This window comes from Pleurodeles waltl, chromosome 3_1 (genome assembly GCF_031143425.1).
Source record: "Pleurodeles waltl isolate 20211129_DDA chromosome 3_1, aPleWal1.hap1.20221129, whole genome shotgun sequence".
NCBI lineage: Eukaryota > Metazoa > Chordata > Amphibia > Caudata > Salamandridae > Pleurodeles > Pleurodeles waltl.
In genome coordinates this window covers 1,771,930,619-1,772,218,976 of record NC_090440.1, presented here as the reverse complement: position 1 = coordinate 1,772,218,976, position 288,358 = coordinate 1,771,930,619, and the positions used below count along the sequence as shown (strand labels likewise).

General features: G+C 44.1%; 1 protein-coding gene across 2 annotated transcripts; it reads right to left on the bottom strand.

The window, feature by feature from the left end:
- Nucleotides 1–61,556: 61,556 nt before the first annotated feature.
- On the bottom strand, nt 61,557–262,068 carry SPATS2L (spermatogenesis associated serine rich 2 like). Of its 2 annotated transcripts, none has more exons than XM_069225771.1 (13): nt 261,848–262,068; nt 261,203–261,289; nt 165,526–165,599; nt 122,020–122,128; nt 119,931–119,980; nt 113,143–113,389; nt 110,061–110,261; nt 98,960–99,095; nt 88,451–88,509; nt 84,918–85,027; nt 73,119–73,221; nt 71,188–71,405; nt 61,557–64,030 (listed from the first exon to the last, which is right to left on the bottom strand). In XM_069225771.1, exons 3-13 carry the CDS (start codon nt 165,562–165,564, stop codon nt 63,650–63,652), a joined length of 1,653 nt encoding a protein of 550 aa, XP_069081872.1. In that variant the 5' UTR covers nt 165,565–165,599; nt 261,203–261,289; nt 261,848–262,068; the 3' UTR covers nt 61,557–63,649. The 2 variants fall into 2 exon arrangements, with proteins under 2 accessions (XP_069081872.1, XP_069081873.1); XM_069225772.1 differs by having other exon boundaries at nt 165,526–165,595.
- Between the last annotated feature and the right edge of the window lie 26,290 nt (nt 262,069–288,358).

Below are 288,358 nucleotides of genomic sequence, written 5' to 3'. Positions count from 1 at the left end.
TGTACCCCTGGTACCAAGGGCCCTGTGGTCAGGGAAGGTCTCTAAGGGCTGCAGCAAATATCATGCCACCCTGTGGACCCCCTCACTCAGCACATGCACACTGCCTCACAGCTTGTGTGTGCTGGTGGGGAGAAAATGACTAAGTCGACATGGCACTCCCCTCAGAGTGCCATGCCCACAACCCACTGCCTGCGGCATGGGAAAGTCACCCCTCTAGCAGGCCTTACAGCCCTAAGGCAGGGTGCACTATGCACCTACAGTGTCTAAGCCAAAGCTTAGACATTGCAGTTAGCCATACAGAATATATGGTCTGGGAGTTTGTCAAACACAAACTCCACAGTTTCATAATGGCTACACTGATTTCTGTGAAGTTTGGTATTAAACTTCTCAGCACAATAAATCCACACTGATGCCAGTGTGGGATTTATTGAAAAATGCACACAGAGGGCATCTTAGAGATGCCTCCTGTATACCAGTCCAATTCCTAGTGTTAGGCTGACCAGTTCCTGCCAGCCTGCCACATCCAGATGGGTTTCTGTCACATGGGGTGAGTGCCTTTGTCACTCTGTGGCCAGTAACAAAGTCTGCACTGGGTGGAGATGCTTCTCACTTACCCCTGCAGGAACTGTAACACCTGGCGGTGAGCCTCAAAGGCTCAAGCCTGGTGTTACAGTGCCCCAGGGCACTCCAGCTAGTGGAGATGACCACCCCTCCGGCCACTGCCACCACTTTTGGTGGCAAGTCCGGAGGAGATAATGAGAAAAACAAGGAAGAGTCACCCACCAGTCAGGACAACCCCTAAGGTGCACTGAGCTGAGGTGACCCTTGCCTTAAGAAATCCTCCATCTTATTTTATAGGATTCCCCCAATAGGATTAGAGATGTGTCCCCCCCCCCCCTCCTCACAGGGAGGTGGCACAAAGAGGGTGTATCCACACTCCAGCACAGTAGCCATTGGCTTCTGCCCCCCAGACCTAAACACACACCTAAATTGAGGACTTAGGGGCGACCCTGACCCCAGGAAATCAGATTCTTGCAACCTACAACAAGAAGGAGGACTGCTGACCTGAAAGCCCTGCAGAGACGACACCAGTCTTGGCCCCAGCAGTACTGGCTTGTCTCCAGACTCAAAGACCCTACACAGCGACGCATCCAGCGGGACCAGTGACCTCTGAGGACTCCGAGGACTGACCTGCACCTAAAGGACCAAGAACCTCCAGAGAACAGCGGCTCTGTCCAAAAACAGCAACCAAGAAACCAACTTTAAAGAGACTCCCGCCTCACTCCAGAAGTGCAAGTCTTCACACTCTGCACCCGATGCCCCCGGCTCGAGTTCAGGAGAACCAGCACCGCAGAGAGGACCCCGAGGTGACTCCAACCACGTGGACACCCTGAGTCGACCTCCCTGCACCCCCCCCCCACAGCGACGCGTGCAGAGAGGATCCAAAGGCTCCCACTGACCACGACTGCCTGGTAACAAAAGAATCCGACGCCTGGACAGAGGACTGCACCCGCAGCCCCCAGGACCGAGAGGAACCAACCACCAGTGCAGAAATGACCAACATGCAGCCCTCATCCTAGCCCAGTCCGTGGCTGGCCCGAGAAGCCCCCTGTGCCCTGCCTCTGCATCGGCAGAGTGACCCCCGGGTCTCTCCATTGTTTTCTATCTACAACCCAGTGCTCTACAAAACCTCTCTGGTCTGCTCCCCGAGGACGCAGGTACTTACCTGCTAGCAGACTAGAACTGGAGCACCCCTGTTCTCCATAGGCGCCTATGATATTTGGGCCCTACTTTGACTTCTGCACCTGACTTGCCCTGTGTTGCTGGTGCTGGGTGTTTGGGGCTGCCTATGCACCGGAGACTGAATTTGTAAGTGCTTTACTTACCTGAGAAACTAACTATTGCTTACCTCCTCCAGGAACTGTTGGTTTTTGCACTGTGTCCACTTTTAAAATAGCTTATTGCCATTTTTGCCAAAATTGTGTGCATTACTGTTTTTATTTCAAAGATCCATACGTACCTGTGTGAAGTACCTTACAATTTATGTGCTTACCTAAATTCTGAACCTTGTGGTTCTAAAATAAATTAAGAAAATAATGTTTCTGTATAAAAACCTATTAGCCTGGAGTTGTCTTTGAGTGTGTGTTCTCATTTATTCCCTCTGTGTGTGTTTGTGTGTGTACAACAAATGCTTAACACTACCCTCTGATAAGCCTGCCGTTTGACCACACTACCACAAAATAGAGCATTAGTATTATCTAATTTTGCCACTATCAACCTCTAAGGGGAAACCTTGGACTCTGTGCACACTATCTCTCACTTTGAGATGGTAAATACAGAGCCAACTTTCTACAACAGGTCAGTGCTAATCTCATCCAGTTGTTGTGTTGCTGCATTTGTGACATCTGTGTGCAGGGCCTTTGTTCCCTGAACTGCCAGATCCAGTGCAATATGTGTGCTATACTAGGTGGTTTCCTCTTTATTGCATCCTGTCCTGGGATTCGACATTGGGAAGCGGTGCAACATCACTGTTGTTAGCAGTTAGCACTGCCTAACGTGTGGCTCTGTTTGCTGTGAGAGAGGGACCATGTGGGTGGTGTGTCTGGGGATTGTGAGTTTGCTATGGTCATATGTTTTTTGATTTGCCATTTCAGCCTTGGCTTCCTGTAGTTACAGTGCATGTGTGTGGATTTGGCATATGAGACGGCTATGGTCATTGATGTCCCTGTCTTGTTCTACTTTCAGGACATTGTTGTACACACCGCCATGGAAAGGCCGGCGGTAAGGGGACTTGGGGTGCCCCTGGGGGCCCCTGCACTGCCCATGCACCTGGCATGGGCAGTGCAGGGGCCCCCATGCATAGCCCCGTCGCGCATTTCACTGCCCGAATTTCGCTACTGCACCCGCTGCACATCAGCATTGCCGCCGCAATTCCGCCACGGTCATAATTGCTGGCGGAACACCGCCAGCCTGTTGGCGGTGTTACCGCCAACATACCGCCGGCCGCCAGGGTCGTAATGACCCCCAATGTCTTGTACACATGTGTTTTGTTTTGGAGTGGAGAAGATGTATGTGGTTTGCAGTGGAATTATGTGAGTTGAATTGTAATGGTTTGTTGTGGAACTGTGTGCAATGGAATTGTGCGGTATGGTGATTAGATAGGAGTGAGAGCTGTACTGAATAGTTACAAAGGAAGATAGAGATGGATAGTTTTTTGTGCACAAAGTGGTGAATGAACTCCAGACAGAGGAGCAGAAAGAGTGTGAGAGAAAGAGATTAAAAGGGAGAGCAGGCCACAAATGCATTAAGACAGTGGGCCTGTGTACACAGAAGACACCTCAAGAGGAAGGGGGGGGGTGGTGAGTCTGAGGGACGGAAATCTTGACAAGGCACAGGAAAGAAACAGTGTTCAAAGCCATGAAGTGATCCAATATGAGAGAGGCGGGAAGAGTGAGAGAGATTGAGACATAGGTGTGTGTGAGAGAGAGAGAGAGATATGGACTGGTGGGAAGAACACCCAGTGCGGGTAGGTGAGAGGTTGACCAGTACACAGCGTGAGGAAGTACAGGAAGGCAGCATGTGTAGGCAGGCAGTAAAGACAGGAATTTGGGAGTGTGAGGAGAGAGGGATGATGGGGCAGTGGAATTGCGAAATGAGAGGGGGTAGTGAGAGTGTGAGGGAGAGCTGAGGGGGTAGCAGGTGTTTGGGGGAGAGATGACAGGTTTGGAGGAAGTGTGATATGGAGATGGGTTGTACTGGAATTATTGTGGAATTGTGTGGTGTTGTATAGTGGAAATATGTTGCATGGTGTGCTGTGGAATTATGTGGATAGTAATTAAATGGTAATAACTTTTGTGGAATTATGTACAGTGAGATTGTGTTTTTTGGAGTTAATTATGTGGAATGATATTGTGTGTTGTGGAGTGGCATGTTGTGGGGTTGAATTATGTGGTGTGCTGTTAAAGTTTGTGGCCTGATTTTGACTTCTGTAGTATGGATTGGGGATATGTGGTGGGTTGTGGAAATGTGTTGTGTATGTAGTCGAGTTTTCAGGAATAAAGAAGTGACACAACTCTGGTAGCAATATAGTATTTTTCAAATAATAATACAGCCGGGAGCACAGCTCAGTTCCTTAACTGAAACTGCACTCAACACAGCATTTACAAACATAGTCTTAAATAGGCTTAATTCATATATGCTTTCTTATCATATTTCGAATTAACACAGTAGCTCAATATTATGTTATCTACGTTCATTCTTGGCACAAGCAATAATTCTCTAAAAACACATCTGACTACTTGTCTCTCAAAATGCAGCTGTAGCTTATATATATAATATATGTATGCATCCTCTAACGAGCACAGTTTATTTTGATCCCACCCTTGGAATTCTATCGGAGTTGCCTCCCCACACTGTTCTCATACTGTGAAGTTGGATCTGTCCTCTTCCCTCTACTAACCTTGACGCTCACAAGAACCCCGAACTTCCTTTCAGGTCTGCCATGATGTACCCCTCCTACCTGACACTCATATCAGGAAGGGAAGTGGCTCAGGCTCTCTTGTGTGTGGCCTTCTAAATTATCTGTGGACTGGCTGCAACTGTATTGCCCTGCACAAGGCCTGTTCCTCCTTTTTCCTTTCTGCCTCTGTATTCCATTTTAACATGGTACCCTGGTTTAGGCCTGCATTTGTCTCGCACTGTGTATGCTCCTGCACATTTCCCTCTTAATCCATGTGTTGACCAGAGTGGCCCTTCTTTCTTTCTCTTGAGGTCTATTACATTCCCCCCTCTAGTTGAATTTTCAACTACTAACTTACTTTTCCTGTCCAGTGTACCTATCTCAGTGTATGCATTCTACTTTTCCTTCCACACTTTACTAACTACCCTACTAGTAAACATCCTTCCTAACTTCTGACCACTGGACTTAAAACACCCTACAATAACCTGGACCAGACAATACATCAAAAGGATCACCACAAGGATTGGAAGAAGTCCTTTAAGCAATTCTGGTAACCAGGATGGCATCCACGAAAACAACCCTGGAAACCACTTGTCGGGGGCATTCCCGTCTTCTTCCATTCTCTTCTGCAGATCATGCAAAGTCTGTATGGCCTCTGTCATTGTTTCATTGTCTGCATCATTAGCTGGCACGTATGTACAACAAGCCGTACCAATCTTGACACAAACCCCTCCTTCCATAGCCGTCATTAAATCTAACACATACCTATGTTGCAAAAGCTTTAGTTGCACTGCCCGCAACTCTTCTTTGATTGCATTGAAACCATCTTCCGTGGCATTGATGGCTTTTATCAGTTCCCACTGTGTTACTTGCAACCAACGAGCAGGTGCCTTCCCTTGTATGAATGGGAGGATGCTTCCAAAAAACAACTGGGCAGCGTTTAACAATCGGTACTCCTGTGGAATTTCTGCCCAAGTTGTAGTGCCAAAATACTCGGTTGCTTCTCTCCAATGATGATGTAACAAGATCGTTGGACGGCTTATGAGGTGGTCATATAGCTTCGAAATGTTCACTCCTGGAATCACCAATGAGGGTGTGTGCACAGTGACTAAAGAACAGAGACCTCTCCATCCTGTAGGAAGTCGCGTATATAGCCATTCTCCACACTGCCAATAATAGTCCTTCAGACTGGAGGTGCCCCATCGCATATCAGCGTTGTACCTTGTGGTGATGCAATTGAAGTTCTTCCCTACCGAGACCATTCTGTTTCCCCTGAAACATAAGGAAAAGACCATGAGTGTTTGGCCCACTCAAAGAGTTGTAAGTGCTTCTACCCAGGTCAAACTCTGTATATTCTCATCCCATAATGCCTGACAGTTCTTTTGTGGGTTAGTGTTGTTTTTACTCCCTCTCCACAAGGAGAGAGCTCTGCACGCAAATGTTGCGCCATGGTGCCATTGACCCTGGATGTATACTGAACCATTTACCTGGATACAGTGTTTCCTTACAATCATAGGGCCTAGGTGTAGCAGAAAAATCCCTACATAAGAGAAGGTTGTGATTTCCACAGGAATCCCTGCTCTAATATTTTAGCCTTCCACCTATTCCCCTTGTACCTTAGAACCTCTGTCCCAGACATCGCCTCGAGCTTCACTTCTATTTCTTTGTAATCGGTCTTTGCAATCAGTCAAAATATCCGTTATGTCAGCTAACTCCTCTTCATACTGTGTGGTGTTTACTAAAAATGTGAAAGAGATGGCAATTGGACTGATCTGCTGGGCTGCGGTGGTCAACTTCTGCCGTCGTGTTACCTGTTTAGACAAGAACTTAGCAGTCTTCAGCAACTGAGACAAATAGCTCATTTCATTCCCCAAAACCTTAGTTATTTTATGAGCGTCTGGCTATTGTTAAGGGTGTTGGCATAGGACGTCCTGTCACTATCTGGTGCCGGGTTAAACGATCACTTTCTGGTTGCTTCCGTTAGGCCTGTATGCCCTCAGAAAGCAAAGAAGCCAGTTCTTATGCTATGTAGTGCACAGTTTGCTTATTTTGTGTTTCAACAGGACATTAAGGCGCTCTGCTATACCATTGCTTTGTGGGTGACAGACAGATGACAATATATGTTTGATCCCCAGGGAGGTGCAGATGTGTTGAAAAATGGTGTTTACAAAGTGTGTCCCCTTATCTGAGCAGATCACTGCTGCGATTCCCAACCTAGGCATTGCTTCTCGTATCAAAAAGTTAGCTGCTGCCTTGGCATCATTATGTACACAGGGTCCTGCTTCAATCCACCTTGAAAAAGGACAAATAACTACAATCAGATACCTGTAGTTGCTGCATCTGTCAATCATGTCAACAAAATCTAAATGTGGACCCTGTGGAACGGGTCATCGTTGACGTAATGACCTTTTAGTGTGGGTCTGGGGCTATATTGTTGAAATACTGCGCATTCAGCAATATACATAATAATAATTTCAGATAGTTGTGGGATAAACCGATCTGCCTGTAGTGTGGCAAGAAGATATTCTTTGGTTATGTGCATGGGGAGATGTAGTTACTCTAGTGCAGTATATAACAGGGCTTGTGGCATTACAGGTTTCCCAATACTTTCCTTCCTATAAATATCAGTTATTGATTGTATGCACCCTCTCTGTTCCTATAATTCCCTCTCATGTGGTTGTGCCTGCGTTTGCAACCTACGTAGATGTAATTGTGCTGTTTCTGTGTACCGGGGTAGTAATTAAGTATCATTCTGTTGTCTACTCATCATCATTTCTAATGTGTGCTCTTCTGATGCTGTGTAATTGGGAGATGTTTTGGCTACCTCTTTGGCTGCCCAGTCTGCCAAAACATTATCCTTGGAGACAAGATCTTGCTCGTTTGTGTGCGCATCACATTTTATCACTGTTAACTTGGATGGTAGAGCTGAAGCCTGTGTCAATTTTGTCAGTAAATCTTTGTGCATCACGGGGGACCCATCAGATTTAAGAAACCCCCTCCTCTCCCACTTGTGAATGCTAGAATGTACAGTGGTGGTAACATGCTGAATCTGAATATATGGTGACTTCTAGTCCCTCAGCCTGCTCTAGTGCTTCGATAATGGCTACTAGTTCTGCAGCTTGTGCTGAAAAATGAAAGCGTAGTGGTATGTGACTCACTGTGTGTAAAGTATCAGATGACCCCTGCTGTTCAGCTTGTACAACTGCTGCTCCTGAATGTCTAATCCCAGTTTCTTGCTCTATGAAAGAGGGATCCACTCATGAAGAGCAGCATGGTCCATGGGATGGGGTCCTCTCCCACTTTGCTCTCTTCTCCTGGCACATAATCGGCACAATCACACACTGAGGACAAGAAATAAAAGTTGAGACCCAAACGTGTTCCCACCAGCTAGAGATACACCATATTAGTTTTGAAAAAGCTGTCCTCACCCACTAATAGTGGCATGTTTCATCATAGGGCGATGCTAACACATTCCTGCGCTAGCCAACGTTAGGAATGGAGCAAAAGGGAGGGGAAACAAATAACATAGACCAACATACGGGGATCAGACACACACAACGCCTCATTCACATGGTTAAAACTATCTCAGGTGAAACCATACTCAAACTTTATTCCAAGCTTCACCGGATAGGATTTTAAAAAAATCAAGACTAGGTGGTGAAACGGGGACATAATCACCCATACACCCCAAATAGCTGTTCAAAGGTCAACATGGCTCAGCTGTTTTAATCGCCCCTATGGGTCACTTGGTCTTCATCAGGACCATCGATCCCCTTTAATTCATATTTCATACCCTACCTGTAGTGCCTTCAGATTGTGACCAAATATGCCTTTGGGTTCAAATATCTCCCTGTCTTTTAGTACACACTCAGGATTGCCTACGAGGGAACATAAAAACACACATTTAAGATTATGCACAGAGCCTGTTTAATCCACACCTTGCCTCTTGCTCCCTCATATTAATATATTTATACCCATATACCCTTAGCCCCATCAAAATGCATGCACTCCATGCCCAATTCCTTACCAAATTGGGAAGATTCAACAATTCTACAAAACCTATTCCTCCAAAACCCCGCTAATCGTTTTGGCCTAGAGATATACCTCTGCGGCTCAGTGGCCACTCAACTCTTAACAACACACACCTGAGGGGTGAGAGGAGAAACCCTTGTCCAACCTCCCAATCAATAAACCAATCACACACAGAGGACAAGGAATAAAAGTTGAGACCCCAAACATGGTCCCACCAGCTAGAGATACAGCATATTAGTTTTGAAAAAACTGCCCGCACCCACTAATAGTGGCATGCTTCATCATAGGGCAATGCTAACAGATTCCCACACTAGCCAACATTAGGAATGGAGCAAAAGGGAGGGGAAACAAATAACATAGACCAACATACGGGGATCAGACACACACAACACCTCATTCACATGGTTAAAACTATCTCAGATGATATCATACTCAATCTTTATTCCAAAGTTCACCAGATAGGATTAAAAGAAAATCAACAATAGGTGGTGAAACAGGGGACATAATCACCCCCTACGCCCCAAATAGATGATCAAAGGTCAACCTGTTTTTGCCTTTTTCATCACCCCTAAGGGTCACTCGACCTTCATCAGGACCATTGATCCCCTTTAATTCATATTTCATACCCTACCTGTAGTGCCTTCAAATTGTGACCAAATATGCCTTTGGATTTAATTGTCTCCCTGTCTTTTACTACACACACTCAGGATATTGGCACAGCCATGTATTTCTTCATTGTCAGTACCTAGATACTGAGTTGTGAGAGTGCTCTTGCTTCTTTGCAAGATAGCGAATACCGCATGCTCTACATAGTGTTAAAGGTGATCCCATCATGATAGTGGTGCTCTTCTGGACTGCAAATGCTGCTGCAGCCAGGGCTTGCTCACATGGATAGGGACCTGTTATGCTATGTTTGAATTTGTAGAGCGCCAAAACTACCCGGAGGCCTCGCAGCGCTGTAGGACCACAATAAAAGCCAGAGACAGGAACTAGAGTTTAAAAAGCCAGGTTTTAATTGCTTTCCGAAAGTTCAGTTCGTGACTAATTAGTCCGATATTAAGGGGGAGGGAGTTCCATAGTATAGCTCCCCGATATTCCATAGTGGCACCACCCCATCTAGCTTTCTTAACCTTGGTGAGTACGGCTAAGGCTGTGGATGCTGATCTAAGGGCTCTAGCTGGTTTGTAGAAAGTTGCCAAAGACTTTAACAGAGGAGATCCTCTATTATGTAGTGATCTGTGGATGATACAGAGTCTTAAAGTTCACACGCTGTTCCACTGGAAGCCAGTGGAGTGCGGACAAAGCCCGTTTAACCGAGCTATGCCTTGGAATATCGAGCAGGAGACGAGATGCTATATTCTGAACCATCTGCAATTTGTTGACCACGTATCTAGGGGAACTGAGAAATAGACTATTACCATAGTCAAGTCGAGACAGAATGATCGCTTGTACAGTAAGTCGTCTCGCCAATGGGGAGAGTATTCCTAATACCTTTCTCAAAAGTCTTAATGATCCAAAACAGGCAGCTGCAATTTTCTTGGCCTGATATTCCAGAGTGAGAAAGGGGTTGAGCCAAATTCCTAGACTCTTAATATTATTCTTAGGAGATGGTAATGAAAGGGGAGATGGTCAATGAATTAATGCCCAGATTAGACTGATGGCCGAGGATCATTATTTCTGTCTTCTCCCCATTGAGTTGGAGCCTACTATGGGTCATCCAACTAGATATTACCTGTAGACCTGAAGACAAAACTGATCCATCTGATCCCTCCATCGTGGAGAAAGAGACCACCAGCTGGGTATCATCTGCGTAGGAGACTAGTGACAATCCGAAGGACTCCACTAGTTCTCCCAAGGGGGCCATGTATATATTAAATAGGGTAGGACTAAGTGAGCCCTGTGGGACCCCACAGCTCTGTTTATACTGATCCGAAAAGTAAGAACAATCCAAGACCTGAAAAGATCTATCCTCCAGGAATGAGGTGACCCATTTGATAGCGGGACCTTTAATTCCCATCGCCTTTATCCTTTGAATCAAGAGGCAATGATCTACCATATTAAAGGCAGCACTTAGTTCGAGAAGTATAATGCCTGTCGTATGGCCCTTATCCATGCGTTTCCTGGCCTCTTCCATGACCGCTATCAGTGCCGACTCTGTACTGTAAAGCGGCCTGAAGCCCACCTGAGTAGGATGTAAAGCATTGTTCTCTTCCAAAAAAAGTGGACATTTGGGAATTGACTTACTTGTCTAATATTTTAGACATTGAAGGAAGTAGGTATATGGGCCTATAGTTCTTGAGGTCTCCAGCCTCTGGATTTGGTTTTTTTAACAGGGGCTTCACTATCGCGTGTTTCCATAGATCCAGAACACAGCCACTCCGCAGGGAGGAGTTCAGTAGTTCAGTTAAGACAGGTACAATAACAGGAGCTCCAAGAACTAATACATGAGGGGGTGCTGGATCCAGAGGGGAACCTGACTTTAATGCAGAGAGGTAGGAAGCAGTCTGTTCCAAAGATAAAGGGGAAAAATGTGTTAGGATGGCTGTGCTTAGTTAATAGGTTATAGCTTGGCCCGTCAACATGGCTGTGTCCTTTGGGAGATTGGAATAGATGGCATTGATCTTCTGTTGGAAAAACCTTTCATGACTGGATCTAACAGCCACAGTAGTAGGCAATCAGCTTATGTCCCATAGATGCCTTTTGAGTCAGTACTGCAGTCATTGTCATTCAGTTACAATGAAAAAAGAGGTAGAATTGTTTTTTGTAGTCCGGTGTACCTAGCACTGGAGCATTCGTGATCGCTTTCTTTAGCTCCAGGAACTCTGTCTCCCCCTCATCTGTCCAATTTATTTTATTTGCTGTTGCGTGAGACTCTTTTAATGCAGTGAGGAGTGGTGCTGTCAGCGTGGCATAATCAAATCCCCACTGCCTCACGTGATTACAGTCTCCTAATAATTGCTCCATTTGTTTGGTAGTGTTGGGCTTGGGCATGTTTTTGATACTTTCTACTCTGTTCGTTGTCACTTTTGTCCCGTCTTTGGATGTTAGTTGCCCCACATAATTGACCTCTGTCTGCACATATTGCAACGTATTTTTGTCGACTTTGTACCCTTTGTCTGCAAGTGTACAGAGGAGGCCAATGGTATTGCCTCTACATGTGTCTTCAGTGGCGCTACAAACCAGGATGTCATCCTCTTATTGTAAAAGTGTACTCTTGCATTGTATGTTCGCTACGTTTTTATACATTGTCCTATTGAAAATGCTCGGGGACTCGCAAAACCTTGAGGGAGCCATCTGTAGTAGAATTGCGTATTTTTAAATGTGAACCCGGTCAAATATTGGCTGTCTGGATGTGATGGAATGCTAAAAAACAATTTTTTTTAATTGATTACAGAGAAGAAAGTGGCATATTTGGGGCTATTTGTCGGTATAACAGAGGGATTGGGTACCATTTTGAAATTCTGGAATGACTGTCGTTGAGAAAGCGCAAATCTTGAATCATTCTCCAAGTTTCTCCCTTGGCCTTTATCGGAAAAATCGGCATATTACATGGTGTCAGTCCTTCATATATCACTCCCTACTCAAGAAACGCCTGAATTGTAGGTAAGATACCTTCCTCTGCCTCTTTGGACAGGGGGTAATGAAGTATTCTGGGCAATATGGCTCCAGGTTTCATTGTAATTTTCACAGGCTCTGCTCCTTTAAACAGTCCCACGTCATGTGGCCCCTTTGCCCATAACACTTCCGTTACCTTTGTCAAATCTCTTTCTCTCATTGTAGTGTCTTGTGCATGTTTTGACACTGTCCTATACTGCAACTTCATTCTAATGGAGATGTCCATTTCAAACACAACTGTTCCAATCTGGGGGTGTTCACTGAACAATTCCTCGTCTGAGAAATCCCTCAATTTGACCCCGGGAAACTGTAAACACTATTGATGCCCACATTTCCTGCCTCCTGTCGAATACGATGAGCACCGCATATATTGGTCTTATTTCGAGAACTGATATGTCCAGTAACATCTCCTGTTCTGTTATTGGGTCTATGGGTTTGCAAGGTCTGAACACCAGTTCTTTTGGTAACTGCACTATCCTCCCTTGCAGCGCTTGTGTGTGCACGATCAGAGCATATATGCCACGCACAAAGGCCTCTGTATAAACTTGTACTGTTCTAACCTGCTGTTCTGATTCCTCATGAGCTATGAGGGACAGAATTCTGCCTGGGGTGACACCTAGTGAAGAACACACCATCGATCCATCTTCCCGGAACAAAATGGTAATATTCAACTTGCTCATTAGATCTCTTCCAAGAAGGTTGACGGGTGACTCTGGGGAATACAACAATGGTCCGTCAATTTGTGCGTCACCCACAGTCATGTTTACTGATTTCATAAAAGGAGCCTGTCTGACAGCCCCAGAAAACCCTGGTGTGTGTATTGAGTCACAGGAAAATGGTAGTGTTACTTCCTTTATGCAAGATTTGGTGGCCCCAGTGTCAATTAAAACCTGATAGGGGCGCCCTTCTATGGCTACCGTCACAGTGGGTTCCTCTTCTGACCTGTGGATTACGAATAGTATTGGACACATAGGGGGTTATTACAACTTTGGAGGAGGTGTTAATCCGTCCCAAAAGTGACGGTAAAGTGACGGATATACCACCAGCCGTATTACGAGTCCATTATATCCTATGGAACTCGTAATACGGCTGGTGGTATATCTGTCACATTTGGGACGGATTAACACCTCCTCCAAAGTTGTAATAACCCCCATAGTTGTTACCTGTGGGCTTTGTCATTGGCCATAATTAGGCGTCAGTGTCCCACTGAACGCTTGGGGTGGTGCGTGGAAGGGGTTACCTCCTTGCACCATCACTCCTCCTACCTGAACCTGTGTTTGCCTCCCAGGGTGTTGCTGCCCCCTTGGGATCCATTTTGTGGCATTGGACCCTGTGGTGCCACCCACTGAGCTTGAAGGGTCTGGGGATACTCCTGTCTCCCATATTGTTGTGGTCTCCATTGCATCTGCAGCGGTCCCGTCGCCTGTCTTTGCGAAGTAGGCCACTCTTGCAACCGTTCATCTGACCTCTTAGCCCTGCATTCTCTTGTAAAATGACCCACCTTGCCGCAATAATAACACTGCTGTCCCACTCTGTATCCTCATTGCCTTCTCTTCTGCATTATTCCTGGCTCTCCTGATAGACCTCGTTGTCTCCGCCCCATATCACTTACTATTTGTCCTTCTGATGTCTGCCCTTGCACTGGTGTTGCAATAGTTGCTGGTGGTGCTGTCACAAGTGCCTCTTCCATGCTCGGTTTCTTGAGTTTCTGTTGCACCAACTTAGCGGTGGCCCTCTCTGCCTGTTCTGTTCTTTCTTTATCTTTTTCTTGTTTATGTTTAAAATAATGTATTATGTCGGCCTGTATTTCTGCCCACAATTTAGTCTCAATTCCCACTACCCCATCCAAATTTGACTGTATTTCAGTGGGAAGTCCTTTCTTCAACACGTTGTAAAATAAAAGTGCATTTCCTCCCATATTTCCCCCAATTACACCTGACCTCCTAAACCTATTATTCTATCATTCTCGCGATGAACTCTGCAATGTCCTCAGTTGGCTTAATACTCTCTCCCATAAGTGCTCCAAACTCTGGTTTGTCTGGATATGTCTGCCGAAGCGCATTCCAAACATGTTGGCAGACATTGTTGAAAGAGGACCTGTCAAACTGCCTGTTTATCAATGTGATTTGAGGGAGTCCTGCTTTTGTAAATATGGTGGTTACCTCATCTCCCACTAGAGAAGTTAGCAAACTTGTAACGTCGCCCAAGGCAAGATTGACTCCGGCCGTGTGTTTTCAAAACATCCTGTCCATTTCCCTGCACCTTCAGAAAGTGGGGGCAGTGGTCTTTTAAATTCTCTTTGTCTGTGGCCAGGGTATGTATGTTGGTACTTGCCCTCCCTTAAAAATGAGGGGCAACTGCGTGATGGGCGGGAGACCTGGCATCCTGCGGCTTAACCTTAGATCTGGCCTGTTACTATGTGTCACTTCAGTGGGTTTGTCCTCGGCATACATCTCCCAGACTGCAAGGCATTCCTGCATGTGTGGGTAGTTCCAATCTGGGTCACCCTGTCCCTGCTGTATACAGCCTTCTGCCATGCCTAAGTCATAGGGTTGGAAAGACCCCTGTCTGGGCCACGGTGTCCTCCCGTTTCTTTCAGTCCATGTTGCTAGCTTATCTGAAAAGGACTGCCAATAATAACTACCCTTCTTCTGTTCTGTTGTCTCTATAGGTGTCAGCCTCACTCTGGATGTTTTTAAAATTGACCTTCTCTCGGTCTCTACTGGGTCCCTTGCTATCAATTGTAGTCTTCATATGGGCCGCGGTCTAGTGCTTGGAATAGGTGTTGGTTCCTTTGTTACCATTATATGTGCATGAGCACTATGCCCCTACAGTGTCTAGGCAAAACCTTAGACATTGTAAGTGCAGGTTAGCCATAAAGAGTATATGGTCTGGGAGTTTGTCAAACACGAACTCCACAGTTCCATAATGGCTACACTGAAATCTGGGAAGTTTGGTATCAAACTTAGCACAATAAATGCACACTGATGCCAGTGTGGGATTTATTGTAAAATACACCCAGAGGGCATCTTAGAGATGCCCCCTGAATACCAGTCCGACTCCTAGTGCTAGGCTGACCAGTTTCTGCCAGCCTGCCACAACCAGACGATTTTCTGGCCACATGTGTAAGTGTCTTTGTCACTCTGTGGCCAGGAACAAAGCCTGTACTGGGTGGAGGTGCTCCTCACTTCCCCCTGCAGGAACTGTAACACCTGGCGGTGATCCTCAAAGGCTCATGCCTTTTGTTACAGCACCCCAGGGCATCCCAGCTAGTGGAGATGTCCGCCCCTCCAGCCACTGCCCCCACTTTTGGCTGCAATGCTGGAGGAGATAATGAGAAAAACAAGGAGGAGCCACCCACAGTCAGGACAGCCCCTAAGGTGCCCTGAGCTGAGGTGACCCCTGCCTTTAGAAATCCTCCATCTTGAGATTGGAGGATTCCCCCAATAGGAATAGGGATGTGCCCCCTTCCCCTCAGTGAGGAGGCACAAAGAGGGTGTAGCCACCCTCTAGGACAGTAGCTATTGGCTACTGCCCCCTGACCTAAACACACCCCTAAATTTAGTATTTAGGGGCGACCCTGAACCCAGGAAATCAGATTCCTGCAATCTGAAGAAAGGACTGCTGACCTGAAAGCCCAGCAGAGACAACAGAGACACCAACCAACTTGGCCCCAGCCTGTCTCCAGACTCAAAGAACCTGCACATCGACGCATCCGACAGGGACCAGCGACCTCTGAGGACTCAGAGGACTGCCCTGAACCCGAAGGACCAAGAAACTCCAGAGAACAGCGGCACTGTTCAAAAACAGCAACAACTTTGCAACTTTTTAGCAAGTTCCAAAGAACTCTCTCTTCCCGCCGGAAGCATGAGACTTCTCACTCTGGATCCAACGCCCCCAGCTTGAGGTCCAGAGAACTAACACTGCAGAGAGGACTCTCAGGCAACTACGACCACATGAGTAACCTGAGTCGACCCCCCTATGCCCCCACAGCGACGCCTGCAGAGAGGAACCAGAGGCTCCCCCTGACTGTGACTGCCCGGTAACAAGGAACCCGACGCCTGGGCCAAGCACGGCACCTGCAGCCCCCGGGACCAAGAGGAACCACCTTCCAGTGTAGGAGCCCAGTCGGTGGCTGGCCCAAGAAGCCCCCCTGTGACCTGCCTGCATCGCCTAAGTGACCCCCGGGTCCCTCCATTGCTTTCTATAGCAAATCTGATGCCTACTTTGCACACTGCACTCAGCCGCCCCTGTGGCGCTGAGGGTGTGTTTTGTGTGCCTGTGTGTGTCTCCCCCCCCCCCAGTGCTCTACAAAAAAACCCTGGTCTGCTCCCCGAGGACGCAGGTACTTACCTGCTAGCAGACTTCAACCGGACCACCCCTGTTCTCCATACCCCCCCTATGTGTTTTGGGCCCTCCTTTGACCTCTGCACCTGCCCGGCCCTGTGTTGCTGGTGCAGTGACTTTGGGGTTGCCTTGAACTCCCAACGGTGGGCTGTCTATGCCCAGGAGACTGACTGTAAGTGCTTTACTTACCTGAGAAACCTAACCAAACTTACCTCCCCCAGGAACTGTTGATTTTTGCACTGTGTCCACTTTTAAAATAGCTTATTGCCATTTTAACCTAAACTGTGTGTACTACTGTTTTAAATCAAAGTGCTCTACTTACCTATGTGAAGTACCTTGCAATTTATGTACTTACCTCAAATCTTGAATCTCGTGGTTCTAAAATAAATTAAGAAAATATATTTTTCTATATAAAAACTATTGGCCTGGAGTCAAGTCTTTGAGTGTGTGTTCCTCATTTATTGCCTGTGTGGGTACAACAAATGCTTAACACTACCCTCTGGTAAGCCTACTGCTCGACAACACTACCACAAATTAGAACATTGGAATGTTGGCAGCTCCATTGAAAACAATGGAGTGCTCCGGGCTTTTACCGGCCGGTAAAAGCCTGCAGCGCCAATATTCCAATCTTCTTTGTTCACAGCAACAGCTGTGAACAAAGCCTCATGGAGCCTGAGGGGATTTGAATCCCCTCCGGTTCCTTGAAGCCTTTGCTTAATTTATAACATTCTGCCCTTTAATGGCAGAATGTTCTAATAGCCTTAGCGGGCTCTACCGGCTATTAAATAGAGCATTAGTATTATCTAATTTTGCCACTATCAACCTCTAAGGGGAACCCTTGGACTCTGTGCACACTATCTCTCACTTTGAGATAGTATATACAGAGGCAACTTCCTACATACCACAAATAGTCCTTTTTTTAAACTCGAGTGCAGCATCCAAAGCTTGCACTGCTGTCTACATACTTAATATTGAGTAAAATGCTTGCTTGGTAGGTTTGGTGGAGAAACAAATATCCAGCCCCTATATGATACCCTGTACTGACAGTTGCTTCACAGTGGGTTCTTTTTTCCAGCTCCTTTTGAGAAGGAACATAAAACACATTTAGTGTTTCTCATCTCATTTTTTCAGAGACCCATCTCTCAGGATTTCAATGTCTACATTTTTCAAGTGAAAAATGTGTCACCTATTAAGTGAGTATAGATGTTTTGCCTTTATTTTTATCAGAATGGCTCCTCTTTTTGTCAAAAGTCCTGTGGGCAATAGAAGGCTGCCCCTTACCCACACTGTGTGTGCTGAGGAAAGTGGTTGCTTTCCTGCTGGCCCATGATTTAATAAATCATGCATGATTCGCATATTGCACTGCTCCCAAATGTACAATACAAGGTCGAAATATCCCTAACCCTTTACTTCATGCTGATCTAATGGTTCTGCTGAGTACAGATTACACTGGTCAACTCAAGAGCCCCAACACTTTGCAGGTCTGGCAACTAAAAGATGGCTACATCTGCTATGCTGCTGACCTGAATTGTTAAGCACAGGACACACTTATGTCAATGTTATTAACACAGTGGATTTTAACCTGCAGCAAAGCTTCAGGCTGTGGTCTACAGACCAGTAGGCTGAAGGACTTGGCATGGTTTGGCAGATTTATAAACAATGTGCGTACTACTGTAAAGAATTTGGAAAACAGGGCAAAATAAAGAACTGCCTGTATATATTTTAAAGTAAGATCTAACGTTATTCACTTTTTACCTGTGTTAGACCTGTCAGCTCTTGGCGTGGTTTCCCTTGTCTTTTAGCTTCTGACCGCCTGTTTGGATCCTGTGCTGATTTTTTTTTCCGCTTAGTTTAGTACTCTAGGCCCCCTACCACTGTTGACCAGTGCTAGAGTGCAGGTGGTCTCGGTCTAAATTGTAATGGTGATTGGGGGTTATCCATGATTGGCCTATCTTATTTACTAGTAAGTCACCAGTAGAGTGCACTATGTGTGCCCAGAGCCTGCAAACCAAATGCTGTTAGTGGGCCTGCAGCACTGATTGTGCCACCCACATGAGTAGCCCTGTAAACATCTAAGACCTGCCACTACAGCATCTGTGTGTGCAGTTTTAAACTGCCACGTCTACCTGGCAAGTGCTCCCACTTGCCAGGCCCAAACGGTCCCTTTTATTACCTGTAGGTTACCCTTAGGTTAGGCCCAATGTTGCCCTATAGGTTCAAGAATAGACCCACAGGCCGACACAATGGTGTCGGCCTGTGGGTCTGTTCTTGAACCTCTAGCACAATTTGTTCACGTTTTCCTGAAACCTTTTGTGACCAAGACTCTCTCCTATGTTCGTGACTCAATGGATATCATTAACAAACTAGAAAAACTGCCTTTTGATGAAGATAGACAACTATTGGTTACTTTTGACATAGAATCTTTGTACACCAATATCCCTCAAGATGAAGCGATAGAGGTCATCAGGAAAGTATTAGCTACTTACACTGAGCCAAACAATTCTCCCATAGAATTTTTAGCTTCTTTAGCTACATTGTGCCTGAAACACAATTTCTTTAAATATAAAGAAAAATTGTATTGACAGGTTAAAGGAGTAGCAATGGGTTGTAGCTTCGCTCCGGAAATTGCTAACCTTGTTATGGACTGCTTCGAACAAAAGTGGATTTATCCACATTCCAATCCTTTTAAAACACATATTACAAAATGGTATAGATATATAGATGACATCTTAATGATTTGGGAAGGTACAGTTGAAGAACTCATCATGTTCCACAACTGGCTGAACCAACTGACAGAGGACTTTAAGTTCACTATGAATCAAGACAAAAGAAAAATTTACTTTCTTGACCTATGGATTCTAACTAGGAATGGACAGTTAGAGGTTAGCCTCTTCAAAAAGCCTACAGATCGCAATACATTGCTTCATTTTTCTAGTGGTCATCCCAGAACACTCAAAGAAAACCTTCCATACGGCCAATTCCTGAGAATTAGGAGGAACTGTACTGGGAAAGAAAATTTATTTTCAGGATGCATGGGAACTCACAGAAAAACTAATTAGCAGAGGATACCCCAAAAATTGGTGAAAATAGCAGCGAAAAGAGCCTGGTTCACACCTAGGGAGATACTCTTAATCCCCAGAGTGAAAGCAGAACAAACCCCTCTAACTTGTGTCATTACTTACAGTCCAAAGGCCAACAAGACACGTGCGATTATAGAAAGAAATTGGAAAATCATTAAGGATCTAAATCTAGACAAACCACTTTTTGCTTTTAGAAAAGCACGCAGTCTTAAAGACGAATGGGTCAAAGCAGCCCACACACAAACAAGAGAAAAATTTGAGATCGATGCTACAATTGCCAACTCTGAAAGGTCACTACAGGTGTTGTAAATGTATTGCATGCCAATATACCCAAGATTCTAAAGAAATAATACTAAGTGGAAAGGTACATGTGCAACATGGTTTCTCTAACTGTAATACAAAAATGTCATTTATTGTATAAAATGCCCTTGTGATAAAGCCTATATAGGACAAACTTCACAACCGGTTAAAACCTGCATTCTGCAACACCGGTCAAGAATTAAATGTGCTATAAAGGGAGCCCCCCTGGTGGAACATTTCATGGAGTGCAAACACAAGGCAGAAGACATTCGATGGACAGTACTGGCTGTGGTTCAACCCAAATCAGATGGATTGCCAACAACAAATAAACTTCTGAAATTGGAGGCCAGATTAATAGAAAAATATCAAACAGCCCGGGATGGGCTAAATGATACTGACGAAACTTGGACATTGATTAGATGATGGTGAAAACTCCGGTGGGAGCACCAAGTGTTCTAATGATTTTGATGTAGAAAAGAGACTTTGTAACATGTACAAATACCTTATAGTATGTATTTAATTACAGATGGCTTTCACCTCAGTATGTCCTTTATCAACAAAGTTGATGTAACCATTTTTGTGTCAAAGAAATGTTATATATTTGGGAGACATCGGACTGAAGAGATTGAGGTTTTGAATGTGGGGAAATTGTGATATACTGTATTGCTTCAATTGAAATGTGGGGTGTTTACATATATATATATATATATTTATATATATGTATAGCTTTTTATGCTGATTTAAAGGCACTATTTAATGATACGAAATAATGTGACACATCAAGTATGCCCTGCTCAAATATATATTTAGAGCAGTGAGCCAACTGTATTGATTGGTGAGCAGGATTATATAAAGTGAGCCTAGAGATCCATATCTGGTCGCCTTAAGATGGCCGCCGTTCAGCCCCTTGCACAAACTTAAACTCGCCGGTTTAGCAGTCGGCAAGTTTTAAATAAACGTGAGTCACTGTGCGCGGCACTCGATTGAGAAGATATGACGCCTCAGCTAAGACGAGGTTAAACACGGGCAAGGTAGAGACGGAAGAGGAAGTTTTACTGTACCGCTGGGTGAGGAGCACCCACTCCGGAATCTCCGCTAGGAGCTGAAGTCACGCAAAGTAATTAAGTAAGTTCTGGACATAGCCGGTATAGGACTATGTTTACTTGACGATTTAGTAGTTGTTCCCTGTTTGAGTCGTATTATGCTTCTATTTTGGCAGCCCGCCCTGATTGTTAGCGTCACGGACGTGCGCACGATCTATGTAAAGAGGCACGGAGTGCTTCCCGGTGAGGCACAGTGGGTCTTGATTTTGATAAGCCCTCAGCACTTTCCATTAATTGGTATTCCAACACATGGTAATGAGGGACTTGCGTTTTCTTTTAGCACCGGAATTTGATAATACGCAGTGCCTTTCGACGGAGAAAATAGGCATTACCGTTAAAAGGTATTTATTAGAGTTTGTCTTCTGACAGTATTTTCATGTGCATGCTTGTACGTAACACAGGTTGATATTTTAAGAGGTTTAGATCTATATTGATGGACACAATTTCGGTGCCTTAGACATTAGATTGGAGTATTTTTGGGTGCCCCACTGTAATTAACAGTTTTGTGCACAGGGATTCAGTGGTGATAATCCAGCACTGATGTACATAGTATAGCTCTCTTCCGCTAGTCATTGTGTAAATACATTTTTAGTTAGTCTCCCTGTTTTTAATTCTTGTAGAGGCGACGTTGCCCCCTCAATAGTCCTGATGAGGCCCCGATTGAAGAGGCCGAAACGCGTTGACAGATATACAGGCGAGATTGTGTTCTCTGATTGAAGTCAACATTATAAAAAAATCATTTTATATGCACTACAAAATACCTCAAAGAAATTCAGATAGGTATTTGACAGTTGCTTGTACGGGAACTATCAATCATCGCAATAGAGTGGATTACAATCATAATTTTGAAAGTGTGACCACCAGTTTCTTATAAAGAAAGGTTGTTGGGCACAACCCTCTACTGACGGTACGGTCAGTCTCGAAGCTTTGAGCAGCTAGATGCTGGCCTGAGTTGAACCATGTAAAGAAAATGTGAATTTGATTTCATGTGTGTAATGTTGTTTGTTGTAAATATTTGGTATTTTGTATGATTCACTAGTGAGTCATTATTTGCCTTGCATATATTTAGTTGTAATAAATATTGGAAAGTAAATAATCCATGAAGACAGTATTGAGCACTGTTTTTCTAAAATAGATATTTAATCTATCCCTGCCTTTAGACCATTCCTTTGTTTATATATAGTTTATGTACCCAGGTCAGGTTAGGGTTATTGGGTCTTCTCCTTTTTTTTGCACAAGGTTACACCATGGGAAGGGTTCAGGGTATTTAAAGGTAGGACATGTAATGGTGTGTTTAACATGTCCTGAAATACTGCTAAATTCAGTTTTCACTATTACAAGGCCTGTATCTCCCACAGGGTAACATGGGAATTGCCTTGAAATATCTTTTAAGTGTAATTTCTCATTGGGAGAAGCTAGAGAAATGGAGTTTGGGGTTTCTGCTGTCACAGTTTAAAAACACATCTTTGGGTGAAGTTGTTTTTTGAATTGTAGGTTTGAAAATGCCAATTCTATAAAGTGGGCATTTTCTTACTTAACCATACCTTGCCTCTGCCTGTCTGTAATACACGTCTGGGTCAGGATGACAGTTGGGATGTTTGTACATTCACTCTAGACAGTCACACAAAGGGAGCTGAGGTGTGTCCTGCATATCCTGATCGGTCTTCCTGATATAGAGTGGAGGGAAGAGATTATACTTGCACCTCAATAATGCTGTGCCTGTCCTTACACAAAGAAGTCTCCAGTCGCCTGGAATATGCCTGGGCCAGGGCAGGGAAAGGCTTCTCTTTGAAGATTGCCTACTTCAAAGAAAGAATGGGTATACGTACTGGACCTCTTATACCACATAGAACATTTCTGGACTGATGACATTCTGCCAGGAAGGAGAGCTGGATGCTGTGGGAGGGACTGCCACTCTGCCTGTTGCTTTGCTGTGCTGGCCTGCTGCTTTTCTCCTGGGAGTGAAAGGACTGGACTTTGCTTTCTACATCATGCTTTCCAAGGTTCTCCAAGGGCTTGAACTGAACTTGCCTCCTGTTAAGAAGCCCCGTGCCATCAAATACTTTACCTGCCAGTGCCTGGGTTCTCTTGCTGGGAGTTCTGACTCTCCAAGTGGTGTCAAATTCATTCCATGTCCCCTTGGAAGTGAGCTCTGGTGCAACCAAGAAGAAACCAAGCACATCAACTCCAGAGTGACGTCAGAGTGCAGGCTAGTCATGGAGTCACACGGACTCCTGATACACTACCTTGTGGCATTGGAATGTTGGACGTGACTCCGTCAAGACACCGTGATAGCCATAGAGGGAGCTGTTGTGTTTATAAGTGCTACACTAATCTTTGAAAATTCGTATCTTTACTTGTGTATGTTGGATTGTTGTCGTTTAGGTCTTGTTTTACTCGGATAAATATTGGATCTTTTTCTAAACAGGTGTGTGTGCATGTAATATATATATATATATATATATATATATATATGTTCAATGGCATGTGTAGCTGCAGATACACATGCTGTGCACATCCCGCCATCTAGTGTTGGGCTCGGAGTGTTACAAGTTGTTTTTCTTCGAAGAAGTCTTTTCGAGTCACGAGATCGAGGGACTCCTCCCCTTTCTTCTCCATTGCGCATGGGCGTCGACTCCATCTCAGATTGTTTTCTTTCCGCCATCTGGTTCGGACGTGTTCCTCTTCGCTCCGTGTTTCGGTTCGGAAAGTTAGTTAAATCTCGGAAAATTCGACGGTATTGTTTGTGTTCGGTATCGGGTTAGTTACAACAGATCAACACCGAATTTTGAAGAGCTCCGGTGGCCCTTCGGGGTTTTCGATTCCCCTGCGGGGCCTGGTCGGCCCAACCTCGTGCGTCTTCAAGGCTAATGGAACGGACCCCATTCCGCTTCTGCCCCAAATGTCACAACAAGTATCCTTACACAGATCAGCATCTGGTCTGTAATTTGTGTTTGTCTCCCGAACACAAAGAGGATACCTGCGAGGCCTGTTGAGCGTTTTGGTCGAGGAAAACGCTAAGAGACCGAAGAGCAAGAAGACTACAAATGGCATCGGCGCCGGCAGGACAACAACACTTGGAAGAAGAAGAAACCTTCTCCATTGCGGATTCGGACTCGGACGAGGTCGATCCCGAACAGACGCCTAGAACCATGAGTAAGACGTCACTGCCCAAAACTCACGGAAAATTCACTAAAGCCCAGGGGACGCCACCGCCAACAGGCCATGGCTTAACCCGATAATTAGGTGACCGACCATCGGCACCGAAAAAGGGCACGCATGTGTCGAAGTCATCCGACTCCGGTCGAGATACCAGCACAGAACAGACTCGACCCCGAGACACCGGGTCAGAGCAATCTCGACACAGAGAGGGCGGCACCGAAATGAGTCGGCACCGAGAGATCGGAACTCCGAAAGGCAAAAAAGTGTCTTCGGAGCCGAAAAAGACAGTCGAAAAGGTTTTGATACCGAAACATCCGGCCTCGGAGCCGAAACCAAGTTCCTACACCGAGGAACAGGGCCTGTCCTCACAGACGCAAGGACACAGATTCGGACAGGAGCTAGAGGCAGGGGAGCCAGATTACACTCAAAGAAGGCTCCACATTCAGAAGGACACAGGAAATATCAGTACTCTCCCTCCAATCCGAATTAAAAGGAAACTTTCCGTCCAAGAAAAAGACAAGCAACCACAAGCAAAGGTGGCAAAACAAATAACTCCGCCACCATCACCACAACGCTCACCACAACCATCACCGGTAGCCACTCCACCAATGATGCAGTCTCCAACTCATACAGGAATGAGTCAGGATGATCCTGACGCATGGGATCTTTATGATGCGCCTGTATCAGATAACAGTCCCGACTGTTATCCAGCGAGACCGTCACCACCTGAGGACAGTACTGCCTACACACAGGTGGTGTCAAGAGCAGCTGCGTTTCACAATGTCACCCTGCACGCAGAACCAATAGAGGATGACTTTCTGTTTAATACACTGTCGGCCACACATAGCCAGTACCAAAGTCTCCCTATGTTACCGGGAATGCTGAAACACTCTAAACAAGTGTTTCAGGAGCCTGTGAAATGCAGGGCCATTAATCCAAGGGTGGAGAAAAAGTACAAACCGCCACCAACAGACCCTGTGTACATCACGCAGCAATTAACACCAGACTCAGTGGTAGTAGGGGCAGCTTGCAAAAGGGCAAACTCACACACCTCGGGAGATGGACCACCACCAGACAAGGAAAGTCGCAAGTTCGACTCAGCAGGGAAAAGGGTCACGGCACAGGCAGCCAACCAATGGTGCATTGCCAACTCACAGGCCTTGTTGGCTATATATGATAGGGCTCATTGGGACGAAATGCAACATTTCATAGAACACCTACCCAAAGAGTTCCAAAAGAGAGCACAACAAGTGGTGGAAGAAGGCCAGAGTATCTCTAACAATCAGATACGGTCAGCAATGGATGCAGCAGACACAGCTGCTAGGACTGTAAATACAGCAGTCACCATACGGAGACACGCATGGCTACGCACCTCAGGATTCAAGCCGGAAATTCAACAAGCGGTGCTGAATATGCCTTTTAACGGACAGCAGTTGTTTGGGCCGGAGGTGGACACTGCTATCGAAAAACTTAAAAAGGACACAGATATGGCCAAAGCCATGGGCGCAATCTACTCCCCACAGAACAGAGGCACATTTCGTAAATGACAGTTTAGAGGAGGGTTTCGGGGACAGAGCACAGAACCCTCAACCTCACAAACAAGACCCACTTACCAGAGTCAATATCAGAGGGGAAGTTTTTGTGGACAATACAGAGGGGGACAATTCCCCAAAAATAGAGGGAAGTTCCAGAGTCCCAAAACACCGCAAAATAAACAGTGACTTCAGCGTCACAAATCCCCAACACATAACACCAGTGGGGGAGACTAACCAATTTTTACAAAAACTGGGAGGAAATAACAGACATGTGGGTCTTAGCCATTATCCAACATGGTTATTGCATAGAATTTCTACAATTCCCTCCAAATGTCCCACCAAAAAAACACAACATGTCCAAACAACACATGGATCTATTACAACTAGAGGTCCAAGCGTTGTTGCAAAAATATGCAATAGAGCTAGTACCAATTCATCAGAAAGGAACAGGAGTTTACTCCCTGTACTTTCTCATACCCAAAAAAGACAAAACTCTAAGACCTATCCTAGATCTCAGAACATTAAACATCTACATCAAATCAGATCACTTTCACATGGTGACACTGCAAGACGTGATCCCATTGCTCAAACAACAAGACTACATGACAACACTAGACCTCAAGGATGCGTATTTCCATATACCTATACATCCTTCTCACAGAAAGTACTTAAGGTTTGTAATCCAAGGGGTACATTACCAGTTCAAAGTGTTGCCATTCGGAATAACAACAGCGCCAAGAGTTTTTACAAAATGCCTGGCCGTAGTGGCAGCCCATATCAGAAGGCAGCAAATACATGTGTTGCCGTACCTAGACGATTGGTTAATCAAAACCAATACGCAAGAACGGTGTTCACAACACACAAAGTATGTCATAGAAACCCTTCACAAGCTAGGTTTCTCACTCAACTACAACAAATCACACCTACAGCCGTGTCAAATACAACAGTAATTAGGAGCAACAATCAACACAACAAAAGGGATTGCCACTCCCAGTCCACAAAGGGTACAGGCATTCCAAAACGTAATACAAGCCATGCACCCAAAACAAAAGTTCCAGGTAAAATTTGTGATGAAGCTACTAGGCATGATGTCCTCATGCATAGCCATTGTCCCAAACGCAAGATTACACATGCGGCCCTTACAGCAGTGCCTAGCATCACAATGGTCACAAGCACAGGGTCAACTTCAAGATCTAGTGTTGATAGACCGCCAAACATACACCTCGCTTCAATGGTGGAACACTATAAACTTAAACAGAGGGCGGCCTTTTCAAGACCCAGTGCCTCAATACGTAATCACAACAGATGCTTCCATGATAGGGTGGGGAGCACACCTCAACCAACACAGCATCCAAGGACAATGGGACACTCAGCAGAGACAGCTTCATATAAATCACTTAGAACTACTAGCAGTATTTCCAGCGTTGAAAGCATTTCAACCTATAATAACCCACAAACACATTCATGTCAAAACAGACAACATGACAACAATGTATTATCTGAACAAACAGGGAGGGACACACTCAACACAGTTGTGTCTCTTAGCACAAAAGATATGGCATTGGGCGATTCACAACCACATTCGCCTAATTGCGCAGTTCATACCAGGAATTCAAAACCAGTTAGCCGACAATCTCTCTCGGGATCACCAACAGATCCACGAATGGGAATTTCATCCCCAAATACTAAAGACTTAATTCCAAAGATAGGGAACACCGCAAATAGACCTATTTGCAACAAAAGAAAACGCAAAATGCCAAAACGTTGCATCCAGGTACCCACAGGCTCACTCTCAAGGCAATGCGTTATGGTTGAGTTGGTCAGGGATATTTGCATACGCTTTTCCCCCTCTCCCACTTCTTCCATATCTAGTAAACAAATTGAGTCAAAACAAACTCAAACTCATACTAATAGCACCAACTTGGGCACGACAACCTTGGTACACAACACTACTAGACCTCTCAGTAGTACCTCATATCAAGCTGCCAAACAGACCAGATCTGCTAACTCAACACAAACAACAGATCAGACACCCAAATCCAGCATTGCTGAATCTAGCAATTTGGCTCCTGAAATCTTAGAATTCGGACACCTAGACCTTACACAAGAATGTATGGAGGTCATAAAACAAGCTAGAAAACCAACCACAAGACATTGCTACGCAAATAAGTGGAAAAGATTTGTTTATTACTGCCATAAATAATAAAATTCAACCATTACACGCATCTGCTAAAAACATCGTAAGCTACCTACTACACTTACAAAAGTCAAAGTTAGCTTTTTCATCCATTAAAATACATCTCACTGCAATTTCAGGTTATCTGCAAATTACGCACTCAACTTCATTATTCAGAATCCCAGTTATAAAAGCATTTATGGAGGGTCTGAAAAGAATTATCCCACCAAGAACACCACCAGTTCCTTTGTGGAACCTTAACATTGTATTAACACGACTCATGGGTCCACCTTTTGAACCCATGCACTCATGTGAGATACAATACGTAACATGGAAAGTAGCATTTCTAATAGCTATCACATCTCTCAGAAGAGTAAGTGAAATACGAGCCTTTACCATACAAGAACCCTTTATTCAAATACACATGCATAAAGTAGTTCTACGAACAAATCCAAAATTCTTACCTAAGGTCATATCACCGTTCCACTTAAATCAAACAGTGGAACTCCCAGTGTTCTTTCCAGAACCAGATTCTGTAGCTAAGAGAGCATTACATACATTAGACATCAAAAGGGCGCTAATGTACTACATTGATAGAACAAAACAAATTTGCAAAACAAAACAATTTTGTTGCTTTCCAAAAACCTCATACAGGGAATCCAATATCCAAACAAGGTATTGCCAGATGGATAGTTAAATGTATTCAAACCTGTTATATAAAAGCAAAAAGAGAACTGCATATTACACCAAAGGCACACTCAACTAGAAAGAAAGGTGCTACCATGGCCTTTCTAGGAAACATACCAATGACGGAAATCTGTAAGGCAGCCACATGGTCTACGCCTCATACATTTACCAAGCATTACTGCGTGGATGTGTTAACAACACAGCAAGCCACAGTAGGACAAGCAGTGTTACGGACTTTATTTCAAACAACTTCAACTCCTACAGGCTGAACCACCGCTTTTGGGGAGATAACTGCTTACTAGTCTATGCACAGCATGTGTATCTGCAGCTACACATTCCATCGAACAGAAAATGTCACTTACCCAGTGTACATCTGTTCGTGGTATGAGACGCTGCAGATTCACATGCGCCCTCCCACCTCCCCGGGAGCCTGTAGCAGTTTTAAGTTGAGAAAAATTGGTCTTGAACATTTGTAAATTTGTAAATATATCACTTTTAACCACATTATGTACATACATATTTACTCCATTGCATGGGCACTATTACTATATACACAACTCCTACCTCACCCTCTGCGGGGAAAACAATCTAAGATGGAGTCGACGCCCATGCGCAATGGAGCCGAAAGGGGAGGAGTCTCTCGATCTCGTGACTCGAAAAGACTTCTTCGAAGAAAATCAACTTGTAACTCTCTGAGCCCAACACTAGATGGCGGGATGTGCACAGCATGTGAATCTGCAACGTCTCATGCCACGAACAGATCTACACTGGGTAAGTGACATTTTCCATATATATATATATATATATATATATACACACACACACATACATACATATACACACACAAATACTTTACACACTGCTTCTGAGATAAGCCTGATTGCTCATGCCAAGCTACCAAGGGGATGAGCAGGGGGTGTCTTATCTGTATAACTCCCTTACCCTGACTAGAGTGAGGGTCCCTACTTGGACAGGGTGTAAACCACTGCCAAAGAGAGACACCATTTCTACAATTCTGTAACTGTATTTGTCTTTTAGCTTATTGTAACAGTTTTAGTATTTGTCACAATAAAGATTGACTCCTAAAGTGTGTGTGGTTTGCCTCTCAGTGAAGGGATGCCCGTTTTGTGCAAAAACACTTTGAAGAACCAAGAAAGGAAACAACTCTGAGACAAGCTGGAAGATCTATGGGCAAGAGAATAATAATAAAAAAAACTTTAGAAAGTTCATGTAGCCTTTAGGGACAAGGTATCACCAAGTCCTAAGGACTCCCACTGAGAGAGCGCCACAGAAAATAAGACAGGAAAATTCTTGCCTGCACTCCTGACCACTGTCGAAGGCTATGACATTGCCTTCAAAGGCTCTGGTCTGACCAGCTTTTGGTCACAGGCAAGCTTGTAATTGACAGTGAGACGTCATCATCATGGACGCATTCTAGGTACTGAGCGGTGTCCCCTTCACCATTGACTCAACACAGGCCTTCCATTCGAAGTTCTCCCAACAATCATTGGTGTCAAATGCCATCACACTACTCAGCATTGCCCTAGATCAATGTTGAGATTCTTGATGTTGTTTCCACCACAATAACCGAAGAACACACAAAGCAACCATCCACACAACATCTGTGCCTGCCACAAAGCATCATTTGTGCTGAGGATCCAGAACAGACCCAATTAAACCCTTTAAATGCTCTTCCACCTCCAAGGATGGTATCACAGCCAGCATCAATGTCACCAATATGGTATCACAACCAACAAATGTCACCAATATGGAAGATGCCATTGACTCCTCGAGAACCACAGCCTGTCATATTTCACCTCACATGCTATATTGACCTAAAGGATTTGCCACACATTCCAAAAAAGGCACAGGTGTCTCAGATAGCTAATGTTTTCACACTCCTACCACATTCAGAAAGTGAAGACTCAAGATCAATCTACATCCCAGCGTCACCTTTGAGGATGGTCCTGTTAGAGTTGTATCAATACCAAACTTTTTTTTAGAGGCACCTTAAGATATGGTTTTGGTAATTATGTAGAGTTGCAGCCGAGGGCATCACCAGGACTGCTTTCTCTGTAGAACCATGCTTGTTGAAATTGACTGGGGAAAAGTTCTTCTACTGTGAAGGTGCAGCACCAAACCTCCTAAAAAAGGTCCACCTTCCTGATAACACAGCTCATAAGAAAAATCAAAATCAGACCACTTTTGCCTACAAAGTTCTTGTAATCTAAGATTTTCTTAGAAGGCCTAAAGAAAGTCTCTTCCTCCCCCAATTAGGATACCATATTAATCTGTTTTTATTTATTTTTTAAATTAATGGGTCTTTCATTTGAAGCAATTCACACAATTTCATTGCAGCTTATTTTCTTGGAAGACCACTTTTCTAATAGCTATAATGTCAGTGTGTAGCGTGAGTGAGATTGAAGCCCTTTCAGATGTTGAGTCTTACACTGTCTTCCCCTCAAACATAGTAGTTATGGGAACTCTTTCTTCCCTTCGTCCAGAATTAGTACCAGAATTCCACTTTGACCAGTCTATTACCATGCTGGTTTTCTTTTCCAAACTATTGTGTCCAGCAGAGCCTTCTTCACACTCAAAGTATGTTACAAAGGTGATTTTTCCCATCTTGACCAGACTAAATCATAAATAAATCTAACCAATTGCTTATGAACTTTGGTGATTTTCGCCAAGGTCTGCCTATATTCTGTCAATCCATGTTTAGTTGGATCATTGCTTTCATATGCATCAATTAGGTAACAGGCCCCTGCCACGAAAAACTATAGCCTCCTCATCTACGGGACAAGGCAACCAGCATAGCTTGGTTTAGAAATATTTTTCTCATAGACCTATGCATGGTGGCCACCTGGAAATCAGTCCATGCCAACACAATACTGCCTTGTTTCTGATGCGAAAGTGGACTTTAAAGTTGGTAGAGCTACTTTAAGGAACATATTCAGTTAATTTATCATATTTTCATTAATTTTTCTAATTCCTTCACTTGCCAGTTATAGGTACAGCTCTTATTATAGCTGCAGGTCATTTAAGTTGAAGATGGGTACCATTTTGATTTTGAGAATTGTGAGACTGCTGGGTGGTGGGAATTTTGTAGGTCCTCGCAGATTCCAGTACTATTGAAAAAGATTTAACAAATTAGTAGGAACAATTTAAAAGGCTGTGTAGTGATTAATCTAATAAACCATGGAAGTTATGTATCAATGCACTGACATTTCTTTTTATTTATTTATTTAATATGATCACAAAATGTATTGCATTTTGATTTTCAAACAGATTAATTAGTAAACAACCGACATGATACAAAACAGTACTCAGGGTTATAGAGTGCAGATAATTAAGTAATTGCAAAGATATGAAACAAGCAATCAAGAACAGAAGCATAAATCATGAAGTGAGTACAGTTGCCCAAGCATAATTGAGGTATTTGTACCCCTTATTACCACTCACGCCTCAAGCTCATATACCTGACAAAAAAAGTGCCTACTAATCACACACCTTAGGGCATATGCTGCTAATCCACTTCCTCAGATTTGTGTGCCAACATGATTTCCTTTGTGGATTAAGTACATCAAAACCAAGACCCCGGGACAGAAACATAGTCAGTCCAGTACATGTTCAAATGTGGACGCACAATATCAGCTGCTTGCAGCCCACACTTTGGGCAGTAGTGCATACTGTTAGTATTATTGACTTCCCACTTATCAATCATCTCAGTAAAAAGGAGCTTAATAGATCGAATAGCTCGCCTGGCTCGTTTATACCACCAGGTAAAGATGCTAATAGTCCTATCCAGTAACTTAAAGAAAGAAAGAAAGAATCAGGGACAAAAAGTAGAATAGTTCGAAAAGGTAGAAGAATTTGTGGAGATTATTCATTTTAACAATATTACAGTGACTGACTATACTTATTGAAAGACGACTCCAACTCTTCATTTAGCTATACATGAGCGCAAAAGCAGTTCATGTAAAGGGTTTTATGTTGCTGAAGCTTAAAACTAATAGAAACAACAGATGAGTTTATGATATCAAAAGCATCTGAAATATCTTCTGGTTGTACAGTCTGACAGGTCCAGATAGTCCACTTAACTTGCAGGACGAACCAGATCATCCTTTCTGAGTACTCGTAAATCTATAAAATTATCTCATCATCAACCTTCCCTCTGTTGTATAGACATAAGCCAGTATATTAAGATCACTAGAAGTGTTGTGTATGTGAGGTTATGTAACAAATAGTTATAACTTTGAAGATACTTAGAGAATGACTGTTTTGGGACGTCATATACGTTTTGCAGCGCAGCAAAGGTACATAGCCCATGGTTATCGTATAACTGCCCAGTAGTTTTCACACCATATTCTGGCCGCTGAATCGTGAAAGATAGAAGGGATATTAGGATTAACACAAAGAGGGGTTAATAAGGGGACCCAAAGTCGTGAAAATTTAGAACACATTTCACCCCATATCTTACAGATGTCTTTGATAGTCTTGAAACACCCTCACTTAAAATAGTTTGGACAGAGAGTTTACATGAAAGAAAGTTCCAATCTGCCCACATAGCCATTTTCTTGGATATATGAATCAGGGGTGTGATTAGTTAGCATTCCTGATGCAGGAACCAAATGCAGCCCCGAAATAGTAAAAATCCTGCCAGTAAAAGGGAGCTTAATAAATTGTATATCTTGCGTGGCTCGTTTATACCACCAGATGAAGCTGCAAATAGGCCCATCCAGTCGCTTAAAAAAAGAATAAGAGACACGAAGTGGAATAGCTTGAAAAGGTAGAAGAATTTGGGGAGAATTTTAATTATAACAATATTACTGTGCCTGGCTGTACTTATCGGAAGACTGCTCCAAATCTTCATTTAGCTATACACGTGCACAAAAGCAGTTCTTTATTCAATTCTAGAATCTACTCTATTTTACTTGCAATGAATCTTGACTTCTAAATATGTAGCTACAGTTACTTCACCAAATACTGTTTTGTCTGTCTCAAAGTTAAGTACAGTCTGTGTTTTAGATAAATTCAACTTATACCCAGCGATCACAGTAAAACGCTCAGCTCTAGTGAGATTTGATTAATGTCTAGGGCATGATCCGATGAATACTACGGCCACGTCATCTGCATAGCCACTAATTTTTATTTCCACTACATTTAATGCAACTAGTTGAATAAAACAGTTATTATCAAGTATTCTTAAATAAGGTTCTGCATGCAAAGCAAACAGTAAGAGGGAATTATACCCATCCAGAACCATCTTAGCAATTGGATTTCAATAAAGAATTTTGACACAATTCGCATACCTATCACCAAAGCCCACAACACCCACAGTTGTCAAAAGAAATACCCAAGAAACCTAATTGAATTCTTTTTCAATATCTAGAAGAATCATTATAACCCTACTTGAGGCAACTTTTTGTACTCTCAGAGAGTTCTACAAGCTGCATCAAATGGTTGAAATAGCTGGCCAGTTTTGTCAACTCTACCAATGTAGTTATTATAATCAAATATACAGTTAGGCTTGTGGATCTCTCACAAATGATCCCAAATTATGACTGGAAAAATGCTCTCATCTGTAAGTGTAGTGAGCATGCTTACTTCACTCATACCTGAGAATTTCACAGCCAGCAGTTTGTTCCTACGCAGCCCAATTCTCTAACCTTTTTTTGAGCTTTTTACCAACAACCTCTTGACGGAATCCTTTCTAGTGGCTTTGGATTGTACCACAGGTCGCAGTGCCTTTGTTAGATAGCTCACGTGTCCAACATATGGGTATAATCTTTAGGAAAGAGTTCTTAAATGATTTCCCATTCAGTCTTTTCATTAATTTTCTAACATGGAAATAGAACCTATCAGGATCTGACACACAAAAGGTGATGAGAAGAATGCTTGCGGTCAGTCTAACCACTAGCGATTGCTTGAGGTAGCATTGCAACCCAGCGTTCTTTCGCCCACCAGGCCACCTCATTTTGAACTGGAACTCAAGCAACCCAAGGCCTGTTTCACCTTGATTGGGGCCCTTCAGCTGGGTGTAGCTTGGTTCCAGTGGCCCCAGGCGAGACTGATTTCCATATGGCTGGGTCCAAACTGAGGTGGCATGGTGTGCAAAATAATGATGGAATGGGATGTAGCCCAAGTAATTACCAGTGACTGAGATTAATTTAGCCATTCCATCCATCACTGTTTTGTATGCTAGCCTACCAGATTTATACTGGAGTCTTTCCCGGTGTATATATATTCTCAGGCTGTATACATAATCATTGGAGCTCTTGACCAGCATATACATCTTAATTGTCTCTTGCTTGCTATGCACTGCAACCTTACTTTGTACAGGATCAACAATTTATCAACTCCTATGTTCTTCCTTGGAGTATAAATCACAGGAAACATAGCAGAGAATGGTGAATTTTGAACAATCTTACATGGGCTAAATAGTCCTGTGGCAGTGTTGCAGACTCAGCAGTGTAATGCAGCATACACTGCTGTGTCAAAAAATAAATAGTACTCATGACATGAAGATGGACATTGCCCAAACCACCCAGGAAGACAACTGAAGTGTTGGTTTACAAATTATTCCTGTGAACAATGTAAGGCCCTAAAATTGTTTCAACTCCCCCACATGAAGTGGTAGTTTTAGAATAAGGCACCAGAGTGCCTCCATGCTCCCTTAGAAACTGTTGGGCATGAAGATTTGTTAATTGCTCAATTGAATCAGTCATCCACAAATAGATGGAATAGTCACTGGGCTAAACAATGGTAGTATTGACTACATCCAGCATCTCCAATAAATGGGGGAGTATGCTGATGAAGTCTGTTATGAGGCTATCAAGTTAGCACTCTTTCTGTGCACTTTGTGATGTGTGCCTACACTCCAGATTGGAATCCACTGCCATGGTTTCTCTGCTGCAGAGATTGTGCTTGCAAAGGCCATTAGTTCCTTACTGTGCTACATGGCCTTGTTGTTCAGAATCACTGGCAGAAAAATCATAATCGGCAAGAACTTCATTAACTGAAAAATCACTTCCGAGCCAAGATTCTGTCCATCAGATGCAGTCTCAGTATCAGAACCAATGGAAATAAGCATGGGCAAAGTCAAAAGCGCAGGAATCACCTTAGAGACATGCTATTGAACTAGTGAACTGGTGGGACCTTGGGAATTGTGAGCGGACTCTGAGCCACTGCGGACCGCGGAACCTCCAGTATGTCTTTAGTGCATGGCAAGCTGTCTGACCCACGGTGCTCTTCTTTCTTTCCCCGTGCCTTTTTTTTCCTCTGGAGTGAGTGGAGTGCTCTTTGCCAGCTCAGCTTGTCGTTGGGCCTTTCTAACAGGATTTGAAAGGGTGAGTGCCAAGCCTGGTTTATGGTGTTGGTGGAGTCCATGGGCATAACTAAGTTTGCACAGAAAGACACCCTTCTCTTCAACTTGTGCTTATCTGAATTTTTGAGGACAGGTCAACCTGAATCTGGCCTACTGCTTTATTCCTTTGGCTGGGATTGGGAGCACAGGGAAACTTCAGAGAAAGATTCCACATTCTTCTACCCAGCCTATGGAACAAAGAGTTTGCACTGTGGCAGATGCAGACAACACACAAGAACCAATATAATGTGTTGTGTAATCTACCTTGTCTCAACTACTATAGGCAGCCAGAAAGGCAACATCCAATCATGAAATGAGGCTTGAACAAGACAAGTTGGAGCACACCATGAAGAGATTTGTCCAGTTTGTTGACCGCCCTGCTGACACTCTGCGAACCAGTTTAGAGAGGCTAATTTCTCCCTGAATGTTTTTTTCACCACCGAGGTAGATTGGGTCCTTGCAAAACTCAGATGACAGCATTATGGGAGGGTAGGAAAAACTGGGCAAGCTGTTCGCACTACAGCTACATCAGAGAGAAGTGCAGATAGCGAGCCCTTTGATACAAGTGGTAGTTTCCAGACTCACCCCTTGGGTATTATGTAAACATTTACTATGCACTGTGAGCACCTTTATATCCCTGACTGATCCCACCCACAGAACAGCGAGGGGTGCTTTTTATACGAGGTACAGCTGTCTAAATTTTCCCCTCAGTGCAGATCCCTGCTAGAGGGTTTAATCATGATTGATAAAATTAACTCTGCCATCAGAACTCTTGACTTGCAACTCTTGTGAAGAGGGCAGTTTTTATGGCAAATGTAAGAAACATGAGCCTTACTCTTTTCAGTGATTCATTTATCTAACTTATTTTACTCCAGAATAAGTATATTTTGCACAGACCTTGAGTTTTTGGGTTATCCAGAGCTTTTTGGGCATCCTTGTCAAGCAGTCGAAACTAGTTCTTATATTGTCACTCTCAGATTGGCTGCTGCACCATCTCCACCGTCTTCTCTTACAGCAGGCAGGGAAGGTGAGCATTTCCACCCAAGGATCCTTCAAGCATCCTAGTCTTCCAGGTGCCCAGTCAGGTTGCTTTGTATGATTCCCTTCTTTCCCTCAGGGTTGGTGGATGCAGTGCACTTTTCACTTTTTCTCTCAAACTGTAGACTGTTACCTTGGATGTCTCAGATCTTTTGACCATGCCAGGCTACCACATAGACATTTCTAACAATCACTGAACACATTGGTGGACCAGAAGTTAGAATATATGGAGTGAAAAGAGGCATCATTCACTGCTACCTTTTAAAGCCATCTTGTAAGCTCCCTTTTGCATCATGAAAAAGGGAAAAGCCTTAGGCATGTGGGCTCTCAGATAGGTCATGTGTTGGCACTTCAGGGTGGAGGATATCCATCTCCAGGTCACTCTACTGTGGGCACACCCTAGTATACCTTGATGACCTTATCTTGATAAATTTACCAAGCCCAGCTTCATTAACCAGCTTTGCACAACTGAAAGATCAGTGATCTTTGTCATGGTTGCTCCCACTCACAAATACATTTTCAATGATCAGGACTACCACGCTGGACTTTTATGGCAGTTAGCTTACTGGGAGTCCTGGACTGAGAAAGCACTTTTTTGTTACTGGCCAGAACATTGTCATCAAGTCTGAGGCCAAAGGTGAGGCTGGAATGCAAGCTTGAATGGTTTGCCGTTCTACTAGTGGTAGTGACGAATTTCCATTGCCTCTTACTAGCTTTAGATTAACGTCTCAGTATGGGGGATTTTTTTTCCATCCAGCACCTTCTCGACTTCGTCTGATAACAAGGTGGTTCTGCCCAATTGTGAAATCTTTGGCGCTATAATGCAGTGCTTGCCAATGCATCTTGTGATCCTAATTTTATTGAGAATGAAGGAGGACCAAGGTAGATTATGTGCCCTGTCTCCTTGTTCTCCATTGTGACTGGCCTGCTCCTCTTAGTTCTGCAGTAGGCTGGAGGGCATTAAGAAGCTGGGCAGTTGATTGCAATACTGACTGGTATGCTAGTTACAATTAAAAATGATGCACTTGGAAGCTGCCAGACCTTCCTTCTTCATTCATTACTATTTTGAGGAGGATGGAGGACGCAGCAGCTGCTCTTGTGGTCATGTTGCATAATGGTTGAGTTGAAGAAATCCCCCTTGCCATTAGTCAAGGTTAGGGTACAATGGCTACAGGGCTAGGAGCAAAACAACACAGGCAAGATTGTTTTTACACCCTGTGTTTTTGGTCACCACCCAATCCAACGGCTAAACCGAGGTAGAATGAGAGTGAAAATCCTTTTGTCATTACAGTCATTGTTCCAGGGGTAGATTTCTGCACAGATGGGTAGGCCACTAGCGCATAATGCCGTGCTTTGCTTTTTTTTAATCCCACATGTTCACAAACCTCAGGAGTTCGGTGTGTTTTCTTCCGCCATAAAATACAATTTTTTGACAGGTGTAGCGCCTTTTGTGATGGTTAAATAACCCATTTGTGTTTTTCCTTCCATTGGCCTTTGATGTTTGCAATTATATGCGAGGACACAAAACGACTGTCTCGTGGGCACGGTTCAATAATTCCACCTTATCATATACTGTAATTTTCACAAATATTGGAACTTGCCACTAAAAACCGTTCCCTTCTTTGTATTTTCCAGATTCCTCTAACATGTAGATCTAGATGCATACACATATAAAGCCCTTCTTTTCGAAAAACAAACCTGCAGAGGTAAAAAAATTCCTTCAAAATTCAGCATTCACAATTCCGGAGCAAATACTATTTTTTTCTTTTTTTCCGCAAAAAGACTGGTTGGACTTTGAAATAGTCGAAAGTGACCAAGAGGATAAGGTCACATTGGTAATTCTGTGTTGAATCTCAAGTAAATACGAGTTTGCCAAATTGTGCAGCATTCATCAATATATTTGCACTTTGGGTTACATAATGTACTCTGGTGCCAAAACTGTCAAAAGCTGGCAAATGGTATATCGTTTAAGGCCCTGAAGGAAATAATCAAGCAGTACATTCTACCGTGGGAGTTACCTCATTTGAATAGGGTGTTCTCCATGGAAAGTATTGATTGTTACTTTCCCCCTGTTTTTATGATTTGTCGTGCACACCTTAATGAAAACTGTTATAAAGGCGCTCGAAGCAAATGAAATAATAACTAACGCCATTTGCGTAATGATAGAATGAAATATAAGAGACAATTCCAGGCACCCCTACCCAGGTGAAAGTACTGCACCCTTAACGAGCTCAGATTGTGGACTATGCCAATAAAGAGGAGCTGAAACTGAAGACCATCTGGTGTAGCCTGCAGTCTGCGGGACGTGCTCGCTCTAGAATGTGAAACCTGCGTTCCCGAAATAGGGGCGGTTTCCTTTCCATCAGTATATGCCAGACGCTGCAAAACACCAATATACATGAAGTAGAAGGGGAAAGCAAATCACAAAGCTGCAATTCCAGTAGGCAAACGAGAGGACTTGCACAGCTGTGCGCGTTTGCTCTTTACCTACTAGTGCCAAACCGCGCAGCCTCGTTCCTTGCTGCAGAAAGCACAGGTCGGGATTCAGGCAGCGGCCAATGGAACACGTGGCTTTATCGTACTTACACACTGTGGCTCTGGCGCAGAGCAGCCGTGGCTGACAGAGATGAAGTACGGTTACCTGCAGGCCGAAGACCTGTATATCTTCAGTGGGGAATCTATCAACGGGGAACGGATCAGGTGCAGTGAAACCTCATCTTGGGTGACAATTTTCGAAATGTCGCCGAGGTTCCTGGGCATTTCACCTTGCTTTGAGTCTTAAGATGAGCACATGTAACTAATAAAAGGAGATATGCCTCATTTGTATTTCTCGTGACAGTAATGTACTTTGAAACACCTGGAGCAGCTTAGAAATAGTAAGAATATTCCTAACGCTTGCTTCATTAACCTTTTAGACGTTTCATTTTACAATTGCATGGACAACTGCAACAAGGTTACACAATACCGCCACTTTGAAGCCAACAAGACAAAGACCATCTGTTTTATAAAAGAAACTGAAAAATTAAAAAGTCTGCTTGACGTTTGTCGATCTGTGTTTGATTGAACGCACTGCAAATACTGCCCTGAAACAAAGCTTTTGGTTGCCTCTAAATTGCAGGTTTTCCAACTGGCTTCCTCCAGGATTCCTGGGTGGGGAGGGGCTGCAGTACCGTCAGCATAACGGTGCCAGCGTCACGGGGCACATCTGCAGTCCAACACAATGATTCTTGATACCCCATCAACAAAACTGGTAACGGAAATAAGGCAATGTGACTTTTCACGGAATTCCATGGACTTGATACAGTCAATCCAAGCAACGGTGAAGCATGAAAAAAAACACGAATGCCAGTGGCTAAACGGGGGCTAACCCAAAAGTCCACTATGTCTCTGTAAATCCTTTTATTGTGTTTTTTGCAGGAATTATTGCCAGACCTAAAGCATCCACCGGCTAAAAGATAAGTGGTGCAGTCTGGATTAACAGGAATCGTACACGAAGTAGCAAGTGTGATCACTGTGTTAACTAGTTCATGGCTGCTTCTACTCATGAAGTCCGCAAGGCCATCTGCATAAATAACCGTAATAGTGTTGTGTTATGTATATTACTAGATTTAGGTGGTCATTAGGAGTCTGGTGGTCCTGGTCCTCCGCTGCCCGCCAAACTCATAATGAGGGCTATAATGTTATCCTGCTAAATTGTGTAAAGTACGTTAGTGTATTGTACCAAATGACCTTGCACGTCCTTTTATGTTGTGGAGTGGATGTCTAGTCACATTTTCAGTGACCCGAGTGCTAATGACACAATGGTGAAGTTCTTGATCTCCTCCTTGTTACTTTTATTCGGATAATTTTCAAGTAAGCAGTCTTTATTCTTGTATTTAAGAGAGAGGTTATGTTTTTTTGTTTTGAAATTATAAATATACATTATAAAAGCTTCTGTTCACTGAAAATGCATGTCAGTGACTTGCACAGTCTTATATGAATACAGAGTTTCTGATGTGTGTCTCCTATCTACTGTTTTTTTACCTAATGCCAGTCGAAACAAGGACAATTTAAGGATTTGGGGGCCCCATGGCCAAACATATTTTGGGGGCCCTTCTTTGGACCAGCTTTACATTTCTGATCCATTTTCAGTTGTTTTGCGCCCATCTGTGGCCAGGTCACTGACAGTGCTCAGGAACATTCATCTACATTCTAAATGTGTTTATATCTAACATTCAGGAATAGTGAAGTGTTTTCAAAACTGTAACACAGCAGCAGCTCACTAATATTACTGCAAATAATCTCTGTGATGCCCTCCCCTTTATCATCTGCGAGGTCCTGTTTTGAGCTTAAAGAACTTTTTTAGTGGATGTTGCATGAAACACAAACACATTTCTCTGCAAAATGTCACTAATGGACTCTCACATACCACCCATATTAAAAATAAAGGGAAACGGTATTTTAAACAATCTGCTTAAAAACTATTCAAGTTCATCAGGGCAGAAAAGAGCTGGCTTTATCAGACCCCCCCTGAAAGGGTGGGGCCCTGGGCCAGAGCCCACTTTGCCCTGCCTTAAAACGTGAGTAGGAAGCTTAAAATAAGAGCTCTGTCAACTACCCATTATTTTGTCTCTACGGTCCAACCTAATTTACATTTTAACTACACATTAAAAATTGGGCAACTTTCATCTAGAAACCCAATACCTTTGGCTACTCGAAGTGTCTGGAGATAGGGGAGAGGTCACGGGGATTGCTGCTATTACTGTGCACATAGAAACTAAAGGGGTACCTGGGACACCCTCACCAAAACAAGACCGCAAACTACTTTAACACATTAGAGAGATGAAAACAGTTTATGGCAAAAAGAGTGTGAATGATTTAGCCATTGCAAGGGAAGAAAGTCAAAATGAACATACAATAAGGATATCTTAGCAGTGGAGTTATATATTTTCTTTCTGCTGTGATGTTTTCCTAATTTATGGCCAGGGCCACTGGAATTATGCAACTGGGAAAAAACAAATTATGTGACAGAGTTGATTAAAGGCCAAAGGAGGGCACCAAGTGGCTGAGATGGGCGGAGCCAGAACCTTTGACGAATGGTTGACTACAGGGCGATGCTCCCACTACTACCCCGGTTTTAGGGAATACTGTGTGAAACTCGGTAAATACCAAAGTGTTGCAAATATGGCCAGCTTTAACAGACCCACCTCCAATCAATAGGTAAAAGGAGAGGGAGGAAGGACACTGAAAGAACAAGGTGAGAGATCTAATATCCTGGTGAAGGCCTGATAACTGTGTGTGAAGGGGGTGTATTTTGATAGAAGCAAAGAGGGGGACATGGCAGTAAATTCCTAGAGTTCACCCAAATATTATGTGTTTTTAACCCTGGCAAGGGGAGGGGCCTAAAGATGAGAGTGGGTGCCCCATGAGACAAGGGTGCGAAGTGGATCCCTTTAAAAGATAGGGTAGTAATCCTTCCCAACATACCTTTGCTGGACTGCACTAGAGTGTGTAGCACGCCCTATGATGAAGCTTGCCGCTATTTAGTGGGTGAGGGCAATTTTTACAACCCGCTCGGCATCTGTGACTGAAAGGTAGGAAGGACCACTAATGACATTTCCTCTCCCTTTTGCATGTGTGGTTTTGAAGTCAAAGGAGAGGACAAGGGACGAGTGATACCGCTTGCCCCTACTTCGGTGTGAGGACAGTGTTTAAATTACGTGGAAGAGAAAGCCAACATAATATATTACATTTTGTGACAGAATTACTTCATTTATTTGTACACGTAAATACTATTTTGGAAAAGTTTACAACTTGTTATTACCACTTTAACACCAAAATACAGCAATAGGCAAATGAAATGTATCCACTCAACGTTTGCAAAGGGCCTTGCACAATGCAGCAACACATGTTGCTGCATTGTTAGTAACTTCATTATTTTGTGAGCTCAAAGCAACGTTTTGTTAAATTCTTCAAATTATGCAGCAGATGACGGATTATGTGAGAAATGTGGCAAATCCTTAATTATGCAGAATAATCTGCAGCTGCCGAATCGCGAAATTCCAAAGGTCCTGCCAAAGGCTCTATGCTGAGCAAAAAACACTGATAATAGCAAAGTTTTGACTCTTCAGTGAAAAGACTTGTCAGGATTCACTAATACAACATAGATACACAATGGGAAGGAGCAGTGCAAGTGCCTATTAAACAAAGAACAGCCATATGGCAACAATTCCATAGAATGGCTGGCAGCGTGCTGCCAACGTCCTGTCTATTCTCAACCTCCTGAGGAGTTCACAGAAGGAGGAGCTTGCTAATATAATTTTAAGGGACTTAAAGAGGAGACACCCCACTTTGGGGCACTGGCGACTGTGCATTTATTCTCTCCTAACAAATTCTCTCATTTTGTCGCATGAATAGAGCAAAATGGATTATAGTCAGAGCCACTATAATTATCTGCAGCATAATTTGCAGAGTTTAACAAACAGCCATCCTAAATGGATGAAAAGATACTAAAAATGCAGTGACATGTTGCTGCACAGTGGACTGCCCTTAACAAAGGTTTACTAGTCACCATTCAGTTACTTATTGCTGTAGTTGCACTTTTAAACTGGTACTAATGAGATTAAACTTTGTTCCAGAAAGTGGTAACGTGTAAAAAATTACAAAAGGTTGTCCCACTTATTTGGCTTTTTCTTGAAAACTATTCGTCTGTTTTTTTAAAAAACTCTGTACACTTCACCACTGCTAAGCAGGAGTAAATTGCCTGTGCCTCCTTTTACCATGTCTAAATTGGCTTATTCCTAATTGACACATGTAACTAACTTGCCTATAAGCCCCTACTATATGGTTAGAAAATGCACCTTAGGCTGGAAGTTAAATGTCACTTGTGCATCACCTATTGTGCAATTCACAGAGTGGGCCTGCACAACATGGGTTCAGGCCTCCCTCACATCCTGACTCCTGCAGTGTATAACCTGAAATGCAATCTGTTAAAATAACAGTTTTTGAAAGGCAAATACATCCCCATATGAAAATGGGACCCCATGTAGGGTTTGTGGCCACAAGGGACTGTGCATGTATTTTGAAAGTGGGACACATAGAAAATGAATGTCACAATGTCCCTACAGCGAAACAACCATTTTCCTATACAGAAAACAAGGTATTGAATAAAGTATTAACACTTGGGTTAGCACGGGTTAATGAATAGAAAGGACAATATTTAAACCACTATTTTAATATTCATTAAAAATCCAATTCAACTGTAACTATGTGTTCGATGGCATATGTTGCTGCAGATACACATGTTTCGCACAGTCCGCTGCCTGGTGTTGGGCTCGGAGTATTACAAGTTGTTTTTCTTCGAAGAAGTCTTTTTTGGTCACGGGACCGAAGGACTCCTCCCTCTTCGGCTCCATTGCGCATGGGCGTCGACTCCATCTTAGATTGTTTTTTTCCGCTGTCGGGTTCGGACGTATTCCTTTTCGCTCCGTGTTTCGGGTCGGAAAGTTAGTCAGAATCTCGGAAGAAAGCGTCGGTATTGTTCCGTTCGGTATCGGGATAGTTAGGTACATCGACACTGATCATCGGAAGATTTTGGGGTAGCTTCGATCCCCCGTCGGGGCCTGGTCGGCCCGACCGCTTGCAACATCGAAGCCGATGGAACGGACCCCGTTTCGTTTCTGCCCAAAATGTCACAGTAAGTATCCTTATACAGATCAGCACTTGGTCTGTAACTTGTGCTTGTCCCCCGAGCACAAGGAGGATACCTGTGAGGCCTGTCGAGCCTTCCGGTCCAGAAAAACACTCCGGGACCGAAGAGCCAGGCGTCTACAAATGGCGTCCACGCCGACAAAACAACGTTTCGACGACGAAGAGGAAACATTCTCGGTTCCGGAATCAGAATCCGGAGACTCCGACGTCGAACAACAGCAACAAACAGTGAGTAAGACGTCGAAAATTAAAACCATCGAGAAGACAAAAGCCCAGGGGACGCCACTGCCAACAGGCCATGGCTCGACCCATAAAACCGGCGAGCCGTCGAAGGCGCCGAAAAAGGGCACTCCCATAGCGAAGACACCCGACTCCGGTCGAGGGACCGCCATGGAGCAACCTCGGAGCCGAGATAGCGGCTCCGAGAGGCAAAAACAAGATGCCGGCACCAAAAAACATCGGCACCGAGACACCCTACCGAAAGCCACAAAAATTCTGTCGGTGCCGAAGCCGAAAAAAGATTCTCTCTCGGCGCCGAAAAGTTCCACACCTCCATCCTACACAGAGGAACAAGGAATAAGTGGCCAGATGCACAGATTTGGACAAGAGCTCCAAAGTGTAGAATCAGACTACACACAAAAGAGACTGTACATCCAGCAAGACACAGGGAAGATATCAACCCTTCCCCCAATAATGAGAAAAAGAAGGATCGGACTTCTCAAGGATGACGCACAACCACAAGCCAAAGTGGTTAAAAAAGTCACGCCTCCGCCCTCTCCACCACAACAGGCATCGCCGGCACAAACACCGCCACAAATGCACTCACCAGCGCAAACTACCATAAGTCAAGATAATCAGGATCAAGACGCTTGGGACCTATATGACACCACAGTGCCGGACAATGATCCCGATTCATACCCCACAAAGCCGTCACCGCCAGAGGACAGTACCTCATACTCGCAACTGGTGGCTAGGGCAGCAGAATTCCACAATGTCCAACTGCATTCCGATCCTATAGAGGATGATTTTTTATTTAACACCCTCTCGGCTACACATAGCCAATATCAATGTCTCCCAATGCTACCAGGGATGTTACGGCACGCAAAACAAATTTTTGAAGAGCCCGTAAAATCAAGAGCCATCACCCCAAGGGTGGATAAGAAATACAAACCACCACCCACAGACCCAGTGTTTATTACTTCGCAGTTACCACCTGACTCCGTAGTAGTAGGGGCAGCTCGCAAAAGAGCAAATTCCCATACATCTGGCGACGCCCCACCTCCGGACAAAGAAAGCAGAAAATTTGAGGCGGCAGGAAAAAGAGTAGCATCACAGGCAGCCAACCAGTGGCGCATCGCAAATTCTCAAGCGCTGCTGGCCAGATATGACCGCGCTCACTGGGATGAGATGCAACTTCTCGTAGACCATCTTCCCCAAGAATACCAAAAAAGGGCGCAGCAAATAGTTGAAGAGGGACAAACGATCTCAAACAATCAAATCCGCTCTTCAATGGACGCAGCCGATACTGCAGCGAGAACAGTCAACACTGCTGTCACCATAAGGAGACACGCTTGGCTCCGCACTTCAGGCTTCAAACCGGAAATCCAGCAGGCTGTCCTTAATATGCCCTTCAACGAGAAACAACTTTTTGGCCCTGAAGTGGACACAGCCATTGAAAAACTTAAAAAGGACACAGACACGGCCAAAGCCATGGGCGCACTCTACTCCCCGCAGAGCAGAGGCTCTTTTAGAAAAACTCCATTTAGAGGGGGGTTTTGTGGCCAACCCACAGACACCACCAGCCAACAAACCAGAACCACACCATATCAGGGTTCATTCCAAAGAGGAGGTTTCAGGGGATATAGAGAGGGTCAATTCCCAAGGAGTAGGGGAAGATTCCAGACTCCAAAAACACCTCCACCTAAACAGTGACTTTCAAGTCACACAACCCCTTCACTCAACACCAGTGGGGGGAAGACTAAGCCAATTCTACCACTCTTGGCAGCAGATTACAACAGACAATTGGGTATTAGCAATAATCCAACGTGGCTATTGCATAGAATTCCACAAATTCCCACCAAACATCCCTCCAAAAACACGCAAAATGTCACCTCAACATTTAGAACTTTTAGGACTAGAAGTTCAAGCACTACTGCAAAAGGATGCAATAGAGTTAGTACCAGTACAACAAAAAAACACAGGAGTTTACTCCCTGTACTTTCTAATTCCAAAAAAAGACAAAACATTAAAACCAATATTAGATCTCAGGACACTAAATACCTACATCATATCGGACCACTTTCACATGGTCACACTACAAGACATCATTCCACTGCTCAAACAGCAAGATTACATGACCACATTAGACCTAAAAGATGCGTACTTTCATATACCGATACACCCTTCTCACAGAAAGTACCTAAGGTTCGTATTCAAAGGAATACATTACCAATTCAAAGTGTTGCCATTCGGAATAACAACTGCACCAAGAGTATTCACAAAATGTCTAGCAGTAGTAGCAGCACATATCAGGAGACAACAGATACATGTGTTTCCTTACCTAGACGATTGGCTAATCAAGACCAACACAGTAAAAAAGTGCACAAACGACACCACATATGTCATACAAACCCTTCACAAACTGGGTTTCTCCATCAACTATACAAAGTCACACCTCGAACCGTGTCAGACACAACAATATCTAGGGGCAACCATCAACACATCAAAAGGAATTGCCACTCCAAGTCCACAAAGAGTGCAAGCATTCCACAAGGTAATAAGTGCTATGTTTCCAAACCAAAAGATACAAGCAAAATTTGTGCTAAAACTTCTAGGCATGATGTCATCATGCATAGCCATTGTCCCAAACGCAAGACTACACATGCGACCCTTACAACAGTGCCTAGCATCACAATGGTCACAGGCACAGGGTCAACTTCAAGATCTGGTGTTGGTAGACCGCCAAACATACCTCTCGCTTCTATGGTGGAACAGCAACAATTTAAACAAAGGGCGGACATTTCAGGACCCAGTGCCTCAATACGTTATAACAACAGATGCTTCCATGACAGGGTGGGGAGCACACCTCAATCACCACAGCATTCAAGGACAATGGGATGTACACCAAACAAAATTTCATATCAATTACCTAGAACTGTTAGCAGTATTTCTAGCGTTAAAAGCCTTTCAACCCATAATAACACACAAATACATTCTTGTCAAAACAGACAACATGACAACAATGTATTATTTAAACAAACAAGGAGGAACACACTCAACACAATTGTGTCTCCTAACACAAAAAATATGGCAGTGGGCGACTCACAACAACATTCGCCTAATAGCACAATTTATTCCAGGGATCCAAAACCAACTAGCAGACAACCTTTCGCGAGACCACCAACAAGTCCACGAATGGGAAATTCACCCCCAAGTTCTGAACAAGTACTTTCAAATTTGGGGAACACCCCAGATAGATTTGTTCGCAACAAAAGAAAACGCAAAATGCCAAAACTTCGCATCCAGGTACCCACACCGCGAATCACAAGGCAATGCTCTATGGATGAGTTGGTCAGGGATATTTGCATACGCTTTTCCCCCTCTCCCTCTCCTTCCATATCTAGTAAACAAGTTGAGTCAAAACCAACTCAAACTCATACTGATAGCACCCACATGGGCAAGACAACCTTGGTATACAACTCTACTAGACCTTTCACTAGTACCGCATGTCAAACTACCCAACAGACCAGATCTGTTAACACAACACAAACAACAGATCAGGCATCCAAACCCAGCATCATTGAATCTGGCAATTTGGCTCCTGAAATCCTAGAATTCGGACACTTAGACCTCACACAAGAATGTATGGAGGTCATAAAACAAGCTAGAAAAGCTTCCACTAGACACTGCTATGCATCTAAGTGGAAAAGATTTGTTTGCTACTGCCATACCAATCAAATCCAACCATTGCATGCCTCTACAAAGGACATAGTGGGATACTTACTACATTTGCAAAAAGCAAATCTCGCTTTTTCATCTATAAAAATACACCTCGCAGCAATATCTGCTTACCTACAAACTACTCATTCATCGTCTCTATTTAGAATACCAGTTATTAAAGCATTCATGGAAGGGCTAAAAAGAATTATACCACCAAGAACACCACCAGTTCCTTCATGGAACCTTAACATCGTCTTAACAAGACTCATGGGTCCACCTTTCGAACCCATGCATTCCTGTGAAATGCAATATCTAACCTGTAAAGTCGCATTTCTCATTGCAATCACATCCCTCAGAAGAGTAAGTGAAATACAGGCATTTACCATACAAGAACCATTTATTCAAATACACAAAAATAAAATAGTTCTAAGAACAAATCCAAAATTTCTACCAAAAGTAATCTCACCATTCCATTTAAATCAAACAGTAGAATTGCCAGTGTTCTTCCCACAACCAGATTCCGTGGCTGAAAGGGCACTACATACATTAGACATCAAAAGAGCACTAATGTACTACATTGACAGAACAAAGCTAATCAGGAAAACAAAACAACTGTTCATAGCTTTTCAAAAACCACACATAGGAAATCCAATCTCTAAACAAGGCATTGCTAGATGGATAGTCAGATGTATTCAAACATGCTATCTTAAAGCCAAAAGAGAATTGCCTATTACACCAAAGGCACACTCAACCAGAAAGAAAGGTGCTACAATGGCCTTTCTAGGAAACATTCCTATGAGCGAAATATGTAAGGCTGCAACCTGGTCTACGCCTCATACATTTACTAAACACTACTGTGTAGACGTACTAAATGCACAACAAGCTACAGTGGGCCAAGCTGTACTAAGAACATTATTCCAAACTACTTCAACTCCTACAGGCTAAACCACCGCTTTTAGGGGAGGTAACTGCTTTATAGTCTATGCGAAACATGTGTATCTGCAGCAACATATGCCATCGAACTGAAAATGTCACTTACCCAGTGTACATCTGTTCGTGGCATTAGTCGCTGCAGATTCACATGTGCCCTCCCGCCTCCCCGGGAAGCCTGTAGCCGTTTAGAAGTACATCTTAAATCTTAAACATTTGTACATTTGTAAATAATTATTATAAACTTTTTATGTACATACGTATTCACTCCATTGCATGGGCACTATTTATAGCAAACAACTCCATCCTCACCCTCTGCGGGGAAAACAATCTAAGATGGAGTCGACGCCCATGCGCAATGGAGCCGAAGAGGGAGGAGTCCTTCGGTCCCGTGACCAAAAAAGACTTCTTCGAAGAAAAACAACTTGTAATACTCCGAGCCCAACACCAGGCAGCGGACTGTGCGAAACATGTGAATCTGCAGCGACTAATGCCACGAACAGATGTACACTGGGTAAGTGACATTTTCAATTTGTCACATCTGCCACATAATACCATTATCTGCAGCATAATTTGCAGATTTTAAGAAACAGCCATCTTAAATGGATCAAAAGATACTAAAAATGCAGTGACATGTTGCTGCACAGTGGAGTGCCCTTAACAAAGGTTTACTAGTCACCATTCAGTTACTTATTGCGTAGTTGCACTTTTAAACTGGTACTAATGAGATTACACTTTGTTCCAGAAAGTGGTAACGTACAAAATTACAAAATAATAAGTAATTACTACCCGGCATAATGCTGCATAATTTAGTAAACTCTGCTGCATAATTTGTTCCTCCCCCGTTGTGTAATCCCAGTAGCCTTGATTATAGTACTGCAATGTTTGACATCACAAGGTCAAACCTTGCTACTCAGCCTTCCATTTCCAAAAAAATAGTGAGACAGTGTAGAAAATCTGCCTTTTCTTTATGGTTGTCCCACTTATTTTGCTTTTTCTTGAAACTATTCGTCTGTTTTTTTAAAACTCTGTACACTTCACCACTGCTAAGCAGGAGTAAAGTGCCCCTTTTAACATGTCTAAATTGGTTTATTCCTAATTGACACATGCAACTAACTTGCCTATAAGCCCCTACCATATGGTTAGCAAATACATTTAGGGCTGGAAGTTAAATGTCACTTGTGCATTGCAGCACCTATTGTGCAATTCACTGAGTGGGCCTGCAAAGCATGGGTTCAGGCCTCCCTCACAACCTGACTCCTGCAGTGTATAACCTGCAATGCAATATGTTAAAATAACCGTTTTTGAAAGGCAAAGACATCCCCATATGAAAAAGGGACCCCATGTAGGGTTTGTGGCCACAAGTGACGGTGCACGTATTTTGTAAGTGGGACACACAAAAAATTAATGTCACAATGTCCCTACAGTGAAACAACCATTTTAAATGTGATAAGCCTGACTGTCCTATATAGAAAGCAAGGTATTGATTAAAGTATTAACACTTGGGTTAGCTTGGGTTCAAGAATAGCAAGGACAATTATTAAACCACTATGTTAATATTTATTAAAAATCCAATTCAACTGTAACAATGGAATTTTAATAAGTATTAAGGAAGTGTAACTTTTAGAAAGCTATATTTACCCTGTTTGAAGCTCCTGGAGGCAAAATTGCATTAGCTTATGAGTAGCTACCCAGCCTGTACTCAGCCGTTAATGAGGTGTGAAATTCATTTCAGGAGCAACACAGCAGACCACTTTGACTGCTCTTCGGTCAGCTGGACATTCAGGGTGAGCGCTACTGCTCTTTCTATTGGCACACATTGTCAAATCCTGCCTGAAAGGCCGGTCTGAGGTGCATAAACATGTTGAGCTCTTGAAAGAGCTCATACTCGATCAGATCATAATTCTTGTGTGTCCTTTGTCAGGTTGCTAAAGACCGTTTTTTTCCTTACAATACTTCTATCTCATTTTTTGATGTAGGTCCAGGGCCGGCTTCAAACTGGATTTTAGTGTTATATGTGGGAGGACACCAGTTATTTCAATAGCACCCTCCCCTTCACACCCTCAGTAACCAAGCCTAATGTGCTGAAGAATTTGATCATCTTGAAATTGCTGTGACACCATTTTGAGCCAATTTGCTGTAAGGAAAATGCGAACTACTGAAAAAAGGAGATAGACCAGGGCCTGGCAACCTTTACATCACCTAGGAGTCACCCTCACTCATTAGCTAGTGGCAGTCACCAACTTGGTACCCCAGTGCACCCTCCTGAGAACATTGTCTGGACCTGTAGAAGATCAGAAGAGAACTGGACCTGCTGTGACTGCAGAGGAGCCCTGGACAACTAGAGCTGCTACCTCTTGGACCCAGAACACAGAAGTGGACTCCAAGGATATGATCTCCCCTTCCCAGGAACTCTGCGACACAGGCAAATTACTTCCACAATAAAATATCCGCCATCTACACTGACTTCAAACCCTATTCCACTGGCCTCTACAACCTCCTCACACCCATGGACACCACCTACACCTACAACCACCAGCTCACCACATGGGAACAGCTCACCACACAGAACACCACAGCCATCATGAACTCCATCCACTCTGGAGCACCCACAGGCCCCTGCCCCCACCACTTCTTCAACCTTGGCAGTACAGAAATCAGTGACAAATTTACCCCCATCCTCAATGCATCTATCACCATGGCCATCTCCCCGATGGATGGAAACACGCAGAGGCCAGCTAACCTAAGAACTACCGCTCCATCTCGCTGCTCCCCTTTCCAATCAAGGTCCTCGTGAAGGCCGTCAATTGCCAGGTCGCCTAACACATGGAGAGAAGCAACCTTCTGGACACCTCCCAATCTGGATTCTGTGCCAACCACAGCACAGAGGCCGCCATGATTGCCGCTACTGACAACATCAGAACCCTCCTTGACCAAAGGAAAACAGCGACCCTGATCCTCCATGACCTCTCACCTGTGTTCAATACTGTATTCTACCACACCCTCTCCACCATGCCGGGATCCAGGGAGATGCCCTCAAATGGATTAGATACTTCCTCACAGGATGCACCCAGAGAGTCCACCTACCACCTACCACCTTTCACCTCAGAACCCAAAAGTACCATCTGTGGCGTCCCTCAAGGCTTATCCTTCAGCCACACCCTGTTCTAAACCTACACGAAACGCCGGGCCGACATCATATTTTCATACTTGAACGACCCCTCTAACACCAGAACCAACTTCCTCAACTGCATGACGAGTGATGCAGACGAGGACCAATTCCATCAAGCTCAACACTGACGAGACGAAAGTGCTGATATTTAGGAACAACACCTCCCCGTGGAGCTTGGTGCCCCACCAAACTTGGATCCACACCGGCAGACCACTCCCAAAACCTCAGCATCATACTGGACAGCAAACTCACCATAAGACGCCAGATCAATGCAGTCTCCTCCGCCTGCTTCCACACTCTCCGCATGCTCAGAAAAATGTTCAGATGGCTCCCCGTCAGTACCAGAAAGACCATTGCTCAAGCCCTAGTGACCAGTCGGCGCTACGCTGGAATCACCACCCAGTTCCTGAGGAGACTCTAGATGATACAGACCTCGGCAACCAGAATCATCCTCAACTTCCTCAGACACGTCACTCCCCAGCTCAAGAACATCCACTGTCTCCCTGGCCAGAAAAGATGTAAGTTCAAGATATGGACACACACCTACAAAGCCCTCCATGACCAGGGACCAGCATATATCAACCACAACTGAACTTCAACCAACCCTCCAAACACCTGTGTTCCGCCTCTCTTGCACACACTCCACGCATCTGCTGAAGCTACAGCGGAGGAAGGTTCTTCCCCTACCTGGAATGACCTTCCCCTGCACTTCTGAACTTCTCCCTCTTTCCCAGAATTCTGAAACGGACTAACGGCCTGGCTCTTCCACTGAACCCAGCAAGAATACAGCACCTCGATACACTCTCGGGTGATCAGCTGCGCTCTATAAATCCTGACCAATTGATTGATGGAATGTGGTCGCATGGGAGGGTCATGAACAAATGATAAGCGGTGAGGGCGAAGATAAGCAGCATTTAGAGGTTGGTGGTAGGACAATAAGTAGGAGCGATTAGTGGACAAGGAGGATAATGAGTAAAGAGATGATGGGAATGGGAGAGACTAGTGGGAGACAGGAGAACGGGAAGGAAGTGGAAGCATGCCAGTCACTAATTAGGTGAGAGTGTTCAATTTTGAGGCACTTACATGAGCTTTACTTGTCCTCTTTGTTCCCCTTAAGATATATTCTGCTCAAAAGACTGCCAAGAAAATAATGGTTGACAAAGTAGCCATTAAATTATAAGTCATCAATCTCATTAAATGTACTCCTGGCTCAGGGGGCAGATAGTGGTAGAAACAGCTTCATTTGGTTTAAGGGGGCATATTTACAACGCCCCTCTGGCACAATAACGCTGATGGAGCACCACTTTTCTGATGCTCCTGTGACACAGTGTGCCTGCACATATTGATAAGGCTATGTGAATTCACCTTGCGTGGCTTTTCATGGCCTTGTAAATATGGCCCCCTTTCATGCATATCTGCATGAAAGGGGCGGTCCATTGGTGTTGCTGTGGGTGTTCCCACGTAACACCCATGGAAGCTGACACATTCTCAAATTTACGAAGTTTTGTCAAGCTGGGAATGCGTCAGATTGCTATGTCTCCCAGGGGTGGTGTAAAAGTGGCACAACGAAGAGAGCGACATGGTTACTTACCAGTTGGAGTAGTTTTGCGGCCTAAAGAGGTTTCTGGATTCACATGCTGTGCATTATTCCACCTTCTAGTGGTTGGATCCGGAATTGTCTCTTCTTCCTTCTTTTTTTTCTCTTGGGTGTCGTCGACCACAATTTGGTGCTTGGTCTGTCCCTTGCATGACGTCAGACGGCGTCCTGGAAGTTCCTGTGCATGTTAGCCATCTTCAGATTATTTTCCCGTTGTTTTCTCTCTTTTATTTTGCTTGATTTATGTACATAGAACCTCTTTCCCACGTGTTTGTCCTGTATTCATTTTCGGGGAGGAGGGTCACATGTGAATCCAGAAATCTCTTCGGGCTGCAAAACTACTCCTACTGGTAAGTAACCATTTCATTTTGCAGCATGAATCCTTTCCTGGATTCACATGCTGTGCATTAGATTATGTAGCGGTTTCCCTTTCCTTGGGTTGGTTGGGGTGAAATGATGAGCTTGCAAACATACGCTGTAGTACTTTATGTCCCACTTGAGCTTCTTTATGCGTTTGGATGTCCACACAGTAATGCTTTGTGAATGTGTGTGGGGATGGCCATGTTGCTGCTGTACAGATAGCGCCTATGGGCACATTTGCTATGAATGCTAGTGTTGCACCCTTTTTCCTTGAGTGTGCTTTAGGGTGGTGGGGTAGGCATTTGCCAGGCGGTGTGTAGCATGTTTGGATTGTCTCCATAATCCATTGTGCAATAGTTCACTGTGTGATGGGTGACCCCTTACTGGATTTGGCATATGAAACAAACAGTTGGCTCTCCTTACGGAACTCTTTGGTTTCCTCTAGGTAATATATTGATGCTCTTCTCACATCAAGGGTATGCAATGTCCTTTCCAATTGTGTCTGTGGTTTCTTAAAGAAAATCGGCACCTGGTTGGTTTGGTTGACATGAAATTTGCTCACCACCTTAGGTAGGAATTGAGGACTCGTTCTGAGGACTACCTTGTCCTTGTGAATCTGCATGCATGGTTCCTGTATTGTTATCACTTGAATCTCGCTTACTCTTTATTGCGATGTAATTGCTACCAGAAAGGCAGGTTTTAACATGGTGGAGCGGAATTCTGCTTTGTGCATAGGTTCAAATGGTTTTGCCATCAACTGCGTTAATACCGTGTTCAAACTCAGCATTGGAGCTGGTGCCTTCCTTGCAGGTTCGTGGGTGATTCATTTGTAACCTCCAGGAACCTCTTTATAACAGATGCTGTGAAGAAACTTATACAAAAAGCTCCCCTGATGTAGGCAACGAGTGCTGCCTAGTGTACCTTGAGAGAAGAGTAGTTGATTCTTCTGTCTAGTAAGTGTGTGAGATAGGTTATTACTGTTTCCTGTCTAGATATTGTCTCTAAGGTGTTCTTCTCTATGCACCATAGTAGGTATCTTTTCCATTTTAGTGCTAGCACTTTCTTGTCCTTGGTGTTCTAGCCTCATGTAGTATTTCCATGGTCATAGGTTGTAGGTTTAGGTGTCCGAATTTTATGTAGTCAGGCGCCATGCTGTTAGATTGAGTGTTGCTGGTTCCGGGTGGAACACTCATCCCCTTTGCATTGTGAGCTGGTCCTTTTTCACTTTGATCTTGATCATTTGTCCCTTAGACATCTTGAGTAGGTTTGAATACCATGCTTGACTGGCCCATTGTGGGGTTATTAGGGTGAGATTCGTCCCTGGTTGCCTGGCCTTCCACAGCACTCTTGGTATTAGGGGAATTGGAGGAAAGGCATAGGCAAACCTCCCTGGTCAGTTTAGTGACAGGGCATTCCCCTCTGATTGGTGGTGTGAAAACCTGGAGTCGATGAGTTCACATTTTTTGTTCTCTGCTGACTCGAACAAGTCAATAGTTGGTGTGCCCCAAATCCTGAAGATTTTTTCTAGGCTTTTTTGTTTTACCTCCCATTCGAGTGTACTGGTTTCCAGTCTGTTTAGTCTGTCTGCCTCTATGTTGTCCTTCCCCGGTAGGTGGACTGTTTGTAAGTTTACCCCTTGTGGTATCACCCATTTCCATGTTTCTTGGGCTAGTTTGTTTAGGGTAAAATACTGTGTGCCTCCTTGTTTGTTCAGATAGAACATTGATTTTGTATTGACTGTTTGGATTAGTACAGTTTTCCCTGATACTTGAGTTTGAAAGGCTTTCAGGGCTATTAGCATTGTCTTCATCTCTAGGCAACTGATGTCTTTTATAGCATCTGTCTTGCTCCAGTGGCCTTGAATTCTCAAGTTGTCTGGGTGTGCACCCCATCCCTTGTGAGACATGTCTGTTGCGATGGTCACCAATGGAGCTGTCATCTTGAAAGGTCTCTCGTTGGTTGCTTCTTTGGATGCCCACTACTGTATCTCCTTCTGTATTCTCTCAGTTACAACCACTAGATCCTCGCAACTCCTGGTGGTCTGTGACCAGTTGTTGCCTATCCACTCCTGGAATGGTCGCATGTGAAGTCTTGCATGGGTTATGAGGGGGATGCATTATGCCATTGTGCCCATTAGTTTCATGACTGTCCTCACTGTCAAAGATCGTCCCTTCTGGTAAAGGTGAGTTTGCTCAGTGATTGCCTGCACCTTCTGCTGGGTAGTGTATGCATGTGCTTTCCTTGCAACCAGTTCGGCTCCTAGGACAAATCTTCTCCAGATGAAGCTTTAGGGATGATTTTTTGTGGCTTATGTGGAAACCCAGTTTTTGTAGGTTTGTGATTACTGTTTGTATATCTCTTTGACGTTCTTCTTTTGTATTTGCTTTTATTAGCCAGTTGTCCAGGTAGGGCTACATGTGGATTTCTTTCCTCCTTAGGAATGCCGAATCCGTTGCTAAGCATTTTGTAAAAACACTTGGTGCTGAGTTTAATATGAAGTGTAAGACTTTGAATTGCTAATGAATGTTCTTGAGTAAGAACCAGAGGTATTTTTTGTGTGCGTGATTCATTGGTATGTGCAAATAAGCGTCCTGTAGCTCTCTGGTTGTCATGTAGTCTCCCTTTTGTAGGAATGGGATTACCTCTGTAGGGATGTCATCTTGAAATGTTATGTACAGATGAATTTGTTTATGAACCTGAAGTCCAGAATCGGCTATAGTGAAAGGTCTTGTTTTGATACCAGGAAGTATGGTGAGTAGTTTCCATTGTTTGACTCCTATTTTGATACTCTTTGTATTGCATGTTTTTGCAGGAGTTCTTTTACTTCTTTCCTCAGTTACACCAGTTCCTTTTCACTGGTATCTTTTCCTCTTTGGTGGGTTTGGTGTTGGTATGTGTGAGTTCTACACAGTAGCCATGACATACCACGTTTAAAACCCAATTGTCTGTGGTAATCTTTTCCCATTCTTGTGGGTATTGTGCTATTTTGCCTCCCACTGGTGTTGTGTGTGGGTTTGGGGGTATTTCTATGTCACTTGGATGTCCCCCCCCCCTTGGAGGGTTGGCACCTCGCTCTCCGACTACCTTGAAAGGGCTGTCTTGGGGGGTGTTGCCATTGCTGGTATCCGGTTTGGTGTCCTGTTTGTTGTGTACTCCCCTGGTACTGTCGTTGTTATTGCCGTTGCCCTGATGTGAAATATTCCCTTCCTGTGGTTTTTTTGTATGAGTGTGTTTCATCCTCTTCTGAAGTTGCCCCTGAATTGGAGGGCCCCCATTGTCATTGCTATTTCATTGTCCTTCTTAATTTTTTTCAAGGACTCGTCTACCTCTTGGCAAAACAAAGCAACTCCATTGAGGGGCTTGTTTATGATAGAGGCCTATACTGCCGGTTTAAATCCAAAGATTCTGAGCCATGCATGTCTAATCAGGGTTGTCCCCATACACATTTGTCTGCTGGCTGTCTTCGCGGCATAGTGCGCTGATTTTAGGCAGGTCTTGGTTTTCCCCTCTTGGATGATCAACTTTGTCCTTTTCCTATCCTCCTCTGGGAGCCTTTTCATTAGCTCCTCGATCTCGTCCCACTGCTGATGGCCATATCTATTGAGGAGGGCGTTGGAGTTTGCTATATGCCATTGTGTTTCTGCCTCCCTCTCCATCTTTCTCCCTACTATGTCCAGCCTTTTGCTTTCCCTTTCAGGAGTGGGTCCTGTGGAGGTGTTTGCATTGCTCCTGCTTCTTGCCGCGGTGACGATGATAGAGTCCGCCACCACGTTTTCCAGGATGTATTTGGGGGTCCTTTGAAGAGGGTTTGTATTTTTTTTCCACTCTTGGTGTCACTCCTATTATTGTAGCAAGTTCTTTGAAGGCCTCCTTGCCCTGGTCAGTATGCTTGGTAGAATTGGTAGATATATAGTCCCTTTGCTTGCTGGCATGAGGGTTTCCAGTAGGAAGCAAGAGTCTCTCTTCTCTTCCTACAGGGGTACACCGTACGTTTCTGCTGCCCTTTTAACTAGGCTGTTGTAGGCTGTGATGTCCTCGGGGGGTGAAAGCCTCGAGGGGTAGCTGTCGACCTTCTCTTCTGGGCTCTCTGTGTCAAGGTTATTCCACTCGTCCTCAAGCTCCATGTTGCTTCTTTCCCCTTAGGGTCGTAGAAATCCTTCTTTGCCTCCTCTTCGCGTGGCTCGGAGGGTGCTGGAGCCTCGAGGGCAGTCTCTTCATCCTTGACGTCTGTGATTGTTGAAGGTTTTGGTGGGATCTTGAATTATTTTAGGGCTTTGACGAACTCCTTTTTGCGTTGTAGGAGTGCTGCCATGTCAGCCTCTAGTCAACGCCACTTTCTTTCCACCTCCAGTGCCTTTGCGGCGCCCTGTGTCGTCAATGGTCTCTTTTTTGGCATTGGCTGTTCTTCCTCCGACAATTTCAGGGTTTCTTTCCCATGGAAGATTTTTGCCTGTTGCAGCATTCGTGGACCTCCCTTGCTCGTGGCTGCCCCATAATTGTCTTTTTCTTGGACGTCTGACTGCCTTGTAAGACATTTTTTCTGGGATTTTTTCCCCCTAGGCTTTCGACTGTCTGTTTACCTTTTCAAGCCTCCTTTTGACGATCTCTGTCATTTTCTTTGGCGCATGTTTCGTGTCAATACACCCTCGAGAAGTTCAATGTTCGACCCCCGTGGGTTGATTCTGCACCTCCGACCTGTTCTTCCTCATCTTTTGATGAACCCTGAGTGTCTTGGGTACAAAAGTGGCACAGGCCTTGCAGCTCTCGTCCCTGTGGTCTCTCTGCAGGCAGAGATTGCAGACTTCATGCGGGTCGTGCTGGGCAAATTTGTGGTGGTAGTTCGGCAGACTTTAAAGGGGGTATTTTCCATGACCCCTACCTTGCTTCATTCTTCTGCCACGTGCGGATTCTGTCAGCATCCCCCGACGAGTGATATGTTTGGCAGTTCCCCTTCTCTCTGTTGCTCTTCTCTTCCCTGTTCGGCGATATTTGTTCACAGAAAGATACCTTGTTTTTTCTCGATTTGTTTTCTTGACGTACTCCCAAAAAACATTGGAGCTCCTCCTTTTGCGTCCAGACCCAACGGCAGAAAGAAGAATCTGAAGATGGCTACCACGCACAGGAACTTCCGGGGTGCTGCCTGACGTCACACATGGGACGGACCAAGCACAAAATGGTGGTCAACGATGCCCAAGAGAAAAAAAAAAGGAAGAAGAGACTATTCCGGACCCAAGCACTAGATGGCAGAATAATGCACAGCATGTGAATCCAGAAAAGGATTCATGCTGCAAAAATACTTTTATTTCTTCTCGCTTTTTATTCTATGTGTGCAGCAATCAGCAGGACATATAGCCAGAGAAAAACACCATTCATTATTGTTTCTGTGCAGGGAGGTGTCATCCCTCCAACACAGGCACCCTTGCGCCATCACAGAGGAAATTACAGGGATGTCATATTGCTGTAAACACGATGCATCTCTGCACTTTGCTAAAGGTGCAGCAAACTGACTGCAGCACCACACTGTGTCATTTTCTTGTAAAAATGGGCCCTAGTTTGGTTTGTTGCTCAGGTTGCCACCTTTGATTGCTTTTCCGATTGTGACCTCACTATTTAGTTAAAACATGCATATCCCAGATCTTTGTGGATTTCGTGTGTGCTCCTGAGTATGCACTATAAAACCCAGACCTTGGTCCGTCCGCTGTTTGGAGAGCTACCAGTGTAGTACAATTACAGACACAGAGAACTGCCATGCCTGGTTACGCACACTCATGCACCTACACAAGCATATGCACACCCCTCATTCCTTTATATTACATAAAATCATTACCCCATGGGCAGCAGCAGTGAAAATGATTCTGACAGAAAATGGTGAGGTGGAAAGTTCAAGGTGGGGTGGAGAGAGTTAAGGGTGAGATGAAAACAGACGAAGGTGAAGCAGAGAGTAGGGTAATAGGGAGAGGCTGATGCAAGAGGGAGAATATTGAGAAAAAAGGATTGTAAGGGGAGAGAAGAACGTGAGTCAAGAAGGTGAAAAAGAGTGAGAGGAGGGACAAAGAAGAGAGAGAAGGGCAGGGAACAGAGAGGAAGGTGAAGAAGAGAGAGAAGAGAGAGAAGGATGAGAGAGAATGGTGAGGTGGAGTGAGAATGGTGAGGTGGAAATAATGGGTGGAGTTAGAGTAAGTTGACCCAGTAAGATGATGGCAAGGTTAGGAGAGAGTGAAAGTAGGATAAGGTGGAAAGAGTGAAGGTTGAGGTGAAAGAAATTTGAGGTGAAGTGGAGAAAGAGAAGGGCACTGTGAGGAAACAGATGGATAAGGTGAAGAGAGACTAGCATGAGATAAAGAGAAAAGAAAGTGAGGTGAGAGGGAAAGCCGGGTGAGTGGAGGTAAAGGAGGAGAGAAGTCAGGAAAGAGGAGAAAGAGACAGAAAGAAAGGAGGGTGAGGTGGAGAAAACAGAAGTGATCAAGCCCATAGTTTGAACCTCTAGATATACACAGTTAAAATAAGTAGACAGAACCCGGCAGTAGGTATAATATGCAGGTCACCCAGACCCAGCTCTCAGACACATGAGAGACACTGACCCACCCATGATTCTTCATGGCTCTTCCAAATTCCAAATCCTGGAGCCGGACCTGTCATTTGTGGTTAGTTGGCAACATAGCTCTACAAGATGATATCATACTAGTAAGTGGCGGAGCAGCACACTGGGGAAAGAGCAAGAAACACATGCACTCACTGAATATGAGCAATGGAAGAATACAAGTCATGCAATCAAAGGGATGGTAGTGAGGATATGCTCCAGGGGAGGAACAACCACAAAAAGAGTAAGTGGAAAGAGAAAAGTGGCAAAAAGCCAACCAATTGTAAGTAATGGCCAGGCTCTAAACTCAATGTAAGGTTTTTGTATAGTCCATAGCTAAAGACTGTCTGGTAAACAAGACAATAAAATGAACATTAAAACATTGCAGGTTGTTTAAAATGTGTTTATAACTATAGCAGATGTTCCAGTAATATTTATTTATAAGCAGAAAAAAGCATGATCATTCACACAACTTCTGCACATCATACTTTCTAATATCCATTGAACCTTCCAAAATCTCGTCTTGGGTACACAGTTTATGTCTTGCTTGTAAGCAAAGGTGGTGGTGGCATGTGATCACATGGAATGATTCAAGGAGTGCTCTTCGGCAGATTCATAGTTAGAGATCCCCAAGGTAAGTGTAGCTTTTTTGTATATACTAAGTTGATTAGTTTGCCAATAGCTTTGAAAATAATAATCATCATACTGCTCACCACTCCATGATAGCACGTCGTGTACTCTGGATATCAATTTATTGATTTGCTAAAGACCTGAAGAACAGAAACTCACATATATGTAAGCTCTGTGACTACACACGTCGACAACTCCATACATTCCAGTTGCTCTAGTAGTGCTAGTGTTCCACACCTTCAATAGCTTATTATACTGCTTATTTAACTTGTGCTCTAAAAGAAGCCACTGGACTTCAAGAATTCTCAGTATTGAACATTTGCATATTCTACCATCTACTTAGCTTATTTTTTTTAATGCAGCATACGGTTGATATTTTAAGAAGAAGCTAACTACGTTCATCAAAATCTCAGCATGGCAAAAACATTGGCCAGCATATAGAAACGATGCAGAATTAAATGCCAGTATAGCGTTAGCGGTACAAGGAACTGGTATGCTGGTGGCACTGGTAAGGAACATAGGGCCAGATGTAGCAAAGGTTTTTACCCATTCTGTGTCTATGGGAAAAAGTGTTCGTACATATGGCCCATAGAATTTGAAGTTAGAAGAGGTTTGTCAGGTTCATCCAGTCAGCCATTCTCTAGGCTCCCCAGCTTTTACACACACCACTCCATGCCCTCTCTCACTCTCTACGTGTTTGCCTCCAGCTTACCCCTGCTCCCTAGAACTTGTCTCAAGCTTTAGTTTACATGCTGTTTTGATTACACTGTCTATGCATGCACTCGTTTTCATGCTACAATTCGCTTTTGAATATTGTTTCCTGAACTTCTTTGCCCCAGCCCTTGCCTACGCTCATATTGCAACCTTTCATTCTAGGAGTTGTCTTGTGTTGAAATATGCTGCCTCTTAAAAAGTGTATTCCCTTTAAGCACCTGAATGTGTCTCCAATGTACCTATCTTTAAATTATTCAGCGCAGTCCTAGGGAAATAGCGTAAAAAGTTACATTTTCACCTCCAGTTGTTGGATGCTTTGGTGTTCTGGACTAAAAAAAACTTCCAACATCTACCTAAAATTGTTACACTAATGAAGTCATTTTTAATTGGCTCAGAAGGAAACGTTTTCAGTGAACATTCTTGAAAATTCAATTATAGTGCTAATTTCATTACTTAAAATAAGGTTTTGTAGTTTCCAGTATACAACGAAACCATACATTCACATAACAATCAAACATATATAAAAACAGTACACATGTGGCAGTATTGCGCAACCATAGCTGTTTGAACAATGGGTAGTGGAATCAACTGATGAAAAACCCCATTGCTCTAATGCCAGGTAGGACACTTCGAGGTGAGCAGAATAAGTTGATGAAGCCAAACTAAGAAATGTGTAGGCTCTAGAAGCAGAGTGAAAATTCCACAGTTGGAGGTCTACAGTGACTATTTATGTCTGTGGTCTACCAACGCACGTCCAATAGCCACGTAAAAGAAGGGGTCAGGGAACCCGTAACAACAGTGGAGACTTGAGCATTTTTGTCTTGAAGGTGTATTGGCCGGGTCCCCTACACATGTATGAATGAGGCATAACCAAAGTCTTGGTTTCAATCTTCAAGGTCACGGGCAGCAGAGCTCCAAAAGATTGTGCTCAAAAGTTTTGTTACACACATTTGATTCTGCGACCACTGGAGATGGAATGTAGTTCTCTGAGGAAGTTTACAAATACACTAGACATATGAAAGATTTGATAAATGTAAGCATTTTCCTAAAGACGTTGCCATATCTTAATAAAAATGCAAAGCAAGAACGTGGCCTATCTAAGACTAATGAAAATATTCTAGGAAGTCTTTCACAGTGATCATGCGACTAAGGTTACAGTTCTTGCTGAACGTCCTGCGGCATCCGCCGAGATCTCCAACCTGGCAGGATGCAAATGACAGTGAGAAACACTTGCAACTTTGCCATGAAGAAATTTGGGCTCTAGTTCCGGTTGCTTCCCTTGTGATGATGTAAAAAGCGCGGGGTTCTTGTCGGTCCTTTTAGCTGAATATGGATCCTCATTCTTCGTCATTCCCTTGTTTCTGTTCCTGAAGCCATTGTGTAGGGGTAGCTGGACTTCAGATCCAGAGCTGCTTCTCGTACTTGGATCTATATGGTTGTGCACATGAGCTGGCTGTCCATTGCTCCTCAAGATTTGGGGTCGTGGGTTATATCTTCGTCTCTGGTTAGAAAAACCATTCTGAAAAAAAAACATTAGCATCAGCAGTACCAACAAAGCACTAGATAAATACCATGCAGTGGTAACCAGACACAACCAAACACCAACAAAATACCACTTATTGTCAAAAGATGGCTCCTTCAGTTCAGTTTATTCCTTTGTAGATCTGCACCATAAGATGCTGCGCTAGTTAATACACTACTGTGCCACAGCAATAGTAGTCGACCCTATGCACTGGAGAATAACAGAACTGCTAGAAGCAAGCTGCATTTAGTGACAATGTGGGGCCTCTGCAGTTTTCTGAAATCCTTTTCTACATGTTTGATATATTTGATAGATTTTGTGCAGTCTGTGTGCGCTAACAACAATCTGTCTGCTCTTGATATATGTAAGTATCTTATTACTGCATAAAACACTATATACTATATAATTATGAAAACATTATTTTGTTTGAGAGGTGTGTAGTCTAATTTATTATTTTCTTTTTGTTCTTTAACATTTTTAGCCAAATTGTGTATTAAGGGCCTCTGTTGCTGCAGTGTAATGTAATGTAAGGTGGATTTGTAGAGCTCTGCTTGTCAGCCATTAGGGTATCCAGGCACTGGAGTAGGTGAGTGTATGTGTGGAGTGAGGGAGGGCCTGAGTGCAGGCAGTCTTGACGGCCCTGCAAGAAGACTAACTGAAAAGCCAGGTCTTCAGCTTCCTGTGGAATTCAAGAAGTGAGGAGGAGGCCCTGAGGTGTTGGCTGAGGTAATTCCAGGATTAAATGGCTTGTTAGGGGAATGATCGACCTAGCAGTGGTGTTTTGGAAGGTGTAAAGTCTCTGAAGAAGATGGGTTGGGATTTCAGCATAGAATGCGTTGCTGCAGTCTAATCCGCTTGTAATTAGGGCCTGCATAATGGTATGTTTGGTGTTCTGTGGAAGCCACCTGAAGATTTTACATAACATGGAGTATGTGAAAGCATGAGGAGGTGACAGCATTGACCTTGGGACTTCATGGTGAGGTTGGTGTCCATGATGGGGCCTAGGTTCCTAGTTTGGTCGGTTTGGGTGGGTGTGGGGTCACAGTCGAGGATGGTGTATATGATGTCTGTGGCAGCGATGAGGGTTGTTTCAGTGCTGTGGTAGTTTCATAATCCTGATTGTGAGTCATCCAGGAGTTTGTGGCATTCTATGTGGTAAGGGAGGTGTCTGTTGAAGGACTTCTCTATGAAATTGGCTGGGAAGGGGAGAAGTGAGATGGGTCGGTAGTTGCTGAGTACTTTGGGTTCGGCTGAGGAATTTTTGAGGAGGGTGGTTACTTTGGCTTGTTTTCAGTTATCTGGAAAGGTGGCTGCCTTGTGGGAGGTGTCCAGGGTGTGTCCAGCGATGTGAGTAGGGCCTTGTACAAGTTCATTGAGGCTGATGTTCAGTAGACTTTTGGAGCAAGTCAGTGGAATTGGAGTCCGTGGGGTCGTCGAGCTGAAGTTTGAGATCACCTAGGAGTATGAAGTCTTTTGTGCCCATGGCAAAAGGTGTAGTGAAGTTGGTGAGGAGGTTGCTGAGGTGGGTGCGAGGTCCTGGGGGGCAGTAGGCAAAGATGCCTTTCATATTGGTTTTACTGTCTATCAGAAAGTTTAAGTGCATAAAAAAGACTTCTGGGTCAGTATTAGAACTAGACTTGAAGATGTCTCTGTGGGTGGTTTATGCGCGTCGGTCCTGGTGCAGGTTTTTGTAACCAGTAGGGATGGCTGCAGCGATCGGACTCCCATATGGGGTTCAGCTAGGTTACGTTGAGGAAGAGCAGGTCCGGTTCTTTGGAGTCAGTGAGGTTCCAAATCTCAAGGAGGTGCTTACTCAGTGAACGTGTGTTGAGGAGCATGCATGCAAGTGTGTGTTGTTCTCTTGGCTGTGTAAATGTGGGTCTTGAGTTCCGACTTGGTAAGGGGTGAGGTGTGTGTGTGGGCGTGACTGTCGTGGCATGTGAAGTGGCAGGCCAAGCAGGCCAAATGGCCCTCCTTGGACTGAGGTACAGCTCAGCAGCAGCATTTGTGAAAATATCTAGGGTTAAGCCGGTTGGAGTTTATTGGTGGCGTAGCTGCAGGAGGCTTCTGGAAAAGGGTTCCTGGCACTGGGTGCAAGGCCAGAAGTGGACAGGTCTAGACGGCTTGCCTTTGGAGAGCCGGCAGCGTTACTACGCTACTGCCTCCATTAAGTAGAGCCTTAGAGAGTGGGAGGTGTGTGGGGGTGATGGGTGGTCTCAGCAAGAGCAGGAAAGTGGTGGGGAGAATGGGAAAGTCCAGTGGGAGCAGCACAGCGGTAGTACGCGATCAGCGGAGCAAGTGATTGGGGGCAAAAACTGACAGAAGAGACCAAGATGCAAAACGGAGCAGTAGGAGGAGAAAAAGATGCAAAACAGAGCAGTTAAGAGTAACAAAGAATACAAAATGGAGGAGCTAAACAGAGACATGGGGCAGCCACACAGATGGCACAAACAAAGAGAGAGTAGTAGCCGAGTCAGAGGCAGAACAAGCAGCTAACAGGAACACGCATTAGCACAGCCAATAGGTCTCACCTTTGGGACCTTATAAGTATTTTGCCATGAAGCACATTATGCCTTTATCAGAACTAAACTGTGTTTGTGCATTCCTTCATACACTTGGCATTAAGCTGTAATGGTCAGATCATCCTCTAGTGGTCACCACGATAAAAATAGCATTTGGAAGCCCCTAGAGGGCATAACCACATGAAAAGAGAAGGGCAGACAGCATTGCAGTGTAACCATATATTCAGACCCTAATAGGCACATTTTCAGGCCTGCTAGAATATTATTACAAACAAGGCCCTTAGAATACAAACTACTCCCAGCTGTAAAGCAAAAGCTCCAGCCACCAGAGAGCTTAAAAAGACATTGAATGGTGGGAGAGGTTATGATTTTTGGGTCCTTCCCCCGCCTAGTGTGGGGACTCAGAGGATGTGCTGGACAGAATGAGCACATCGTGCTGAACATTTTGGTGGTGGTCCCATTGTCCCAGGACCATAGCAAGCTGAATTATGCCCAAAAAACGTGTTGTTAAAGGAATGCCCTGCAAAGCATTATGGGGCGAATTTCCCGAGTGCAGTGAATATTGTAGTATCTCCTCTCCTGCTGTGCTGGGGAGAGCCGTATTGATGGTTTTCCTGGTGTTTTTTCTATTTAAAAGGTGCCGGTCTGTATATTTTTCAACTGCTAAACTTAGGAAGAATTTAGGAATGGGGCTGCAAATTTAACCAGTGCCCATGTCAAGTGCTCCAATCTTACGGTCAAGTTCACTCTATATAAAACTGCTAAATAAATAAATAAAAAAGGATCCCCCTCCAGCTCGCAGCCTTTGTCGGGTGCAGACACCGCAAAGAAACAGCGAGATGCCAGAGGAAGAAACAACATACTGCCACAAGCACGAAGCGGAGAGGCAAAAGAAAAAAGTAGTGCGCCGACACTAAGGAATATGGCCGATCTTGCAATAATCCATGTAACAGAGTCAGCCTCCAAGGTGAAACAAAACAGCCTCAAGGTGGGACAAACCTAAAGCATTTACCTAACAGACTAAAGGAATTTTGAATGGCAGTCCAAGGAACGAATGAAAATGATGGGCATGGTGAAAACCCACAGAAGTAGATAACAGCATGTCGAGAGACAGCGCATGCACGCTGCCTAGGCTTGACCTAAAAACGGTGGGAGACAGACACCAGCATGAGCCAGAAAGGAAAGTCAAGGTCAAAGTCGTACTGAAGCAGAAGAGCGCTGCCTGGGCACCTACTCCAGTGGAGCACTTGAACAGAATAAACAGACCAAAGTGAGATTGAACGTTATGAACATGTAGCATGGCTTCATTTAGTGAAATGTAACATTCAATTAAATTTTTAGAAATAGTTTCCTACTTTTCTTTTCCAGCATTTGGGATTTCATCAGTTATGTAACTGACGCAGTCATCATTAATGTCTGTTATGTTGTAATCAGCCATGTCTTGGAAATTGTATGAGAGAAATTACGGTCGCATAGTTAACTGGTGCAAATTACTGGAGTTTTGCTCTTTTTGATTCTGAAGTTAATCCTCCCTTTGAGTTTTTCAGGGAAATTTTAAGGGTTTCTTTCGAAGTAGAATAGCATGCAACTTTAGCATTGTATCATACCGTCCCTTAACATACATTTTCACAATACATTTCTTGAGTGTTCTAGTGACAGTCTTTAAAATTCACTGTGTGTCTGCATGGTACACAAACCACAGCCACACAGGTTCTCCATGAACAGGCATAACCTTGGCCATTCCATGACCTATATAGTCATGCCATACATGCACATACTGTCCACAGTACCAGTTTGTAGTGGTACGAACTGGTAATGCAGTCATTAATACTTTGGCCATGCAATGAAGCATGGTATTTTGCTTTTTTACGTTTTTTGGGTTTGCAAAAACTATGGCTAAATTCAATAGTTTTTTTGTGAAAAAGGAACAAGTTTTGGTATAGACTCTGTTTTCATCAAGAAACTGCAAAATGTGGAATGACCCGGGGCAAATCGTCATAAGAAGAACAATGCCTTCAATATAAATGTGTAAAAACTCCAAGTCGTTTTATAAAATGTATATGCTATTGTAGTTTCATAAATGTGGAGCTTCAAGCCATTCAACACCAAGGGGGTCATTCCGACCCTGGCGGTAAAAACCGCCAGGGCCGTGAACGACGGAAAGCACCGCCAACAGGCTGGCGGTGCTTCCTGGGCCATTCTGACCGCGGCGGTAAAGCCGCGGTCAGAAAACCGGGTCCCGCCGGATTAACCCCGGTTGGCCCAATCCGCCATGGCGGCGCTGCAAGCAGCGCCGCCATGAGGAATCTGACCCCCTTCCCGCCAGCCTGTTTCTGGCGGTTTTTACCGCCAGGAACAGGCTGGCGGGAACGGATGTCCTGGGGCCCCTGGGGGCCCCTGCACTGCCCATGCCACTGGCATGGGCAGTGCAGGGGCCCCCTAACAGGGCCCCATGAAGCTTTTCACTGTCTGCCTAGCAGACAGTGAAAAGCGCGACGGGTGCAACTGCACCCGTCGCACACCTGCAACACCACCGGCTCCATTCGGAGCCGGCTTCTGTGTTGCAGGCAGCCTTCCCGCTGGGCCGGCGGGCGCTAACAATGTTAGAGCCCGCCGGCCCAGCGGGAAGTTCGGAATGGCCCCAGCGGTCTTCCGACCGCGGAGCGGCCATATGGCGGTTCCCGCCAGGCGGGCGGCGACCGCCACCCGCCGCAGTTGGAATGAGGGCCAAAGTCTTTTTAATGGCCGAGCACTTGCCTGGTGCAGTCAACAATCTGGTAGACACGCTGAGCTGATGTGCAGAAAAATGCCAAAAATGGAAATTGAAGCCAAGCCAATATAAAAACCTCTTCCAAAAAGCCAAACCTTAATCTCTTTGCCATTAACATCAATCATACGTGCTGCTACTACGCCAGCAGACGCACTCTGCCAGAGTAATGGGAGTACGTGTTTTCTATAACATGGTCCGTGACCTTTAACACCGTTCTCTCTCATCTCGAGCGTGCTGAGCAAGAGGAAATAAGAACTGGACCTTGCAAGCTCAATAGCCCCAGCATGGCCCCCCCCAGTGTTGGTATGCAGAAGCACCACCGATATAGCTAATACCATAGCCAGATATGCTGTCTCCAGCTTACTGCCAAGTTCTCCATCCCAACCGAGCATCAGTGAACATGTTAGCATGGCTCCTGAGCACTGAGTTTCGCCTCCGAGTTGTGGCAGATTAATGCAGAAGGATACTTGCCCAGGCCAAAAACTTGCCACAAATAAATCTTACAGAGAAATGGAAACGATTCTGCTTCTGGTGGGCAGCCCACAACCTCCATCCATTAACAATGTTGTCACACTAGATCAGATCTTGCAATACTTGCTTGAGTTAGCACAGTTAGTCTTACACACGCCTCAATTAAGGTTCATATTGAAGCAATTTGCAATTTTTAAGTGATTCAGACAAACCTTCCCTATTTGCTAATGAAGGAACCCACTGTAATATTCTTCGGAGTCTACACCCCTCTGAAGCATCCTGCACTTTTATAGCAACCAAATACTGTCTTCTCACAACTCATAGGAACCCATTTGAACGAACATTAAAGCAGGAATAACATACATCCCGTGGAAGCTCACAAGAGCGTTAACATCAGCTAGAAGAGTTAATGAAATACAGGTTTTCACAAAAATAAAGGTTCTCCAATTTCGCAGACACAATCAGATTAAGAACAAATCCTCAATTTATGCATTTTATACTTAAGGTTTCCACGGACTTTCACCTGAATGAGCCAGTGACATTGTAGACCTTTTTTCCGAAATTCCTCCAATGTAGTGGAATGAATGCTACATACATTTGAACGTCAGGAGGTGTCTTCAATTCTGTACCATTATGATCAAGCACTTTCATAAGCCTTACCAGCTATTAAAGCATTTGGAAATCCTCAAAAACACACCCTATCTCCAAACCAGGCACAGCCCCCTGGGTTACAGCAGCAAGAACATACTGTCATGCAAAAGCAGGGAGACCTTTTTAGGGACCTGTTACAGTGCATCCCGCGAGTACTTCTATGGCTCTGTTAGCTGGAGTGCCTTTGGCAGACATATGTGGGACAGAAAGCAGGCCAGATCAACACACCTTCATCCAAAATAAGTGGCATATTTATGAGTGGCTTGCACTGCTGTTAGCATCACTTTTAGTGATGCAGTGGTGGTGCAAACCGCTCAACTATATATATGGGACCATGAAGAAAAGTGGCTTCGACTGGCCTCATAGATATGGAGTCGCTGCGTTGCCTTACTCTGCACCAGGGAGGTGTTTTATGGGCGTTGCAGAAGGTTTTCCCAAGCAACACCCATGGATTTTGACACATCCCCAGATATAAAAGAGCCTGTAAACCTCGGGATGCATCAACATCTTATGCTGCCCCAGGGCAAGCGTAACAAGGAGAAATATCTTCATTTCTCCTCATATTTTACTCTTTCTATATGTACTGCATTGTACAGCACACAGAAAGAGGAAAACGCCTCTATGGACTGTTTTCGTGCAGGATGGCATCACATAACCACAATAAACTACGGTTAGCTCTACATTTTTAATATTTCTCACACCACCTTCTCTTCTATTGACTTTCTCCTTGCAATCATTACCTGCTTCATTGTGAAAACGGCAGGGAGGGATACTTCATCAGGATGGCTCAGAATCACGTTTGAGCATTTAGAATTTAGTTCCCTGCCCAAGGCCTTGATGTCTGTAGATGCATTCTGTCTGTTGTGGGAATGGTTTTTTACAGGTGCAAAGAGATCTTCTGAAGGCTCTGATGAGCTGCTTGGCAGCCTCAAGGAGTAGCTGTTCTTTGGGTGAGAAACTGAAAATATGTTATACTGCGTTAAACTTAGTACAGTGGTTTACAACTTTAAAATATGAGTGAAATGTGTCATTGATAAATCATTCATGAAATATCTCTCAGTCAATAAGACATTTTCACAAACAAATTTGATTCCATAAGTACGTGATTTTCTCTAGATTTGATTATTTCAACTGATTCACACAAAGATGCTATGGGGCAGTCAGTTAAAAGGTGAGCCCAGTACTTAATGTGTCATATAGGCGCTAGAGTGAGTTCATTAGCAGTTATGTATGTGGCTTCCCTTACCTGGCAGATCTTTGGAAGTTTTCTTGGGGAACCAGACCACCTCTTAAAGACTGCAATAGCGCTTCTTAGAGTACAAATACTATGAAACAACTTCAGTGTTCAGTACCCTCTTAACGTATAGATTCATGACAAGATAAGAGGGTTTAACTTCGCAGGTGAGGGTCCTCAGAATGGGTAACAGCATCAAAGAGACAAGTCACCACATCCTTTGTGTGTAAAAGAAGACAAAAGTAAACCATGAGGCTATGGTAGATGTTAGCAAGGGGGAATGTCAGGTTTACTTTAGGGCCCTAGTAGCTTTGTGCCCCCCAGCTCGGGCATATTTATGAGCCCCTAGCGCCACTGGAGTGTCACTTTCAGTGACGCTCACCTCTGCTCCATATTTACACTGAGGTGTTACACCACTTTTTGTGGCGTTACACCTCTTTGTAAATAAGGGCCCCTCCGATGCAGTTACCTGCATCAGAGGGGCATGCAATGAGTGTGGCTGTGAGCGTGCCACAGTAACACCCATTGCATTTTGACGCTGCCTCAGATTTACAAGATTTCGTAAACCTGAGGCAGTGCCAAAATCTAACGCCACCCCCAGGGCTGGTGTTAGCAAGGCACAACAAGGAGGAATACTTTTATTCCTCCTTGTATTTTGCTTTTTCTATGCTATAAGCATAGAAAGAGCAAAATGCCAAAAATGATTGTTTATGTGAGGGAAGGTATCCCTTCCTGCACATAAACAATCATTTGAAAATGACACTTTGGCACTTCTGTGTGTGCTGCATTGTGCAGCGCACACAGAAGTACCAAAGCACGATTAGTGATTGTTTATGTGTGGGAAGGAACACCTTCCTGCACATAAACAGTCACCCCCTTCAACGCAGACATCCTTGCACAATGGTTCAGATACCTGCGTTGCGCAGGCAGCTAAATTTAGCGCCAGCACAGGGGACAACAAAGCGGTGCGCCTTATTCACTTAAATATGGCGCATTCCTGTGTTGTGGAAATGTTGGAGTGCGACGCTGCCAATTTTGACGTAAAGTTGCGTTCTGTCATTTTCCCATAAATATGGGCCTCAATTTTCCTGAGCTTTATTTTGCCACCAGAGAAAGCACCCAGTGTAGCGTTTCTTAGATTGGCTCAATGTGTTTGGAAAAGTGAAGAATGCTTTTGAATAACATAATGGGTCTCTTCCCTGATTCAATTAAACTGGAACAAATCACAGTCAGGCATGCCCCACAATCCTACAATTAATGGGGTAAGTCTTCATCATTGTGGGAACATGTTCCAAAAGTGCCATGCTTTCCATACACTCATGTAACCTAATAAACATACATAATGGTTGAAGGAAACCTTGATGCCTAGAGAACATAATACATAGGCACAAATACTAAAACTTGATAAGGTTTTCCCTGGAACAAATGGCAGCTCACTTTCACCACAGTGAAGAATCTGGGTCTTCAAGTTTTCTATTTCACAGGAGAAACGTGCAGACCTTCCCAACTCCTCATCGTATTTACGTTCACTGACAAAATGCTAAAAGAGATATGAGGAAAGAATATCAGAATTTATATAATACCTCCTATGGGATTTTCAAAAAAGTGTGGTCAAGGTGAGGGAGAAAATCAATACATAAAATGCAAGATTAAGATTTCCATAATATATATTCATCTTACGCAACCCCCTAATATAGAGAGCTGGGGTTATGATACACTACTGAAATATACAATACAATCTTTTGGCCCTCATTATGAGTGACTCAGTAAATTGCAGCCCCTGGCCAAACACCTGTTTATGCAAAGGTTACAATCAGAACTAAGTTAGAGTGTACTGCACCTAGAATGTCCATGTTTGATAAAGACCAACCCCTAGAGTCTAGCTTCATTCAACAGGTAAATTCTTCTAAAATTGAACAGGTGAAAAATGTCTGGGGAACTACGGGGAAATACAGATTGATTTTGGTGCTCAAAGCACCAACATGTTATTTTCAATTTAGACGGGAGCCAACATTTAGTAGACGTTTAATAGGCCCAATACATAAAAATCCCTGGGGTATAGATATTTAGGAGGGTTGATAAATAACATATCCCTCTTCAGGACACTCGAACTGAGAGCTTACATATGAATTTTAACAATTTAAAAACAAAATATTTTTTGCAATCCAATAAATCACTAATTAGGAAAAACCAAACAACAGACAGCACAGAAAAATCTCTTTACACATTAATTTTTTATGTGTCTTCATGTAGTGAAGAAGTAAACATGAATAAAATTACACTTTAGTAACCGTACTCCTGCTTCATCATTTTAACGTTAGGCCCATTGAGGTGATTAATAGAACTACCAAGTCACATACAAGAATCTGAGAGGGTTAGGATTCTTACACAATGCAATTACAAAAGAAAAATCTCAGATGGATTCATTTGAACACTTGGCCTCAGAGAAGAGCATACATATAATGAAGCATTGCCATCAATGTGTGATTAAGAGCCCGGATCTCTTTTCAACACAAACCATTTGGGTTTGACAATTAATCTGGTTAGGTGAGACTTTTAATTGGTAACTCCAGACGGGGAGTGGAATACAATGGGGAAAAACTAAGGCACCTGCCATTAGACCTTTTGTGGGAGGCTTTTGGTGGTATCTCAACCAATAATCTAATAAAACTTTTGGGAAACAGAAGGATCTCCACACTCTAAAGATTCTGTCCAAGGTCCTCTGACCAAATCTTTGGTGACCAATTCTCTCCATACCAACTGTAATTTTTAAACATCTTACTTGGAACAAAAACATTTCCAACCTGTCTTAAGTCTGGACAAATCAAGCTATTACTCAAAAAAGCCTCTTCACAAACGAACCACTTAACTTCAGACCTTTATCAGTTCTGCCGTTATTAGGCAAAACCCTTGAACACATAGTAAATGTTCAAATAAAAAAAACATCACTAAAACAAACTTCTAAGCACTAACTAGTCAGGAATCAGAGAAGGATGCAGCAAGGAAAATGCCAACCTAACTCTAGTCTGTGACAGACTCCTAGACCAGATGTCGCCAACTGGTTTATTGCAAGCGAGCTTTTAATTACCAGTAGCTCGCAGACACCTTCAGAGTAGCTAACAGCCTTGAGTTCATATTACATAAGTACATGGTCACATTTTTCTTTTAAAGTTAATGGGAAGCCATGCATACTTTACATTATTATCTTCAGACTGCAGAGAGCACCTGATAATGAGCAGTGCTGGAGTCAGGTTTATGACCCAGGGCACGATTATGGATAACTGAAGCACTGAGGTATTTAGATCTTAAATAAAAGTCTGTGTCAACTTAATATTGGAGTATGAGAACAAAATGATAATTCTGAATGCTTCTAACGGGAGAAAATAAAAATGAAGAGTGAACGTAATGATTAAGTTAGCTCTTCATTTTAATTGTTCCCATTTCAAAGTGTTGCATTTTCAAACACCAGGCCTCTTGCTGCCAGAAGCCAGTAGCCACTGTGCCATATTTATGTCTGAAACATATAGTCAATTTATAAATGGGAGAGATTTAAAGTGAAGAAAAATATTTCGATGAAACATTGAGCCAATGTTTTTCTTACCTTTCAAGTAAGCCAATTGTGTTTTATGAACCATGCTCTCAGTGAAACACATGGCAGCCCTGTAATATTGCCCCTAATCAAAGTATTTTGCTCAATCCATAGTATTTGGCTCTATGCACATTAGGCTTAAAGTCAATGAAGGTGGGTGTTGGGGTGTCTGGTAACACTGCGTGAGTGGCTTGGCCTTCAGTAGCTCACAATGATTTTTAGTGATCACAAGTAGCTCTCACTACAAAACAAAGTTGTAGACCCCTGCTCCTAGACAATGTTAAATCATGCATTCTGGTCCTAGAAGTTGCAGCAGCATCTTCTTGACACCAACACCTTAAAAACGAAGCTGGCTAGAAGGCACTGCCGTAAAGTGATTGAGATCTTGCCCTAATGAATGACCCAGCACCATAAAGGTGGATCTATAAAGTTCAACACCTATTCCCTTGTAAGTGAGCACAAGGTTCCATTCTGGACTCAAGGACTTAGGGCCTCATTCCGACCCTGGCAGTTATAGACAGCCAGGGTGGAGGCCGGAGGTAGCACCGCCAACAGGCTGGCGGTGCTACATGGGCAATTCGCCGCGGTCAGAAAAGGGCAACCAGCGGTTTCCCGCCGGTTTACCCCTGCCCAAGGGAATCCTCCATTGCGGCACTGCTTGCAGCGCCGCCATGGGGATTCCGACCCCCTTCCCGCCATCCTGTTCCTGGCGGTTATTACCGACAGGAACAGGATGGCGGGAACGGGTGTCGTGGGGCCCCACATAGATTTTCAGTGTCTGCGTGGCAGACACTGAAAATCGCGACGGGTGCAACTGCACCCGTCGCACCCCTTCCACTCAGCCGGCTCTATTCGGAGCCGGCATCCTCATGGAAGGGGGTTTCCCGCTGGGTGGGCGGGCGGCCTTCTGGCGGTCGCCCGCCCGCCCAGCGGGAAACTCAGAATTACCGCGGCGGTCTTTTGACCGCGCGGCGGTATTCTGACGGCGGGACTTTGGCGGGCGTCCTCCGCCGCCCGTCAAAGTCAGAATGACCCCCTTAGTAACCTATCCATTTAACCCATAAACCAAAAACTAAGATTATGCCTAAACTTCAACCAATGTGTGACATTTACCTAAATCTAAAATATCTTTAAGAACAGACACCACAACCATAGGAAGGTTCTTCAAACCACAAAATAATGGCTTTCTAATGACTTTATCAGACTCAGTTCACAGAAGACTTAAATTCTACTCTTCATCCCTAACACCAACAGCACAAAGCCAACAGCTGCATCAATAACTCAGACCCACTCATGGTCTCAAACAATTGTAAAGAAAGCTAAATTGTTGGATTTCATCAAAGATGATGAAGCCTCTTTATAAAGTCCCACACATAACAAGCAAAACTTGCTCAGTGGCAACTATGCACCATTCATAACTGAAAATACCTAATAACTGAACATGATCTCTGCACACTTGCACAAAACTTTGTTCTCTTGAAACTAGACTATGGATTGCACTATGCCCGGGCCAACCAAAATGTAGCCTTATTTACTGAGGTCTTGAATTCAGCATAAGGTTAATCTCCAACACCGAAGGGGACGAACAAATTGCCCTGTCCTCATTACGCTAATGGAAAGCTGCTGCATAACATGCAGCACATTAAACATCTGCAATAAAACAGCCTTTAGACTGAAAGTTTTAAGAGAACAAAGAAGCTATAGAAAGAATAACAACCTCACATTAGAAAACCCAGACCATGGCTCCTCTTTCATTTCCTAATCATTTTCTCACACTTATGCCTTTCCCATCAACCTCAAATGCATTAAGCAATGCTAGACAAGACTGTCACAAAGTGGGGTCTGGTTGCATAATTTGTTTCTGGTCTGCTTTTCATGTTGGGCATATATATGATTTTTAAGTTTTGGCATACTTAGTGCTCCTAGTTCAAACTTCCTCATACTGGTATGAAGTGTGATCTCCGCAATGGAGGTAATAGGTGCTTGATATTCTCTCTTTATATTCAAAGAGTGTGAGCTGCTGTGCCTACAAGTGTGAACATGGATTCAAATTTACTAATGATTTGTGCCTAAGCAAAATCATGCAAAGTGATGTAAAGCAGTGCAAACTGATGTGGCACTTTCTTTCAAGGTGTGTTACCTGAGTGTGACTAAGGAGGGATCAGCATAAGCAGCCAGGCAGCCAGAGTTTTTGATGAAAAGCCCTATTTGTTAAGGTAACCAGACCAGGCTTTGTGTAAAAAAAATAAAAAATAAAGCCCTGAACCAGATGCTATCAAGGAGAAATCTTTTAACGTCTTCAAACATTATTTATACACATTGCATGTGTACTACATTGTACAGCACATTTACAGTATGTAGAATGTTTCAGAATGTGTGGAGGCATAAGATCTTGGGCCAGATGTGGAAATCATTTTTCCTGTCTCACACAGCCTGACTCACAGAATTGGGACGTTTGCATGCAATGCAGAAGGTCCACACACCCCTTATTGGTGTACAGGGCCTACTTTAATAATCCCAAGTGCTCTATTTGTGTTAGTTTGGTCGAGCAGCTTAGGTTTATTAGAGGGGAGTGTTGAGCATTTGTTGTAAACACACAGTCAATAAATGGTTCACACACTTAATAAGAAATCCACCACCAATTTATAAAATTAAGACAGATTTTTATAGGGATTTAGACACCAGGATCTTTAGAACAACGTTAGTACAATATCGATTTTAAAAAGGAAATAGAAAAAAATAACGGTTTTGAGACATGCACCTTTAATGCCACAGTGTTATCCTATGGGAGAAAAACACAAATAGCAAACACGTAATTGCAGGTGGAGTTCAGAGGTATCCTTTGGAACTTAAGGTGCTAGGGGGCCAAGGTTCAAAGTACCCAAGGTCCAAAGTACCACCAACAGTTCCACTTTACCTGTCGGGTGCAGAGGTGCTGGTTGGGATGGTAGCCTTGACCACTACACCGTTAAGGTCACTAGGGACCTGAAACAAAGGCTGCAATGGGGGGCTTGAGGAGAAGTCAGGAACAACCCAAAGGCGGGGCTCAAATCAAGGGGACCCTCAAGCCTAGGTGGCGCAGTCTCACGTCGTGGACCCGGGCTGTGGGGCTGGGGTGCAGAGGGTCTTGCCTGGCTGGGCACTTGCATTTGAAGTTCTCATGGCTGGGCAGTCGATCTGCAGAGGGGGAAAAAACTAAACAACAGGGCCACTGTTGTTGCGGGTCTTGGCTGTCCTGATGCCCCTTGATGTGCAAAAAGGCTTCCACAATAGTGGGTTCTAGTCTGGAAGCGAAACAAGCCTTGGCTGTGTCGTATAGCTATTTTTGCCATATTTTAGACTCGTTAATTTAGCAAACTAGGCCTGCTGTTGTGCCCTTTAGCCCAGTTACATTTTATTTGGCATTGCTTTATTCAAGCAAGAGCCACATTTGCAGTGTTGTTTTATTTATTTCTATCTAGTTGTCCTTTGGCCTAGGAAAGCTTTGCGTTCTCAGTAGGACATTCATTTCACATTGTGCTTACTTCAAGGCTACAGTCAGATAGGGTTGCTGGAAAAAATGGTACATTGTGTCTGCAACATTCACAGAAGCACACACATGGGGACTATGTTTTAGAATGTCAACTGTTTTATTATAAGAACAATCCTTTGTCCCATACACATTAGAGGGAGATTCCATCCAGATAACCATGACTGCATGCTGATTGCCCTGCTACAGCTGCTTGCTTAGACTGCCGAACCCCTGATCTACATGGGGACTGTGTCTTTCCAGACTACAGGCTTCCTTACTCAGGTATGAGGGATGATGTTTTCCCAGGGGAAACCTGAAGGGCGGATTAGGCTTATTATGCTGTGCTTGAGCATAGCGTAGGTAGGAGAACTATATATATATCACTCCTAGTGACAGTATGGTGGGTCTGTTTTTGTGTTTCACTCTCCTTGTCACCCTCTTGCTTTTATTGTGTTTTATCATCCTAGTTATTGCAATTCATACCATTTTATCTCTAATGCAGTTACTTCAATAAACCCTTATTGAACTATATTCTGTCTCCGTTGTCTTTGCCTGTGTGAGACCTATGTAACTAAGAGAAATGGACGAGATCTGATTGACCACGATTCCCCGAGGAATCTTCCTTGTCATGCACCTGGTGCCACAATCATCCTTGCTCATTGGTAGAGATGAGGCGCTGCTAGTTAGCCGGAAAACCTGGATTATGCCAACAGGCATCACATGGTGTGGAATTGTATTTAGTACACCACAATGTAAATGATTGTGCCCCCCAAATCCAGTAGCCTCATTAAAATAATGAGAACCTATGTGACAGCTGATGCAAGTACCCCAGTACTCAGTGTATTAATGTGGGAAGGGGGTCTTGTATCTCAAAACTCAGCAGAGAGATGGGGCAGACCTCCTACAGCCACAAAGTCCTCCTCCTGAAGTGGTTCTCTCTCGGTGGGCCCGATTGTCAGCAACACGCTGAACCGGGCAGATGTGGCTGCTGCCAGCAGATGCCAGGGGTATGGTTCCTCCACCTCAACGGAGATGATAGCTGGTTGTCCAAGTGCTGGACAGACTTCCAGGTGTTGGGGGGGATGCACATCGCAGGATGAGTCAAGTCTTTGCAATTGTTAAGGAGCCAGCGGCAAGGCAGGGTTTGACACCACTTTCTATTCAGGTCCTTGGTTCTCACTGACTCGCCTCTTCTTTGACTTTCTTCAGTTTCTAAGAACTCAACTCTGCAGGCCAGGTGTCAAGGGACCCCTAAAATACTCAATTTTAGAGCCTTTAGGGGAGTACAGGGTAGTAGCCAATGAGTTACCTACCAATAGTGCATCTAGGCCCCCTACATTACCTCTTCCCAGGTGTGTGGGCATTAACCTGACCCAGATATCTCTATTTAACCAATAACAAGATGGGGAAACCCTTTTTTGGCTGTTCACTTTAGATAACCAACTTTAGAGGTGTGGCTAGCCTGTGGAAGAAACATGCCTCCTAAGTAACTATTTTCACGCCTGCTCTGGTGCCATCAGTACAGATTTATTAAGAAAGCTGTTTGATACTAAACACTATTACTTTCAGAGAAGCTATTGTGTAGCTGTGTAACTCGTAATGACCAGTGCCCAGTACATGTCCTCCATTCGCTTCCTGAACACTTACAATGACTGGCAATGGAACTAGGCATCACAGGGAATATCTGCTCATGCAGAGGGTGCCCTCACATGTAATATACTGCACACTGCCATAGGACTTTAAAGACCTGCTGTAGGCGTGACTTACATATAGTTCATGCAGTGTACTTGGGTACTGCACACAGGGAGTGGGATATGTCGTGTTTTCGAAATGGCTTGCACCATTTCACACATCCTGCAATGGCAGTCTGCCAGAAGTTTGAGTTTGGGTCCCTTTGGATGGCATAATACATGCTGCAGCCCTTAGAGACCCTCTTTAGTACACATGCCCGAGGTACCAAGGGTACCATTTACCAGGGCCTTACAAGGGTGTTAAAGTCTTTGCCAATTGGATTACAATTAACATGTGTAGGTTTTAGGGGAAGAGGACTGTCAGTGGGGCCTGGTTAGTAGGGTCCCAGTGCACTTCCAATCAAGAGCATTAGTACCAGTGGGCAATATGTGGGGGTGACCATGTCTAAAAGGGGCATTTACCTACACAAGTCCCCTCTCCCCCCAGACGAAGGAGAATGAGCCTACCCTTTCCCAAGGGGGGCTTCATCTTCTAAGTGGAAAAACCTGGAAAGGTTATCTATATTGTCTTGGTCAGTCCCAGGTCTGTGTTACACTATAACGTCCATTCCCTGTAGAGAGATGGACCACCTCACCAGTTTGGAGTTTGAGTGCTGAGCACAGTGCTTCTTTCACAGTGTCAAAAGCCTTTACAGCTCACTGTCCAGTTAACCTTTTTTGGTTGTTTCTTAGATGTCAGTTCTGTGAGGGGTGCAACAATAGTCCAACATCCTGTAGTACCCAGTAAAGCCAAGGAATGCCCTGACTGGAGTCTGGTTTGTTGGAGCCACCCAGTCCACAATAGTCTGGATCTTTGGTTGTAAGGGTCAAACTTGTCCTCCACCTACAAGGTGGCCAAAGTATAAAACTGATCCCTGCCCTATCTGGCACTTACTGGCCTTGATAATGCGACCTGCCCTCTGCAGACCCTCAAGGACCTTTACATGGTAAATAAGGTGATCTTGCAAATTGGAGCTATAGAAAGCTATAGCATCAAAATATACTGAACTAAAATACTCCAACCTAGTTAGGACTTCTGTGTTCCCCAAAGAAGGTCTGGGAGTTCGCAGGCGCATTCTTTAGACCAAATGGCAATATATTAAACTGGTAATGTCCATAGGGGGTCGGGAATGCTGACTTTTTTGGGCTCCGGGGTAAGACCAATTTGCCAGTACCCTCAGGTTAAGTCAAAGGTACTGAGAAACTTTGCTGCACCCAGCTTGTCAATGAGCTCATCTGCCCTTGAAATAGGGTAAGCATCAGTCTTTATGACTGCATTGAGACCCCTGTAGTCCACAAAACACCTCAGCTCTGGTTTACCTCCCTTGGAATGATGTTTGAGGGCTAAGACCACTAGGCTGGCCCTGGGGCTTTCAGAGGGTTCAATCACCACTAACTCCAGCGTTTTGTAGATTTTATTTTTGACAGGGTGGTTGTCCCCAGTGTTGACATCATGTGTGCATCAGTTTGTCTGGCCAGGGGTTATAGAAAAGAGTTCAGCCTATTGCCCCAGGAATTGCCTGCAGTTAGTTGTGGGCATTGAAGGATTTTAGGAAGAAGTCTTCCTTAATAAGCCCATCTTTATGGTTGTTAGAGAGGCTGTCAGGGAGAGATTCACTTTTTTCCTTCTATCCTTCATCAGTGACCATGAGCATAGTCACATCAGCCCTGTCATAAAAAGGTATCAGGCGGTTCACATGGATGAACCTCTGGAGGCTCCTGGGAGTGCCAACGTCCACCAAGTAGATGATCTCTCCTTTTCTTTCAAGGATAGGGTAGGGTCCACTCCATTTGTCCTGGAGGGCTCTAGGTGCCACAAGCTCCAATATCCATATCTTTTGCCCAGGTTGAACTTCAGTCAGTGCAGCATTTTGGTCAAACCACTGCTTGTAGAGCTCTTGGCTTGCTGCAAGGTTGTGGTTTTCTTTTTTTCCATGTACTCAGCCATCCTGGAATGAAGGTCAAGTACATAATCCACTACGTCCAGTCCAGTTGAAGCTCTATGAGAGGCTTCGTCAAGCCTTCCCTCATCAGATTCAGAGGACCCCCTTAGAGGACCGCTAACAGGATGGCCAAACAGAAGTTCAAACGGACTAAAGCCCACTCCTTTCTCTGGCACCTCTGTGTAGGCGAAAAGCAGGAATGCAACAGGAGATCCCATCTTCTCCTAAGCTTTTCAGGGAGCGCCGTGATCATACCATTAATGGTCTTGTTAAACTGTTCAAAAAGACCTTTTGTTTGTTGGTGATATGGTGTGGTGAACTTATAGGTCACCCCACACACTCAGCCCACATTGCTTTCAGGTAAGCAGAAATTAAGTTATTACCTCTAGGGAAACCCACTCTTGTAAAAAAAATACTTAAGAGGACCCTGGCAACTGCAGGAGCAGTGACAGTTTCAAGGGGAATAGCCTCAAGATACCTGGTGACATGATCCACTACCATCAGAATAAGCCTGTTGCCTGAAGCTGTTAGAGGGTCAAGGGGGCCCACAATGTTGACCTCTACTCCTTTAACCTGACTACCCCTAAATACTCGATTTCGGGGTGTTTAGGGGATTATGGGGTAGTAGCCAATGGGCTACCTACCAATAGGGCGACAATGCCTCCTACATGACCACTTCCTGTGGGGACTTGGCATAACCCTGACCCAGAAGTCCCTATTTCACCAAATGCAAGATGGTGAAACCCTTTTCTGGCTGTTCACTTCAGGTAGCCCATCTTCGGGTGTGGCTAGCCTGTGGGTGAAACACGCCTCCTGAGTAACTAATTTCCTGCCTGCTCTGGTGCCAAATGAGCCCCAAATCTGGGGAGAAGCCGGGATTCCATGTTAAAGGTGGCAGAGGCTTTGAAGCCTGATGCTTCACGCACAAGTGCAGTGAAAACTCTTATGTCTCCAACTTGTGTAAGTAAAATAAAAAAAAAGTGGGCTGAATGTTTTTTGGGCTTCTCATGATGAGATGAGTGCAATTACGAAAGCTAGGTTAAGTAAAAAGAAATTTACTGGGAATTTGCATTTACCCAAACAAATGTATCCAGTAGTGGCTCCCTGGTAAGGGATTTCCTAGTTGTAAAACCACTGCCAAGGTACCATCCAACCATAGGTAAAATTACCCCTAATATTACCCCTACACTGGCTTGCAAATTGTACATATAGTTTAGGTGTAGGATGCTCCTGACCAAGCAATTTTGTACCAAATGGTCTAGAGATGTACCAAGGGGTGACCAGTCTGTAAAGAGCCTTCGGAATCATTATCGCATATATTGTTTTTTTGTCCTGTGTATCCACTCCAAAGAATAAAGTGGGTAGCTCCCCTGTGCAGGAATCTGGGCGCAGGCCACCACATGGAGGCTTATAGAATCCTCTCAAATGTTCTAGGTAGACCAATAGTTTTTTCAATTTGTAGATATTTATTCTCTGCATGGACTTGGTGCACCAAGTGTATTAAAGCAGCCCAGAAAAGGGTAGAGCCTTTGTAAAGCCTTGAAAGATGTGTGGCTTCCTGGAGTGAGCTATCCATATTATGGCCTAGCATTTTAATGCAATTATGCACATCTTATGGCTTAACACATTATTGCAATTTGCACATTTTGGTACGGAGCAAGGCTCCCCTTTGCTTGTCCATTTCTAACTTTTTTCTTTTTATTGGAGTTAATCTGTTTTTAACTTTAACAATGGTATGCACATGTAGACTTGCTACCTGACAATGTGTGATTTATTACTGAACAATTTCTTTGATCTACGACGAAACTTTGTATGCCTATGGGAGGATGTTTTTATGTGTCTTTTATATATGTTGCACTTTTATGATCCTGGAGATCGAAATAAAGTTATTACACACGCACAAGTGCAGCCTAGCTCCTGTCCGACCCCTTGTATAGCCTGGGAGTGGAACTCAACGGTTCCATCTATTAGCCCACTGCCTGCTCCCCACCTGCAGGCCTGCATGGGCCCACCACTCCCATTTATTTACCACCTGCCTAGAGCTTGTGCTAAACAGAAAAGGAAGTGTGGAAAAGAACCTGACAATTCCAAGTCTATATGATTATACCCAATTTCAAGGACAAAAATTCATAATTGCAAGGAGCCAGGTTGGAATTATTGGTTGTAAATGGCCCCTAGTGGTTAGTACACAGAAGATGGTGGTCAGTAATGTGAGTCAGTGTGATTGGCAAAAACTAAAAAATGAATAGAAAATGCCCACAGAAGATGCAAAGATTGTTTTTTTTATCCTGACCATTAAGAAATCATCTTTTCATTGTATTTAAACTAGCTTCAAGCTAAAACCACAGGTTCCTAAACAATGGTGTTGTAGAATATAAATTCAGGCTTTTAAAATATTGCAGATTTTGGAATTCCATTTGAAAAACAATAGTGAAATGAACCAAAAATAAATAGTTGACCAACCTTAATTTCTGATCTGAGTTCAGACAGTTGCGTGTCTGCCATCTGATGGGCTAGATCTGTCATCCTCTTCAGCTCCTCTGCCTTTTTCTGACGTGCAGTCAGGATGACCACTGGCAGGAGAATCAGCATAGAAAGAGTATTTAAACTTGGCTCATTAAGGAAGACTAGAATTGGGTAGATTTAGAGGGACACCTAAGAGAGCCCTCCCAGTATCGTACCTTTGAAGTGGTACCAGGGCTAATGAAAGCCTCTTTATAGCCCATGCACAAAGCATCACTCGGGTACCTTAGAAAAGACCACATTATAATGGCAATTACATCTCTAGGGAGAGTAAGTCAGTTGTAGGCACTCATAGCACAGAAACCATACCTAACCATCTGCAAGGATAACGGTATAATGAGAAGACACCGTATGCACCTACGAAAAGTGGTGTCAATTTTCCATATCAACCAAGCCACAACTGTGCCAGATTTTTACCAAAAGCCAGGTAACACAGACAAGAAAGCACTGTACATCCTAGATGCAAGAAAGGTGGTGATGTTGTACATACAGGAAAAAAATAGAACGTCATGAAATGTAGACAGTTTTTCATTGTCCATTCACCACAGGCGCAACAGTGACCAAATATACGACTGCAAAATGGAAAGTGCAAACTGATAGACTACTGTTATTAAGAGGCAAACAAAACATTGGATGCCAAGCCTAAAGCACATTCTACCATAAAGAAAGAAGCCACACTAACGTTCATGGCTAAGGTCTCATTACAGAACATCTGCAAGGCAGCAATATAGTGTTCAAAACACACATTTATGATACATTAATGTGTAAATATAGAAACATTTACAGAGGTAGATGTGGGACAATGTGTACTAAGACTTTTTTTTTTCCTGTACACCCTCCTCAAGCCCCTCTCCCTCCACAGAGGAATTAATAGCGCAAAGTATTCTATGTACAAAATGTGAATCTAGAAGAGATTTCACGCTCACCTGTAAGCAGGACTTGAAATGGAAAAACATAAGTGCAGCTACCCCAGACCAGAATACTAACTTGCTTCTGAGAGGTGCTGGTACCTTCCACTTACAAGAATTGCACCTCTGCTGAACAATGTGGGCACTCTCTCTCAAAGTAGAGAAGTACTGGTACTCAGTACCTGGCAGTACTGGCCCATTTAAAATACAGCCTGTAGGAAACCACTCACTTGCCTGTAATAATGGTTTGCATCTTGAATCTCTTCTAGATTCACATGCGACTCTCCCACTTCCAGAATGAAGGAGAAAAGTGGAGGAGAGAAAATAAAAAAGAACTGAAGACTGAGATCATATAAGGGGGCTTTGTGGTCCTACGGACAACGTCGTACTCAGACGCCTTCTACGTCGACCCCCAACAAGGGTAGGAAAAGTTTGGTAAATCGGCACTTTCGGACCCATCCACTAGATGGAGGGACTATGCACAGCATATGAATCTGGGAGAGAGAGTCCATACTGCAAAAGTATATATTTTTTATTTATGATTTTTTTTAAATCACATGGTGCTGGCGAGACAGGTTAAGAGGTATCCAGGCCAAGCCCTAAAAATGAAGGACATCTCCACACAAATCAGGAGAGCTATTAACCATGCTTTTACAAGTAACTGTTTTCCAGTGTAATTCTTGGCTGAAGGCAGGAGGGAAAGAGAGTCTGGAGTCAAGATTTACAGCTGCTCATTCCATTTGCCTCTAGGACGCCAGAGGATGAACATGTAATGTTTTCCTGTCTTTTCTGCTGCAAACTGTAATTGTAATTGTATTGCAGCCCTTTTTGGCACCATATTACAATGGCGCAGAAAATTTAACTGAAACACAATCTTGTTTGAAAAAAACGCCTCTGAAGCTGTTACTTTTTTAGGTGAAGTCCGATTTTTATTAAGTTTTACTATGTAAATCGTACAACAATCGCACTCTGGTATTTCATTCTCCACAATCTTGCAACTATATTTTATCGATTTCACATGGGAAAAAGTAGTTTGGGGCTACAGGATTTTCAGGCACTGCCCTTTTAGAAAACCTTGAAAGTAGAGCCTATTAACCATCTTGAAAAAAAAAACTATTCTCCTCCTCTAATGGTTTCCTGTGCCAAAGACCAGATCCCCATGCTCAGAGTATAGCAGGGGTCTTCAAACTGGGGGGGCTACGGGGGCCTGGAGTGATCGCAGGGGGACGGGGGTGGCACCAGGGTCTGGCTAAAAGTATAAGTATACTAATACCAGGGCTTTGTTTCAAGATGAAAATGAGCAGCAGCAAACCGCTCTGTAATGGGCCATCACTAACATGTTTTGTCATCTTGATTGAAGCTGGGAGTATGTGTCAAAAGGGAAAGGACTCCAAATACTCTTCAGACCCCCACTCTTACTTCTAATAATCACGCTGTGAATACTTTTACATGTTAACAAAGCCTTCTTGACCAGAATAGTATGTTTGGCATCATGTATTTTGATTGCATTTTTGAAGCAGTAATAGAACTTTACTGCAATGTTTAAATAAGTGTAGACCTATTTAAACATTGTTAATTTAATAGAATAAATTTGAAAAATTCAGAGGGGGGCCCCAATGATTTTTCTTCCCCACTGGCGGGGGCGGGCGGGGGGGGAGGCGCAGCATTAAAAAGTTTGAAGTCCACTGGAGTATAGTGAGGATGGCTGGATACTGTGTCTTGTAGGCTTTGAGTGGAGGTCGGAGGGTGAGAGCTTTGCCCAAGTGAATGCATATGAAGCTCAGAGCTGCACCGAGATAGATCTGGATTCAAGTTGACTGGGCACAGGGGTATTGGGACAAGGACGTGGTAAAAGTCTATGGCAGGCAAACTGGACGTGGCTGAAGTCTGTGTACAAGTGAATCAGGGTCAGTGCTTAATGTGCTTGTTTCCGGTGCTGGGCACCGGCACTTATTTTTGAGGGCCGGGGCTTATTCTTCTGCCTCAAGCATTTGCTGCGAGCAAAAGACACATATGGGAAAGACGGAGGAAGGGAAAAACGAAAAAGTGTCACAAAGGGAGAAAGTAGATAGCTGCTATAGTGAGCTGAAGGGGCATGGAGTGGCTTTATAGGGCTTGAAGAGGCCCGAGATGGCTTCAGCATTACGCTGCCTCAGTATTCTGTGCTCGCACATTTAATTGCGGCAGCCGAGTGTTTAAGAGGAGGGCTTTGGGCACCTGCACATTTTTATTTACAAATTAAGCACTGGTCAGGGGAATTGGCCAGATGATGTGGTTGAAGGCCATGTCCTGTGACCAGTGAACCAAGTGAAATTCGAATTTGGTGAGATACGGACCAATAAATCCCCCACGCAGCACTTAAGAAAACACAGTGTCTCAGATAAAATCAAATATGACATCATTAGCGATATCTTTAATAGTGCCATTTCTAATAACATGTGTTGACATGTGTGAGGTCATAAGATGTGCTTCAATGGAAGCTATGATTATCTAACAGTAAGGCTTTCTCGGAAATATCAAAATCTAAGCTGGAATGCAGGGATATTTTAAGGGTGGCACACTTACTGGCTTCTTGTTTTACTTTGTCAATTTCTGACATCAACGCCACCTCCCGTTCTATGATGCTGAAAGGCAATAGAATGAAATGATTATTCAGCATATAGTGACAGCAGTCATTTCAAAATTGCAACGTTCTAGCTTTTGTCAGTGCTTTTGCCACCTGCTTTTACATACATAAGACATTTACTCTACACAGCATTAGTACTTCGGGGTCTCTTATCTCAAAATATCTATTTAGACCTCCACATTTGAAATATACATTTATGAGCTATAGAAATTGCAACTGGTAGGTACACAACAAAGTTTGTATTTAGGAACTGCTTATAAAGGGCCACACAGCAACATCTCCCCACACTAAATACGTGTTCAGTGGTGCCGCTGGACCTGCACGCTATATCCATATTTAGACGTGGGCAAATCAAGTATATGTAGATAAACTGCAAGTAGAGCTCCACACACAAGACTATACTTCATATATGAACCATGAATACAAGTAAACTGCCACACACCAATGGTATATTTTGGAAGTCCAGATTAAAGCATCCTTTAAAGCCATTCTTTCTTGGTCAATCAATGTTGATTCGGGATGCATACTACACTAAAACAATGACTGCCTTTAGTAAGCCCTGCACTGTACTGTGCCAGTAAAAGTGTTTCAACTCTTCCTTTTCTGCGACACAAGCAGCACAACTATTAAGAGCAATGTCCCCTTAAATATTTATCAACACACTTAGAATCAGCAGGGAAGTGTTAATTGAATAACATTGTTGGAAGAATAAGAAAAGAGGTGTTTATTACAATGAACAACAAACACCCGAGAATAGAGAAAATATTATAACAACATACCAAAGTCAGCATATCACAGCTTGTTAGAAAAACAGTAAATATGTAAAATGTACCCTTGCTGGTGTCACCCATATTCCTTCCCAGTTCTTCCAAATAAAAAGGCTGCGCAATCCTGTAATGCCTGGACAACTGCTAGGGCCCGGGCTCCGATACTCCCCCGCTATAGTGCCAACAACTGAAAAACTTTAAACAGGACTAAACGAGCAGTTGTTTAGCAAACACAGTATATTACCCGCAGTCACTTAGAGGCACTCTAATTATACAGCAAATACATAACAAGGACAGCAAGTTCAATTGCAGTTGGCAGAAGTCTCAGGACATATTTCTAGCATATCAAATTTAATGATCATAAATACCTCAATAATCTTTTCCACCGATTGCACTTACGTAATCATGGACAATGCCCTTCCACCACAAGGTGCAAGCAGCTCATTAACCCATAAGCCATTAACAGAGTTCTTGACCTTGCTGTGTCTACTCCCTTAAGGATGTCAGTTGTCTCACAATTCATTTATCTGCATATACTGTGATTCATGACTGAGGACAGTCAATGTTTCATCTTCATTCTCCTGCAAAAGTTCAGACCAAGGATCCACGCTGCATCCTTTAGTGATGATACATGATGTCTCTTGTTTTTACATGTAAAAGAAAGACCAATGGAAAACTCCATCCGGTTATTACTTCCTCACAGTGTGGCTTTTTAGTGACCGCTGTAAATTAAATGGTTACTTTCTGGTAGGCGTAGTTTTGCAGCTTTAAGAAGCTTCTGGATTCACATCCTGTGCATTATTCCCCCATCAAGTGGTTTAGACCCGAAAGTCTCCTTTTAGTCTCTTTTCTTTCTTTTTTGTTGTGGGCATCATTGACTATTTTGGGTTTAAACCCCTTCTTGTGTGATGTCAGATGTATGTCCCAGAAATCCCTTCAACGCAGTTGACATTTTCAGATTATTTTTTTTGGTTTGTCAATATTCCCGTGAGTTAAGTTTGTAAATACACCTGTACTGGTGGAGGTGGGTGGGTCGTATGTGAATCCAGAACATTTTTCAAGCTGCAAAACTACTCCTACCGCTAAGTAACCATTTTGTTTTGCAATGTGAATCCTTTCTGGATTCACATGCTGTGCATCAATTAAAGAGTGGCTTTCTTCCTGTGGGTTGGTTGGGTTGTTTAGAGTGTGTATTTACAAACAAATGCTCCAGCACTCTTTTTCCCACTTCTGCTCCATGTTGATCTGAATGCCCACACAGTAGTGTTTTGTGCAGGTACGTACCGATGACCGTGCAGCCGCTGCACAAATGTCTAATTAGTCTAAGAGGGTAAGTGTTGCTCCATTTTTCCTCATTGAACACACTTTTGGCTTTTCAGTAAGGGTTACTTCCCTTGTCTCGTGACAATATTGTACTGTTTGCACTATCCATCTTGTGATAGTACCTTTGGTGACTGAAGTCCTTTTCTTGTGTGTGTGAAGGACACAAAGAACTGTTCTCCTTTTCTGATATTTTTCGTTCTTTCGAAATAATACATAATTGCCCTTTGGATATCTAATGTGTGCAATGCTCACTCTGCCTGTGTTTTAGGCTGTTGAAAAAAGCTGGCCGGTGGGCAGCTTGGTTAACGTGGAATGTTGATTCCACATTTAGTATGAATTTTGGGTGTGTTTTCATACCCACGTTGTGTCTATGTATGGTAGGCATGGCTCCTGAGTGATGAGCGCTTGTATCTTAATTACCCTCCTTAGAGAGGTGACAGCGATGAGGAATGCAGGTTTGAGGGTTTCAAAACTCAGTTGTGCATTTTGCATTGGTTCGAAGGGTGATGTTATCAGTTCTGCGTACGACTTTCAGGTTTCATGTAGGCACTGCCATTCTTCTAGGGGTGCTACTTTCTTTGCTACTTCTAGGAAGCATTTCACCACTTGTGTGGTAAAGCAACGTCTACCCTGTATGCCTCTTGTGTATGCTACAATGGCTGCTAAGTGGACCTTGATAGATGCATAGGAAAGCTTTTGTCCTGTTAATGCCATAGGTACCCAATGATTATGGCCTCATGTCCAGTATTTGTGATTTCCAGGTCTGTTACACCACTGTTAGAATCTCTTACATTTGTTGCTGTAACATTTCATTGTTTTTGGTTGCCTTGCTTCCTTTAGCATCTCCATCGCCCTTCTTGGCAACTTGAGATAGCCAAATTCTAAGACCTCAGCAACCATGCTGCCAGGTTGGGGGTATTTGGTTCTTTTGTGTGCACTTTTGGATCACCTTCAGTATCTCTGGAGAGGCTCAAGCAAATCTCCCAGACTATTCCATCAACTGTGCATTTCCCAGTGATTCTGGGTGGTAGAACCTGGATGCAAAGCTTTCGCATTTTCCATTTTTGTGCATTGTAAATAGGTCTACGTGTGGTATCCCCAGGTATGAAAGATATGCCTTTAGATTTCTTGTTTGATTTCCCATTTGCATGTGATGTTTGCTTTTCTGCTTAGCCTGTCTTCTGCTGTTTTTTTCATTTCCTGCTAGGTGTATTGCCACTATTGATAACTTGTTTCTTATCTCCATATCTCCTGAGCCGAGGTTGATAATAGTTCTGCCTTATTTGTTCAAGTAATGCATTGTCATTGTATTGTCTGTTTGAATTAAACTATCCTTCTTGTTGCATGTTTCTAGAAGGCCTTTAGTGCCAGGAAAACGATCTTCAGCTCCAGCACAATTGTGTGTTGCACTGCTTCCTTGGGGTTCCAGAGGGGAAACACCTGGAACAACGACTCCTAAACCACGAAGTCGTGGAAAACGAAAGCAAAACAACAGTTTAGTTTTCCACAACTTCCTGGTTTTCATGCCTTAACCACGCATGTGTGAACCACGTACATGCGTGGTTAAGGCACAGAAGAAGAGAGTCGACGCAGTGAAGGAGGAGGTAAGTTGGGCTGGGACTGGGGCTGTTTTTTTGAGGGTGGTTTAGGTTTTAGGGGTGGGTTGGGGTGCTTTAGGTTTTAGGGGCGGGGTGGGGACTTGTGGTATTTTTAGTTTTTGGGGGTGGGGTCTTGTGGTGATTAGGGTTTAGGGGAGGGGAAGGGGGTCAAGGTTAAGTTTAAGGGGTGGGTTGGGGGGTTGGGGTGCCTTAGGGTTTAGGGGAGGGGGTTTGGGGTTGTGGTAATTTTGGGGGTGGGGGTCTCTGTAATTTATAGGGGTGGGGGCTAGGAGGGAAGCATGCTGGAACCGTGCATGCTGATCACTAATGCCTTTACCAGGAATGCCTTTACAACAAAAAATCGTTGTAAAGGCATTTGTGGTAAAGGCATTAGTGATACCAACGAGTTTGTTGTTCCGAACTTGTTGTTGAGCCATGGGTGCTTGAAGCACTTGTGGTTTCAACATATAACCGTTCCAGAGACCTCGGATGTTCAGCTTGCCCTCGTGAGCTCCCCATCCTATGGACGATGCATCCATTGTAATGGACACTGAGGACGTTGGTGGTATGAATAGTTTCTCCGCTTTTACGATTTTGAGGTTGCATCTCTCTCTGAGCCTTTCCTGTAACAACCACTAGATCATCCAGCTCCTAGTGGATTGTGACCATTGCTGTTGGACCCATTCTTGTATTGATCTCATGTGTAGGCTTGCATGTGGTACCAGGGGAATACAGGAGGCCATCATGCCCATCATTTTACACACTACTCTCATTGTCAGATGTTGCCCCTTCTGAAACCAGCAACTCTGCTCCATGATTGCTTTGACCTTCTTGTCCACTGGTCTAACTTTGGCTGTTTGGTAATCCAAGACTGTTTTCAGGAACATTTTCTCCTGTCTGGGTTCTGTGATGGTTTCTCATAATTGATGGAGAACCATAGCATGTGTAAGGTTTGTGTCACCTTATGAATGTGCTTCCTGCATTGGCTGCTTGTCTTTGCTTTCATCAGCGAGTTGTCTAAGCATGGATAAACGTGTCTTCCCTGAAGTGTCTATAGTTGCCATGTAGTCTCCTTTTCCTATCAGGGGAATGGCTTGTGTCGCTGTTGTCTGGAATTTTTACATGTATATGAACTTGTTTAGTGACCTCAGGTCCAGGATTGGTCTTAACATTTTACCTGGTCTTGGTACCAGAAAGTAGTTTGGGTAAACCCCTTTGAGCCTTTAATTCAGGGGTAATTAATTCTATAGTTTCTTCGCTTAACAACTCTTCCGCTTCCTGTTGTAGTCATTGTTTGTCTATTTTAATCCTCTTTATCTTTGGTGGTGTTGTTGGAGGTGACTTTGTTAACTCTATGTAATAGCCATATTTTATGATGTTTAGTATCCATTTGGTGATGCTCCACCATTCTTACAGGAGTCCTCCGATTCTTCCTCTTACTGGTGACCTGCGTACGAGGGTTCCTTGTGGGCAGTCACTTGGTAGGGTGGTTCCCCACTTCCAGGGTTCTCGCTCTTTCTGTACCGAAGCCGTGAAAGGGCTGGCTGGGGTTTGAGTGGTACTGCCATTGTGGGGCAGTGGTGGGCCCACTGTGCTGGCTGCTGCAGCCTGTGTAGGAGGTATGTGGCTGTATGGCTCCTTTTGCTTAGGCTGTTCTCTTTCTCTGGGCCATGCCTCCCCAGAAGGTTGCCTTGTATTGTAGGGCCCCCATGACCACAGTGGTCTTGTTGTCCTTTTTCACAAGCAGAAGCATTTTGTCTACCGCCTCTCCAAGTAGGCTGTCTCCTGTGAAGGGCATATTCGCTATGGCAGACTGGAACTCCTGCTTGAAGCTTGTGCCTACACAAGGTCATGGTTGTACAGAGCTGTCTACTAGTCATGTCTGCTGCATCTAACTGTGATTTTAGGCACATGTCAGCAACTGTCTCAGCCTCCTGCAACACAGCACTTGCCCTCTTCTTGAACTCCTCAGAGATTTTCTCCTCCATCTCATCCCCCGTTGATGTGCATAACTACTGAGTAGGCTATCCACCACTGTGTTGCTGCTGACAACTCAATTTTCCTCTCCACGATATCTACTCTCTTCCTTTCTTTTCTCAGGAGGTGGTCCTGTAGACATGGGGTTGTTAGCTCTTCTCCTTGCTGTTGCCATAATGAGGGAATCCACTTGCATGTTCCCCCGATGTAAGGTGTGTCCTTTGATGAAAAGTGCTACTTCTCTAACCTTGGAGTAACTGCCTTAGCTGCAGCTGGTTCCTTAAATACTTCTCTGCCCTGATACACATCTCTGGAAGCATTGGGATAAATTGGTTTCTCTTTTGTTCAGATGTTAGTGCCTTAAGGAGGAAACATGCCTCTGATTTTTCTTCCCTCAGTCGGCCTCCATAAGTTCTTCTAGCCCTCTTTACTACTGCGGTGTATGCAGTGGTGTTGTTTAGTGGTGATGGCTTTGATAGATGAGATTCCACCCCTTCATCTGGTGAGTCTGCATAAATGTCTTGCCAGTCATCTGTTGTTTCTTCCTATGTTTGAGGGGTCTTGTTGTTGTTTTTCTTCCAGGTCAAATAACTCCTCTTCCAACTCTTCCTGCAGCTCTGGGGTAGTGGGGTGTTCCAGCCCCTCAGTTTTCTCTAATGACACTTGTTTTTTCAGTGGAATTCTGTAACTTTGCAGGTAGTCGTCAACTTCCACATCTTTTGCACTTAACACACAGTAATAAATGAAAAAACTACAAAAGGCCCACAGGTCACGGTGCAGGCAGCGGCTCGGTGATGGCATTCAGCGGTGCCAGTGAGACCAGGCCTGCGGCGTGAAGTGGGGCGGTGCGACATGTGGTCTCACCAGGTCATGGTGCAGGCAGCAGCATTGTTGTTGCTGAAGCGCTGTGATCGGTAGGCCCAAACAAGCTGTACGGGATGGTGACCCTCACGAGCGGTGTCCACAGGCCATGGTGCAGGTGAAAGGAAGCTGCACAGACAGCTAAAGAAGCCATCATGCCAGGGGCCTGCTTCCTGAATGAAATGAAAATGTGAGCTACCAGTTGATCTGCAAATGCAAATGGTAAAATATACAAACGTAAATGATGCTTTGGAGCCGGTTCTGGCTTAATTGATGGAATCACTCACAGCTTTGTGATGACAAAGATTTGTTCTTTTTGAGTGGTAGTGCAAAGAGTTAACAACTGGACTGTGAAGTGTGTGCTTTTATTTCCAATAGTATTTAGATAGTGCTTACTACCCCTGAGGAGGTGTTGAAGGGATAGCTATTAAAAAATTTATTATATATGGTCTGGTATTACTTAAATCTACATTTTGGATACACCATTTTATCTTAAACCTTTCTCTGCATTTTGTAGTGGCCTATCTTATACTGTGTGTAATGCAAATATAAAATAATGACTTACATTTCCACAGTCCTTTTTGTCACAGGCTGTGACCTCGTGGCACTAAAAATACACAAGTCAGTATTCTCCACTGCACCAACCAAGATTTAATTCTGTAGCTGTCTGGTTACACACACACCTCTGCAGTGCATTAACTAATAGAGGTTTCGAAATGTACTACACTGCATTTCCCAATGTGTAAACACTTTTTAAATTTATTTTCCTTTTAAGCTGCCTGATATTTTATATGTAGCTACCTGACGAAGAAAGGACTATAAAACCTTACAGAATATTTTGGGGCATATTTATGAGAGGTTTGCGCCACCAGAGCATCACTTTTATTGACGCTCTGGTGGCACAAGCCTCTCAGTCATACCTATGAGGCGACGCACAGCCACCCTATGCAGCTTTGCATGGCCTCATAGATATGGACTAAGTCAAAGAAGCGCAAGCCGTTGTGTTGCCTTACTCTGTGTCAAGGAGGCCTTCCATGGGCGTTGCAGTGGGTGTTCCCTTGCAACACCCATGGATTTTGAAGCTGCCCCAGATTTACAAAATCACATAAACTGGAGTAGTGCCAAAACCTTACGCAGGCATAATGAGGAGAAATATTTTCATTTCTCCTAATTTTTTCCTCTTTCCATGTGTGTTGCATTCTGCTGCATACATGGAAAGAGGAAAATACCTCTCTGGATTGTATTTGTTCTGGAAGGTACCTCTTCCTGCACAAAAGAAATCCTGCCTATGTTGGCGCTAGGCAGCAATTTGTGTGCCAACGCAGGGGAAAAGGACAGGAATGCACTGTATTTCATAAATATGGTGCATTCCTGCCCTTTTATATTGAGGTAGGGCAGTGTAGCAAGAAGACTTGCGGTGCTGCCCAATGCCAATTCCTCATAAATGAGGACCTTTGTTTTTAGCCAGGCCCTTGACCACGCCCCCACACTCACTGACCTTTGGTGTGCTAAACACTGTTTCCTATTATTTCCTCATCGTAAAAATGATTTGCAGTGGGACTTGGGGATGCTTATGATCGTCAACAATGAAGATTACCTGGCTCTAGAATGTTTTGTCAGGAGGGGGTCCTTATGCCTAAAAAACGTTTGAGAGGGGGTCCCGGCATCAAAAAGTTTGAAGACCTCTGCTTTATAAGAACTCCCTTGTTCTGGACAACTGTATAAAATACTTTAAACACCATGGAAATGGCTAGCAGTTTAAGGTAGTGGATGTGCCTGATTTTCTGTATATCGGTCAATGTGCAGTGCAAAGTTATGTCGCCTAGATGTGTGTCCCATCCTATAAGCGATGTGTCGGTGGCAATGGTCACCTGCGAATGAGGGTCCAAAAAGGCTTGCTTAAGAATATGTGGCTGGTGTTACACCAATGCAGGGGATACAGAGGGCTTTTTTTTATCATTGCTAGATCTTCAAACTGGATTCCGTTTGTGACCACTGCCTTGCAAGGCTTTGTTGGAGGGGGCGCATATGTAATCTGACATGTGGGACAAGTGCTATATACAACAACATCATTCCAAGCATTTTCATTATAGAGCATACCGACACTGGGCGAGTAGACTGAAAAGGAGGCAGCAGCTTTTGAAATGCCATCAACCCATGTTGGCCGAGGTGAGCTTTTCCCATGATAGCATTGGGGACTGACCCTAAGAATGGTTGGAACTGTTGAAGTTGTAAATGGGATTTGTTTACTTTCACTGTAAACCCTAGGTGGTATAAAAGGTTGAGTGCTGTCCGAGTGTGTGCTAGGCATTGCATTCTGCTGCCACTTTTGATTAGCCAGTCATGTAGATAAGGGAAAACATGGATACCTCCCTTCTGAGGTAAGCAGCCACATCAACAAAACATTTGGTAAAGTCCCTTTGGGCTGGTGTGACCCTGAAGGGATATGAAAGAAGGCGTCGTCAAGGCTTAACACCATCATAAAGTCTACTTGTGTAGCAATGGGATGACATCCTGTTAGTAGCTCATATAAAAGTGCTCCCACAGGATGAGTTGGTTGAGTAGCTAAGGTCTAAGATGGGCCACTGTGCCACATCTGTTTTGGTAATGAGGAAGTAAATAGAGTATACACCTTTCACCCGCTGATGTAGGGGTACTGATTGTATGGGGCCATTTTGAACAAGTTTTGAGCTTCCTCTGGCAGAATACCTTTACTTTGGTGGTATTTTGCGTAGGAAGGTGTAAAATGTGATTCAATAGCCCTGCTGAACTAGAGCAAGCACCCACTGATCGTCCCCAACCAGGAAATGACTTAGCTTTTAAGAGGAAACTAAAAACACATCCCTTCACCTTGTAAATTATATGGTTCATATTTGGTGCAAGGTAACAGCACACGTAACACATACTCTAATGAGTAAATGAGTAAATGAATGACGAGCAAACAGAAGCTTGGTACAGTGTTTACCAGTTTTAATAAATGTATTTAAGTTACACTGATGGAACTGCTTATGACTCTGAATACCTTCAAAGGGAAGCAATCAGAATGAATTTGTCTTTGACTTAAGTGGTATTGTCTATATTTTCTCACCTTTTACCAATATGAACTAGTAGCTAAATAGATTCATGCTAGTTCAGTGGTTCCCAACTTTTTGACTTCTGTCGACCCCCACTTTATCATTATTGGAACCCAGGGACCCCCACTGCATCCTTATTAGAATCTGGGGACCCCCCCACTGAGTCATTACAGAAAGCTAGGGACATAATCTTAAAATATTATTTAGTTTTCTAAGCAGTCGTGGACCCCCCCAGGAGGCTTTGCGGACCACATGTTTGGAACCACTGTGCTCGTTCATTCACACTGCAAATGACTACCATATACTTTCACCTTGCCTGTAAGCCTCCACACTTCAAATTGTGGATCCCCCAAGTATACAAAGGGGTGCCTTCATATAAAAAATACTTTCTTCATTTTCCTAAGACCTCCAATATTTAAAAGTCCAATACTAGATGTTTGGTACTTGTTGATACTGTATTTGCTTGGTAAATTCTGAAAATGCTGTGATTAAAACTTGATTCAAAAATAGATCGATCTCCGTTATGTACACCTGTAAATCTGTGGGTGCCCAGCTATTTATATAAGGACTTCGTCTGGCTCACAATTTAATTGCACAAAGGCAATAAGACCAAGGCAGGTTAATGAATTGCCCAGCATTACAAAAGTCTATCAAGTGTCAAGTGAGTAAGTTTGAATTGGAATTCATGCCACCTGGTTCCACAGTCAAGGACAAAACCACTACAGGTATGTCTTCCTATCTAATATAACTGTTTCAGTATCTCCTAATTTCTCCAGCTTTTTACCTTATTAAGGATTTTTGTTTAATTAGGTAATGTGTATCTTTGGTAACAGGCATTCCACACCTACCAACTGTGCAATTCGGCAAAACTGGCCTTGATCTTCTTAACAGAAGTGTCCATTTCCTCTTTGACCATCATACGGTACCGGCCCAGAGAAACAGTGCAGCGCTGCAGGTCCTTCACTGACTTCTCCACATTGGTGCCTAGTTGAGACAAGATTTACTTTACAAAATAGGTAATAGAAAACTGACTACAGTCCTTTGCATCACAACTTTAGAAATGTTTCTGGCAAATATACAGAATACCATATAGCATATAGTGTTTTTTAAGGGACTGGTTCTAATTTGCTCTGAAAACCACCATTCTATGTTAGAAAGTACTCAAAAGAACTCAGAATGTTTTGCTTCAATCTGCTACCCCTATCGAGCAAGTTGAATAGTTCGAGCTCAGCTTGTTACTAAATGAGGTATAAAAACATCAAGAGAGTGGGGTTGTACAATAAATGTGCATCATCCAAGGTCTGAGCATATCCATTTACCTCTCATCTTTCTCACCCCTTAGATTTTGGGCGGGGTGTAGAGGCTGATGTGAGCAATTGATGTGGGATTAGTGCCCTGGCCTGGAGGTGAAGAGTAATTGTGGGTTTGTGACTCTGATGCTGCAAGAAGGGTAATGAAAGCTGTTTGTCTCCACATGTCTCTCTGCCATTGACAAGCTCGGAGGGGGGGGGGGGGTGAAACTATGAAGTGTGAAAGATACAATGTGCATGTTTTATGCTATAAAGTTTGGGGTGGGACACACGGAGGCATTGAATTCTGGTTGGGCACACCACGTTGCAGGCATGTCCCATGCCTCATTCAACAGATGCTTCATGTTATAGAAGTATGGAGTGGAAGGGTATACTAAGAGTTAGGTTCTTGGTTCTTCTCATTCTGTGGTCTGCATGTTCAGGATCCTGACAGTCCACCAAGGGGGTGCACTAAACACATGTCACTAACATGTGTTATGCTAGCATAGGGGCTCCCAGACCTGAGCCCCTCGTTATCCTTACATGGAATGTCAGTACTTAAGCCAGCTAAATTGTATCTGGATGATATTGCAAGAAACATGGCTGCTTCATGTTACTACATGTGGGATTTGCAGAGTGTTCATGTGAGCTGCTGTATTGCTGAAAAAGTCCCTCCCATTCACACAAGAATGTGTTCTCAGAGACCCACGAGGGTACTACATAGGAGTCACTAGTGTGTTAAGGGATGTGTAAGGGGACATCCCAGTTCCTTTGTATGCTTCCATGACTGTCTCCCACTGACAACTGGTCCTGGTTCCTTGAGAAAATCGGTTAGCTCATAGCACAGCTCTCGTCTGGGAAATTAATAATTGGAGACAACTTTAACAGAGATGTCGACTCAGTGCAGTCACAGCTCTATAAAGTCTGTGGTCTTTTGGACCACTCAGTGGTGGACATTGTGCTGGATAGTCTTTACATACAGAAGCCAACAATGCAATGACACATACTTCACATTTAACAAAGACTCAGTGGCCTCTCCGGTCTTCCTTCCTGTGGGAGGCCTTTAAGGCCTATATCCACAGTAGGCTCCTGAGGTCCACAGCTAGCTCAACAAGGAGAGGAGGTGGTCACACTAGAGGCATCCCTCCTTTATCACTGATGTAGCTATCTTTAAGATGGTCACACAGCTGCAGCTGCAGTTGTGATATCAGCAGCAGAACCACCCATACTCTGCCCCACATGCTTTTTTCACCCATATCGCTGCAATGCTCCGATTCTTTCTATGGGTAGAGTGGACTCCATGTATTGCTATGACGAAGTGCTGTATATCTCCATGAAACAGTACGATAGGTGCTGCAGAGGTGGTGGCATGCCACCCTGGAGAATATCTGATCCTTATGAATGACTGACTGAAGGACTTCGAGGCAGATCCCACTTTTGCCACAGAAAAGTGGACAATGGGGGAATACACACTTGATGCATTTCCAACATATTACAGAGAAGACATCTCACTTGCCACTGCTATCATCATTCAACAGTGTCATGGGCATGGGGCACTATTACTATTATGCTGGCACAACCGACTTAGGAAACACTGCTTTGGGAGGGGACTACACTGGGAGATGTCACCGCCCTCCAGGGCTTTCAAGGGTGGGACATAATTAGTATCACTAAGTTGTGGGATGTCATGACTAGAAATACTATATGTTCCTTTGAACATCTTCAAACCACATATGACATATTTAGGTATCTTATGTTAAAAATATTTACAGCTTAGGCATGCTTTATTCCTCTGGTCAGATACCTTGTTGACCTCCCTGATTTCAGTCTGTAGGAGGCAAAACTCCCTATGCGAGAACTAGGAGATCATACAATTTCAGAACTCCATTGTTAATTCATCATTCACACCCCCAGCACATTTGATTTTCTCCAACAAGCATGTAGGTGAGATATTGGTTCTCTCTTTGATGAGGAGGATGAAAGATCACAAGCACAACCTGGTATCGGCTAATAGAACTTACAGTCGAACACAGGACATACATTACATATCAAAAACTATAAAGATGTGGACAAATCAACTGCACCGAATTAGTGAGATGTGGGGATCCCTTTGGGGATCTTGCACATACCACTGCATGTTGTCTGCAATTGCACCTTTCTGGAAGAAGATGAAAAACAGATGTGCTCAAATGGTAGATCGCAGACAATCCTAAACTGATACTCTTGCATATACCACTTGACCTTAACATAAATTGGTACAAACTAGCACTCCTACATTTTGGTTTGGTAATAGTTAAGTGTACCATTGCACTACAATGGCAGACCTTTACCCCCCAGCATTTGAAAGTTGGCAGTGTGCAATGGATCCCAGCATAGCGTTAGAAACACCCATTTACTTTTCAAGGAGATGTCGACAGAAACATGAATAAATCTTGGAGGTTTGGACTGATTATAGGGGTATTGCAAGAACACTGTATGCTAACAAAGGCCCACTACTATGATGGCAGGGTGTGGGCGGTTGCATAGCAAAACACCGAGAGGTATGCTCACCTGTGCTGATTTTTATATAATATGAGATAAGTAAAATGGCACAAAATGTTTATTATAGTAGCATCATCTCAGTAAATGTACACGTTAGAGAAGTCCCTAAGAAATGATGAGCAATTTAATTGAATGTAGAAAACTATAAGCAAAGCTAACTACCTCAGCACTGCATATACTCTTGAACCAAACAAACAAACTGATTTTCTTGACCTCTATAAGTCACAACATCCAGTGACTCAAAACCTGCCTCGGTTTCATTTGGAGTTTTATGTCAAGAGTCTTCCTAGAACTCATCTCGACCAAAACTGAATTCCTCTTCAGTACCAACAGCAACACACAACCACAACAACCTTTCCTTCAAAGAACACACCATCCAGGAAATCAGAACAGTGTGAAAAAATATTAACGCTTCCTCTGAAACAAACGTAAAGATTTGGTCCGCCCATCCCCAGTTGGATGGAAGAAATCGAATGCTCTAAGGTCTCCCATTCACCGTGCTGTCCTCACTGGCAGACATACTACATACAGCAGAACGACTCATGAAAGACACAATACTTCATATAGTATGACGGCGGCCTATTTTGAAAATGTATTTGTTTTGTTTATCTGATTTGAGTTTTCAGGCTCGAAGCAATCCAATAGTGAAAAATGTGGGCTGAATATCAAACTCCATTATTGCCTTGGAAGATGAACAATAATTTGTAACACTGCTATTGCCTAGCCTGGCTTCCAGTATAATAGGTTTGTTTTGCATATGGCAGCCACACATCAAACGATCCCTTCCTAAATGAATTCATAAAAAGCCTTATTGGAACAAGACTAGAATGGAGTTACCTGGGTGGTACATGGGCGTTCCCATCCAACCGCCTGTCGATTTTGACATAAAGCCCTTTATACTGAAAGAGTTAGACAGGTCTTTATGTCAAAAATGTACACCTCCTTCAGGCTAATGTACTGCTGGAGAAAGTTTCCCCCCCCCCAAACCTTTCCAGTTTTGCATGCGAGTTGTACTGTACAACACACCTACGAATGTGGATACCTTTTAAGCTTTGCCTAAGCATAGTATTTTGTAATGGAAGTGCACCCTTTCAGTGCCAAACATATGTGAAATATTACACAGGTACCCTTGCACTACCATGCAAAGATGTATGCATGGTGCAAGGCTGCCTAAAGTGCACCAGTGCGGGGGAGGAGGGGAGAGACACATTGCCATATTATAGTGCCATCTCCTCTCCGTTTGACACAGCTCAACATCCTTGATTGCTAAGCTGTTTTGCAATAAATATATGTACTTCTGGCTCTCGAGGTTCAGCCTGACCACAAAACAATCAGAGTGTTTGTAAAACTCAAAGTGAATTACAAACAATATGCCCCCCAGAGGAACTATGCAACAAAGTAGCGAAGAAGCATAAATACGTTTCCAACTGCTGCAGATAACAGAATATGTGCATGCATCTAATTTAGACAATTGAATACTCTTAAATGCCAATAAGAAGATGGGTGTAATCTCCCGCCCAGAACGGTCTGTATCCTTCAATGATGTAAACCACCTAATTCTGCTATTCAAAAAGAACTAGTACTCGAAAGCTGCACTCTCACCAGCATCCCTTTGATGCCAATGACAAATCACAACTTCTCCATGTTACATAGTACAACTCAGACATGTGACAATGGGTATGTGTAATGCCAAACTTATTGTAATAGGTTCTGCTTGAGAAGGAAAGGCTCTACGCTATCCCCTACAGTCTGCAATGCCTCACAAACTAGTAATCTGCTCAACCTGCTCTTTTAATTTAACATGCTTTATATTTGCAAATAAAACACAATTCAGAATTAAAAACAATATCCTGTAACACAAATATCTGGCATGAACATTTCCAGTAAGTTAACCTCCCTAAGCTGACACTCCACTTACGTATGGCTGGCTTTTTCATGTATGGCAACGTAGTTGTAGCCTCTTACTTTTTACCCTGGGAACTGAATATGGGTACCTTTCTCTTGCCACACAAGACAGTATTAACCTTTGTAGTATCATGGACTCTGCCCTATTATATAACCCTCATGTCAGCACCGCCAGACCTATTTGTTTCTCTTGAATGTGCATTCTGAGATGTGAGCTAACTGGTATGACACAGTCAGAATTATTTCACTGACAAGACTGGACAAATTCATGGTGTTAATCAGTGTTGCATGAAGCCAACCCCCAATAGTGACAAAACTGTGAATTGTTCTTTAGAGGAGGAGTTAATTCCATCTACTCTACAGGGAGCTTCAATTACTGTTCTAAAATAGATGGTACAGAAGCTTTAGAGTGTTCCAACTATCAACCTTCTCAAATATTAGCATATACTTTGCATTTTTAAGAGCTTTTAGAAATGTATATTCTTGGAGACATGCTATCCGCTTTGGTCCACATTGGGCACAAAGAAAGCACCGATGAATGTTTAGTCCACCATTTTTAACATTGTAGATTCTGAGGCTCCCGCACTTCTGATGTTACTGGATGTCTCTGTAGCCGTCTGAAACATTGACCACCTCAAGCAGTTGAAAGACTAGTCGGGGAAGTGAGTGTGGTTGAGTGGTCAATAACATGGTTGGACTACTTCGTATCAGAAAAGCTAGATTTGTGGTACCTTAGAGGTTTGCAGAAACGATTATGGTTAACCGAGGGGTCCCACATGGTTCGTGTCTATCTCAATGTTTAATATGTATAGTCAATCTTTACATCAGACACTGGTTAGTTTAGGGCTGAGCTTCCAAACCTCTGCTGATGATACATAGGTTGTGTTCCACCTGTCCAGTGATAATAACCCAGCCAGACTGAGAGTATCTATAGTATTTGATGACATTCAAGAGTGCATGAATGAGCGCTCTGGCAGTGGCAGCCAGGATTATTTTCAAGATGCTAATGAGTTTTCACAAGTCTTTATTTTGGAACACACCAGTCTATTTGAAACAGACTTCAACTCATTGCTGTTCAAACAGAGCCTTAAGATCTAATGGGAAACATCTTCTTGTGTCAATTAAGAGCATTATGAACCAAGGATTGACAAAGCCAATAGGTCTTGTCTTTATAAAGAGAAAAAATGTCAAAATACTGGATGAAAAGGTAACACATATCTTAAGATATCTCAAAATTGAATTTGACATACAATATTTTCAATCTTTATAAATTACATGGTTCATTTTCCAAATACTTTTCACTTAGAACGGAATTAAAAAATGATAAGGAACTTCAAAGGAAAATGCTAGCCAAGTCCTAAGAACCAAAACATACTCCAGCCATTTAGTCCCCTGCAGTAGTCCAGGGAACAGAATTATAGGTCTCCAGGTAAACATAAATCTCCTTTTTAGTAATTCTAACTACACTTTCTGCTTCCAATGCCAGCTGAGTGAGCACAGCAGCTGGCCCCTCCTCAAACCCATAAAAGCATTTGTGTGGCAAGGCCTGAGCTTTTGTGCAATATGTAGAATGTAGGAGATAAAACAAAAACAACCCTTAAAGTGTGCTCTTTAGTCAGACCATTAAATATATACCTGTTGCTTTTACAGACAAGCTACAAGTGGTGGTGAGTAATGTAGAGCATAAGGGATGGTATTTGAAGGGAGAAACATCATACAAAGGCGAGAGCAAGAAAAAACATGCACTGTTGTGAAGTGCTGAATGAAAAAGATAAAAGTAGTTCCCTAAATGTGAGTGGCTGGATATAACTAATCCACTACAAAGGATGGTAAAGAAGCTATGTTCAAGGGAGGGCAAAGGCAAGAGGAGGAAGGCAAACCATTGAATAGGAAGCAAGCAAATGGGAGTGGCAATAAAGCCAACCACTGCTAGGTAATTAGCGGACTATAAGCCAAGAGAATGTTCTTGATATAATCTACAAGAAGCTTTTGCCTTCAGACAATTAAAAGCTGCCTTGTAGATGGGCTTAACAACTGGAGGGAAGTTGTTTCTGGCTATTACGATTACAATATTGAAATTGCTACCAGACTGTCTCAGACATGTTCAACAGCTCATTCTGTTTAAGAGAGTGCTAAACACCAACATTTTAAAATCATTACTTAGGTTCTCACAACAGGTCTATATGCTTATTTGGGTTTTTAACACATTACAAACCAAAATTGGATTTCATGTTTCACTTGCTCTCATTTTCCTGCATTTTACCATGCATGGTTTACATGCAAAAATTGCAGATCACAATCTTTCTGTCTCCCTCTTGCCTGACTGTGAAAATGCCTTAGTCTCACAGTTTACCTCAACTAAAGAATATCACAATTACCAAACATAGTGGCAGATTTGTACTATCTGGCCGAGAAACAGCATCTTTCCCATCATATGTATTGTACACCAGCTGCTGCCAGAATAATGGTGAGTAAGACCCAAACTCTTTCCATCAAACACAGAACATATCTTGGCAACATGAAACATTTCACAAATGACATGTTGTGATCATGACTGGACCTCTGAAGAAAGACCCACATTTCATGTATCAGAAACCAATGCATTTTCCTCCTTTCAGAAGACTGGGAGAGCTTGTTGAAGGTGGTCATAACAGATCAGTGTTTTGGAGGAGGGTATCTTTAGTTCTTTAGTTCTGGTATAGTTCTGGATAGAGACAGCTTTAGCCATTTCACCAACCTCATGCAATAGAACAAATTCTTGAATAAAAAATGCTTTCATTTATAAATATACAGAGGAGCTTCAGGTCTGCCCTATTCATCCATTCAGCTATCATTCACACTTTGCTGCTGCTCACCACAGCCTAAAATTTGGGGCATTGTGTCACCTTACTTCAGACATTGCCTTCCAGAGCTGTGATGAACAACATGTCTTATTGTATGTGCATGTATGCTTAAAAATAAATACCCTCCAGTCCAGGAGTGGTTAGACAATACTTTAATTTACTTTGCTAATGCTTTTTTCCATTCCTCTTAATTTTTTTGCCATCCTTTTTTACTTAAACCATCTATTTAGGTTAAAGTAACTCACAGCTATAATGCCCTATTTGTGCCACTAAGAAATTGAATTATATTTTTCTGGGATGAGCTTTAAAATTAAAAAGGCTCTCTGTACCTGTTCTAGTATACCTGTTTGCTAGTATGCACCCATAATGTTCTAATAAAATTATATGCATTTTTTTTTTATCACAAGCGTATGGGCACCATGTTCCGGCTCCAGTATATTTTTAATATTTTTATTTTAGTGGCATTTATTAGCAATAAAAACCTAGCTAGTGCAGGGGGTAAGGAAGAACATGTTCTTGCATGGTAAGATCTGTTTATATGCGGCTGACATGATGCACACCATCTCAAAGAGAAACATTTTAAAATGAAGAAGGTTTGCAGTGTCAAGCTAAAGATCTTGGGCACAAAGTTCAACAATCTGTTGGCAATTTAGCAGCATAGCTTTTGTATTAAGGGGTGTTCAGAGTAAAAGCAATATATTCTCGCACATCACAGTGAACAGTAGGACATTAGAAAGGATGTTAGTAAATGCTAATTTCAATATTAATAAGAAAGTGAGTAAAATGACCTGCTAGAGGTGGTCATGCAGGAGGATACATCTTAAGGCAATACCCACGTGTACAAAATAAAATACAAGTAGAATTAGAATCCTGTACAATTTTCGTGCAACATGTTTATTCATCAGATTTGCCCTTAAACTGCCTGACACAGAAGTGCAAAACAATAAAGACCCTTGATGAACATATTAATCAGTCGGAGAAAGAATGTAAACAGTTTAAAAGACATTTACAACAAGTACATTTGTTGCGGTATCTGATGGTGGGGGTGAACTGGCCAAAATGTGAAAATTAAAATGGTCAGCGTGAGCCTCCTAAGATCGTAACAAAGCTCAAGAAAGCCACACTACAATGGACAGACGAAAATAATCAAAATAATTGAGAAAAAATGGGAGAACAGCTCAGTGCTATGAAGCATAGCAATCAAGAAGCGGATGCTGGCAAGCCGCTTTAAACTAAGTTAAGGAATAGAAACACATCTTAGAATTCCTGTCTTTGCAAACTAGCGGTGGAAAAGGATGCTACGTTTTATAGAAAAAAACTCAGCCCTCTCTTAAGTTACGCAAAATAACAGCACAAAAATAATGCATGAATGAGTAGAATTACCTATCAATATGCAACTTTTCAGCCAGCAGTGATGCAAAATCCAAAATCCAAGATCCAAGTTCTGGTTAAAAACAATTCCTTTATTTGGAGATCATTTCTAATGCAAAAGTTTCTTAAAGCCTGAACAATAACCCTTTTCTACAACCAACACATTTTGTTCTCTTGGAACTTCTTCAGGGCTATTGAGATAGAACGAAAGTTGTCTCATAAAAAACTATATAGCTCTCAATCATGTAATCTTAGTTCTTTTCTGAACATATCTCTTCTAATATTTCATCTGCATTCCACATGTATCTTATGTATATTCTCCCATTATGTCTCATGTTGTGAGGTGCTCAAAGCCAAGACCATGCCACAAGATGAGACTGTACTGATTTCATATCAAATGAAGCACGAGTTATTACCAGTAAATCTCACTCATGTGATATTGAAGTACTACACACATACAGACAGAGTAGGAAAATACACATACTTGTAGTGATACATTTGGAATGTATATGAAATATTGAAAGACATATGTTGAGAAAAGAATCTTATAGTGTTTCTGGTGGCCACCATTAATATACGTTGGTCAATGTTGGCATCTCTTGTGTACCCCTGGCAAATGGTGTCCTTGCATTTCCTTAGTTGCCATTCCTGGCATTTGGAATAAATCTACCTCATGTGGTACTTGCTTCTCACTTTAGCTGGTCCCCAATGGAAACTTCTAACATTAGAAAGCCACCCCTTTCACCTTATGTCAACAAATAATATCTCATGGACACTCTCTGCATCTAATGGCCACTACTGGCGTTTGAAGCGCTCCTACGTTATCCTTGAGATAAGAAGTACATTCCTATTAAAAGCTGGACATCTGACATCTGGTGAGCATCCATTCCACACAGTGACATCTAGAAGGCATCATGTCATATGTCATCTGAATGCCACACTTAACATGTGATGGTGATATAGACATGACCAAACCTTTCGAAGCAGAACAGTATTACATATTCATAACTTAGGGTAAATTAGTATTTTTGCCAAGCACAAAAAGCTAATTTTGAGGGCAAAATGTGTATTTTTATTATCAAGTTGATGTTCGAGAGCCGAGAGTTTCATTTCCAAAATTGAAAAACAGCTTTTAGAGAGCAAAATTAATATATTTTCAGTACCTAAAAATCTGAAGAGTGAGAATGAAATGAGCGTGTTTTAAAAATATATGTAAGCTGACAACATGATATGTTTTGCTTTTTCCTTGCTGCTAGGGTGCACTTTGCCTGCTAGTTCAAGACATATGAAGGCATTTCACCTTCTATATTGATAGCTTTTCATGACATTATCATCATTTCCACTGTGCTGTGTGACGCGAGAGCATGCAAGACCAGCATAATCTTAGGAACACATATGCTTTCTGAACCTTTAAGGAAGTTGTATCATCTGTGGTAGCTTTGCTTCCTGGAGCCTGGCATTGTGAGATCCTTGTAACATTTAATTTCCCTTCCCCCGCCTGCGGATAGATTCTAGGTAATTTTATTCTAATAAAAATATATGTGGAAGGCGCAGAATTTGATAAGAAAAGGCCGTAGAATAAAGACAAAGTAGAAAATATACATTTTACAAAATAACAGGAGGCCATGTCAATTTGCTTTCCTATGTTATCTGAATTGTCCGTAAAACTCTAAACTTTTTAACAATTTTTTCTGGCAGAAATTATGCAAAAACAATGCAGTTCGAATACATTATTTCAATCTTTTCTTGAGCAGTAGCCATCCCCTAAAGGTTGTTCTTGTTTAGCACACCATAAAATACAAATATTTTTTGGAGTGTGCCCATTGTAAAATGAGTAGCGGGAGGGCTGGCTTTCTTGAGTTTTAGGTCCAGTGCAGTTCGGGGCTGTCAAGTATATTCCACCACTTTAGAAGTTCACTAGATGCATTGCATCCCCCTCAAATGTAAAGATTTGTATACTACCACTTGTGACAGTGGGCAAACAGCATGCCTATGCGTACCTTTTTTCTTAGTGGTCTCATCCAGCACTTGTTCGGCATTTCCTGAAGACGCAAGTGACTTTGTGGGCAATGTTTTCTTGGGTCTGCTCCTGTTGCTCTTTTGTTGTCCAGAATGTATTTGCAAGTCAGATGTGCAAACTCTGGTTGTGGACTGAGGTTCTGAGCATCCAGACAATCCGTTCTGTTGTGGGTGTGCTTCTCCTGAAAGAGAAAGATCCACTGAGATGAAAGATGAGCATTCATGTCATGCTTTGCACCTGGAAAAACAATTTTAATGAGAGTGGCCATGCAAAATTTTTGTTCTCTCCTCCCTCCCTCAAATTTACATCGAACTGGTACATAGAAGCCTGAACTCCCTCATGTCCCATCGGTCCCCTTCTTACAAGGGGTGTCATACTTAATAAACCCACATTTTGATTTATTTGGGAACAATCCTACTGACCAGCAATTCTTCACTACGATTTGTACCCTTTCCTTGGCAATATTGTACAAGTTCGTATCTTGCAATCTATATTGTTGTAAGTCAATACTTTTGCCCTGTCGGTCTTTCTGCTGAATGCAATTTATGACAATTATCTAACCACAGTGTTCATGTGTACATTTTAATAACCTTGCAAATGAATTACAGCCTATTCAATGTTAAAGACTTTCAAACAGAGGTTGCATGAAGTATTTGTTTCAGTACTAAATAGTACTCACTCGTGCACTTGTAAATTATCTTTGTACAACTGGAATAAAGACAGCCATTTATCCAGTTATGATTATCATGGTATATTAGGGTAACATCGATTTAACAAAATGTGTAATGCCTTGCGGTGTCAATGGTAAGTGCTCTAATGCCCTTGGGACACGTCTGCGCTATATAAAACTGCAAAAAAATTATGCTGCAACATCTGCTGTCCATAATTTGCTTCAAGTAACCTGAGTTCAAGGAACCAATGATTTAGGCACTCAGGGTACAACTATTAATCAGTTCAGGCTCTAGGGCAGTGTGACCGGTGCCACCACACTGGGTGCTGACGCGGGAGGGGGCGCTGTGTATTATCACGTAAAAGAACTTGAAGCAGCGTTCCTTGCCTCCAGCACTTTTCAGGAAACAATAAAAAATGTCAAGATAACTGGTGATTAATGTTCTGCCTTGGGGAGGAATCGGAGTTTTGAGGGGCACTGTTAAAGAGTAGTAGTGAGGCAATCTGTGACGGTGGTGGTCATTGGGGGCGCCAACAAACACTGTCGCACAGGGCACCACCAGCGCTAAGGCTAGCCGTGAATCAGTTATATGGAGGGTGATATGTAGGAAATGTGGAACATTTCCCCAAAGAATGCCAGTTGAGAAAGACCACTATTGTTGGTGCATAACTAACCACTTTTCTGGAGCGTCTGTCATGTGATTGATTTTTCCCATTACTAGTGGACTTTTAGAAGTTACAGTCTTTCCAGAAATCTCCTTATTCACAAACAGATGAGTCCACATGTGGTAGCAGCTCAGACATTTATCATAGGTTGGCTAAACACAAGCCATTTTCAGAGTGTGGTCTAAAGACAACCTTGTTGGCTGTATGTTCATTTCTAATCTTTACTTGATTAATTTGGGAGATCTCGGGCTGCATTTACATAGCACTTCATAACCCTGATGAGTTAGCAAAGTGCAGTGGTCTACAAGTAGAATGTTGTACTGTGTTGGCGTGCCAGATTAAGAGGTTTTTGATTTGGAGTTTGGCCTGTTTTGAAAGTGCTTGGTGTTAAGTGTGAATGACCACAGTGATGTTCTTACCCTGACTTAAGAGCCTCTACACAAGTATGTAATGGCAGAAATTTGAGTAAGAGTAGACTGCTGGCACTTTGGTAATTTCTTTTTGTGTCTGCTTGAAAATGTGTGAATTATGAGATTTCAACAAATGGTGTTTTGTTGTCGTGCATGTTTCATGTTGCTCTGATTATGCGCTTATTTTTCTTCTGAATATAACTTTAGTAATTAGGGGAAAGGTAATAGACCAACCACACAAATAAGCGGATCTTCTGTTAACCCTCTAGTACATTCCTCTGCCCCATTTGGGGGGTAGGGAAAGTTGGAACACACGATGGCAGGGCCATCATCATACGGTGGTGATGTCTTTAGGGGGCAGGGGAATGTGGAAGACCCAATGGCAGGCCATTGCCATGCGGTGGTGATGTAATCGAAAAAAAGGGTGGACTGGCCACCCACTTCGTAGAAGTTAAGTCCTTGCAGTACCACCATGTAAAGGATGCGGTCTTGTACAGAACACCTATGAATTGCCCCTGACGTTCAAGGAGAAAATTCCCCAGCCATCAAACATTTCAGATGTGTTACCTGGAGTTATACAATTCCAATACCTGGTTCTGTCTGGGGACCATGGGCAGAGGACTAATTGGGTGGAGGCATAGGTAACGGACGAAAAAGAGGGTAAGTCAGAGGGACAGGTGACCAACTGCGACGGAATATTTCATGTGCTGTGGCTCCCGTGAATTAGGTGGGAGTTGCCATGTGTGAAAAACAAAATCAAATTACGAAAAACTGATCTGAAGTGCAAAGTATAGACTGGACATTTATGTTTAATAGATGTTTCTTCACTGTCATCTGAAATGTATCGTTCCCCAACTACTATTTGGCAGGTTACTAATTTACAAAGCTACTTGGGTAGGTTACTAAGTCACAAATCTGCTGCGAGCTTGTTACGAATTACATATACCTGTAATTCCTGAACGTGCTGGTAAGGATTCTTCAAAACATGCTTTAGAGGGCTGGTCGGTTGTGACCCTTTCCACTTCCTGTACACGGCCTGTCTTGACATTGGAAGAGCCACTTGGCAGGTAGTCCTTATCAAAGCTGTTGAAGTAGTTACCGCACATCCCTTGTAGTCCTTCTTTTTCCTCGTTAGCTCTGGCCCACGTGTCAGCAAGCTGCGGCTTACTCTACTTGCTTAATAGGTGGTGGGTTTTCAGTGTCAACTCAAAATGTATCATCTCCAACTATTACTGGGCAGGTTACCAACTTACTAAGCTACTTGGGAAAGTTAATAACTCACCAATTTGCTGTCTGCCAGTAATGGACTGCACATACCTGTAATTCCTGAACGTGCTGGTAAAGGTTCTTCACAACATGCTTTAGAGGGCTGGTCGGTTGTGACCCTTTCTTCTTCCTGAACACAGTCCGTCTTCTCATTGGAAGAGTCACTGGACAGGTTGTCCTTATCAAACCCGTTTATGTAGTTACCGCACATCCCTTGTGGCCCTTCTTTTTCCTCATTAGCTCCGGTTCCCTTGTCAGCAAGCTGTGGCTTACTCTTGGTTCGTTTCCTTTTGTTGATCTGAAGGAGAAACATGACACTGTGACCTCACAAAAGACAAGTGAGGAAAAGAGGTTCTTTCACTACGGACATACACTGTTAGAAGAGGAGCTCACTCTTGGTAACTAAAGACCCAACAACAGACATCAGAACATGTATCTATTCCAGATTCCCCATGAAATACACAGATAATGAGCCTTCCTCATCACCCGCTGCAGGAAACTGTAGCCAAACTCTTGACCTCAAAACAGATTAAAACAAGCATTTGCAATACAATTGGTCTCACATTTTCTTGAGTTAGAGCCATTGGCATTGTAAATCCATAACTGGACTTTTCTTGCCATATAAATTGGTCAGTCCTGCCTCATAATTTCATCTTTTCCTGCCATATAATTCCAGTGGCCCAGCATTTGATTAAAGCACTTCCATTTACCTTCTTCCTCTATCTTAAAACATATACAATTATCATATAAACCTTTATCAGAAATAAACTTTTGGGAATAGGGTGTAATGCTCAAAATACCATAACAAAAATATCATTTGGGACGGACTGGAGGGTGAAAGGAAAGAGGGAGTTGGGAGTAAAGATGGAGAGGACAAGTGGCGTAGTAACAGTGTCATGGGCCCTGGAGTAATAAAGGAAAATGGTTGACTGCAATTTTGGTAGGAAAATACTGCAGTAATTAGAGTTGAGTGGGGTCCACAGGTCTCTGGGCCCCAGTGCCGCTGCACCTGTTGCTCCATTGATAACTAGGCCTCAGGAGAGGAAGCGGATGAGGCAGAAAAAGAGAAGTGAAAGGAATACAACAGACAAAAAATAACAAGAAAATGAAAACACAACTAAGAGAAGAAATTAAGCGAACATATGAGTGAAAAGAAAAAAGGGAAGGAAGCTAGCGAGCGAAGGAAAGAGGAAAAAATAATGAAAGAAGTGTTAAAAGAAAGAAAAATGAACATTAGATGAAAAAAGCGTGATGTGAGAGAAACAAGCAGTGAAAGAACAGGGCATGTATATAACATTAAATGAATAAAAGCGTGATGGTGAGAAAAATAAGCAGCGAAAGAACAGGGCATGTATGTACTGACACATTTCCCACAGACACAGAATGGGAAAACCACTTTGACACTTTGGGTCCTGACAATTAACGCTGATGAAGAAAAAAGAGAGGAACAACATTTTTTACGCTAGTTCTGAGCTTTGCAGGATTAGCGTAAAAAACGCCTGTTCTGAGCAGGCGTTAAAAGTGCCGAAGAAAATGACGCAAAGAAATCTCTTGGATTTCTTTGTGCCATTTTTTCAGCTCCCCCTAACGGGGGAATGCCCCCTTTGCATACATTATGCATGGCGCAGGCATAACGTAGTGCAAAGGGCTACAAAGTGGCGCAATGCATGCATTGCACCACTTTGTAAATTTGGCGCAGCGATTTTGGCGTCGCCTTGTGCCACAATAGCATAAAAAAATGATGATGCTAATGTGGCACAAGGCGGCGCTAGGGGCTCTTAAATCAGCCCCTTAATTGGCTCCCCCACATCCTCAAACAGAAGTCAGAGTGTGGAACAGCATGGGGTACTGCAGAACAGCAGGAGGTGCATTAACAGAATTGTATGTGAACCCCAATAAAGCAATATTGGGGTGCTTCAAATCAGGATTGGGGGTATACACAGAGCTGTGTCCCAGCCAAGTGTTGGAATAAAAGAAAGGCAGCAGGTGAGGAATGAGAAACACAGTGCTGTGTATTTCCTGGTGTTGGAATAATGGGGCGCTGCAGGTTAGGGTTGAGGTGCACAGAGTTGTTTGTCGGCTGCAGTACTGGAATAGTAACGGGCATATAAGGTCAGAAGTGAGGTATGTTAAGGGAGCTATTTGTGGAACCTAGTAATGGCATGCCAGTGTTGCCGAGTGTTAGCCTGGAGGTGCCCTGGTGAAGCTGCGAGTGGAGCCCAGTATGGGAGTGACATTGCCTCTGAACCACAGAAGCGAGAAGTCCTGAAGGGCGTGTGTGTGAGCCTTAGTACTGAGACGAAATGTGTACTGAATGTTAGAATTGATGGATTCTGGCAGAGCTGTGGTGGTTCCCAACAACAGTGGCTCTGGATGTTAGACTTGAGGTACACTGGCTGAGCTGTGTTTTGCTCTTTTGGGTCCAGTATTGCCTTGGCAGTGGGACTGAATATTAGAATTTAGCTGCTGTAATGGAACTGTATGTAAGCGGGGTCCCAGTATAGGAAAGGGAGTGACCTCGGGGGTAGAACTGAGGTGCACTGATGGAGCTGTGCCTGAGGTCCCAGTACTGGAGCAGCACAGTGTAATGACTGCAAGAACTGAGGTGCTCTGGCAGACAGCGTGTGTAGGGTTCCTGGCACTGGCTGAAGGCTTGGAGTGTGTGAACTGAGGTACACTGATGGAGCTTCAAGTGGGATCCCAGTATGGGGCAGAAGTGGTCACTCTCTAAGTATTGCGGAGCCCCGCTAGAGCTGGGTGCCTAGGATATAAGCAAGTACAAGCAATCCTCCGCCTTTGCTCTCAGCACACAGGCAGGCACACATGGTAAAGAAAATCTAAGTCAAAGAAGGGCGGGAACCAGGCAGCTGAGAAAGGGTGCAGAGAGCCCACAAAGATCAAATGTGGCCAAGATAACAGCCTGATTTATAGCATTGTTTACAGCTAAGCTCAGGGGAAGAATGCTCTGCAAATGAAAAGGGAAGCTTCCCTGAACAGGAGCAGGAAAGAAAGGAAAAAAAAGTCCCCTGCTGACCACATAAACAGGACAAAGCATAATTATGCCAGTAGTTACTCCCTGCTCCCACACAGAAGAAGGAAGGACAAAAAGGCATGACTGGCCACTATCAAGCAAGGATTTTTAAATTATACTGAAACTAACAAATGAAATAGCTGGAAGCCCACAGAAGAAGTATACTTAAAAGTATACAAGAGTTTGTACGCTCACGCTTGACCTAAAAAGGACCTATTCCCATTCAGAAAATGTTGTAAACAAGCTACCTCAAGATTCTTTGAGTAACTTTCCTCATTAAATTCTAACGCCACATATTACATCCCTGTCATATTTGTCCTATATAGACCGCTCCTATCTGATGAAATCATTCTGTCATTGTATCTCATTGCAGCAGTTCTTGGTCAATTACCTTGATACTCCATGAACATAATGTATGTCACATAAACAAATAACAAAGTAATACAGTGAAAACTCTTCTGAAGCTTTTGTGTAAAGTGTGACTCAAAGTTTGGCTCTACATATTGTGATGAGTTTCTTTATGCAGTGTGCACATAAAAAATGCAAGGCATTTAAGAACTTGGCATCATATGGAGCATTCATTAAAATATTTACTTGGGTTTCCACCACATTACCCTACAGACGTCTACACTTCTGCTGTCCTTAGGTGCCATCTAAGCACAGCCACATTAGAAAGTAATTTATTTTTCACATTGCAACTCAATGAACACCTAGCCTGAACCTTTGCCCAAAATAAGCGCTGCATAACACTTTTTTATAACTTATTTAATTTTATACAATATAGCATAAAAACCTGTTCATCACAGCTCAGACAAAATAAGCAAATAGGTTAATGATATGGAAGTCTCCGATTCCCACCAACCTAACATCTCCACTTCCCATTCAAATCAATGTGGTCCAGTCCTTGTGGTCCCACCAGGATGCAATTTATAAACAGACTTTTCTATCTTTGCATACATGTCCATACCCCAGGTCCATTCCTCAACAGTTGGCGGGGCACTTGCAAGCCATGGATGTTCCTTTTTGCAACTAGAAAGCCAATGTCTACCAATCAAAAGAGCCTGGCGGTGCCAACCCCCTCGCCTCATTTGCCAGTATGGCATACTTGGGACAATCAATCATCAAAAAAGGTGGAAATCCTGTATTCCCGGGAACCAGGGTAATCAATAGTCTAAACAAACATGGTTTCCTCAGAGGGAGTCATAAGCATGCACTCGCAGGGTAAAAACAATCAACATGCACACATAGTACAACTATACAAACATTTAGTAGTATTTAAGCATCAATTTCAAAAAGGTGATCCAGTAAATGGTGCAGTGAACATGACATATGTGAATAAATTGTGTGTGAAGTGTGATTGTAAATGGAAACAAAGCAAAAAATACTGTAGACATATTTACAAAATAGTTAATAGGAGTCGAATCATCTATGCCAGTAACATGCAGATGTTCATCCATTGTTATTCACCAAACTGAACTTTTAATATGTCAGTATTGGAAGTAACCTTGGGGTAAGGCACCAACACAAATTCCACCTGATCACCCAGTGCATAATGTATGTTTGATGAGTGTCGGGCAATGGATGGACAGCCCCATTTCTTCTGAAAAAAATCAGCCCCTGCTGAGTGACATCTTAGACAATGGCAGTCCCTCCGAATACCCATGTACCACAGTTTGGTGAGGTCATAGTACACCCAATGAAAGTATTTGAATTGAATCAGTCAAAGGTGAGCTGACACAGCCAGGTCTCTGTCTGCCATTCTAGTCTCCCTCCATTCATGATTGTCTAAAGGGTCCACGTCTAATTGCCATTTGTAGTGCAGCTGAATTATGTGGGTCCAGTATACCACCAGGGAGCTTTAAATCTGGAATATCTGTTTTTCATTCAATTGTTGGATGAGTACTTTTGATTTGATCAGGTTAAAGGCAAGCAATTAAATTCTGTAGGCAATACCCATGTTGTGATAGTGCTGGCGTAGTTGCAAGTACCGAAAGAATTAAGATATGCAGACTGAGTTCATTCTTCAATTGTTTGAAGGGCTTAATGCATTTACCCAACCAGACGTCTCTAACCTAAGATATACCAATTAAGTCTCAGCCTCCCCAACAGAGGGACTATATTTAGGTCCCAACTTTGCTGTGAAGTCCTGGAAATGTGTATGTCAAACTATTTAAAGGATTTGTTTATAACAAAGAAAGTACTGAAACAAGATAGGGTTGGTTATGAACATTGCTCTCATACCCATAAATCATGATCGCGCTTAAAAAAATGTATACATAAAAAAATTAACCCATCTCTAGGCTGAGGGGCCTGTAAATCAGCGAGACCAATGAATAACCTGCTATTACGTATTGTGTTTTGGAATCTCGTGTCTCCATAAATTCACAGCATGCCTAGCAATCTGTGGATTGATTCTTCTAGTTTTTTCACATGGACCAATAAGTCATCAGACTAGAGTGACACATTCCTTGTGGCCCATGGGCCATATGATGCCTGTAAGTTAAGCGTCTCTAAGGATTCACTCTGCCAATGGTTCCACAACTAATGCAATCAGAAGGGGAGAGAGTATCCCTGTCTGGTGCCCCTTCCAACCGGGAAAGGGAGTGACAACACCTCATTAAATCAAACGCACACCCAGGGTTCTTGGTATAGTATGTGAACTAATTTCAGTACATGAGGCCTGAAGTTTGCTCTGTGTAGAATTTGAAACATAAAAGCCAGATGAATGGAATCAAAGGCCTTCTCAAAGTCTATTAAGACCAAGGCAATTTCTTCTTGCATTTCTGTCATTCTAGCAAGTGATTCTTTCCACTTTGGGGGATGAAGCCAATCTGATCTGCATGAACTAGCAACTGAACTTCTGCCGTCAGCTTTGTGGCCAGGATCTTTGGCAGAATTTTTGTTTCTGTATTTACTATGGATAAGAAGCGATAAGAGGAGCAGTCAGTTGGATCCTTCCCAGGTTTGGAAGAGCTGCATAACTAACCCATGCTTGATACAGTGGGCGCTCCACAGTCAGTACTGAGATAGGTGTTTACATCAGACTTAATTTTTAAGGTACTGCAATGCTCTAAGTTGTGTTCATTATATTCATATATTGTAAAATCATATTTCTTTTCTTTGCTTGTATCATATTGGTGAATAAGGTTGGCCAGTATTTAAGCACCTATGTCCATGTAGCATTTACAGTTGATGATTATTTTGATGCTTTTCACCAGATATTAAGAAGGTTAGGGACAAAACAAAGACTAACATTTTAAGTAATAATCAAACACTAGAAGGGATTATATTCACTGTTCCTGTTTCCTTCATTCTACAACCACTGAATGTATATTCATCGATCTTTGTGAACAAATTGAGAGGTTTCTATTGCTATGTACCAGCACCAAAGGTGCTCTCCTTTCTAGACAACATAAATGTCCCCATGCTGTTGAAAAGTATTTTTTTGTCTTTGCATATGCAGCAATTCTAGTCTTTCATATCCAGTTAGTGCTACATTGTACCTTGGCTTCAAGGCAAGTATTGGGGGAGGAAAAAGAAATGAGCTTTAAAGTCTATGTTACAACCTGTTTGTTACATTTGCTTCTACATCTTTCCACAGTAAGACTAATTGAGAACAAGGTGACCATTTAACTCTGCCCGACCTACCTAGATCATGAAATTAGCACTATCATAATGTGCCACAAACAGTTGTGTGATGGCTCTACGTTTCCACGCCCAAACATCAATAACCATGACAGAATAAATGTGTACCTCTGCAGTATTCATTAATTGCATTAACATATTAAAAGTACTAATGTTCTCTTACCTTTTTCTTTCCTGACATACTCCATTCTCTGAGTACTGCTAAAGCACTACCTAATAAAAAAAAAAAGATTGTTTTGCCTTGATGAAATGGTCATTGTTAAGTTCTTTCATCTGCCTAAGTAAAGCATACATTTATTAACAGATTTGACTCTTCAAAACTGCCAGTCCAGTCAATAATCCAGTTTCAGTCATAAGCCACGGAGCCACAAGACACTTTCGTTATGCTTAGATGATCAAGTCCTGCACTGCTCCTCAGATGTCTAGTCACAGGTGTGTCACCTTCGAAGGTGCACACATTCAGAAGGGGGTGCTTAGCAGGCTGCAAACAGGGAGACAGTCCCTCTTCTTGTCTTCTGCTAAGAATTTATTCCCATATGGTAGCATGGGCCGAAGTAAAACCAGTCTCTTGCCGCTAAGATCCACTTAATCAGGGACGCAAAAAAGTAATTAAATGTAAATAATAAAAAGAAACACACAGATATCTGTTCAACAGACATCTTTCCCAAACTTAAGCAAGCACTGCCAGACCTGAACCAGGAGAAGGGGAGTTTGTATTTCCTCAGCACATTGCAATATCTTGTAGTTGGAATCAAAATTCAGAATGGTCCTTAAACCTTTGCCAAACTAAAAGAAACTGAGGAATGATACACATAGCTTTTTGACAATGTTTAATTTTAAATCCAAATATTTGTTAGGCCCCATAGTTATTCTTAGGATGTCACCACCCACATCTAACACTGGCTCCTTCCACTTCAACCTCTGGAACGCTCCCTGCTTGCATTGATACGGCCCAAAGCCTTCAATCCTCAGATCAATTTAGTGACTTTGATTCTTCACCCTGACAAGGGTTGTGAATATTGCTTGAGGTGGGTAGTCATCCACTCCAAATAATAATTCAGTTTCTTACAATAGAACATTAGGGAATAACAGCTAAGTTTATTTAACCTTAAGGATTCTCAGTGAATTGAATATCTGCAGATTTATTTGTTTAACCTCCAGATCACAGGCTAGTTTCCAGGCAGGACTTACCCTTCTTTCCTAGTTCATAGGTCAAAAGTAAGTATCATTTAGTTTGATAATTATAATGCCTATTATTATTGCCAAAGAATATCTCAGAATGTTCTTTATAAATAGTCCATATATAGAGGGGGACGAATGGAGAACAAGATGGCTATTAGAACTTCGTAAGCGTAAGAAGGCAAGGTTTTGGTTAGCTAGCCACTGTTGAGTTACTTTAATATGCCAAATTGTAAGGTTTTGATTGTAAAGCAGTACACATGGTTGAAAGGACATTGCCTAAATTTTTTGTTTGGTACACTTCAATACTGTTATCGTAAGACACTAATAATAAAAGTCATGCACTGCAACCATCTTAGCTACTCTGTTTCATAGAATTATCCACCTCCTTAGATAACACTTAACAGCAGAACAGTAAGTCAAATAATCCATCTAACATGGAGAGTAGTATGCATTCCTGAGCTCAGCATCACAATCAAGTTATTTTGTATACCATTTTCAATAATTTTCAGGCAATGGTGGCGTGTAGGCATGGGGCATGGTCATCTGTGGCAACAAACAACCCATTCTATCATTCTTACTGCTAGGCTTTACTTGGCTTGCTGCATTAATTCTCTGTTTACTTGTTTAATAGCTATGCTAGTTAACGTTGCCAGCAAGAAAAAAGGTAATATTATAAAGAAGCAAATGTATTGTGGCCGCTTCTCATCTTTCTAGTGGGTTGATCCAATTAAACTGAAGTCGTCTCACACGAGCTAGCAGAAATGGTAAAAGACTCATCAGGACTCCTTGAGTATATACATGAACTTTTGTTTCATGTAATTCAGTATTTGAACTTAGGAATGAATGTGGCATTTCTGTTCCCCAATATGAATTCTACACAACACTCCTTCCATCCATCCCAGTTTAATATCTATCTTTAATCACATAAAGATTATTAACGAGGAAAGTCAACGATAATGCGTCCTGGTTCGCATACTATATCTCAGTATTTTGTTTTTTGCAGCACATGGATTTGTAAACAAAAGCATTTAATTGAAATGGAGCTGAGACACCTTGGCCTGAGTACTCACCATCAACAAATGCTTGAATCGCCTTATCAATGTCATTGTCAAACTGCTGCAGCACCAGAACAATTTCATTATTACTTTTATTGTGCACAACAGATCGAACAGCAGAGATCTAAAGAAAAGACAAGTGATAAAGAAACATAATGATGCATCTGAAGGAAACCAGTCCTGAGAATGAAAGGAAGCAAGTACTATACTCTTTGGGTTTTATACACTATATGTAACATAGATTAATGCTACAAAAGAATAACAAGCACTGTCAAAGTTAATGGGTCTGGCTCGAATTGTGATTTATAAGCTGTATCTCTGCAGTGTCTGTGTCGAATTGGAGGAAGCATCTGTGTGGTCAGGGCGGGCTTTAGGACTGGTGGTGCCCTGTGCGACAGTTTATTTTGGTGCCCTCCCACCACATGACCTTCTCCTTGGTTTTACTCACTACCATCTGGCAAATGTGCCCCTCATCTCTCCATCGCTCCCCTTTCACATACATTCATGTGTTTTAAAGCACTTGTAAAGGCTGGCTTTACTAATCCACTCAGCTATCCACATAAAATATAGGGACATATTTAAGAGCCCCTTGCGCCATTCTAACACCACATTAGCATAATTTGTTTTAAGCTAATGTGGCGTTAAAAGGCCCAAAATGCTGCGCCATATTTACAAAGTGGCGCAATGTATGCATTGCACCACTTTGTAACCCTCTGCGCTACACTAACCCTGCGCCAAGCATAATGTATGCAAAGGGGGCATCCCCCCGTTAGGGGGGTAAAAAAAAGGACGCAAAGAAATGTCTCAGATTTCTTTGCGTAATTTTTTTCCAGCACTTTTAACATCTGTTCAGAGCAGACATTAAAAGGAGGCTTCCAATGGTTACAATGGGACTCTGGGTGCTTTGCAGGATTAGCGGAAAAAAAATTCACGCTAATCCTGCAAAGTGCTGGACTAGCGTAAAGAATTCTGACGCTAGTCCCCTAACTACCGCTATGGTGTGCCGTATTTTAGATATGCTGCAAACATTGTGGCGTTAGGGGGCGCTAGGGGGTGCAAGAAAAGTGGGACTGCACTATGTGCAGCCCCACTTTTCCTAAATATGCCCCATCATTCGTTTTTTTTATTCAGCAAGCATATTAACCCTCTATGCTACTTTATGTGGAGTCAAAGCTGCAGCTAGGCAAACTCCCATCTCTCTCCCTAGTAGGAACATTAATCACAAGAGGTATCTTGACATTTTAATTGTTTCCTGAAGGCTGGACACACTGGGAGCTACTGACTTTGCAGTTGCTTTTTAGAAATGCAGAACAGCATTGCAATCAATGCTTTTTGTTGGTGCTGTTTACTATCAGCAAGAAAGAAAAATGCAATGAAACAGCCCTTGTTGGTGGTCACATCATTCTATAGGTGAGTGCATCTATTATCATGCATGCCCCTACCTAATGAATGACGTGGGTGCCATTTTCTTTTATTTTCTATTGACTGATCTAAGATGATAGGATGGACACTACTTAGATCAGTCTATTAAAAAAATAACTTTTAAATGTGCAAACATGCTTTTGTGGAGGGCAAGCAGCAATTTGACGCCCTGCCTGCTGAAAATATACATTAAAAAAATATATTTAAAATAAAAAGTGGAGGTGGATGGGTGAGTTGAGGGAAAGCAACAGAAGTGTGCAGGGCACGAGGATGAGATCAATACAGGGGAGAGGGGAAAAGCACTTGAGGCAAGCATCAACACAGGTGCTGAGGGAAAAATTGCACAGGAGAGAGGGCAAGCAGTTATGAGAGAGATAGCAAAAACAGAGCATGGGGTGGGTATTTTAAGCTGAGGAGAGGAACGCAAGAGGGAGAGCACTGGAAAACACCTGGCCTCTGAAGGCATTCTTAACCAAAATGGAAAACGCAGGACCCTAAAAGTGAGCAGTAGAAGGATGTAATCAGCCAGTCAAAAGGATGGTTATGCTCCAGAGGATGCACATATACAAGATGTACAAAAAAAACGTCAAATAAGAAGCATGCAAATGAGTGTGACAATAAATTCAACCAATGATAACACATGATTGAGCACATCAGCACTTGCACATCACAAAGTCTCTGCCTGAGAACTCTCACAAACAGTCTGTCACTAGTCATTTGTGACCTGCAAGCAAGCTGGGGCCAGGCCAGGGAGGAAGGAAGGGTGTGCCCGACACCTCAGGGGGTGGAAACCTCTAGAAACTTCCTCTATGTTAGAGTGGGCACTTGGTATAAATGAGGGACCCGGCTCCTCAGTATGCTTCTTGGCCATGAGGACTGCTGTGCTGCTGAAAGGACTGCCACTCTGCTGGACTGCTGCCCTGTTGTGCTGATCTGCTGCCCTCTTGCTTGGATTAGAAGGACTGGACCTGCGTCTCTAAGCTCAGTGATGCCAAGTGCTGGTTGGCTGGCCTCCTGATCAGAAGCTTCAGGAACAGAACAGGCCTCAAACTACCTTGAACCCAGCACCCAGACTCTCCCATCTGTGAGTCCTGCCCTCCCAAGTGCTGCTACTCCAGTCCTGGACCACTGGAATTGGACCTCAATGTGCTCTGCCAGCCCATCTGTGGATTTAGCAGAACCGATGCATCTCCTTCGTGGTGCAGCATATCTCCTGCAGAACCAACTCATCGCCTCTGCTGTATGGACTTTCCAGACGCAAGCCCATTGAAACCACTGCTAAGCGACGTATATCCATGCAAAGACATTGCTTTGCCCAACGCAGCACATTGGAACTGCCATGTCGCAACGCACCTCCATGCAAGGACTTCACATTGCACTTCGCAACTCCCCGTAACTGCTGCTGTGCAATGCATACTGTCACCCGGACCTCACATCGCCTTTGCAACGCATACTCAACGCAGGACTCTGCATGTCATTGCAACTAAGATTAAGGTCCTGGGTTCTGCAGACTATAGGTCTCTATAGCCATCCCACACTCCATTACGGTCGGCATGAACTTGTCACTTTGGCCGGTCTGGCACAACCAGATAACCACAGTCTGGTGCTTTTTGATGCTATTTTCTCTGAAATCTGTAAACATACATGTTAGAAATGGGGTCTGTAGTTGGCAGAGGTATACACCTTTGTCTAAGTAGGGACCACAATACTAGTCAGGGTATGTCACACACAATACATACTATCCTTTGCCCACCCTCTGGTAGCTTGGTACTGAGCAGTTAGGCTTAATTTAGAAGGCAATGTGTAAAGTATTTGTGCAATAAATCATACAGTAACACAGTCAAAAAAACACAAAAATACATCACACAGATTTAGAAAAATATAGGATATTTATCTGGTTTAATTAAGGTCAAAACTATAAAGATTCAATAAGCATAAATTGAGATATCACTTTTGCAAGATTAAAAAGAGTCTTAAATCTTAGAAATCAACAGTTCTCTTGTTTGCACAAAGTACCTGGTTTGGAGATGCGTGGAAAAATAGAGTGTGAGTTGGATTTTCCAATGTGGCACAGACGACCTGTTGTTTCTTTCCACGCTGCAAGGGGCTTTGCGTCGATTTCCGGTGTGCAGTCTTGGTTTCTCACTGTGATGCGGGGATCTTTTTGACACCCAGGGACGATGCAGGAAAAATCCTGGCCATGCAGGAAAATGTCACAGGCGTTGCGTCGATCCGGTAGGTGATTTGTGGAATTTGTTTGTCGCACGCAGGTGCTGCATAGATTCTTCACTCGGGAAGTCGGGCTGCGGCATCCCGGTTCGGATGTGTGTTGATCCAGTAGGCTGTGCATCGTATTTCGAGCCGCAAGGCAAGTGCTGCATCGATTCTTTACTCAGGAAGTCAGGCTGCATCTTTCCGGCTCAGCTGTGCAGCGATTTCCCGGTCGCAAAATGGCTGTGCACCATTTCCGGCAGGCTGTGTTTCAATTTTAGACGCACAAGGAGTTTCCTATAGAGATGAAGTCTTTTTGGCCCTGAGACTTCTTAAAAAAGGAGGCAAGCTCCATCCAAGCCCTTGGAGAGCACTTCTCAGCAAAGTCAGAGGGCACCAAGGCAGCAGGGCAACAGCAGGGCAGCAGTCCTTCTCAGCAAAGTGTCCAGATGAGTTCTTTGGGCAGCTAGGCAGTTCCTCTTGACAGGTTGCAGGTGCAGGTCCATAAGTGTCTGATTTGGTGGGGTCAGGGACCCAGTTTATATACCCGCAAATTGCTTTGAAGTGGGGGAGACACCAGGAGGCTGCGGTGGCGGCTGCCAAAAGACGGCCATGTTGGCAGTCTTCCGTCTGCAGTATTATGACTCAAACAATAAAGACTGCCAGAAAACAGCTGATACCGCTAGGAGACGGGAGTGCGGGAAAGAGGCGGTTGCAGCACCACCACGTCGGCAACATACCACCCACCAGATTACGAGCCACAAATCAGCACAGCGGTTCTTTCACACCGGAAAACCATTGGTGTTGCGAACCGCTGCGGTCAGAAACAACTACTGACAGTGGTCAGACACCACTACTGACATTGGACAGTTTGAATACCTCACACCTGACACATACGCACACAAGACACATCTACTCACTGCACTGTATAACACACCCCAATACAACCCACAAGCCTTTGTGACAAAAGAGATACACACAAACACCCAGAGCTGTAAAATACACATATTTAGCACCATTACTCCATAGACACATATACACCTCTCACTCAGCACACACCTGCACTACCAACACAAAACGAACACACACACTCAGTGCAATTGTTAAGCAATCACGATGCACCACCAACACCCCATCAATCACCCTATACTGCACCTTTAGACAGACAACACGCCCTACCCCTACACCCTCAACACAACCACCAACATGTCTGCACAAACGCACCCACTGTTTACAGATGAGGAGTTAAGGGTCATGGTTGATAAAATCGTCAGGGTAGAGCTCCAACTGTTTGGAGCACAGGTCGAGCAAACCTCCATAGTCAGGAAAATGAGCTGTGGAGGGAAAATAGTTGACAGGGTCAACTCAGTAGGCGACCATCCATGCACAATGGAGGACATCAAGAAGAGGTCGCATGACCTCAGGGAGAAAGTGCGTTCCATGCCATCACAATTCCCAACACCAAATAACCGTGCACAAGACTAGCGTCAGGGCCCCCACCATCTCCCCCACAGTTCACATCTTTGGAGGAGAAGGACTTGGACATTCTGCATCCAGAAGGCCTGACTGGAATACCTGGGGCACTGGACTCTGGTAAGTACCCACAACTACTATGTCAACAATTCCTGCATGCTTCCTCACCACCCAAAAAACACCCCAATGCACTGGATGTCCCACTAGCCCTCCCACCTATTCACCTAATGCCTCTCTCCTGCATGCCACACCTCAACTCTGCCCAAATGCCCACACAGCCCTTGGCAAAGGGACAGATACCAATAAGTAATACTATCACTACGACCCCCACAATGCACCAGCCCATCTACCTGAATACCTGGAATGTGCATATCACAACACATCCCTTGCATGGATGACTAATGGAACACCTATACCATCTAGATTGTATGACCGAGGACCACTACATGGCAATGACAGCAATGCAATGGCACACCACAATATCTACAAATACTAAACACTGCTTCAGTGCTGTGACTAATCAGCTTTGCCACTAATCAGGATCCAAAACCCATATATTGACCCACCCTGATTTGGAATGTAAGATGGGAGACTCCATGCACATGCACAAAATGCACAGACAGGACAAATAACCTTGCAAACTCACATACCCTCCTCCCACTGGGATACCATGCTGCAATGCCCAGCCATTATTTCTCCAACTACCAAGCCTGAATAGACATTAGCTAACAGTGCAGAACACTCATGTGAATCAACAGATACTACCAGAACCCATCCACTGAGCCTCAGCTAACAAACCTGAAGGACACCAACCTAAATGGAGTATGGCACACATCTCACAGACCACTATCCAACAACACTGGTATGCTGTGCAGCATCTGCCATTGCTGGGAATTATGTCAAGCCAATGTATGCATTTGGGAAAGAGATACCCAACCACACCTCCTATAACTTAACTCTGTCTCTCACTCCATCCACAGGTAACCAGGCCAATGTCACCACGGAGAGCATACCAGAGACTGCAAGCCCTCCTCAGGATGAAGGCCCCACTGAGGACAACAAGCCAGGATGTCTGGACACTGATGACCTACCTAGCCCATCAGGGAAATCTGGTCGGTCTACGACTCCCTGCCTCACCATGCCCACAACTATCCCCCCCCAACCCTGTGGTCACTACATCACTGCCAACCCTCCGTTTCCAAACCTGTGTCCCAAGGACTGTTCCAACTATTGTGTGCCCCACAGTACAGGGACCTGAGTCAACCCCTCACACCCCGGCCAATCAAGGTCCTGCAGATCCTGGGAATGGGCACACTGTACCTGGGGCACAGGCATCTGGAGGCGGGGGCGTGGGAGGGAAGCTGTGGGCCAGAGGATGGGGCCCCAAAGGGACTCTACTGACCAAGAAGCCATCTTCCATGTCCTGGGAGCATACCAACAATCCCAGGACAGGATGTGCCAGATCATAGCCATGTTGGGGGAGAACCAAAGGCTGCAGAGGAAATAGCACCAGGAGGCCATGCAGCAGTGGCAGGCACACAGTGCCACCATGGTCTCCATGGCAGGGGTGCTCAGGGACATCAACACCACACTATGTGCTTCCTCCACCCACAAGCAGGCCCCTTCCGCTAGCATCATAACTTCTGAGCCATCCACTTATGCGGCAGCCAGTCGAATGGAGGTCCTGCCAGGAGAAGCACATGCCCCGGACACCCCTCCCTCTGTAGCTGAAGAACCCCTCGACCCCCTCTCCACCAACAAATGTGGACATCCACCCAGACAGCCAACTGGAGCAGATGCCAAGACCCAACCCACTGCCAGGAAGTGAACCTCACCTGTTTTGCCTCCCTTGTGTGCTATTGAGACACCCTGTTTACTTTTCAGTGACATAACTCCATCTTCCCATTAGCACATGGACAATTGGCTTGTGCAACCAACTGCTGTACCATCTACTCTGATGATTTCAAGTACCATGACCCCACTCATCACCTGTTGGACAACTTATGCACCATAATATTTTGTCTTATTTTATATATGCCCAATAAACAGAAATGGAACACAGCTACTGAATATGTGTATTCATTACAATATCAATAAATGTCATGAATCTTATTACAGAACTGGTTATGCCCCCCTGCATCCAACAGCCAGTGGAATGGACAGCAGAGGGAGCCATCATCAGCAGGACGCACAGTACAAAAGATATGTCCCAGGACAGATGTCAGGCAGTCAAATAATCCAGGCCCACACAAACATACAGTCAGTATTCCAACCTGCAAAATGACAATGACAGAGAGTACCATCAGGTTGAAGTAATGGAGCCACACAAAGCACTTACGCAGTACATAGGCGTCGTACCCAGTGTATGATACCTCCTAATCAGAGGCCACCAGAGATTACCTATACATCAACAGTCACAGTATATGGATCTAAACCCTCAATTCTAAAAGTAATCTAGCTATGGCTAATGACTGTGAATTCTCCTCCAGTGGACACACCCTGTCTGTGGGACCACCCCAGCACTATCTTTGTCCGCCACCCGTTCACTACTACAGCCCTCCCTGTGGCTTCCCACCCAGTTGTCCTTGCCGCTCACCCAGCAGGGCGGGCATCTCCTTCGCCACAGGCACCTCTGCCTCAGTCAGCCCAGCTGCCCTCAGTGAGAAGGCTATTGACCTCCTGAGGTCTCCCTCTGTGGGTCAGTCGACCACCGTGAATGCCATCCAGGGACTGGCAGCTCAAGTCCAGTAGAGCAATGCATTCCTGGAGGGCATTCACTGTGCCCTGGATGGCCTACAGAGATCCTTTCAGGCTCTGGCAGCCAGTCACCCGTTGTCTACCACCCACCCTTCACCTACATCTTCTCAATCCCAAACCCAGCCAAAGCACACAGACACACAAGCATGCATCTACATCAACAGCCAAGGTTACCAACAGACAAACACAAGCACCACAAGACCCACCACTTGCATGTACACAAACAACACCCACCTGCAGACACACCAATCCACATCATGCACATACTCCCCCACTCCCGCTCCTTCACAGACACAACACCAGATACACCTGCAGCCACCACACCAACATTCACTGATCCAGCCACAACTCCTATCCTACCCACAGTCAGCACAATAGCAGACCTTCAGACATCCAACTCAGTCACTACATTCGCAGCCACCACAACCACCAACACCCCCACATGCAGCACATCTACCATATCTGCAAACACCACCCCTACAGACAGACAGTCACTTATCCAGCATGGCATCTTCCAGCATTTCCTCCCCATCCTCTCAAGACACCTAAATGCCCACACTCACCCGCCCAACAGACACCCAGCACCCACAAGCATTCATCGCACACACTTGCACTCAAATTATCTACACCTACACCTCCTACAACCACTCCCTCTACCTCCACTCCCAAACCTTTTTGCCATGACCACCCCGTGTGTCTAAGAAGCATTTCCTCTCTGAGTTTTCCCTGTTCCCTATTCATCTCCCACCCTGTGATTTCCCCAAATGGTATGTGTCCTTGCCCAAGTCCAGCCCTTCCACCTCCAAGTCCTCCTCTGCCCCCCTACTAGTACTCATGTCCCTACCCCTGCCAATAAGTCGACCTCTCCCAAGCCCAAGCCCCCCCTCCAAAGCCCAAACCCCTCGTCCCCCCCAACCCCTGAAGTGCCTGCCTGCCCCCTTGATGCCCCTACCCTGTGGCGGTCATACATCAGACAGGAGTCAAGTAGGGGGCACACAGAGGTGCCATTTGGGCCTTTGGCATGTTGAACTTTAGACTGGCCAAGTGCCTTATATATATATATATATATGGAAAATGTCACTTACCCAGTGTACATCTGTTCGTGGCATGAGTCGCTGCAGATTCACATGCTGTGCACAGTCCGCCGTCTGGTGTTGGGCTCGGAGTGTTACAAGTTGTTTTTCCTTCGAAGAAGTCTTTTCGAGTCACGAGACCGAGGGACTCCTCCCATTTCCATTCCATTGCGCGTGGGCGTCGACTCCATCTTAGATTGTTTTCCCCGCAGAGGGTGAGGTAGGAGTTGTGTATGTTAGTAATAGTGCCCATGCAATGGAATGAGTACGTATGTACAGAATAAAGGTTAAAGTAATATATTTACAAATGTACAAATGTTCAAGATCTACTTCTAAACGGCTACAGGCTCCCGGGGAGGCGGGTGGGCGCATGTGAATCTGCAGCGACTCATGTCACGAACAGATGTACACTGGGTAAGTGACATTTTCAGTTCGATGGCATGTGTAGCTGCAGATACACATGCTGTGCATAGACTAGTAAGCAGTTATCTCCCCAAAAGCGGTGGTTCAGCCTGTAGGAGTTGAAGTAGTTTGAAATAATGTTCTTAGTACAGCCTGACCTACTGTGGCTTGTTGTGCAGTTAACACATCTACACAGTAGTGTTTGGTAAATGTATGAGGCGTAGACCATGTTGCTGCCTTACATATTTCGTTCATTGGAATATTTCCTAGAAAGGCCATGGTAGCCCCTTTCTTTCTGGTTGAGTGTGCCTTTGGTGTAATAGGCAGTTCTCTCTTTGCTTTAAGATAGCAGGTTTGAATACACTTGACTATCCACCTAGCAATGCCTTGTTTTGAAATTGGATTTCCTGTATGAGGTTTTTGAAAGGCAATGAATAGTTGTTTTGTTTTTCTAATTATTTGTGTTCTGTCAATGTAGTACATTAGTGCTCTTTTGATGTCTAATGTATGTAGTGCTCTTTCAGCTACAGAATCTGGTTGTGGGAAGAACACTGGTAATTCTACCGTTTGATTTAAGTGAAACGGTGAGATAACCTTTGGTAAAAATTTAGGATTTGTTCTTAGAACTACTTTATTTTTATGTATTTGAATAAATGGTTCTTGTATGGTAAATGCTTGAATCTCGCTCACTCTTCTTAGAGATGTGATGGCAATCAAAAATGCAACTTTCCACGTTAAGTATTGCATTTCACAAGAATGCATGGGCTCGAAAGGTGGACCCATGAGTCTTGTTAAGACAATGTTGAGGTTCCATGAAGGAACAGGTGGTGTCCTTGGTGGTATGATTCTTTTTAAGCCTTCCATAAACGCTTTAATGACTGGTATTCTAAATAGTGAAGTTGAATGAGTAATTTGCAGGTAAGCTGAAATTGCGGTAAGATGTATCTTTATGGAAGAGAAGGCTAGATTTGATTTTTGCAAATGTAGTAAATATCCTACTATATCTTTTGGAGATGTGTGTAATGGCTGAATTTGATTATTCTGGCAGTAATACACAAATCTTTTCCACTTGTTTGCGTAGCAGTGTCTAGTGGTAGGTTTTCTAGCTTGTTTTATGACCTCCATACATTCTTGTGTGAGGTGCAAGTGTCCGAATTCTAGGATTTCAGGAGCCAAATTGCTAGATTCAAAGATGTTGGATTTGGATGTCTGATCTGTTGTTTGTGCTGTGTTAACAGATCTGGTTTGTTGGGTAGTTTGACATGAGGTACTGCTGACAGGTCTAGTAGTGTTGTGTACCAAGGTTGCCTTGCCCATGTTGGTGCTATCAGTTTGAGTTTGTTTTGACTCAACCTGTTTACTACATATGGAAGGAGAGGGAGAGGGGGAAAAGCGTATGCAAATATCCCTGACCAGTTCATCCATAGAGCATTGCCTTGGGATTGATCTTGTGGGTACCTGGATGCGTAGTTTTGGCATTTTGAGTTTTCCTTTGTTGCGAATAGATCTATTTGAGGTGTCCCCCAAATTTGAAAGTAATTGTTTATTATTTTGGGGTGAATTTCCCATTCGTGGGTTTGTTGGTGATCTCGAGAGAGATTGTCTGCCAACTGGTTCTGAATCCCTGGAATAAATTGTGCTATTAGGCGAATGTGGTTGTGAATCGCCCAATGCCATATTTTTTGTGTTAGGAGGCATAACTGTGTCGAGTGTGTCCCTCCTTGTTTGTTTAGGTAATACATTGTTGTCATGTTGTCTGTTTTGACAAGAATGTATTTTTGTGTTATTATGGGTTGAAATGCTTTCAGCGCTAGAAATACTGCTAACATTTCCAAGTGATTTATGTGTAACTGTCTCTGATGTATGTCCCATTGTCCTTGGATGCTGTGTTGATTGAGGTGTGCTCCCCACCCTGTCATGGAAGCATCTGTTGTTATGACGTATTGTGGCACTGGGTCTTGGAAAGGCCACCCTTGGTTTAAATTTGTACTGTTCCACCATAGAAGCAAGATGTATGTTTGGCGGTCTATCAACACCAGATCTAGAAGTTGACCCTGTGCCTGTGACTATTGTGATGCTAGGCACTGTTGTAAGGGCCGCATGTGTAATCTTGCGTTTGGGACAATGGCTATGCATGAAGACATCATGCCTAGTAGCTTCATTACCATTCTGACTTGTATCTTTTGTGTTGGATACATGACCTGTATTACTTTGTGAAATGTTTGAACTCGTTGTGGACTTGGAGTGGCAATCCCTTTTACTGTGTTGATTGTCGCTCCTAAGTATTGCTGCGTTTGACACGGTAAAAGGTGTGACTTTGCGTAGTTGATGGAAAACCCTAGTCTGTGAAGGGTTTGTATGGCATATTTTGTGTGCTGTGAGCACTGTTTTAGCGTGTTGGTTTTGATTAACCAGTCGTCTAAGTACGGGAACACATGTATTTGCTGCCTTCTGATATGCGCAGCTACTACTGCCAGGCATTTTGTAAAAACTCTTGGCGCAGTTGTTATTCCGAATGGTAACACTTTGAATTGGTAATGTATTCCTTGGAATACAAACCTTAGGTATTTCCTGTGTGAAGGATGTATTGGTATATGGAAATACGCGTCTTTTAGATCTAATGTTGTCATGTAGTCTTGCTGTTTGAGCAGTGGGATTACGTCTTGTAGCGTGACCATGTGAAAGTGGTCTGATTTTATGTAGGTATTTAGTGTTCTGAGATCTAGTATTGGTCTCAGAGTTTTGTCCTTTTTGGGTATTAGAAAGTAAAGTGAGTAAACTCCTGTGTTCTTTTGTTGAATTGGTACTAATTCTATTGCGTCCTTTTGTAGCAGTGCTTGAACTTCTAGTCCTAGAAGATCTATATGTTGTTTTGACATATTGTGTGTTTTTGGTGGGACGTTTGGAGGGAATTGGTGAAATTCTATGCAATAACCATGCTGGATAATTGCTAGGACCCAAGTATCCGTTGTTATTTCCTCCCAAAGTTTGTAAAACTGGCTTAGTCTTCCCCCCACAGGTGTTATGTGATGGGGGTGTGTGACTTGTGAGTCACTGCTTATTTTGAGGGGTTTTGGCGCCTTGGAATTTCCCTCGAGTTTTGGGGAATTGGCCCCCTCTAAATTGCCCGCGAAAACCTCCCCTTTGATATTGCCCTTGGTAGGTAGGTCTTGTTTGAGAGGTTGTGGCTTCTGTGGGTTGACCTCGAAACCCTCCCCTAAAAGGTGTTTTCCGAAATGTGCCTCTGCTCTGCGGGGAGTAGAGTGCGCCCATGGCCTTGGCTGTATCGGTGTCCTTTTTGAGTTTTTCAATGGCAGTGTCTGCCTCCGGCCCAAACAATTGCTGTTCATTAAACGGCATATTGAGCACAGCCTGTTGGATTTCTGGTTTGAACCCAGAAGTGCGCAGCCATGCGTGCCTTCTTATTGTGACTGCAGTGTTTATTGTCCTTGCAGCTGTGTCTGCTGCATCCATGGAAGACCGTATCTGATTGTTCGAGATACTTTGTCCCTCTTCCACCACCTGTTGCGCTCTTTTTTGGAACTCCTTGGGTAAGTGTTCGATGAAATGTTGCATTTCATCCCAATGAGCCCTGTCGTATCTTGCCAAAAGTGCCTGAGAGTTGGCAATACGCCACTGATTTGCTGCTTGTGCTGCAACCCTTTTACCCGCAGCATCAAACTTGCTGCTCTCTTTGTCCGGAGGTGGTGCGTCGCCAGAGGTATGAGAGTTGGCTCTCTTACGAGCTGCCCCCACAACTACTGAGTCCGGTGTCAGTTGTGTTGTAATATATATAGGATCTGTGGGTGGTGGCTTGTATTTTTTCTCCACCCTTGGAATTATGGCTCTGCCTTTAACTGGATCCTGAAATATTTGTTTGGAATGTCTTAGCATTCCTGGGAGCATGGGAAGACTTTGGTACTGGCTATGGGTGGAGGATAGGGTGTTAAAGAGAAAGTCATCCTCAATTGGTTCCGAATGTAGTGAGACATTGTGAAACTCGGCTGCCCTTGCGACCACCTGTGTATAGGATGTACTGTCCTCAGGTGGCGAAGGTTTTGTGGGATAAGAGTCTGGGCTGTTGTCAGACACTGGAGCATCATAGAGATCCCATGCATTGGGGTCATCCTGACTCATTGCGGTATGAGCTGGTGAGTGCATTGGTGGAGTGGTTGCTGGTGATGCATGTGTTGATGGTGGTGGAGAAGGTGGTGGGGTTGTCTTCTTTGCCACCTTTGCCTGTGGTTGCTTGTCCCCTTGTTGAAAGGCAAGTTTCCTTTTGATCTTGATTGGGGGAAGAGTGGTTATCTTCCCTGTGTCTTCATGGATATGAAGCCTTCTCTGTGTGTGGTCAGGCTCCACAGTTTAAAGGTCCTCTCCAAATCTATGTAATTGGGTGGTTAGCCCTTGTTCCTCTGTATAGGAACTACTTTTCGGCTCCTAGGCTGGGTGTTTCGGGACCGAAACCTTTTCGGAAGTTCTTTTCGGCTCCGAAGATATTTTCTTTTGCTTCGGCGCGGTGTCTCGGTGGCGAATCTTTTCGGTGCCGTCGTCTTTGTGCCGAGATTTCTCGGAGCCGCTGTCTCGGCTCCGAGGTTGCTGTGTGGCGGTATCACGACCGGAGTCGGATGACTTCGACACCAGCATGCCCATTTTCGGTGCCTTGGCTCGGTCACCATGTTTTTGGGTTAAGCCATGGCCTGTTGGCGGTGGCGTCCCCTGGGCTTTTGTGGACTTTTCATGAGTCCTAATTTTCGACGTCTTACTCATGGTTGACGTTTCTTCGGCGTCGAGTTCTTCGGAATCCGACTCGTGGATGGAGAAAGTTTCTTCTTCTTCCTCCTCGAACCGATGTGGACCTGTGGGCATGGACGCCATTTGTAGCCTCCTGGCTCTTCAGTCTCTCAGCGTCTTCCTGGACCGAAACGCTCGACAGGCTTCACACGTATCCTCCTTGTGCTCGGGGGACAAGCACAAGTTACAGACCAGATGCTGATCCGTATACGGATATTTGTTATGGCATTTTGGACAGAAGCGGAACGGGGTCCGTTCCATCAGTCTTAAAGTCGCACGCGGTCGGGCCGACCAGGCCCCGACGGGGGATCGAAATTACCCCGAAGGGCCACCGGAGCTCCTCAAAATTCGGTGTCGATTTGTTCTAACTAACCCGATACCGAACGCAACAATACAGATGATTTTTTCCGAGATTCTAACTAACTTTACGACCCGAAACACGGAGCGAAAAGGAACACGCCCGAACCCGATGGCGGAAAAAAAACAATCTAAGATGGAGTCAACACCCATGCGCAATGGAATGGAAATGGGAGGTGTCCCTCGGTCTCGTGACTCGAAAAGACTTCTTCGAAGGAAAAACAACTTGTAACACTCCGAGCCCAACACCAGACGGCGGACTGTGCACAGCATGTGTATCTGCAGCTACACATGCCATCGAACATATATATATATATATACTTAGTTCCTTATTTATTTACATACTATTTGCATTTATTATATCCGGGCCAACCAGTTGTTGGTTCGATTGTAACATACTTGTCCTGGCTTTCTTTCCACATGGCTGTTGTGTAATTAGCGGCTTCGGTTTGTGTGTGTTTGGTTCGTGTGTGTGACATTTGTGTGTGTTGGTTGTGCTAGCTGTTGTGTCTGGGCTGCATGTGTGTGTGTGCCCCTGCCATTTGTGCCGCTGAGATGGGTGTGTTTTGTATGCAGGATATGTTTGTGTTTGGGACAAGCATGTATGTAGAAGAATTGTGTATTGTTTGTGTTGATATGTGTAATAGTGGTGTTGTGTGCCCTTGTGTGGTTGTTGTGTGTGCGGTGATGGAAATGTCAGATGCGTTGTGTTGGCGTGGTATGACGATTGTTTTGTTGTATAGCTGTGTGATTATGTATTTTGATTGTCGGGTGTTGTTACGTGCTGTTGTATGTATGGAGTGCTATGTGGAGGTGTGTAATGTATTTGCTAGCAGAAGCGTATGTGTTTTAGTGGGGTTGTAATTTCCGTGTTTGATGTGTGCAGTTGTGTATTGTTGTGTTGGACTGTACTGGTGCTGTGTATCTTTGGGTTGTTGTATGTATAGCACGTGTGTGTTGGCCGTGGTGTGTGTAGTGTGGGTGTGCGTTTGTGTGTGTGTGTGTGTGTGTGTGTGTGCGTATGGGTGTGTTGTTTTGTGTGTGTGTCGCCGTCGCTGGGTGTCCCGGATGTGTATGTTGTGTGTGCGCCTTGTGTACTTTGGGTTTTCCCTACAGTGTCAGGTAGGTGTGTGTACTCACAGTTGTTGCCTTTGTCGCTGGTCATTGTACAAGCAGGACCAGTGGGAGGACTTCCAGTTTGGGTTCCATGGCGGCTCCAGACAAGTATCTGTTCCAGAAGGTGAGTGTCTCCTATTATAGAGTTGGTTTCTGCCAGGGTTTCGTGTTGGTGTGGCTGTGGCGGAAACCTTGGCGGTATGCAGCCTCGTAATGAGTTTGACGGAAACATGGTCCCAGCCGGCCTGAAGGTGGCTACCGCCATCTGTGGAGGCCTGACTGCTCTGGCAGTACTTGCAGTAGTGTGACTATCTTCTGTTGGTAAGATTGCCATGGTCATAATTTGGCTGTCTTCTCCGCCAGCCTGTTGGTGGTACGTCCGCCACTGCCACCATGGCTGTCCTGGTACCGCCAAACTCATAATGGCCCATATTTATACTCTGTTTGTGCCGGATTTGCGTCATTTTTTTTTACGCAAATTCGGCGCAAACTTAACTCCATATTTATGCTTTGGCGCTAGACCCGTCTGGCGCCAAAGTTATGGAGTTTGAGTAGTTTTTTTATACATGAAAACCTACCTTGCGCTAATGACATGCAAGGTAGGCGTTCCCGTGCAAAAATGACTCTAAGGCATGTGCGCCTTATTTATCCTCTGGCATCAAAATGATGCACAGGAGGAGACGGGCCTTAAAACATGGCACCCAGCTGTATTTGTGCAGTTTTCTAACGCCTGGGTCAGGGCAGGCGTTAAGGAATCTGTGGGCTCATTTCCATGGTGGGAGACCATGGAAGCAGTCCACAGGTTCCCTTCCCTGCACCCAGGGACACCCCCTGCCACCCTCTCCCACCCCTGGAGGGACACCATGGATGGGGGGACCCATCCATGGTGAGTGCAGGTAAGTGCAGGTATGTATATATATATATTTTTTTTTTAAGTGACATAGGGGGGCTGTATTGCTACATACACTACGTAAATGTATTGCTACATACACTACGTGCATGCGGCAGCACTACGTGCAAGGTAAAAACAGTGGTGCAGAGTGTGGACCATTGGCCTCTGCTTTCATTGGCCTTCGCTTCCATTTTGGTTCACGACTCCATTTTGTCGAGTCTGGTTCGGTGCGTAAGGCACTGTTCTGTGTTTTTCCACAAGCTTCGGCAAGCTGAAGGGTGGGGTGTTTTTCTGCTCAACTTCGCTCCATCTGCCTGGTACGAAGGGCGCTATTTACATTCCACGAGCTATCAGTTAGAACAACAGGGGGATGCGCCTGTACACAAGGAGGAATGCAAGCTTCACCTTGGAGTCCTCTCCTGGGAACTTGGCCCGTTCTGAGGAGACGTCTCGAAGGGTGAACAAGGTACCGCCGATTGCACAATTTGTAAAGGAGGGGGTCTTTTTCTAGAAAAGACTCCTGGGCGTTAGTAAATACTATAAAAGTTGGGGGCCTAGATGGGCTGGTTTAGGAACTCTCTTCTGGGTTGGACGCAACGCCAGGAGGACTGATTGTCCCGAACAGAGGCTCCCTGTGTCAGCTGATTTGGGTTCCCCAGCTTTGTGTACGGCGGAGGGATGCAGACGCTCTTTTCGGTGAAGCTTTTCAATTTATTAAGTGTATTGTGTGTGCGCGCGTAATGTGTACTTATTCTTGCAGTCATTTTCATGCTATTGAGCATTGAAGTATATTGTGTGTGCGCGCGTAATATGCACTTACTCTTGCAGTCATTTTCATGCTATTGAGCATTGAGGTATATTGTGTGTGCTCGTATTATATGCACTTACTCTTGCAATTATTCACAGAGTGCTTATATCTTTATCATTATTCTCATGTTATTCTCCTGATGTATATATATATATATTAGTGTGGTTTAGTTTTGCTAGCTGAGAACTTGCCCCTTAAATAAACTTGATTATTCTACTTACGAAGGTGTTTGAGAGTGATTGCTTTACATTGTGCCTTAAAATATCCTGAAGTGCATAGTTTTGATATTCTGAAGAGTAAAGCAGCACAAATTGGCGTAGTCGTTTGCAGGATTCGAAAAAAAAAAAAAAAGGGGAAAATGCTTAATAAGATCAAAGCGAGCTCAAAAGCAGGTTCTCAGGTAGCAAATCCAGACATAGAGATACCGGGGTGGGAAACCGCTCCATATAAAATTTTTGCTCAGGAATGGTCACGTTGTGCTGGTTTGTGTGAAAATTGGAATGCGTGTATGTTAAATGTGGAACCTGAAGACCTTCTCATATGTCTACGGAAAGTTTCAATTGACAAGGGAAGGGAGGTTTGTGCGTTGGGGAGGCGAGGCTGGATCTTGCTTTCTGCGTACCGAAAGTTGTATGAAAAATGTTTACAGTTACAAAAAGACCACGAGCAGCTGGAGAAGGAGTTAGTGGAAGCCCGAAATTCCTCTACCATGCTAGCTTGTCAAAATAAATTATTAAGTGATAAGTTGGAAATGTACCAACTGGTTGCAGAGAGAACGGCTGTTAGCGTAGCTAAATATAAACACAAGAAGCGAAGAGGGAAAGTTAATAAAAAGAAGGTGCATTTAGCTATCTCTCAGGCAGGATTAGCCTTTGACCCTGAATTTTGGGATGGAAACATCTGGGATACATCTGATTTTTCAGATGGGTCCGGGGGCGATGACTGCCAAGATGTTAGACAGGAGAAGACAGAGCGCAGGAATGTTGTCCGTGCGCAGCCCATATATCGGCGAAAGTTACAGCATAGCCCAGCTAATCCTGGAGGGGTGATGTTGGATGCCCTGGAGGATTATACACAGCAAGAACTAAGTGATGTGATAGACAGATTTCGACAGAGGTCTGGGGAAACATTGCTTACGTGGTTGGTGCGGGTGCACGATATGGGGGGCCAGGGGGTCCAATTGGATCACGGCGACGCCCCGAGGCTTTGTATGTTAAGTACAGACCCGGTTATTCAAAATGAGTTTAGAACGTATCCAGGGAATGGTCCCATGACCAATTTGTTAGAGCTAGCGGCGCAAGGGTGTGCTCAGAAGTATCCGACAGAGTCAGACTGGCCGCCTAATGATAAACCTTGGTACACTTTGAGAGATGCAGTACAGAGATTGAAGGAAGAAGGGATGAAAACAGCTATCTTTATGGGTAATGCCCATGATTTGATGAATGGAATTTTAAGTGTGTCTGTGCGAAACCGGCTGATTAGGGCCGCTCCTCCTGCATATAAGCATGTCATCATGACTTTGTTAATTAATCAGACAGGTAACCCATTGTCTCAGGTGGTAGAAGCGGTGCGTGAGTTAAGTGATTTAGGAGAATGGGCTAAGCCAGAGAGGAATTCACGGTCTGAGAATCGTACTGATAACAACAGGGTGACAAGGCGAGACATGCTTCAGGCCTTGATGCGAGATGGGGTGACCAGGAATGAAATTGATGGGATAAGCACCAAGGACATGTGGGAAATGTACCGCAAACGCGGTTTGGATAAAAAGGAGGGGAGTAGGAAAGGGAACAAGAAGGATAACAAAGTGGTGAACCAGAGAAAGGCAGGAGGGGAGGAGCGTGAGAGTGAAAAGGGGGAGAGAGGGAGAAAACCCCACAGTAGAGAGAGATCCCCAGAGGACGGAAATTGGGAGGAAGAGCACCGAAGCGCAGAGGGAACCCGGAGCAGGGAGAGAGACCGGGAACTGACAGGTTCTGGGAAAACTCGAGGAAGAGAGTGGGAGAGGGAGCTGGTAAGCTCAGAGAGGTTGCGAAGCAGAGACAGGGAGGAGGAGTTCCCTGAGAATTACCGCAAACTGTATCCAGATTTGACTTGGGCAGACTCTGATGTGCGCAGAGTGAAAATAGATTAGGAAACAGGCCAAACTCCGGTGCAGGGATGGGCTCGCAAAGATAACAGACCTCATGTCAAAGTAGAAATTTATTGGAAACGTGGGAATGTTCAAAAAGTTCGAGCCCTCGTTGACACCGGAGCGGAGGCCACCTTGATTCATGGCAATCCAAGAAAATTCAGGGGACAGTACTTTACCATTACGGGATTGGGCGGAAAAGAAACCCCGGAAGTGCAGATAGTGGTTCCCATGAAAATAGGGGCACTTCCAAAGAGAGAATACACTGTCCTGATTGTGCCCATTCCCGAATACATTATTGGAATTGACATTTTGAAAGGGATGACCCTACATTTGGAAGATGGATGTTATCAATTTGATTCCAAAAGATTTATATCAATAGCCGCCGCAAGGGTGGGGCTGTTGAAGATTCCTCCGGTAACACTTCCCCAAGCTACTAAAGTGATTCAAATGAAACAGTACAGAATACCGGGAGGACATGAGGAGATTAGCCAGACTATACATGATTTACTAGAGGCCGGGGTAATAATTCCCATCACCACTGCGTGGAATAATGCCCTCTGGCCTGTTCGTAAAAGTGATAACAGTTGGAGGATTTGCATTGATTATCGCCAATTGAATAAACATACACCTCCTCTGACTGCAGCGGTCCCAGACACCATTACCTTGATTGAGAACATACAGAAACACAGTGGGACTTGGTATGCAACCATTGACATTGCCAATGCCTTCTTTACGATACCAATAGCTACTGAGAGCCAGCCTCAGCTGGCATTCCAATGGGCGGGGCGTCAGTACACCTTCTGTAGATTACCCATGGGGTATTTACATAGCCCCACTATCTGCCACCGGCTGGTGGCAGAGCATTTGGATGAAGTACCAGTGGTTCCTGGAGTGCAAATTTCCCACTATATAGATGACGTGATGATGCAGGGAGAGACGCAAGAACAGGTGCAAATTCAGCTAGACAGGGTGGTGGAACATTTGCAGAATCAAGGGTGGGAGATTAACCCCGAGAAAGTGCAGGGACCGTCTCAGAGCGTGAAATTTTTGGGCATTCAGTGGAATCAGGGACACAGAGAAGTGTTGCCAAAAGTGAAACAAAAGATTAAGGAATTCGCAGTACCGCGAAATCTGAAGGAAGCCCAGAGTTTTATTGGACTATTCGGGTATTGGAGACAACATATACCCCATTTGTCTCAGATTTTGGCCCCATTGTACAAAGTTACACGAAAGAAAAATGCGTTTGAATGGGGAGAGCAGGAGCAGCGCGCGTTTGAATTGGCGAAAGACGCCATTCAGCATGCTTTGGATTTGTGGCCGATTCGAGAGGGAGACATTGAATTGAATGTGACAGTCCAGGGGCAGTATGCCAATTGGAGTTTATGGCAAAAACAAGGAAGAAAGAGGGTGCCCCTGGGATTTTGGACAAAGAAGTTACCTGAGGCAGGAGAGCGGTATACTCCCTTTGAGAAGCAGCTGCTGGCCTGCTATTGGGCCCTGGTTGATACTGAGCAAATTACACTGGGACATAATGTGATTTTAAGGCCTGAAATTCCCATCATGCAGTGGGTGATGAGTTCCCCAAAAACTCATAGAATTGGACATGCGCAAGAAGCCAGCATTATAAAATGGAAATGGTATGTCCAGGACAGGGCACGAGCGGGTCCAAAAGGGACCGCCGTTTTGCATGAGCAGGTAGCGCAGGCTCCAGTGGAGAATTCCGAAATGTTGCATGATGTACCTTCAGTGTGTGAATCCCCAGTAGGGTGGGGCCAGCCGTTCGCAGACTTGTCTGCAGATGACAAAAAACATGTGTGGTTCACAGATGGTTCAGCAAAATATGTTGGAGCGAAAAGGCACTGGAAGGCAGTGTCCTATAATCCTGTTACCAAGAAGCTTTTGACAACTACAGGACAGGGAAAAAGTAGCCAGTATGCAGAGCTTTATGCCGTGTATCAGGCTTTAAAACAGGAGCTACCCGGAAAATGTCACATTTATACAGATTCCTGGTCTACCGCCAATGGGTTAGCTACTTGGCTTCCCACGTGGCATGCACATCAGTACAAAATCCATAACAAAGAGGTATGGGGGAAGGAGTTATGGCAGGAGATCTGGGAAATGTTACCTCAAAGCACCGTGACTGTCTATCATGTGGACGCTCACTGTCCAACTGATTCATTAGACCGATGGTTCAATTGTCTTGCAGACGATCGAGCCAAGATTCAAGAGGCTGAAGTGGAGGCGCAGAGTTCTGATTTGGTGGGAATGGCTAAATGGGCACACCAGAAATGCGGACATCTTGGAGAAAAGGCTACTCACAGGTGGGCTGAGATTAGAGGGATGCATCTTCCCCTAGATTTGATTAAAACAGCGATCATTGAATGTCCCATTTGTCAGCATGCACAGCACAGACCAGTCCCACAGGTGGTGAGAGGCCAGCTAGGTAGAGGTAAGTTGCCAGGACAGATTTGGCAGATTGATTACATTGGACCAATGCCAGTGAGCAGAGGGTGTCAGTATGCCTGCACTGTGGTAGACACTTACTCTGGTTATCTCATAGCCTTTCCCTGCAAGCGCGCAACTCAACAGAGCACCCTGAAAACACTAGATCTGTTGATTCTGTACTATGGAGTGCCACTCCAGATTCAAAGTGATAACGCCAGCCACTTCAAGGGCAGACTAGTGCAGGACTATTGTGCACAACGCAATATTGAGTGGATTTTTCACATACCTTACTACCCACAAGCAGCGGGACTGATTGAGAGAATGAATGGGTTGCTGAAAGAACAATTGCGTAAACTGAATGATGGGACACTGAAGGGGTGGAGGGATAATTTGTATGATGCTTTGCAAATTTTGAACAACCGACCCCTAACAAATGCCGAGACACCTCTCATGAGAATGCTGACGCCTGCTTTACAGATTAATCCGTTTACAACGAGCAATACCATTATGTATTGGGAAACAGCTCCAGGAGCTTTGGCCCCATATCGAGCTACACCAGAATCTGCAGGACTTGACTTACATGCTTTACACATGCATCGATTGAAACCTAGAGACATCACTCTGATTGAAACTGGGGTGGGAATTCAGATTCCCCCTGAACATTACGGTCTGATTGCCCCTCGATCTGGGCTTGCCTTGAGGGGCATCCAAGTTTTAGGAGGCGTGATAGATGCAGACTACCAAGGCGAGTTGAAAGTCATTCTCTTGAACAGTGGTGACACAGACCTAGTGGTGCAACCTGGTGATCGCGTTGCCCAAATTGTCATTATGCCGGTTTATGGAGGTGTTGTTAAGAAGGGGAGCGCCCCAGCTCTTCTCACTGTGAGAGGCAAAGGAGGGTTCGGATCTACTGACAAGAACCCAGGGGCCAAAGTGTGGATTGAATCCCCAAATAACCCTCCTCAACCCGCTGATGTCATCGCCACTGGACCAGACAATGTCCTGGTAGTTATGCGACCTGGTCAGGACAAATGGGAACATGTTCCCGCTGACAAATGCTATCTGCGAGAATGATAATACGTGTTTTGTCCTTTGTTCTTTTCAGATCATCCTGTGGAGTGCCTGTGCCATGAGTGTGGTGTATGGAGCCCGTTCGGGAGACTCCACCGGGGAGCGGGAGGGGCTCATAGCCCAAAAATTCAACCGTCAGCCGCAGATGCCAATGCTGCTGCATCAACCGAACAATGTTTGGATTCATCTAGCGCAGGAAGTGCTGAATATATCTCACTTCTGTATGAGTAACATGCAAAGCGTTCAAGATTTGATTACCACTTGTCTAGTGGCAGTGCCCACTCCTGCTGCTGTATTATTACACATCTTTAACAATACAAACCAGGATGGAATGGTGGATGTGAGTGACGTTCGCTCCCATCTGTCACTCTATGACTACTGCCGTCATTGCCCGGAGGTGGGCAGGCGGTTGTGGAGGAACATGACATCTATACTCACGTTTAACATCTCAAGTGGGGATGTGTGCTATTCATTGACCTGTGATCCTATGAAAATAGGTAAATGTGCTCAGCTCAAATTGGAGAAAAGAGACAAAAATTTAACTGCTGCACAACGGACGTTGTGCCACTCACGGACTGACCTAACCTGTTTGAATGTAAATAATTCAATGTTTTGCCAACATGTGGTGCCTGCTGCCAGCCACATTCAAAATGTTAAGTTGCCTAAAGGTTGGCTCTTTTCTTGTGGTAATCTTTCTTTTACTTATATTCCAGCCAATCTAACCGGAGGGCCTTGTGCCTGGTCACGCTTAGGCTTTCTCATGTTTCCTATGGATACTGCTCTACACCCTCGCTATACCAGAGACACTATTCAATTACCTACGGACTGTGATTCTGAAATTTCATTGCTGTCCAAAACAGAATATGTTAGTTTAGCTGGTTCTATCGTAGGGGTGCCAGGACTTGCAGTATATAATACCAGAGTTATTAATAAACTTGCATGTTTAGTAGTCAAGAATATTAACTATACATCAGCTGCCTTCGCTGAGCTGTTATTAGATGTACAGGGAATTAGAAGAGCTGCTTTGCAGAATCGCGCTGCTATTGATTATTTACTGCTTAAACACAACCATGGCTGCAGTGATTTTGAAGGATTATGTTGCTTCAATTTATCCGACCACTCCATATCAATCAACTCCCACATAGAGGCCCTGCATAAGTTGGTGAAGGGGGTGCAGCAGGATGTTGACAAGGGGTGGTGGGATTGGGCTTTTGGATGGCTGCCTAATTTAGGCCAACTGCGTTATATTTTTGGTGTAATCATTATCATAACAGTTATTTTAATTTCATTATGTTGTTGTATTCAGTGTGTGCCTAATCTTCTATCTCAGTTTCGCCCAAGAGCATTGCCATTTCAGCTTATAGGATATACTTAGTTGTAAGTTGGCCAAATGGTCCAAGGGTGGAGATGTATTGCTACATACACTACGTAAATGTATTGCTACATACACTACGTGCATGCGGCAGCACTACGTGCAAGGTAAAAACAGTGGTGCAGAGTGTGGACCATTGGCCTCTGCTTTCATTGGCCTTCGCTTCCATTTTGGTTCACGACTCCATTTTGTCGAGTCTGGTTCGGTGCGTAAGGCACTTTTCTGTGTTTTTCCACAAGCTTCGGCAAGCTGAAGGGTGGGGTGTTTTTCTGCTCAACTTCGCTCCATCTGCCTGGTACGAAGGGCGCTATTTACATTCCACGAGCTATCAGTTAGAACAACAGGGGGATGCGCTTGTACACAAGGAGGAATGCAAGCTTCACCTTGGAGTCCTCTCCTGGGAACTTGGCCCGTTCTGAGGAGACGTCTCGAAGGGTGAACAAGGTACCGCCGATTGCACAATTTGTAAAGGAGGGGGTCTTTTTCTAGAAAAGACTCCTGGGCGTTAGTAAATACTATAAAAGTTGGGGGCCTAGATGGGCTGGTTTAGGAACTTTCTTCTGGGTTGGACGCAACGCCAGGAGGACTGATTGTCCCGAACAGAGGCTCCCTGTGTCAGCTGATTTGGGTTCCCCAGCTTTGTGTACGGCGGAGGGATGCAGACGCTCTTTTCGGTGAAGCTTTTCAATTTATTAAGTGTATTGTGTGTGCGCGCGTAATGTGTACTTATTCTTGCAGTCATTTTCATGCTATTGAGCATTGAAGTATATTGTGTGTGCGCGCGTAATATGCACTTACTCTTGCAGTCATTTTCATGCTATTGACCATTGAGGTATATTGTGTGTGCTCGTATTATATGCACTTACTCTTGCAATTATTCACAGAGTGCTTATATCTTTATCATTATTCTCATGTTATTCTCCTGATGTATATATATATATATTAGTGTGGTTTAGTTTTGCTAGCTGAGAACTTGCCCCTTAAATAAACTTGATTATTCTACTTACGAAGGTGTTTGAGAGTGATTGCTTTACATTGTGCCTTAAAATATCCTGAAGTGCATAGTTTTGATATTCTGAAGAGTAAAGCAGCACAAATTGGCGTAGTCGTTTGCAGGATTCGAAAAAAAAAAAAAAAGGGGAAAATGCTTAATAAGATCAAAGCGAGCTCAAAAGCAGGTTCTCAGGTAGCAAATCCAGACATAGAGATACCGGGGTGGGAAACCGCTCCATATAAACTTTTTGCTCAGGAATGGTCACGTTGTGCTGGTTTGTGTGAAAATTGGAATGCGTGTATGTTAAATGTGGAACCTGAAGACCTTCTCATATGTCTACGGAAAGTTTCAATTGACAAGGGAAGGGAGGTTTGTGCGTTGGGGAGGCGAGGCTGGATCTTGCTTTCTGCGTACCGAAAGTTGTATGAAAAATGTTTACAGTTACAAAAAGACCACGAGCAGCTGGAGAAGGAGTTAGTGGAAGCCCGAAATTCCTCTACCATGCTAGCTTGTCAAAATAAATTATTAAGTGATAAGTTGGAAATGTACCAACTGGTTGCAGAGAGAACGGCTGTTAGCGTAGCTAAATATAAACACAAGAAGCGAAGAGGGAAAGTTAATAAAAAGAAGGTGCATTTAGCTATCTCTCAGGCAGGATTAGCCTTTGACCCTGAATTTTGGGATGGAAACATCTGGGATACATCTGATTTTTCAGATGGGTCCGGGGGCGATGACTGCCAAGATGTTAGACAGGAGAAGACAGAGCGCAGGAATGTTGTCCGTGCGCAGCCCATATATCGGCGAAAGTTACAGCATAGCCCAGCTAATCCTGGAGGGGTGATGTTGGATGCCCTGGAGGATTATACACAGCAAGAACTAAGTGATGTGATAGACAGATTTCGACAGAGGTCTGGGGAAACATTGCTTACGTGGTTGGTGCGGGTGCACGATATGGGGGGCCAGGGGGTCCAATTGGATCACGGCGACGCCCCGAGGCTTTGTATGTTAAGTACAGACCCGGTTATTCAAAATGAGTTTAGAACGTATCCAGGGAATGGTCCCATGACCAATTTGTTAGAGCTAGCGGCGCAAGGGTGTGCTCAGAAGTATCCGACAGAGTCAGACTGGCCGCCTAATGATAAACCTTGGTACACTTTGAGAGATGCAGTACAGAGATTGAAGGAAGAAGGGATGAAAACAGCTATCTTTATGGGTAATGCCCATGATTTGATGAATGGAATTTTAAGTGTGTCTGTGCGAAACCGGCTGATTAGGGCCGCTCCTCCTGCATATAAGCATGTCATCATGACTTTGTTAATTAATCAGACAGGTAACCCATTGTCTCAGGTGGTAGAAGCGGTGCGTGAGTTAAGTGATTTAGGAGAATGGGCTAAGCCAGAGAGGAATTCACGGTCTGAGAATCGTACTGATAACAACAGGGTGACAAGGCGAGACATGTTTCAGGCCTTGATGCGAGATGGGGTGACCAGGAATGAAATTGATGGGATAAGCACCAAGGACATGTGGGAAATGTACCGCAAACGCGGTTTGGATAAAAAGGAGGGGAGTAGGAAAGGGAACAAGAAGGATAACAAAGTGGTGAACCAGAGAAAGGCAGGAGGGGAGGAGCGTGAGAGTGAAAAGGGGGAGAGAGGGAGAAAACCCCACAGTAGAGAGAGATCCCCAGAGGACGGAAATTGGGAGGAAGAGCACCGAAGCGCAGAGGGAACCCGGAGCAGGGAGAGAGACCGGGAACTGACAGGTTCTGGGAAAACTCGAGGAAGAGAGTGGGAGAGGGAGCTGGTAAGCTCAGAGAGGTTGCGAAGCAGAGACAGGGAGGAGGAGTTCCCTGAGAATTACCGCAAACTGTATCCAGATTTGACTTGGGCAGACTCTGATGTGCGCAGAGTGAAAATAGATTAGGAAACAGGCCAAACTCCGGTGCAGGGATGGGCTCGCAAAGATAACAGACCTCATGTCAAAGTAGAAATTTATTGGAAACGTGGGAATGTTCAAAAAGTTCGAGCCCTCGTTGACACCGGAGCGGAGGCCACCTTGATTCATGGCAATCCAAGAAAATTCAGGGGACAGTACTTTACCATTACGGGATTGGGCGGAAAAGAAACCCCGGCAGTGCAGATAGTGGTTCCCATGAAAATAGGGGCACTTCCAAAGAGAGAATACACTGTCCTGATTGTGCCCATTCCCGAATACATTATTGGAATTGACATTTTGAAAGGGATGACCCTACATTTGGAAGATGGATGTTATCAATTTGATTCCAAAAGATTTATATCAATAGCCGCCGCAAGGGTGGGGCTGTTGAAGATTCCTCCGGTAACACTTCCCCAAGCTACTAAAGTGATTCAAATGAAACAGTACAGAATACCGGGAGGACATGAGGAGATTAGCCAGACTATACATGATTTACTAGAGGCCGGGGTAATAATTCCCATCACCACTGCGTGGAATAATGCCCTCTGGCCTGTTCGTAAAAGTGATAACAGTTGGAGGATTTGCATTGATTATCGCCAATTGAATAAACATACACCTCCTCTGACTGCAGCGGTCCCAGACACCATTACCTTGATTGAGAACATACAGAAACACAGTGGGACTTGGTATGCAACCATTGACATTGCCAATGCCTTCTTTACGATACCAATAGCTACTGAGAGCCAGCCTCAGCTGGCATTCCAATGGGCGGGGCGTCAGTACACCTTCTGTAGATTACCCATGGGGTATTTACATAGCCCCACTATCTGCCACCGGCTGGTGGCAGAGCATTTGGATGAAGTACCAGTGGTTCCTGGAGTGCAAATTTCCCACTATATAGATGACGTGATGATGCAGGGAGAGACGCAAGAACAGGTGCAAATTCAGCTAGACAGGGTGGTGGAACATTTGCAGAATCAAGGGTGGGAGATTAACCCCGAGAAAGTGCAGGGACCGTCTCAGAGCGTGAAATTTTTGGGCATTCAGTGGAATCAGGGACACAGAGAAGTGTTGCCAAAAGTGAAACAAAAGATTAAGGAATTCGCAGTACCGCGAAATCTGAAGGAAGCCCAGAGTTTTATTGGACTATTCGGGTATTGGAGACAACATATACCCCATTTGTCTCAGATTTTGGCCCCATTGTACAAAGTTACACGAAAGAAAAATGCGTTTGAATGGGGAGAGCAGGAGCAGCGCGCGTTTGAATTGGCGAAAGACGCCATTCAGCATGCTTTGGATTTGTGGCCGATTCGAGAGGGAGACATTGAATTGAATGTGACAGTCCAGGGGCAGTATGCCAATTGGAGTTTATGGCAAAAACAAGGAAGAAAGAGGGTGCCCCTGGGATTTTGGACAAAGAAGTTACCTGAGGCAGGAGAGCGGTATACTCCCTTTGAGAAGCAGCTGCTGGCCTGCTATTGGGCCCTGGTTGATACTGAGCAAATTACACTGGGACATAATGTGATTTTAAGGCCTGAAATTCCCATCATGCAGTGGGTGATGAGTTCCCCAAAAACTCATAGAATTGGACATGCGCAAGAAGCCAGCATTATAAAATGGAAATGGTATGTCCAGGACAGGGCACGAGCGGGTCCAAAAGGGACCGCCGTTTTGCATGAGCAGGTAGCGCAGGCTCCAGTGGAGAATTCCGAAATGTTGCATGATGTACCTTCAGTGTGTGAATCCCCAGTAGGGTGGGGCCAGCCGTTCGCAGACTTGTCTGCAGATGACAAAAAACATGTGTGGTTCACAGATGGTTCAGCAAAATATGTTGGAGCGAAAAGGCACTGGAAGGCAGTGTCCTATAATCCTGTTACCAAGAAGCTTTTGACAACTACAGGACAGGGAAAAAGTAGCCAGTATGCAGAGCTTTATGCCGTGTATCAGGCTTTAAAACAGGAGCTACCCGGAAAATGTCACATTTATACAGATTCCTGGTCTACCGCCAATGGGTTAGCTACTTGGCTTCCCACGTGGCATGCACATCAGTACAAAATCCATAACAAAGAGGTATGGGGGAAGGAGTTATGGCAGGAGATCTGGGAAATGTTACCTCAAAGCACCGTGACTGTCTATCATGTGGACGCTCACTGTCCAACTGATTCATTAGACCGATGGTTCAATTGTCTTGCAGACGATCGAGCCAAGATTCAAGAGGCTGAAGTGGAGGCGCAGAGTTCTGATTTGGTGGGAATGGCTAAATGGGCACACCAGAAATGCGGACATCTTGGAGAAAAGGCTACTCACAGGTGGGCTGAGATTAGAGGGATGCATCTTCCCCTAGATTTGATTAAAACAGCGATCATTGAATGTCCCATTTGTCAGCATGCACAGCACAGACCAGTCCCACAGGTGGTGAGAGGCCAGCTAGGTAGAGGTAAGTTGCCAGGACAGATTTGGCAGATTGATTACATTGGACCAATGCCAGTGAGCAGAGGGTGTCAGTATGCCTGCACTGTGGTAGACACTTACTCTGGTTATCTCATAGCCTTTCCCTGCAAGCGCGCAACTCAACAGAGCACCCTGAAAACACTAGATCTGTTGATTCTGTACTATGGAGTGCCACTCCAGATTCAAAGTGATAACGCCAGCCACTTCAAGGGCAGACTAGTGCAGGACTATTGTGCACAACGCAATATTGAGTGGATTTTTCACATACCTTACTACCCACAAGCAGCGGGACTGATTGAGAGAATGAATGGGTTGCTGAAAGAACAATTGCGTAAACTGAATGATGGGACACTGAAGGGGTGGAGGGATAATTTGTATGATGCTTTGCAAATTTTGAACAACCGACCCCTAACAAATGCCGAGACACCTCTCATGAGAATGCTGACGCCTGCTTTACAGATTAATCCGTTTACAACGAGCAATACCATTATGTATTGGGAAACAGCTCCAGGAGCTTTGGCCCCATATCGAGCTACACCAGAATCTGCAGGACTTGACTTACATGCTTTACACATGCATCGATTGAAACCTAGAGACATCACTCTGATTGAAACTGGGGTGGGAATTCAGATTCCCCCTGAACATTACGGTCTGATTGCCCCTCGATCTGGGCTTGCCTTGAGGGGCATCCAAGTTTTAGGAGGCGTGATAGATGCAGACTACCAAGGCGAGTTGAAAGTCATTCTCTTGAACAGTGGTGACACAGACCTAGTGGTGCAACCTGGTGATCGCGTTGCCCAAATTGTCATTATGCCGGTTTATGGAGGTGTTGTTAAGAAGGGGAGCGCCCCAGCTCTTCTCACTGTGAGAGGCAAAGGAGGGTTCGGATCTACTGACAAGAACCCAGGGGCCAAAGTGTGGATTGAATCCCCAAATAACCCTCCTCAACCCGCTGATGTCATCGCCACTGGACCAGACAATGTCCTGGTAGTTATGCGACCTGGTCAGGACAAATGGGAACATGTTCCCGCTGACAAATGCTATCTGCGAGAATGATAATACGTGTTTTGTCCTTTGTTCTTTTCAGATCATCCTGTGGAGTGCCTGTGCCATGAGTGTGGTGTATGGAGCCCGTTCGGGAGACTCCACCGGGGAGCGGGAGGGGCTCATAGCCCAAAAATTCAACCGTCAGCCGCAGATGCCAATGCTGCTGCATCAACCGAACAATGTTTGGATTCATCTAGCGCAGGAAGTGCTGAATATATCTCACTTCTGTATGAGTAACATGCAAAGCGTTCAAGATTTGATTACCACTTGTCTAGTGGCAGTGCCCACTCCTGCTGCTGTATTATTACACATCTTTAACAATACAAACCAGGATGGAATGGTGGATGTGAGTGACGTTCGCTCCCATCTGTCACTCTATGACTACTGCCGTCATTGCCCGGAGGTGGGCAGGCGGTTGTGGAGGAACATGACATCTATACTCACGTTTAACATCTCAAGTGGGGATGTGTGCTATTCATTGACCTGTGATCCTATGAAAATAGGTAAATGTGCTCAGCTCAAATTGGAGAAAAGAGACAAAAATTTAACTGCTGCACAACGGACGTTGTGCCACTCACGGACTGACCTAACCTGTTTGAATGTAAATAATTCAATGTTTTGCCAACATGTGGTGCCTGCTGCCAGCCACATTCAAAATGTTAAGTTGCCTAAAGGTTGGCTCTTTTCTTGTGGTAATCTTTCTTTTACTTATATTCCAGCCAATCTAACCGGAGGGCCTTGTGCCTGGTCACGCTTAGGCTTTCTCATGTTTCCTATGGATACTGCTCTACACCCTCGCTATACCAGAGACACTATTCAATTACCTACGGACTGTGATTCTGAAATTTCATTGCTGTCCAAAACAGAATATGTTAGTTTAGCTGGTTCTATCGTAGGGGTGCCAGGACTTGCAGTATATAATACCAGAGTTATTAATAAACTTGCATGTTTAGTAGTCAAGAATATTAACTATACATCAGCTGCCTTAGCTGAGCTGTTATTAGATGTACAGGGAATTAGAAGAGCTGCTTTGCAGAATCGCGCTGCTATTGATTATTTACTGCTTAAACACAACCATGGCTGCAGTGATTTTGAAGGATTATGTTGCTTCAATTTATCCGACCACTCCATATCAATCAACTCCCACATAGAGGCCCTGCATAAGTTGGTGAAGGGGGTGCAGCAGGATGTTGACAAGGGGTGGTGGGATTGGGCTTTTGGATGGCTGCCTAATTTAGGCCAACTGCGTTATATTTTTGGTGTAATCATTATCATAACAGTTATTTTAATTTCATTATGTTGTTGTATTCAGTGTGTGCCTAATCTTCTATCTCAGTTTCGCCCAAGAGCATTGCCATTTCAGCTTATAGGATATACTTAGTTGTAAGTTGGCCAAATGGTCCAAGGGTGGAGATGTATTGCTACATACACTACGTAAATGTATTGCTACATACACTACGTGCATGCGGCAGCACTACGTGCAAGGTAAAAACAGTGGTGCAGAGTGTGGACCATTGGCCTCTGCTTTCATTGGCCTTCGCTTCCATTTTGGTTCACGACTCCATTTTGTCGAGTCTGGTTCGGTGCGTAAGGCACTTTTCTGTGTTTTTCCACAAGCTTCGGCAAGCTGAAGGGTGGGGTGTTTTTCTGCTCAACTTCGCTCCATCTGCCTGGTACGAAGGGCGCTATTTACATTCCACGAGCTATCAGTTAGAACAACAGGGGGATGCGCTTGTACACAAGGAGGAATGCAAGCTTCACCTTGGAGTCCTCTCCTGGGAACTTGGCCCGTTCTGAGGAGACGTCTCGAAGGGTGAACAAGGTACCGCCGATTGCACAATTTGTAAAGGAGGGGGTCTTTTTCTAGAAAAGACTCCTGGGCGTTAGTAAATACTATAAAAGTTGGGGGCCTAGATGGGCTGGTTTAGGAACTCTCTTCTGGGTTGGACGCAACGCCAGGAGGACTGATTGTCCCGAACAGAGGCTCCCTGTGTCAGCTGATTTGGGTTCCCCAGCTTTGTGTACGGCGGAGGGATGCAGACGCTCTTTTCGGTGAAGCTTTTCAATTTATTAAGTGTATTGTGTGTGCGCGCGTAATGTGTACTTATTCTTGCAGTCATTTTCATGCTATTGAGCATTGAAGTATATTGTGTGTGCGCGCGTAATATGCACTTACTCTTGCAGTCATTTTCATGCTATTGACCATTGATGTATATTGTGTGTGCTCGTATTATATGCACTTACTCTTGCAATTATTCACAGAGTGCTTATATCTTTATCATTATTCTCATGTTATTCTCCTGATGTATATATATATATATTAGTGTGGTTTAGTTTTGCTAGCTGAGAACTTGCCCCTTAAATAAACTTGATTATTCTACTTACGAAGGTGTTTGAGAGTGATTGCTTTACATTGTGCCTTAAAATATCCTGAAGTGCATAGTTTTGATATTCTAAAGAGTAAAGCAGCACAGGGGCCTAACTTGGGACCCCTTACATGCCACTGTGCCCAGTGCCATGCCCAGGGGACAGAAGTCCCCTGGGCATGGATATTGGGCAGGGGGCATGACTTCCTGTCTTTGCTAAGACAGGAGTCATTTCCATGGGAGTTGTGCATCAAAAAATGGCACAAGTCAGGTTAGAGCCAATATTTTTGACTCTAACCGGACTTGCACCATTCTTTGGCGCACAACCGCCAGTCTTCCCTTCGCCTCCGCTGCCCGGTTACTATCATTTATTTTGACGCTAACCAGGCCGCAGCGCCGGCTCACGTCATTCCATAAATAAGGTGCCCGGCTGGCACCTTGGAATGGCGTTAGCTGGCGGTAAACTTTTTGACCCAAATCTGTCCTAGCGCTGATTTCAGTCAAAAAGTATAAATATGGGCCTATGTGTCTAGACCTCATATACAGCTATAGGCTAATCCCGTCCCGGACACTTGACAAGCAAGCTCTGTTGTGGACGAAATGTGTTGGCTGCGGCTGTAACAACTGGAATACATATGATGGAATTATAGAAGCTTTTTGGAATATAAAATAAAGAAGAAACTATTGAATTGGACTTTTTTGCAACTGTTTTAGGGTGCACAACTACATATTTATGTTATCTTGTGCTCCGCTTGGCAGAAGTATCCAAGAGCGACGGATATTGACAGAGTATGCATCATATACATAACTTTGGGATATATGAAAGATCTGCCGCTGATTGTATCTGTTGAGACATGGCAGTGTGGCCGATGCCCCCACTCGTCCTAGGGGGTCCACATACGTACCTGGGCCAGACAGGGTGGTGTGAGAGGGAGAGAAAGGGTGTTTGTGTGTGGTAGTGGGTGTGCATGTTCAAATTAGCTTTGTGGAAAAATTCTGAGCATGGAATCTTCAGGAGGCAGCTTTTTATTGTCGCTGAGCGACTATGTGATGGTTAGAACAGTTTGTGACATTGTTATGAAGTTTTTGTATTGTCAGGACAGTTGATCTTGTGTATAGGCGCCTATGTACATGCTTTCTATGCATTTTTAGATTACATTGCTTGACGCGGTAAAAAAGAATGTATCACAACAAATATTTTAAATCAAATTATGCATTAGAGTGCACATTAATTGCATACCTTTATTTCAGTGCTTAATTTGTACTTATTGTTTCCGGTGCTGAGCACCGGCACATATTTTTGAGGGCCGACGCTTACTCTTCTGCCTCAAGCATTTGCTGCGAGCAAAAGACACATGAGAAAGGGGGAGGAAGGGAAAAACGAAAAAGCGTCACAAAGAGAGAAATTAGAAAGCTGCAAGAGTGAGCTGAAGGGACAGGGAGTGGCTTTTTATGGATTGAAGAGACCCGAGATAGCCTCAGGATTCCGTGCTCGCACATCTAATTGCAGCAGCCGCGTGCTTAAAAGGAGGGTTTTGGGCACCGGCACGTTTTAATTTACAAATTAAGCACTGCTTTATTTTAAATTATGTCATATCAGTGTGCACGTATAAATAATTGTTATATGTAAGTACCTAGGTAGGTGGATAATAGGCATGCATTTATTTAGCAATATACAAATAGATCAATGGTTCAACAGATCTATTCGTATATAAATGATGCAAAGGGAACCCCACACACAAACATGAACGTACATACGTATATGCTTTAATTAGACTATGAACACAGAATAAAATATGGGGAAATACATACTGATGGAAGTATAAAGGAGACAAACATAATTACATAAAACGCCACCTCAATGCAAGTGGTTGTCTCACTCACTTCCTTGTGCTTCACATTCTGGATGTTTTTGTTGTTTGTGCATGGTTTTATGGCATTTGCAGCTCAAAAGATCAACGTTCTCCTTGGGAAACGTGGTTGTGATTATGTTTTTCCACAGGTCTCCGGTCCTTGGTGTTTTATTTAACCCATTTGGGCAACTGGTGATGGAGTGGGGTGGGGGTAACACGACGGAGAGAATTGGAAAACACAAGCACTCTCATGGAGTGATTATCCAAAAAGAACAAACATTTGCAAAGCCAATAGGTCTCCCCTATGCAAGAGCTATTGGCTTTGCCAATATGTTTTACCTATGTCGTACACCAGCTTGGCAGCTGTTCAGCATGGCTAAATGTTAGTGGCATAAAGGAGAGTGGCATAGAGTGGAGTGTTGTAAAATAGAGTGTTGTAGGGTAGAGTGGGGTGTTATGGAGTGGCGCAGAGAATCGTGGAGTTGCGTGGAGTGGTGTAGAGTTGAGTAGCATAGAGTCAAGTGACGTGGAGTGTCATAGAATGGTGTAGAGTGGAGTGACAGAGTGTTGTAGAGTGTCGTGGAGAGAGTAGAGTGGAAGGGCGTACAGTGGAGTATAGTGTCATAGAGCCGAGTAGAGTGCCATAGAGTTAAGTGGTGTAGAGTGCAGTAGAGTGTCAGAGTGAAGCAGAGTGCTGTGCAGTGGAGTAGCATTCAGTATGGTTGACTAGTGTAGAAAAGAGTGGTGTGGTGTGGAGGGTATTGCGTAGAGTGGAGTAGAGTGTTGTAGAGTAGAGTGGCATACAGTGGTGAAAAGTGAAGTAGAGTGTCGTGGAGTGGCAAAGAGTGTCAGAGTGGAGTGGCATAGAGTGGCGTGGAGTACTGGAGTGGTCAAGAGTGGAGTAGTGTGTCATAGAAGTGGAGTAAAGTGGCATGGAGTGGTGTAGAGGGAGTTGCTTATATCATCGTAGAATGGAGTAATTTTGTAGAGTGGCAAGAGTGGAGTAGAGTGTTGTACAGTGTAATGGCATAGAGTTGGGTAGAGTGTCACATAGTGGAGTGGAGTTTGATTGAGTAGGGCTTTAGAGTGCAGTGTTGTAAAGTGAAGTAGAGTGGACTAGAGTGAAGTGGCGTAAAGTACAGCGGTGCAGAGTAGATTTGATTAGAGTGCAGTGACAGAGTGCATTGGTTTTGAGAAAAGTGGTGTAGAGTACAGTGATGTAGAGTAGAGTGGCATAGAGTAGAGTGGTGTAGAGTAGAATGGAGTAGTGCAGCATAGATCGCAGTGGTGTAGAGTGCAATGGGACAGAGTGGAGTGGCACAGGATGGAGTGGAGTAGAGTGGTGTAGAGTGCAATGGTGTAGAGTGCAGTGGGGTTGAGTGGATTGTTTCAGAGTAGTGCAGGGTAAAGTGGAGTGGTGCAGGAAAGAGTGCATTGGTGTACAGTAGAGTATTGTAAAGTGGGGTGGAGTGCAGTGGTGCAGAGTAGATTAGAGTAGCATGGAGTGAAGTGGCAAAGAGTGCATTGGCATAGAGATTAGTGCTCCAGAGTCGAGTTGAGTGCAGTGGTGCAGAGTAGCATAGCATTCAGTAGCAGAGACTGCAGTCTTGCAGAGTAGCATGTCATAGAATGCAGTGGTGTAAAGTGCGTTGGCGTAGGGTGCATTGGCGCAGAGTGCAGTAGCATAGAGTAGAGTGTTGCAGAGTAGATCGCTGTAGAGAGCAGTGGCTTACACTACAGTGGTGAAGAGTAGAACAGAGTGGCATAGAGTGCAGTGATGTAGTACACAATGGTATAGAGTGGCATACCATGCAGTGGCGTAGAGTTTAGTGGCAGAGAGTGCAGTCTTGCAGAGAAGAGTGTCTTAGGGCCAGATGTATGAAGCATGTTATGGTCGCAAACAGCCCACCGGTAAAATGCTTTTTGACATGTATCAAAGACAAAATGTGACTTGGTAACTTGTACCGAATCGCATTTTGCTTTTGTGATACATTATTAGGAAGTGGAGTGTTTGGGGCGTCCCATCCTAATGCAGAATAGCACTGGTATATATGAATGTTTTGCAACCAGAGTACGGTCGCAAAACATTCATACTTTACTGACTCCGTAGAGGCAGCAGTAACCCATTTGCAAACGGAAAGAAGTCCCCAACAGACCCTTACCCCTTTGTGAATGTGGACACCAAAATGTTTAAGGAGCAGGCAGCGGTCCCATGGACCACTGACAACTCTTAAGCATTTTCAATGCAATAGGTCTAACATTTACTTGAGTTGTAGCTATTAAAATTTTACAAGCATAATAGAGCTTTTTTGCCACATAAATTGGTCAAACCTGTGCATCTTTTGGACCTTTCTGCCACATAATCCCAGTGGCCTGCATATAACTAAGGGGCTAACAAGCCTACCGGAATATATTTTTAAAGAAGACCCTTAAAACACAAACTACTACCAAGTGCAAAACAAATGTTTCAGCCATAAGAGAGCTAAAAAATATACTGAATTATGGGATAGGTTATTATCCCGGGGGTTCCCCACTAACCTAGTGTGTGGACCCAGATATGATCTAGACAGAAAGCACATTGTGGTGACCGTTTTTAAGGTGATCACATTGTCCTAGGACCACCACAGACTGAGTAATGAGCAAAACATTTTTGTGAAAGGAATGTCCTGCAAAGCATTATGTGGTGAGTTTCCGAGTGTCGTCAATATTGTAGTATGTTGACTGTAAACTTCAGAACAGCCCCTAAAGGACACCACAATAAAATCTGCATTTGTAAGAAACATGGTCATGTAACCATATAGTAAACCCCTAGTGGGCATAACACATGAAAACAAAATGGCAGAAAATATTGCAGTGCAGCTATATATTTAGCCCCTAGAGGACGTAGTACAGTACACACTTTTAGGGCTAGAAGGCCTACTGCAATGATATTACAAACAAGGCCCTTAAAACACAAACTACTCTTAGCTGTAAAACAAACGTTCCAGTGCATTACACATTTTCAGGACTAGCAGGGCTACTGCAATGATATTACAAACAAGACCCTTACAACAGAAAGTACTCTCAGCTGTTAAAAAACAAATATTCCAGCCATGAGAGAGTTTAAAAAGACACTGCATGGTGGAAGTAGTTATTATTTTGGGGTCCCCACTAACCTAGAGTGGGGACCCAGAGATGATCTAGACAGAAAGAGCACGTTGTGGTCAACATTTTAAAGGTGGCCCTAGTGTCCTAGGATGAGCAAAATGTTTTGTAACAAGAATGCCCTGCAAAGCATTATGGGGGGAGTTTCCGAATGCCACAAATATTGTAGTATGTTAACTGCAATACGCAGAACAGCCCCTAGCATTTGTAAGAAGCATGGTTATGTAACCCTATAGTAAGACCCTGGAGGACATAACCACATAGAAAAAAAAATGGCAGAAAATAATGCAGTGTAACTATATATTCAGCCCCTAGAGGGTATAGTGCATTACACATTTTCAGGAATAAGAGGTCTATTGCAATGATAATACAAACAAGGCCCTTCAAACACAAATTACTCTCAGCAAAAAAACAAATGTTCGAGCCATGACAGAACTTAAAAAGACACTGAATGGTGGGAAGGGTTATTATTTTTGGGTCCCAACTAACCTAATGTGGGGGCCCAGAGATGGCCTAGACAGAAAAAGTGTGTTGTGCTGAATGATTTGGTGGTGGTCCCATTGTCCTAGGACCACCACAGGCTGAGTTATGGACAAACGTGTTTTTAAAAAGAAATAGCTGCAAAGCATTATGGGGCAAGTTTCCCCGAGTGCAATGAATATTGTAGAATCGGCTCGCCCATTCTGCTGGGAGAGCTGCTTTGATGATTTCTGTGTTTTTATTTAGGTAAAGAATTTACCAACTACAAGGTTTTTTTGAAAGCCATGGGGTACAATGGGGTGAGACAAAAGCAAAATTGAAATGACGCTGATTAGGTAACAGTGTAAACAATGTGAGGAGCGCTCCAATAGCACCGATCCAGTTCCTGCCGCCATGACCGCCATGGAGTGCAAAGGGGATAGACAAAAAAATATAGTTTGCCCTTCTAAAAGTATATCGGCAATTGTGCAATTATCTATGTAATAGTATCAGTCTGTGATGTTTAACAAAAAAGCCTCAAGGCGGGACAAACATAAAGCTTTTACCAATGACATCAAGGGATTGTTGAAAGGCAAGACCAGGAATGAATGAAAGTGATGGGCGTGGTTAAAGCCCACAGAATAGATTACAACAGGTCGGAAAGCAGTGCTTGCTCGTTGCTATGTTCGAGCTAATATAAAATTAAAAGAAAACTTTTTAATTTTCTTTTTGTAATGAAGCCCGTTTTCCCATAAGGAAAATGGGCTGCATTACAAAAAATAAGATTGCTTCAATTAAAAATAAATCACAGACAAGGTGGTCTGCTGACCCCAGCAGGCCAAAATACCTGTGATTGTGGTCATTCCCAATGGATCGCAAATTATGACCTGCCTCATGAATATTAATGAGGTAGGTCCCTTGTGACCGATTTGGGAATCATAAACAGTGTCTTAGACACTGTTGTACATAGCTTTTTGCTATTTCCTAATAGCGAATTGCAAAAATTTGCATTAGGAAATCTCAAATGCCAAGCCACATACATCTGGACCTTCGAGTGCAGGGATGTAGAATGCATTGGCGTACAGTGCATTGGCGTAGAGTGTTGAAGAGTAGAGTGCTGTAGATAGCAGTAGCATACAGTACAGTGGTTCTGATTAGAATACAGAGGCATAGAGGTCAGTGACATAGATCGCAGTGGTGTAGAGTGGCGTAGTGTGCAGTGGCCTAGACTAGAGTGCTGCAGGGTAGGTTACAGTGGTGTAGATTGCACTGGTGCAGAGTAGATTGTGTTGAGTCCATTGGTTTTGAGTATAGTGGTGTACAGTACATTGGGTACAGTGCAGCTGTTTAAAGTACAGTGGTGTAGAGCACAATGGTACACAGTACAGTGGTGCAGCATAGATTACAGTGGCATAGAGTGAAGTGGTGCAGGGTAGAGTAGAGTGGTGCAGGGTAGCATGGAGTGGCATAGAGTAGTGCGGTAGAGTGTACTGGTGTAGAGAGGAGTGGTGCAGAGTGGAGTGGCCTAGACTGGAATGGTGTAGAGTGTAGTTGTGAAGAGTGCAATGGAGCACAGTAATGCAGAGTGCATTGGCACAGAGTAGAGTGGTGCTGAGTAAAGTACAGAGGTGTAGAGTGAAGTGGTGCAGAATTCAGTTGTGTAGACTACAGTAGTGTGCACAGTAGATTGGAGTGGCATGGACTGCAGTGGCGTAGAGGGGTAAAGAGTGGTGCAGTTGCATAGAGTGCAATGGCATAAAGGACAGTGGCGCAGAGTAGAGTGACAGAGCTCAGTGGCAGATAGTGCAGTGTTGAAGAGTAGAGTGTCGGAGAGTGCAATGGTGTACAGTAGAGTGGTATAAGTGCAAAGATGTAGAGTGCAGTGGCGTAGAGTAGAGTGGTGCAAAGCAAAGTGGCATAGAGAGCAGTAGCATAGAGAAGAGTGGTGCAGAGTAGAATAGAGTGGCACAGCGTTCAGTGGCATAGAGTGCAAAGGTATACAGTGCAGTGGCATAAAGTAGAGGTTTGCAGAGTAAAGTATAGTGGTGTACAGTACAGTGGCGTAGAGTGTATTGTTTTGAGTAAAGTGGTCTAATGTGCACTGGCGTAGTGGAGTGGCATAGAGTAGGATAGTGTAGAGTGAAGTGGCATTAAGTAGATTGTTTCAGAGTAGAGTGAAGCGGTGTAGAGTGCAGTAGCATAGAGTGCCATAGAGTGCAGTGTCATACAGTGTAGTGGTACAGAGTAGATTAAAGTGGCTTAGAGTGGATTGCCATAGAATGCAGTTTTGTACAGTGCAGTGGTGCAGAGTAGTTCATAGTGGCTTAGAGTGGATTGACATAGAGTTTAGTGGCGTACAGTGTGGTAGTGCAGAGTGGAGTGGTGCTGGTCAGAATGCAGTGGAATAGAGTGGAGTGATGCAGAGTAGGGTGGCGTAGAGTGTGGTGGCATATAGTGCATTGACATATAGTGGCAGAGAGTGCAGTGTTGCAGCGTAGACTGTTGCAGAGTGCAGTGGTGTATAGTAGAGTGACATACAGTGCACTGCTGTAGCATGCAGTAGAGTGATGCAGAGTAGAGTGGCATAGAGTCAGTGGTGTAGAGTGCAGTGAAGTAGAGTATTGTCGTGTAGAATACAGTGGTGAAGAGCAGATTGGCATAGAATGCAGTACCATAGAGTGCATTGTTTTTTAGGTAAAGTGGTATACAATACGTAGGCACAAAGTGGAGTGGTTAGAGTACAGTGCAGTGACAAATAGTAGATTGGTACAGTACAGAGTAGAGTAGAGTGACACAGAGTGGAGTGGTGCTGCGTAGATGGCAGGGCCGTAGAGTAGAGTAGAGTAGATTGTTTCAGAGTAGAGTGAAGGGGTGTAGAGTGGAATTGCGCATGGTAGAGTGCAGTGGTATAGAATGCAGTAGTGCAGAGTAAAATAGGGTGGCTAAGAGTGAACGGAACAGAGTGCACTGGCATTGACTGGAGTGGTACAGAGTAGAGTGCATTGGCGTAGAGTGCAGGATTGCCAAGTATAGTGGCATTTAGGGGGTGATTCTAACTTTGGCGGGCGGCGGAGGCCGCCCGCCAAAGTTCCCCCAACAGAATACCGCTACGCGGTCAGAAGACCGCCGCGGTAATTCTGAGTTTCCCGCTGGGCTGGCGGGCGACCGCCAGAAGGCCGCCCGCCAGCCCAGCGGGAAACCCCCTTCCATGAGGATGCTGGCTCCGAATGGAGCCGGCGGAGTGGAAGGGGTGCGACGGGTGCAGTAGCACCCGTCGCGATTTTCAGTGTCTGCTGGGCAGACACTGAAAATCTTGGTGGGGCCCTGTTAGGGGGCCCCTGCAGTGCCCATGCCTTTGGCCTTTGGCATGGGCACTGCAGGGGCCCCCAGGGGCCCCCTCGACACCTGTTACCGCCTGCCAGGTTCTTTCGGTCAAAACCGCCAGAACCAGGCTGGCGGTAAGGGGGTCGGAATCCCCATGGCGGCTCTGCTTGCAGCGCCGCCATTGAGGATTCCCCTGGGCAGCGGGAAACTGGCGGGACACCGCCGGTTTCCCGTATCTGACCGCGGCTGTACCGCCGCGGTCAGAATAACCATGGGAGCACCGCCAGCCTGTTGGCGGTGCTCCCCCGGTCGTTGGCCCTGGCGGTAGACTACCGCCAGGGTCAGATTGACCCCCTTAGTCTGGTGCAGAGTGGAGTAGAGTACAATGGCAAAAAGTGCAATGGTGCATAGATCATCAGCGTGGGGTAGAATGTACTGGCATAGAGTGATGCAGAATAAAGTAGAGAGGCATAGATTAGAATGGTGCAGAATAGAGTGCAGTGATGCAGTGTGGAGTGGTGTAGAGTGGAGTATTGTAGTGTGGAGTGGTGCAAGTAGAGTGGAATGGGGCAAAGGGGAGTATGCATGGTGTGGTGGCAAACTGCCCTTACAGAAAATACATGTTCAATTGGTATGACTATTACAATTGCACAGAAGTACAGTTTTACTGATAAAATTATACAGCATGTAAACTATAATGTTTATTGCTTTGGTTTGATGGTATTAAAATATTTGTTTCCAACACAGTTCAGAATTACCCCTAGTATCTAGCATTATGGTAACAGAAATCCTCTCACTTTGAACTTGGAGAAAGAAAATTAAAACACCAGGCTTCTTCAGAAGACAAAGCATAAACTTTGACCCATGACTTTGAATGCGCAGCACATGGCAAGATAAGAACAAGATTTAAAGGCATGTTTACAGAAAGGGAGCACTCGGAAGAATACTGTAAATGAAGTTTGGGTAAGGGGAGGGACAAACCCAAGCTGGAGAGCCTAAAACAAATAATGCCAGCAAACAGGAAGCAAACAAATGTGAGTTAAAACCAAAAAAATAATGGTAAGCAATGGGTGGAATGCATTCCCAGGGAAGCTTTCCAAATGTCCCCAAAATGTCGTAGCATAGGATTCGACCTAAAAAATTAATTCTGTACAGGTGAGCAGTGGAAGGAGGTGTATTATTTAACCCTTTTGGGTAACTGGTGGTGGAATGGGGCAGGGGATAAACCGAGGGAGAGAACTGGAATACATATGCGCTCTCATTGAGTGATTAACAAAAAAGAAATAAATAGATTTGTATAGATGAGCAGTGGAAGGACATAAGTCAGCTAATCAAAAGGATGGTAAAGAGGCTGTGGTCAAGCAGAGGGACAAGCAAAAGAAGATGAAAGCAAGACATAATTAAGAGGTGAGCAAATGAGAGTGACAATAAACTGAGCAAATGGTAAGCAATAGGTGGGATCTCAGCCCACTGTTATTGTATGGCAAGCCCATAATATGTCTTTGCTTTCACTGCATAAGCAGTTTTTATTGGGTGGCTACTGTGGACCCTCATATTTTATATTACAACTACCCAAACCTTTTGCTTTGGTTATTCATTAGGCTGTTTATTCATTTACAATTACCTTTTCCTTCATGTTGCTTTGGTAACCGTTCTCACTCATCTTTGTCCTTTCTCCAGTTAGAAAGAGATAACTGTCTGGAACAACAAAGGGGGAGAGAAAGTGATTGGCATGTTGGGTATCTTATGGATAGTCTTCTTTAACATCATTATTGTTGACAGTTGCCAAAGTTGTTTGCGATTTATTGAATCAACACATGTTACAGTGAAAATGATAGGTGTACAACAAATCCACATTGATTTTTATGTATCATAATATTATGTTGTTAATATATTGTTAAATGCAAGCATCTATTTATTAGTAGCTTCAGAGCCACATACATGAGGTAAACTTCCCTTGGTCAGCAGCAGAAGCTATATTGGGTAGACAATGCAGATCCGGCCTTCTTGTGTACCGCAGCTATAAGCCTCTGCAGCCAGCATTTCACAGCCTTATGACTGGTACTGCCCATTCACCGGTTGACAGATAAAATAAACACCCTTCCCACAGTATGTTAGAAACAAATGGAATGTTCAACACAAAGTGAATAAATTGACATCAGCTGGATGTGAAGCTCAGTAACATGGTGCCCATTAAAAACAGTCTTAAAACATTCTGGGAAAGCCACGGGTAGCTAAGCAGCTGGTAGAACTGGAAAAGAATTATGTCATGTCAGACGCTACCAAATACATGACCTATTCTGCTGTAGCTTAACCAGCGTTTCAGAAATACTCTACATTTCCTGACAGGCATGCCTGCCTCTGTTAGTGGATGGCGGCAACAAATTTATATTATTTTTATGGTTACAAAATAAGGTACACAGACAAACAGAGATATCACCTTCTCAATTATCTGAGGAAGTTAAGAACCTTGGAATTACCATGGACTCCAAGTTAACCATGAATGCCCAAGTGGACAAATTAGCACAAACAAGCTTCATCACCTTGAAGACTCTGCGAGGCATCTTCCCCACCTCGGATTTCCACACCAGGTTCAGGCTACTATCTCTCTTGTACTATCAAACTGGATTGTGCCAGTGGCCTCTACCATGGATCATCTCTATCTATTATGAGAAAGTATTCAGAGCTCTGCTGCCAGGCTACTATTACATGTAAAGCCACAAGCCCACATATCCCCTGCCTTGAGAGCACTACACTGGTTACCCATTGCCAAAAGATCCTCCTTCAAACTTCTTTGTATCACCCACAAAGCTATACATGGAACAGGACGCTTTTTATCAGAAACAAAATAACCAAATACATTCAACAAAGAAACCTCCGCACAAGATTGGCATCCCGTCTTAGAACCCCACCATACCAGAAAAAGACAATAGGTGGTACATCCTTCTCCGTTTAAGTAGCCAAACTATGGAATTCATTACCCATAAATATAAGATCCACGGATAAGTATCTTGTCTTCAGAAGACTACTCAAGAGTTGGCTCTTCCCTTCATAACCACCATATTCAAACAGCAATGGACTGCATATGCCTGTGTAGACAAATATTTTTTATCTGATTATGTGTATATTCTAGATATGTATAGTTCTTTAGGAAATATGTAATGCTACTATGTTATAATAAATCACACACATACTCTTTAAACCTGTTTAACAAATGTATATTTACTCACGATTAAATATGTATATGTATGTGAATGGGTATATATATATATATATACATATATATATATATATATATATATATATATATATATATATATATTTATATATGTGTATATGTGTGTGTATACATGTATGTATGTATGATGGTGTATATACATATATATGTGTATGTTATTCTATGCTTAACATGTTCATAGGTCATTGCATAGCTCCTAGTTAAGTTATTTTATTAGATACTTATGAATCCCTGCTCTCGTTTTTATATCACACTAATCAAATGATTTATTATCATAAGCATTTCACTATTCAAAAATTGAGGAAAGTAATAACTGTTAGAAAAGTACACTTATTAATCAACTTCAAATATTACAAATCGTGAAAGTCTCTTTTTATACAATACTACTTTTCTTCTCATATTATTATACCCATTATTATATTCCTTATTGTATTCCTTGAACATTCCCTTACTATGCATTAACATATCTATTTATTTATTACTCTAGTCCTAATGTAGTAGAGAAAAATTAAATAAAAATAAATAAAATAAAATATATAAATAAAATTTAAAATATAGATAAGTAAATTAAAGTAAAAAATAAAAATAATAATACTAATTGATTAAATTAATTAAAAAGAAATAATGATTTAAAAAGTATATATATATATATATATATATATATATATATATATATATATGCAAAAAAGAATAGAGAATTCTGGGTAGTTCCCAAGTTTAGGTGGAGAGCAGCTCTAGTAAGGAGCACCCTGCAACACCAACAACACTCTAGATTTTCTCACCTCAAATGTCTGTTTATCTAGCAAAGTTTTTAAGCATAGGAACAGCACAGTGCTATCCATGCCGAGCTAGATAGTGACGAAGTCTTTTGCCGTTTGTACAGCAAAGTCTTTAAGCATAGGTTTGACACAGTGTCAACCTTGCCGAGCTGTAAAATGACAAAAGCCATTTACCACTCCAGGCACAGTATTACAGCTTTGGACTGGTAAAATACCGTCAAAGCCAACCTGAAATGAGTAAAAGCAACCCCTGACACGTGTTTAGCTCTTATTAGAGCTCATCAGAGAGGTTTAGCTTTGTCCAGACACAAGGAAGCACCGATTATAAGTCAAAACAAATCCCTTTCAGGGTTAGAGTTCTGCATAAATTATGCAAAAAAGAATAGAGAACTCTGGGTAGTTCCCAAGTTTAGGTGGAGAGCAGCTCTAGTAAGGAGCACCCTGCAACACCAGCAACACTCTAGATTTGCTCACCTCAAATGTCTGTTTATCTAGCAAAGTTTGTAAGCATTGGATCAGCAATATATATATATATATATATATATATATATATATATATATATATATATAAATGTCACTTACCCAGTGTACATCTGTTCGTGGCATGAGTCGCTGCAGATTCACATGCTGTGCACAGTCCGCCGTCTGGTGTTGGGCTCGGAGTGTTACAAGTTGTTTTTCCTTCGAAGAAGTCTTTTCGAGTCACGAGACCGAGGGACTCCTCCCATTTCCATTCCATTGCGCATGGGCGTCGACTCCATCTTAGATTGTTTTCCCCGCAGAGGGTGAGGTAGGAGTTGTGTATGTTAGTAATAGTGCCCATGCAATGGAATGAGTACGTATGTACAGAATAAAGGTTAAAGTAATATATTTACAAATGTACAAATGTTCACGATCTACTTCTAAACGGCTACAGGCTCCCGGGGAGGCGGGTGGGCGCATGTGAATCTGCAGCGACTCATGCCACGAACAGATATGCACTGGGTAAGTGACATTTTCCGTTCGATGGCATGTGTAGCTGCAGATACACATGCTGTGCATAGACTAGTAAGCAGTTATCTCCCCAAAAGCGGTGGTTCAGCCTGTAGGAGTTGAAGTAGTTTGAAATAATGTTCTTAGTACAGCCTGACCTACTGGGGCTTGTTGTGCAGTTAACACATCTACACAGTAGTGTTTGGTAAATGTATGAGGCGTAGACCATGTTGCTGCCTTACATATTTCGTTCTTTGGAATATTTCCTAGAAAGGCCATGGTAGCCCCTTTCTTTCTGGTTGAGTGTGCCTTTGGTGTAATAGGCAGTTCTCTCTTTGCTTTAAGATAGCAGGTTTGAATACACTTGACTATCCACCTAGCAATGCCTTGTTTTGAAATTGGATTTCCTGTATGAGGTTTTTGAAAGGCAATGAATAGTTGTTTTGTTTTTCTAATTATTTGTGTTCTGTCAATGTAGTACATTAGTGCTCTTTTGATGTCTAATGTATGTAGTGCTCTTTCAGCTACAGAATCTGGTTGTGGGAAGAACACTGGTAATTCTACCGTTTGATTTAAGTGAAACGGTGAGATAACCTTTGGTAAAAATTTAGGATTTGTTCTTAGAACTACTTTATTTTTATGTATTTGAATAAATGGTTCTCGTATGGTAAATGCTTGAATCTCGCTCACTCTTCTTAGAGATGTGATGGCAATCAAAAATGCAACTTTCCACGTTAAGTATTGCATTTCACAAGAATGCATGGGCTCGAAAGGTGGACCCATGAGTCTTGTTAAGACAATGTTGAGGTTCCATGAAGGAACAGGTGGTGTCCTTGGTGGTATGATTCTTTTTAAGCCTTCCATAAACGCTTTAATGACTGGTATTCTAAATAGTGAAGTTGAATGAGTAATTTGCAGGTAAGCTGAAATTGCGGTAAGATGTATCTTTATGGAAGAGAAGGCTAGATTTGATTTTTGCAAATGTAGTAAATATCCTACTATATCTTTTGGAGATGCGTGTAATGGCTGAATTTGATTATTCTGGCAGTAATACACGAATCTTTTCCACTTGTTTGCGTAGCAGTGTCTAGTGGTAGGTTTTCTAGCTTGTTTTATGACCTCCATACATTCTTGTGTGAGGTGCAAGTGTCCGAATTCTAGGATTTCAGGAGCCAAATTGCTAGATTCAAAGATGTTGGATTTGGATGTCTGATCTGTTATTTGTGCTGTGTTAACAGATCTGGTTTGTTGGGTAGTTTGACATGAGGTACTACTGACAGGTCTAGTAGTGTCGTGTACCAAGGTTGCCTTGCCCATGTTGGTGCTATCAGTATGAGTTTGAGTTTGTTTTGACTCAACCTGTTTACTACATATGGAAGGAGAGGGAGAGGGGGAAAAGCGTATGCAAATATCCCTGACCAGTTCATCCATAGAGCATTGCCTTGGGATTGATCTTGTGGGTACCTGGATGCGTAGTTTTGGCATTTTGAGTTTTCCTTTGTTGCGAATAGATCTATTTGAGGTGTCCCCCAAATTTGAAAGTAATTGTTTATTATTTGGGGGTGAATTTCCCATTTGTGGGTTTGTTGGTGATCTCGAGAGAGATTGTCTGCCAACTGGTTCTGAATCCCTGGAATAAATTGTGCTATTAGGCGAATGTGGTTGTGAATCGCCCAATGCCATATTTTTTGTGTTAGGAGGCACAACTGTGTCGAGTGTGTCCCTCCTTGTTTGTTTAGGTAATACATTGTTGTCATGTTGTCTGTTTTGACAAGAATGTATTTTTGTGTTATTATGGGTTGAAATGCTTTCAGCGCTAGAAATACTGCTAACATTTCCAAGTGATTTATGTGTAACTGTCTCTGATGTATGTCCCATTGTCCTTGGATGCTGTGTTGATTGAGGTGTGCTCCCCACCCTGTCATGGAAGCATCTGTTGTTATGACGTATTGTGGCACTGGGTCTTGGAAAGGCCGCCCTTGGTTTAAATTTGTACTGTTCCACCATAGAAGCGAGATGTATGTTTGGCGGTCTATCAACACCAGATCTAGAAGTTGACCCTGTGCCTGTGACCATTGTGATGCTAGGCACTGTTGTAAGGGCCGCATGTGTAATCTTGCGTTTGGGACAATGGCTATGCATGAAGACATCATGCCTAGTAGCTTCATTACCATTCTGACTTGTATCTTTTGTGTTGGATACATGACCTGTATTACTTTGTGAAATGTTTGAACTCGTTGTGGACTTGGAGTGGCAATCCCTTTTACTGTGTTGATTGTCGCTCCTAAGTATTGCTGCGTTTGACACGGTAAAAGGTGTGACTTTGCGTAGTTGATGGAAAACCCTAGTCTGTGAAGGGTTTGTATGACATATTTTGTGTGCTGTGAGCACTGTTTTAGCGTGTTGGTTTTGATTAACCAGTCGTCTAAGTACGGGAACACATGTATTTGCTGCCTTCTGATATGCGCAGCTACTACTGCCAGGCATTTTGTAAAAACTCTTGGCGCAGTTGTTATTCCGAATGGTAACACTTTGAATTGGTAATGTATTCCTTGGAATACAAACCTTAGGTATTTCCTGTGTGAAGGATGTATTGGTATATGGAAATACGCGTCTTTTAGATCTAATGTTGTCATGTAGTCTTGCTGTTTGAGCAGTGGGATTACGTCTTGTAGCGTGACCATGTGAAAGTGGTCTGATTTTATGTAGGTATTTAGTGTTCTGAGATCTAGTATTGGTCTCAGAGTTTTGTCCTTTTTGGGTATTAGAAAGTACAGTGAGTAAACTCCTGTGTTCTTTTGTTGAATTGGTACTAATTCTATTGCGTCCTTTTGTAGCAGTGCTTGAACTTCTAGTCCTAGAAGATCTATATGTTGTTTTGACATATTGTGTGTTTTTGGTGGGACGTTTGGAGGGAATTGGTGAAATTCTATGCAATAACCATGCTGGATAATTGCTAGGACCCAAGTATCCATTGTTATTTCCTCCCAAAGTTTGTAAAACTGGCTTAGTCTTCCCCCCACATGTGTTATGTGATGGGAGTGTGTGACTTGTGAGTCACTGCTTATTTTGAGGGGTTTTGGCGCCTTGGAATTTCCCTCGAGTTTTGGGGAATTGGCCCCCTCTAAATTGCCTGCGAAAACCTCCCCTTTGATATTGCCCTTGGTAGGTAGGTTTTGTTTGAGAGGTTGTGGCTTCTGTGGGTTGACCTCGAAACCCTCCCCTAAAAGGTGTTTTCCGAAATGTGCCTCTGCTCTGCGGGGAGTAGAGTGCGCCCATGGCCTTGGCTGTATCGGTGTCCTTTTTGAGTTTTTCAATGGCAGTGTCTACCTCCGGCCCAAACAATTGCTGTTCATTAAAAGGCATATTGAGCACAGCCTGTTGGATTTCTGGTTTGAACCCAGAAGTGCGCAGCCATGCGTGCCTTCTTATTGTGACTGCAGTGTTTATTGTCCTTGCAGCTGTGTCTGCTGCATCCATGGAAGACCGTATCTGATTGTTCGAGATACTTTGTCCCTCTTCCACCACCTGTTGCGCTCTTTTTTGGAACTCCTTGGGTAAGTGTTCGATGAAATGTTGCATTTCATCCCAATGAGCCCTGTCGTATCTTGCCAAAAGTGCCTGAGAGTTGGCAATACGCCACTGATTTGCTGCCTGTGCTGCAACCCTTTTACCCGCAGCATCAAACTTGCGGCTCTCTTTGTCCGGAGGTGGTGCGTCGCCAGAGGTATGAGAGTTGGCTCTCTTACGAGCTGCCCCCACAACTACTGAGTCCGGTGTCCGTTGTGTTGTAATATATATAGGATCTGTGGGTGGTGGCTTGTATTTTTTCTCCACCCTTGGAGTTATGGCTCTGCCTTTATCTGGATCCTGAAATATTTGTTTGGAATGTCTTAGCATTCCTGGGAGCATGGGAAGACTTTGGTACTGGCTATGGGTGGAGGATAGGGTGTTAAAGAGAAAGTCATCCTCAATTGGTTCCGAATGTAGTGAGACATTGTGAAACTCGGCTGCCCTTGCGACCACCTGTGTATAGGATGTACTGTCCTCAGGTGGCGAAGGTTTTGTGGGATAAGAGTCTGGGCTGTTGTCAGACACTGGAGCATCATAGAGATCCCATGCATCGGGGTCATCCTGACTCATTGCGGTATGAGCTGGTGAGTGCATTGGTGGAGTGGTTGCTGGTGATGCATGTGTTGATGGTGGTGGAGAAGGTGGTGGGTTGTCTTCTTTGCCACCTTTGCCTGTGGTTGCTTGTCCCCTTGTTGAAAGGCAAGTTTCCTTTTGATCTTGATTGGGGGAAGAGTGGTTATCTTCCCTGTGTCTTCATGGATATGAAGCCTTCTCTGTGTGTGGTCAGGCTCCACAGTTTGAAGGTCCTCTCCAAATCTATGTAATTGGGTGGTTAGCCCTTGTTCCTCTGTATAGGAACTACTTTTCGGCTCCGAGGCTGGGTGTTTCGGGACCGAAACCTTTTCGGAAGTTCTTTTCGGCTCCGAAGATATTTTCTTTTGCTTCGGCGCGGTGTCTCGGTGCCGAATCTTTTCGGTGCCGTCGTCTTTGTGCTGAGATTTCTCGGAGCCGCTGTCTCAGCTCCGAGGTTGCTGTGTGGCGGTATCACGACCGGAGTCGGATGACTTCGACACCAGCATGCCCATTTTCGGTGCCTTGGCTCGGTCACCATGTTTTTGGGTTAAGCCATGGCCTGTTGGCGGTGGCGTCCCCTGGGCTTTTGTGGACTTTTCGTGAGTCCTAATTTTCGACGTCTTACTCACGGTTGACGTTTCTTCGGCGTCGAGTTCTTCGGAATCCGACTCGTGGATGGAGAAAGTTTCTTCTTCTTCCTCCTCGAACCGATGTGGACCTGTGGGGGTGGACGCCTCCTGGCTCTTTGGTCTCTCAGCGTCTTCCTGGACCGAAACGCTCGACAGGCTTCACACGTATCCTCCTTGTGCTCGGGGGACAAGCACAAGTTACAGACCAGATGCTGATCTGTATACGGATATTTGTTATGGCATTTTGGACAGAAGCGGAACTGGGTCCATTCCATCCGTCTTGAAGTCGCACGCGGTCGGGCCGACCAGGCCCCGACGGGGGATCGAAATTACCCCGAAGGGCCACCGGAGCTCTTCAAAATTCGGTGTCGATTTGTTCTAACTAACCCGATACCGAACGCAACAATACCGATGATTTTTTCCGAGATTCTAACAAATTTTCCGACCCGAAACACGGAGCGAAAAGGAACACGTCCGAACCCGATGGCGGAAAAAAAACAATCTAAGATGGAGTCGACGCCCATGCGCAATGGAATGGAAATGGGAGGAGTCCCTCGGTCTCGTGACTCGAAAAGACTTCTTCGAAGGAAAAACAACTTGTAACACTCCGAGCCCAACACCAGACAGCGGACTGTGCACAGCATGTGTATCTGCAGCTACACATGCCATTGAACATATATATATATATATATACAATTATAAATAAATAAAAATAATATAAATGTACTCTCTTGTAAGCTTTACCTTGTCTACCCATCAGCATATGTCATGTCTCTATCAATTTATCCTCCATCCCCACTCTGACTCATCCCAAACCTATTCATACTTTCATCTCCAAAATAACCCTGCCTAATCTCTTCCATCCTCTTCCCCATCTAGCTCACCCAAACCTCAGTTTACTACCATGATCTCTCAAACAACCCTACAAATTTCTCCCTCATTTATTTCACCTTTGACTCATCCAAAACCCCTCCTGCTACTATGATCTCCCTAACCCTTTCGCAGACTCTTTCCTCCTCCATCTTTCCTTTACTCATCCCAAGCCTCATCCTATTACTATAAACTCCCAGTTAGCAATTCTGGATTCTTAACTTCTCTATCCCTCCATTACTCTAGTCAATCCAACGAACAAACTCACATATCCTCTCCTCAAATTAACTCAAAATAATACTAAAACTGTACTCCTATTTCCCTATACTAATCCACCACTAATTCCTCTTGGGTTCCGGAGTAGCATGCTACTCGCCCAAAAGCGCTTCTACGCCTCCTCAGGGGTAATAAACGCTATATAAATACTATTACAATACAATACAATACAATACAAAATACTATGGCTATGTTTACACTTGTAAACCTTACATACACTGCTTGCAAACAATAATTGTATTATACTTCCTAGATCCCAATAACAACATTTTAGTGTGTCTCACCTTGGTATTCTCGCACCTGTGTTTCCGCAGTACATTTAATTCTCGATTAAACCGGTGAACCCCATTACTAGCTGAATTGAGAATTACTGTCCTGTAATGACTGCTTGTGTAGTCAAGCACTCCCTTAGAGAATTAGTTGACTTTGTTCTCAAGAGTGAGTAGGTAAGATGAACCAGGTCCAGTTTATTTATCTGAGAGTGGTGTGGTCAGAGGTGCTGTGTTACTGGATGTCTGGCACATATGGTTATTTACACTGTGCTTACTTGATAAGAGGTCTTTGTGCTCATTTAGTTTGTAGGACCTTCTGTTATTGAGTGACATAAATGTGGAAGGTGTGCAGGCATCATGGACATCTGTGAAGTAGGATTTTGTGAAGTTTTTGTGTGCTGTGTGACTGTTCTTTTTTTTTTTGTATAAATGGTGTGATGCTGACGAGGGCACTGGTGCATGGAATTGTGATTAAGGTGGTCAGGTCATTATGAGTTTGGCAGTTTTGGACTGCCCCGCCGGTGGTGGCGTTGCAACTGCCGACAGGGTGGCGGTCCCGACTGCCCTATTATGAGTCAGGTGGAAAAATGTGAGCAGACCAGCCACTTCACCACTGCTACCGGCAGAGTGGGAGAGCCGCCGACAATAGCGGGGGCCATCTTCAGGCCGGTGGAAAGGCTCTTCCCGCCCACTGTATTACAAAACACCACACGCCATCATTTCCGGAGCAGAACCACCGCCACACAAAGCCTGGCAGAAGTGAGCCATACATAAGGAAACACTCACTGTAGGGACAGAGACGACGCAGAGGCCGACATGGAGCGTGAACTGGAAATCTTCCCAGTACTGATCCTTGCGACATTCCTCCAGGACGTGATCGCCGACAAAGATGGCAACAGTGAGTACAGCCGCCTAGCACACAAGGGAGGGATGGGGTCATTACACACCCACACACCACACGTATCTTACACACATACCACCACGCCCACACACACGCACACCAACACCCTTACACACACACACCCTCACCACCAACACCCAAACGCACACCTCCCCCCAAACTAGGTACACAATCTGTACAGGTAGACACTTACCCAACACATGCACAGAAAGAAAATACGAAGCACATACCTGTGTACACGACCCTCCCACATTAAAACGCAAGACTATGGAAGAACATTGCACCATCATGTCTGTTGGCCAGATATATTGATCCAGATACTGTAGGTAAAAAAATAAGTACAGACAAGGCCATGTGCCAGTCCACTCAAATAGTCCTGTTGGACCCACAAGGCCCCCACTTGACTCCCACCACGACCATGGCCTCCACAGGGGGCAAGCAGGCACCTCAGAGTGCAGGGGTAGAGGGTGGTGGGGGTGGGCACTCAGGCTTGGGAGGGGGTTTCCCTGGCTTAGGGTTTGGAGCGGGTGGGATTTGGGGTTTTCCCTGGGAAGGAGTGGGAGGCTTGGACCAGGGGTGGTAGTGGGATCAGGCCTAATACATGTTCTTTTCCTCCCTGGGGAAGGGGCATGGGACTGTGAAGGTAGGACTGGGGAGGAATCTGACGAGGAAGGAGTGGATTTGGTGAGGCCAAGGGAGAGTTTAGAGACAAGACGGGGTGGGCCAGTGGGTTTGAAAAGGTCAACACGGGAAAGGTAAAGCTTCTTAGGTGCAAATGGAGGGGTTTTGGAGACAGGTTTGAGAGTGGAGGTTGAGGGAGTGGAAGTATGTGATGTAGGCGTGCTGTCAGTGGATGCAGGTGCGTACTTCGTCTGCTCATGTTTGGTGGATAGCTGTTGCGTGGATGTGTGGGTACGTTTGTGTGTACTGGGAGGAGGGGCAGAAAAAGTGGGAGTAGACACGCAGCTAAAGTAGATGGATGTTGTGCGGGTGTCCACAGGTCTAGTGAGTGTGCAGCAAGTGTCTGTGAAAGTTGTTGTGGTGAGTGCGGGTGTGGTGTCTGGGATGCAAGAGTGGATGTTAGCAGTTGTGGTGACTGTGAGAATGGTGGCTGGAGCAGTGACTGAGGGAGCAGACAATGTGGTTGTGCATTGTGAGGTGATAGACAGGGAAGAGGGGATGGGTGACACAGTGGGGAAAGTGGCTGTTGTGGTGTGTGCACTTGGATGTTGGGTGTGTGTCTGCTTGTGGTGGGACGTGTGGTGCCTGTGTTCCTCTTTGAGTTTCTTGTGTGTTGTCTTGGGTGCATGCTTGTCTGCTTGTGTGCTTGGGATGGGTGAAGGGAGTGGGGTGCTGGGAGGGGCAAAGGAGGTGGGAGGGGAACGGAAGAACCAGGGACACTGGCCGCCATCAAAGAGGAGGCCAGAGCCTGAAAAGATTTCTGTAGGCCAGACATGGCACAGTGAATGCCTTCCAGGTAGGCATTGCATTGCTGCATCTGGGATGCCAGCCTCTGGATGGCATTCACAATAGTTGTCTGCCCTACAGAGATGGTTCTCTGGAGGTCAATAGCCTCCTCATTGAGGGCAGCAGGACTGACTGGGGCAGGGGCAGAGGTGCTTGTGGCGAAGGAGACGCCCTCCCTCCTGGGTGAGTGGGCACTGGCATCTCAGTGGATAGCTACTGGGAGGGCAGTGCTGGTACGCGGGGTGACGGAAGATGTTGTAGATCCGGTGGTCTCAGAAGTGTCCACCACCACCAGGGAGCTGCCATCGGAGGAGCAGTCAGAGTCACTACCTGCAGTGGAAGTTGCCTCCCCGTGGTGCTCCCCTGGCCCTCCATCCCACTGGTCCCCTCGGCGTGGGTGGTCTCAGCCTCCTGGGTTCCGTGGGCAGCAGCATCCCCACTCGCTGGTGCCTCTGCTCCTTCGCCAGATGATGCTAATGCACACATGAACACAAGAACATAGAGAGTGGGGGGTTGGAAAAAAGAAGGATGTAGGCTGTCAATACCTGATTGAATGGCATGGTAGCACAAATGCATTGCCACCCATCCCAGACACTATCACCCACTACATCAGGGTAGGTACCTCTTATTGGTGCTCTAGCTCCCACAATACACTGACCTACCTACACTTCACTGGCCAACTACATCACCATCCATTTCCTACATTTCCAAATAGGTTGAGTTTGAACAAGGGAGAGGAATGTTGTCCCACCACAATGTGTCCAGTTTCAGAGGACATACATCAGACCCACTAGCCCGACCATGGGACCTGTTACATGGCAAAATACCCACCCCTTCTAAGCAGAAATCACAATCCCACTAAAGGAAAGGGGGGCGCCTGTATGGACACACCTGAGTACCACCCAGCCACTACCTGCCAACCACCCTTTTGCACCTAACTATACTTCACAATAAGCAATCTGAACAGTGGTGGTATTCACCCCCTTGTGGCTGCTGTGTTGCCTTCAAGTGCCCATCCAACTCAGGATTGGCAACCGCCAGAATGCAGGCCGTTAGGCAGGTCATGGTCCGACGGGCACCCCTTCCTCGTTGGGCGGCCATCCCCAGCTGGCCCTCTGCAGTCTTCCATGCCCAGCGACTCAGGTCCTCCCACCGCTTCCTGCAGTGGGTGCTCCGCCGGCTGTATACCCCCAGGGTCCGCACTTCTTTGGTGATGGCTCACCAGTATCCCTTCTTCTGATGGGCACTAACCTGCATGTAACACACAGAGGAAAATGTAGCTGTGAGTGGAGGTGCACCATTAACACATGGGATACAACAACACCTGCAAATTTACCATTCAAACTTACTGTCATCCATGAGCCAACACACATACGCCTTGGCACACTGCACCTATCCATGCCCACCTTCTCTAGTCACGCGCACAACCCTCCCATGCATTTGCATGCATTCCTAGGATGCATGAATACCACTCACCTGGTCCTCTGGTCGCCCATACAGGTTTGCGTACAGGGGTAGGGCCCCATCCATCAGCTTCTCCAACTCCAACGATGTGAAGGCCGGGGCCCGTGCCCCTGTGGCCCACACCATTTCCAGGACCCGAGTCAGGACACAGCAGCACACGCAGTGGCGTAGTGGCCGTCTTGAGGTGCAGGAGTCAAGTGGCATAGGCAAACCAAAATGGCAGTGTAGACCGCGGCGGTGTGCACCGTCACCGCCGACGGTGATCTTGATTGGTCCGTGTTTCCCATTGAAACAATGTTAACCAATGAGCATTTGCACAGCGGTGAACACTGCCTACCACCAAGACGACATACGCCAGCGGTATGATGTCACTTCCTACTCTCCACAACCTGTATGACTGGAGGCTGCCATTTTATGAACAAAACGTGTACCCAAACAGGACAGGGAAAGTGTATAGGCGGAGCTAGAGGTGACATGACAAATGCCTATGCCCATATCATGGGTCTCACAACCTCAACATCATCTTATGCGCTGACGACACCCAGCTGATCCTCTCCCTCACCAACCTCCACGAAGGAATGAAGGCCATCACCGAATGGATGAAGAGCAGCTGCCTCAAACTCAATTCCGACAAAATGGAAGTCCTCATCTTCGGCTCCTCCCCCTCTGCATGGGATGACTCCTGGTGGTCTGCCACTCTCGGAGCTGCTCCAACTCCCACTGACCACACATGCAACCTAGGATTCATCTTGGACTTCTCATTATCCATGACCCAGCAAGTCAACTCCATCTCCTCCTCCTGCTTTAACACCCTCCTCATGCTGCGAAAGAGCTACAAGTGGATACCCACTGAAACCAGAACAGTCACCGAAGCCCTCGTAAGCAGCAAACTGGACTACGGCAATGCCCTCTACGCAGGAACCACGGCCAAACTCCAGAAGAGGCTAAAACACATCCAGAACGCCTCCGCACACCTCATCCTGGACATCCTTCGCCACTGCCACACAACAGACCACCTGCGAAACCTGCACTGGCTCCCAGTCAACAAGAGAATCGCATTCAAACTCCTCACCCACGCTCACAAAGCACTGCACAACACCGGACCAGAATACCTCAACAGATGGCTCTCCTTCTACACCCCAACCTGACATCTCCGCTCCGCCGACCTCGCAACTGTCCCACGTGTCCGCAGAACTACAACTGGCTGTAGATCATTCTTGCACCTCACCAGCAAAACGTGGAACACTCTTCCCACCCACCTACACCAGACCAAAGACCTCCTTAATTTCAGGAACCTGCTCAAGACCTGGCTGTTCGAGTAGTAACAGCACCTCTCCTCCTCCTCCCCCCTCCTCCTCAGTGCCTTGAGACCTTCATGGGTCAGTAGTGCCCTTTACAAACTCCTGATTGATTGATGCTTGCAAGTATGCCTACACTGTTGAATGTCCCTTCCACAGCAATCACGACACATTGCCCATTCAGGGTTTGATCCTGCTTCAGAACTGTTACTCTGTAGTGTGTGTGCAATACACATGCAATGGATGTGAGAGGTGAATGGAGAGTAATTAGTCCTACACAAAATCTATCTACCTTTTTTCCCATAGCTTCCGAACCATGTGGAGAGGGAGGGCTCCATCTGTCTACAGACCCCTGGTTGGTCTAGCTATCATGGAGGACCACAACATAATCATCACTTATCGCCAGAACCGTAACACAATCCGTGAGCTGTATGCCCAATTGGAGCATGAACTCATGCCTGCAAAACAAAACCCATATGCTAGCCCTCCAGCATTGCAGGTACTATCAGTCCTACATTTCTTAGCAACTGGGTCATTTCAGGTGGCAGTGGGCATGGCATCCAGTGTGTCTCAGCCAATGTTCAGAAACATCCTTACTAAATTCTTGCGTGGCTTCATACAACATATGCAGAGCTACATCCAGTTTCCCCAAAGCCCTGATCTCACTACTGTCAAATCAAGTCTTTAAGCCATACCACATGTGATTGGTGCCATAGATGGCACCCATATACCCCTAATTCCCTCAAGCCTATGTACAAGAATCGCAAAAACTACCACTCACTGAATGTGCAGTTGGTCTGTCTTGTAGATCAGTATATCTCACAGGTGTCTGCACGATTCCCTGGATCTGTCCATGATGCCTACATACTGAGGAATAGCAGTGTGCCACACATGTTGACACTACTACAGGGGGAGAAAGCCTGGCTAATAGGTGGGTGTGTATAACACAGATCTGTAGTCATACATGACTGTCAGCTTGTTTACATTGCAGCAAAGTGTGTGAACTAACTTTTAACCCTCTTCCCAGGTGATTCAGGATATCCAAACATGCAGAGGCTAAGTATTGGCTTAGACACTGTAGAGGCAGAGTTCTCATGCAGCTATGCCCTCACCTGTGGTATAGTGCCCCCTGCCATAGGGCTGTAAGGCCTGCTAGACGGGTTACTTACCTATGTCACAGGCAGTGGGTTGTGGGCATGGCACCCTGAGGGAAGTGCCATGTCAACTTAGTCTTTTTCTCCCCATCAGCACACACAAGCTGTGAGGCAGTGTGCGTGTGCTGAGTGAGGGGTCCCCAGGGTGGCATAATACATGCTGCAGCCCTTAGAGACCTTCCCTGGCCACAGGGCCCTGCTTCTTTCCTGTGTGTCGACTGCATTGAGTTTCAGTTGTGTCATCCCCTTATGTACTTTCACCACCATCGACTATTTGTTTTGTCTATAGGTATGACATTGTCATTGTTTTTTGTATATTTTTTGTTATTTCTTGTTTATTCCTTTTTTATTCGTTCTTCTGGTCTTTCTTTTCTTCTTTCTTGGCTCTTTTACTTCCTTTTACCTGTTTTCTCTTTCTTTTTCTCCAAATTCTTGATTTCTATTTTCATTCTTCTTTCAGCAAATATATTTTACTTGTTAATATCCTTTCATTCTATTCTCTCATTGGTTATTCTTTTCATTATTTTTTTATGTATTTATTTTTGCATTTATTAAACAAGAACCAGCAAACAAAGAAAAGTGCAGTTCACATACGATATACAGTAAACGTAATCTGTGAGGAGGCCTTATATGCATCAAAACATAAGCCTTGTTTTGGGCAAATGATAGGATAGAGTACTCCTATAAATGGGTGCCCACATTATGAGGCACACGTGAACTGAAAAAAAACGGAACTGAGGAGGGGGAGAAAGGAGAGGAAAAGAGGAAAAGAGGGAAGGAAAGGAAATCAGCGCTGTCGTCATAGCGCCCACCTAAGAGGGGCCCATACCTTGCTACCTCAAAGAGGAAGACCGCAACAGCTGAATACCCAAGGGGATGCATGCAGAACTAGTTGTTTCTTTGTGCTCAGGCCACAAGGAAGGCCGTCAGAGGGGCCCAGATATCCTGCAAGCGAGAACCAGCTGGCATCAGCTCCCAGTAAATTGCCAGCTATTCCTGGCACTATGCAGCATCTTTCAACCAATCATAGCATCTGGGCATCCATGTCCCTCCCCAGCACAGCGCCACCCTACGCTTTGCCAGCAACAGCAGCAGCCCCACCAATTGTCTGGAACCAGAGGGGATCTATTCAACATATCCCAAAGGAGCAATCTCAGGGGTGTGCAGCAGCCCAAGCCCAGTCATCTCTTCAAGCCCATGCAGTACTTCCGACCAGAAACCACGCAGCGCCACACAGTCCCACGCCAAATGTAAAAAATCTGCCCCCAGGGCAGAACAACGTGCACATCTAGCATCCACCCTAAGGCCCATTCTCTTCAATCTACTAGGTGTGTAATACAGACGATGTAGGAAGTTAAAGTGTATAAGGTGTAACCTATAATTAGGGGATAGTTCCAGCATCTGCGCGCAGCAATATCACCACTTCTTCTCCGGAATGGGCACACCCATATCCGCCTACCAGTGCACCTTAGCCTTAGACTCAGCAAAAGGCTCTGTATTCTGCATACAAACATACAATCTTGTAATGAGGCGTTGGGCGGACGGAGCCGTATACTCCACCTCCAGCACCTGGGACAGCAGGGCCTCCGCTGGGAAGCTGGAGTACCTCGCCCGCAGCGAGGCCCGGATCCTGAAAAAGAATAATCGGTAAATCGCGGTATCCCAAAGGGTTCCCAGAGCGTTCTCCAGGGAGATAAACGTCCCCTCCTGTTTCGTAGTTTGGACTCTTGCTCTAGGCAAGGCTGCTAGTTAAAAGTTGACAGTTCTTTTGTTTGTAGGTGACTATGCCTATCCTACAACAAATCGCAACTGTTGTCCCAACCTTACCAGCTCACTAGCAGCACCTCACCAAAAACACAATAGTAAAAAGGTGATTTGTAGCAGCCTTTACGCATGGACTCGAGAGTAAGACAACTCAGGGAGTGTTGTGGTTAAACGGAGATTACCCCTTTCTCACAGACATATCATGTCTCATACAAACACAGGCAATGACAAAGATGCAGTAAAGTTTCAATAGTTTTTATTTAACACAACTGCAATTTGCGATAAGTTGCATGGGCTGCAATGATTAGGATAATGAATAATGCAAGGAACAGAATTGTGAAGACGAGGGTCATTATTACAAAGACCCCCACCATCTTGCAATGCATGTAAAAGACATACAAGATGTAATATGCCCTAATACCCTAATGTGATGGGCCTAACCTTCTACCTAAAGGAGAGCTGGGTTTGCTAAACCTAATCTGCCAATGCCATGTCCATGAGAGGAGCCCCCAACCCTCGTTACCTTGGAATGAGGTCTCTATCTCAGACTCCGCAAGGACACGAGGACTGGGTCAGCATCAAGATGACGTGCAGCATCGGTATCAGCAATGGTGGCGATGCCCTTTGGTCGGAATCCCTCTGATTATCTGTCTAAAGTGCGATGTATTTATACAGAAGATCTGTCAGGACCCCTGACGTAGGTGTGTTCCCAAACAATAGATAACACACATGCTTGGGACAGCAATTATTATAAACAATCCCTCAAAAGTATAGAGAGGGAAAATCCCTAAGTGTGAACACCTACTGTTTGTTTGTCTTTATTGCTTGATCTTGACGCCTTAGCGCGGTGGCACTGATAATGCAAAGCATAACAAGTGGCCTAACTATAAACAAGGCAGCCATCTTAGATTAATTAAATGGGCTAAGACAGAGCAAGCTAAGTAGGTTAAAAGTCACTAGGCGACGGGGGCACGAGTCTGCAAGCCAAAGGCTAAGCTAACTCCTGTTATCCCATTAAAACAAAACTAGGATTCACTACACCCTCCCCATTGCCGTAACAGGTATGTCGAAGGTACAGGAACCCAAATCCTAAAATTGCTCTGAACTAAAAAGCATAAAAACTAGCTAAATAATCTTTAAAATGTGTTAAAAAGGTAATAAAAACAGTTCAGCTAAAATACAAACAGAGATGTTAATGTCAACCATGACAAGCACAGCGTGCCAAAGCAGGTTAATTTAAATGCATAATTTTAATCGAGAATGGCATGCCAATTCATCAAATTATTTGCTGTACGCATGATCTCGAAGAGTGTCATCGAAGTCACCAACCAAGGACCTCAAAAATGAGTCAATATCATCTGATGTTAAATCGAGTGCTGGGCGGACAAACGGATCCACAGAGCAGTAGTGAGCAGTACTTTCTGGTGTAAAGTCATCCGTTGAAGTGCCGTCGTCCATGGTAGGTCTCAAAACAGAAGGCTCATAGGTGGCCTCGCGGAGCAACCTCAGTCTCAAGGGGCATGACCATGTATGTACCCTCATCGGAGACACCAGCAGTTCGTGGTCCACAGGAGATGTCGGTGCTCCAGTTCCACCAGCAAGGGTGCACCGAAGATCTGAACCATGCGTTCACGGCACAGTGGTGTTGGTGGGAGCGGCTCCACTGCTCTGTGTAGCTGGAAAAAAACAACCACTGCGAATCAGAAGAAATAGCAGTAGTAGTCCGCCAATTAAAGCCAAAATAATCGGAAAGCCACCAAACACACTTGAAAAGAGCAAATGGATGGCCGACGGGATGACTCCGAAGACCGGCTGGAAGATGGACACGAAACCAGACCCGACAGCCTTAAAGAAATGGACAATCCCAGTAGTGCTCGAATCATTGAATATTATGGATACCAAAGTGCTTGGGGAAGTTGGTATTTAATAGGAATTGTATTTCGGCTGATGATCTCGCATTCTGGAGAGCATACGCCTCCTTTGCGGATGTCAAGGTGACCTGTTTTTGAAACAATAGCGCCTTTAGCCTGCTCAGCTTGTCATAGTTCACATTAATAGTATCTATGTGGGGACACATGTCAGATACTTTTATCCCTCGTGTGGGGGGTAATAAAACATGTCCACACGTAACGACCTTCGAGTCCGAGATTGCGTAGGCAATTCCTGGTCGCATGCCACTTTGATCGTTCAGCACCACATAACTTCCATTGGAAAGTACCTGAAATACCGGGCGAATCAAAGGTACGGGAGTACCCTTCAGAAAACAGGCTAAGTTTGCGACCCCCGCATTGCAAAGACCGTGAAGGGACACCTGCTTGCATATCAGTGAATGACTAACAGCAGTCTCACATTCGCTTCCGCTAAGAAAGACCTCTGTTTCGCCGTTCAGACATTTATAATCAAAGGGCAACTCCCACTCTTCCTTAATATAGCTATCTCCTAGTTGCTCGTACCTTCCCACTGCAAGATGTTTCAGGCAGCTTGAGAAACGAAAGGTCGAAACGGGTAAATGAATTATGCCATGTAAGAGCCAGATAGTTGAAGGACTCTCTACTACCATGAAGGGCAACTTATCTAATCTAGTTTTTCCACGTGAAGCATGGTGAAACTAGCCTCCCTTTTAGCCATTGTCTGTTGTTCTCTGGAAAAATGAAAAGCAGTGAAGAATTCACTCCCGTTAATGTACTTCCATGGAATACGGCCATTTTTCAGTGTCTGTAGAGTCCAACCCAGCTGCATGATGGAACATGGCTGTGTCTGTCCATGATATAACCGGGTCAAGTCTGTCTGAATGATATCAATAGCAGATGACACTATGGGCCTGATTACAACTTTGAAGGAGGTGTTAATCCGTCCCAAAAGTGACGGTAAAGTGACGGATATACCACCAGCCGTATTACGAGTCCATTATATCCTATAGAACTCGTAATACGGCTGGTGGTATATCCGTCACTTTACCGTCACTTTTGTGACGGATTAACACCTCCTCCAAAGTTGTAATCAGGCCCTATATTTGATAGTGAATAAATCCTGTTGGACAAAGTATTCATGCCGTTGTCGACAACCGCTAAATCCTTCTCTAAATTTCCCTTATCCAATTGCCTTAAACGTGCAGCAGCCTCAATCTGTGAAAGTTTCCAAATGTCATTGTACATAGCATATAGAAACCTTTTTGAACGCTGTTTTCTAGGACCCAGCAGAAAATCCTGCAAGTCCACATCTTCAGAAAGAGTGTTGAGGTGTTTCTTAACTGCGGCTAACGTGTTGGTCTGCACCCATTGTTGGCACAGTTTACCCACACTGTATGTCGTAATTATACCTGCATGTTGACCTGATATAAAGCGAGGGTCTGGCCTGTTAATTGAAAAAACCCTTAAGAGTTAAAAAAACGAGTGTGACACTCATTAGTGTCAGTGGGCCATATTAACCACCTGCCTGGACTGGAAAGTGAAGAATTATAGGTACCAGCCTTAACCATTGCATCTAGCTTTTCCTCGTGATATTAAGGAAGGATTGCCAATCTTTAAACCTTGCCGGAGTGGGGATACTGGCGTGTTCATGCCTTTAATTTTTGCTAACCCTAGACAGGATGTCTGCTGAATAGGGTCATTTAAAAAAATCATTTGCACAGGAATCAGGCATGCTCGAAATAATGGTTCCCTACCTTGTATCTGCCAATCTTGTGTTCCTCATACACTTTTCAAGTCAATAGTGCTCTTACAGTATTCGTAGCCTTCAACTGGGAGCCGGGAAACAAATGGATCTGAATAAATCAGTTTTGTGTCAGTTAGAAAAACTTTCCTAATTTGTGCTAGAGGTATTTTAAAATAATACGAGACTGCTTTTTTTGTGCCATGCCCAGAAAAATATGTAAATTTATCACTATAGTATTTTGTGCTCCCCACTGGTGGTGTAGAACAGTGTTCCAACTGTGTGTAGTTCAATACTGGCCTGTATCTAGTGGCATGGTGTAGGTAGTAATATCCCCGATTGTTATAGCAGAACATTTCCCCATAATTCATTGTATGTTCATATACATCATCACTTTCAAATGCAGAATAGTCCTTCATTTCAGTTAGCATGGAACCACGTTTTGACACAAAATCAGTGCAAACTTACAAAATATACTTGTATTTTGTAAGTATGGCGCTTTTGAATAAAAAAATGATGCAAATGCAGCGCTAAAAATGTATAAATATGGGCCTTTGTTTATATCTTTTGGGGACACAAAGAGGAAATCTTCTAAAAACTATTTCAACTTTTGAATCATATCAAACAATTAGAACATCAATCTACTTATTGAAATCAAAAGAGTGTTAGATAAATTAATTCAAGCCAAATTCACTCTTAATACAAATTCCATAGAAATCGCTAATTCGAATTTATTTAAATCTAGCACCAAATACTATGGAATAAAACAAATCAGGGAAATTATTGACTAATTATCTTGAAATTAAAAAAAAAAAGTATTAATATTTTATTTAATATTGTCCCCACCTAATATTCTCAGTCATAAAAATGAAGATATTTTAAATCAATTTACTGATTATTTTAGCGCTCTTTATAGTCCTGAATTCCCAGCATCTCAAGAACATATTTCACAATATTTAAATTCCATCGCTCCACCTTCTCCTACAGATATTGATTTTGCTCTGTTAGACAAATACATTTCTCTTGAATATACACTTTTTGCTATGTGATCTTGTAAGAAAGGGAAGGCACCTTTTTCAGATGGTTTTACCAAAAGCTTTTGATCCCGTCACTTCTCCATTTATTTTCTGTACTCTCTCTTAATTTGGCTTTGTCGCAAGATTCATAAAGCTCAAGGCATCTGTTATGGTTAAAGGTCTTATATCTTCAAATTCTTGCTACATAGAGGTGTTCGACAAGTGTGCTCTTTATATCCATTTCTATTTATTCTTGCTTTAGAACCTTTTTTAACCAAAATCCATCAAAATCTAGACATTTATGGCTTTTAAAACGGTGACCAGCAATTAAAATATTCTGCCTATGCACATGATATCCTTTTGCTTATGTCACAACCTCAAAAATTCTTTATCAGTTTTCTTAACAGAAGTCTCAGATTTTGCCTCTGTTTCCTGGTATAAGTTGAATTGCGGTAAGTGTGAGATTCTCTCTTTAAATACATTTTGTTATCATGCTGATTTTGCTGATTCCAATTTTCAATCAAGACAAAATCAATTATTTGGGTCTTTGTTTTCATCCCAACATTAAAGGTACAGTCTGTACCAATATAAAACAGGTTCTCTGTTCTATTACTTCTATTACCTCAAAATGGAATCCTTTATTTTTATCCTGGTGGGGTAGGTTCGATTCCTTGAACATTATGCTCACACCCATTATACTGTTTACTTTATCTAACATCCCTGTGTGGTTTTCTTTGGAAAAATAAGAAAGTTTGTATGTCCCTTCAGAAAGCTATACCCCTTAAACATCTAGGAGGAGTTAATTTTCCAGATTTGTGTAACTATCATACTGCCTTTTTCCTTAAACAGCTGCATTTTTACTTAATGGGGATATTCCTACTCGGGCTCCTCTCTGGAATGATTAAGAACGTTTTTTCATCTCTGCTTTTTCTTTTAGAGAATTCCTTTCTTTCTCTCAAAATCCTCTATCTATATCTCTTCCTATCTATAAGAATGCATGTAGGCTTTTGCATCAAATTGTTATCCTTTCTAAGGATTTTAAAACTCATTTTTTTACAATCATCAATTTGACATAATAAATTGGTTAGATTAAATAACAAAAAATTTTTGGGAAGGCCTGGTACATGAAAGGTTTGAAATGGATTTATCAACTTTTTGAAAATGATTCTTGCCTCTCATTTGCTGTAGCTCACCAAAGATTCTCCCTCCTTTTAGCATTCTCAGCTAAATATAATTCTTTAATATTGAGTATTTCTTCTGATAATATAAATTTAGCAGATGATCACTCTCCCATTACTCCCACTACTCATATAGGGCCAGATGTAAGAAACAGTTTGCACGTCGCAAACAGCGAATTTCACTGTTTGCGACGTGCAAACTGCCCTTTGCAATGCACAAAACCCCTTTTGCGATTCGGTAACCTGGTTACCGAATCACAAAACGGGTTTGCGAGTCGCAATTAGGAAGGGGAGTTCCCTTCATCAATGCGAGTTGCAGTGCAATGCCAGATTGCTTTGTGACCGCGAACGCAGTTGCAAAGCAATCGCAGTTTGCACCCATTTGAAATGGGTGGTAACCCATTCGCAAAAAGGGACCCCTCTTCCCCTTTGTGAATGGAACTGTAAACATTTTGTCAGCGCATGACGAAATGAAAACGTTTAATTTTTCGTTTTTGTAATGCATCTTGTTTTCCTTTAAGGAAAACGGGCTGCATTAAAAAAAAAAAAAAAGAAAACCTGCTTTATTAAAAAGCAGTCACAGACATGGTGGTCTGCTGTCCGCAGCAGGCCACCATCCCTATGAATGCCGCCACTTGCAAGGGGGTCGCAAATTGCGACCCACCTCATTAATTTTAATGACGTGGGCCTTTGCGACCTCCTTGCGAGTCGCAGATGGGATTTTGTTTTATACAGGTCTTCTTCTGGTGTATCATACCTGCTCTGTATGTTGAGTGAAATTGTTATAACTGGTTGGTGTGGCCAATACACTTTTAGTTTTGTAATAAGGTCACTGGACTCACATACTAGTAATTTTTTTTTTTTTTACTTTTATGTATTTTGGTGAATTAGTTAAACTAGTTTAGGTGTGACTAACATGATTTTTGTTAATCTGTAAAGTGCCTCTGCACGTAGTACGCAATTTATCAAATTTATATGTTATATCTCATTCAGTTCTGGTATTGTAATGATGTTAACTAACTAAAATGATAAACTTTACTACTACTACTACTACTACTATTCAACTATCAAATGGTGATGCTATCTTATGTATCTACATAAAGAGCACCTCCTATGCCTACTATTATTTTTCCTACACTTGACACATGATATATGTTCAAGAAGCAGAAATTCTGGTGAACAACCCGAAGAACAAAAGATATACTAAAATTGTTTTGGAAATATTACCGGCCACTTTTATTTATACAGTGAGTCACATAAAGGTTTGTTAGGTAAGGCACTTAAAGGAGGCCATCTATGTGAAAATGGAATTCTAATGTAGCCTTAAAGCCCACTGCTGAGGGGTATACAAGTCGTAAAAGGCCCTGAACCCAAGTTAAATGCCAGAGCCTCAGGTGAACCGCAGATGGAGGCTATAGACCTGATCTGTTTATAATGAAAAGTTACAACATAGGCAGTAGGCCTGACATATTTATTGAAAAATCATATTTTTAAGTTAACAGGCCTTGAAGGGTGGATTGTCATTACACTTTGTTAAAACGTGTTTTGTTGCAGGGAAACACACAGATTATCATAGTATGGCAATGGTTTCCCCCTCTGACAAACCCTGCAGATCTGCACCTTACAATCCTGTTTAAAGCCAAAGCTTTAGTATAGTTAGAATGTTATGACTTAATGTGTGAAGGTTGCCTTGTGGGGAAAATATGCAGAATTCACAAGGCCTGAGTTGGTTATTGTAACAAACCAATGATACATGTTACAGACTGTCAAATGACATAGCTCTAATATGTTTATTATAAAAAGCCGGACAAAAATATGAATATGAAGTTTTTTGTGAAAATCATTTGTTAAAGACAATAGGCCTTTAAGAGTGGATTGTCATTACACTGTGTTAAAGACTGTCAATTGATATTTTGTTACAAAGAATATCAGATTACTGCGGTATGCAACGATTTTCGTGTTCATCACACACTGACAAATAATTGGAGTTGAAGTTTTTCAATATGATAATCTTTGTTAGGCCCTCATCATGGGAGAGGGGTTAAATTCATTTTCTAAATGTAATGTACTACATATTTTTTATTTTATGACTGCTTACTTATGGCTGCCAGTGTATTGGAAATATAGGAGGCCTCAGTTGGTTATGGTGATAAGCCAATGATGAAAGCTATAAGCTTAATTGGATCAGTGGGGAAAGTTATGACAGATGCCATGGGTTTGACCAGTTTATAACAAAATGTTACAATAAAGGTAGTAGGTCAGGCTTACTTATTTTGAAATGCATTTTTTACAGTCAATAGACATCTAAAGGTGGAATGTTCTTACACCTTCCTGAAAGCGGTAGAAGTGCTATTCTGTTACAGCGAATGTTGCACATTAATTTAGTAAGCAAGGGAGGTGGTGTTGGTTGCATCCTTGATTACATTGGGACTGTCACTAAGAGGAACTGTTTGTTGTTCAGCCAACTATAATTTATATATATTTATAATTATTTTACTGTTTGCCTGATTGCTGCCTCATGAGAAAGCTTACATTCGATACAGTAGGAGAGTGTTTGTGATGGTGACAAGCCAGTGATAAAGGTTTGGGAAGATTTGTCAAACACGGAGATCTGGTCTGTTTATCATGAAAAGGTATGACAAATGCAGCAGGCCTGAATTATTTGTTGTGAAAAGTATATACTAAAGTCAAAGGGTCTTTAATGGTGGAATTTTTTAATGCATGCATGCAGCTATTCCATTACAATGATTCTCAAAGATTTCAATATTTAGGCAAGGGATTTGGTTTTGGCTACCACTCTGCCAAAATCCTGGGGAAGATTTGCACTGTTGCATATTGCGTGGAATTGTATATTGTTTGCCAACTGTGTACATATTTCTGAATGTATGACTGTAGACTTGATGATTACCTAGTAGAAAAGCTTATGTTCTATATGATTTGGCTATGGTGATAAACCAAGGATAAAGGATATTAGTTGCGACTGGTAATTTTATCAGGGAGAGAGGTGGATGGAACACACAAACACAGATACACACTCACTCACACCTTCACACACACATATATCCATTCGCAACACTCACTCCAAACTATTCATGCACTCACTCAGCAAACGTTATAACAAAATCACACTTACCTGCACGGCTCTGCCTCAGTGGTCCCAGGAGGGTTGGGACTGCAGCCTTCTCTAAGGTCAGCCAATGAGGGAAGGCAGCAGTCCCTCACTAGTCACAGAATGGGATGGGGTTCAATGAGACTGCTGACTCCACCCCACTCTGTGATGATGTGTCAGTGATTGACACTCGGTCTTAGGCACTCGGGGCCTAAAACTGAAGCGGTCAGGTTTGAGGCAATCGGTGACACTCCCCCTCATCATGGGGGGAGAGCTTCAAGGTGCTTTGCTAGGGTGAAGAGGTCACACCCACAGAAGCTGTGACATCTTAAGCCCGGCAAAGTTCAGCTCAGGTATCCAGGAGACTGTGCATTTAGTGCATGTCTGGGGCTGCCTGACATGAACAAGAAGAGTGTCTGTCAGGCTGATCTTTGTTCAGCCTGACAGACACCCTTCTTTTTGGACAAAAGGTGAGGTTGCGTGGCCCCTCTGCCCATTAGGAAGCTGAAGGTTATAGGCCTGATTAGTTCATTAAAGAAAGTTGTGCCAAATGCCATAGATCTGATCTGTTTGTTGTGAAAATTTACAACACAGCCAGCAGGCATGACATATTTATTGTGAGCAATTTTGTTGGCAGTCGTTTGACAAACTCAATGGGTACAAGTTATGCACTGTGATCATCCTTGCCAGACCCTCTTGGGGTGGCCAGCAGGTGTAGTTGTCTGCCAGGCCCATGTAATAAGAAAAACCTTAAACAAACTTTATAAAAATACCCATACATAAAGGGCCTTTGGGTCACCCATCTTCTGTCTGCTTTTTCCCACAACAGCATACTGCAGGAAACAATAGGTCTGCCCATTTCTTTCATTTACTCTATTGCCCTGTGAGTACTGGCTTTTTGCCTAATAACAGTGTATAACTGCCTGAAAATTAGTATGGTGTGCTTCAGTGTCTGGGCTGGTAGCCATTCCTTTATTTTTTTATGTGTTACTTCTATAGGTCCCATTTCATTTATTTTTTCCTCCTTTTTTAAAGCACCATGTCATGCAACTCCCCGGACAGTCTTAATGGGCTGCTTGCCTGCCACTCATTTCATCTGTACTGTGCTGCCTCCTGTGCGGCCACAGTTTGTTAAGTAGGCCACACATTGTGTAACATTATTTTACCTTTTCAAGATGAACAACATGTTTAAAAGCACTATGGTGACCATTTTGGATCAGTACAACAGTGATGCGCTGTACACTTTAACATTCGAGGAAGGCTGCCCAGGATGATATTTACTGAGTGGCCATCTTGGAAAGACAATGTGTATGTGGATCAATGTTTCTACCACAATAAGATGGCAAATATGTTGCTTCTAAACATAGAAGCTATGTCTGAAATTAAAAAAATTATACACTATCTAAAATGTATTCTTAAGAAAGTATTTGATCCCTATCAAGAATAATTATTCATGAAGACTCTAGATGTATTATTACAAAGTTAACTACCATCTTCAGTGCTAAATAAGTTCGGAGGCTGCATCAATTAAAAAAAAAAAATGAAGGCCTCACCGAGACTTGAATTCTGGTGTGTGCGATGGGCTCCACCTGAAGCTTGTCCGGGATGTTGGTTTTTATACATTTTATTACTTGCCAATATGTCAAGTGAGCTTGGACCCAAGAGAGTTAAAACTGATTTCAGGGAGTCTAATATAGTTAGTGCTGTTTCCCAGTCAAATCAATAAAAAACAGTATACACAACGGCCATGTACTATGCAGATCCTTGGTATGATTTGAGTTCAGCATGTTTTTGGAATGCGAAAGGCCCAAGAGAGTCCAGGGCATTCATAAGGACAGAGGTCCCTTTTTAGGTCGAGCGTGCAAGCGCTTTGACCTGTTGTAAGTATTGTGGGCTTTTAACCACGCCCACCGCACGCCCATCACTTTCACTCGTTCATGGGCTTGCCTTTGTTATAACTGGTAAATGCTTCACTTTTGTCCCTCCTTGGGGCGGTTTTGTTACCACATTGGACATTGACCCTGTTACATGAATAACTGCACGGTTGCTGATAGGTTTGACTGCGAGTGAACTTCTTTCTCCTTTTGTGTCTCTCCTTCGCGCTCACGCTCATGGCAGCCATGGCACTTTGAATCGGCCCACTTATGTCAACTGTTTTACTTTTCATTTTCAATTTATGTGGCAAGAAAAGTCCAGTTAGGAATTTACAATGCCAATAGTTCTGACTCGAGAAAATGCGAGACCCATTGCATTGCAAATACTTGTTTATGAATTCTAACTAGTTTCTTATGTCCTCCATGAAGTGCTATTTTTAGGATGTCTGTCAAGGTTAATCAGGGAAACAAATGAAAAGCATTGTCTTACATCGTTACATGCCTGTTTACTAATTTGCACGAAACCTATACTGATTAGAAAGTGAGTAACCTGGCTCAATTGGCTCACGAGTAGTAGTAGTAAAGTACCTCTGGGGCAGGAACCACATGTGTAACGTGAGCCTATCTTGCTGTACACAATGTACAACATCATGGCAAGAAGGCCGCACTCTGCTATGTTTATTTTTATTTTTGAATTGCATGCATATGCTCACCAAGATTAGTCAGCAGCATGTTTTTGTTTCTTCTACAATCTATATGCTTTGTTTGTTTTTGTGTCTCTTTTATTGAGAATGGGTAAGTGGGTGGATGCAAGAATGAGTCAGTAGGCAAATGAATGGATGTATGTGTGCAGGAATGAGTAACAGGGTGGATGTATAATGACTTGAGTGGCTAATCCCATAAATAAAGGAAGAGGAGTTTTCATTCATAATACAGAATTATTGGCATCAAGAATGCGTATTCATGAAATCGTGTTCCTCATTAATAACATCTTTCAGCAAGATTTTTTATATGAGGGGATAGACACTTTGCCACAGCCAATGACCCTCTCACTAGCACCACACTTTACCTTTCGCACTACTTAATTGCATTTTTGTCTATACACGGTTTTACAGGCCAAGGCAACCTCCTTAGGTAATCATTTCTTTTAGAGACTTTCACTGCTTGCAGACCCTTTAGGAGCTCTTAACTCCCACTGTGTCTCCCCCCACACTACAGTAGGGGCTGCCCTTCTGTCTTTCGTTTTTTTTTTATCAAGCTTTATTTTTGCATTTTAATAATCAATGGTAAGCATGACACATTGATCAAAGCAATCAGCCTTCAGGAGACAAAGCAGCATATCAAAATTAGACAAAAAGACAATTTACATTGTCAATGACAGTATGTTGCTGCATTGGATGGGTGAGGTAGCACTAAGTACATTGATAAGCAACAAACAATAAGCCGGGCCATGCGTCAATATCAAACTGCCTAAGGGAAGGAGGTAGGAGCCACCATGCGGGCAGCCCTAAAGCTCTCCAAGGAGCTATATTGTAGCTTCATTGTGAGGTTTCCTCTTCAGGCTTGAAGATTAAACTGTGCACATGCCTGAAGCTCGGAGTGTTTTTGACATGGTGAGGTGTACACCCTCTAACCTGCCTTGAAGGCGGATGTAGGTAAGAAAGGGATGCCACATGGACTCAAATTTAGTCTGTTTGTCTCTAAGTATTACAGTGAGGTTCTCCATAGCATATATATTCCACACCTTACTCCACCACAGATTTATGGTTGGAGCATGAGGCTGTTTCCACATCTGGGCTATACAGAGGTGTGCCGCTAATAGAAGAAAAGATAGCTACTAGGAGTAGTTGTAGGGAGAGCCCTCTGAACCCCAGGGTCCTCCAAAAGAACAAGCAGTGGCTCGTGTGGCAAAGTAATGTTAGTGACGTTGTATATGTTCTGCAGGATAGTATCCCAGAAAGATTGTATTGTACTAAGCTTGTAAAAAAGTGCCCCGCTCTCCACACCCCTTTCAGAAAACATCTGAGCTCCCGAACATTTTATGCAGACGTATAGGGGTCAGGTACCAACAGGTGATATGTTTGTATGCATTTTCTTTATATTTCAAACATATGGAAGAACCAGAAGCCCTCTGCCAGATGGACTACCATGTGGCATCTAGGATCACCGCCCCCAGCTCCCTCTCCCACTGTGCTGCATATGCCTGCTTCCTGGAAGGTTTGAGGGCCAAGATATAGCAGCAGAATAATAATATGTCTTTACGTCGAGTATTTGAGCTAAAAATGTCAGATTTGTCGCGCTCCATCGCTGCGCGGGCTCTTGGAAGTCCTGCCCAGTGTAAAGCTTGAACTAAGCGATATGATGCAGACCTGGGTAGACCAAAATGTTCCCGTAGAGAGTCGCCTGACTTCAGGAAGCCATAAATGTAGAAGGCCTGCAACCATTCCAGGCCTATAGGCCAGGATGAGTAGCCCCAGACAGGAAGTCACAGTTAGAGGCCAGTGGCGTGAGACGAAAAGGGTAAGAGGGGAACGTTCCCTTCTGTCTTTCTAAGCCTTATACATGTGAGCCTTCCTTGCCCATACTCTACATTGTTCTGTGACCTGGAGATGCAGGCCTCTAATTTGTGCAATCAAGAAGGTGGACGCATAATCTTGGAGCTCCTGGACCCGGACCCCTGCCATCCAGTTATTTAACTCCCTTTTGAAGCAGCATCAGGATGTCAAATCCACTCACAAGTGTCCCCCGAATGCCTGTTAATGGGTGACAAGGCAGCGGCAAAAGCCAGTGCATGCAGAGGCTAGCCACTTGGTGGGACAAATGCCCTGAATATCGACTACCTCTGGCAGCAGCAGGGCACCCTGGCCTGGGTGCTATTGCAGCAGAGACTCGCTTCTTCAGCGGATGGAATAAAAGCCCCCAGATGAGAACAGCTGATCTAAACCACAGTGGGTATGAGGAGCAAGGCACTGATGCCCTGGTGAACCATGGGGCTGCTCCAGTCAAGATGCGCCCTCTGACTTGACTGCAGTGCTGCGGCCTCAGCATAATGAAATAGGCTCCCTTGGCGGCAGAAACATATATTTTTGGCGGTGAACCTGGACACTCAGGTGAGCTGTGGAGGTCTGCTGTCGGCCCTGGACACAAGCCACATACTAAGATGAATATTACAGGGCTGCTGGTGGCACATGTACCAATGGTGTTGCGATGAAGGCACCATTGACCTAGATCAGTGGGCACCTTTTCTGAGGATTGATGCCGCACGTTTCAGGAACACCAGAGGCCGTTCCAGCTTACTCTTCCATACTCACTGGCTGTCTCCTCAATGAGAACTGAGTGTAGAGAGCATGATGCCAGGTGATAGGCCCTGCATGCAACTCACTGCTAGTAGCATACACATAAACTGTGGCGGCTGGCCTCCCGGCTCCTGGAGCGAGTACCGATGGCCCGGATCCCCAGTGGCAGTGATAGCCAAGAGGAATAACAGACACTCATACATGCCAGTGTTTCCCTTGGCTGCGGGAGACTCTGAAATGGCGGAGTTGGCTGCTTGGGCCGTGAAGCTTATCTGGGCCCAGCTATGAGGCTGGAATATTACCTTTGCTGGCAGCACCTACCTGTTGGGACCCAGAGATATTAAGAGACTCGCGAACCACTCAAGTGCTGCGTGGCCTCCGGAGGCACTGGGAAGGGTACCAACATCAAGCCCTATTAAGATGATCTTGGGCTTGCTTTAGAACGGACCTCCACGATGCATGGAAGGACCACACAACAACCACCTTCTGGTTTACTGGTGATCAGCGCTTAATCCCAACACTACATCTCTCCTCATTGAGTATGGGTTGCACAACAATGCCTTCCCCATGAAATAAGTCCTTCAGGAGAAATAATTGATAGGATGTACTCGCCACACACTAGCTGCACCCGCCCACCACCACGCCCTAACCGGGATCAACTATTGGGCATTACTGAGGACAACCATGGGGAGACTGGATTCGCTGATGGTAGTGTTGGGATCCCTTGGCACCTAATTACCCGTGTGCCAACAACCCGGACAGAGATCCCTCTCGTCTGCCTTGCTTTCAAGTCTGACTCACCGAGACGAATACCATCTTCTGTAGTAGGGGGCTCCAACCTTTTCTGTAGCAAAAGCTACTGCTGGTCAGTGAAAATCATCATGAGCTACCAAAGGTTAAACAATTTGTGTATTATTACCAGACACCCCCATGTCCAGCTTCCTCTACTTTAAGCCTAATATCTATGGAGCTAAATAATATGGTTTGAACAAAATCATCTGACTAGGGGCACTATGACAGGGCAGTTGTGGCTCAGTGATAGTGGGGCCTTTGGGGATGTATGAACATGTGTGCATATGAGTGGGATTTATGTGTATTTATGTGTAACATACAACTTTATTTTTAAATGGGAGAAATTTAAAGTGGAAAAATGTGGAAAATTTTTCTGCACTTTTAATTTCTCCCATTTAAACAAATGACTGTATTTCATGTATAAATATGGCACAGTGCTCTACTGGCCACTGAAAGCAAGAGGCCTGCTATTTGCAAATGCAACACTTCGAAAAAACAATCAAGAAAATTAAAATAAAAACTTAACTTTGTTATAAGGTAACTTTTCATTTAAATCTTCTCCAACTTAAAAGCATTGAGAAACATCATTTTGTTCTCATCTCTAATACACACAAGCAAGCCAATTCAAAGCGCCACGCCATGAACGTGAAGCAGATATACAAAAGGAAAAAGAAGTTTGCTCGCAGTCAAATGCATTGGCAAAAGTGCAATAAGCTATGTAACAGGGTTGATTTCTAAGGCAGTAACAAAATCGCCCTAAGGAGGGACAAACGTAAAGCAGTTACCAACGAAAACAAAAGATTTTTGAAAGGCAAGCCAATGAACAAGTGATAGTGATAGGCGTGGTTAAAAGCCAAGATACATACCAACAATACTCAACCTAAAAAGGGTGATATGGCAAAGTAAAGAAACAGACATGCAAAGCAGGGAGGGCAAACCTAAAAAGAGATAATAGTAAAGGAAAGGTAGATCAAGTAAAGAAGGTGAGATCGATAGAACAATGATGAAGAAAGGGTGGGAAGAAAATAATTTATGGGTACTTCTAAAACCCATACAAAGGGAGAGAAAGGGTAAAAGAACAAGGACGGTAGTCCCCCTAAATCATTCTGTTACTATTTTCCCTCTCAGAATACTTAAGCTTGAAGGCCATAACATCAAAAGATCTAAGACAAGTAGGGTTTTCAATGACATAAAGGGCAATGAAGTAACAAAAGTATTATCATGTTCAGAAATAGTCAAGGCAAAACTTGAGAAAGTTGAAGCTGAGGTGCTAGAAAAAGGTATTAAATTTGCGATGGATAAGTAAACCCCAGAAACAGGAAACACAAACACCTTTTTAAAACATCATGCTGAGCTAGGAACAGGTCAAGTCAGTTTTGACAAACAGGGCAGTATGAATAGAAGATACATAGAATGCAGTAAGGAGGGTGCACTAAAAGTATAGGTTCTACATCATAGCCCAGAAGAATATATTAACAGTAGCTGCAAAGGGAATCGTTGTGCGTCTAGTAAACTCTACTTCTAAAAAGTCAGGTTGGTTGAGTGATATAGATTAGGAAGAACAGAGGATGCACAGTCTAGAAATTTGATCATAGAACATCTGTGGGTCTGTAAAAAAGATAAGGCTAGAAGGAAATGTGACTGTGCGACAAACCTCCACCAATAGATAGGTTCTTGCAGGTTAATAAAACCGCTAAGAAAGTGGGCCACGGTGGCCTGACAATACTTGTTTCCACTCAGGCAGCTAAAAAGGTCTCATCAATAAAAGAAGCAACTGGATTGTTGCCTGTAGAGTCTACCTATATATTGAAGACACTAATCATGACTGTATGACAATAATTAATGTATATGCCCAAATGGGTAACGTGGAAGAGTATGGATCAGAGCTAAAACGATTTAGGGAATATGTAGAAAGAATCTGTGCAAACTATTATAAAGACATGATCATATTGTTGGGAGACATAAATCGCAGACTGGTCCTGAAAACATCTGATACCTTGTTCAAAGAAATATAGTCGGCATATAACATTAGTACCACTGGATTTCCTGCAAGCACATTAGCAATGCCCAAAGCTGAATTTGTGAAGTATCTGGGTTCACAGAGGCTGTTCAGTATAAAGAGCACTATGAACTCAGATCACCCGGCAAAACAGACTTCTAAAAATGGAATGCTAATGTGCCCAGTTGATTATATTTTCATGCATGCCTGTTTTTTTTATATTAACTTGTAAATTTTAGGGTAATGCAAAGTGAGGCTAGAGATTATTACACCTTGCATCCAGAAATAATCATGGAGGATGGCAGACAGAGCGAAAAGGTCCTCACCCTAGAGGTAGAATACCCCAAACATTTAACTACTACCATTTCTGAGAAACATTTGATAGAAATGGCTAATTACCAGCAGAGCCAAGATATGACTAATGTCCATGTGGATTGTATAGGGTGGTATGGGGAATAATTAATCAGGTAGTGCAGGTGGAGCTAAAGAGCATTTAAAGGCAGCAGAAAAGCTCCCTGGGAGACATTAGAAAAGAAAATGCTTGGTTTAATAGAGAACATAGGCAGTTAAAAGCGTCATAAGGAAAGGGGAGAACACATTAAAGATAAAATATGAGTTTGAGGTCTACTCCAATCTCTTGAACATTAAAAGACAATGTAAACAAGCATTTGCAATGCAATGGGTCTCACGTTTGCTTGACTTAGAGCTATTGGCATTTTAAATTCCTAACTGGACTTTCCTTGTCACATAAATCGAAAATGAAAAGTAAAACAGTTGACATAAGTAAGACGATTCAAAGTGCCACAGCCGCCATGGACATGAGCGCGAAGGAGAGACACAAAAGGAAAAAGAAGTTTGCTTGCAGTCAAACTTATCGACAAACGTGCAATTATCGATGTAACAGGGTCGGTGCTCAAGGCTGTAACAAAACCGCACCAAGGAGGGACAAACGTATAGCATTTACCAATGATAACAAAGGATTTTTAACGAGTGAAAGTGATGGTCATGCAGTGGGTGCGGCTACTATTTACAACCCATCAAAGCGCTTGCGCTCAACCTAAAAATGATAAATGATAAAAAAAGAGCCCATAAGGAGAGCTGCTGGAAGAAGTTCTTGAAAAAAAAATACAAAAAAGTTCTGGCAGCTGGTGCAACAGGGGTCAGGGAAGGAGGCGTTAAAATATGTTATAGGTGAAGAAGCATGGATAGATTACTTAAAGGAAATGTATGGCGATGGCCGTGAGATAGAGGGAGAGAGTACGGTAGACTGGACTGGGATAGATGAGGATATTAAAACCCTATTCTCCTTCCAAAACGTCAAAGACACTATAGAGGCTCTGAAATTGACTAGAGCAGCAGGCCCAGAAAATATACCAGTGGCCATGACCAAAAGTAAGGCGGATTGGTGGGTTAAAATTTTTATCCCTAACATTCCATGAAATCGACAGGCCGGATCTCTGAAAAATGGAAGGGTGCAATCATGACCAATACATAAGAGGAGAGATACAAAAAATAGATTGATCAACCTCCTTGATGTTGGTAGGCAAACAATGTTCACAAATATGATTTTAGGCAGTCTTAAGGAATGGGCAAGAACTACACCGAATTGTACCAATATAACAGGGGGGGCTTCAAAGATGGTCACTCTACAATAGACCAGTGATTTAGTCTTTAGTCATTTGCACTGAAATCAATGGAACAAAAGAACAGTCTATTATGCTGCTTTGTAGACTTCCATGCAGCTTTTGATTCGGGAATGCTGATAAAGTTGAAAATCCAAAGAACCTCCTTAGCATCATAATGGGTCTGCATTCACATAACTGGGCTCAGGTGATCATCCATATAGAAGGAAGATTGACCCGGAAAAGCCTACTTCTACTACCACAGTAAGCAATGACCCAGACAATAAGAACAGAGATTCACATCCTCGAGTTACCAAGCTCACGCTGAGACTGTAAGATTCTGGTGCGCTTGGAAACAGGGAAACAGATCAGGCACAGGGAGTTGAAGAGGGCCAGAAAGCTCCTGGTCAGAATATGTAGGATGCTGGATTTAAAGATAAGCAAAACTATCGACATAGGACAACAAAGGGTGAACTCCATATATGGATAAAAAATAATACTATATAAAACAGGATATGCAATATTTAAAGGGGAAGCCATCAATCCAATTTATGATGCACTCATGGCAAAATGAACAGTGAGATCCTGATGTTGATGCAACTCTAAACCCCACACTTAGATTAGAGATATTAAGATTTAGAACAGGTAAAAACCTGTGCTACAGCAATATTAAGACAAAAGGGGTTATGATGGATGAACACAGAAAATGCACTTGTGGGATAAACGTAAAGTGTGACAACCTCCACATTCTTTTAGACTGCTTAAAGTTTCAGGCAGCGCGGAAAACAATTAAAAAAACTCTTTCTTAAATATGTTATCCATGAACAGTGGCAAGTAGCAGCACTTTTAACTGATATGCAATATTTGGATGTGACATGTACTTTAGGAAGATTTGAGGTCACTGTCATAGGCATTTTCTTTGATTTTTAATGGGATCTGTTAAAGTTTTATTTTAAGGAATGGATACATTATATGTATAGATAGCACAATGTGATTTTATTTGTATTTATAAGAAATAGGTTGATAAATGTTAATATGGTTGCATGTTTTTCTGACTCCTGACTCTAACTTCTGCTGAGTGTCAAAAGACAGGTTGCAACGTGATGGGGTAGGGACTCTTCGTCTAAATAATATAGATTGGATGAAGGACTTAACATATTGTAACTTTAGGTCAGATAATGTCAGTGTGGTCAAGCCTGTTAGTTCTAGACCTTACGATATTTGGACACTGTTGCAAACATATTTTACTAGCTGCATTTCAGCGACTAGGCCACTGACACTGATATGAACATTGAATTTCTAAATGCCTGCATAAGTGAGGGCAGTCTAATTTTCACTCGGATGTTCATATGCAGATCATATATGCACAACTCTCTAATACATACCATGGGACTCATGATCCTTAAGAAAATACCTTACTATAATGATTATACCCTGGGTATTTTACTATGGTTGTAACATCTTTTATCATTAATGTATCTATGATTCACTGAGAGCTGCTTTTCTTTTTACCTAATTTTGCTTGTTTTGATATGATGTAATAAACAAAGTTTTAAAAAGCTTGAAGAATAATAAATTCAGCAGATATATCTGCAGTAAAAAAACAGTGCAGAACAAGACCTCCACATTGGAGTATCAAAAGGTATTGAGTTTGGCAACAAATGTCTAGGGTTGGATTTTTTTTTTAAAGAAAGTGTTCTGAACTTTTTTAAAGAGACTGGCAGATGAGATACTGTTGTGACACTCTCTCCAAAATAACGAGACTGATGAGTTTTGGGCAGAAGCACCACCGAGAATGAGGAACTGAGTCCGATACCCAACATGTAGCAGCTGTTGTCCTAACCCTTTCGGCTAGCTAGCAGCACCTCACATATACCGTAGGGAAAAGTGATTTGTAGCAGCCCACTCTTAGACTCCTGGGGGGAGGCATGGTGGAAACAGATCATATCCTGTTCTCTCAGTTACGTAAGTCTCACAAATGTAATGACAGGCAAAAGCATATCTTGGTTCTATAGCATTTATTGAAGCAAATGCATTTTACATAAAAAGGCATGAAATGCGATGATAAGGATGATGAAACCAGACACTATTACAACAGTGACCAAGAAAGTAAAACATAGAAAAAGTCCCACCATTTCTGTCACAATAGTATCACCAATATTCCTACACACACTACTAAGATTTCTACATGAGAGAAAGTAGCAGTAATAGCCCTAATCTGCCCATCTAATCCCAGGAGTGTACCACCAGCCCCATACCTGTGTTGTAGGTAAAGGAAAGGTTGGTTGGTCTGCTGGCAATCCTCCTCCACAACAGAAGAGGAAGCGCCAATATTCTGCTGAAACTGCGAAGGCGACGGGCAGCATAAGATGGTGATATGACTGGAATGTCCCCTCCAAGGATACTAAGACAGTCTGATGTTTTATAATAAACATTGTGTTAGTCTAGGAACTGCCCTGACGTGACAACACATCCCTTTCTGTGTAGGGAGACACTGTACTCTTTGTTGGCAATACTCAGGAACCTATCATATGTAGCCTTGATGGGAGCGCAGAATGAAATGTCATGCAAAGCAATGAATAACAAAGTCCTGTAGAGAAGGACAATAGATAAGAATAATAAAACATCACCCATAAAATGATGCCTTGCTAAAATAATAAAAGGAATAAAATGCCAAGTGACTCTGTGATGGGTCACAGACCTCAGACCTAAGCTAAATTAGGCAAAAATAAGTGTGAGTGTGTGCCTAACTACTAACCTCAGGATAATGCCAGCCTTAACAGCATTCATCAAGCTATTGCTATACTTATTCCTACATATAATCTGAAAGTATTGAAAGGCTTCACGGTTGGTTGTATTTTACATCATCATATCTGGTGGATTGGGAATCTACAAGCATGGCTGTATTATCATTGTCACCAAACATTTGCAGACATTTAAAGTTACTACTAGGGAATAGGACAAATACACCTCTGACCTCTCTCCTTTAGTCAGAAAATTCAGAAATGACCAGGGGAACTCAATTAGAGGCCCTTGTTAAGTCACTGTAGTTATTAGATCCAAACAGAAGTAATCAGGTATCACCTCCCCTCTTGCTATGTGAGTGCAAGGACACTGGAGTGGTTGAGATCAGACTTTTATAGTTCCTGAAGAAGTGTTTTGTTGGGCTAACACAGGAAGGATCCAAAGGCAACTCCAGAAGGAGACTTTCATTTTCCTCCAAAATGTCTGTCTTTTGGATTGTGCATTGCCGAAGTTTCTGGGAGCCTGACTTTATGTGATGTCTGTCTGTAGAGCGTGGACACTCGTGTGAAGCATGCTTCCTAAAGCCTGCACACTAGACCTTGATTCATGCCTCCTGTTACTCTAGTAAGATCTTGAAAGCTTCTCTCATTTGAGCAGCCTGAGCAGAAGCCCTACACTTATTTCTGTGCCCTACTGTCTTCGAGCAAAACTGCAATTTTTGATCAACCATGGAGCAGACAGTAAAGAATATGCATATCTATTTTGCCCTCTTCTGGAAGGTTGTTTCTATTATCAGGAGGGCCTGGTAGTTGTTTGGCTATGAAGCCCATACAAAACCTGGGTAGGTATCCAGGCAGCATTGAGTGGATTTCACTTTGAGGGGCTGGTAAGAAGGAAGCTGCAACGTCTGTTAGAGTCACAGGGATTTCTATAACCTCAGAGTGGTGTGAAAATCCTTAACCTGCACACAAACAAAAATGTTTACATTTCATACAGACAGGAGCATGTTTTAAGTTTTTGTTTTAATCTGTTTATGGTTTTGACATGGAATGTAAAAAGATTTCAGTTATCATGCATATTTTTGACAGGTTTGGAGGTGTTATACCCCTCCACATTTCCCAGTACTGATTTAATGAAGAAAGTGCAGAATTTGTAAGGATAATAGAACCAATGAATATTTTAGAATTCTGTAGATGTATTTACTTTGTGAAAATTTTACAGTCACTAGTTAGAGCTGACTAGTGTTTTTGTGGTTGAGACTGGTGCTTCCACTATTGCTATCTGAGCTGACCCCTTGCAGTATGATGAAGCAACTGATCAGCTACCTCAGACTGCATACTATTCAAGGAAGAGGACTAGTGCTGAAAAGAATTATACAATAGTTGAAATAGGTTTTGGCTGTGTAAAATGCACATATTGAAGCATTATCAGAAAGTAGCAGCCAATTCCACTGACATTTGAAGGGTTCATAAAACCTATTTTGTTTTCAAGCCAGATGAATGATTCAGAGGCAGCGTTCATTCTATTATGGCTCTCGAAACTAGACCAAGTATTTCATTCTCCAGGTAGCAAGGGTGAGCAGTCACAGGCTTCTCAGGGAGGTAGTGTGGGAATGCATGAGCCAGAACTCAATAAATCAATGATCAAACAAAATAATCTTAATGTCTAGCCCAGTGCTTGGCATAACGAAAGTACTTTAATAACACAGTTTCACTAAATACTACACAATTCAACAATCACACAAATCAAAGTTCACTCTCTACTCCTCCTCCAGTGGTCCTCCGACTCTGGGCTCTCTCCCCTATGTGAAATCAGGAGTAGGGTGAATCTGATTCAGATGCCGTTTATATGTGCCAACAGTCAAATGTGCTCTCTGTACATTTGGCCATAAGCCTCCTCTGGAAGGGTGACACTTTATGAGTTCTCATTCACTCCCTTGTGTCAGAGACTGTCCTCCCAAATACCAGGAAGGGGTTGTGGTTAGCCTGCAAGTTCATTGGAGTGTCTGAGCTGGGTGTGGACAGCACTGGAGCAACATACTTGCCCAGCTTTGGTCATGGCACTCTCAACTCCGGGGTTATGCAGGTGCAGGCATGAGTGTGGCTGCAACTGTCTCCATCGAGTGTGGTATTGTGGTGCCACCTAGGTGAAAGAAGATACATGCCAAGATTCAGGTAGCGGCAGTCTTGGAGGTTTTGTCCTGACTAGACCCAGGATAAATGAAACCTCACTAGGCTTAAGCAATAAGGCAGTTGCAGCTCTCAACCGGGTCTAAGGCAGTCAAGATGTTGCAGACCTTGTCCAGGCTAATCACTCTCAAACAGTCCACTCTCCCTGAATGTCCCAAAGCCACTGGGGACACTTTGGACCTTGCTTCTCCTGAACAGACTCTCCTCCTGAAGCGCTAGATAGACTCTTTCCCTCTCTCAGATAATGGGCAGGCTTCTAGGTGCTTCAGAACAGATCTACAACTTCTTCAGTAGAATGTTCAGACAAGCCGCTGCTGCCACACTTTTTTTGTAACACACCAGTGGTGCAGGCTGCAGACCCATATCTACAAGGCTGCATAAAGCCACTTTGCATGGCTTTTCATGGTCTTGTAGATATGGAGTAAGGCAATGCAGCGCAAGCCACTGTGTTGCCTTACTCTGGGTCAAAGAGATGTTTCCAAGGGTGTCGCAGAGGGGTTTCCCATGCAACACCCATAGATTATGACACATTCCCAGATTTACAAGGACTTCCCAGGGAAGATTTAACGAAGAGAATTACTTTATTTCTCCGCTTATTTTCCTCTTTCTATGTGTGCCGCAGGAAAAAGCCTTTATTGATTGTTTTTGTACAGGAAGGTGGCCTTCCTGCACAAAAATAATTATTCCTACAACGCAGACACTATTGCACCATGGTGCAAGGGTGTCTGCTTTGGTGCCTGGCAGCCAATTGTACGCCAGCACAGTGGAAAGGGATAGGAATGCACTATATCTCATAGATATGGCGCATTCCTGCCCTTTTCTTTTGACGCAGGGCAGCGCTGCAGGAAGCCTTGTGGCACTGCCCTGCACCAAAATATTGTAAATAAGCTCTGTACTTTGTCTGGGAGCTCAGTCCTCACCCCAACATATGCTACGCCAGGGCAGGGGTTCCTCGAACGGTAGCCATCTTAATCCTCCTTACTTCAGTGTCTAGGTCTGCGTCCTCCACTACAGAAATGTAGGAAATGCATTTCCAATATCTGGGGGCACAGGCAAAATCCAAATGGACACCAGTTGATTAATTTCTGTTCCTCAGTCACACACCGTGCATGTATGTGTTGCACTCTCTACACACTCTTGACACACACACTCGGGTGTGTCTGTGTGTGTGTGTCACTGAAAGACTGAAAGAAACAAAGGTTCCTGCTATGTTATATTTAGGTGAACATTTCAGTTAAAATACACATTTTTTAAATGAAAAAACACAGAAGTTTGCCATATATAGTTATGTGAAGTAACTATAACTCATGCTCTAAAGTAACTATAACTTGCGCCCCCACCATGCACAGTGTTGTTATCAATGATGTCCTTGGGAAAGTTAACAGTGCAGTCATTCAACATGTCATGAGTTATGTATTATGCAAGGGTAGAAGCAGGGCTTTGCAATGGCGTCAGTTATAGTTTCTGTAGGAAGCTGGCTCTGTATATACAATATCAAAATGAGATAGTGTGCACAGAGTCCAGGGGTTCCCCAAGAGGCTTGACAGAAGCAATAATAGATAATACTAATCCTCTATTTGTACTGAATTGGTGGCGGGTTAAACCTTACAAATGCACCTGTCTTGGACTACCATAAATATTAAAACTCTGTGAACTATATTGTCGCCCAATATCTATGGCTATAACTGTGCACAAATCACGGCACCTGCCACCCCAGGGGCAATCCTGAAAGGATTACATGCAAAAAGATATGGATAGTGCACCACTGCGCAAAGTCAGTAAAGTCCAATAACACAACGTTGTCTTTTTAAAATCTTCATTTTTTATTATTGCTTTTTCTTGAACAAACGAGCAATCAGTCAACTCGTTTCGTCTTACACAAAAAGACTTATTCAGGGCTTATATTTGCATGGTCTTTGAATTGATTGTCTTTCCATATTATTGGAATTAAATGTCCAACCTATTATTACCCATAACATAAGGGATCAGCCATGCCCATCCCGGGCGGCAAAGAAAGTAATCCTCTATTTGTGGTAGTGTGGTCGAGCAGTTAGGCTTATCAGAGGGTAGTGTTAGGCAGTTGTTGTAGACACAGAAGCAATAAGTGAAAACACACACTCATTGACTTAACTCCAGGCCAATACGTTTTTATTTAGAAAAATATTCTTTTGTTAATTTATTTTTAGAACCACAAGATTCATTTAGCATGTAAGTACATTAAATGAGAGGTACTTTGCATTGTAATATTTAGGACTTTGAATAGAATCAATATTTTACACAGTTTTCCTTAAAATGGCAAAAGCTATTTTAAAAGTAGACAGTGCAATTTTCAGCAGTTCCTGGGGGAGGTAAGTAAAGTACAGTTTCTTGGGTAAGTACCCCACTTACTAGTTCAGTCTCCGGGGCATAGGCAGCCCACTGTTGGGGGTTCAAGGCAACCCTAAGCACCCAGCAACATAGGGCCGGTCAGGTGCAGAGGTCAAACAGGAGCCAAAATAACGTGGGTGCCTATGTAGACAGAGGGTACTCCGGTTCCAGTCTGCTTGCAGGTAAGTACCCGGGTTGTCGGAGGGCAGAGCAGGGGGGTTTGGAGGAGTACTGGAGGGGCATAAAAACCACACCCTCAGCGGCCGGGTGCAGAGTGCCAACAGGGTGTCGGGTTCTCAATAGAGCTCTATGGAGGGACCCGGGGGTCACTTAGGTGCTGCAGGCTGGGCACAAGGGGGCCTCTCGGGCAAGCCACTGACTGGGAAAGGGTGAGGGCCGCCTGCTGGTCGTTGCTGCACCGGTGGTCAGTTTCTCTCAAGCCTGGGGGCTGCGAGTGCAGTGCTTCTCCAGGCGTCAGATATCTACGTCCTGGTCAGTCGCGGTCAGGGGGGTCCTCGGGATTCACTCTGCAGGCATCGTCGTGGGAGTGCAGGGAGGTCAGCCCAGAGTGGACATATCGTCAGAGTCGCGTGGGGGTCCTCTCTGGAAAGTTGGTTTCTCTGGACACAGGCCGGGGGCGTCGGGTGCAGAGTTGTTGGACTCACGCTTTTGGAGTGAGGTGAGAGTCCCTTTAAAGTTAGTTTCTTGGTCATTTCCATGGGAGTTTCTTGGTCCTCAGTGAGGCAGGCACTCCCCTGGAGGCTTCTCAGGGGTGACTGGTCCTGCAGAACGCCTTGCAGCTTTTCTTGCAGCTTTTCGAAGCAGAAGACGGGCCGGTATGGCTGGGGCCGAGTCAGTTGGTGTCTCCTTCTCTTCTCTTCGGGGTTTTCAGCTCAGCAGTCCTTCTTCGTTCTTGAGGTCGTCAGGAATCTGATGATCTGGGTTCAGGGTCACCCCTAAATACTAAATTTAGGGGTGTGTTAGAGTCAGGGAGCAGTAGCCAATGGCTACTATCCCTGAGGGTTGCTACAACCTCCTTGTGTCCACTTCCTCTGGGGCGGGGGGCACATCCATATTCCTATTGGTCCTACTCCTCCAAAGCAAGATGGAGGATTTCTCAAGGAGGAGGTCACTTCAGCTCTGGTCACCTTAGGGGTGGACCTGGCTGGAGGGGTGACTCCTCCTTGTTTTTCTCATTATCCCTCTGGAGTTGCCGCCAAAAGTGGGGGCTCGTACGGGGGTGGGCATCTCCACTGGCTGGAGTGTCCCAGAGGCATTGTAGCACCAGGCCTTTGAGGCTCACTGCCAGGTGTTACAGTTCCTGCAGGGGGCAGGTGTGAAGCACCTCCACCCAATGCAGGCTTTGTTTCTGGCCCCAGATAGTACAAAGGCTCTCACCCCAGGGGTCAGAAACTCGTCTCTCAGTGGCAGGCTGGCACAGACCAGTCAGTCCTCCACTGAAGGATTGGATACAAATACAGGGGGCATCATCAAGATGCCCCCAGTGCATTGTTTTATAATTCCAACACTGGAATCAGTGTGGGTTTAATATTCTGAGATGTTTGATACTAAACTTCCCAGTGTTCAGTGTAGCCATTATGGAACCGTGGAGTTCGTTTTGACAAACTCCCAGACTATATACTTAGTATGGCCACACTGTACTTACAATGTCCAAGAATGGACTTAGACACTGTAGGGGCATATTGCTCATGCAGCTATGCCCTCACCTGTGGCATAGTGCACTTTGCCTTAGGGCTTTAAAGCCTGCTAGATGGGTGACTTACCCATGCCACATGCAGTGTTTTGTGTGCATGGCACTCTGAGGGGGATGCCATGTCTACTTTGCCTTTTTCTCCCCACCAACACACACAATCTGCAATGGCAGTGTGCATGTGTTAGTTGAGGGGTCCCTTAGGGTGGCACAACACATGCTGCAGCCCTTAGGGACCTTCCCTGGTCATAGGGCCCTTGGTATCACTGGTACCTTTTACAAGGGACTTATCTGTGTGCCAGGGGTGCGCCAATTGAGGAAACAATGTAACATTTTTAGTGAAAGGACACTGGCACTGGGGCCTAGTTGGCAGGGTCCCAGCACACTCTCAGTCAAGTCAGCATCAATATCAGGCAAAAAGTGGGGAGGTAACTGCAACAAGGAGCCATTTTCCTACAGTTACTTTAAGGCATGTGTTATAGGGCCAGATGTAGGTACAAACCAATTTGCGAGTTGCAAATTGCGAGTCCTTCCGACTCGCAATTTGCAGCTAGCAAATTGGTATGGAGAAAGGTGTCTCAGACACCTTCTGCGACTCGCTATGTTGTCGCAAAGACCCACCTCATGAATATTAATGAGGTGGGTCGCAGTTTGCGACCCCATAGCGAGTCTAGGCACTCACAGGGATGGTGGCCTGCTGGAGACAGCAGACCACCATGTCCGTGACTGCTTTTAAATAAAGCAGTTTTTTTTTCTCTTTGCAGCCCGTTTTCCTTAAAGGAAAACGAGCTGCAAATAGAAAAAAATACCGAAACCTTTTGTTTCGGTTTTTTTCAGAGCAGGCAGTGGTCCATAGGACCACTGCCTGCTCTGAAAAAATAATTTTGTGAGCATTCACAAAGGGGAAGGGGTCACATGGGGACCCCTTCCCGTTTGAGAATGAGTTAACATCCACTTCAAGTGGATGGTAACTGCGAGTTGATTTGCGACCGTTTTCGCGGTCACAAATCAACTTACATCGCGGTGCGAGTCGGAAATAGGAAGGGAACACCCCTTCCTATTTGCGAGTCGGAAACACATTTTGCGAGTCGGTTCCGACTCGCAAAATGTGTTTCTGCATCGCGTGAGGGCTTTTGCGCCTTGCAAACGTCGTTTTTCGCCGTTTGCGAGGCGCAAAAGCCTACCTACATCTAGCCCATAGTTACTTGAGATAATTATAAATGGTGAATATGTGTGGTTTTGTTAGTTTAAAACAGTATGTTTTAACTGACATTTGCACCTATCCATTTCTATGTAGTCAAAGTCTGAAGGCTTATTTTGCCACCACAACCAATTTATCTACTACCCAGGACTGATACCCAGAGAGTAATACATTTCAGCATTCCCCACTAATGTGGCAAGATTAGACTTTGTCATTTTTCGTACACTGGAGCCGATTCTCAAAAGCATTCACGAGTATGGCAAGTAGTGTTACAGGAGCACTCCTTTATGTAATATCACATATCCAGAAACATCTAACTCCCTAACAGTGAAAAGTAGTGTACAGTACTATCTATGCGTATTGTGTGTATTAAGTGTATATGAATATTCCCTGATGTTAGAAATGGGGTCTTTGGTTGACAGTCAGGTTACCCCCTGTTCAAGCAAGGACCCTCACTCTAGTCAGGGTAAAAGAGAATCACCCTCAGCTAACCCCTGCTTACCCCCTTGGTAGCTTGGCAGAGCAGTAGGCTTAACTTCAGAGTGCTAGGTGTAAAGTATTTGTACCAACACACAGTAACTTAATGAAAACACTACAAAATGACACAACACAGGTTTAGAAAAATAGGAAATATTTATCTAAACAAAACAAGACCAAAACGGCAAAAATCCACCATACACAAGTCAAATTATCAATTAAAAATCAAAAAGAGTCTTTAAGTAGTTTTAAAAACACACTAGCGCTGCTAGAGTGAAAATGTACCGGGTGTGCGTCAAAAATAACCCCGCACGGTGGTACGCGAGTCGAAAATCCAGCCGCACGATGATCCGAAAATCCCGCAGCGCAGGTTGTGATCTCCCAGCCTCCGTCAGCGATGCTGCGCATTGTTTCTCCTGCTCTGTGCGTCGATTATTGGTCGCTTTTCCTGCGAGCGTCGTTTCTCAGCTGCGGAGCCGGTGGTGCGCCGTTTTTTCAGCCGCAGATCGGATTTGCGTCAATCTTTTCCCCGCACGGTGCTCTGTGCGTGGATTTTCTTGTCTTTAGGCTGCCAGCTTCTCCTTTAAGGGTCCCAGGAACTGGATGGGCACCACAGGGCAGAGTAGGAATCTCTCCAGAGACTCCAGGTGCTGGCAGAGAGAAGTCTTTGCTGTCCCTGAGACATCAAACAACAGGAGGCAAGCTCTAGATCAAGCCCTTGGAGATTTCTTCTCAAGATGGAAGGCACACAAAGTCCAGTCTTTGCCCTCTTACTCTGGCAGAAGCAGCAACTGCAGGATAGCTCCACAAAGCACAGTCACAGGCAGGGCAGCTCTTCTTCCTCAGCTATTCAGCTCTTCTCCAGGCAGAGGTTCCTCTTGGTTCCAAAAGTGTTTCTCCAGTCTGTGGTTTTGGGTGCCCTTCTTATACCCAATTTCTCCTTTGAAGTAGGCCTACTTCAAAGTAAAGTCTCTTTGGAATGTGAAATCCTGCCTTGTCCAGGCCAGGCCCCTGACACTCACCAGGGGGTTGGAGACTGCATTGTTTGAGGGCAGGCACAGCCCTTTCAGGTGTGAATGACCACTCCTCCCCCCCCCCCCCTCCTAGCACAGATGGCTAATCAGGATATGCAGGCTACACCTGAGCTCCCTTTGTGTCACTGTCTAGTGTGAGGTGCAACCAGCCCAACTGTCAAACTGACCCAGACAGGGAATCCACAAACAGGCAGAGTCATAGAAATGGTATAAGCAAGAAAATGCTCACTTTCTAAAAGTGGCAATTTCAAACACACAATCTTAAAATCAACTTTACTAAAATATGTATTTTTAAATTGTGAGCTCAGAGACCCCAAACTCCACATGTCCACCCTCTCCCAAAGGGAATCTACACTTTAATCAGATTTAAAGGTAGTCCCCATGTTAACCTATGAGAGGGACAGGCCTTGCAACAGTGAAAAACAAATTTAGCAATATTTCACTGTCAGGACATATAAAACACATTACTATATGTCCTACCTTCACCATAGACTGCACCCTGCCCTTGGGGCTACCTAGGGCCTACCTTAGTGGTGTCTGACATGTAAGAAAAGGGAAGGTTTAGGCCTGGCAAGTGGGTACACTTGCCAAGTCGAATTTACAGTTAAAACTGCACCCACAGACACTGCAGTGGCAGGTCTGAGACATGATTACAGAGCTACTTATGTGGGTGGCACAACCAGTGCTGCAGGCCCACTAGTAGCATTTGATTTACAGGCCCTGGGAACCTCTAGTGCACTGTACTAGGGACTTACTAGTAAATCAAATATGCCAATCATGGATAAGCCAATTACATACACATTTTGTAAAGGAGCACTTGCACTTTAGCACTGGTTAGCAGTGGTAAGGTGCCCAGAGTAACAAAAACAGTAAAATCAGAGTCCAGCACACATCAACAACCTGGGGAACAGAGGCAAAAAGTTAAGGGAGCCAAGGATGAAAAGTCTAACATGTGTCCCCCCCAGCTGAAAGTGGGAAGCAACTACCCAACATGGGAGTTCGCATCACTAAGGCGGAAGAACCTGGACAGACCATCAGCATTGGCGTGCTCTGTACCAGGACGGTGTTCCACCGTAAAGTCCATCCCCTGTAGGGAAATGGACCACCTCAACAGTTTTGGATTCTCAACCCTCATCTGCATTAACCATCTGAGTGGCCTGTGGTTGGTCTGAACTCGGAAGTGAGTCCCAAACAAGTAGGGTCTTAGCTTCTTCAGTGCACAGACCACAGCAAACGCTTCACGTTCTATGGCACTCCACCTACGTTCCCTGGGTAGTAACCTCCTGCTAATGAAGGCTACGGGTTGATCTAGGCCCTCTTCATTAAGCTGTGAGAGTACTTCTACAATACCATGCTCTGAGGCGTCTGTTTGCACAACAAACTCCTTGGAGTAGTCAGGTGCCTTCAGCACAGGTGCTGTGCACATGGCAGCCTTCAGGGCATCAAAAGCGTTCTGGCAAGCATCTGTCCAGATCACTTTCCTGGGTTGCTTCTTAGAAGTCAACTCAGTTAAGGGGGTAACAATGGTACCATATCCCTTAACAAACCTCCTGTAATATCCCGTGAGACCTAAAAAGGCTCTTACTTCAGTCTGGGTCTTGGGAGGCTCACAAGCCAGAATCGTGTCAATCTTAGGCTGTAGGGGTGCCACCTGGCCACTCCCCACCTGGTGTCCTAATTACACCACAGAACCCTGCCCTATTTGGCACTTGCTCGCCTTAATAGTGAGGCCTGCCTTCTGCAGGGCCTCGAACACTCTCCAGAGGTGTTGCAGGTGTTCCTCCCATGTGGAACTAAACACAGCAATGTCATTCAGGTAGGCGGCACTGAACTCATCCAGCCCAGCCAACACCTGGTTGACCAACCTCTGAAAGGTGGCAGGGGCATTCTTCATCCCAAATGGCATCACTTTAAATTGAAAGTGTCCATCTGGTGTAGAGAATGCTGAGCTCTCCTTGGCCCCCTCAGTTAGGGCAAACTGCCAGTACCCAGATGTTAAATCACACGTACTGAGGTACTTGGCAGCTCCCAACCGGTCAATGAGCTCATCAGCTCGGGGGATGGGGTGTGCGTCAGTCTTGCTGACCGCATTGAGTCCCCGGTAGTCCACACAGAACCTGAGTTCTGGGGTGACCCCAGGTGCAGCAGCCTTTGGGACCAATACCACTGGGCTGGCCCAAGGACTGCTGGAGTGCTCAATAACCCCTAGGGTAAGCATTTTGGATACCTCATCCTTAATGCATGCCTTGACCCTATCAGTCACCCTGTAAACCTTCTGTTTAATAGGTGTACTGTCCCCAGTGTCCACATCATGTGTGCACAAGTGTGTGACTCCTGGGATCAGGGAAAACAGTGAGGAAAACTGTCCCAACATGTGGCGACAGTCACCTTGCTGCTCCTCAGTCAGGGAGGGGGAGAGGATCACTCCCTCCACTGACCCATCTTTTTCTCCTGCAGACAGGAGATCAGGAAGAGGCTCACTCTCCTCCTCTACCCCATCATCTGTCGCAAGGAGCATGGACAGTTCAGTCCGCTCAAAGTGAGGTTTGAGGCGGTTGACATGCAGGACCCTAAAGGGTTCCTTGGAGACCGCAAGTCCACCAGGTAGGTGACTTCACTCTTTCGCTCCACCACCTCAAATGGCTCAGTCCACTTATCTTGGAGCGCCCTAGGCTCCACTGGTGCCATCACCCACACTTTTTGACCAAGTTGAAATTCGACCAGAGTGGCATTCTGGTCATACCACCGTTTCATATCCTCCTGGCTTGCTTCCAGGTTCTCCTGAGCGAGACTCCTGAAGCGGGCAGTCTGGTTTCTCAAAGCCAGCATGTAACGGAATACATCCTGGGGGAATTTACTAGGAGCTTTCTCCAAAGCTTCCTTAACCAGACTAAAAGGTCCCCTCACAGGGTGGCCATAAATCAGCTCAAAGGGACTAAACCCAAGTCCCTTTTGAGGCACCTCCCTGTAGGCGAACAGAAGGCATGGCAAGAGGACGTCCCACTTCCGCCTCAAGGGCTCTGACAGGCCCAGGATCATGCCTTTTAAGGTGCGGTTGAATCTCTCAAACAGACCATTACTTTGGGGGTGGTAAGGGGTGGTGAACTTGTAGGATACCCCACACTCCTTCTACGGAGACTTCATATACGTGGATATGAAGTTGGTACCCCTATCAGATACCACTTCCTTGGGGAACCCCATGCGGGTAAAACCCCCCATCAATGCACGACACCCCACAGGGGAAGTGATTGATCTCAAAGGAATGGCTTTTGGGTACCGGGTGGCGTGGTCCACCAAGACCAGGATAAACCTGTTGCCCACGGCTGTCTTGGGATCCAGAGGCCCCACAATGTCAATTCCTACCCTCTCAAAGGAAGTACTGACAACAGGCAAAGGCTGGAGGGGGGCTTTACATTTCCTCCCACTCTTGCCACTTGCCTGACAAGTCTGACAAGACCTGCAATGTGCATCTGAGTGCCTGCGCATTAGGGGCCAGTAAAAGTGGGTGACAAGCCTCTCAAAGGTCTTGTCTTGCCCCAAATGTCCAGCTAAAAGCCCATCATGAGCCAACCCCAGTTTGAAGGCCCTGAAACACTGGGGTACCACCAGCACATGGGCTGACCCAGGCTCAGGAACCTTAGGCTCGCTATACAGGAGGTCATCCTCCCAATAAATCAGGTGTGATCCTGGCTCCTTGCCAGCCACCTGGTCTGCAGCCTGCTGCAGCAAACCTTCCAAAGTAGGGCATATCTTCTGTGCTGCACAGAATGCTTCCCTGGTGGGCCCCCCTTCCTGCTGCCACTGCGACAGCTCAGGGACCTCCCCCAGTTCAGCCACCTGTTCCCCTGTAGGCTCCGGGGCATCACCCTTAGTCTCCGCCTCCTCCCGGACCGTGGGAACTTCTGGGGCCGGTTTCCCGCATCCCCTGCCCTTCCTCTTCTTGGCGGTTCCTTGGGCCGCTGTTTCAGGCTCCAGGGGCTCTTGATTACCCTGACGGGCTGCCATTGACCGGGTGGATACACATAGCCACCCAGGAAGACCCAACATCTCCAAGTGAGACCTGTGTTCCACCTCCTTCCAAGGGGAATCCTCCAGGTCATTGCCTAGCAAACAATCAACAGGCATGGTTGGACTCACAGCTACCTTCAAGGAACCTGAGACCCCCCCCCATTCAATGGGAACCTGCGCCACTCTTCTGCTCGTTTTCCTGCTTGTTGTTGTAGTTTTGCTTAGTTCTCTATACCAGGCATGTGCGCTTTCCCCAGGTGCTTCTCTTTTCTTCACCTGCTGGAACAAGGGACTGTGGCTGTGGTGTGGGGTGTTGCAGGGACAAGAACATATCCTCTCCTTCAACCTACTGGCAGCACCCAACCACAAGGGAGAGCACAGTGCTCCTTGTGCCTGTTCTGGCTGCAGTAACTTGCCTGCACTGTGATTCCCTTCTGTGGTGCACATGGAATTCTCTCTTCATGGTAGTGATGGCAGGCGGCCCCCAGGAAGTGTGTGTCTCTCATGGGCTGTGTGTGTCTCTCTCTGTGCCTGTGGGGATGTAGAGTGTATGATGGGGCCCCTCAACATGCCTGCTACCTCCCCCGTCACGGCTTCTCAGTCCTCTGTCCACAGTGCTGGTTTTCCACAAAATGCTCTCTGGTGGGCAGCTTCCACTCGCACTGCCTGTTTTTTTGTTTTCCTCTGATCGCAGTTGGCTCTGAGGCATCTCTTCATGTACTGCGGGCTGACCTGGGCAGGCAGTCTATCATTCCCCAGTGCTGCGGTAAATGCTCGCCTTCTCCTTTTTTTCTGGCAGACACAAAAGAGACAGCCAGAACTGTGTGGTTGACTCCGGTGCCAAAAAGGTCTTCTCTCCTCTGGCTTAAGTGATGGCCTACTACTAGGAAGCTTGCAGCGCTCCCCTTGACGAGGAGGCAGACAGCAGCTAAGGGGCGCGCAGTGCTCTCTATGATAGTCTTGGGTTTTTATGGGGAGCGCAAAGCGCTCCGTCCATAAAGTAATCTCTCTTTGGGCTTCAAACCACACCCCCGTCACGCCAGTGGTTCCTGGGCTTGCTCTTTAAAATCTGCTTGCTTTCATTTGTGAAAGGCATGCATACGTCATGCCTTTTCCGGTGCAGAGGGATAGCTCCTGCTTTTTCAGTGCTGCCATCTGATTTCATCCACAGCTAAACAATGCCTGGATGGCATTAGCAGACACTGGAATATAAGAAGTGGTAGCTTGACCAGTGCGGCTGTATTTCTTGCACAGTTAAAAGGCTGGCAGCCTTCATTTGCGGCTGCAGTGTGCATGAGTTATAGGCTTCTTCTTATTCGTGAAGTGAACACAATGGATGAGAGGTCTGAGGGATATGGACCTTTATTGGGTTTGCTGGATGTGCCCAGGAGCTTTCACAAAAGTAAAGGCAGGACATTTTGCAAACTAACCTTGCGTCTGGAAAATCAATCAGCCGAATCTTCGGAAGGCTGAATGAGACAGGACCTATAAAATCTTTGAATGTTAAATATTTCAGAATACAAAAGCAGGGGTGGCTCCTCCATAAGGGCCGAGGAGCGTCACCCCCCGCCAGCAGCAAGCGCTGCAAATCTTTCACAAGCAAAGGATAATAAACTGTGTTTATTATCCCTTCCTTGTAAAAGGGGCGGGGCATTGGGGGTGACAAGCTGAGGGGAGTGCACTGTGCACTCCCCTCAGAGCACGTGTGTTTGGCCGGCCGTCTTGGGCCGGCCAAAAACACATGCGCTGTAGGCTTGAACCTGCACAGGCTCCCAGTCTGCCTGGGAGCACCCTGGCTGGGAGCCTGTGCCTGCAGCAGCGCCTAGAGAGGAGCGCAGCGTGGGAGCAAAGAAGATAAGGTTTTTTTTAAAATTATTTTTTAATTTTTTTGTTCCCGTGCCCTCCACGCCCCCCACTTCACCCTGCGCCCCTCGCCCTGCCCAGGCACACAAGCCGCTCCTGCACAAAAGACGTATCAACCTGACGACATCACATGCCAAATGTGTTTTAATATTTGCACCGATGAAGATCTTTGCTTGCCGTGATTCTGCTATCTTACGCCATTGAGTTATCTTCAAGCTACGTCCTAGCTCACGTATTTAGCAGTTTTCTTTGGGAGATATGTCTTGAACCGTTGTGTATTTTCTTTTCTTTCTTGAGAGCTCTTCAGACATGCATATTTTAATAAACAATGCTGAATTTGTTTACTAAGGGGTGGGGTCCAAAGGCTTCCCTAGTTGCCAGGGCCGTTGAAATTATTACCGCCCGATTCTTTCACAGTTCTGCAGCACATTTATGAAGGATTGCTTCATCAGTAAGGGTTCTACCCTTTTCATAAGCATTCCACCTGGCCACCTGTCTGAAGGCACGGACAACCGGCATTCCTTCGGTGTACACAATTCTCAACGTTTTCGTTGATTCGAAATGTGATGGCAAAGCTTCTGTGCACTCTTAAGCAGGCCACCCCTCAAACACGCCACAGACTGATATTATGATACTGGATCATTTGCGCTTCTTTATCGACATTGCCTGCTATCCAAATGTCCCACTGTTTAAGGTTCATATAGGTTGCAGTTTATTTTGTTTCCTTTAATGTCCTGCTTGCAGGCTATGTGGTGGTGTGCCCCCCATGTAACATCCTATCAAAACTGTGTCAACTTGTAGATGACCAACAGAGAACGCACTGCTTGTTTGCTTTCTCCTTGCTTTTGTTCCTCTTTAATCTCGCTCCTACCCCTTCCTGATTGTTTCTTCCCTCTTTCCTAGTTGCAGCTCAACTGCTCCCCAAACTAAAACTTACAAAGAAAAAAAGTATTAATAATCACATAGGCGACACCTATTGCATTTGCCATTGCTTGTTTAACCAGGCCGCACCTTTCTAAAGACAAATTTGATTTTTGTTGTGCGCCTACCCTCTTGGAATTTTGAAAAAAACACACAAAATAGCAGCTTCAACATGATGCAACATACAATGGCGCAAAACTGTAATTTTGGATTTAAAAAAAAAAACAGGATTCATATTCTACGATTACAATCTATGTGTGCTCTTCCGTTTTGACGCATGGGTTCACTTGCAGGTTTCAAAAAAACATTTACAAAGCTAATAACCTGCTCCTTTAAAGTCTCGACCTTTTGCCTTTGCCAATGCTCGTTTGCTTGGTGCCGTTCTACAAAATGTTCTGAGGTCCTGCCACTGGATGTCAGTATTCACTGACGGTTATTCCTGCTAATGAACGAAACAACGAACTGAAAACCACAGCAGAGCCCTTGGAGCCTGCGGTTCAGATTCAATTCAGTTACAGTGAATTACCTCCCAAAAAAAAAGACTGAAGGTTTATGACAAAAACATTTACTCATTAATTATAGCTCCCTGATTTGACTGCAGGCCTCGACATTCCTAAAGTCTGCAGACAAATAATGTCTTGATTTCTTGTGGCTGTTATACCGCAAGGCCTTGTCTGCTGTTCACACTACCGTATTGTATCGTAATTGCCATTTGTATAGCGCTTAGCACAGTGGGAAAATAAGTAAAACACCAGCTGACATTTGTATAATCTTCAAAAGCATCGATTAGAATTTCCAGTGCTTTTACATTTTTATTCCTGGCCCCAATGCAGTCTAGAAAGTACAATGCTTGCATAGCAGAAAGCTTACAACTGAACCACATCTGTCTTTGGAGTGATGCCTTGATGAAACTTTACGTAGGGGCAGCTTGGGTGATGGATAGGAATACACTAAGGGGCATATTTATACTCTGTTTGCGCTGAAATAGAGTAATTTGTTATTCTATTTCAGCGCAATCTTAACTTCATATTTATATTTTGATGCTAGACCCGTCTAGCGTCAAAATATTGGAGTTAAAGTCATTTTTTGCCTGTGGAAAACTACCTTGCGTGAATGACATGCAAGGTAGGCGTTCCCGGACAAAAAATGATTCTAAGGCCCAGGCGCCTTAGTTATCCTCCCATGCAAAAATGGTACACGGGAGGGAGGCAGGCCTAAATAATGGTGCTAAACTTGCTTAGCGCCATTATTTAACGCCTGGGTTAAGGCAGCCGTTATGGGACCTGAGGGCCTTTTTCAATGATCAGAGACCATGGAAAGAGCCCACAGGTGCCCTTCCCTAGCCCCTGGGACACCCCCAACCACACCAGACGGACAGCAGAGGATGGTGGACCCCATCCCAGGTAAGTATAGGTAAGTAGAGGTAAGTAAAAATGTTTTTTTTTAGGTAGTGCCATAGGGGGGCCTAACTTGGCCCCCCTACATGGCACTGGGTCCAATGGCCATGCCCAGGGGACCTATGTCCCCTGGACATGGCCATTGTGGTGGTGGGCATGACTCCTGTCTTACCTTAGACAGGAGTCATGTCCATGGGGTTTTAACATCAGAAAATGATGCTTGTCTTGTTAGAGGCATTATTTATGCCTCTGCCCATACTAGCGTCATTCTTTGATGCTAAACCTCCTGTTCCCCCTACGCCTCCCCTACCCGGCTAATGCCCGGCTAGCATCCTTTTTTATGACGCTAGCCGGGCCTTACCGCCGGCTACCATCATCCCATAAATATGACACCCGGCTGGCGTCTTCGGATGACGCTATACTTTTTGACGCTAAACTGCATTAGAGCACTTTAGCGTCAAAAAAGTATAAATCAGGGCCTAAGGTTACCACAGGACTGCATGTCAGAAAGGAGATAGGGCTCCACTCCTTTGATTTAAATTAACAACCTTCAGCGACAGTGCAGCCTCTGTTTTACAAGGAGACCCGAAAGAGGGCAGCTATCCAGTAGTATCTTCTTTATGGGGTAAGAGAATTTACCACGTAACATTAGCAGCCAAACAAACAATCTTGGCAGTGGCATAGCTTAGTCAGTGAGATTCAGGGGTATGAATTGCAATTGTATTTGTATTTTTAAAGTGCTTAGTACCCCTGATGAGATGTAGAAGCACTATTTGGTGAGTAGCATGCTATTTCGGAAACCAAAAAGGAGTAGTGGTTCAAAAGTATGAATCTCAAATTCCGAAATGAAAAAACGCATTGGGCTGCAGTATGGAGGGGTGAGATGACCAGGGTTTGGGATGGACTGTTTCCATTTAGAACTGGGTCAGTACTGATTTCATTTGCATTAGGTGGGCCTCTGTCTAGAGTGGCAAAGTGGGTGAAAGCTTATGGGTTGGAATGCTACCCCAAGCGATTGCCACTGGTTAGACTATTTACAAGCAATCATTCCATCACCGTTTGGCTGTTTTATTGCCACTTATATGCCTGGAAACTTGAGGTTGGTGTATTTTTCTAAGCCTACTTCTGCTAAAATTTGTGAATTCTAAAAAGTAGTAAATTTGCACTCATTCAAATGACACGTCTATAGAAGCAAATGCACTTTTTTGGTAAACTCGTCACTTTATATATTAAAAACTCCTATCCAAAAATGAACAAGATAAAACCTCTGATAAATGAAAACGAGAAAATCTGACACAGGCAAAGCACACCCAACACAGGGCCCCCAGACCCAACTACCAAACTAAGGGGCAGATTTACAAGAAAGTGGTGCATCCCCCATGCGCCACTTTTCTTGCATCCCAGTCCTGGCACCTAATGACACCATTTTTGCGACATATTTATAATACAGTGCACCATGGTGGTCATTAGCACAATAGCATAAAAAATATTGATGCTATTGTGGTGCTCTGCTGCACTAGTGTCAAAAACTTTGACGCTAGTGCAGCAAAACACAGGGAGACCCATAGGTTAATATGGGTGTGTCATTTTAAAGCCTGCCTTGAGCAGGCGTTAAAATTGATGGAAAAATAGCGCAGGGAAATCTTGTAAAATTCACTGTGCCATTTTTTCAGGCCTCCCTGCTTGGGAACGCCCCCCTTGCATACATTATGCCTGGCGCATGCATAATGTGGTGCAAGGGGTTACAAAGTGGACTTTTTAAATATGGCGCAGAGGTATGGCCTAATTAGCACCACCTTAGCGTAAAAAGAAAATGATGCCAAGGAAAAGCTAAGAGGAGCTAGGGGCTTGTAAATCTGCCCCTAAGGATGCATTTGAGGGGTGTCACACACCCAACACCCCTGCTGAAGCCCATGACTATGGTCATATACAAAACAGCAGCCTGGAGTCCCTGCCCCGGAATCACTTATTTTAAATACTCTTCTTCGTCTCTGCTATAAGAAGCCTTGATGGCCCAGTAGTCACAACAGTACATGAGGGCAAGGCTCCATGTTTCTAGCTCTCGTTCTTTACAAATCATTTTATGAAGTGACTGACGGCACCATGTACTAAGCCCAAGTTGCAAATAGGGGGGCACACAGGCAAATTAATAGGGAGATCCGAGCCGGATCCGAGCCATGGGCTTAGGCTTAGGTACAAAGCCATGATAATATTTGGCATTAATATCTTGCAACAAACAAAGGACCTCATTCAAAAAATGATGCTCCGGTGGCACAGTGTGCTGCTAGGGCCTCGTAAATGAAGCCCAAAGTGTATAATTAAGAACCAATCCCTTTAGAATTAAAACAAAAAGTATATTTCACCTCAGTACATCAGACTATATCTTTGCATAAACAGACATTAATTAAAAGTGATAGGTTTTAGAAACATTTGTGGCCCACCTCCAAACTACAAGGCCATTAGTCAACCAAGCAGCAAGTCAGTAGTCATGCAAATTTTAAACAAGGCCTAGACTCTTATAAATGGAGAGCATTACAGTCATATACATCAAACATAAGAGGTGCTTGTACAGTGCACATCCTGGACTCATGTTTTAAAAGTGTGTTCAAATGTGATGAAGAAAAAAATGAGGCTCTGTGAAATAAAAAAAAATCCTACGGTCAAACATTTTGGACAAACATGGAAGTCAGTATTGATTCATGCTTACATTTTAAATTCAGATTTCAGATTTGTATTTCTGTCTCTATCACTTTATCCCGTTTATATCAAAGGTAATTGCTTTGTCTTCCATTCTTGGCTCACAGCAAGAAAAACTGACACAGATACAGCAGTGCCCACAGACCTAACCAAAAAGCCACGCATGCATTTATTTGGAGGGTGTCACACCTCAAACAACCCCCCCACAAAAGCTTCGGCCTTGGGTATCATTTCCACAAGAGAGCTTTGGTTAGGACAGGATATGACAGTGGATAGCCAATGAGAAAATCACATGTGAATTCAAAGACAAACCAAACAAATTTGTGAAACTGTGGCACCCAGTTTTTACGTACTTGAATAAGGACAATAGTGGCCTAATGTGCCCGACAAGAATAAGGGCCCTAGAGCTCCTGGATCCGGACAGACACCTATGTGATGTTGACTAGCATTGTATGTCTCTGGCGCTCTCATGAGACTCCTCGGATCAGCCTCCATGATGGAATCAGACCCAAGGGATGAGGGAAGGAGGAATGGGGGTTCTTGATAGCATTTCATTTTGGTGGGAATGCCCGCCTAAGTGATGTATGTAACAAAATTCAATACAATCTATTGCAACTTAAATTAAGGAACAAGCAAAATAAAAGCCCAGGACTCTAGCATTGTGACCTTGGTGACATGGGGTCATCTGGTAACCTTAAGTTAGATATGTGACCTTGAAAGATATGTCTTGGAGCAGGAAGTACAGCGTCTGACATGAGATGTATGGGATGGAGGGAGGGATATAAGAGCAGGGCAAGGTGGGGAGGATATGTGGCCTGGGGCATATGAAAATGGCAGAACGGAAGTGGTTCATGAAGGAAAAGGAAGACATGCAACATTATGGTGATCATTTTGACCTTGGCGGTCTTTTTCCCAGACCACCGAGGGACCGCCGTGCGGAAGACCGCCAGTGGTGGCGGTTTGCCGCTCAGCCTATTATGACTGTGGCAGCTCTCCGTCCTTTTATGGACAGAGAGCCGCCAACAGCCATACAGGCGGGAGGCGGGGAAGTGGAGGTTGCTCCACCGCCACGCCAACAGAACACAGCCCAGCGAATCACGTCCTGTGATTCGGCGTGGTGGTGTTCTGTTGACGGTGTGGTGTCGGCAGAGCAGCCCCCATGGCTCCCGTCCCCTCCCGGAGGATCGTCGGACCAGGTAAGTCGATCGTCCGTGAGGGGAGGGGGGTGGGTGGGTGTTGTGTGTTGTGTGCGTGCATGGGGGTGTGCATGTGTGTATGTAGTGGGGTTGTCTGAGTGCCTGTATGCTTGCGTGGGTGTCGTGACTATGGGAATGAGTGCGTGTATGTCTGTGGATATGTCTGCATGGTTGTGTGCGTGTATGTTTGAATGTGGGTGTGGGTGTCTGACTGTGTGTGTGGATGTTTGCATGTATGTCGGTGTGTGTGCGTGTATGTGTGTTGGTGGTGCCTGCGTGCATGTCGTGTGTGTATGAGTGCTGTGATGTTGGGGGTCGGGGTGGGGAGGGGGGTCCTGCCACCTTTGGGGGGTGGCAGGGGTGGCGGGGGGTGTAGGGTAGGGAGTCGGGGTGGGGGTGGGGGAGTCCCCTATCAGTGTCAGGGAAGGAATTTCCTGGCACTGATAGTGCTTACCGCCATGGATTTCATGTCGGTTCCAACTGCAGGAAATCCACAGCGGTAAGCCGGGTCCAAGTACCGCCGGTGGTATAGTGACGGGCACTGGGCTGGAGACCCTGGTCTCCAGCCCAGCGGTCGTCTCCTCCCTGGCGGGCGGAACGGAGAAGCGACAGATGACCACGGCGGTAATCGCCCTGGTCATAATTTAAAAAAAAAGACCGCCAGCCTGTTGGCGGTCTTACCGCCGCTTCTCCGCCGTCTGCCAGGGTCATAATGACCCCCTATATGTTTTAAGACTAGGTGTACTGCCATTTGATAAGTTTTGTTTTGACCAATGACTTTGTGTTTCACCACTGCGCATATTAGTTGCTCAATGTTCACCAGTAGCACATGGTATGTTTTGTTCAGTTGAGCCGCCTATGGGCTTTGACATGGCATTAGCCATTACTTTCTGTATTCAGTTGAGCCGCCTATGGGCTTTGACATTGCATTAGCCATTACATTCTGTATTCTGCCTATTGGCTTTGACATGCTGTATCCAGTCTAGCCGCCTATTGGCTTTGACATTGCATTCCTATTGGCTTTGACATGATGTATTCAGTTTAGCTGCCTATTGACTTTGACATGCTATTAGATATTCTGCCTATTGGCTTTGACATGATATTATATATTGCATTTTGTATTCAGCTTAACTGCCTATTGGCTTTAACATGATATTATACATTACATTTTGTATTCAGCTCCGCTGCCTATTGGCTTTGACATGATATTATACATTGCATTTTATATTCAGCTCCGCTGCCTATTGGCTTTGACATGATATTATACATTGCATTTTATATTCAGCTCAGCTGCCTATTGGCTTTGACATGATATTATACATTGCATTTTGTATTCAGCTCAGCTGCCTATGGGCTTTGACATGATATAAGACATTGCATTTTGTATTCAGCTTAGATGCTTATTGGCTTGGACATGACACTAGACATTGCATTTGATATTTAGGTTAGCTGCCTATTGCCTTTAACATGACATTGCATTTGATATTTAGGTTAGCTGCCTATTGCCTTTAACGTGGAGTTAGACATTGCAGTTGAGAATCCAAGCTGTATTTTTCCAAGCTGTGTTTTTGCACAAGAGAACCAAGATGTTTTTCTCACAGTAGACTAGACATGATAAGAGAGAGTACATGGGTGTTGTTCTCTCTGCTTGAGCTTGGGAACAGGAGTAGTCTTGGAGACCTGGCCAGTCTCCAAAAGGCTTGCTCAGTTTCCCAGGTCTGAGAGGAGGGGGCACACCTTTGTAACGAATGTAACAGGCTGCAGAGAGTCAGATTCGAATCTGCCGGACCTCGGGCTGGAGCTTGGCGCCAGCTGCCAGCAATCCCGTGTGGGTAGATGAATCTCTCTTTCTCGCGGCTGACAGGGGTCATCAGCTTGCAGACCTTAGAAAGATGAAGCTGTAGATAGTTCCCACACGGTGAAGTATTTGTTTTGCTTTGCATGATCTTATAAATATAACCTGCTGTGTATATTGCAAACTGATATATTTTGTTTGATTAACGCGGACTTGAAAGCTACTAATTCGTCATTCATAAATATTGTGGTTGGGGAAGAATTAACAACAATAAAAGTCTTCTTTGACCTCAGAAGTGCATTTCTGTTGTGTTATGTTAGTGCTTAGAAACTAGATAAGAGGAAAGCACTACAATTGGTACCAGGAGTCGTGGGGTCGGTCATTAAGAGGTGATTAAGAGGGTGTTGACGAGTTGGTAGATTTCTAAGTGCACACTTTAAAAGTGTAATTGTTTCTGTTGTTTGGAGAATTACAGAAATTGTTTTTTTTGGAGAATCACAGTAGCACGGCAGACCATGTCTGAGAATACATGTGTTGATAAACTGCCTGATGGTGCTACGAAAAACTGTGAATTGTTTTCTGTTTGGGGAATTACAGAAGAAAATGCATGTGTAGCTAAAAGGCCTGATAATGCTTTGAGAAATAATTCCTGTTGTACATATGTAGAAAACGTGTGTTTTGGAAGTAATGATGACAGAAAGGTCTGGATACCTTTATCTGCTTACAGAGAAAAGCAGGAGAAATGTAGGAAGTTGGAACATGAAAATAGGAATTTACGTGAGCAAATTAGCCCGACTGAAAGTTATAAAAAGGCTGTTTTTGAAGAATCTTTCTTTTCCCATTCCAGTAATGAGGGGGTTAAGACAGCTCCGAGCTGCACTGAGTTTTCGTGTGAGCCAGGGTTTTTGGCAGCCAAAGCGCATTCCTTAACTGATGACACGAAGAGAGCTCACCGTTGCAAAATGCACAAGTAAAACGAAGCCGACTTTCATTAGCTTGTTTGATTTTTGGAAAAAAAATAGCTCTCATTTGAGTGAAATCCTAACACTTTTGTATATGGTCACTGTGAAAAATTATATGCAGCTGCGCGCTTGTGATTTGGCAAATGAAATAATGCAGACTTTAGGTTTCTGCGCAGTGCAAGAAGGAAATACTTATGTACATGTAACTCAAGAACAAGGAAAGAAAATAGTGCCCCTAGCTAGAATCATACAATGGATCTGGTACTTGCAACACAGGGCTAGAGTACCACAGATAAAAGAATTACCAATGAAGTTGAGTGCACCATTTGAACTCGTGTCCACTGAAGATAAAAAGCATGTTTGTTTTACTAATGATTCATTGACTGAAATGTTGTTTTCTGGCACAGTAGAAGGAACAGCGTTCTATAATGTGTGTCAGATTTTAAAGCAAGAGCTACGTGAGATGTGTCATTTTTACGCTGATTTTTGGTTCATTGCTAATGTTTTAGCACCTAACTGGTTCAATTACCTTGCAGATGTTAATGAGAAAAATACAGAGAGAGAAGTGTACACCCAGAATTCTGCCTTAGTGGGGATGGCTAAGTGGGTGCCCCAGAAATGTGAACAGCTGAGAGAAAAAGCCACTTACAGGTGGGCAGAGATGAGAGAGATGCACATTTCCCTAGATTTGATAAAAACTGTGCAGCACGCACAAAAGCAATCTGTCATGCAAGCAGTCACAGAGCAGTTGGGGAGAGGAAAGTTACCAGATCAGAAATGGCAAATTGATCAGGTTTTAGGGAGAGTGATTGCTGCAAATTACCAAGGAAAAATCGAAATTATGCTGATACCTAGAAAAGAATCGGATTCATTCATACAAATTGGAGACAGAATGGCCCAAATTGGCAAAAATGCAGTGAATGGAGGTTTGGTAAAGAAGGAGTCTGCCCCAGCCCTTCTGACAGTGCAAGAAAAGGGAAGCTGTGGTGCAGCAGATAAAAACCTCAGTGCTGATGTGTGGGCTGAAGCCCCAAGTGATCCTCCAGAACCTGCAGAAAATATAACAAAGGGCCCCAAAAACGTCCTGCTGATTATAAAACAGGGAAAGAAAGAGGAAGGGTGCAGTTTAAATGAAAAATGTTATTTGCAAGAAAAGTCATACTTGTTTCTTTTGCAGATCCTACCACGTTTCGCCACTGTCCCTGAGTGTGCTGTGTGGTCCCCCTTCCGGTGTGTGCGTGTGGGGTCGGGGAAGGGACCGAATCCCCAACCTGAACCTGGCTGAGTAAAGTGCCAGCACCATGGATCCATTTTGCGCAAACTGCGCCTTCAGTTCAAGTTCAACTTGTTTGATTGCATTCTTCCACTGGAACTAAGCTGTGTTTTTTTTTTTTTTCCCTCTCGTATGGAACTCTGACTTTTGCTTACCTTCCAGCAAACCTTTCAGGTGGACCGTGAACACTGTTGAATTAGAGACTCACTCAGAGTATAAAAATTGCCCAGTCTTTTCTATGTAGATGTATCTGATGTGAAAGGTTATGAGATCAATGTGTTAATTCACTTCTATTGCTTTACAGGGATTGCTTTGATCATTCAAATCTGACTTACTGATAATGTTTTTTTTTGTGCTGATGTTTTTTTTTGTTTTTGTTTGAAACAAGAGATATGTGAAACAAAAATTCATTGGTCAAAGGGCGGAATGTACTGCCATTTGATAAGTTTTGTTTTGACCAATGACTTTGTGTTTCACCACTGCGCATATTAGTTGCTCAATGTTCACCAGTAGCACATGGTATGTTTTGTTCAGTTGAGCCGCCTATGGGCTTTGACATGGCATTAGCCATTACTTTCTGTATTCAGTTGAGCCGCCTATGGGCTTTGACATTGCATTAGCCATTACATTCTGTATTCTGCCTATTGGCTTTGACATGCTGTATCCAGTCTAGCCGCCTATTGGCTTTGACATTGCATTCCTATTGGCTTTGACATGATGTATTCAGTTTAGCTGCCTATTGACTTTGACATGCTATTAGATATTCTGCCTATTGGCTTTGACATGATATTATATATTGCATTTTGTATTCAGCTTAACTGCCTATTGGCTTTGACATGATATTATACATTACATTTTGTATTCAGCTCCGCTGCCTATTGGCTTTGACATGATATTATACATTACATTTTGTATTCAGCTCCGCTGCCTATTGGCTTTGACATGATATTATACATTGCATTTTATATTCAGCTCCGCTGCCTATTGGCTTTGACATGATATTATACATTGCATTTTATATTCAGCTCAGCTGCCTATTGGCTTTGACATGATATTATACATTGCATTTTGTATTCAGCTCAGCTGCCTATGGGCTTTGACATGATATAAGACATTGCATTTTGTATTCAGCTTAGATGCTTATTGGCTTGGACATGACACTAGACATTGCATTTGATATTTAGGTTAGCTGCCTATTGCCTTTAACATGACATTGCATTTGATATTTAGGTTAGCTGCCTATTGCCTTTAACGTGGAGTTAGACATTGCAGTTGAGAATCCAAGCTGTATTTTTCCAAGCTGTGTTTTTGCACAAGAGAACCAAGATGTTTTTCTCACAGTAGACTAGACATGATAAGAGAGAGTACATGGGTGTTGTTCTCTCTGCTTGAGCTTGGGAACAGGAGTAGTCTTGGAGACCTGGCCAGTCTCCAAAAGGCTTGCTCAGTTTCCCAGGTCTGAGAGGAGGGGGCACACCTTTGTAACGAATGTAACAGGCTGCAGAGAGTCAGATTCGAATCTGCCGGGCCTCGTGCTGGAGCTTGGCGCCAGCTGCCAGCAATCCCGTGTGGGTAGATGAATCTCTCTTTCTCCCGGCTGACAGGGGTCATCAGCTTGCAGACCTTAGAAAGATGAAGCTGTAGATAGTTCCCACACGGTGAAGTATTTGTTTTGCTTTGCATTATCTTATAAATATAACCTGCTGTGTATATTGCAAACTGATATATTTTGTTTGATTAACGCGGACTTGAAAGCTACTAATTCGTCATTCATAAATATTGTGGTTGGGGAAGAATTAACAACAATAAAAGTCTTCTTTGACCTCAGAAGTGCATTTCTGTTGTGTTATGTTAGTGCTTAGAAACTAGATAAGAGGAAAGCACTACACTAGGGTAGTAGGAAACAGGAGACCTAGTGAGGGAGGCACTATAAGAGGAAATAGATGCAGAATCAGACGCAGAACCTGGATAAGCAGAAAGGGGGCGGAAAGGTTAGAAAGTATGAACAAAGGATGAAGACATGAAAAACACACAGGTAAGGGAGAAGGTGAAGGCAGGAACTGGAAAGGGTGTTGCTGAAATGTCAGAAGCTTTGGGTAGGTCTGCTGCAAAAAAAACTGCTGGGCCGTTCTTAGGCTTATCATCCAAGAAGCAGCACGTAATATGGATGATATCTACTTCAGGTCAGCGATTATTAACCTGGGTTCAGAGCACCTAATCAGGGGGACCAAAACCATCATGAAATCTATTAATTATTTTCTGAAAATAATTACAAGATTTTTGAGCTAAATAACTGACCCCGAGCTGCCACCCCACCCACCAGAACCGGACGCAACCACCTCAGATGCATCCTTCTCAACACCCGCTCAGTCCACAAGCACGCCATCGAACTCTGGGACCTTCTCGACTCCTCCTCCCCGGACATCGCCTTCCTGATGGAGACCTGGATGAGCCCTTCCTCAGCACCCGACTTCACCATATCCATCCCGGATGGCTACAAGATCACCCGCAGAGACCGCACCAACAGACTGGGAGGAGGGATCGCCATCGTCCACAGGAACACCACCAGAATCTCAACCAACACCGATGACACCCTTAGCACCGCCGAACACATACACTTCCAAATCCACATTGATCCCAAGACCACCCTCAGAGGTACCCTCATCTACAGACCCCCCCCCAGACCTCGACCTCAGTTCAGTGACTCCATCGCCGACGTCCTAAGCACTCAGACCTTGCTTCTACAGACTACATCCTCCTCGGAGACCTGAACTTCCACCTCGAAAACACCAATGACAGCAACTCCACTGCCCTGCTCGACAACCTCGACAACCTTGGACTCAAACAGCTCGTCACATCACCCACCCACTCTGCCGGACACACGCTGGACCCCATCTTCACCGCCAGCAGCCACATCGCCTTCAGCCACACCACCGAACTCCACTGGACCAATCTCCGCTGCATCCACTTCACCTTCGAGAAACCCACCACCACCTGCAACGGATCCCCTGCTGCAGCTGGAACAAGGTCACCAAAGACCAGATGATCTCCACCCTTGCCCAAGCCCCACCAGCCGACACCACCGACACAGCTGTCCGCAATCTCAGACAATGGATCAACGACTGCGCCAACGCTCTCGCCCCAATCACGAAACCCTCCTACAACCGCACCATCAGAAAGGCCACCTGGTTCACCGCCGACCTCCGGACCTCCAAACAGACCTGCCAAAAACTCAAGAGGAAGTGGCACCAATAACAGGTACCAGCCACCCACACGGCCCTCAAGAACACCAATCACCACCAGCTCATCCGGACCACCAAGAGATCCTCCTTCAAGGAACAAATCGACAACAACGCGCACAACAGCAAAGAGCTCTTCAACATTGTGAAGGAACTCTCCAACCCCAGCACCAACTACATCCCACCTTCGCAAGACCTCTGAGACTCCCTCGCCACCTTCTTTCACCGCAAGACGCAAAGGTTCACAACAGCTTCAACACCAAGACCCCACTGGCAGTCACCAACACCTCTGACTCACCGCCCCTCAGCCACACCAACCCCCTGCTCTCCTGGACACATGTCAGTGACGTTGACACCACCAAAGTAATGAACAACATTCACTCCGGCTCACCATCTGACCCCTGCCTGCACCACATCTACAACAAAGCGAGCTCCATCATCGCCCCCCAACTCCGTATGATCAGCAACAGCTCCTTCGAGACCGCCACCTTCCTGGAAAGCTGGAAGCACACCGAGATCAACGCCTTGCTCAAGAAACCCAAGGCGGAACCTAAGGACCTAAAAAATTACCGGCCCATCTCCCTGCTTCCGTTCCCGGTGAAGGTCATCGAGAAGATCGTCAATAGGCAACTGACCCACCCACGTGAGGAAAACAACACTCTGGACTCGTCCCAATCCGGTTTTCGCAGCAACCACAGCACCGAGACCACCCTCATCGCTGCCACCGACGACATCAGGACCTTCCTGGACAAAGGCGAAACCGCAGCCCTCATCTTCCTTGACCTCTCGGCCGCCTTTGACACCGTCTACCACCACACCCTGCGCACACACCTCTACGAAGCAGGGATGCGCGACAAAGTCCTGGACTGGATCACCTCCTTCCTCACCGGCAGAACCCAGAGTCCACCTCCCTCCATTCCGATCTGAAGCCACCAAGACCATCTGTGGCGTACCACAGGGCTCCTCCCTCGGCCCGACCCTCTTCAACGTCTCCATGGCACCGCTTGCTAACATCGTTGAATCTCACAACCTCAACATTCTCTCATATGCCAACGACACCCAGCTGATCCTCTCCCTCTCCAAGGACCCCGCCACCGCCAAAACCAACCTCCACAAAGGTATGAAGGCTGTCGCCAACTGGATGGAGAACCGTTGCCTAAAGCTGAACTCAGACAAGACCGAGGTCCTCATTCTCTGCCCCACCCCCTCCGCCTGGGATGCCTCCTGGTGGCCGACCACGCTGGTAGCCGCACCAACGCCCACCAACCATGCACGCAACCTGGGTTTCATTGCTCTCCATGACCCAACAAATCAACGCCGTCTCATCCTCCTGCTTCAACACCCTCCCCATGCTCTGCAAGCTCTACAGGTGGATCCCTACCGAAAAAAGAGGGACGGTCATCCAGGCCCTCGTCAGCAGCAGACTCTCTCTACGCAGGAACCACGGCCACTCTCCAGAAAAGACTGCAACAAATACAGAACGCCTCCGCACGCCTCATCCTCGACATCCCCACCACATCACAGCCCACCTGAGAGACCTACACTGGCCCCCCATCAACAAAAGGATCACATTCAAACTCCTCACCCACAAAGCACTCCACAATGCCGGACCAGCATTCCTCAATGAGCGACTCACCTTCTACACCCCGAACCGACAGCTCCGCTCCGCTGACATCGCCCTCACCACTGTTCCACACATCCACAGGACAACAACTGGCAGCAGATCATTCTCCTACCTTGCTGCCAAGACCTGGGACACCCTCCCACCCACTTACGACAGACCAAGGACCTACTGACCTTCACGAGACACCTCAAGACCTGGCTGTTCGTTCAGTAGCAGCCCCCCCCTTAAGCACCTTGAGACCCTCACGGGTGAGTAGCATGCTCTACAAATGATTGATTGATTGACTGATTGATTATAAATTTGGTTCTTCCAACAAGGATAATACTTTCATTAACAATAATATTTACCTGACTTCTACTGCCTCCCAATGTATTTGGTATATATATTGATACAATCAGTAAATATATGTTTAAGTTGTTGTCATAAGCATTTCGAAAACATATTTAGTCAGACGTTGAGTGCTGGTTCAAGAGGGAGCATGTGTGAAAGTGCACAGTCACTGTTCAATTTCGAACACCCTCTGACTTGAACTGGCAATCAATTACTGACAAAAACACATTTGAATAGCTTCTCATTGTCTAGAAAATCATATTCACTTGGACACCAGAGGCCCAGTGTTCTACTCGCTTGGTAACCTATGTATGTGTACACAGGTAGAATGCCCAACAGACCCTTTCAAGCTGCATGTTCTCCCATCCAAGGCTTTACAGTGCAAGCACCTACAGCCTTCACACATCCACATTTCCTATTTAGGAAAGAGGAATTCCTGCGCTTTTCAGCAGAGCTGAAATACTTCCACAGGCAGGACATTACTTCCTAGCAGCATGGGCTCTGACATAATGTGCACCTTGCCTTACAGCTTTTATGCAATCACAGTCTGTGATCACTGTGTTTGTTCACTGTCTTTTGACACAAAGCCCCTGCATGGTCTCCAGCTTTGTCCCTATCAAGCTTGATTTCTGCCAAGTGTCTATCTGAGGCCAATGTCAATTGTATTTCTACTTTGGTCCCATTCCATTGCTTGTGCTGAGAGCTCTGATTTCACATAATTGCATATAAATTTGTGAATGTGACCTGTGTTTTACAGAGGTGTGTAGCACTTTCATAATTAAACATGTCTTTGCTGAGTTCATACACACTTTTTGTGTATTTTTTGTGGATATGATTAAGTATACATTTTAGAACTGGCGTAGGGGCCCCCTGACGTAACGAGTTGTTAAATAGTGGGGTCAGCAGTAGTCAAAAGTTTAAGAACGACAGTAACTGGCACCACCTAGTGGTGTTGCTGCATTAGCTACTTTCAGGTGAAACGGGTCAGCTCTTCTGTTTTATTATATAAAAACATGTTGTATCAGGAGACCCAAGGCATGGCAAGGCATGGGACAAACATCCCTGGCTGCCCTCTCCTTGTGATGGCTCAGGGGTTCAGACATGCTTTGTGATGGGTGAGGGAGATGTACTTGCAAGAATATGAAGAAAAAGGCCAGATAAACGCTCTGCAGGATCTGGAGAGAGCATGCAGGTGCAGGAAGAATGGCACACGATGTGTGACCAGGTTGCAGTACTGGATGTTAAGATATATTTCTTTTTTTCCTTTTTAATGTTTTATGTAACAGATTAGTCCTACAAGGAAGTAAACCTAATGCATAGTAGATGTATATATAAGGACTCTACACAATATATCGAGCGACAGTCAAACCAGAAACACAATATTGTAAGTTATGCACTTTTGCATATTTGGATTTTTCATAAGTTCTTTAGCCTCTTTGTGCCATTGGAGTCTCAGATTGCAGTCTAACTGTTCTGTGTGGGTGTGATCAGTGTCATCAATAGATTTTAGGATCTACCAGTCGGAGGCAGTGTGAGGTGCCTTGTGACTTTTTTACCTAAATCGCAAGTGTGAACGGTGTTGTGTGATGGTTAAGGGTGAAGAAACGAATCCGTGTTTGTGACTAACATCTAACCAATATGATGGTGGTCAAAGACATCAGCAGTTATGGGAATTATATATAGAGGTCTCTGCAGGGGGTGGGGCAGGAGGATTTTGGTATTGTCACCATACACTAAAGCTGTGACATTGTAAGTCAGTGTATATGGTATAGGTGCTCATGTCTCCCATTGTCCTTTTCTTCCATTGTTTTGTTTCTCTGTCCTTTTGTCTTCCTGTTCCGTGTCTCCCTGCCCCAGAGCATCTCTGTCCCATTGTATCCCTGTCCCAGAGTATCCCTCTCCAGGAGCATTTCTGATCACTGTCTCCAGCCACCCTGTAACCCCTGTGCTTGTCACTCTTGTTGGTGTCCTTGTGCTAAATCTATCTGTACTATGCACACATTATCAAGAATATAATCAACTGGAACCATGTCAGTACTTTCTGCAAAGTATAGGATGTCCATCAATGCAGAGAGCCAGAGATGAGAAACATTGAGGGTTACTGAACATCTAGTTTTGGGTTAGGGAGTATGCCAGGCCTGGTAGTGTTCAAATTCAACAAGCATTGACAAAGCCAGTGTGTGAGCTTTTGGCTCTGCCAATGCTTATTTTTTTGTTTGTGAATGGCTTTGTATGAACGGCACACATTATGGGGGTCATTACGGGTCGAGGTGGCATTCTGACCGCTGCCAAAGAGGTGGTCTGACCGATTTGGCGGCAGTCTGACCACCACATTATGACCGTGGCGGTCGTGCCGTGGTGGGACCACCAGCACTGCCAGTTCTCCGCCACAGGAAGGACTGGCAGTCCTGATGGTCTTAAACCGCCAAACCACGACTGCAAGCAGTGCTGCCCTAGGAATTATGACCCCTCTCTCCGCCAGCTGTTACATGGCTGTAGCACTGCCATGTAAAGGCTGGCAGAGACTCGGTGCAGGGTGTCCCAGGGGGGCTCCTACACTGCCCATGCACTTGTCATGGGCAGTGCAGGAGCCCCCCTGGCCAGCCCTGTCACAATATGAGACAGTGAACATCACAACAGGTGCTGGGGCACCCTACACACTAAAGCATTGCCACTGGCTATATTATGAGCCAACATCAATGATGTAGGCCGTTCCCCGCTGGGCCAGCATGAGGTAACACAGTTTCCGCCCGCTGACCCAGCTGGGAACTCTTAATGGGGCCGGGGGAAGACGGCTGAACTGGTGGCAACCTGACCATCGGGACTTAGGCGGATGGTGTAAACCATCCGCCAAAGTCATAATGACCCCCTATATGTTTTCTACAAGCAAATATATATATATATATATACACACATATGATATATTACCTACTGGCGTTCACCAGTAGGTAGTTATAGCTAGGACCATGTTGCCATAGAAAAAAAGCGTTTTTTGACTTGTCTATATCTTTGGCACCATTTGACGAATCTTCATGAAATTTTCCCAAAAAGTGTTTTAGTGATTATTGTTGCGCACGGAAAGTTTTGGAGTGATCTGTGAAGCGGGGTCTGAAAAAAAATGGCGGGGACCACAAAAGTTGCGTTTCCCATGTTAATTCCCATAGGACCTTTAGACACGTCTACAGCCCGAACCACTGGACAGAATTACATTAAATTTGAAAGAAAGCTAGCTTTTGGTATGTACATTGATCTTTTTCTTATTTGGTGTAAATCCGTTCAGTAGTTTAGTAGATATATAAGGGCAAATAAATTTGTATGTCTCTGGCTGCGAATAATTTGAGAAATTCATGAAGTTTCACTAATATGCGTGCAAAAAGAAGCATTGCAATTGGCTGACCGCAACCTGGTTAGAAAGTTGCGACCGCCTTTTTATTTCATGGGACATGGTCCCCAGGGGTGAAAATTCAAATTGAAAGTGGGATAAGAGGTCAAGGTGTAGCTACCCTAACCCCACGAGTGTGATATAGGTGTGTTTTACGGGTGAATGAGAGGTTTAATATAATTTTTTGCCACAGCGTGCAATATTTGCGAAAATTTGTTAATTTCACAAATTTCTGTGAATTATTAGCAAAATATTCATGGCTATGGAAATATTTAAAAGAAAAACCACAGACTCATTCATACACTAATTCATTCACTCATACCTGCACTTAGAGGCTCAGGCGCCCACTCACACAGCCACTCAGACACTCATGCACCCACTTTGACCCACTCATAGACTCACACACCCACCTTCAGACCCACTAAGACACTCACGTACCCACTCACACATCCAATGACAGAGAAAGGCCCTGTGGCCAACCTGCGCTGCACATGGCCAGCGGCCATGCGTGGCGTGGGGTTGGGTGATTATAAGGGTTTGGCTGCAAGGCCTGACTGCAAGGCCAGGCCTTGCAACCAACCCCTGCCGTGCAAAGGCTGTGCACGGAGGGGGTTGAAATAACGTATAGTAATTAAAATTACTTTGCATTAAAAATTAAAAAACCATAGAAATTCACTGGAAAAAACAAAGATTACAGGGACTTTATAGTTAGGTTCTGAATTTACTCGTACAAAACCATAGAAATTCAGCAGTTATAATTAGAGTTCTTTCAAGTAACTATAACTCTCGTGCTAAGGTAACTATAACTCGGCCCTTCGCCATGCACAGCCAATTAGTCCACATATTATGTCATTGTTGAGATCTTGTATGCCATTTTGATATCACTGCAACATTTGCAATAACATTATTAAGAAAACTGTGCATGGGAAGGGCACAAGTTATAGTTACCTTAGCGTGCAAGTTATAGTTACTTGAAAGAACTCTAACTAAAACTGCAGAATTTCTAAGGTTTTGTACGAGTATAATTCAGAACCTAACTATAACATCTCTGTAATCTTAGTTTTTTTCAGTGAATAGATATATTATGGAAAAACAGACATTGCATTACAGTAGTCCCTGGCATTTATTGTACGGATGTGCACAATACGAAAGAGCAGAATGCTGTTACTCACAGCCAGGTAAGCCAATGGCTGAAGTGGACTGAACCTGTTCCCCATGGTATATGCTGTGGTGGGTGGAAGCAAACTGTGAATGAGACTACACAAGACCAATGGAGGTAGAGGGATTACTGAAAGGCCCTATAAGTAAGCTAGTATAGTATATCTATTTTTATTTAAAAGGGATGAAGTTTGGGATAGCAGATGAACTAGCAAAGACATCGTATGGACAACCTAAAACTGTAGGTGGAATGTGTGAATGTAGAGTGGGCACTATGGGAGTAAAAGGAGCACTTTGGGAGTAAAAGGAGAGGATTGGGAAAGTTCATACAGGATGATGTGTCCAGAGCATGCAGGAGAATGGGGTTGCGGATTGAGAGTGCCTGCATCTGTGTATGTTTTTGTCACAGAAGCAGTTGCCTGCCCTGAGGTCCACATATTGGCAGGCAAAGTAGAGATGCCTACTATTGCCCACACCGCACAGTAGGTCCCTCCATAGCCTAGGCGAGATGTGATAGCAATGAAGCCATTACTGAGCAGATGCAACACATACCTATGAAGAGTGCCTTTGAGTTGCAGAAATGTGGTGAGGAGGGTCAGGCAGACAGTTCACAATAAGAGACTTCTGTATTTTGAAAACATTAGGAATAAGCCACCAATTTTTGTGGGCAATTGTTTTGTGGATGGTGGCAGGAATTCAGATGTTGCAGTTTAGTGGACGATCATTAGTCACTGAGTTTAGGGGAGAAAGTGGAAATAAAGAAGGTAAAGAACATGATTCTGTGGATACCCATGGGAGAGTGGGTGCTGACATTTAATTGTTCTGCACGGATGAATGGGATACTCGCAGTTAATCCATCTGCATTATTGGGCATACTCCCCGCAGTTAAGCCATCTGTAAAACTGGGAAAGGTTTCTATAGTGGAAGGAAGGAGACTGGAGAGGACCACTAGCAGTTAAGCCACGGACACCAATAGAAGGGGCTTATTGGCATGGAGAAGGAAGAAGCAATGAGCTGGAAAGAGAAGCGGGAGAGGAGCTGGGAGAATGCAGAACCTTTGAAATAAATGGAATCAGGTTGGTGCTAGCAGTTAGATCACTAGCAGTAAGGGTGAGATGTGTTATGCAAAAATGAATGGGGTGTCAAAGGGAAAAGAGGACATATGTATGTAGCGAGGAGGGCGATGGAACAGGCTGTTTGACTGGATGAGGAGCTTGATGTGTGTGAACAGGAAGAAGGGAATAATATACGTGATTGGGGGAGGGAAGACTAAGGGTGCTTGATGAAAGAGAAAAGTTAGTGGACATTTTGGGTCATGAATGGCTAGGCAGGAGTTAAAAGATTCTAATGGGTAATGTGTTATGGGCATAGTCAGGAGAAAGGAGATGAAGCATGTGAAATGGTAAAAGAGTATGGTGGAAGATATGTGGGAACAAAAAGCGAGAGATAAAATTTGAATCTCAGTCAAGGAGGGTCATGGAGGTGCAAGAAGAAGGGGATCGCCTAGGGTTACCACCTTGCACTGAATTATTAGGACTTCATGTTTTCAGTCCTGGAGCTTCATTTGACAACCAAATGTGTTTTAAGAGTTTTTAGCCTAGGTGGTCCTCTGTTGCACCAATACTATTAACTCACTTAATAATAATAATTTGTAAAATAAAAAAACCTGCTAGTGGAAAAATGGTGTCCTGACAACACAGAGGGAGGTGCAATAGTAGAATTACTTTCCAGAGCCTTAGAATGCTGCCGAAACAGTAACAAGGGATCAGAAATGCAGGGATCAATATAGTGATCTGGGGCTGCATTATGGCATTGGCGAACTACCCCGGTCTGTGCCGTTCATATCACCGTTCCCGGTCTACCATTGCACCTCCCTCTGAGTTGCCAGGACCATTTTTCTACTAATGTTTTTTTTGTAAGTTGAACCAACAGAACTAGTTCAACAGAGGACCACCCAGGCTCTACTCTTAAAATACATTTAGTTGTCAAATGAAACTCAAGGACTGAAAACATGAAGTACATTATGTCCTTTTGGAATTTATAACATTCCGGCTCCTTCCCTTACTTTTGCTACTGCCTTTTTAATCACTTTGTGGCGATTTTTGAGGGCCCCGGACGCCTTCTGCTACTGTTGAGGCTTACTGAACTTATTGCCTCTCCGTAATGGACCTTTGCTTGATACGACTCATAAGTTTCCACACCTAACAGCAGTTTTGGACATTACTGAGATAGATGTGTAATTGCAACATACAGAATCACACATCAAGCTAATAGCCTTGAAAAAGTCCTGTGGACAAAACACGTGTCAGCGGTCTATGAAAAGTTTACTGTACTGATGTACTGAAGACAATGGAAGAATAAAAGCCAAGAACATTTCAAAATGGTGTATATTCATACTGTGAACTTATCACGAACCTTCCAAACAACAAAAGGTACTCTTTTGAGTGCTCTGGTACCTTTTCCATGCCTCTCCATTGCCATCAATGCGCTGCCCCAAGGACAACAGCACCACGGCCGCAGCAAACTCATGCTTGACCAGGGGACAGCGCATTTGCTTGAAGCAGCATTTCCATCTTTCACTGTGCATGTGGCTCCCACCTGGGGCCAGTTTATGTGCAGTGCCCTGGAGGCCCAACAGGGATGTGTGCCTGTTTATCGTGCCCGGCTCACTGTATCATTATAGTAGGGGACACAGATGCTGTACAGCCCCTTCTGTAATATAGATCTCGCACACCTAAAATCAGGCAATGTCTTAAAAGGCCATCCTCTTACTTGCATGGGGGCGTGGCTGCATGCAAATGAAGGAAACACTTTGCCAATACTCTTAAGAAAGAGCTGGTGCTATCAATAGTACACAAAGGGCCACACAATTGTCTGCGTCTCCTTCTGTAATGCAACAGTGCCCTATGGCATAAGTGGTTATACGCTTGTTGTGCACCCTTGGCATTAGCTGTAATGTTGCTGCTAGAGCCTGCATCTAGATATGAACAAGCCGAAAGAAAAGTATGCTATAAATCACCAAGAGGGTTGTCATGCGGGACCAGGAATGATGGAACTGAGACCTTGGCCTGAGTGGACGAGGTCATGAGACATCAGGAAGGTGATCACCAATAACAGCCTATGGAGAGGTCAAATCGGAGTAGGAAGATGGGATTTGAGGGCTTTTTGTGAAGGAATGAGGTCAGGAAGGAGGCCAAAGAAGTTGACTGCGGTCATGACATATAGGGGTAGGTTCCCAATGGATCAGGTAGAGGACCAACACACCACCAAAGGGAAAGGGTGCTTGTGAGAGGTGGAAAAAGGCAGTCACATGCGTGTCCTGCTTGGAAGGCACACCAAGGGAGGTGATTACACATAACTTCATGGGAAGAGAGGCACAAAGGATTGGGAAGAGAGGCACAAAGGATTAGAAATTAAATGGGCACCCACATGATGTTTGGGGATCACGAGGGGGCAGGATCAATGTGATCACATGCCTCACAGAAGGGTTAGGGGGAAGAGGGACACAAGGTCACAGGAAGGAGCTCACACAGATTACCTGATGAGAAGGGATACAGGAATAGCTGATCATACACATGCCCTTGTGGAGGGCAATTATGAGAGATAGGCAAGAAGAGAAAAACACATTGTTGGAGAAGAGGATCTTAGAGCAGGAAGAAGGCAATCACACACAAAGTCCGTAATACGAAAATGAGGAAGCTGGATGGTGAGGACACATAACTTGATAACAAGCGTTTGCAGTTCAATAGGTCTCACATTTGCTTGAGTTAGAGCTATTGGCATTGTAAATGCATAACTGGACTTTTCTTGCCACATAAATTGGTCAACCCTGCTTCATAATTTGGTGTTTGCGTGTCACATAATTCCAGTGGCCTTGCATATAACTACAACACTTCCATTTACCTTCTTCCTCTATCTGCAGCCAAAAATGAAAATGTTGCCATTTAGCATCCTAATTTAAATCTGCCATGCTAATTCCAATAGAATACCACTTTCACCACCCCACCATCAGAGTTGCTGGGTAGCTAACACAATTCCCAAAAAAAAGACACGGCCACGGAGGAGTAACGAGAGAAATAAACTAGAGGGGTCACCCAAACATTTCAAAAGTGTTCACTCATAGTGTACTACGGATGTTAAGCTGGCCTTAATAATGGTCATAATTGTAATAAGGAGAGCTTTTCTTAAATATATACAATTATCATGTAAACCCAACAAAACCTTTATCATAAATACATTTTTGGCATTAGACTGTAATAGATAACCACATGAAAAGAAAATGTAAAAAAGTAATGCACTGTAACCATATATTTAGCCCCTAGAGGACATAGCACATTACACACTTTAGGGCTAACAGGCCTACTACAAAGAAATTACAAACACGGCCTTTAAAACACAAACTACTCAAAGTTTCAATCATAAGAGCGTTTAAAAAGACATTGAATGGTGGGAGGGGTTATTATTTTGGAATCCCCACTAACCTAGTGTGAGGTCCCAGAGATAATGTAGACAGAAAGAGCACATTGTGGTGAACGTTTTGAAGGTGGTCCCATCAGGGCCGGCATTAGGACTGGTGGCGCCCTGTGCAACAGTTTATTTTGGCGCCCCCAAACCCCATGACCTCTTCCTCGGTTTCACTCACTACTACCCGTCAAATGTGCCCCTCATCTCTCCATCCCTTCCTTTTCACATACATTCATATGTTTTAAAGCACTTGTAAAGGCTAGCTTTACTAATCCACTCAGCTATCCACATAAAATATAGGGGCATCTTTAAGAGCCCCTAATGCGATTCTAACACCACATTAGCGCCACTTTGTAACCCTTTATGCTACATTATGCCTGCGCCAGGCATAATATATGCAAAGGTTGCATTTCCTTGTTAAGGGGGGGCTAATAAAACGGTGCAAAGAAATCTGACAGATTTCTTTGCGTCATTTTTTCTGGCACATTTAACGCCTAATCAGAGCAGGCGTTAAAAGGCGGCTTCAGTTGGTTACAATGGGCCTCTGGGTGCTTTGCAGGATTAGCATCAAACTTGTTTACGCGAATCCTGCCAAGCGCCGGACTAGTTTAAAAAAGTCTGACGCTAGTCCCCTAACTACCGCCATATTTTACATACAGCACATACATGGTGGCGTTGGGGGGGCACTAAGACGTGCAAGAAAAGTGGCGCAGAACTGTGTGCAGCACCACTTTTTTCAAATATGCCCCATAGGGGCATATTTAAGAGCCCCTAGTGCCATTCTAATGCCACATTAGTGTCATTTGTTTATACTAATGTGGTGTTAGAAGGCCAAAAACGCATCACCATATTTGCAAAGTGGTTCAGTGCATGCACTGTGCCACTTTGTAACCCTTTACACTACATAATGCCTGTGCCAGGCATAATGTATGCAAAGGGGGCATCCCCCCATTAGATGATGCAAAGAAATCTGTCAGATTTCTTTGCGTAATTTTTTTCTGGCACTTGTAACCCCTGCTCAGAGCAGGCACTAAAAGGAGGCTTCCATTGGTTACAATGGCCCTCTGGGTGCTTTTTTGACGCTAATCCTGCAAAGCGCCGGACTAGCGTAAAAAATTCTGATGATAGTCCCCTAACTACCACGGTGGTGCACCGTATTTTAAATATGATGCACACATGGTGGCGTTAGGGGGGCACTAAGGGGTGCAAGAAAAGTGGTGCCGCACTGTGTGCAGTGCGACTTTTCTTAAATATGCCCCATAGTTCTGTTTTTTGCAGCAGGCATATTAATCCTCTATGCTATTTTATGTTCAGTCGAAGCTGCCGCTCAGCAAAACTCCCCTCTCTCCCCCAGCAGAAACATTAATCACCAGAGGTATCTTGACAATTTTATTGTTTCCTGAAGGCTGGATGCACAAGGAACTTTTCAGCAGGTGCTTTTAAATCACAAGTTTCAGAAGTTATTGCTAAACACAGCGCCCCCCTGAGGTCAGTGCCCAGTGCGGCCGCACCGTTCGTACCACCCAAAAGCCGCGTACCTGGGTCTCATTGTCCTAGGACCACCACAGGCTGGGTTATGAGCAAAAATGTTATGTAAAATTAATGCCCTGCAAAGCATTATGGGGCGAGTTTTCGTGCCTGATAATATTGTAGTATGTTGACTGTAATGCTCAGAACAGCCCCTAGAGAACAGCACAATAAAAATAGCACTTGTAAGAAACATGGTCATTTAACCATACAGTTAGTCCCTAGAGGGCATAACCACATGAAAAGAGAATGGCAGAAAGGAATGCAGTGTAACCATATATTTAGCCCCTAGAGGACATAGTGCATTATACATTTTAAAAGCTAGCAGGCCTACTGCAGTGCTACATCAAACAAGGCCCTTAAACAAAATTACTATCAGCTACAAAACAAAAGATCCAGCCATAAAAGAATTTAAAAAGACACTGAATGGTGGGAGGGATTATTATTTTGGGGTCCCCACTAACCTAGTGTGGGGGCACAGAGATGATGTAGACATAAAGAGCACATCGCAATGAATGTTGTGAAAGTGGTTCCATTGTTCTGGGACCACAACAGGCTGAGTTATGAGCAAACATGTTTTGTAAAAGTAATGCCTTGCAAAGCATTCTGGGGAGTGTGTTCCGTGCTGCAAATATGGTACTATGTTGATATGATGACTGTAATGTTTAGAACAGCCCCTAGAGGACACCACACTGAAAATAGCATTTGTAAGAAACATGGTCATGTAACCATATATTTAGCCCCTAGTGGCATAACCACATGAAAAAAATGTGGCCGAAAGTTATACACTGTAACCATATATTTAGCCCCTACAGGGTGTAGTGCCTTACACATTTTCTGAGCTAACAGGCCTGCTGGAATGATATTACAAACAAGGCTCTTAAAACGCAAACTATTCCCAGCTGTAAAACAAAAGTTCCAGCCATGAGAGAGTATAAAAATACACAATGGTGTTTTTTATTTTGGGGATGCAGAGTTGATGTAGACAGGGAAAACACTTTGCCATGAACGTTTTGGTGGTGGTCCCAATGTCCTAGGACCATCCCAGGCTGAGTTATGAGCAAAAAACATTTCTAAAAGTAATGGCATGCAAAGCATTATGGTGCGAGTTTCCTTGAGTGCAGTGAATATTGTAGTATCAGGAGAGCCACTTTGAAGGTTTCAGTGTTTTTTTTTTAGGTAAAGCATTTATCAATTACAAGTGTTTTTGTGAAACCTATAGAGCCTGAAGGGGAGAGGCAAAAGAAATTACTCTGATTAGCTAACAGTGTGAACAATGTGACCAGCACTTCAATACCGCCAATGGAGTTCACGGTGTTCTGTGCTGTGAGTGCCATGGCCGCCAAGGAGCACAAAGAGGAGAGACAAAAGAAAAAAGTAGTTCACCCACGCTGAAGTATATCAGCAATCGTGCAACCATACATGTAACAGGGTCAGTCTGAAAGCGATAACAAAAATGCACCAAGGCAGGACAAACATAAAGCATTTACCAATGACTTCAAGGGGTTTTTGAAAGGCAAACCCACGAACAAGTGAAAGTGATGGGTGTGAGATGGGCGTGGTTAAAAGCCCACAGAATATTTACAAGTCAAAACGCGCTTGCATGCTCAACCTACAAAGGGGAACTCAGAGGATTAGAAAGAATGGAATCACAGTATTTAAGGGGCTTAATGGGACATAAGGAAGCAAGAAGGAGGTGACAAAGACAAACTCATGCAAAGGATCATGAGGAGGCTAGAAGAATGTGATGACACTCTTTTACTTAGGGGTGGGGAGAACAGACAAGAGGGAGCAGGAAGAAGATCACACAGATGAACTAATGAAAAGGCTCATTGGGGAGCCAGATGGAGGTGATCAGACCACATGGTGAGGAGAGGTAGACATGAGGGGAGAGAAAAGGGGAGAAAGTTATACAGATTAACTGATGAAAAAGTTCACAAGGGAGTCAGAAGGAGGTGATCACATTGGGTTTTACACCCCAGTAACGTCCTGCTAAAATATTGCTACCACAATGTTGACTACCACAATATTGTGAAGGTAAGTATCTACAGGTAAGTATAAATGTACTTTTTTTACCTCCACCTCTATTAACCTTGAAGACATACATATATCTACGAGGTACAGAGAATTAACAATAAAACATTTATTCCACTATATAGATTACCACAATATCGGGAAAGTATATGCAGATAAAACTAGACTTACTACTCTTAGCTCTGCATCCACATATCTTGAAGATGTGCATACATTAAATGTACATAGATGATATTCTTAAGTCTACATCTTCCTACAGTGAAAATATGTAAGTCTCCAAAGTCCACAGATGGGGAGTTAAGACAAGTAAATCCATTCTTACTTATATATACTCGCCTTCATTACACTGTGGTAGTCAATATACATGTCTTCAAGGTAGGTAGATGAGGAGTTAATACTAAATCTATTTCTACCTAGCTGTGCTTACCTTTACGATACTGTGGAGCTGATATTTGGGTAGGACAATTTTTAAAAGTCAATATTTTAGGAGAACACCTCACATGCATATGCTCGAGGAGAGTGGTCATGATGAAATTGGATGAAGGAGTGTGGCTTTATAAAAAGAGCAACAATGGATCGGAAGGGAGATGATCAGCTCTAGACCCTACAAGGCTTGTAAGCAGCATAGACACTGAAGAGAACGTTCCAAAGCTCTTGAGTAGTTGGCAGTGACTACTACCCATCCCCTGTTACTACACCCATCAATCATCTTTCCCTGCTGTAAACAGCAGCATAAGGGCAGGGAGGTCATGCCAGCCATGCACCACATATCCTTTAACAATTGCATGTTATGCAGTTTCCCCTTATATTCTCTTTCCCTGCTCTCATAAGTGCTACAGTGGTAGAAAAGTCATGAAGGGGAGATAAGCAACATGGTCTCACCTGCCATTGTTCCCCAGGCAAGGTAGTCAACAGCCATTTACAATTCCACTGACGTCTTTGGGTCTCTGGATATTGAGGTAAGGTGGGGGAACACTGGCAGGCAAATGTTTCCATATGATGCAACAACAAATAAATGTTTTTCACTGCTCTAACAAATGTCCAGTGAATAACAAGATTTAAAATCTGATATGCTAAAGGATTCAATACATAACATATCTACACCCACAATTCAGATTTAAATAAGATGTGATGAAACAATGACCCACATTTTTTAATTTTTCACAAAAAGTGTATGGGCTTGGTTTAGATCTTGGTGGACGGGTTACTTTGTCAAAAACGTGACAGATATACCGTCCACCATATTCCTATTCCATTATGTCCTATGAGAATAGCAGTCACATTTGTGACCGAGTAACCCATCCGCCAAGATTTAAGTCAGGCCCTATGTATCAAAGAAAAAGTGACTAATAGAGCTCATTACTTTTTTAGGTCATTACTTTTTTTTAGGTCAAGCATTAGCCAAGCCCTATTGATGTTACTAATGGTAAGTTGTGTCATTCACACTTTTCTCCAACCACTACAGCATGGACAAAATAGGTCAACCTGCTTCAGCCATTGGCTGGTTTTACTGTGAATGGCTTAATTCTGCTCTTTCACAAGGAGCTCATGTGCACACAAAGTAGTTTCCTTCAGTGAAAATGCCTACTGTTTCAATAAATGTTTTTCCTGCCAAAATGTTGTTTTGCTTGTGGCCATTTTTAGTTCGGAGTCTATCTACAGCACAGCTGTCCGGTTGCTAAAGATTTTATGGGGACATTATGAAAGCTGACCTAGGAATGCATTCTGCCCATTGCTTACCATTGGCTTTGTAAATCACATTTGCTTACTTTCTAGTTGCTAGCTTTATTTGTTTTAGGCTGTCCAGCATGTCTTTGTCCCTCCCGTGGACAATAGCCTGTTTACCACCTCACCGACTCTCTCATTGTATTCTTCCACAAGTCTTCGCTTTCCGCTAACAGGACTTCAAATGTTTTTCTTATCTTGATGAACGGTCATTTCAAGGAAAAATGTGTTGTCTGTAATGGGAACATTATTGTTTGTGTGCTGTATAATTTGATCAATAAAACTGAATTCTGTACAAATGTAATGGTCATTTTAAATTCAAAATGTACTGTCTGTAATGGCAGTGCACTATCACGCCAAGCAATCTCTACTCTTCGTCATTCCACTCTATGACACTCTCCTCCCCTCTATGCCATTCTATGCCACTCCGCGCCACTCCACGGCATTCTACTCACTCCACTCTACACCACTGTATTCCACTCTGCACCACTCTACTCAGCTGCACACTATGCCACTCCACTTTATGCCAATTTATGCCACTCTACTCCACCCTATGCCACTCTATGTCACTGTACTACACTCTACGCCACTTTACTCCACTCTGCCAAAAGCGGTGCCTCCTCTATGACAGGAGCGTTGCCACCATGCCAGCAGCTGCAAAACATTAAAAATAAAACAATAATAAACAATGATTATTATTGTTTTATTTTTTAAGAGGCGGGCCATGGTGGATGACAGGGACAGAGGTGGAGTAGTGTGCACTCCCCTCAGTGCGCATGTGTGTTTGGCCAGTGTCTCAGGATAGCAAAACACACGATCGCACTGAGCTCTCTCCAATCCGGCACTGTGTTGGAGATAGTAGGCCCAGTTTCCCAGTCTGACTGGGAGCGCACAGCCATGGTGCTCAGGCCAATCCTAATGCTGCTCTCATGCTGCCAGCAGCATGAGAGCAGCGTTAGGATTGGCTGCAGGGCAGGCAGGAAGCTTGTGCCTGGGAGCCGGCAGTCCAGCCAGAGACCTGACGAGCGGCGGTGTCGAGGTAAGTTTTTTTGTTTTTTTTATTATTTGTTTTGTTTTGCTCACTCTCCCACTGCCCCCAACCGCCACTCTGCCCCACTGCCAGCTGCAAGTGCACCCTACACCACTTTACTCCACTCTACGCCACTCCACTCTATACGATCCCACTCTCTGACACTCCGCTCTACGACACTCTATGATACTTCACTCTGTGACACTCTACTCCATTCCCCTCCTCTCCACTCTACTCCACTGTTGGACACTCCACTCTATGACACTCAACTCCATCCCTCTCTACTTCACTGTACTCCACTCTACGCCACTCCACTCTATGACATGCTACAACACTCTACACCACTTCACTCTAGGCTCTCTACTCATCTCTACAACACTCCACTGTACGCCACTCCATGACACTCTACACCACTCCACTCTTGGAAACTCTAGGCCATTCAATGACACTCTTTGCCACTCTATGACACTCCACTTTACTACAATCCATGCCACTTTACTCCACTCTATGCCACTTTAATTCACTCCACAACACCCCACGCTATGCCACTTCTCTCTACTGCACTCTAGACCCCTCCACTCCATATCACTCCACTCTATGACACTCTACTCCACTCCACTCTACACCCCTCTATGCTACTCCACTCTATGAGACTCTGCAATACTCTATGCCACTTAACTCAAGGCCACTCTACTCCATTCTATGCAATGGTACTCCACTCTACTCCTCCACTCTATGCCACTCCACTCCATGACACTCTGCTCCACTCCACAACACACCACTCCATTCTAAGCAACTACCTCTATGCCACTCCACACCCCTTTATTCCACTCTACACAACTCATCTCTACGACACACCACACCACTCCACTCTACCCCACTACTCCACTCTACACCACTCCACTCTATGACACATTACTCCATTCTACACTCCTCCACTCTATGTCTCTCCATTCTACACCACTCCACTCTGCATCACTCTACTCCATTCTACTCCACAACACTGCACTCTATGACACTCCGCTCTATAACAGTCCACTCCACTCAACAACACTCCACTCCACTCTATGACACTCCGAGCCTCTCCGTAACACTTGACTCAACGATACTCTACACCACTCCACTCAATAACACTCTACTCCACTCTACCCTATTTTACTCTATGACACTCCGCTCCAAAATGTAAATATCTGTAAATGAACTGTGCAAATATTTCAGAATATTCAGAATTAGGAAAGCACAAATTAAGCACTTTTTATACTACTGAAGTATGATGGAAACAAATATTTTAATAAGATCAAAACAAATCAATACACTAGGCGAAGCCAAAACCACACATTATTTTTGTGATTTCAATAATGTTATCAATAACTATGTCTGCGCAAATGTAATAGTTGTTTCAATTTAAAAAGTGCTGCTTGTAATGGCAGTGACTTCCACACCATGCATACTCCACTCTTCACAACTCCACTGTACGACACTCTACTCCACCATATGCTGCTCTTCACCACTCCACTTTATGCCATTCTACTCTACTGCAATGTACACTATGCTGCTCTACTCCACTCTATGCCACTTTAATCTACTCTACACCACTCTATGTCACTTTACTCCACTCCACTCTGACACTACACTCTATTCTAATCTATGCCACTCTACACCATTCTACTCTACTCCACCCTACCCCAATCTATGCCACTCTACTACACTCTACGCTCCTCTATTCCACTCCATGCCAGTATAGTCCACTCTATTCCACTCAACGCCACTCCCCTCTATGCCCCTACCCTCTCTGCCACTCCATTTTATGCCACTCCTCTCTAAACACTCCACAGTACTCTACTCTGTGACACTCTACTCCATTCCACTCGTCTCTACCCTATGCCACTCCCCTTTACGACACTCTACTCCAGTCTACAACACTCCACTCTATGGCACTCTGCAACAATCCACTTCACACCACTCCACAACCTTCTACGTTACTCCACTCTACACCACTTCACTCTAGGCTACTCTACTCCTCTTTATGCCATTTCACTGTATGCCACGCCACTTTACGTCACTCCACAACATTCTACGCTACTCAACTCTATGATGCTGCACTCTACTATACTCCATACCACTTTAGTCCAGTCTATGCCACTTTATTCCATTATATGGCATTCCACGCTATGCCACTTCACTCTATGACACTTTCTTCATGCTCTACGCTATGCCACTCCACTATACTCCACTGTACTCCACTCTATGCCACTCCACGCTATGAAACTCTGCTCCACTCTAAGTTAGTCTATGCTACTCCACTCTACAATACTCTATGCCACTTAATCTAGGCAACTCTACTCCATTCCATGCCACGCTACTCCATTTAACTCTACAACACTCTACTCTATATGTCACTCTATGGCACTCTATTCCACACTATGCCCTCCACTCTCTGACACTCTACTCACCTCTATCCCACTCAACCCTACGACACTCCCTTCTCTGCAACTCCCTCTATGGCACTGTACTCTACCCTACTCTATGACAGACTACTCCACTCTACACCACTCTACTCCACTCTACACCCCCCCAGTCTATGCCTCTCCACTCTGCACCACTCTACATCACTCATTCCATGACACTCCACTTCACAACACCCCACAACACTACCTGCACTCCACTCTACTCCAGAACAATGCACTCCAGGAGTTCCCCTCTATGGCACTCCAGTCCAAAACACTCCAATCTACAACAGTCCACTCCACTCCTCTCCACAATACTCTACTCCACGATACTCTACACCAATCCACAACACTCTGCTCCACGCTGTGCCTCTCCATTTTATGACTATCCACGCCACACCACTCTCCGCTATGCCACTAACTTTTAGCCATGCTGAACAGCAGCCTTGCTGGTGTACAACATGGCTAACATCAACAATTTAGAGAGTAACCCCCTTTTATAAAGGCACAGGAGATAGGACTCAGCCAAACCAAAACAAGGGTTTTCCCCTGGCCTTATTGTGTTTAGGAAAGTCCTGCTAACCAGGACTCCAGTAGTTATGCTCTCTCCCGTAAACTTGGTTGTTTGCCACTGTTATCATAGTATTTCACCCACAATTGGTACACTGGTGCCCCCTTATAAGTCCCTAGTATATGGTGTTAGAAATGGGGTCCTTGGTTGACAGTCAGGTTACCCCCTGTTCAAGCAAAGACCCTCACTCTAGTCAGGGTAAAAGAGAATCACCCTCAGCTAACCCCTGCTTACCCCCTTGGTAGCTTGGCAGAGCAGTAGGCTTAACCTCAGAGTGCTAGGCGTAAAGTATTTGTACCAACACACACAGTAACTCAATGAAAACACTACAAAATGACACAACACAGGTTTAGAAAAATAGGAAATATTTATCTAAACAAAACAAGACCAAAACGACAAAAATCCACCATACACAAGTCAAGTTATTAATTAAAAATCAAAAAGAGTCTTTCAGTAGTTTTAAAAACACACTAGCGCTGCTAGAGTGAAAATGTACCTGGTGTGCGTCAAAAATAACCCCGCACGGGCGGGCGTGCGTCGAAAATAACTCCGCACGGCGGTACTCGAGTCAAAAATCCAGCCGCATGATGAGTTGACGATCCAGCCGCGCAGGTTGCAATCTCCCAGCCTCCGTCAGCGATGCTGCGCGTCGTTTCTCCTGCTCCGTGCGTCGATTCTTCGGTCGCGTTTCCTGCGAGCGTCGTTTCTCAGCCGCGGAGCTGGCGGCGCGTCGTTTTTCAGCCGCCGATCGGATTCGCATCGATCTTTTCCCCGCACGGCGCTCTGTGAGTGGATTTTCTTGTCTTTAGGCTGCCAGCTTCTCCTTTCAGGGTCCCAGGACTGGATGGGCACCACAGGGCAGAGTAGGAGTCTCTCCAGAGGCTCCAGGTGCTGGCAGAGAGAAGTCTTTGCTGTCCCTGAGACTTCAAACAACAGGAGGCAAGCTCTAGATCAAGCCCTTGGAGATTTCTTCTCAAGATGGAAGGCACACAAAGTCCAGTCTTTGCCCTCTTACTCTGGCAGAAGCAGCACTGCAGGAAAGCTCCACAAAGCACAGTCACAGGCAGGGCAGCACTTCCTCCTCAGCTAACAGCTCTTCTCCAGGCAGAGGTTCCTCTTGATTCCAGAAGTGTTTCTGAAGTCTGTAGATTTGGGTGCCCTTCTTATACCCATTTTAGCCTTTGAAGTCACCTTTCTTCAAAGGGGACTCACACCTACTTGTGAAATCCTGCCTTGCCCAGGCAAGGCCTCAGACACACACCAGGGGGCTGGAGCCGGCATTGTTAGAGGCAGGCACGGTCCTTTCAGATGAGAGTGACCACTCCACCCCTCCCTCCTAGCAGAGATGGCTAATCAGGAAATGCAGGTTACACCCCAGCTCCCTTTGTGTCACTGTCTGGTGTGAGGTGAAAAACAACCCAACTGTCAAACTGACCCAGACAGGGAATCCACAAACAAGGCAGAGTCACAGAATGGTTTAAGCAAGAAAATGCTCACTTTCTAAAAGTGGCATTTTCAAACGCACAATCTTAAAATCAACTTTACTAAAAGATGTATTTTTAAATTGTGAGTTCAGGGACCCCAAACTCCACATGTCCATCTACTCTCTAGGGGAATCTACGCTTTAATCATATTTAAAGGTAGCCCCCATATTATCCTATGAGAGAGACAGTCCTAGCAACAGTGAAAAACGAATTTAGCAGTATTTCACTGGCAGGACATATAAACCACATTACTATATGTCCTACCTTATCCATACACTGCACCCTGCCCTTGGGGCTTCCTAGGGCCTACCTTAGGGGTGCCTTACATGTAAGAAAAGGGAAGGTTTAGGCCTGGCAAGTGGGTACACTTGCCAAGTCGAATTTACAGTGTAAAAATACACACACAGACACTGCAGTGGCAGGTCTGAGACATGATTACAGAGCTACTTATGTGGGTGGCACAACCAGTGCTGCAGGCCCACTAGTAGCATTTGATTTACAGGCCCTGGCACCTCTAGTGCACCTTACTAGGGACTTACTAGTAAATCAAATATGCCAATCATGGATAAACCAATCACATACAATTTCACACAGAGAGCATATGCACTTTAGCACTGGTTAGCAGTGGGAAAGTGCTCAGAGTTCAAAAGCCAACAGCGACAGGTCAGAAAAAAATAGGAGGCAGGAGGCAAAAAGACTGGGGATGACCCTGCATAAGCAAAAGTCCAACATATGGTATCTAGGGCATTGGGGTTCCAGTGGATCCCTATGGGCTACAGCATATATTTTGCCACCCATAGGAAGCCAATGCAAATGCTTCTGCAGGACTTCCATTGCAGTCTGCGTGAAAAGTGCAAGCAATCTTTCACTGCCATTTTTCACTACACTAAGGGCCAGATGTAGCAAACGTTTAGCGAGTCGGAAACGGCAAAATTTGCCGTTTGCGACTCGCTAAACGCGTATCCCAATGCAGAAATGCATTTTGCGAGTCGTTACCGACTCGCAAAATGCATTTCAGACTCGCAAATAGGAAGGGGTGTTCCCTTCCTATTTGCGAGTCGCATTGGGATGCAATACCATTTGCGACCGCATATGCAGTCGCAAATGGCATCGCAGTTACCATCCACTTCAAGTGGATGGTAACCCAATCGCAAATTGGAAGGGGTCCCCATGGGACCCCTTCCAGTTTGTGACTGGAGCCCAAAATATTTTTTCAGGGCAGGGAGTGGTCCAAGGGACCACTCCCTGCCCTGAAAAAAAACCGAAACTAAAGGTTTCGTTTTTTTTGAAGTGCAGCTCGTTTTCCTGTTAGGAAAACGGGCTACACTTAAAAAAAAACAAAACTGCTTTATTTAAAAGCAGGTCGCTAACATGGAGGTCTGCTGACGTCAGCAGGCCTCCATGTTAGCGAGTGCCTATACTCGCAATGGGGCCGCAATTTGCGACCCACCTCATGAATATTCATGAGGTGGGTCATTGCGACCCCATTGCGAGTTGCAGTCGGTGTCTGAGACACCGTACTGCATAGCAATTTGCGACTTGCAAATTGCGAGTCGCAGGGACTCGCAATTTGCAAGTCGCAAATTGCTAATTTGCTATATCTGGCCCCAGGTTACTTATAAGTCACCCCTATGGTAGGCTTTCTAGCCCAGAGGGCAGGGTGCAAAGTACCTGTGTGTGAGGGCACCCCTGCACTAGCAGAGGTGCCCCCACGAACTCCAGGCCCACTTTCCCAGACTTTGTGGGTGCGGGGATTCCATTTTACACGTGTACTGGACATAGGTCACTACCTATGTCCAGCTACCTAATGGTAACTCTGAACATAGGCATGTTTGGTATCAAACATCTGCTACCCCATGGTTTTTGCAAGCATTGGCTGTATGATTCAATGTACTCTGGGGGTTCTTATGAGGAACGCCAGTATTGCCATTGCAGCCTTCTGAGGGTTCCAGGCAGCCCAAGCTGCTGCCACCTCCCAGACAGGTTTCTGCCCTCCTGTTGCTTGAAAAGCTTGAGCTCAGAAATGCAGAACAAAGGATTTCCTTTGGGAGAGGGGTGGTACACCCTTTCCCTTTGGAAATAGGTGTTACAGGCTTGGCAGGGGTAGCCTCCCCAAGCCAATGGAAATGCTTTGAAGGACATACATGGTGTGAAACTGGACAAAGGAAAGGGGAGTGACCACTCCCCTGTCCATCACCACCCCAGGGGTGGTGCTCAGAGCTCCTCCAGAGCCTCCCTGGGTTTTGACATCTTGGATTCAAAGTTGGCAGGGAGCTGTGGGAGCATCTGAGTGGCCAGTGCCAGCAGGTGATGTCAGAGCCTTCCCCTGATAGGTGCTTACCTGGTTAGATGACCAATCTCCCTTTCAGGGCTATTTAGGGTCTCTCCTTTGGGTGATTCCTCAGCTTTGGATTGCAAGACTCCAGCTGGAATCTTCTGCATCCTCTACTTCGACTTCTGATTGAAGAAATTGCATCTGGACTCTTCGGGAACCTACAAGCTGCAACAAAGAAGCGAGAAGACTCCTGCAACGTTGTATCTCGGGATCCTTCCAGCAAATGCATCATTTGCCTGGTTGTGCATCCTCTGAGGACAGCCCATCTTCAGCCTGCATCAGAAGGAAGAAGGAATCACCCTTGGGGTGAAGGAGACACTCCCCTGCTTCTGCAGGCACCAACTGCAATGACGACCAGCTACGTGGATCCCGTCTCCTGCTGAGCTGCTTGGATCCTGCATCACAGGTGGTGGACTAAAGCAGTCCCAGTGGTCCTCTCTTCCAGCTGTCCAAATGTGGTGGAGGTAGGACCTTCCCTTCCCATGCAAGACAGTACCCCCGTGCACCGCGTCTCTTGCAGCTGCCAAGGCTTGTTGGCAGCCTTCTTCCAAGATCTTTGTGCATCTTGAAGCTCCGGCTTCCAGCACTCTATCCTGCGATGCACAGCTTCCTGAGTCATTCTCCAGCGGCGTGGGAGCATGAGTCGGAGTGCTGTGTGGGCCTCTTCTATAACTTTCTTGTCCCTATCCTGTGGGACTCCTGTGTGTGCTGCCTGGTGTTCTGTGGGCTCTCTGTGTTGCTGAGAGCCACCTCTGACTCACCCTCCTGGGTAGAGTCCACCTGGCCCTTCCTGGTCTCCAGGAGCACCATTTTCCGGTAACCGTGAGCTTTGCATGTGCCAAGGCTTGTTGGCAGACTCCGATTACACAAACCTGACTGCAATCCTTCATCCGGTGTGGGACGTCACTTGCACCCTCCAGAAACCTCACTTCATCTTCTTGGGTGCAGCGCTGACTTTTCTTCTTCACTGGTGGTTTACCTTTTGCACCTTCATCCGGGTTAGCAGGGGCTCCTGCTCTTCCTGGACTCTTCTGTGCTTCTTGGACTTGGTCCCCTTCTCCCACAGGTCTTCTTGTCCAGGAATCCACTATTGGTGTCTTGCAGTCTCTTCTGGGTTTTGCATAATTCTTCTTCTACTTTCTGTGTGTGATCTGGGAAGCTTACTATAATTTACTCCTGTTTTCCTGGTCGCTGGGGTAGGTTGTGGTATTTACCTTTGGGCTTTTCTAGTACTCTCAGCTTCCCTCTACACACTACACTTGCCTAGGTGGAGGATCGGCATTCGCATTCCACTTTCTTAGTATATGATTTGTGCTGCCCCAGGCCTATTTCTAACTATTGTGATTTTCACTAATTGCACTGTTTCCAACTGTTTTTATGCATATTTCTGTATACTAGTGTATATAATTTGTGTATTACTTACCTCCTAAGGGAGTATAGTTTCTATGGTATTTTTAGTATTTGGGTCACCAAAATGAAGTACCTTTATTTTTGTAACACTGGGTGATTTATTTCATGTGTGCAAGTACTAAGGCCCATATTTATACTTTTTTAGCGCCGCATTTGCGCCGCTTTTTGATGCAAAAACGGCACAAACTTACAAAATACAATTGTATTTTGCAAGTTTGCACCGTTTTTGTGTCAGAAAATGACGCAAATGCGGCGCTAAAAAAGTATAAATATGGGCCTAAGTGTGACTACAGTGGTATTGCATGAGCTTTACATGTCTCCTAGATAAGCATTGGCTGCTCCTCCACAGCTACCTCTAGAGAGCCTGGCTTCTAGACACTGCTACACTAGACTAATAAGAGATAAATGGACCTGGTATAAGGTACCATAGGTGCCCACCACACACCAGGCCAGCCTCCTACATTGTTAAAATCCAAATACAATAACTTTTTTAGTATGTTGGTGGTATACAGTTATTTTCGGACCAAATCTTTTTTATGATGTATCTTATCCAATGGGTGATAATCTATATTAATGGATGTCACTAGTATTTCATGTGTATTTTACTAAATATTTATGGGATTCTAAATATTGTGGTTGGAGCATAATTGGTAACTTTTGACATTGAAGTTATATCTGTTGCTCATGTGTTGATAAATAAGCATCCACATAGTGAAAGTTTGGATTTTAAAAATAAGTCCATCGGAAAACTTTTTTATTGGTACAACATGGCTAAAACACATAGACAAAGCCAATAGCTCTTGCATAGGTGAGACTCATTGGCTTTGCCAGTGCTTGTTTTTAAGTATATTGGTGAGGGCTTGGCAGCATTTTTCAAAACGCATGGCAAAACAAAACCAAATGGCCAGCCTGCAACGGCAAACCTATTTTCAATGCTAGTTTCTTCTTGTTCCTCTCAATTCGATTTCTTATTAGCTTTGAGCTGGAGGAATGTTGCCTCCTCCCCTCTGTTCTTGTATACCGTGCCGCCTACTGCCCTGCTGAGACCTTAAATCCATTGTGAGACTGTGACCTTTGCTTTCCACAAGTAACCTTCTAGGCTCAGTGGTGCTCCCTTCTCTGCCATTATTTAAATGTCGCCCAGGGAGAAAATCAGGACTGCTAATATAGAGCCAGTACCCAAATTTGCAAATTAGAATTGTACAGTAAGCTACGGGTTTTAAGTGTATATATAGTGCGGGTTAGCTTTTAAAATAGCATTCTCCCCTCAGACAGCAGCTTTCTACTTATGCTCACGCATTCCAATAAGCTACTGAACTGGTGGTGGTGTTTTGCGAAGTGCCACGTCTCAGTTTCACTAATGTTTGGCAAAGAACTCTCCCCAACAGCAATTGCGCCCACGCACAGAACCTAAAGCAGCCCTCTTGTAATGCACGCGCCACAAATGTATGTGCGCAGCTCAGTTTCATTTTGATGTGTAAAAAGCGACATTAGCAGGAACACATGACAGACCCCGATTCCTAGAACGGGAATCTGCAGACATTTACAATCATAAATAGAACAATGGACCTCGAAAATCCGCAGTACAGCTTTGTTGTGCCTAGAAGGTAGTGAGCACCCACCCAGTTTAAATGTTGTAGATAATCACAAACCTTCCCAATGGGTTTAACCTCAATCTTTCGACCTACACTTAGAATAATAGAAGGCTGGGGTAGGTGAGAACACTCAGAGTGCAAGGGAAGGGACTTCTTCATCTGGAATAGTATTTCCCTGGTGAAGAAACAAATGAAACGTTGAGGTTCCTTTGTACCTGAACCCTCAAGGCAAACTTGAAAACATGCCGCTTACGGACTTGAATGCATACACGAACTATTTTCATAGATATGGGTGAGTACAGAGCAGCTGTAAAAAAAATCACGAATCTACACCCATGGGTTTACATCTGTGCACAGCTTACATCCAGATTTTTTTGGGGGGGGGAATTGTCAACGAATTCCATGACTACTCCTGGAAAGCTGCAAAAATTACATATTTCTATGAGAACTCACACATGTAAGAATTCCACAATGCGTAAATGTACATTGCCTACAATGACATGTAAATACTTAGTCACACGGATTTGTCACACGCTAACGTTTTTCCCACATGTAAAATATTAATCCTTGTGGGGGAACAGTTTCCCTACATCCGGCCAATATCCATTTCCTGCACTGGAACGTCCACTTTCCAAATCTGGAAGCAGCTTTACAGAACGCTCCCTTAATATTATGTGGGAGTAACTTGATTTATTTCTGTAATGTTAAATCTTACAATATGTGCACATAAATTGATCTTAATTGTCCATGAACCAGGCCCGAACCATGCCTTGGGAATGTTTGTGTAAAAGAGAAACTGAACCTCACAGGATAGCTACTTTGGTTTAAATCAGACCTAACTGCCTGTTTTTCTCCCCAGAAACGGAGTCCTAGCCTAATCCCACTGCTCCGAGATGTCCTCACTGACCCTGGTAAAATGTGGTTGGGGATTTCTGCAGCCTGGAGCCTCGGCGTGAAAGAATTCTCCACATTCCTGAGAGGGAGGCGCGGATCCACAGAAGGCTCGGCTGCGCGCGTGCATGTTCCCATATCCGCCAAAAGTTGGAGCCCTAGGCAGCAAGAGGAAATTCAGACGTAACAGAAAAACCCAAAAATATGGACACTGAACCGAGATGCTTCAGATTCTTGCAGGCTCGCTGCAGCGTGGCTCAAAAACCCTGGAAATCAACGTTTGAGATATTCACGCCACAGGGTAATTGAAACCAGATGCGCAGACTGTTTGGACGAGGAATCCCTCAGACTCACTAGTAAACAGGGCGACTCGGTTACAGCCGAGCACATCTGCACATGTAATGTAAACTTTTAATATTTGGCTTCTAATAAATAACTTCAGAAATACTTACGCAAGAGTGAAGTATGCCGCGGGTCTCTTACTATAGTTTTTTGCCACACCTTGACTGAAAACGGCTTTCAAGTGGTTGCAGTGTCAGCTGTGGAAACAGGAGATTTGAATTAAAACTCTGGCTTCCCCACACAGATCGCATTATGTCATCCTGGAAGAATTATTTATTTCGCTCTGCCACAGCACCCACCCCCTTGCATCGCTCACAATTGGTAGAGTTTTGCAAAAAGCGAAATGACAGTAATTATTAAAAGATGCAAACAAAAATAAGATTTTTTTTTAAGCATTTGACTCATCATGGGATGGTTTACTGATTCCGTACGTGTATTCGTACTGAGGTGAAGCATTTCAGAATGAAATAAAGTGGGAGTCCCTTTTAATCTAAAGATCTGCGCTGTGCCAGAGGTGCCACGGTGGCCCGAGTTTGGTTTGAGGAGCTCGCCTAGCCTTGCTTTTCACACTGATACCTGCAGATCCAACCAGCTCCAGAGGAAAGAGGTGTGCAGTGAGGAGAGCAGGAGTGGGCGAACATTTCACAACTGACATGGGTGGCACTCCCAAGCTCTTTGCATCCCGGGGTGCAAGTAGCAGTGCCAGCGGTGCATCACCCCAGCACTGACCTACTGCACAGGTCTCTCTCACTCACCCACTTGCTGTCTCCTTGCAGGCCCTCCACGAGCGCCCCTCGCCGCGGTGCTCCTGTGTGCCACGCTGGCCCCACTACCCACGCATGGCACAGTGGCACCGGGAGGGACCTCGGCGCTGCTGGAGCCCGGCTTCTCTGGTCCAAGCCAACTGGTAGAGCAGAGGCGACTGACGCGGCAGGCGGAGAACAGGGCTCCACGATTAACCTCTCCAGCAGCAGCTTCCCAGAGTGCACAGGGCCCCTCCCCCACCGGCACTCACCCAGTAAGAGAAGCGAAAAAAAGTCAAATGTAGCACTAGACATGCACTCCCAATGCACTTAGGCACGTATTACAGCCCTGCTGAGAAGTGTTATGATATAGTTCCTATTTGTTTAATTTGTTAAAACATCCTCCCGTATGGTCACCAGATTTTGAGAAGCAAAAACCTGGAAAGGTCAGACACATAATTAGGACTAAGCATTTAGGGGCGTACTTATGGGGATGTGGTGTAGGGCAGCACAAAAAGTCATTTTGCAGTGCTGCCCTACTCCAAAGTGAAAGGGCAGGAATGCACCGTATGTGTGCAATACGGTGCATTCCTGTCCTATCCCCCTGCGCTTAAGCCGTTTCAGCAGCCTAGCACCAATGCAGTCACCCTTGCACCATGATGCCAGTGGAGTAACAAAGGCCAGCATTCCCTACGGTGCGATGGGGGTGGGGGTAGGTCGAGCTCCAGGGAGCCCCCTGGCACAGTAACCTGCCCTGAGAGCTCCTGAGTGAGTCTGGAGGCTCCCCCAAAGTCCAGTGCACGGGGCCCCCTTAAGTTCTGCTACACGACTGTATGGTGCTGGGGTGTCTGCATTGTAGGCAGGGTTGTTGTTGTGCAGGAAGGTGCCCCTTCCTGCACATAAACAATCCCAAGAGGCATTTTCCTCTTTCCATGTACAGAATGCAGCACACATGGAAAGAGGGAAAAAACGGCTAGAAATAAAAATATTTTTCCTCGTTATGCCTGCCCTGGGGATGCGTAAGGGCCAGGTTTCGTTGATTTTGTGAATCTGGGGCAGCGTCAAAATCCATAGTTGTTGCGTGGGAAAACCCACAGCAACGCCCATTGAATGCCTCCCTGGTGCAGAGTGAGGCAATGAAGCGACTTGTGTTGCTGTGAAGCGACTTGCGCTGCCTTTCCTTACTCCATATCTGTGAAGCCATTCAAAGTCCTGCAAAGTGGCTTTGCATGGCTTCATAGATATAGATGAGAGGTTTGTGCCGCCACTGTGACACACAGTAATGCAACGGCAGCGCAAGCTTCTCATAAATATGCCCATTAGTCTCAAGTCTATGTCTGGCCTGTCCCAGTTTATGCATAACCTTGTAAATAAATAAATATATATACATATATATATAGGTATATATATATATATATATTTACATACACACATACATAAATATGTATTTATTTATATATATAAATACACACATTTGCAAGGTTATTAACATTAGCTAAGGTAGGGACTCCACTCTGAGCCCTCCTTTCTACGGTCTCCCCTCTGTTGGGACTTTGCAGCCAACCTCCTGCACTGCACAAAAGAAACAACTACATTATTTCAGACTTTAGAGGGGCCCCATAGAAATTAGCATACATTTTTATTCTGCTATACATAGTGACTTGTTTTTTGTCACAAAAACAAGGACATATATTTAAAATGAGGAAAAGCGTCAGGAGATCAGGACTGTCTGGGGAAATTCGAGATGTGCGGTCATCCTATCTCCTCTCGCCTATGTCCAGAGGCCGGCGAGGATACACTGAGGAATGAGGGCGTCATAACATAACACAACACAACTGAATCCAACTTTAACCCCCTCCCTCTCTCCCTAACCCAAATCAGGCCCACTTCATCAATTGTATTATTGTTTCACTTATGCTTGGGGACCCTGACCATCGTTGTCTGTTCACTATTCGTAGGTGCAGGGAGTTCTTGCTATATTATCTCATTGGTTTGTTTAGCTGGGCATTGACTTGCTTGGGCCCTGTCTGACCTTCCTCACCCCGTGGGCAGCTTACTTAGGGAACGTCAGTTCCCTGAATTCCCTGGAGAGGAACTATATACAGGGCCATAGGCCGTAGCCAATGAGCATTTGAGGGCCGGGGCAGCCCATAATAATCCACCCACCACTCCCCCGAATGACCAAGGCAGCTGGCATAGTATAGAGGCGCGAGGGAGGAAAATGTGAATGAACAACAAAATGCCTTTACATTTTGTTTTTAACTTGTTGCATTTGCTCCGTGTTCCAAGACAGGTTAAGTGCCAGGCTAGGTCTTCTGATAAATTGCTGCCTGTGTTTTTTTTTTCATGTTCTTTGACTGCAATGGAACAGGATTTTGTAAAGTGAACTCTGTGGCAATCTCTCTGGGGTACAGACAGGACCACTGGAATTATGCGACAAGGGAGGCTTAAAATATGCAGAAATTTATATTACATTATGAGGCAAGAAAACACAAATTCTGTGGCTGCCACTGCAAATATCGAGGGATGGGGGTGGAGGAGGAACAAATAATTTATTTGAAAAAAGACTTACCGTTCCCACCACCGCTCGTCGCTCCTTTCCTGTTCTGGTGTCCCAGCATTCACTGGGACACCAGAAAAGGCTCCCCAACAATCCTGGCACTGCTTTCATGCTAAACCTAGCATGAAAGCGACATCAGGATTGGTCTGAGCGGCTTGGACTGCCACTCAGACACAACCCTGAGGCCTGTGCAGTTTCTCCAGTCCGGTTGTGTACATAGCGGGGCTGGAGAAGCCAAAGTGCGGCCGGCCAAACACACATGCACACTTAATGCACTCCACTGCTCATCCCACCTCTCATGGTCCAGCCCCGCCCTTTCTTCACATGCTGGCTGAGCCAGCAGCAGAAAAATAAAACGATATTGAAGTATCATTTCATTTTTCTGCTGCTGGCTCTTAGCTGGTGGGGGGGAGACGCTCCTCCGTCATTGCAGGGGAGCCGCCCTGCACAAACTATGCGTTTTAAAGTGGCACATTTTTTGACAGTATCACTTCATTATTTTCTTATTTTTACACCTTAGCACTGTGTGGAAAACAGTTTCACTTCATTAAAACATGTTCTACAGACAGCTGTAAATAACTGAAAGGTAACCAGTCAACCTTTTAAAATGACTTTCCAGTGAGCTGCAGCAAATGCTCAGCACTTTTGGTAAGTTTTGAGCTGTTTGAGCTGAAACAAAATTCATAATTATGCAGAAGACACCAAAATGCATGAATCCAGGGGCATTGCTCACAGGGAGTGCAAAAAAAGAATGTAGGATGTCAATTTGTTTCTAATTCACAAAAGTTTAATACCTGTAAATTTCCTGTACACATATTTCAACATATATCATAGGTTATGAAAGCAAAAATGAAGCACATTTTGCTTTATAATTCTGAAGTGTGATGGAAACAAAGATCAAAACAAATCTTGGTGATGCACATATAATAAATATTGTATTGCACATTTGTATGGCACTTATTACCCCTTATGTGTGGCATTGATTCACTTACCCACATGGCAGTAAGCTAAGCCTTATAGGGTTATGTGTGGTTGGAAGGGCTTTGTCTTTGTTTGTGATCCTACGTGGGAAGTGTTTCCTGTTTGTGCGTGATGACACCAAGGTGTGGTACTCGTATTATGAGACACAATGCGTCCCAGTGTGGTAGATGATGAGGTGTGAGAGACATAGATGTGCAGTTTCTCATTTTAAACTGCCAGCTTTGAACAGCTCCGCAGGTCCCTTTATGGTATTTCATATGATTATAGTCTGGTTAGCTGATTAATGCACTGGGTTTTCCAATCAGAAATCTTGGGGCAGAATTACTTACACTTCATATAATGCAAGGAGTAAGGCAACTTGCTGTTCTGTATTGCATTGCATGAAAGCCACACAGCAAAAATGCACCCTTTTTACAAAGATATGGCGCATTTCTGCTGTTTCGCAGTATTAGCGCACTGAGTGCTGCTCTGTGCCAATGTAGGCACCCGGCGTAATGGGCAGTATTGTTTTTGGGCAGGAAGGGACAACTTCCTGCAAAAAAACTATCCTTACCGGTATATTCCTCTTTCTGTGTGCTGCGGAATGCTGCAGACATAGAATAAGGAAGCAACAAAAGAAATAAAAAATGTTTTCCCTTTACGCCTCACTAGGCAAGGCATAGGATTCTGATGCATTCCCAGGTGTACTAGATGTAGTAAATCTAGGAATGCAAAAATCCATGGATGCATGCAAAGGAACGCCCTTTTTCCACCCAAGGAACACCTTGGTAGCGCAAAGCAGCCATATGCGCTGCCTTCCGTTACTTTGTATTTACTGACCTACGCAAAGCCATGCAAAGTGGCATTGCATGGCTTAGTAAATACCAAAAATGATTTCACATTGGGCTATGCCACAAAAGTAACACAGCCCCATTCAAACACTTAGTAAATCTGCCCCCTATTGTACAGTTCTGAGCCACAGCTGGTATTTCTGGAGGGAGAGAAAAGTGAAGAGATCTACTGAGATGTGGATTGTTATCATCTCATATCTGAAAGCCATTGTGAGATGTAAAGATGCAGCAGTTTGTAGATAAAAAAGGCTTTTAGTTGACCTGCAGTGTCTGACAGATATCTTCAGTTATTCCATGTCTGCTCCTTTAGTGATGGCTGAATTATTGGCTGCGTAGTACTTGTGATTGGCAATTCTCATAGCATGTAGGCCTTAATTGAATGTAAGAGGTGTAAGTTGCTGTTGGTTGCCGACCACTGAGTGTTATAATATTAGAATTAGTGTGGGCCAGAAATTTTATGTATGTCATGTATGAACTTACATAAACCTTTATAATAACCCAGTGAGGCACAGGCCAGCTCTCCTTAATTTACCTGATAATATTAAGAGTACTTTGGTAGTTGAGTTGCTTCTAAACTGCGGATTCTAAGCTAAACATTAAAAATGAGGGTGTGACTGTCTTTCTAGATTCTACTGCCAGGATGTGTGGTGGTGTAGTTATCTTGAAAACAGCTTTGTGCTTCTACTGTGTTTTGAAGCGTATATCCTCCTGGGTGCTTCCAATGCTAGTTGGTAGTGTGCTCCAAACCTTGGCGGCATGCACTGAGAAAAAAGTGCCTCCTACATATTTCTTATGGTGAGGTGATGATGTGATAAGTGGGGCAAGCCTGGAGTGCAGTGTCCTCATTTGCTAGTTTTGTTTGTTTTTAGCTCATAGGTATAGCAGTCCTTTTCATTGGAGGCTCTGTGAACAATGCAGAGTGCCTTCAGCATTGCCCTTCCTGCCATAAGTAGCCACTGGAGTGATTACAAGACTGGATTCATGTGTTATCTTAGATGAAAGCAGAGAAGAAGTCTTGCAGCAGTATTTTGGATGAATTTTATCTCGCCTATGAAGAATGCGATTGTATCAAGGTATAGGCTGTTGGCACTGTCCAGCTTGCAGAATGCAAGTATGCAGTTTCTGTTGGTATTTAAGGTGTGGGAGGATGCAATGTAGTGTTTTCACTGCGTAGAAAGTACTCTTTATAATGTTGTTCACATGCTGCATCGAGGATAGCTAGGAATCCATGGTTAACCTCAGGGTTTCTTCTCTTGATATTGTTGGAGGGGCCTCACGTCCCTTATGCCAGATGGCAGTAGGCTGGCATTATTGTCATTGTCTACAAGTCATAAGCTCTGTCTTTGTGGTAGTTAGCTTTAGATGGTTTATGCTCCGAAGGCAGACATCAAGTTTTAAATTGTAGAGGTCTTCCAGACCATGCATTTTCAGAAATGATTTGGGTGTCATTCACATAGTTGTAACAGATAAGGTTGGAAGATTTTTTCAGGTTTGATGAGGAAGTTAGGTAATAATATAGGGCATTTGATGGACCAGTGTGTGGTGCCACAGTGCTGTGTGTGAACAGCTGTTATGAAAGGTGTTATCAACACTAGTTTAGTGTCAAACCTGAGGAGCCAAGAATTCAATGGGCATTAGATGAATTCCCTTCTCACCTTTCACATATGATATGTCAAACAAAACGTGTGAAGAGATTGCACAACTGTACAATTCATTGAGTTAAATTGTTCTTCAGCCAGCAACTTTCATGACATTTCATATTTCTAATAAGTAAGTGGTTGTGACTACCTAAACCGAACAGTCATTGAGAAGCAATGTCCATTCAGGAAATTTCAGATTCCAATATGCCATGGTGTTCAATTGCCTATTGTCCTGGGGAAGAGTTATCACAAGTCAGGTATGACTGATATAGCTCCAGCCTACACTGGCCTGTTGTGAAACATAGCCTGGTGAAATAATGTACATGCTCTACAGATCCGTATTCTGTTTGCAGGAGATGGATAGTTCTTTAGGTTAATGTGCCTGCTGCAGAGGGCTACAAATACCCAATTAGCAGTAATGTGAATCTTAAATGACGCAATATAGCCTGCCATTTCACTAAGGGCTTTTATAATAGATTATCTTTCAAAAGTGGTTTAATATCTAGATAATCCTGCTGGGGTGAACACACTAAGGATTCATCTCTTTGAACCAAATATTGTGGAAGCCATAATCAGGGCATCTGAGGCTGAAAGCATATGTATTGTAATTGGCCTCTCTAGAAATCTCCGCAGAACATCGAAAAACATTTTCAGATTTTTGTATATTGTACTTAAGATCTGTGTAGTATGAAACTGCTTTTTAAAATGTATGGACTCCTTTGAAATTCTGCTTTATCTTTATCTAATTTATGTTCATAACTAAATTGCTTTTATGAGACCTCATGAAAGTAATGTACTAAATGCATAATCTTTGGTAAACCTTTAGGGTAGCTTTTTTATTGGGAAGAGAGTGGGAAGAGTGCGGGGATGCTCTGCAGTAGAAACTTTATGGATCCTCCCAGATTCTGGAATTTTCCTTCACAGAAATATGAGGAAAATCTGTGATTTAGCCAAAGGTTGGTGTTTGCAGGACACTCTGGGGGGAAACGGTATTCACAGAAGCTACCCCACCCCATACTACAGTAGGTAGCTTGTTTTCAGTAACGTCTGGGCCTGGCAGGTTTTCCTGGATGCCAACCGAGCCCTGGCCTAAATACTGCAGATACCCCCATGGCTGGAATTGGTCAATGTGCAAGGCACAATCTTGATCTTTCTGGGTGTCTTAAGGGCCTTAAGAAGCCTTTCCTTTCACATGCTATAGCACAGTCATGCAAATGGGGTAATATTATTATCAAGAGAAGTGTAGGAATGCTGTGGGGTAGGACATGTGTGGATCCATACAGATTCCATTAGCGCAGTCTGCTTTCACTTTTGTTTTGCTGTGTAACTTCAGTGAACACAGTGTGCTCAGCAATACAGCAAAACAAAATCAAACTTTGGACTTGTGGGAAGCATTCATGCCAACTTTGATTTTGGAAAAGAAAATATTTCAGGTGTTTTTACCAGAAATAATTATTTTTCCAGTACTGTCGACGACCCGTTTAAGTACACTTTACTTTGAAAGTAGGGTGATGGATGTAAACGGATCATCGGCTGTCCTAAAGCAGTTAAAATCCACTAAAACCATACAGCCTCAGTTCCAAGAGAAATTGACAACAAGCGAGAGGGAAATAATGGTCACATTGCACTAACTTCTTTGTTCCATGATTGCCGAGGACTTCTCCAGTTCCAGGAGGCCCCCTGGATGGTTTCCCTCTGGGACTGGGGAGCAGTGAAAACCACAATGGCCAAAGAAATGTGCTGCTAATGGCCACACACAGCCAAGAGAAAGTTTAAGTTGCCATACATTTTCTATGAAGAAGAGGGCTAGAGCGAGAATAATAGAAATTGAGAAGTACAAAGAGGATAGTAGAGAAGATAGAGAGAAGAGCTTCTAGAAAAGGAGAGGAGATTGAAATAAAAAAGGAGAGCAAACAGAAAAAGACAAAAGAGAGCAGGAGACACAGGAATGGGAAGATAGATGTAGCAGCAGCAAACAGAAGGAGATAGTGGGGAAAAGGTGAAGAGAAGTAGTGGGGCAGAGATTTGAAGATTGGGAAAGAAAAGAGAAAGTTACAGTGAGTCTAAAGGAGTAAAACGAGTGCTCTATACAAAGAGAAATGGTGGCTGGAGATTTTAAGTGGAATTCATAGCATACCAAGATTTCACAATACAAATGCCTAGTTTGATTTCAAAGCAGAGTTTTGCACTGCTTTTTTTTTAAAAGGTATCTTAGTGTAAGATCCCCAAATCTACTTGACGTCACCTTCAAAGTCCTAATAAGGTCTAACCATTGTTAATTGATCCACATTTATTTTTGCAAATTGCTTAACAATGGTGCCCCTTATTATCTCTCACTACATGCTCTTGGTGAGAAATGCTGCCACCTTTTCTTTTAATGCATATTAGCCATGTCTTTGCTGGTATAGTCACTAAAAAGTACAACCTACTTGCTGAGAAGTCTAAGTTCTATTGAGGGGTTGATTTGCCTTTTAGTGTATATTGAAATATGGCAGTCTCTTAACTGTTTCATACCATGAATGCTGACATTTATCTGCACCTGTAGTAATTCCAAACAATCCCTCTACAAGTAAATAGTTTCCATTTCTAGAACACATAGTAGGCTTCCATGCCTTCTACTTTTACCACCCCGAAAAAGTGCATGCTCATCCAATCAGTGTTAGCCACTTAGAGGGGGTCAACCTGAGGGTCCTGTGCAAGGACTTTACTGCATGTGAAAGAGTAGAGAATGTCCACAAATCTTAGAAGTGGAGAACTCTGTGGTATCCAGATGTAGATACCACGCAAGCAGCATCCAATAGAGATGTTGTCCCAGAGCAGGGTCCTAGATGAAACCGTGGAACCACCACTCAGAGCATTGGAGGCAGCTGGTTCCTGTCCATCTACGGCTCCTCCAACTGAAAATGGAACTAGTGTTCTCAGCCAAGGGACAAGCCTCAAAGAGATCCATCCTGAGCTCACATGATCACCTATAGTATGCTATGCCTATCTGCCTTGCTGGTTGATGTCTAGCAAAGGCCCCTTTTTGTACAGCACCTTTTGCACAACCTGCTTGCAACCATGGTCGGTGTGTGCCAATGTCGGGGCCTTCTTCAAGTCCTTGCAGTTGCAGTTTAACTGGCGCTTTTGATGAATTGTAATTGAACTACCCATCTTTTTTCATATTATACTGAAATTCATTGTGCGACCAGACCAACTTCCCCTGTAAAATGACATTTAAATTCTATTTAATTTTCACCATTGTTGCATCCCTAAAATGTTTAAAGCACACTGCCACTAATTTCCCAAAATGTTCTTGATCAATATGCTCCAAGCAATCTGTAAAGTTATTTTAAATTAGTGACAAGTTAAATTAAACCATTAAGTACAATGTTGGTTGGAATTAGGAAACTCAATCTTTTATGAAGTAGGTAAAGTTTCCTAAATTTACTTGAGGTAAGGTTTATCCTTTCGGGCTTTTCAGGTGTGATGATTTCCTAATGCAGAATGTCCCAGGTAGGACATCCTCCAGCAAAAACATTTTGAGTATGGAGGCTGAACATCCACTATCTGAGGCAAGAGGTGTGGGGGAGAGACTCTGAGCTGAGGCCAGATTTTTTCAAAAAACATAACTTAAGCTTGGCATTGCACAAAACTTGAATATGTTTGAAAATATACAAAGTTGAAAGTCAGCCTACTTTACAACATTCTACTTTAAATCCCAGCTAATTGACAGGATTTAAAGTTGGGTTGTAAAACATTGTATGAATGTGCTTTAATATGTACCTTAAAATAATCTATATTTTTCTTCACATAGAATCACATGGTTTGCACCTGAATATCAACACCAGAATACAGAGGACAGAGTATGGAATCCATAATATAGACAGGTAAGTAAAAAATGTTTTTCTATACCTTACTCCACTTTTATGTAACTACACAATACATTTATCTTCAAGGTATGTAGACGTGGAGCTAGGAATAATAAATCTGTACTTTCCTATATGCATGTACCTTTCAATATTTTGTCCTCAGTATCCTTATGCCACAATATTCTTGAGGTTTCAAAGACAGATTTAATGTTTGAGTATAGCTGAGGGCCATCCTCCCTAAAAATATACCTCTGGCTACGGGCCTGACTATATAAAGGGGTGTCAGTTCTTCTCATAGCTATTCAGGAAACCACCTGACATCATGGTAATTTTCTCTATATCAAGTATCGTCCTTAAGTATGAAAACCAGAAGCAGTGATCTGGGATAATGTCCTTGCCTCTTACAGCTGTTCTCACATGTTTTGCCACACAGAGTGCCAAGGCCATCAATATGCCTGCACAGGAGTGGAGGGGATATGCAGGCCCTGGTTTACATAGGGTGGGAACCCTTGGATTTGTGTGCTGGATATAGTGTCTATCTAATCTAGAACCTCCCTCCAATACTTTGTCAACTTCGGGCTTTGCTGAAGCAAATGAAGTATTATGCCTATTGCTCTGTAGTTACGCCAGCTTAGCTTAGTTTTGATTAAATCCAATGTGTGTACCCTTTCTGTTGTGTTATCCCAATATATGGGAATTTTTATGAGAAGATCCCTAATGTGTGTACTACCAGTTGACATTTCTACTCTGTATTATATGATCTTCCTCTCTTCGCTTGTGTGAAGGTCCACCCCATTTCATTTTCCTATTTTATCTGCCCAGGTGATGTACCTATCAAGTGTGTATGGAGCAGCAATTGGTATATTTGGGAGAGAGTCTCCACTTATCTCCATCCTTGGACCAGAGCCATTTAGCGAAGGGCTTCAAGTGTCTTGTGGCAAGGGGTTTAAATGACCCCTGAAGTATTCAGTGCTGGTAATAGTGCCTCTTCTCACTTTCTGGAATACTGAATACCCTTTTAATTTGATCAACGTTTCTGATCCCTTTCTCATCAAATAGGGCTCCTGTGTGATTACAAGCCTTCTCTCTCCATATTGCATATTACTGACACTGGGCATCTGGTGGAAATGGTGGGTTGCCATGTATAGTGTGAGGGGGAGGGGAAGGTGGTCAACCCCCGCATCCCTACTTCCACCCAGTGGTGTAATGAAACTTGAGCAGGGGCCATGAAAGGTACATGGAGGGACCACCCTTCTGGACTCAGTCAGGAACTCTCAGGCCAACGTACTGTGCTGAGGGGGCCCCCTGGAGCTCAGAGGACCCCGCACCGTGGGGCCCTCTGGGGCCTATGTTATGCCACTACTTCTACTGCAACCCAGAGCGCTAGTGTGAACCTTGTCCCTGGTGAGGTGTATATACCACGGACGGTGTTTCATCGGGAGCCAGGGAACTTTCTAGATGTGAATTCCCACAATAAGCTAGTCAATAAAGCAGCTGTGTTTCTCCGACTCCATCCTATGCCATTCTACCAGGTGTTGGAGCTGTGCTGCCTGGTAGTACTTAGTGAGATCAGGAATATCCAGCCTTCCCTCCTCCGAGTGACTGTGTGCCGTTTGGTCCACCAAGGACTTTTTCCACCCCCTACAAATTAGTTCACAGGTTGCTGCAGTCTCTGGATAGTCTGCTGTAGTTTCTGGAGCAGGAAAATAATCTTGGGCAGAATCATCATTTTAAGCACCGCAGTGCAGCCGAACAATAACAGTCCTGTGGTGTGCAAAGAGTGCAGATCCTTTCTAATCGACATGAGGCTTGTATAGTTCAGTTTGAAGGTCGCAGCTTGGATGGGTGCTCTTGGAGTCCTAAATATGTGATTCCATCCTGGGTCCACGAGAAGAGCATTCGTTTTTGGATAAGGTCCTGCTGCTGTTTTGGGAGATGTATGCTGAGAATGATGGATTTCTGGAGATTCAAGATGAAGCCCAAGGAATCTCCAAAGGCCTGCATTTCTTCCTTGAGCTCTGAAAGGGATTTCACTTGGTCCAACAGAGTAGCTATGACATAGTCTGTCTACAATATAAGTGTGTGCGCTTCATAACTGATTTTGACTCTTGTGATTCCCTCTCTGTTCCTCACTCACTCTATCATTGGCTCAATGTTTACCTCACAGAGAAGAGGAAGAGAGGGCAGCCCAGTCTCGTCCTCCTCTCCATAGGAAGACTGAAGGAGCCAACATTGTTCACCCTCACTGTCACTGTTGGAGATTGATAGATACAGTTGCTACATGTCTTAAACTTGGACACACATCCAATTTTATTCAGAACTATAAAGCCATTGGACCCAATCAAATGCCTTTTCGGATTCAATTGTGCAGTGCATTCTTACAGGTTCTATGGATCTTGTCTTTGCAATATCATTGCAGTTCCTATCAGTTATCAAACAAGATTGTTCTGGGTCTACTAGGCCCAGCATGAAGGGATTAAGACGGTCAATAAATCAGCAAAATGGGCCTATGAGGTCAGAGAGCAGGGTCTCTCCTGTATTTTGGTATGACTGATGGAGACTTCTAGCATTGAGTGCTGCCTAAGCACAGCTATTGTAGATTCTGGTCAAGATGAGGGCCAGTTGCCGACAAAGGAGTTTGTAGAAAAGTGGCATGAAATTGTGAGGCCTCGCGCTTTATCAGTTTTCAGACGTAGTACTTGATATGACTTCTTTATTTCCATGGGGTGATCTGTGATTCTTGACCATTGGAGATAAGTCACTATTTTATGATTGGGTTTTTGGTCTGCTTTTTCTTTTTATTATTGGGTTTTCTGTTATAGGTACATCCATAGCATAGTGATCTTATTTGTTTAGTCAAAGCTATAACTTGTTTACATGTACACGTTGCATAAAAATAAAAACCTTTTAACAGTACAATCATAACATTGTCAAACAATCCTCATTGACTTGTTCATATTGTATATTATCTCTTCTTCCAATTTTCCAATCTTTCCAATTTTGCCTTTCATGTCAAGTATAGGTGGTAGCTGTCCAGCCTTTGTGTCATTATATTATAAGGGCGTGGTTACCAAGTTCCTGTTTACAGGAATTTCTGGGTTAGTTTGAAATTTATACTACCTAGATCAATCAATTAGAAACGTGGACTAATGGGGGCCTAGTGTCTGATTTAACTATTAACTTAAGCAATATTTCATCCCAGTCTATATACTTATTACCAGTGCCAATCTGGTTTCTACTTATATCAAGGGCTGATATTTACACCCTAGTCCATTTGATTATATTTCTCAGCCATGATTCCAGGCTTGGGGGCCTGGCAGCTTCCCAGTGCATAGCAATGTTTCTCTTAGCAATCGCAATTGCTAAGTCAGCAAATCTACACGTATGTTTTCTTTTTTATTTGCCTTGCTATCTGGCCTAAAAGACACAGCACTGGGGATAGTGTGAATATTTTACCAGCTACCTCATTTATCACATCAAATAGTCCTTTACAATATTATTTCATTTTGTAGTGATTCCATACCATAGGATAAAGTCAGTGATTGGCATCTAGGACCATTTGTGGTCTGCACTTTATTATAGTTTGGCATACATATCTCAGAATGCTTGTGCTATAACTGTGTCTTTAGTGTGAGTCTGCCCTTTATTATCCTGTATTGCACCTACTTTGTCTTTGTTTATTCTGACCCTTAGTTTACAAGCTAGTAGGTTGTCTGCTTTATTTCCCCCAGGTAATATCTCTGTTTTGTGTGGAGGACAGCGTAATTTGCTCAATCAGAGACCGATATCAGGCTGTCAGTAGTGCCCTCACTACTGACAGCCTGCACCACACTTTGTCGGAACCTGTGTTCTTATAGATTATTTCCATCTGGATGGTTAGTTCCTCCATCTTTTGCCGCTTGGCCTTAATCAGTCTGGCCACTATGGCTATACAAGACCCTCTTATCATGCTCTTCAAGGCTTCCCAGGACATGACCAGAGAGATCCCTCTATTGTAATTTAGTGTGAAGTAATCCTGAATTTCTTTCTGTATTAAGCTTTTTGTGCTTGAGGAAGTCACAGAGTCTCCATATGTTTTGTGGCAGGGGACTCTGCAGGAGAGAGATATTCAGGAATATTGGTTTATGATGAGAGAGTCATTTTGTGACTGTTAGAAATGGGGTCTCTAGCTGGCAGTGGTTTGCACCTTGTCCAAATAGTAGCACTCACACTAGTCTGGGTAAGGGAGCCACACAGCTAAAATAACCCCTGCTCACCCTCTTGGTAGTTTAGCACGAGCAGGGAGGCTTATCTCAGAGGCAAGGTGTAAAGTATTTGTACACACACACTAACACAGTAAAACATCACAAAAGTACTCCACATCTGGTTAGAAAAATAGCCAATATTTATCTGAGTAAAACAAGACCAGGCTTGGGGGCCTAGCAGCTTCCCAGTGCATAGCAATGTTTCTCTTAGCAATCACAATTGCTAGGTCAGCAAATCTACATGTATGTTTTCTTTTTTATTGGCCTTACCATCTGGCCTAAAAGACACAGCACTGGGGATAGTGTGAATATTTTACCAGCTAACTCATTTATCACATCAAATATTCCTTTCCAATATTCTTTCATTTTGTAGTAATTCCATACCATAGGATAAAGTCAGTGATTGGCATCTAGGACCATTTGTGGTCTGCTCTTTATTATAGTTTGGCATACATATCTCAGAATAGTTGTGCTATAACTGTGTCTTTATTGTGGGTCTGCCCTTTATTATCCTGTATTGCACCTACGTTGTCTTTGTTTATTCTGATCCTTAGTTTACAAGCTAGTAGGTTGCCTGCTTTATTACCCCCAGGTAATATCTCTGTTTTGTGAGGGGGACAGCATAATTTGCTTAATCAGAGTCCAATATCAGGCTGTCAGTAGCGTCCTCACTACTAACAGCCTGCACCACACTTTGTTGGAACCTTTGTTCTTATAGATCATTTCCATGTGTGTGGTTAGTTCCTCCCTTTTTTACCGCTTGGCCTTGATCAGTCTGGCCACTATGGCTATACAAGACCCTCCCATCAGGCTCTTCAAGGCTTCCCAGAACATGGCCAGAGAGACCCCTCTATTGTCATTTAGTGTGAAGTAATCCTGAATTTCTTCCTGTATTAAGCTTTTTGTGCTTGAGGAAGTCACAGACCCTCCATATGTTTTGTGGCAGGGGACTCTGCAGGAGAGAGATATTGAGGAATATTGGTTTATAATGAGAGTCATTTTGTGACTCTCTCATCATAACCGAAATGGGGTCTCTAGCTGGCAGTGGTTTGCACCTTGTCCAAATAGTGGCACTCACACTAGTCTGGGTAAGGGAGCCACACAGCTAAAATAACCCCTGCTCACGCTCTTGGTAGCTTAGCACGAGCAGTGAGGCTTATCTCAGAGGCAAGCTGTAAAGTATTTGCACACACACACACACACACACACACACACACACACTAACACAGTAAAAATACCACAAAAGTACTCCACACCTGGTTAGACAAAAAGAGCCAAAATGTATCTGAGTAAAACAAGATCACAATGACAAATATCCAATACACACAAGCAAAGATACACATTTTCAAAGATCAAATGTTAATATAGAGCTTAGAAACACAATAGCTCCACTTGGGGCTATCACATTTTGACGGAGTCCTTCCCAACAGTCCAACGACACTTGGGAGAGAGTGCGGGCCTGTCACAGAGTTGCACTGACCCCAGGCACAGTACCTTGGAAAGCGATGAGGAAGCAAAGATGTTGCATGAAGTCGGGGAGGTGAGGCGTCACTGAAGCTGGTGCGGCATCGGTTCCTTACTGCTACTGGGGAGGAAGATATTGGTTGCTTACTGCTAGGCAGGGAAGGTAAAGCATCCGTTCCTTACGGTTACACAGGAGGTGATGCGGTGTTGGTGGTGAGGCGTAACTTCCTTATGACAAGGCAGGGTCGATGAATCCAACAGGTCAAGAGGCGAGGCGTCGACTTCGTAGTGTGACAAACACAACATGGGACCACAGGTGCTTCAGCGGGTGTCGGGTGTCACGGATGACGGTGACATGGCACTTGGGACTAGTGCTGTGGTGGGACTGCAGAGGTGCACTCAGCGGGGACCACGTCTCCAGTGCAAGCAGCAGAGTGTTATCTCTGAACTAAATTTACCATTCGCCATGGCGAACCCGCAACGGGTAGCAATTGCAATCAATATGCGACCGCCCCTTACTGCACATTTATTAGCACATGGCCTAACGGCCCAGGGGGTCCAGTTCCATTTGCTGTTGAAGATCGTGCAGCATATAGAACAGAAATGTTCTGTTCTTGGGTCACATGTCCAGCAGCCGATGGAACACAAATACATTTCACCACCATTTCACCACCTGCGAGCATACCTGAACAATATATAGCATATGCATATTTAGAAATACCTCTACCATAATAATTGGCTTGATGGTGCCCTACCACATACAACACTACATTTTAGGTTAGGTCCTCTAGATAATGATGGTCCTACCTGGCCTTTATTGGCCACATACACACTGCACCCTGAAGCAGCAACCTTGACGGTAGCTGAGGTTTGTCACCTATATACTGAGTTCACGGCAATATACAGACTTAGTACAGTTTAGTATGGCAAACATTAAACACAAACTGTCACGGTGTCCTTTCCTTGGGATCTGCACGTCGCTGAACAAAAGGCCCACCTTCAGGCGTCACCAACTCAGAAAGCTATTATAGCACAGCGTTATGATGAAGCCAGTCGGTGGGAAGGGAATTAGGGTAGGGAGCAGCAGGGAGAGAGATCTGAAAAGAAAAGCTTAGAACAAATATGCATTTCCTCATTCATAGAAATGTAACTTATCAATAGACTCTTGACTAAATGCGTCTCCGAGATATCAGATGGAGACCCCTTTTGAAATGAGGGCAAAGCCCCTTCTTTGAAACATGGAACAAGAGTAAACTACGACCTCAGAATCAAGAGATGGCAAGAGCTTTGGACTATGATTATACTCAGAATATCAATCCTGTAACATCTATGCATTCACAACATAAACCTTTGATCATGACATAGAAAATCTCTAAGAATTAAATATGCTTTTCACATCTTAAGCTTTTTAAAGAACAATGAAAACTATGATTTTCTTATCTCCAGAAATACTTTCACATTCAAAACAATGAAGGCCGAAAAGGTTTTACTCATTGAACTTGAAGCGCTTTAATGAATAATACCAAGAAGCCTTTTACGTGCCTTGCCTTAAAGCGCTACACTCATTATGCTAATAGGGCGCTTTTACTCAAGTGGCCTGAATCACTTTGATTGTTGTGCCAAGAACCTTTTACTCCTGTGAATTGAAGCGCTTTGATTGTTGTGCCAAGAGCGCTTTAAACCTGTGGGCTGAAGTGCTTGAATTGCCGTTCCAAGAGAGCTTTACATCTGTGAACTGAAGCGCTTGAATTGTTGTGCCAAGAGCGCTTTACATTTGTGAACTGAAGCGCTGGAATTGCCGTGCCAAGAGCGCTTTACATCTGTGAACTGAAGCACTTGAATTGTTGTGCAAAGAGCGCTTTGCATCTGTGAACTGAAGCGCTTGAATTGCCGTGCCAAGAGCGCTTTACATCTGTGAACTGAATCGCTTGAATTGTCGTGCCAAGAGCACTTTACATCTGTGAACTGAAGCGCTTGAATTGCCGTGCCAAGAGCACTTTACATCTGTGAACTGAAGCGCTTAAATTGCCGTGCCAAGAGCGCTTTGCATCTGTGAACTGAAGCGCTTGAATTGCCATGCCAAGAGCGCTTTGCATCTGTGAACTGAAGCACTTAAATTGCTGTGCTTAGAGCGCTTTACATCTGTGAACTGAAACGCTTGATCGTTGCGCCTAGGCTGCTGTACTCTGGAAACTGAAAATGCTTTGCTCGTTGTGCTAAGGGGCGCTTTACCTTTGGAAGTAGCGACTTCCTCCAAAATTGGATTCAACAAGGCCTTACTGCTACGAGTACGACCTACTCGTTTTTAAATGCACCATGGAAACAAGGATACTTCGGTTGGATGTCACTCTGCCATTCAGGAACTCTGCTCTTCTTCAGAGAAACCCCCACGAGGTCTGACTGCATCGAAGTCTTCAAAATAGTCAGCAACGTGCTTGGTGTGGCTGGGCTATTTAGGCCTGCCACACCCAAGAAGATCTAAAAACATGGGAATTGTAGTCCCTTCATGGAATAGCACTGATAAGTGCATCTTGTCCACCAATGTCCTGAACCTGCAGCTCTATGAGCTTTGCCACAGGGAAGACGAAGCTGATGGCCACCTTTGGAACAAGAGGGGATGACAAGTGGTGCGCATAAAGAGCCGCAGAGCCGCGCAGCGGAGTTTCGGGCGAGACCTGGACCGCGCATGGCCTTATTCCTGACACAAACCCAGCAGGTGCTGCCCCGGTGCAACCACATGCAGAAACACCAGGTATTAATCCTGCGACTGTACATTAGATCATGGGTAAGGTACTATCAGGAAAATGATTGCCAGTGTTGTTAAGTTCTTCCCTCCGCAAAAATGATTCCCCTTTTCCTTGTACCCACGTAGGTTGCAGCGGCGTTCTGACTCCCGGTGGCTCTTGCTGAGGCTGTTCTTAGAACTAGCTTCTCCAGCTTCTGGTTTAACTGGCACTCAAGATGGTGGCTGCAAATCTTTGTGAGGGCAGCGCTCTAGTGTTTCTACCTTAGTCTAGTGCTGAAGTTTCCCTCCATCTGTTTCTCTCTCTGGGAGCTGTGCACTTCAACCGTCATCCTGCAAAGAATGAGCAGTGTTCCTGAGTTGCTTCTTTCAGGGAGAATTCTTACAGTTCTGAGTGATTAATAATTTTTCTTGTTACGGTGTGCACACCAGCTACTTTTTCCCTTCTGGAGAAGCTGAATGTCTTCCTTCTTCCAACAACTGGCTATCGGCTTTCTGAGGAGAATTTGTTTTGGCTTAACAGAACTTCAAGCAATTGCAGTAAGGAATCCTTTTGTATGATTTCCAGACTTGCCAATATAAATATATACATATACATAGTACATATATATTCAAAAACTCTTCGCCTTGCAGACTTGCCAGTCTTAGAGACAAACCTCAGTGCTCAGACTAATTCCCAGGGATGGTGATTGAGAAAACTGAACCTTGAGAAGGAGTTTTCGTTTCCTGTAAAAGACATTAATAGATTGTATATTTTTGAACCTTTGAACTGTCCTCCAGAGAACCTTGGATACCTCTGACACCTGGAGAAAAGAAGATATTAAGTTAACATGGTTCTCTTAGAGAGAGGCTAGTCTCTAGAAAGATCCAGGTTAGGCGAATGATAGAATTGGGTGAATGTGAATGGCTGAACAGTTGAATGCTCAGTAGGAATGTACATATCTATGCTCTTATCACCCAACTGCAGGTCCTTCCTTTAAAGAAATCCCAATAAGAAGAAAGGTGCAGGTTACAGAAGCACACACTGAGGCCCAAATTTATACTTTTTTAGCCCTGCATTTGCGCCGCTTTTTGATGCAAAAACGGCACAAACTTACAAAATACAATTGTATTTTGCAAGTTTGCGCCGCTTTTGCGTCAAAAATTGACACAAATGCGGCGCTAAAAAAGTATAAATATGGGCCTGAATATCCTATCTTCAAGTGGGAAACACAGGCTGGAACTGGATCTGGAGGCGATCCCTCTTTTTCTATTTCCATTCCTCTTTCCCCCTGGCGGATGCAGGGTTCAGATAATCAGTAAAGTCTGAGCACGCATCTGTTGAAAGGAGTTGGGTAAAAGGCATCTCATCCTGCGGAAGTTTGATTTAATGGGTAATCTCCTGACAGGTACCCACCAAAAGGGAAGAGATTCTGATTAGCTCAAAAAATAAATACACTGGAAGCAGTATTTCCCCATACGGGACATCAGGATAAGCATAGAATATTAACTATGTGCTTGCCATGTGCATTTGAGATGGTTCCCACAGTAGATAGCTGCAATACCTGGGGCATGGTATTTGCCACTCTCTATATTACCGCACACGGTACACCAACACTTGCCAATCTTCTGGAAGTGTTAAAACAAATTCAAGATGAATACAGGGCTGCCCTGGCTCCAGACTTGGGGATGCAACTTATGGGCAACTTTGCCACTGTATCTTCCATTATATTAAGTAGCCTTAAAGAGGAAGCAGTAGCACTAGCAGTGCGTATGCAGATCCAGGACGTTCCTGTACAGGATCAAGAACGTGAGCTGCCAAAGATTATCGCAGAGACCTACTCTAGTATTGGTAAAGATAGTCTGGAGGCCAGACCCAGGAAACCACAGTTTCAGGGTAAATCTAATAAAGATTCTACCCAGCAAACACCAGAGGGTTCTAAAAAACACTGGGATAAAAAAAAAAAAACACGTAAAAAAGAAAGGGGAGAATCTCCGCATTCGGAGACCCCTCAGAATAGATATAATCTCAGGAATAGAGATAATATAAAAACGCCTGAGAGATATCAATATACTGAAACACGCCAATCTCGTTCCTTTCAGGACTCAATGGAAAAACACAGTGAGAGAGGTGGGGGGTCAGAGCGGAGAACTGAGTACGTGAAACCGAGACAGGAATCACAACATTCAACAGAAGTTTCTGTTAAAAAAGAAGAGAAACTTCCCCAACAAAAACCGCAATTTAAAAAGAAAAAAGTGGCAGCAATTGCAATTCGTCATGCCACTCAGAAAGAGGGCTCTATTGAAGAACAAGACAGCGCAGCAGAGGTCACAATAGTTCACCGGAATCTTTAAGAGCATCTGAAGGTGAAAGCAACTGATGACTTCTTACAAGTTGAAACTGCGGACATGCGTGTCTCCACACCTGACAGGGTGTACAAAGTAACAATACAGTTAGAAGGAGACATTGAACACACAATTGACACAATCTTTTGGGGCCGCGTCGTTAACATTTATGATATTATACTGGCTGAAAAAGATTGGCCAGCTGAATTTGTCTGCACTTGTCCATATGGGGAAGAGATGATCAAACCTTCTTTCTCGCCTCTTGTTCCAGATGAGCTTGTAGAATCCTACGCCATTGAGTGGGCATTGGCGCAGGAACCTGCGTTATATCACAACCATGTAGGGTGGGATAACGATTCCCCCTATCATGTAATTCCAATAAAAAATCAACCACAACCTTAACCCCAATACCCAATAAAACATGATGCTAAAGCACCCGTGAGGGAAATCCTCACACAACTAGGGTACCAGGATGTAATCGAACACTGTGTCTCACCAATGAATAATCCTTTATTCCCTGTAGCTAAACTGGACCATTCATACAGAATAGTCTTAGACTACAGCCATTTTAACAGTCATACATGCACATATGCTATACAAAACTTTCATAGCACAGCACTTATGAATAACATTGTGTGCAAAAAAATACAAAACAACATTGGATATTTCCAATGGCTTCTTCTGCCAAAATATAGCACCTGAGAGTATAGACATAACAAGTTTCAGTGCACTAGGCTCCCAGAAAAGAATTCTGTTGTTTACCACAGGGGTACAAGAACAGTCCAGGACCGTTCCTGGCTCATGTAACTTCAATATTGAATGACATTGACCCTGAAGCATTGTCCTATGTAGATTATATCTATCTTATGGATGATGAATTAGTGCAACATCTAAGATGGGTAGCCCGCATTGTAGTAGGATTTGCCGAGGTCGGCTATAAATTAAATAAATAAAAAAAAATAGCCTTCCTTAGTGTCCTGTTTCTGGGATACGAATTATCAAGTGAAGGAAAGAGCCTAGCACCACAATTCTTAGAAAAATACGCACAGTTTCAACCTCCAAATACCATTAAAAACTCCAGTCATTATTGGGTTTTCTAAATTTTGGCAGAAAATACATTCCATATTTTGCATCATGCATCAATCCCTTACATGACTTGCTACGCCCTGACTTCTCCAGTAAATTCTGGACAGTCGAACACACACGCATCCTCAGAGAATTGCAACAAGACATGCTTGAAGCACAACACCTATACACTAGGGACAATAAAAAACATCTGGTCATCAGAGCAGTTGCTGGTGCCATTGGTTTCACCTATGTAACATTCAATGAAGGTGTGACAGTCCCTATTGCATACAAATCACATTTGTACTCTGCAGCAGAACAATGTTTTGCTCCCACTGAGAAGATGGCTGTCGTTAAAGAAAGACCATTATCCCAGGGGAAATGCATTATTGTTGTATCTCCAATCACAGCACTTGAGGCTGTTACCAAAGCCAACGTTCCAAACTCTAAAGCATTACATCCACAATGGATCCAATGGGCAACGTCTTTGACAGCCACTGATGTTTACTATATTTTTGACCCAAAGTTACAACCTCAATAATTTTTGCAATATGAACGAGAATACCCAATTATGGCAAATACATTGCCTATTGATCAGTATCAAAGAGTAATGTACACCGATGGCTCAGCACAACCTGCTATAGGCACAAAGCATCAATACTCCGCTGCTTGCGCAGTCGTAAGCGGCTATATGGAGGGTAGTAAATTCTATCCACAACATACTTTTACGCAAACCCCAGGGAATTGCACTGCACAACTAGCAGAGCTAAAGGCTCTGGTGATGGCACTGGAATATACGGATCCTGACCAGCTTACGCTGATTGTGTCCAATCCTTCAATGAATATCTGCATTACTGGCACCAAAACATGTTCAGAGATTCCAAAGGTAACACCATCAAACACAGACTTCTGTGGGGGAAAGTAGCAGATCTGAATGAAACGCTACCAAATGTTCATGTTGTACATACACTTGGACACCGGTGCATTGGAATACACATTGCTGGGAATACACTGATTGATGAAGCAGCCAAATCAGCAGTAGCTACGGCTTCTGTTGCTGCAGTAACTGGACAATGAAATAAGGGCTACCGTGACAGCCACGGCTGAAGGCACGCCCTTGCCAAAAGCATTTCCTGCTAAATATCCCTCCTGGATGGCAGACTTGTTTTCAGCCATAGCTATAATACCAGGTGTGGGTAATCGCGAGATTCCCAACAAAGATCAAAGACCAGAATTGAACAAAGCAGCGCATGAGGGAGTTGCTTCTGCTCATGCTGGTGTGGCGGCTACAATATCATTGTTGCAGGCTCGTTATTGGTGGCCAGGTCTATACACACCGACCAAGCAGTATGTCTTTTGTTGTGATATATGCCAACTAATTAAGGGGTCTAGCGTCAAACACCCACCGCAGACACCTCTTCTCATATCTAACAAATCATTACAATGTGTGTACTTGGATCATTGCAGTCCCCTGACACCTGACAGTGCATACAGATACATCGTAGTCGCTGTTGACTCCTGCTCCCGATTTCTATGGGTGCGTCCACAACGTGCGGCTGATGCTTGGACTATTATTAAAGATTTCCAAGTCTTTATCGGCACATATGCAGATGTGACTTTCCACTTGAACCAGGGCCCTGTTTTTGCCTCAAGGGCATTCAGGGACGCTATGGCTTCATTAGGGGTCCAAGTCCATTACTCGTCTCCATTTTATCCCGAGGGAAATAGTGTTGTGGAGCGACAAAACCGAGATTTAAAGAAATCCTTAACAGCCAGAGTACTAGGTACAGGTCAGAGTTGGCTTAGTCACCTGTATGGAGTCCAGAGAGGACTTAATAATCTGCCTAGAAGGTCCCTGGGGGGGTCATACTCAAATGTATGTTACAGATTTTGATGGTCCTGGTGTGGAGGCCGCAAAAACACCTTTTGACATAAATGAACGTGTCACTGTGTTGCAGGAATTACAACAGTTCAATGACAATAACACTTCTGCCAGTGCTGCCTCCTTAGGAATTAAGGATGTACCAATAACATCTACCAGCTGGATTCCGAAGGTTGGGGATCTAGTACGTGAAAAAGTTGCTGTGAAAAAGGAGTTCTGTCCTTCCTATTGTGCACGGGTTCCAGTTCTGGGAACAGACGGTACCAGAAATGTTATTCTACCACCGCTGCCTGGTTCTAAAGAAAACCACTTAGTCTCCATCGACAATGTCAAGTTACACCATGTGGCCGATCCTGCACAGCAGACCAAGAGGAACAACCAGCAGTACCCGCATCCCTTTCACTACTGGTCAAGATGTCCCTCTACATGTCTTGAGAAGCAACGCTGACACCTCTCCGAGCTTGTGGAGGGTGGAAAATTATCTTTCATTAGTTCCACTAGCATCTCTTACAACAAGTAACACAGAAAATGTTGACCAATCACTCTCAAATTCTACACAGATGGATGGCATTGTCTATTACGAACCACCGCGGGAGACCACTGTTAGTTCTCCTCTTCAAAATATGGCTCCAGTTTTTGCCCGTACTGCTTCTGGATACCTTGCCGACATCAATGACACCTTTTCGGACTTATCTGCCTCCTCTACATCTGAACTGTCAAAAACACGCAAGCTGATAATTTGGCTCAAAACTAATTACCTTGTTCTCCCATGGAGCTATCTGTGGCTTTTCTTGACTATATTTGCTTTCCTCCTTTGGATTGGCTTTATTACTTTCTTTCTATTAATACATGGTCATTACCTTCCTGAATGATCAACAGTTGAATTGGTAGATGAGGTCCTGAAACCCCATTTGTCTTCGCACAAAGTCTGCAGAGACTTGTCTTTCCTGAACATTTCCGCTGTACCAGTTCCTGATGGGATTGTGTGGGATAAAGTCACATTTGATATATATGGCCAGACGGAGGTCATTCAAATACCATATGTGTTTAAACGTTGCCCAGAGCTGTTTCTGATGACTGGGATGTGACAACAGTTGATTCTCTGATGACTAAGTTACAGTATTTTACTGTACTTAAAGTGAGGATGTTTATCAATCCAAAGAAAAGTTTGGTGACATGTTCTGCTATAATTATTATGGACACCATTACATTCACAGAGCAAGTACCCCCAAAACTATTTTTAATTACACACATTGGGAACACTGTCCAACTTATCCACAAGGAAGTTCTAAAATATATTCTGGAAAATGTACATATTTCTCTGGGCACAATGTTAAAAATGCTGAGTCATATTATTTCAAATTGCCATTTAAGGAAAATGAATATATATATATTGACAGATACAAAATTAATTTATTTAGATTCCTTTGTTTCCCGGTTGACTATAGAAGGCTATGAATATTGGTTGAAGTTGATTGACTTAAAAAGTGTGTGGGGAACATAAAATTGGAAAATAAGGGGAAAGGAAGCTTTGTTTAGAGCATGCCTGATACCTGTTCAAATGATATTTTGAAATGAAACTGTACAACAGACAAGTTGTTTAGGCTTAGCAAGAATTAAGGATTTAAATGTGTCCAGTATTCCTGCCCCTGCTAAATTTTACAAATGGCAAAAGTTTATCAATGCTAGAGAAGATCAGCTCGATGAATGGGTCCAAAATGGTACATTTAATGCTTCACGTTCGCATCCTGGTGGGTGGTTATTGTGGTCAAAGATACCAATGGGTGTCATAAACGTTTTGTAAATTCCACAGGGGGTTTTAGAACAAGTAGGCCTGACCCTCACTATGTGTCATCTGAACAGGCGGGTATAGTGACAACATACAGTGTAGGGAAACTATGCCAGCAATGGTTGAAGAGTTCCTCACTAGATGCTGTTAAAGGACATCTCAGTCTCCTGTCTAATAATACTGACTTACAGGATTTCCTGTTAGGCCCCAGAACACAAGGCAGAAAGCACTTCTTATATGCAGTCTACAATGAAATTTGGAAGCTTTCTCAACAAGAAACTGTTGCCCGGTTAAGGCAAATAGATCAGGAAAATTTACAGAAGGCATTAGCTGTTATAGATAATGAGATTAATACCCTGTCCGACCGAATATACACCTTAAACAACATTGTTTCTTCTGCAATAGACATAGTACAGAGCGACATGTCCTCCTTACACCATGGACAGAGTCAACTAAGATCCATTATGCAGTTAGGTTGGACACTACAAACACTGAAGGCAGGTCGCGTTCCCTGGCAATACGTTAGTGCAAGGGACATATTTTCTACGTTTAATTTAATGCGACAACAACAACTAATGGCTAAGAAGGAAGCGTCTTATGTCATGTTAAATATTGAAAAACTAGAAAAGTTGCCTTTTACTGTGGCTGAAATACCATCTGCTGAGTGGCTAATACACGGGGTCATCAATCTCCTTATTTCAACACTTCAATTCACATCCTGCTTAAAACACATTCCAGTGGGCAGGTATGATCTGCTAGGAGATAGTTATATCCACAAGGTGTGGGAGGTACCCTTCTCCTACAAATGTCTCAGTGGCATGAAGGAGGTCTTTCTTAGTGGTAGTGAATGCAAGACTTCTGTCAGCCATTCAATTGTTTGTAAACTGTGGTCCTTGCATGGGGGGCTGTTACGCTTAGGCAGCCAACTTGGCTTGTTATCTGAAGGGAGTCCCAGTCCCCTTGATTAGACCTGTGTTCCAGTTGCTCTCAAATGGAAGCTATGTGCTTCTTAATAGTGAGAGCTGTTGTGGGATGCGAGCCAGAATAGTTTATGTCGCTTCGGTCTCCAAAATTGTTACATGTTGCGGAATGTACTTTTTCCTCCTACACAACAGAGGGAAGTAGCTGAGATTTGGCCCCATATCGCTA

What these genes read in the sequence shown, in the direction of transcription:
- SPATS2L (XM_069225771.1), bottom strand. Translation starts at nt 165,564, where the DNA reads ATGAGTGAGAACGGTTACCAAAGCAACATGAAGGAAAAG. An exon ending in CAAAGTAAAACAAGAAGCCA is followed by an intron (nt 85,028 to 88,450) that starts GTAAGTGTGCCA and finishes TTCTCCTGCCAG; the next exon opens with TGGTCATCCTGACTGCACGT. An exon ending in CCGTTTTCACAATGAAGCAG is followed by an intron (nt 64,031 to 71,187) that starts GTAATGATTGCA and finishes TTTTTTTTTCAG; the next exon opens with AATGGTTTTTCTAACCAGAG.